Here is a 288358-nt window from a genome sequence, read left to right on the forward strand (position 1 = left end):
GATTATCTCAGCACAGAACATTTTTTTTTAAAGCAAATCCAATTGTAGATCTTATTTTTGTTCCAAAATCTATTGATAAAAGGGTTTTCACACACAGTACATTTTAAAGAACTACAGGTGCTTCTCACAAAATTAGAATATCGTCAAAAAGTTAATTTATTTCAATTCTTCAATACAAAAAGTGAAACTCATATATTATATAGAGTCATTACAAACAGAGTGATCTATTTCAAGTGTTTATTTCTGTTAATGTTGATGATTATGACTTACAGCCAATGAAAACACACGTCATTATCTCAGTAAATTAGAATTAACAAAAAACACCTGCAAAGGCTTCCTAAGTGTTGAAACAGCCTAAGGGACCTTTTTAAATAGGCTCCACAATCATGGGGAAAACTGCTGACTTGACAGATGTCCAGAAGGTAGTCATTGACACTCTCCACAAGGAGGGCAAGCCACAAAAGTGCATTGCTAAAGAAGCTGGCTGTTCAGAGTGCTGTATACAAGCATATTAATGGAAAGTTGAGTGGAAGGAAAAAGTGTGGTAGAAAAAGGTGCACAAGCAACCGGGGTAACCGCAGCCTTGAAAGGATTAAGAAAAGGCCATTCAAAAAATTGGGGGAGATTCACAAGGAGTGGACTGCTGCTGGAGTCATTGCTTCAAGAGCCACCACACACAGACGTATCCAGGACATGGGCTACAAGTGTCGCATTCCTTGTGTCAAGCCACTCATGACCACTAGACAACGCCAGAAGCTCAGTGGTCCTAGGTGTTGTTTTCAGATACAAGTAAATGTTGCATTTCATTTGGAAATCAAGGTCCCAGAGTCTGGAGGAAGAGTGGAGAGGCCACAATCCAAGCTGCTTGAGGTCTAGTGTGAAGCTTCCACAATCAGTGATGGTTTGGGGAGCCATGTCATCTGCTGGTGTAGGTCCACTGTGTTTTATCAATACCACAGTCATCGCAGCCGTCTACCAGGACATTTTAGAGCACTTCATGCTTCCCTCTGCCGAGAAGCTTTTTGGAGATGGAAATGTCATTCTCCAGCAGGACTTGGCACCTGTCCACACTGCCAAAAGTACCAATACCTGGTTTACAAACAACAGTATCACTGTGCTTGATTGGCCAGCAAACTCGCCTGACCTTAACCTCATCGAGAATCTATGGGGTATTGTCAAGAGGAAGATGAGAGACATCAGACCCAACAATGCAGACGAGCTGAAGGCTGCTATCAAAGCAACCTGGGCTTCCATAACACCTCAGCAGTGCCACAGGCTGATCACCTCCATGCCACGCCGCATTGATGCAAAAGGAGCCGGACCAAGTACTGAGTGCATTTACTGAACATACATTTCAGTAGGACAACATTTTGAATTTTAACAACATTTTTCAAGCTGTTATAAAGTATTCTAATTTACTGAGATAATGACTTTTATGTTTTCATTGGCTGTAAGCCATAATCATCAACATTAACAGAAATAAACACTTGAAATAGATCACTCTGTTTGTAAGGACTCTATGTAATATGAGTTTCACTTTTTTTTGTATTGAACTAAAATAAATTAACTTTTTGATATTCTAATTTTGTGGGAAGCACTTGTATCAAAACTTTTTTTTTGTGGGGAAGAAGGGTGTCCTCTGCCTGGCGTTATCCTCTGTGCGCCAGAATGGCGAACCACTCCATTTAATACAAGGACATCCGGAGTCTGCCATAACAGCAGTGACTAGGATTCTCAGTGGCGCAGAGTGTGCATGTGTACGTATGGTGGATTATCTGACCTTACGCCTACTAAAGCTGACCGCTAAGCTATTACAAAGATAGGGCGAACGCACTCAAAGTCTCGCTAACTTTCTGATGACTTTCTGTGGTCATTAAAAGGAGATTTTTTTTTTTCTTCCATAATTATTGTTTGGGTCGTGTGCGCTTTCAGGTTTGCCATCTACAGACAGAATAATAGATTACTACCTGCAGACTGTCTTACAGGTCATTTCACTAAATAAATATAGGGCAGCTACTCTCAATCACTTGTACAGAAAGAACATTTCTGATTCCATTAAGGAAGCAACAAAGTTCAAGTTGCTTTAACCTTTTCTACCCGGTCATCATTTTGACATAACTCAGCTAAACAGAAGCTGCAGAAAAATGTATTTCAAGAAATTAACCTTGGGCCTCTATAGATGGGTACACTTTGAAGCATGACATGATATAGTTTAGTGCAATGTGCAATGAAGGCTTCACTGCGGAAGGACTTCATACATAATAGTGAGAACGTGCCGGGTGCGGAGGATTACATGGTCCTGGTCCCATTGTCTTTACTGCTTTACAAGTCTGCATTGTGAATTCAATTTAAGATGGGGGAGGGGAGGAAAGATTTTGAAGTCCTTTTTGTCTCCATTGCTGTTATTTGCACTAAATATAGCAATGTTGCACAACGTTTGGTACATTTTTTACATTTTAAGGCCTCGCTCACACTTGCGTATAAACTCGGCAAATGCAATACGAGCAAAAAAATCGCATTGCGCTCTCACCAATGTTAATCAATGAGGCAGTGTTCATCTGCGAGTCTTTAATCAGCTAGAATCGGCTGAAGAAGAAAAAATCATGGCATGCTGCATATGGCCGCGTATATTGGACGAGACTCGCCAATGCAAGTCTATGGGTGTGAGAAAAAAATCAGACAGCACACGGACCCTGCGTATACCGCCTGATGTTTTTTATTTTTAATTTTTTTTTAGCATATCTCAAAGGAAACCCAAAATTTCATCAGCCAAGTACAGTAAATTCACAGCTCGAATCGTCAGAATAGATACATAGAATAGATGTCCTGTAGATATTTAATGTCACAAGCCTCCTACATATAATAAACTAGCGGCCACATGAAAGGCACTAAAGGGTGTTTTGCCTTATTTCACCTATTAAATATATCATTTAAAATATAATAGCGTGGGGGCCTCCTTATTTTTGATAATCAGCTAAGGTAAAGCAGACAGCTGCGGGCTTATATTATCAGGCTGGGAAGGTCCCTGGTTATTGGGCCCTTTCTAGCCTAATACAGCTGCACCAGAATTAGCGCATCACATGAGATGCGCCAATTCTAGCGCTCTTATTGATTTGCCCTGGTGCAGTGGCAAACGGGGTAATGGTAGTTGGGGTTGATGACAGCTGTGATTTGTCAAAAATCACAGCTGCCATCAAGCTTTGGGGTTAGTAATGGAGAGGTGTCTATCAGATACCAACATTACTAACTCAGTAATCAGAAAAAAACATACAGAAAAAACACTTTATTCAGGTAAAGACTCCCCAACATTATCCCTCATTCATCAATTTATTGGGGAAAAATAAAAAAAATCTCCTGCAGGTCTGCAGTAATCCTCCAAATCCAAAGTAGTCCAGAAAAGGATACCTGAAAACATAAAAAGACAGAAATTTAAAACTATACAGTCATACATTCACCAATTTATTACCCAAAATGTCCGAACGAAGCTCCGCCGTAGTCCACGTTCCCTGACTCTGTCTCCGGCGACTATGAAAAGCAGTGAAGTGACTGCTATTTACATGCGCCGGGTAGTTAAAATAAAGCCTGTTAAATAAAATGTATTGATTTATTAGGTTAAATAAGGCTAAACACTAGGGATGAGCGGACCTGTGGAAGTTAGGGTTCGTCTGATAAGTCCAAAGTTCAGTTCGGGAACCAGAACTGTACTTGAACCTAAACCCGAACCCCATAGAAATCAATGGTGACCCTCTCCTCCCTCTCTTCTTCCTCCTCTCCCCCGAACTATGAGACGGACTTCCAGGAGTAGTCCGTGTTCGGAGTTTAGCACCAGATACTAGGTGTGCGCCACGAACCCCGAACTTTACAGTTCGGGTTCACTCATCTCTTCTAAACACCCTTTAGTGCCACATGAAAAGAACTAAAGGGTCCTAGTTTATTATATGTAGGGGGCTTGTGAATGATATATCTGTGTCACCCCAGGCCTGGATGCCACAAATATTATAGGCTGTGTCTGAGAGCAGGAGGGAGGTTCCCTGGTTAGGGACAATTAGCATACAGCACCTCCTGTCCCAGGCCAGTAGGGGGAGCAGGCTGCCCCTATAAAAGCTGGAACTGGGGGCAGGGTTAGAGAGAACTGGACGACCTAGCTCAGGACTGAGACTAGTCCCAGAGAAGAGGGACAGTTCAGCTGTAGCCGAGGAGTCCGTGAGGCAGAGGAGAAACTGCAAGCCAGGGACAGAGGCGACGAGAGCCGGTCCTGGCTGAGAGAATCACACAACCGGACATTGGGGTCCGAGGCTGTCAGGGTTGCAAGCCCAGCAGCAGAGAACCAACCCGCGAGGGATTTCAGGTCCCTTGGCCTAAGAAGCCTGGAGGCTCCGCCGCACAGAGGGACCAGTACAGCGAGGAGAAAGCAAAAGGTACCCAAGGCCCGAGTCGCAAGCCATACAGGCGAAGTACATGGCCAGCTCAGGGACGTGGGCTATTACACCACGAAGAGGGGGATAGTCAGAAAGAGCATAGAGAGAACGGTAGGCCTACACACTCACCCTGACCAGTGGGGCTCGCCCGAATGCTCTCATCTACCCAGGCCCACTCCTAACCGGTACTCCTGTTGGGTCATTAATAACACCTACAATAAAGACCCTGAACTGTTTGAAGCGGACTCTGAACTCTTACTATTGTGGCCTGCACTATCACCCCCAGCATCCATCTACACTGCCCTGAGGCTACACTCTTCCCGTGGGGAGTTATCCTATCCCTGTGCTGCACACTAACATCAGCCTCAGCGGTCTGCCCCGCAGCGGCGGTTATCTCTGACCGCAATCCACGGGTGGCGTAGTTGGACATTCACAAATCTATAAATAGACTGCCACAACCTTTGGTCTGACCACCCTGACCCACGGGACCGGGTTGCCACTACTACCCCCAGCATCGTACAGAAGCCCGGTTCCGGGTACCCCACGGCCCAGGGGGCGAGTCATATCTATAGGACATCAATATATTCTATCCTATTTATCTACAGTAGTGTTCAAAATAAATAGCAATGTGTTCAAAAACATGAGTTAAGCACAAAATCTTTATACTAGTTTTTATTTCCTTGCATTGGGAACATTGCACACTGTTTTCTAATTCAAAACATGAAGAGAAATGTATATAATTTTTAACTACTTTACAGAAAATAACAAAAAATTAACATTGGGCCGTTCTAAAAAATAGCAGTGTCTGCATTTGTCTTTACTAACTAACAATATGTTCTCTTTTTTTGAGGATTTAGCATTCCTGTGAATCACTAACCTAATATTTAGTTGTATAACCACAGTTTTTAGAACTGCTTCACATCTATGTTGCATAAAGTCAACCAACATCTGGCGCCTGTCAACTGTTATTCCAGCCCAGGATACTTTAACCCCTTCGCAACCTTGGGTTTTGTCGTTTTTGCTTTTTCGTTTTTTGCTCCCCTTGTTCCCAGAGCCATAGCGTCTTTATTTTTTGGACAATATGGCCGTGTGTGGGCTTATTTTTTGCGGGACAAGTTGTACTTTTCAACGCCATTACTAGTCTTACCATATAGTGTACGGGAAAACGGGAAAAAAATTCCAAGTGCGGTAAAATTGCAAAAAAAGTGCAATACCACAGTTGTTTTTTATTTATTTTTTTTACCACGTTCACTGAATGCTAAAACTGACCTGCCATTCTTATTCTCCAGGTCATTACAAGTTCGTAGACACCAAACATGTATAGGTTATTTTATATTTAAGTGGTGAAAAAAAATTCCAAAATTTGGTAAAAAAAACTAAAAAAAAAATAACGCCATTTTCCGAGACCTGTAGCGTCTCCATTTTTCGTGATCTGGGGCCGAGTGAGGGCTTATTTTTTGCGCGCCGGGCTGATGTTTTTATTGATAACATTTTGGGGTAGATCCGATGTTTTGATCGCCCGTTATTGCATTTTATTGCAATTTTGCGGCGACCAAAAAACGTAATTCTGGCGTTTAGAATTTTTTTCACGTTACACCGTTTACCGATCGGATTAATTCTTTTTTTATATTAATAGATGGGGCGATTCTGAACGCGGCGATACCAAATATGTGTATGTGGGGTTTTTTTTTTTTATATTTTATTTTGAATGGGGCGAAAGGGGGGTGATTTAAACTTTTATATATTTTTTTTTTTTTTTATATTTTTAAAAACATTTTTTTTTCACTTACTGCATGCTTCAATAGTCTCCATAGGAGACTAGAAGCAGCAGTTGTCTGATCGTTTCTGCTACATACAGGGGATCAGCAGATCCCCTGCATATAGCAGAAATGGTCCTGTGCTATGAGCGCCGACCACTAGGTGGCGCTCATAGCGACGAGATCATGACAACCACAGGCGTCTGCTGCAGACCCTGGGTTGTCATGCCCACCCATCGGTGACCCGCGATCACGTGATGGGGTCACCGATGGGCGGGGCTTATGACGCGCAACCCGGAAACACGCGTTAAATGCCGCTGTCGGAGATTGACAGCGGCATTTAACATGTTAACGGCCGCGGGTGGATCGCGATTCCACCCGCGGCTGTTGCGGGCACATGTCAGCTGTAAGAATCAGCTGACATGTGCTCGGTTCAGTGAGGGCTCAGCGCAGCAGCCCTCACTGAACCGGGAGTACGCAAATGTGCATACTAAGACGTCATGGGTTGGAAAGGGGTTAACTACATCCCACAATTTTTGGCATTTGTTGGTTTTGCCTCAGAAATGGCATTTTTGATGTCACCCCACAAGTGTTCTATCATATTAAGGTCCGGGGATTGGGCTGGCCGCTCCATAACCTCAATTTTGTTGGATTGGCACCAAGATTTTGCTCGTTTACTGGTGTATTTAGGGTCGTTGTCTTGTTGAAACACCCATTTGAAGGGCATAACCTCTTTAGCGTAAGGCAACATGACCTCTTCAAGTATTTTAATATATGCAAACTGGTCCATGATCCCTGGTATGCGTTAAATAGGTCCGGCACCATAGTAGGAGAAACATGCCCATATCATGATACTTGCACCACCATGCTTCATTGTCTTCTGAGTGTACTGTGGCTTGAATGCAAAGTTTGGGGGTCGTCTGACGAACTGTCTGCAGCCCTTGGACCCAAAAAGAACAATTTTACTTTCATTAGTCCACAAAATGTTTCTCCATTTTTTCTTTAGCCCAGTTGATGTGTTCTTTGGCAAATTATATCCACTTCAGTACATGGTTTTGTTTTTCTTTTAACAGTGGGACTTTGCGGGGACTTCTTGCTAAGAGATTAGCTTCACACAGGCGTCTTCTAACTGTTACAGTACTCACAGGTTACTTGAGAATGTCTTTGATCATCCTGGAGATGATCATTGGAAGAGCTTTTGCCATTCTGGCTATTCTTCGATCCATTCGAATGGTAGTCTTCCATTTTCTTCCACGTCTCTCTGGTTTTGCTTTCCAGTTTAAAGCATTGGAGATCATTTTAGCTGAACACCCCATCATTGTCTGCACTTCTTTATAAGTTTTACCCTCCCCAATCAACTTTTTAATCAAAGTTCGTTGTTCTTCTGACCAATGTTTCGAACGACCCATATTTCTCAGGCTTTCAAGGAGAAATGCATTCACAACATGTGCTGGCATCACCCTTAAATAAGAGCCACCTGATTCACACCTGTTTCTTCACAGAATGATTGACCTCACTAATTGAACTCCACACTGCTATTATTCTGAACACCCCCCTTTCAATTAATTATTCAAATACACAGACTCAAAAACATGCAGATCATGAATGCGGAGTCTGGTGGTTTTCTTAGAATCTACTGCACCAACTGGTAAATTGTTTGACATGTGGTGATATAATTTATACCAAAAACAATGATTAATCTGGTTAGTCATTTTGGACTGCTAGCATTTTGAACACTGCTGTATCTCTAATATATAGCATGTGTGGTAAAACGACAAGCTCAGCTGTATGCAGAGGTAAACAGGATACTGTCTCTTTAAATTTTGGGTTAGTTTATTCAGCAGGCATAAACTACCCTGGAGTACATAAAGAAAAACATAGCCCATTCGGCTAAAGAGACAAAACAAAATACAAAACCATGCAGCATAGTCCGTATCTCGGCCAAGTCTGGCCACTCAGGGTTAGGCACAAACTGGTTCAGCACAGCACAAGCTACCTCCACTCTGGAGCAGGTTTCCCCAGGTACTGAACACACCTGAGTGTCAGGGCTGGCTATTAAAGCCCAGAACTCTCCCTGGATTGGAGATAGGGTGGATGACGTCCCACCCTGCACTTTGTCATCCACTAAAAACATTCCCTTGTAAGCCTGGGCCCTTAACCCTCTCTGCACTTGATGGGCAGGAGAAACTTCCATGTTTTCACATCACTGATCAGTGACACATATCTCCCTTCCGACACACTACCAGTGACTCTGTCAAGCATGTCATACGGATGCTACGGGAGAAAAATCGCATTGTACTCGCATGACACTCATCCTACCTTTCTGGATCAACATCGCAGCTCTTTTTGTGTGTTTTTTAGCTCAGATGTGAGCAAGGCCAAAATGTAACACTGTCTAGAACTAATTTTCCAGTTTTTACTTCACCCCCATACTGGAGTGAGTGTTCAACTTTTATAAAAAGGTTTCATTTAGAAATCTGGCTTGCAGCTCATTTGCATAAGAAGATGCACCCACTTTTAAATCTACTTTTCAAAAGACCGCAGCACAAAGTAGCAAAAATTCCTTTTTATTGTGCAAAACAGCATGCAACAACATTTATGACTTTTTGGTGCCAGAAAATTGGTGAAAAGGCCTTGATAAAGCTTCCCTTTGTTAATCTGGTCCTGAAAAAGTCACTCCAGAACCCATCTACTCAGCACCTGCCTTCTGAGTAACTCTCCCAAAATAAATTTCAGATAGACTAGCTTATAGTTCGAATCGAAAGTGCCCTGCTTCCCAAAAAGATGTCTATTATGCTTTGAGGTCTCTCCAGACCCCAAAGCTCCCTGCCGCTCTGACTAGGCCTCACACAGTTCTATGGAGCCTAGTCGCGCCATTGATTACAACGATGTGGAGTGTGGCCCATATCAATAAAATCAAAGACTGGAGGAAGTGAGCAGAAGACCATGGGGAGAGCTGTGGCACTAGGATGGGTGATGCTAACCCACTTCCGGCCCTAAAAAGAATCCAGCAAGAATGCAGCCAGCTTGTCACCATTTGCTGGATTTGTGCAAATTGAATTTCCAAAATTGGTAACAAATTTGATTAATTTCTACTGTCCACTACGGCCTATCGTCAAATGTCTACTATCAAGAGACCCAGAGACTAGACAGATTACTGGAAGATAGGGCGGGTCTTTATTTTTTTCTCTCTGCTTCTGCTCTCCAATGATGCAAATGATTGGGTAATGGAAGGAACTACTATACATGCTAGGAAGTGAGGGAATGTTCCAAATCCTATAGCTCTGGCAGAATGCCATTAAAAAAAATTGTGCACTTAAAAATAGAGGATCGGGATTGTTCCTGCTCCAATAGTTTTTATAGATAATTTTTACATTGCTTACATATACACCAGTGTTTAAAGGGAGTCTGTCACCCAAATTTACACTTTACTAACTACATAGCTTTATAGAAGATAGAAAACAAAATTGTTCTTTTTGCTTTTAAATCTGTTCCTTCATTACCCCAACAAAGAACCTTATTGTAAAATGCAAATAAAGGTGTTCAGTGCACCCTTTGCAGGGGTTAAATGCTTTGGCACTACTTCTATGTTTGACAGCACTGCCTTGCTGTGTGAAAATAAACCTCAATCATGTGCTGGAGAGAGCACACAAACCACTCTCTTCGGGTTTCTGACATTGCTTATTTCCTCTGCCATTAATTCAGTACAGGAACAGTGCACACAAATCACTCTTTTCACTATTCTGACATTGCTCATCTCCGCTAGCACTTCAGTACAGGAAGAGAGCACACAAATCACTCTCTTCACTCCTCTGACATTGCTCATCTCATCTGCTAGCACTTCAGTGCAGGAGAGAGCACACATCACTATCTTCTCGCTTCTGACATTGCTTATTTCCTTGGCCATTAATTCAGTACAGGAAGAGTGCTCACAAATCACTCTTCACGATTTTGACATTGCTCATCTCTGCTAGCACTTCAGTACAGGAAGAGAGAGCACAAATCACTATCTTCATGCTTCTGACAATGCTCTTCTCCTCTGCTATCACTTCAGTACAGGAAGAAAGTACACAAATCACTCTCTTCATGCTTCTGGCAATGCTCTTCTCTTCTGCTATCACTTCAGTACAGGAGCGGAGCAAACAAATCACTCTCTTCACGCTTCTGACATTGCTAATCTCCTCTGCTAGCACTTCAGTGCAGGAGAGAGCACACAAATCACTCTCTTCACGCTGCTTACATGGCTCATCTCCTCAAATATCACTTCAGTGCAGGAGAGAGCACACACATAACTCTTTATGCTTCTGACATTGCTCATCTCCTCTTACTTCAGAGCAGGCGAGAGAACACAGATCACTCTCTCCACATTGATGACATTGCTCATCTCTTCTATCAATTCAGTGCAGGAGAGAGCACACAAATCACTCTCTTCACACTTCTGACATTGTTCATCTCTTCTGCTATCACTTCAGCGCAGAAGAAAGTATACAAACCACTCTCTTCTCACAGTGCTCATCTCTGCTATCACTTCAGTGCAGGAGAGAGCACACAGATCACTCTCTCCACGCTGATGACTGTTCTGGAATAGCTGTGTAGTAATGACATCATCGAGGAGCTAGTGATGTGTCTTCTTGCTCCTGCACAGGGACAGTGATCACATAGCTGAGGTTAATCTTCAGACAGTGTGGGATCTGGGCAATCCAGCACTATAAGTCAATATAAGAGTTACTGTAATCTAAATATGTGGGTGGAACGTGCACTAAGACATTTCGCCGCGCCACGTGTGCACGGAGCACCTTCACTTGCATATAACAGTAAAGTTCTTTTTTTGCAGCAATGGAGGAACAGATTTAAAAACAAAAATAATTATTTTTATTGTTAATTTAATTTAGACCAAAGCAATGCGCATGCAGTTAGAAAGGAAAAATAATATGAGGCCAATAACGCTAAAACAGCAACTGCATATCTTCATAAAAAAAAAAACCCTGCATTCTGCTCATGTACATGGAAATGCTTGGCCTCATTTATCAAATATAATGCTGCGGTAGATAACTGATGTGTACGGTATATATTCAGTAGTGTGCGCCATTTTGATGTATTTGATGCAATTTGCACATATTAATCCTCATTCTCCCTCCGTAACATGTTGTCCCTATAAATGAATGTGCCAATATTTAGCACCACATCGTATCTGTCGGCTAATTTTCCCACGTCGTCCTTATGATTAATGCTCCCCACATTCTCCTGCACATTTGTGTATTGTTGATCAGATTAGAGGCCCAGCACGAATTCACCGAGATAAATCACAATTCTGAGGAAAAGAGAAGCCCCCATAAAACCCTTCATGCTGCACTTAAGATAATGGTTAGCAAATCAGCTTTTATAACATTGAGCGGCTCGGCGGCGCAGAGCGGCAGGTAGGAGACATGATGCTGTACGCCACGGTCTTAATCTCCTTATGTGGACAAATGAAGTTATGTCCCTGTCATTATGGGACGGCGACTCTTCCCGGGACGGCTACAATATTTTATAAGTGAATTTTACCCAGCAGAGCGCAATAAACAATCTATTCATGGCTGTATTTCTGTCTCTAATGGAGAGGGATATTAAGAAGAATCATTCGGAAGATTAACAACGGTGGGGCATCCATAAAGCCATGCACTCCGGAGATGTAGGTTGTAATCTGAATTCTTTTTGAATTTTGTTTTACTGCAAAAAAAAAGGCAAATTGACCAATAATGATGCACCAATATCCATCGGCATATATAGGGGATTTAGCCCAAATAGATGTATCGAAACCGAGCGAGCGATTCATTATACAGGAACCTTTGGTTTTTCATAATCCTACAGGTAAATCTGCAGAGAACTGTCATGTTCAGATGCCTATTGATGCATACGTTCATCATAGAAAGAGACTAGATGAATCCACCATATAGTTGCAAAGTATCAATGGCTCCTGTTCCTGGCAAGCCCGGCACAACCATGTACGTTTATTTTGTTTAAATGCCCACCTGGTAACTCGACATATCAGTTTGCCGCCGCCGCTGTTGCCGGAAAAAAAGTTGCGGCTTTTATCTCCGAGGAATAAAGAAGATGAAACCTGCAGTCGTTTTCTTCCCTCCATTCATTCTCTCTTCTACTGCCTGTTAGTAAAAGGGAGTAACGTGACGCAGGATCAGACTACGCAGGTTCCTGCAGAAACATTGAAGACGCATAGGTGCTACATATCGAAAAACATAAATTTGGACAGTTTGTAAGATTGCTTTATTTTTGTTTTAGATGCACAGGGTAATAAAAGTGCAATTTTTCACAGATTATACAGATAAATATATCATATGCGTAACTTATGCATTTTGCACAGGCGACTAGTAGGTAAAGCCAGGGATCTACTGCAATGTTAAAAGCATTTTCCTACTGCATCTAAGGGGCTAAGTTGTTGAATGTACAACTTACAATTACAGATGAATAGTTAAAGAGACTTAAAGGGGTTGTCTGGTGAAAACAAGGTATCACCTATCCATAGAATAGGTGATAACTTGAAGCTCATTGGGGCACTTTTCTCCACATTAGAATGTAGCAGTAGTGCCCATGCTCGACCATTCATTCCCAATGGGGCTGCCGTCCACTGGGCTCGGCTTTTCCCGACACCCCCATAGAGAATGAATGGAGCGGTGGTCGGGTATGTGCAATGCCACTCCATTTAGTGATGGATAAAAGTTCACCATTGTGCCGATCGGAGCGGGTCCCGGCCGTTGGACCTCTACCAATCAGTAAGTTGCTTTAACTGGACAACTCCTTTGGGGGGGGGATGTTTTAGGCCGGCTTCACACTTCCGCATTTAACTATCCATATAAAGGCCACACTTTCTGCACCGGCCGCAGGTCGTCTGACCAAAACAAACAGCTTCATATACAATGGTTTGAAAAAGTGTTTGCCCCCTTCCTGATTTCTTATTCTTCTGCATGTTTATCACACTTAAATGTTTTAGATCAGAAAACAAATTTAAATATTAGACAAAGATAACACAAGTAAACACACAATGCAGTTTTTAAATGAAGGTCTTTATTATTAAGGGAAAAAGAAATCCAAACCTACAGGGCCCTGTGTGAAAAAGTGATTGCCCCCTCCCTCCCGTTAAAACATAAATTAACTGCGGTCCAAAGCAATGATGATATCTGTAAAGCGCTGTGGAATTGATGGTGCTATGTAAGTGAAAAAAATATATAATTATCGTTGTTTTGATCTGTACCCCATATGATGTTCAATGTGCTTCTTAACCCTTATCGCCCTGCTATGTAATAGTATATTATGAATTGAGTGGGTGTTTTCTGGAGGTTGCAAAAAAAATAATACTGAATTACCGTCTGTTTTCCATTTGACTACCAAAAAGATTAATTAAACTTGTACAATTTATTATAGGTATCTCAGAATTGTGCACTGAAAATATACAACTCATCCTACAACAGATCAGCTCTTAAAGGGAACCTGTCAGCAGGTATTTGCTACGTCAGCAGCATAATGTAGTAAAAGAAAAGCTGAATCCAACGATTAGATTACTGGGTGCAGCCGTTCTGACACAATCTGAGCTTTTAGATTTAGTGTAATAGAGGAGAAAAGTCTTTCAGAGAATCAGAGCGAGATGTATGTAATAAGGAGAAAGAGCGCCATCTGGTGAGCATTTCAAGTTTGGACGCTGGACCCGGTCAGGTGACCTCCAGCAGACAATTTCAAAATTTAACAGTCAAGTGCCCAGTGCCTGAGGTGATTTCGGCGCCAGACACAGGAAGAGACGTGACGCAGGCCGGACGCACCGAAGGAACCAGCGAGAGAGACCGGGGTGAGAGACCTGTAAGGCAAGACGGGTGGCTGCCAGTGAAGGATTCAGCGTAGCGGTCCCTCGGGTGTCACGGCTACCGGGACTTGAGTACGACGTTAAGGAAATGTACAAGACCCTCTTACCCACGACGTGGTAAACCGCCCCGATTGACAGGACAAAGAGAGGATAGAAACGAGTCGTGCCGGAGAGATCATGTCAGCAGACGCCGACGAGTGTCATCACTGAACAGGGCTGTCACTTCAACCGCTCCCTCACGGTACCGGGAACAATCGGGTTTAGGGTATCAGGTTGGGAGGGGGACGGGTGAGGTGGAACAAGCCAAACGGGATCTAATTGACTTTGTCAGAAAAAGACTTAAAGGCCTAGCGGGAATAACCGGAGACCCCCGCTAGGGCCATTTGCAGAACTGATGGACTTCAGTGCTAATCCCATATTTGGGCTAGATACAGTATTTTAGAGAAGGATTTTATTGCTATTGTTATTGTGATGTATTGTGTGTTATTGCAAAAGTGTTCTCATTACTAAACCCTGTTGCAATCCCTGTCAGTTTTGTTTAATATATATATATATAAATTGTTATTTATAGCTATTTGACTGCCCTCATTTTGTGTCTCTGCGCTTTGCATTCTGACACATTAGAATGAAGCAGAGCTGAGAAAGCTGCCCCCGCCCACACCAGGCTCTCCATGTACAATGTCCATAGATAGTGAGCTGCTTATCACAGGAGGGGGCGTTACCAGACTAGTCCTGCAATGTTAACCTCTTAGTGATAAATCCTTCACAGTTAGTAAACGACAGCAAGCACTTTGACAAGTGACACATCCCTGAATTCTGTGTTTCAGCCTCTCTCTCCTGCTGTCTTCAGATTACATAGCGAAATCCTGCTGACAGATTCCCTTTAATATATGTGGACAGAAAATAAATGTCGTAGTAGAGGAGTGCAGGCTCGACCTCCACACATGCCTCTGCAGAGCCCCTTTCTAGTGATCATTGGGGGTCCTAGCGATCAGACCCCAGAGATCAATAAGTTTTCACCTATACTATCGGTAAGGAATTCATTTTATAATTGGTACTTTTCCTTAAACAGGTTAAATACTAATTAAGAATTAATTTAGGATCAAAAATAATAATTAGATCAGTTCTAAATTGTCCAATTGCAGCCATGACTTTCATCCCTTTGGATACATGAGCATTGGCCGTGAATCTGTGTGAACATATACCAATGTCTGTCCATAGTAAAAGAACAGTAATGGATGTCTGCGGTGGGTGACGGACCCTAGGACTTCACACCTAATATTCCCTGCGGTGATGGAAGGTAATGATCCACAATTAACACGTTTGGAATTTACCAAATTGTTGTGATTCATTGTGCCTAAAGATCAATAAGATAGATCGCAGCTCGGCAAAGTCATTGGAGCATTTAAGTATCCATGAAGGAGCTAATCAATTGCAGGGAAAAGTCGTTGTGATTCACTGTGGTATTGACGTCTCGGTCAGGAGATCTATGTGCTGCTTTGTACATTGGTATTTTCAAAGGTTATGGGGATTATGATGTACAGCCGCCAGAGAGGGGGGAAATCAGGGAAATGGAGGCTTTTCACTTTCAGTTAACTCTTTATGGTTAGTACTACAGGAAAGCAATGGAAAGTTTCTAATATATTTCTGATACATATACAGACATTGCAGGGGCGGCACAACACACCGGCCCACGAGAGGCGCAGGCCATCATTAGGCTTGGGTCTCATCTAGCACTCGGTGCATAAAACGTGTCCGAGGGGCGGCTAATAATAACCTATTTCATAAAACTCAGCCTATTTCTGCTGTATCATTAAAAATGAATCATAAATAGTTTAATTGTTAATTTCTGCAAAACCATATGGTTATTATTACTAATAAACGAGCGATTCCCACTTAAAGGGAATCTATCAGCAGGTTTTTGGCCCCTGTCTGAGAGTAGCATAATATAGGTTGTATATATATTGATTCCAGCAATGTGTCACTTGCTTGCTGTAGTTTTCATAACATCCCTGTTTTATTTGCTGCAGATCTAGCAGTGCACTGAATGCTGAGACCTGTATAACCCCGCCCACACCCCTGATTGGTAGTTTTTTTTTACTTGTACTGTGCATAGGCAGAAAGCTGCCAATCAGTGGTGGGGATGGGGTTATACAGAGCACATGAATATGAAAGACTACATGGCAGCAGGTTTAGTAGACCTCTAGTGATAATCTCCTGCTGATAAAACTGTGATTTTATCAATACTAGATAAAGCAGTCCCGTAAGTGACACATCTCCAGAATCAGGGTCTCTGCCCCAGATTCCCTTTAATTTCTAATTATATAGTGAAAAGATGCTGCAATTGGAAATGGACTTTCCCTACCACCCCCCCAAGATCAAAATCACTTACCCCTTTTCATTGATTAGTCCCCCCCAGTCCAGATTATAACATACTGCCACATTGCAGTAAGCAGACCCCCACAACCACCCCCCATACCATAATAATTATTCACCTCCCATGATTGTAACATGCCCCCCTGCAATAATCAACTCCCACCCCAGATTATACCATACCCCGCAGACTGCACTCCTGTTGTATAATTATGTACATTTCACCAAAATGAAATCCCAAATGATCACACTGTTCCTCTTTACCACATTGAATAACCAGTTGAGCGCTGCCACCAGGGTGACACAACCAGATGCACACAAACTAATGGCAACTATGTACTTCTGTAGGAAAGATCCATTGAACCTGTCTGGGTCACAGCCAGCCATACAAAATGGCATCTCCCAGCCCACAAGCGCTACTCGCCAGTGAGTGGCATGAAGAGGCATTTCTTCAGCAGACGCGTACAGTGTGCTGCTGTGTTTGGGCGCATTTTACATATTCTGATGTGACCGCAGATGATTTACAGGTAGGACATTGCCAAAGCAGCCGCCGGGCACTTTAATGGCACTGTACATTGCTTTAAATCATCTGTGGCTGCATCACAAAGTGTAAAATGTGTTACATATAATAATACGACCTTGAATAATAAAAAGGTACAGTGCTGATAAACTATCTGGGGGCTAAAAGGCCCTGGACAGCTACTAGGGAGCCCCCCCAACCCAGCCCACCCTTGATACATTGTAATGTGAAACCTTTGGTGTAATCTAGTTTAGATCTTGATTTTTTTTTAAATGCCTTATTATGGAATTTTAAGTAAGAGAAAGGTCATTTGTCCAGGATACAGTATATATATCCATTGTTTATAGCGCAGAGAGGGTAAAAAAACGTTTCTGCGGAAACTGACCTGTCGATGTATTACATAGATCGAACATTGATCTTAATGGGAATTGAACACTTACTGCTAAATTCCAGCACATAGAGAATTCACTTTTGTGTCAGATCTAGCTGATTTCTCCCGCCCCTCTCCTTCCCATACCTGTGCCAGTTTATTCCTGTGTCCTTCCTGTTATATTGAGTTTTTGCAGGATACCGGACCTGCGGCTCCTGAAGTAAAGAGTCTGTACAGAACACAAGCAGCACTGTACTCCACTATTATTAGAGGGATTTCCAAGGATTGGAAAAGGGTTTTGCTTTTTTATGCATTTATTAACTTATTTTTACATAGAGTTACTCTTGTCTACAGTTGCACCTTAGCTCTCGACGCCTTTTTTTCTAATCTCAAAACCCCTTTAACATGGTCTATAGTGAAAGCAGCCAAACTGAAAGACAGAAAGTCTATTAAAAAAGTCTTGTGGGTACAGTTAAATTCACCTTTTCATTGTTTTACTTGGAATGTATCTTTAAGACTCATATTGTTTTTGCACTGTATTAGATGATTATTTTGAGGGTATTTCTTGAAGTATTGGCAAAAGGCTGCGATGTGGGTCAATGTATTGGACTATGGGGTTCCACTATAAATAAAACAAACACACGGTATGTATTTCTTTACCAGATGTAACAACATTGAAAGCAGACCCCCATACAGATAGCTGTCGGCCATGCCTGACTCCCCAATGCACAGGAATACTTGGCTCACACTAAGGGCGCTGAGACTCCAGAAATGCGTCAGTGAGTTTCACACCATGCCATGTGGATTTTAATCTTTTTTTTCTATTTTTTATCTTTTTGTTCTTCCTTATCAATCACATAGTAACATTTTATTAATGAGATTTGTGGATGAATATTTTTCCTTCATTCCTCAATAAAATGTACAACACTCGACCTGTACTGCAGATATTGTGCAGCCGTCTACTTGTACTGGACAGCGCCCTACCTGCGCCACATGCACTGTAATATCTAATTGTGCCAGGATAAGCTGCTGAGTTGGACAGAGGTGAATCGGTCTCCATTTTTTTACAAGAATCTCCAGTTTTCAATGTGTATTGAGTGTACTGCACCGTATCGCATGATCCCTGTGTAAAGTGTTGCAGAGCGATAGTCGTGACTGAGCTGCTGTCCGGTTTTGCTCTGGCATTTTACAGACAAGGGGTGTCCCAGTCCCAGTGTGCTGTAGGGTGTGGGTGTATCACACTCACGTACAGGTCACAGGCCTCCGCTGCCTCCGGGCTTCCGTCCTCAGGAGCCGGCGCACACAATGCATGGGACACCAGGTTCTTTGCAACAGTTAAACTTTTACTAAACAGTCCACGTTCATCAGGTGGGCACAAGTGGGATGGGCACAGCAATGTAGACTTCCTTCCTCCTTAGTAGAACTCCTCTTCTGTCCTGCAACCGGTCCATTCTGGACTATCCCCAATCCCACTGATTCTCTCAGTCTCTGGATTCTCCGTCCACTCCAGCAGTGCACCCGGGCCGGCCACCTGCCCCCACATAATTCCACGTCCACCGACCTTGTGATGTCAGAAGACCATCCCTGCTCCTTGGTACCTGTCCCGAGCCCTAGGCTCCAGACACTCTATTCGGCCTCGAATGGTTGGCCCATGCTGGCCCTATCAACCCAGTGCACCTGAACTTGGCCTCCACTATGCACTTCACTGGCACTGAACTCCTTCTAACCAGGAAGTGCCCCCCTTTTACCAGCACTAGCGTCCCCACTGGTCTAGTGCTATTTTTAACCATTTCTTATCTTACATGCTAAACCTATTATCCTTATTCTATATCCTATGCTATCCTAAGCTTATCCTTATGCTATACTCACATTATGCATTAACACCTGACACTGTAGACCACCCTAATACATTACATTGGACACACTTTACTTTTTCATATAAAAGCGCACAACAGTATTCACATGGCGCATCTGTTGTATTCAGGGGCAGGAACAGAGTAAGACAGTCCCCATCCCTACACCTGCACGATACCTCCTGTACAGCTCCCTGAGGCTACCTTCCCACAATGAGTTTTTTCACGCTACGTATTTTTAAAAAAAATGCAGGTAACTTAGTTATTTAATAGGTGCAGAAAATCTGCAACATCAAAAACTCACCAAAAGCTCATTGTTGGAATAGGCCTAACTGTACTACACGGTGCAATAGAAAGACTATGGGGGCATATTCAGTGTTGGTCGATGAGCGGTGCTTAGCTCAGCGCTGCTGCCCCCATTTTAGCGATTCGTCTAGATCTTAGCAGCGCTAAAAACTTTAACCAGTTAGAGCTCATTTACATGTCTGATTTTTTCATGTTCGAGAAAAACAGATCGATTTTTTATCAGACACTGATCAGAGTTTGATCACAGATTGGTCCGAGTGTCATCAGTTTTTCTTGTACGCGGAGGAAAAAAAGTTTCTCCACCTTCTCCTTTGTGACAGTCCGTGAAAAATTGGATCACACTCTTGATGTCATCCAAGAACGGTCAGACTTTTTCATGGACCCATGGACTTGCATCACCGATTTTCATCCGACACTCGGATCAAAATCGGACATTACTCTGCAATTATCTGTGGTATGCTCGGTCCTCGAAAAATCATGGACATGTTAATGGTCCCATAGACTATCACAGGTACCACAGTGCTACCAGTGAAAGCCTTGGATAGCACTCGTACACGAAAATCGGACATCTGAATGAGGCCTTACTTGTTTCCATACAGTATTCCTGGGAACAAATGAATATTGCACATTCAGGGAGCTCGGTATTAGAATGTTTGTCTTGAAATATTATATACACTGCTCAAAAAAATAAAGGGAACACTCAAATAACACATCCTAGATCTGAATGAATGAAATATTCTCATTGAATACTTTGTTCTGTACAAAGTTGAATGTGCTGACAACAAAATCACACAAAAATCATCAATGGAAATCACATTTATTAACCAATGGAGGCCTGGATTTGGAGTCACCCCCAAAATTAAAGTGGAAAAATACACTAAAGGTTGATCCAACTTTGATGTAATGTCCTTAAAACAAGTCAAAATGAGGCTCAGTATTGTGTGTGGCCTCCACGTGCCTGTAGGACCTCCCTACAACGCCTGGGCATGCTCCTGATGAGGGTGCGGATGGTCTCTTGTGGGATCTCCTCCCAGACCTGGACTAAAGCATCCGCCAACTCCTGGACAGTCTGTGGTGCAACGTGACGTTGGTGGATGGAGCGAGACATGATGTCCCAGATGTGCTCAATCGGATTCAGGTCTGGGGAACGGGCAGGCCAGTCCATAGCTTCAATGCCTTCATCTTGCAGGAACTGCTGACACCCTCCAGCCACATGAGGTCTGGCATTGTCCTGAATTGAAGGCAGCAGATCGCTCTCCACGGCGTCTCCAGACTCTGTCACGTCTGTCACATGTGCTCAGTGTGAACCTGCTTTCATCTGTGAAGAGCACAGGGCGCCAGTGGCGATGTTGCCAATCCTGGTGTTCTGTGGAAAATGCCAAACGTCCTGCACGGTGTTTGGCTGTGAGCCCAACCCCCCATCTGTGGACGTCGGGCGCTCATACCACCCTCATGGAGTCGGTTTCTAACCGTTTGTGCAGACACATGCACATTTGTGGCCCGCTGGAGGTTATTTTGCAGGGCTCTGGCAGTGCTCCTCCTGTTCCTCCTTGCACAAAGGCGGAGGTAGCGGTCCTGCTGCTGGGTTGTTGCCCTCCTACGGCCCCCTCCACGTCTTCTGGTGTACTGGCCTGTCTCCTGGTAGCGCCTCCAGCCTCTGGACACTACGCTGATAGACACAGCAAACCTTCTTGCCACAGCTCGCATTGATGTGCCATCCTGGATGAGCTGCACTACCTGAGCAACTTCTGTGGGTTGTAGAGTCCGTCTCATGCTACCACGAGTGTGAAAGCACAACCAACATTCAAAAGTGACCAAAACATCAGCCAGAAAGCATTGGCACTGAGATGTGGTCTGTGGTCCCCACCTGCAGAACCACTCCTTTATTGAGGGTGTCTTGATAATTGCCAATAATTTCCATCTATTATCTATTCCATTTGCACAACAGCATGTGAAATTGATTGTCAATCAGTGTTGTTTCCTAAGTGGACAGTTTGATTTCACAGAAGTTTGATTTACTTGGAGTTATATTCTGTTGTTTAAGTGTTCCCTTTATTTTTTTGAGCAGTGTATTATTTGCAATTCCCTAATATATTTCTATTCCCCAGTTTACAGATAAAGAACGGCTCTGGGGGGCAATGAAACTTTCCACGACTGTTCTACCTCATGGCTGAATTCTGTGGCTATGCTGATAGCACTGGACTGCACAATTCTTCAGTAGATATGAACATTTGCCTTCGTGTTTGAAGAAATGTTTGGCACATGATACAGTTCACTTGTATGTAATGTAGTTTTCATTACCAGAATGTATAGAGCTGTATAATATGGCCGCGCTGTAAAAAATAGCATTAACTTTAATGTGTATGATATTTTCAAGAGTTGGAGCCGTTCATCTTTCTGAACAGGAGATGGCAGCAAAATATCCCTACATCAGCACATGTAGCGAGAGGCTGGTTACGTCTGACCTGACCCAAATCTGTATCAGCTTATTAAGGCTATGTGCCCATGATGCAGAAATGCTCCGGATTTTTTCCTGAGCGTTTCTGCATCTCCCTGGCAGAAAAAAACGCATGTGGATTGTACATGCGGATTGTACATGCGTTTTTCCTGCCAGGGACATGCGGATGTGAAGCGTTCTCCACATGCATTTCCGCATGCGGGTTGTCAAGCGTTTTCCAAGCGATTTTAGCATCAGTTGGAAAGTGCTCGACAGCTTGGTCACATTATATAAATCCATGCAAACGGCATGGATTTATATAATGTGACCGAAAGAATGGTAAAAAATAAATATTATACTTACCTTCTGATGGCCCCCGATGTCCTTGTCTTGGCTTGCCGACAGCTCCCGGTACACTGAGAGGACCGGCCGACGTCAGCGGTCGCGTGACCCGTCACATGACTAAATGACGTCATGGCAGGTCCTTGAGTCCAACCCAAACTGCCGGCAAGCCAGGACAAAGAAACTGGGGGCCATCAGAAGGTAAGTATGTTGTATAATATTTATTTTTTATTTTATTCTTTTTTTTTACAAGTTCTATGGTACCGGGGTCCGGAGGAGAGTCTCCTCTTCTCCAGACCCGGGTACCATCCGCACATTGAAACGCATGTAATCCGCATGTACAGATCCAGTGATGCGGAATCCAAGCGTTCCAATGCAAGTCAATGGCGGCGAAAACGCAGCGCTTCCGCAAAATAATTGGTAGTGCTGCGTTTTTTTCCGCAATGATAATCCGCAGCGGAAATTTCCGCAGCATGTGCACAGCACATGCGGATTATCATTGGGGGACATTGCAGATCTTCTGCCAAGAGTTTTTTTTAAGCGTTTCTGCAGCGGAATTACCGCTGTGGAAACACTTAAAAAATGCATCGTGGGCACACAGCCTAAAAGACTTTAGCGTTATTAGGTGTGACCTGACATTTGTTTTAAAGGACAATTGCACAGAGTTCAAAAACAAGGAAGAATTAGTTTTAGCGGCTATTCAGTTTCTAGGAACCTTCCATGACAGCACCACACGTTGACTCTACAAAAGGAACAGAGACACAAAGAGGTTAAAGGGAATCCATGACCAGGTTTTTGTTGTGTAATCCGAGAGCAGAATGATGTAGGGGCAAAAAACCCTGATTCCAGCAATGTATCACTTAGTTTACTGGGTGCAGCAGTTGCGATAAAATCTGAGTTTTCTCTGCTACAAATCTAGCAGAGCTCTAAATGCAGAGCTCTGTATAACCCTGCGCCCACACCACTGATTAGCAGCTTACTGTGCATTGTTGTCACGCCAGGTGTGAATGCAATATAGGGGGGAAAGGTAAAGGAGCTAAGACACTAGGGAAAGGGGAAGTGGTGATCTCCTAAACTGGACTAGCGTCACCCTGTCTTCCCCTACCGTCCCTATACAGCCTCCGCAGCCGTCGCCGATCACGTGCCTCGCCCTACTATCCCTGGGGGTGGAAGGAGATGAGCACAAGTCAACCTCCGCTAGCACTCTAAAGACAAAAGGTGAAGACAACACAGGGGAATTACAGCTTAGCTTTAGAAGAAACTCCAACAGGGCACACGGCGTCAAGACTCCAAAGAGGAAGTGATGCTACTTCAGCCAAGCTCCAAGAAGGAATGAGTATAACCGGCGACGCCCACCTAGAGAGACCAGGTGTATATATATATATATATATATATATATATATATATATATATATATATATATATATATATATATATATATATATATATATATATATATATATATATATATATATATATATATATATACACCCAGGCCAGAGGGAGGTAGTCGCTGGGTCCTAAAGACAACCTCCTATCTAGGAAGCAGTCTGCAATGCCAAACATGGAGATCTCCTACAGGTCAATGCAGGGCGACTGTCTGTCACCTCCAACACACCCGTGACAATTGACAGAAAACGGCAAATCAGTGGTAGGGACAGGGTTATACCGAGAAGTTCACTAAGAAGCACAAATCACCTAGTCCTGCAGTGATAATCTCCTGCTCATAAAATACTGATTTTATTGAAACAGCAACACACAGCCCAGTAAGTGACAAATTGCTGGAAGCAGAGTCTCAGCCCCTACATTATGCTGCTCCCAGATTACTTAACAAAAACCTGCTGATAAATTCCCTTTAAATAGCCACTCCTCACCTCGAACCCGCAGTGTTTATCGAAAAATAAAAAGGCATGAATGCTCATATTTGTTTTCACCAAGGGTACATAAAGAAGGGTAGGAAATACTTGTGCTGTTGTGTAGGGTTCCTAGAATGCAAATTACTATTTCTACTTTCTCTAATCACCCTCCATGATGGTGTAAAGTGGCCTCAGGAGATAGCCATGGCCGAGCTGCTGCTCCATAACGCCCCGGCACTTTGCAGGAAAATGGTGTTCTAGTTCCAATGTGCTATCATGTGTGGGGTGTATCACACTCACTTGTAGGCTGCAAACCTTTGCTGTCACCAGGCCTCCATCTCCAGGAGCCGCTGCACACAATTCAGGGGACACCCAGTTAATTTCAAAAACCAAAGGTTTACTGGACAGTTCAAGTTCATCAGATTGTAATAATCAAGATTTGGGCACCACATTTCCCGTTCCTTGTTTCCTTAACACAGCATGCCCTCAGCATCGCTATCCATTCTTACTGGACTATCCCCATGTTCACTGGCTCTCTCAGCCCCTGGGATTTCCCATCCAGTCCCACAGTCCACCCGGGATCCTTTACCTTCCCTTCTCGCAGTTCCACATCCATTGTCCCCTGTAGGCCAGAGGATAAGGCACTCTCCATAGTACCCATACCGAGCCCTGAGCTCTGAACGTTGCAGGAATGTCCGAAAGGGATTCTAGCAAGGCCTCCCACTATCATGAATGATAGCTGACTGCCCACTGCAACTCGAACTTGGTTACTGTATTTCCCTATCTGACTATCAGGAAGTGCCTGTTTTTCACTAGTACAATACCCCTCCCACTGTGGGCTAGTCCCAAATATTAGATACAGTTAAATACTGTTAGCTGCAGTTAACTGTATTAACAGTATGTACTAAGAGTATTGTCCTTATCTTATGTCCTAGATCCAAATCTATATCTAACCCTATGCTGTTCACTACCATATCACAGTCTATTCACAATATACACTAAAACCACAGTACATAGTTCACATTTCACATGACACACTCACATATATATATGTGTGTGTGCATGACATTATCTACATGACGCGATTGGTGACATAATTAGGGAGGCTCAATTACATGGAGAACTTTTCTTCCAAAAGAAAAGTCTTTTGAAGACATTTAGTTTAGTCTGTAATGTTTAGAAAAAGTATGGGTCGAGGACCAGGTGGCAGCTTTGCAAATCTGCCTGGTGGCATCATTAGCCCTTTTGGCTCAGATGACAGATATGACTTTGGTAGAATGAGTTTTCAATTTTTCTGGAAGAGATGAATCCTAAACCTTATAGGCCTATTTTTTTTCTTAACAAAATCCTGCTGACAGGTTCTCTTTATGTAAAGTAAAGACATGGCTGCAATGGCACTGTAATACTGATTAAATTGATACCTTTGATGAAGAAATTCACTTTGTTGTTCTTCTTTAACTATCGTTTGAAGATTTCTGCTAATTAGATTTCGGTGCACAGGTGCCGGACTGTGCACAAGGTCTTCTCCTCCCTGTCTGTGATTTCCCACCTCTCGGCTGGCCTCCAGTCTGTGAATGACAGATCACTGCTGAGATCTCAAACAAAGGAGTCAGGTCATTATAAGACGAGAAGCAGGCGGGGGTTGGGGAATCACAGGGAGGAGAAGACCCAGTGCACAGTTAGGCCCCTGTGCACCGAAATCTAATTAGCAGAAATCTTCAAACGATAGTTAAAGAAGAACAACAAAGTGGATTTCTTCATCAAAGGTATCAATGTAATCAGTATTACAGCGCCAATACAGCCATGTCTTTAATTTACAATACAAAATCGTGCTGACAGGTTCTCTTTAAATTCAAATGCCATAGTTAGAACCACAGTACTGGACGAAAACATTTTGATCCCTTCTCCAGGAATATGATTTTTTTTCAGATAATTGCGGATGATCCAGCGTACCACCAAAGAACAGAATACTGTTTTTTACTATTTCAGGGGTTTTGACAAAAAGAGGGTAGAATAATTTCTTGAGATATTTGGAAATCAGATACTACCTTAGAAAGAATGAAAGGGTTCAAATAGAAAACAATTCAGTCATCCAAATTTTTAAATACGTTTCTCCATTGGAGAGAGCCTGTAGTTCACTTTAACTCTTCCTGCCTTCTAGGATAATTAGTTTAAGAAGCACTCCTATCAAAAATATTTATCCTCTTAATATATTGCAGTCATATTACATAGCACTGTGTACTTACAATTGCTCATTTTGCCTTTCTACCCAGATAATTCTTCTCTTTTCCATTAGATCTATGACATCACGTGATTAAAAACTGACTAGCTGAATCCTTCTAAGCTCTATGTAGAAACAGGAGGTCAATTTTCCCTGTATGAGTCAAGAGTCGCTACAAAAGTCAATAACTGGGGGAGGGGAGGAGCAGTTGGGTCAGGAGTTGAAGAGGGGAATGATTTCTGCAGGGACAAGACTCTTCCTGTTTCTACATAGAACAGCGAAAAGACGGATTTTGGTAAGACCTTACCTGTAAAATCCTTTTCAGCGAAGGAAGGAAGGGAGACACAGATCCATTACTAGTGGGTAGGCGGAGCCCCGCAGGATAGTTCACCTCAGATTAGAAAAAGTGACGACCGGCCCCTCCAGCTTAGGCTCCTCCTACTCCCATGTTCCTCAGTCCGTACACAAGCTAAAGAAGAGCAGACCACACCAGCGGAACAACTGCGATGAGCTGGCAATGCTGAAACAGAGTCCTAGTGCACCGACCCCAGTCCCGATGACCGCCATCAGAGAGGAGTCACGCCGCATCTGGAAAACAATAATGCACTTCTGCCATGGGAGGGTGCTGTGTCTCCCTTCCTTCCTTCGCTGAAAAGGATTTTACAGGTAAGGTCTTACAGATCCATTACTAGTGGGACTTCCCAAAGCAGTCCAGAACTCAAGGGTGGGAAACAGTGGCAGAATCGCCAGCACCCCAACAACTTAGGTAAGCGCGCAACAAGCGCCAAAACTAGATAAAGATATAACCTAAACCACCGCCGCCTGCAGGACCCTGCGTCCCAAGGCCGCATCGGCGGAAGCACTCACGTCCACTTTATAAAATTTAGTAAAAGTGTGGACGGAATGCCATGTAGCCGCCCGGCAGAGCTGCGCTGCCGAGGCCCCCTGACGAACAGCCCACGACGAACCAACCGCTCTCGTGGAATGAGCTCGAACCTTAACCGGACAAGGCTCGCCCTTGAGCCGGTATGCCTCCAGGATAGCCGAACGTATCCACCGAGCTATAGTGTCCTTGGAAGCCCGCTGACTACGCTGACGACCAGCAGGAATCACAAAAAGAGAGTCCGACTTCCGAAACCCTTGCGTGATGGTAAGATAGAACTTCAAAGCCCGCACCAAATCCAACGAGTGCAAGGCCCGTTCCTTTGGATTCCTTGGTTTCGGACAGAGGGAGGGCAACACGATGTCCTGATTGACGTGGAAACGCGACACCACTTTGGGCAGAAAATCGCAAGAGGTACGAAGCACCACGAGATCCGAGTGGAACTCCAGAAAAGGGGGCGAGCAAGACAATGCCGCCAACTCAGAAACCCTTCTCAAAGAGGTGACCGCCACCAAGAAGGCCACCTTCCAAGAAAGCAAGTAAGGCGTAGCTAAATCCATAGGCTCAAACGGCCCGTGCTGAAGAGCCTCCAAGACTAGATTGAGCCGCCAAGGAGCCACAAACGCCCTCCGGGGTGGGAACTGACGTGCAATCCCGCGAAAAAACGAACACACATCCCTGCGCGAGGCAATAGCTTTCCGAAAAAGCACGGATAGTGCAGATACCTGACCCTGCAAGGTACCAACCGCCAGACCCTTGGCCAAACCACATTGCAGAGAAGCCAAGAAGTTGGGAATGGAAAAAATCCTCGGGTTCCTTGACGATCCAGAACACCATGAATAGAAGGCCTCCCAAGTTCTGTGATAAATCCTAGTCGTAGCCGGACCTCTGGCCGCCCGCAAGGTGGCAATGACCTCGGCCGAAAACCCACGACGGGTCAATATCTCGGTCTCAAGAGCCATGCCGTCAAACGAAGCGACTTCAGGTCCGGATGACGAATGGGCCCTTGGGTTAATAGGTCCGGGCGAAGAGGCAGTGGAAACGGAGGCGCCGCCAGAAGAGACACCAGCGTTGAATACCACTCCCTCCGCGGCCAATCCGGCGCCACCAAAATCGCCGGACTTCGTTCGAGCTTGATGCGCCGGATCACCAGAGGAAGTAAGGATACCGGCGGAAACACGTAGATCAGCTTGAACTGGTCCCACGGGACCACTAGAGCATCTACCGCCACAGCCTCTGGGTCCCTGTACCTGGACATGAACGTCGGAATCCTGGCGTTCAGCCTGGTTGCCATCAAGTCCACCTGGGGAGTGCCCCAACAGGAGCACAGCAGTGCAAAAACATCCGGATGAAGACTCCATTCTCCGGGATCCACCTGCTCGCGACTGAGGAAGTCCGCCGTGATATTCAGCACTCCTGGGATGTGAATCGCGGAGATGGCTGGAACCCTGGACTCGGCCCATACCAGGATCCGCGAGACCTCCATCATGAGTCTGGAACTCCTCGTCCCGCCCTGATGGTTGATATATGCGACAGCTGTCGCATTGTCCGTCTGAATCCGGACCGGCAGACCGCTCAAAGGGATCGTCCAATGTCGGAGGCAGAGAAATATCGCTCTCAACTCCAAGATGTTGATCGGCAGAGACGACTCCTCTGACGACCAGACCCCCTGAACCCAGAGATCGTTCCAAACTCCCCCCCCAGCCAGTCAGGCTGGCATCGGTGGTAATGACCGACCACCGTGGGAGGAGGAAGGATTTCCCCAGGGATAAAGTCTCCGGACGTAACCACCATCCAAGAGACTCTAGCACCTTGCGGGAGATACCGACGCAGCGATCCAGCGAAGCCGGCGATCGGTCTCATCGGGTCAGAATAAGATCTTGAAGACCCCGGGAATGAAATTGTGCAAACGGTACCGCTTCCATTGCCGCCACCATCAGACCCAGAAGGCGCATACACCTCCGAAGAGACATAGTCATCTCCCACCTCATAGCCTGGACATGGTGACGAAGGATCGCTTGTTTGTCCGGAGGCAGGGATACCACTGCCCGTACCGTGTCGAAATGCATCCTCAAGAACAGGATTGAGTGCGACGGCTCCAATGACGACTTCCTCCAATTGACCAGCCACCCGAAGTCCTCCAGGTGCTGAAGGGAGAGATCGCGAGCCGTCACCGCCTCCTTCGCTGTGGGTGACACAATTAACAGGTCGTCCAGGTAGGGGAGAATCATAACTCCCTGCTTTCGAAGGAGAGCCATGAGCGGCGCCAGAATCTTTGTAAAAACCCTGGGCGCCGAGGCCAACCCGAACGGTAGGGCCACAAACTGGTAATGGGCCTGACCTATGGCGAACCGCAGGAAGCGCTGGTGAGCCCTGCCGATAGGGACATGTAAATAGGCGTCGCGGATGTCGATCGACACCAAAAAATCGTGCTGCGACAGGGCCGCCACTACGGAGCGAAGAGACTCCATACGGAATTTCCGGATCCGGACATGCAAATTCAAATCTTTGAGGTCCAGAATGGGGCGAAACTTGTCCTCCTTTTTGGGAACCACAAAAAGGTTGGAGTAAAACCCCCTTCTCTGGTCCTCCGGCGGAACTGGAATCACCACACCCTGCTGCAGAAGAGAGTCGACCTCCCGCAGCAGTGCGGCAGCTAGCCTGGGCTCGGACGGGATGCGCGACTGACGAAACCTGTCCGGGGGTCGAGAATGAAACTCTATGAAATAACCTTCCGACATAACCCGCGTCACCCAGGCGTCCGATACGTGTGACGCCCAAATAGACCCGAATTGTAGCAGACGACCTCCCACCTGAGAGCCCTCGAGAGGGTTACTGGCGTCAGTTCGCCTTAGCGGGCTTTTTGTCAACCTCCCGCTTGTCCAGACGGAAATGTTTCCAGGGAGTACGGGATTTCTGGGAGGTCTTTTTTCCGGAAGACGAGGGACGATCCGATCTCCAAGAAGGCTGACCGAACCGACCCCTGGGCCGAAAGGACCTACGACCACTACCGGCACTTGACTTGCCGGACGTAGAAACCGCTGCCTTTCGCTGCGGCAAGGCCGTATCTTTGGCCTTGGCCTTAGCAATCAGCTCCGTGAGGTCAGAACCAAACAGCTGACCGCCCTTGTACGCCAGACTCAGCAAACCTTGTTTGGATACTGCGTCTCCGGTCCACTGTTTAAGCCACAGTGCTCTCCTGACAGAGACGGCCGAGGATTGAGCCCTGGACATCACCGAAGTAGTATCCAGCACTGCGTCCCTGCCATATCGGGCCGCTTCTTCCAAGAGCTGGAAGAGCCTTTCCACTTCAGACAGCGGAGTTCCATCTTGCCATGCCGTCCGCAGCTGATCCAACCACCGCAGCGAAGCCTCACCAGCCCACATGGCCCCCAAGGCCGCTCGGAATCCGTGACCCGCGGCCTCGTAGATGGACTTTGCCGCTAACTCCGTCCTTCTGTCCAGCGGGTCCTGAAGACTCGCCTTCCCTTTAACAGGAAGCAAAGAGGATTTGCTCAGCTGAGACAATGGCACATCCACTTCAGGAGAGGGGACCCAATTACTGATCGTTTCTGTGGAACAGGGATACAGGGCATCAAACAACCGCAACCCTTGGAAACGTTCATCCGGACACAGGCATTCTTTCTCCACCGCCTTAAGTTCCTCGTGCATCGGCATCGTCGAGCGAGCCCGACGCGACTCCTGATACAGCCGGGCCGATTTGCCAGGGCGCCCGCCTCTTCAGACAGTTGTAACGCTTCCCGCATAGCTTCAACAAAAGCGTCCACGCGGCCCGAAAGAGAAGCAGAGCGACCCCGCCGATTCTCTTCATCAGAATCGGAGATCTCACCAGAAGAGTCTGTCGGCGATTCTGAAGCCTCCGACGCACTGCGCGGAGGAGACGGCGCCGCCACAGGCCTGTGACGCTTCTTGCTTCTAGACGTCGGTTGGGACTTAGCAGAGACCCAATGACCCAGGAGGTCAGACTGTCAATGGAGCGAGTGAGCGCCTCCACCTTAACATCACTGAGACCCCCAACTAGCGTCGAACCTGGCGCCGTTGAAGACCCCGGCATATCAGATACGCGTGACCGATCCTGAAGCGGACCGGGAGAGAGGTCCGCGCCCCCTGGTCCCTGATCCGACATGCCCCCACACAGTTGCGAGAGTCGCGGATAAGGCGGTAATAACCTTACAATGGGTGCAGTAACCAAGGATGTGTGAATTCCACTACCACAGCCTGTTCTTGCACAAAAAAATCACCCGGCACTGAAGGGTTAAAGCTCCTCCTTAGAAGGAGAAAAGCTACCCCAGCGGCCTGCAGAGCAAAAGTTAACCTGACAGACTGGAGAGAAGCACCCTCTGATCCCAGAAGGGTGCACCTCCAGAGAGGGTTAACAGCCTGATGGGCCAGACCCCGTTCAGAAGGGCTTAATGCTACTGATCCGCACTACCCTTTTTATGAGGTGTGCATCAGGGCCATCTCAGTAGGGAAGAAGCAGCGCCGTATACAGCACACCCTGTCAGCTAGGACATAAGGAAAGTGCTCTGCGCTGTAGAAGGAACTTTCTGCCTAAAAGGCAGGAGAGACTCACCAGCTGGCGTAGAGACTGCTCTTCTCGGTGTGATGAGGGCGGGGAGCAGGGAGTAGGAGACGCTGCACGAGGTTGGACGCTGGCCGGAAGAAGAAGGGGCTCTGACATCTCCAGCGCGCGCTTTCCCGGCACTTCCTGTCACGAACTGACAGCAGAGAGACGCTAAGCCACGCCCCCCACGAGCTACAAACAGAGCGCGCGAATCCTCCGTCCCCGCTCCCTTGCCAGCCGAGGATCAAACGCTGCATGCAGAGAAATCCCTGCAAGCCAGAAAAAAACAGCAGTCACCACAAACACATATACAGTGACAGCGGCTGACGCAGCAGCAGCCGCTGAAAGCACTCAGTAAGAGCACTTACCCAGCTGAGCGCCACAGGGACCCCCAGGGATGTGTGGCGCCGTGGCCCTTGCCCCCCCCCAAGGCGGAGCGCGCAGGGACCCCACAAGAGCGGTGTGTGTCTCCGCCAGGGAGCGCCCTGTATGCCCTGGGGCCAGCAGGGTTCTGTGGGGACCTCCTTAGTGGGTACGCAGATCCGCCAGGGGAGGGTCAGGGGTCCCAGCAGCGCTGAGACCCCCTCAGACCTCTAGACCACGGGGGGTCCAGGTCTCCGGAATAAAAATAAGAAAATCTTCTGAGGAGCTGCAAAGGCAGCGACTATCTTCTGTGACCTCAAATTTAAAACTGAGGAACATAGGAGTAGGAGGAGCCTAAGCTGGAGGGGCCGGTTGTCACTTTTTATAAATCTGAGGTGAACTATCCTGTGGGGTCCGCCTACCCACTAGTAATGGATCTGTGTCTCCCTTCTGCTGCTGAAAGAGAAGAATTGGCTGGGTATAAAAACAAAACGAGCAATTGTAAGTACACAGTGCTATATAACATGACGATTGCAATATATTAAGTGGATAAAAACTTTGATGGGAGGAGTGCTTCTTTAAGTTCAAGGTAAAGGATCAAATGGAGATAGCTTTAGGACAATATTCAAATCCCATGATGGGACTACATTGGAAACTCTTCCTGATAAATGGAGAGGCTGCTATTGAGAACCTTCTTATCCAACGATGATCAGCCAGATCTTGACCAAAGTATGAAATTACAGCTGAAATCTGGAGTTTTCCACTCAGTCTTGTAGAAAATCCAGGATTTTGGTGATATCCAAGTGAATAAGATCAAGGGAAATCCACTATACCAAGTGTTCAAAGTCTTCAGTACTTTTTCATACTATTCTGTAGGGTAAGGATTACGTTATCTGGACGACTTCTAGCTTTTAAGATCGGTGTCTAAGGGGTAACGTTTCTTCTTGTGGAGAGTAACAAGCCAAACTTGGCATGTCAGAATGAGGAAACTTATAAGCCATGTCAATATTGACCCTTTAACGAGCCTTGCTACATGACTTAGGATAAAGGCCAAACTGGAACTTCAATTTGCAAACACAATGTTTCAGGGTGTTACCTCTCGTCAGTGCAAAGCATCAGATCTGATTTGGCTGTATGAGAGGCTCTGGACTGTGGTCTAAGGGGTAACGTTTCTCCTTGTGGAGAGTGGCATGTCGGAGTGAGGAGACTTATAAGCCATGCATGCTCCTCTGGGAAATTAAATATGCAAATTTTCTCTTCAACCCCTTAGACCACAGTCCAGAGCCTCTCATACAGCCAAATCAGATCTGATGCTTTGCACTGACGAGGGGCAACACCCTGAAACATTGTGTTTGCAAATTGAAATTCCAGTTTGGCCTTTATCCTAAGTCATGTAGCAAGGCTCGTTAAAGGGTCAATATTGACTTTTTGGATTGCTGCTTCCTATAGGTGGCACTAGAGTTCTAGTGCTCTTCCTCTCTGAAGAGACAATTTTCAGCTTTTAAGATCAAGCTTTTCAGAAGCCAGACTGCAGGGCATAATCTTGATGAAGCAGATCCTTGGTGATTGAAGAATAAGAAGTTCTTCGAGCGAGCTTCACTTTTTTTTCAGAAATCTGAACTAATCTGATAAAAGAGGGGCTATGAGTATTGTCTTGACCCCTTCTGTTCTGATCTTTGTAAGGTTATTTATAAGAGAATCAGAAATGCATAAGCCAACAACCAGCTCCCAATGGTGAGAAAATGTGTCTACTCCGACTAAAAGGATTTCTTGCATTCAGAGAGAATTGAGTAAAACAACTTGCTTCTTAATTGGTTGCAAATAGATCAGCTTCTAGATACCATTGTTTTTGGATGTAATCTTAAATATCTTGATATTTAGACCTCAGTCTCCAGGATTTAAGAGTTTTCTGCTTAGGAAGACTACTTGAAGGTTGGATGACCCTTTCAGGTGGAGTGCTGACAAAGACATATGATCTCTCTGTAAGTTTTTTCCTGGATGACAAAGCTGAGAAACAGTAATCATGTTGCTGGAATAAATTTTGATAAGACTCCCATGAACAATGTTCACTGCAGCTTTGAGGGTGTCCCACACAGCTTTCAATTTTCTGAAATTGGAGGATTGGTCTCAGGAGATCAGTCAACAGAGTCCCTGAAAAGAGTTTTGGGAAATCATGGTTCCAGATCCTCTTTCACTCATTTACTTTTACTCATGGCTCCATATTCCCCATTCACTATTGTGTGTACTTTTATGGGGGAGGTCAGGAGAAATACAGTAGTTGTCTACCCAAGCCACATTGCTACCTTGGGTCAAGACACAGGTCACACAAAGATTGTTTAATGCCGCCATAATGCAAGTGGTGCAACATTGCAACCCTTCAGATAGAGACATGCAACTCACAAAAAGTCAGAACCAGTTAATCTTTTTTGTGACTTGCTTGTGGTTGTCTTTTGCAGGTAGCAACCTGGCCTAACACACTTTCATTATACTACATCCATTGTGGACAAAGTCACTAAATAGATGGAGCCTAGTTTGTTTGACCAGTGAAAATAAAACACTAAGGTGTTATCTGCAATCTTGTGTGCTCTTTTTACCACACCGGTGGCGGCAGCAGCAGCATCACCACTGGCCCATACCCTCTAGAAGAGTACCTTGAAATTAAAGGGACCCTGTGCTGACAGAGTCCCATTTAAAAGGAACTGTCAGTAGGATTCCATTGCCAAACTATGTATATGTGCATGTAGCTCTAGCAGAGAACAATCCAGCAATACCTTTAGCTAGAGAGTTCGTTCCTCTGTTATGGAGAAATCTGTATGTAAATGAGGCTGAAGTGCTTTTCACAGTGGAAGCACTTCCCAAGCCTTGGTCACTAGAGCCTTATTCCCCGCCCAGCAGCTGCCTCCTTCTGCTTGAAGTTACACAGAAAGGAGCTGTCAATCAAGCAGAAGAAGGCAGCACTGATCAGGTAAGTGCTTCACCAGATCAAAGCACTTCAGCCTCATTTGCATATCAAATAAAACGTAGAAATCTCATTAAAGGAGGAAAGGCATAGAGCTACATGTGCATGTAATAGGTTTTGGAGGTGACATTTTGCAGCGATTCCTTTTAAGTGTTGAGTATTCAGTAATTTGGCTTATGTCTCTGGGACAGGATATGAAATCATGACCTAATAAAGGTCTCAAAATATGGAAATATTCATAGATCATGTGCTCAGCTGTTAAGAAATATGTGCAGAATTCACATTCAATAATCAGATATACTGGAGCCATCAGGAGCGACAGACGTCTGACCAGTCGTCATTGTATATTTGCCATAATGTCACCATCAGTGATCTACACCCGTGAGGCAAAAAAGGCAAGACTCTAGAGGTTCATTTTTTTATTGAAATATTTCCATCATCAACATGTCAATCTTTCCTCAACTCCTATTCAAAGCAGCAGCGCTCAACATGGGGGTACAAGGCACGGCACATCAGACATCCACAAGCCTTATGAAGGTTTTCTGTGTAGTCTTCACAAAAGTGCATGACCCTAATGTGTCACATCTAATGCAGTGAACGGAGCCCTTTCATCATCACTAAACAACATGTCCTTTCAGCATCCGGCAAGATGCTGTAAATAAAAGCTACAAAAAAAAGGAAAAAAAATCTCAGATACAAAATGCATACGAAAAGAAAAAAAAAAAAAAAAAAGGGGCACTAGAGGTCGTGGTGACATCCATCAAATAGGCTTTAACTTGTGCCAAATAGAAAGATTACAAATTAGCATTTTTTTCTCTCCAATAACTCAATCAAATGTGATCTAATCCCCATGTAATGGAGACCACACCACGCTTATGATGCCCTAGTTCATTGCACAGATCATAAATGAAAGCCATTGTTATAATTCTAATGATTCTGCCTCAGGGATGGGTTTGGAAATGACTCAGATTATTGGGCCAATAAAGTCAGTTTCGTAATTATAATGTAATTATTAGATGTGCGTTCAACAAAGTTATATCTATGGGTGCGACTGATGTGTCCTTTATACTCGTGTTCATTGCTGGGCTAGAGTTAAAGGGGGTTTCCATATGGATAGGACTTCTTGGACCCCCACAACCTTGAGAATGAAGAAGATGCTGTGCAAAAGAGTTACTGTGCATGGCTAACTAGAAAAGGAAGCAGTACTGCACCCCTCCATTCTCAGGGTCTGGACCACCACTGATCATAAAGGAAAGGCATGTCCCACCTATAAATGGTAAAACCCCTTTACATCTATGAGATCAGAAAACATGGCAGCTTTCTTACAGCTTCAGTCTTTGGGCTCTTAAGAATTACAGATCAGCCCCATCAAGTGAATGAGGCAAAGCTGCAAAACTCTCCACAGCCAATGGGAAAGAGTGGCTAAACGTCAAGAAATCAGCCATGTTTTCTCATCAAACCTATTTAATCCTGCAAAAAAAAAAACAATTAGTGAAGTTCAATGGTCAAAGGAAGTTGTGGTTTGGACTGATACATTACAAATGCAGAGTTCTCATCTAGGATCAGTAGATTAGTGGGACTACAAGTGTCAGAATGCAAAGGCTTGTCTCCTAATGGATTCATAATCTCATAACAATAAGACATGGGACGTCTATAAGAAATGTATAAAGTCATACTCCAGTCTACAAGCGATATCGGCGTAGGTCCCTGGAAGTGGAATTTGTGCTTCTTGATTATGTATAGATATGAGGGGCATTCATTAAATATTTCCCCTGACCTACTTCTATTTATCACAGGACGCTGAAACTTCACATGTGTAATGATATAAGTCTCTATAGGTTACGTGCCAATTTACAACTCAGAACTGATAAACATCTTGATTTTGCAGGTGCTGAAGTGGTGTGAGGTTTGATAATGGATCCAGTGGAATACAGAGCAGTCATCAAGTTCCTTTACTTGAAAGGCCGCACACCAAAAGAGACGTTCAATGAGATGAAAGAGGTTTATGGTGAGGATTCCCCAAAATATGATGTAGGCAAGAACTGGCATCATCAATTGAAATGTGGTCAGACTTTGGTGCAAACAGCTCCAATTCCAGGTCGACTCTACTCTGCTATTGCTGAACACACCATCCAGCAAGTGGAGGTCGCCATTTTGGAAAATCGCCGCGTAACAATTCACCACCTCGCCCAAAATGTCAAGATTAGTGTGGTGTCCGTGGAGAAAAATCATCCAAGACCATCTTCACATGCATAAGGTATCCGCTCACTGCGTTCCCCGGCTGCTCACACCTTTCCAGAAGCAGGAATGAATTGAATGTTCACAGGCTCTATTGACGATGTGCCATGAAAACCAGGAGGACTTTTTAAATAGACTGATCATACAGGGTGAAAGCTGGGTCCATCACTATGATCCTGAGACTAAAGTCCAGTTGATGTAATGGAAGCATCATGACTCACCGCCTCCAAAGAAAGCATGTGCCCAACCAGGAAAGGGAATGCTCACAGTATTTTGGGACTAGCACAGAGTAGTATTGATGGATTTCCTAGCAAAGAGTACCATGATCACTGGGGCCTACTATGCTTCACTGCTGCAGAAATTGCGAGAGGCCATCAAAACCAAGAGATGTGGCATGTTCACCAAAGGTGTCCACCTTCTGCAAGACAATACACCAGTTCACAACTCACATGTTGCCCAAATGGAAGCATGCTCCTGTGGCTTTGAAATTCTACCGCATCCCCCTTATTCACCCAACCTCGCACCATCGGACTTCCACCTCTTTCCAAAAATGAAGTTATTTTTGAAGGGCAAGCATTTTCCAGATGATGACACTCTGATTTCACAACGTGACTTTTGGAGCAACCTGTTGATTTCTACAAGCGAGGTGTTTACAGTTGCTTAAAAGAGATGGGAAAAGTGTGTGTCCCTAGGTGGCACCTATGTAGAGAAGGACTAATAACTGTGCCAAGTTTCATTGTCAGTCCACAGGAAGTGGGTTAGGGGAAATCTTTAATGAATGCCCCTTGTATGGGTAGATTGCATAAAAAACCCATTTACAGGGCCACACAAATGCCAGGACTGACCAGGGTCCAAACAGTAGACATACTGGGCTACATAATCTCTCTTGTTCCAATGATGGCAAGGACACAATTCTGCAATCTGTGTTTTAAGGGTCTGGTCAGACCAGACAGTCATGATAACAGACACCGGTGTTCAGGCTATGGGAGTGTTCCCCAACTCCGGTCATCAAGAGCCACCAACAGGTTTAGTTTTTCAGGATTTCCTTAATATTGCCCAGGTGATAGTATTGCCCAGGTGGTAAGTCCATCATCGGCAAAGGCAATAATTCTAAGTAAATCCTGAAAACATGACCTGTTGGTGGGCCTTAAGGACAGAAGTTGGGGGAACGCTGGTCTATGGTTTGCCCCATTGCCATTTACAATTCTGTAAGTTGCTCTTTATTTGCTCCTCAGTGGCAGGTCATTGTCACTTGCTCCTCAGCAACAAACAAAATTATAAAGGAAATTCAGTAAAAATCAGTGATACAAAACTCACATCTTGACTTGATGTCAAGACAAATGTAACCACAGTCGTTCTAGGGGAAAGTCAGGGTGGCTACATGATCAATATGGAAGATACCCAGCAGAATATGTGACACTAAGGAAGGATGTACAGTCTGAGAGCAGGGTTGGGATATGTATGAGCAATTATAAGCGGTGCAGCTTCTCGCTCAGGAATTCTTCCACGCTGTCCGTGTTCCATTTGGTGATGCTCAGTTCTTCAGAGATGTTCCCGTTGTCATCCAGCAGCTTTAGTATAGGATCGGAGCCACGCACATACTGAAACAGGAGAAGAGAAGCGCGGGTTACACAGCTCAGGAGAAAACAAAGACAACATTTCTGCTTTACAGTAATTATTTCTGGAGGAAACGAAAGCAGAAAAAAGGATAACATCCAAAGTTTATACAGAGCTTGCCCTGTCCACTGCAATTTATAGTGGAATTCTTCATAAAAATTCAGCAACTTCTCTTAAAAAGGGATTGTTCAGAGGTTAAAAATTATAAAAAAAAAAAAGAATCAGAATGCTATAAGTAATAAAAAGAATAAGTAGCAATACTCACCCTCACCGTTCCAACACTTACCTGAACCCCGCTGATTTCTACACCCTGGTCCCGTCTCAACACACCAAAGATAGCTGGAAATTCCTGGTTAGCTAAGAACTGGCTGAGGAGAGTCACTGCTGCGGTCAGTGATTGGCTTAGCAGGCATTTCCAGTATGTTGAATCAGGACCTGGACGTAGGGACCACTAGGAGATCAAGTAAGCATCAGAATAGGAGCCACGAGGGATTACTGTGTTTTTTTTTTTTTTAAAGAAATCAGTCCGAATTCATTTAAATGTAAGTTTTTATCCCCTTGGAAAACCTATTTAGAATCACAACCGTGAAGTATAGGCAGTCTAGGCCAATTCATACCTTGATTTGCAGGCCCCTGAAAAGCTTGGGCTTGTCACTCCTGACAAAAGCTGAAACACAAGACATTAAAATGTTAAAAGAAAACAAACAAAAAAAACACTTCTATTTTCTAAAAAAAAAACCTTTGAAATCAATGAACCGATGAATAAGTTAAAGCTATTAAAACAAGATTTAGGCCCAGATTCCTCAAAGTGTTTTCACCAGAAAAATGGCATAAAACACTACAAAAGTTGCAAAATTTTGCGACTTGACGCCTTCACGTTACTTTGAAACCGCTATGCCAAAATGGGCGGAGCTGTGCGGGAGGCAAGGCGGGAGGGGTGTGGCTATGCCAGCCCATCAAATTCTGGAAGATTGGCAGCATTTTACGGCAGAAATGATATTCCAGTCTTTGGCGCATCAATCTCCAGCCTAACTCTTCATTAAGACTGGCAGGCGCAACACAAGTCTTAATGAATCAGACTCAGACTTTTCTTAGCGTCAAACTACACAAGCACGTTCTATAAGAAGTCTGTCTGATATAAGAAATACTCCTTAAGGCACCATATAATGTAAATCACATCATAAAGCTTTTTCCTATTTTTCTATTAGAAGCAGTTTAAATGCTGTCACGAAAACAAGAAAGTCCAGCTTCCCATGACCATTCTGAGCAGGACTAAAAGAGTTGATAACATTCATATCATAGAAAGCTGGGAATTTGAGGGATTGGACCCCCACCATTTCAGAGGAGGGTGATCTGCAGCTCCATTCATTGTTTTGGACGGCTGGACATTATTAACAGGTGAGAATTTAAAAATGCGGTAAAAACCCTTTAGTTCATTTAAAAGTCTTGTCAGCATTTAAAGAGCTTTCTACACAAGAATACTGAATGAAATCATAGAAAACTATATAATGATATATGCACACATTAAGCATTTGCTGCAGACATTTCTGCATCAAAAACATGTCTCTTGGCAGGAAAAACGCTACATAAAAACCAAAAACACACGTTATGCATTTTTTCCCCATTCATTAGATGCCATTTTTAATTGGGGGACTAGCACCTATCAGTCAGAGCACTAATTCCAGATGTACAAACATGCAGACACGTTCTTTTTGAAAGAGCCCATCTGTCCATTAGACTGAAGCCCCAAACCTACAATTACCGCCATCAACCTACTTTCTACATAGGGATCGCATCATACCTCAGCCAGAGCAGGACACAGATCACATTTGCATTATAGAATAATTTGTTCTTACATCAGATCATGGTCAACATCCTTGGAAGCGGTAGTTGAAAATGTGTTAAATTCTCACTTTGCCAATGGGAAGTGAAAGCACAGGACACATTCAATGTTTTCGCTACCATTAGAGGTCTTAATGGTTGAACCTCCATAATCTAACTATGTAATTGAACTCACTACTGTCTTTGTGACAAAATTTTGCAGCTTTAAAACCTCCATAGAAAAGCTGTATGTTATTTGCGCATTTAATTTTGTACATCAGGGGTGGGAAACCTATGGCCAGTTTATTGCCCACAAAGAGCTTATCTCCAGATCTCAGATTGCCGGGGACCAAAAGACCATTTACATTTCTTCTTTCAATGCGAGCAGCATTCACTACTGAACGCTGTGTTGCATGCAATGAAGTATTTCATCCTGAAGCTGGCAAGTCACAGCGTCTGGACGTACTTAGCGGGCAGAGTTAGAGCACGATGTGTTACCATCCCACAGAAGAAGAAATCTGCAGCCCCTGCATCTCGTACGCGGCGTACACTACTGTTCAAAAGTTTGGGGTCACCCAGACAATTTTGTGGTTTCCATGAAAACTCATACTTTTATTTATCAAATGAGTTGCAAAATGATTAGAAAATATAGTCCAGACATTGGCAAGGTTATAAATAATAATTTTTATTATAAAAGAATAATTTTCTCCTTCAAACTTTGCTTTCGTCACAGAATGCTCCTTTGCAGCAATTCCAGCATTGCAGACCTTTGGCATTCTAGCTGTTAATTTGCTGAGGTAATCTTGAGAAATTTCCCCCCATGCTTCCTGAAGCCCCTCCCACAAGTTGGATTGGCTTGATGGGCACTTTTTGCGCACCATACGATCAAGCTGCTGCCACAGCAGCCCATTGGGGTTGAGATCTGGTGACTGTGCTGGCTACTCCATTACAGATAGAATACCAGCTGCCTGCTTCTTCCCTAAATAGTTTATGCATAATTTGGAGGTGTGTTTTGGGTCATTGTCCTGTTGTAGGATGAAATTGGCTCCAATCAAGCGCTGTCCACAGGGCATGGCATGGCGTTGCAAAATGGAGTGATAGCCTTTCCTATTCAAAATCCCATTTACCTTATACAAATCTCCCACTTTACCAGCACCAAAGCAACCCCAGACCATCACATTACCTCCACCATGCTTGACAGATAGCGTCAGGCACTCTTCCAGCATCTTTTCAGTTGTTCTGCGTCTCACAAATGTTCTTCTGTGTGGTCCAAAAACCTCAAACTTTGATTAGTCTGTCCATAAAACTTTTTTCCAATCTTCCTCTGTCCAATATCGGTGTTCTTTTGCCCATATTAATCTTTTCCTTTTATTAGCCAGTCTCAGATATGGCTTTTTCTTTGCCACTTTGCCCTGAAGGCCAGCATCCCGGAGTTGCCTCTTCACTGTAGACGTTGACACTGGCGTTTTGCGTGTACTATTTAATGAAGCTGTTGAGGATCTGGGAGGCGTCGATTTCTCAAACTAGAGACTCTAATGCACTTGTCTTGTTGCTCACTTGTGCAGCGGGGCCTCCCACTTCTCTTTCTACTCTGGTTAGAGCCTGTTTGTGCTCTCCTCTGAAGGGAGTAGTACACACCGTTGTAGGAAATCTTCAGTTTCTTGGCAATTTCTCGCATGGAATAGCCTTCATTTCTAAGCACAAGTATAGACTGTCGAGTTTCACATGAAAGTTCTCTTTTTCTGCCCATTTTGAGAGTTTCATAAAACAAACAAATGTAATGCTCCAGATTCTCAACTAGCTCAAAAGGAAGGTCAATTTTATAGCTTCTCAAATCAGCCAAACCGTTTTCAGCTGGGCTAACATACTTGTGCAAGGGTTTTCTAAACATCCATTAGCCTTCTTACACAGTTAGCAACATATATGTAATGTATATACAGCAGTCTCAGTGCCTCCCACTGCTTGAGTTCTAGTTAACATGAGCAGCGATGAATTTCCGACTTTGAGGAGACATGCAGTGTAATACACGTGTTCAGAACAACTTACTGCAAGGAGTGCTTTACAAAACTTATCGAGAAGATTTGACTGTGCTCTAGACCGACACAAAGCTGAAAAAGTATTTGCGAGAAGAAAGATCATCAATACCACCTAACATCACAAGTCTCATCAAAGGGAGGCAGCTCCAGCTATAATATTAGGGGTGAGTTAATTGCTTGACCAAAAATAGCAGGATGATTTTCAAGTTGATGATTTTGTTCAGCCCATATAATGATGATATAAATATAGAATTGCCCATTGTCAGAAAAAAAAAGTTCCCCACCCCTGGTCTACATGGATACAGCATGTCTATTAGGGTTGCATGACCTCAGCTCACACAGCCTCTAGTGTGCTGGCATATCCTGGGGACATGATAAAAAAAAGATGGCATAGACCTAGGGGTAATTACACTTGAGTACCACTCATGGCTTGGTCTCAATACTCAACTAAAAACAGTGCCACGTCCCAGCTTTTTTGGCACAAAATGGGTACGGGAATCACATTTTTAAAAACTTGCTTCATGAAACCAGCAATCAGGAATAATCTTCTCCCATTACGCGCAGCGCACCCATAGAAAGCCGCGCTCTTTTGTTTCAGGATTCACACGTGCAGCAGAGATTTTCCTTGTGGTTCTGTACGTGATTGATTTAAACGTGATGATCTGGAGAACACAAGAACAGCTGAGCCATCCCTTCTGCTTAATGCGAAGAGCGGGGAGAAGAACTCAAATAGGAGCCGGCAGATGCAATAGTCAGAAGAGACCGCGCCGTGCCAAGTCTTCCCAGCAATAGATTACACATCCTCAAGATTTACAATATGGAAATCAACAAATAATAGATCTCTGCAATTCTGCAAATGAAGGGTCCGGTAATTGATAACAGGATGAGTGGGGGCGGGAGGGAGGCGCGCTCGTAAAATTTCGGAAGGCCGCTTTCCTGATAATTCTGCAGCTTGATAATCCTTTCCTGCTGCCAGGCAACAAGCAGACAACATATGAGTTACAGGCGGCCTATGCATCGGCAGATTTGTAAAATATTAAGTTTCTCTCCGGCTGCCGAGGATACTAAATCCTAATGTACCTTATCAGCCAAATATTTACTGCCCAATATAAGAAAGAGCTGGAAAGTCTGGCAGCAAATGTAGAAGAGACTGCAGAAATAGTATCACAGCCTTACCCTGGACTTGAGGGAACCTCCCCAGTTTTCATCCGCAGACCTCCAGAATGGCCCCTGCGTACATCTGTAGAGACATAAGTAGCAGGTTAATGCTGGAAGACATTGTATCGGGGCTACAACCAGCAGATTTACAGCTATAGCCTTACAGAAATCCCATCAGCGGTATCTCCAGCGCTAATGAGTGTTAGCGTACAACACATTGCCTGAAAAGTCAAGGAAATCAGGCCACTTTTTTTTTTTTGCTTTCGCACCAAGTTGGTTCTTTGGTTATTCAGGTGTGGTACTATGGAGAGATGTGTGAGGAACTAAGACCCCAAAACTGTGTGCCTCATTTTTCACATAAATTCTGCATTAATTTTACAACAATGTCCCATGTAGTTAAAGACATATAATATTGGTACTTGTACAGATATGTAGAAACTGTCAGACATAGCATCCATGCAACCCATGATCATACCTAGAGCCATCAACACAACCATTAAAGCGCACCTGTCAGCAGGATTGTGCTCAGTAATCTACATACACTGTCAGGTGGGCGACATTACACTGATTAAAAGGATACCTTGGTTGACAGGTGCGCTTTACACTAAAACAAACAATCTGAACTTTGATGGCCACTGTGATTTCAAAAAACTTTTGGCTTACTAGACTGCCAATGTAGTCACTAGCAAAAGTGTGCTATATTTGTGGGGGGGCTTAGCTTAGTGAAAAATTGCTCTAAAGTTATGGCCATTAGGAGCCTCCCTGCAGATCAACTTGCCGTACTCTCCTGGCGCTTATATATAGACAGTGTTACAGGACCTCCTGCTGCACACATACACTTATATATTTTTTATTAATATATATATCACACACTAGCCACTTTTTTCCCCTTTCTGTAATAGGTTTTTTTCATGTGTACTATTAGCCAAGCTCCGCTGTGAAGTCACATTGCATCATTTCTTTGGGGAATTCCATATTGTAGTCTCCATCTACTACACGCAGCAGTGAGAGATGGATACTGTATGCTGCAGTCTCAGGACAGAGCGAGTATGAGGACACTAACAATGCAGATTACTAATAGAGCAATTAATTATGGGGTCCACTGAGCACAATTTCAGCAGTTTTATACGAGATGGCTGGTCATTTCCTCAAGGAGCACTTGCATCACACAGATGTAGACTGTAGCTTAAAGGATTATCCAATAGATATTTGCTTGGTTTCTTAGTGAAGTGGATTTCGCCAATCCAGCATTGTAATATCGCACAGATGAGACGCCACAAGCTGCAGCGGGGTCCTCATCAGTCAGATCACTAAAACCATCAGGAAGGAATGAAGGAAGAACTGAACAGAAGGGGAAAAAGATGGCAGTGAAACAACGCGGGAAACTTGTGTAACTCCGTGTTAAGCGGATGCATCACAGAGCAGGCGAGGTCACGGGGCCAGATACAAGGGTCGCTCTATAACAAGCCATCTTTGTGGAAGTGTGTTTCCAGCCACTATGGATGCCCCGAGATCCAGAAGAATCCCATATTCTGCGCATGGGATCGGATCTGTAGACATAATCAAGTGCACTTGTGTCTAACAATAAAGGAGGATATTCACGAAGTCAACAGCTGCGCTCGGCAATATAAAGACGGGATTCAATTCAATCAAATTCATTTAAAATGGCGCTATGCAAACTAAACCATGGCTGATACATCCCGCAGAGCACATTTTGTGCAGTGAGTGGATGCTGTATCCACACAAGACAAAAATAAAATTTGCATTACGGAAAAAGAAAGTGCATATTTTATTCCCAAATTCTGAAATCTCCTAATTATATGCTAATTTAGTCAGGAGGCAGATCGCAGCATGCCATCAATGGACCCAATTGCTTTTAATATAATCGGTTTTCTTTGAGCCAGAATCGGATAATCCAGCCCGATATTTATTAACAAGGGGCAGCAGAAGACCGAGGTTCTGTGTTACGGAAGATCCACGTGCCGCAGAATCGCTGCAAACAACATGTGACCCTCTCATTCATCTGTAGGGGATTTGCAGAAGTTTATGCCCATGCTGTGCACTTACATAAGAATCGGGCAGCCCGCTGTGCGCACCACGATATATGCATGGAGTACAGTACATGGCATTACTGCAGAGTACAATTCACATAGATCTATAGAGCTCAGTAGTAGAAATCCCAGCAGAAGCCATAGCAATGTACAATTATTGTCATCTTCTATCCATCACTTCTCTCCAAAGGCAATGAGGTGCTGCCAATAACTTTTCTGTGCACAATGTTTGCTTTCCCGTATAAACAGGCAACTATAACCAAGACAATACGGCTGCACTCTGAAATGCTATTGCAGTATGAGTGAAATCTGCAGAAAAAATGCTGAAAGAATTGACATGCAGCAGATTTATATCTGCAAGTCACAAATAAGCAACGTGTGCACGAGACTTCAGGATTCTCATTCACTTTGCCGGAATCGGGAAACCCTTCAAGTTTAACAAATCCACACAGAAGAAAAAAGCAACAAATTGTTATGTGTGCACAGGTCCTAAGGGAGCCTTTTGTTTGTGTAGAAACAATGCACCCCTACCATCAGCTGTTCAGCAGGGGTGTCGAGAGTTGGATGCCCACAGATCCAATACTGATGCCATATCCTAACGATTGGGTCACTCATTTTAAAGCCCCGGGAAACCCATTCAGGGTTAACATACAGTGGTTTTTTTGTGCGTGAAAAAATACTGCATTTTTTTGCAGCAAAAGAACTGTGGCCATATGTTCATGAATTGGACATTATGAAATGTACCTTCTTTATAGAGTTTTTTCACACTTACGATAAATTCTTATGCAGTGTTTTGTGTGTTTTTTCCTTTTTGTGCTGTTTTTTTCACATGCAGTATAAAAAAAAAAAGTGAAAAATCATGTTTGCAAGTTGTTTTTTTAAACATCAATTGTTTTTGCTGCAGTTTTCCTCATTGAGATCAAAGAGGCTTAGCCGAAAACAAACAAAAAAAAACATACATCCATTTTTGCTGGGTGCAAAAAACCCCAGAAACGAATATCAAAAACGCTACATGTGAACATACTCTGATGTGTGTCTTTTGGGTCCTTGGTGTTTATACATACAGAAATTAAAATATGCAAATTGTCTCTTCAGAGAGGAAGAGGATTAGAACTCTAGCGCCACCTATTGGAAGTGGCGATCCTAAAAGTCAATAGACCTTTTAAAGGAGCCTTGCTTTTAGGATCGCAGTTTCCAATAGGTGGTGCTAGAGTTCTAATCCTCTTCCTCTCTGAAGAGAATTTGCATATTGAATTTCCCAGAGGAGCATGCATGACATATACGTCTCCTCACTCTGACATGCCAGGCTTGGCTTGTCACTCTCCACAAGGAAAAAGGTTACTCCTTAGACCCCAGTTCAGAGCCTCTCATCTAGCCAAATCAGATCTCATACCTGGCTAGTAATGATGAGAAGTAACACCCCAAAAAACTGTCTGCAAATTGAGATTATGGCTCGTTAAAGAGTCGATATTGACTTTTAGGCTTCCAATAGGTGGCGCTAGAGTTCTAGTCCTCTTCCTCTCTGAAGAGACAATTTATATATCCAATTTCCCAGAGGAGCATGCATGGCCTTCAAGTATTGTCACTTTGACATACAGGAAGTATCTTTCAGTTTAGACATTTAAAGAAGTTGTCCACTACTTTTTCATTGATTCCCTATCTTTAGGATAGGGCATCAATGTTTGATCGGCCTGGGTGCCGCACTCGGCACCCCCTCCGATCAGCTGTTATTGGTGCCAGCCTTCGCCGGCTGGAAGGACTTATTTGCGGTGCTTGGCTGTCCATCTGTAGTGGCCGCCGCGGGGTACTGCACATTCACCTGTTAGTCAATTCAATGGGAGGCGGATGTGCAGTACCCCACAGTGGCCACTACAGATGGACAGCCAAGCACCACAAGTAGGTACTTCCGGCCGGCGGTAACCGCTGATAAGCGGGGGTGCCGGGTGCGGGACCCCAGAGCATCAATGAAAAAGTAGTGGACAACTCCTTTAATGATGAAGAATTATCAGCATACGTCTTTTGTGAGGATGGAGTGTAACAACCTCGTTCTGTCCATTAGCTACATACAGACAATGGTTCATCTGCATTATATGCACACAAACAATCCCTAAGGTTATGGACTATAAAATATAATAGAAGGAAATTGCTGGGCAAATGGCCATGATTATACAGCGCTCGCATCCGAGTCTCTGCATTACTTTTGTATGACCAGATAAATAAGTCTGTGCTTTTAAAAAGCTGATTATTGCTGGAGCTGATATAATGTCATTCAGTTATTGTCACCTCCAACTCATCGCTTTACACACCGTAGAATGAAGCATGCAAAGTGGAAAACATGTTAAGATTTTTTTTTTTTAATCCTCCCTGGAAAAGAAGAAATTGGATTACTTGTGACTGTACTCAGAACATTATCTGTGCAAGACATCACAGGTCATTAAAAAAAGAAAACCTGAACACATCAAAAATGGGTATGTATAAAGATTAAAGTAATACCCTACTACTGATTGCTGGGCTCTGCAGGGCTCCTTCTGAACGGAGGTGGAGCATGCACACCTTTGCTCCATTCATTGTCTATGAGAATACAACACTCATTCGGAAAAGGAGCTGATCTGCAGTAGCTGGCAGCTAGTCATGTTTGTTCAGTGGTTACATCTGCCCACCGATTGAGGCGATAACAGCTGAACAGTGGGGGTGATGGTGTCGCACCGAACAGATATTGATGACCCATACTAGTCATCAGCTTCCGACACATGTGAAGATGAAGTAGAGGCCAGTAAGCCTCGCTTCTCTACACATGCGCTAGCCACCATTAAGTTACCAGATCAATGCCATTCAAGTCGTGAAGAGGTTGACCAGCTTGACCGCTGAGAAGAGTAACCACTGCTGTGAGTCTTCAGCAGTAGTGAGTGTACACCAACATCTTTATGAAGAGGACGCCATAAGCACTATGCGCCTTAGTTCATCTGATGGCACAGTACAAAAACTACATGAGCCTGTACGCGGAACAGATTTATCCCCACACATTAGGCCGGAATCACACATTCATGTGTTGCAATCAGAGTACGGACTGATCAGAGGACCTGATCGACCTCAGGTTTCTCAAGTCTCATATCTGTCTTTGAGGCTGATGAGTTCAGCAGGTTTGTAAATCATGAACAGTGACACACGGATGTGTGATTGTAGTCCAAGAGAAAAGGTCAGAGCCAGAATCAAATTACCATGCAAAATCCGCAATGAGATGGATCCAACAGGTAGTGAGAAAAGAAAGAAAAGCAGCGTTAGACAGATACAAGAAGGGACTTAAGAAAATGGAGCATGGCTGCAACACCACATGGAGTCCAGTGGAACGGTTTTCTCGTTTTAGACAACCCCCTTAAAAAAGGGCCAATGTAGAAATCTTCACTCCCTACTCTCACCTGGTGAAACAATGAAACAGACTGAATGGCTATAATCTTTTTGAAGTTTAGCAGATAAATGGGTGTCCAGCACTTAAAGCTGTGACTGGTCAGACATTTCTTCTACAGGGAATCGTAGCAATGGGCTGGATTTACACAGTGTTTTGCAGAGTTTAAATTGGTAGCTTTAGAGGGGTTGTCCACTAACTTTGTACTAATGACCTACCCCTATACATAGTAGGAGATCAATGGTTGTCTGACACCTGGTTCCAGAGGGTGCACTACTGAAGTGTGAAACAGCCTTCATCTACAAACCTTCATTGAAAGAAATATGGCCAGGATGGATGACCGTAAAGGGCAATATGCAAAGAAATGTGCATGGCTACTTGTGATAGTTTGCCAATTGTTTGTTCAACTAAACTATTATCTAATGTGTGTGGCCACCGTTAGGCTGAATTCAAGCATAAGAATTGCAGCAGTCCTTGCTTGCTGCTAGCCAGTACAGCCGTGGTCAAAAGTTGAGAATGACATTTTGTTTTTCACAGGTTGCCGTCTCAGTTTTTATAAGTGGCAACTTGCTTTAACTCTACATTTTCAAGTAGAGTGATCACATGAATTGCAAAAAAATTGAAGTCACTTCTTGCTATTTAAATTAACTAAATCACAAAAATCAACATTTCCACTGATTTTCTGACCTGTCACAAAGTGACCCGCTTACATCATTTCAGTGATCTTGGCAGTCCAGAAAAAAAGGGTTAATGAGGACTAGGCAGCAAATATCACTCGGTCTTGCTGACTGAATTAGAAAAGCACATTGGTTGCTTTAAAATGGGGGCTGGTACTTTAAATCATTGTCACCTCCAAGGAAATGTGAAGTTATCATTGCTTTCAAAACAGCTTTACAGCCAAGGACATTGCCACTTATAATATTGCCCAAAATAAACAATTTTTCAGATCATTTAGAGCTTTATTGAGAGGGTCAAGAAAATTCAGCAAGCGCCATGATCATCTCCAAAAGAGGATTTAGCACCAGTGCAGAGCTTGCTCTGGGATGGCAGGAGTCAGCACGTCTGCATGCACAGTGAGGCGAAGGCTGACATTCTGCATGGAGTACAAATTGGACTGAAGAGAACCTGATGAAGAATGATTGTAGGGAGAAGAAAAGGTGGGAGCTACCATGAATGCTATGTCATGCCAACATTAAAGTATCCCGACACCATTAATGTGTAGCATTTATTTTCAACCAAAATCAGTCGGCTCACTCAATTTTGCCTAAGAACGCTGCCATGAATAAAGGACAGGATATAAACATCCTCCAAGAGCAACTTCTCTCAATGCTTCAGGAGCAATTTGGTGATAACAATGCTTTTTGTAGCATAGTGGAGACCATGTCACAAGGCAAAAGTGATAATCAAGTGGCTGGGTGAAAAAGATTGACGTTTTGGATCCATGGCCAAGAAACTCCTCATATCTCAATCCCATTGAGAACCTGAAATCAATCCTCAAAATGTGGGTGGACAAACAGAACGTAGAACTTGTGATACTCTCCAAGCACTGATTAGACAAGAATGGGTTATCAGTCAGGATTTGGCCCAGAAGCTCCTTCAGCTGCCGGGGACAAAAGTCTTACGAAAAAAAATAAGTGTCAGCACAGCAATTATTTAGTCTGTGCATAAACTTGATGTATTGGTCAATAAAAGTGTAAAAACTTGTGAGACGATGATATTGTACATCAGTGACCATAGAAACACTGAAACAGAAAACTCTGAAAACCAAAATTCGGGTCAGTCTCAAAACTTTTGTCCACGGCTGTTGGTAAATATAGAGATTTCGGCACACCAGCTTTTTTTTTTTTTACAAGTCTTTCAAAACTCATGCTCGGTGGGGGTATTTCTAGAAAATGTTTAAAATGCGAAGGATAACAAAAGTAAGATGTGGTTCCATGGTTTGGGGTAATTGTGTAGTTCTTTCCCGCTCCACTAGGACCCAATGTCAATTTCTGTTATAATAAAACAGTGTCCGCTTATTAGAGACATCATGGCCAGGTAGCTTTACTATGGAGATCTTTAAGAAGGCAACTCTGTGTTACAGCTTGAAACACTTAACTATTATTGGCTGGAGAGAAATCTGAGGTTTCTATTTCTAAGGGGACAACAGGAAGAGTAATCCAGCTTCATAAAAAATATCCAAAATTTATTTCCAAAGCAGCAAAAAATAGTAAAAATCCATCATAGGTACAGTAAATGCATTTCGAACGCTCAAGGCAGTCTTTTTCAGATCTCTAAAAAAGAACGCATTGAGTGTTCGAAAAGCGTTTGCTCTACCCATGATGGATTTTTTTTTTTTTTACTATTTTTAGCTGCTTTGGAAATACATTTTGGATATTATTTTTTTTTTTTTTTATGAAGCTGGATTACTCTTCCTGTTGTTCTCTGCAATTACCATGTAGTCCCTTGGATTCCTTGCTTCAGACGAAATAAGCCCGGGTGAGCTGGTACTATTTTCTCTATTTCCACCTCAATATTATATTGACAAGCCAAACAAGCCTGCACGTCTTACAAGTATTACAAGAACAATTATGCCCCCACAGTCTATACGGAAACTGAGCTATCTGCCACTGAGCAGAACACATTTTAGGTGGCAACATCGTTTCACCCCTTTCTGACATCAGACACACGTACACAACCGAAGGAGTTGTATTGGGCAGTCACAGAATTTGAACAGATGAAACCCACCTACAACCTACTTTGATCCTGGTAGTGTAACCCCTTAAATGTCACAGTCAGTAGCAATGGTAGCACTCGGCAAAGACCACTAGAAAGTATTACATGGCTGGTGTGCTTTACTCTGTACATCGCTTACATTCAGCTGCTGCCAAATCAGGTACTGGATGATTGGTGGTAAATTCACATCTGATCCCTCTCCCTAATGTTATATTAATAAACTATCCATAGAACAGGTTATCAAAATGTCAGGCCCGGACAATACAATGATGCTACTGAGCAGCAGTACTCAATGTCAAGCAGCAGCCGCAAAGGCAAACAAGATTTTAGGGTGTATAAAAAGATAAAATCCTATGATCCAAATGTACTGTTACCCCTTTATAAATCACTGGTGAGGCCACATCTAGAATATGGGATCCAGTTTTGGGCTACACATTTTAAAAAGGATATTCAGAAATTAGAGTCCGTTCAAAGGTGGCAACTAGATTATTGCAAGGGATGGAAGGCCTCTCATATGATGAGAGTCTGAAAAAGTTGGGCTTGTTTAGCTTAGAAAAAAAGACGCCTCAGAGGGGGAATCTCATTTAGACCATGTGCCCATTATGCGTTTAAGCAGCGGAAATTTCGTTGCAGAAACGCTTAGTAGAAGGCCTGCCATGTTCCCCAATGATAATCCGCATGTGCAGTGCACATGCTGCGGAAATTTCCGCTGCGGATTATCATTGCGGAAAAGTCCGCAGCCCTACCAATTATTTAGCGTAAGCTCGGCATTTTCGCCACCATTGACTTGCATTGGAAAGCATGTAATCCGCATTACTGGATCTGTACATGCGGATTACATGCATTTCAATGTGCGGATGGTACCCGGGTGTGGAGGACAGGAGGCTCTCCTCCGGACCTGGGTACCATAGAACCTGTGTAAAAAAAAAAAAAAAAAAAAAAAAAAATAAAAAAAAATAAATAAATAATAATAATAATAATAATAATAATAATAATAATAATAATAATAATATATTATACTTACCTTCTGATGGCCGCAGGTGTCCTTGTCTCGGCTCGCGGTAGACTAAAGGACCTGCGCTGACGTCATTTAGTCATGTGACGGGTCACGCGAACGCTGACGTCGGCAGGTCCTTAAATCTACTGCGAGCTGCCAGCAAGCCAGGACAAAGACACCGGGGGCCATCAGAAGGCAAGTATAATTTTTTACCATTCTTTCGGTCACACTATATAAATCCATGCCGGTTGCATGGATTTATATAGTGTGACCAAGTTGTCAAGCACTTTCCAAGTGATGCTAAAATCGCTTGGAAAGCGCTTGACAACCCGCATGCGGAAATGCAAGTGAAGAACGCTTCACATCCGCACGTCCCTGGCAGGAAAACGCATGTACAATTCGCACGCACAATCCGCATCCGTTTTTTTCTGCCAGGGAGATGCAGAAACGCTCAGGAAAAATCGGGAGCATTTCTGCATCATGGGCACATAGCCTAACATGTACAAATATATGTGGTCAATATAAAGTACTGGCACATGACTTATTCCTTCCAAAGACCATATTAAGGACCAGGGGGCACTCATTACAGGTGGAAGAAAGGCGATTCTGGCAGTTAAATAGGAAAGGATTCTTTACAGTCAGGCTGGGGAATGCCGGACCACAACAGGTAGTAATGGCCGACACTACAGCAGCTTTCAAAAAAGTGCTGGATGATTTCCTCGATACACATAACATTGTGGGTTACAGTTAAATTAGACAAAATGTACAATTGGTGGAGGAAGGTTAAACTTGATGGACCTAGGTCTTTTTTTCAACTTATGTAACTATATGGTGGAATACAAAAATATTGCACTACGCCAACTACTGAAAGATTTTATGATCAAGTCCTCTTGTGAACTCAGGCCTCATTTAGACGTCCACTTTTTTACAGCTAGAACACGCAAACATGTTTAATGCGGATTGAGTGGTTTACAAAAAAAAAAAAAAAGACAAAACCGCAAGCCCTCATATAGCAAAGTTGACAAAATGATGACTGCGATGAAAGACTAAAGTGAAAAAAACAAAACAAAAAACACAACGATGACTGGCCATAGTGGAAAGAGGCTAGTGAAGTATATTAAACACCTACTTTTCTTGATTCCAAATGCGTCTCTTCCTGGCAGCACCGTCTACAAAAGGGCTCGATGCTGTTCAGCCCAAACTGCCCCAGCTGGTCACAAGAGCTGCAGAGCAAGTTACTGGAAAAGCCAACATCTCTGCAGGCCTCCGAGGACAGCTCAGCTCCATATGCGGATACCTGAAAGAGCAGAGAAAAGCCAGACATGAGATGATAGACAAGCAGCATAATGCAAAGGGTGGAAATCTAGAGGATCTATATGGTGAAAAGTTCATCTTTACACACTTTCTGGAAGGTGACGTCAGTGATTTTTCTCATATGTAAAGACAAACACTGATTTTTAGCCGTGTCTTGGATTTTTTGGATTAGATTTTCACTGTTTTCTCCAAGAAAAGATATTAGACTTGTGATGGGGAAAAAAAATGGAAAAGTAAAGATAGCACAGAACTGCGTGCACAGGATCCTTAAAGGTCCATGTTTTTATATATTTATAATATGGGTCAAGACAGAACAAGACATTAATTAATAAGAAACACCTCTGTATAAAGTTGAAGGCTGAAGGAAGTAATGCAGCTCACCGTTGCATGTAAGTGCAGTGATCCGGAGCACGGAGAGCGTATCTGCCTGTACGCCCCAATCAGAGGAAGAAAGGAGGAAGTCCAGCTTCACAGAAAAGATAATCTTTTATTAGGTGTGCATACAAACATCTACGTGTCTCTGGTGCCAAGATCACCCTTTATCATGATCATGTCAGGGTGGCTCTTAAGCACCAGAAACAAGTAGATGTTCGCATTTTAACCTGTCACCAGTTTGAATGCACACCTAATAAAAAAAGATTTGCTTTTCACTGAAGCTGCACCACCTCCTTTCTTCCTCAGGATGGCCCCATTGCAGTCTATGCGTGCAAGTACTATGGATCTGTTCTATGCATGGGCCGTAAGAGTTAAGTGGTCTCTAACCAGTAGTGGATAAAAGCTCAAGAATCTATGCACGTACGTCGTCCCTGTTGGGCATGTCAGGCTAAGGCCAAGGCCCCACTATCAGTAATTGGTCAGTATTTTTTCTCAGGAGTGGGAGCTGAATACTGACCAAATACTGATAGTGGGGCCGTGGCCTTAGCCTCATTCACATGTCCGGGTTTCAAACAGAGAGCACACAGAGGCAACACAGATGAAATCTGGACCAAAGTAAGACTTTAGGATGTATCGGTCAAAAATTTTGATTTTTTTTTTGGACTTAAGACTCTGTAGATCACGAGGGAAAACACTGTATATTCTAATTCTGAATTCACACATATCAGGTGCTCTTTCCCCAATAGGGGAAAACTGATGCTAGAACTGAGGAACAAATTTATGTGGCAGTTTGTAGATCAGATGCATTTGCGGTGTCTGACTGGTCCACCAGCAGCATCAAAAATGTTCACTGTAAGGCTATGTTCACATATGTTGGGTTTTTCACCATTTTTTTTTATGCAGATTTTTATGTAAATTTTCAGCTGCGTTTTGTAGTGATCAGCAAAATCTATGATACACCAGAATTCTCTGTTCACACATCTTGATTATTTTGCTGCGTATTTTGTGCCTTGGTTGGGTTTTTGGAAACTATAGCATCACTATCACCCATAGGAAGAAATGGGTGGTGAAAAAAATGCTGAAGAAATTTGCATCAGCGTTTTTTCAGTGTTTTTGATGGCAAAATAGAATGGGGTAATATATATTTTTTTTTTCCCACAGAACTTTATGTACATGCATAAATAGAGACAGAAGGACAGTAAAAAAATGCACAAAAAAGCATCAAAAAATGCAGCAAAACCTGCATTTTTCATGCAGCTGATTTCCTGCCAGAGATTAGGTTTTGCTGCAGATTTGTGCCACTGAAAACCCTGATCTGATCTGGCTTGTTAACAGGTCCAGCCTGTGGAGCTTCTGAAGGGGGCCATAGCTGCACAACATGTAGTTTCTGTTACCTGGTGAAAAGGTCTGCTTCACCTCAGGTCAAACTTTTGGCAAGAAGTGCATCTTACAGAACACAGAAGTGGATGAGACGCTAGTCAGCTTGCAACTGCAATGTGACAAAGTCACTGGCAGAGTACTGGAGGGGAGATATGTTTCACTGAGGCCATTTGCTTCAGTGATGTGAAACCTGGAAGTCTACTCCTGCATGTTATGTGCTGAGAGGGTTAATCAGTAATTTGTAATGGGCCAGATTTTTTGTGAACAATTATAGAACGGGTGGGAGGTCGTTCACCATATCTCCACCCCAGGATGTGGTCTGGGGTTTAAATACTCTGCCTGTTGAGGCATTCAGTGTTCAGTAGGTCTGGCGAGAGTAACTCCAGATCTGTGTCTGTGGAGCTATCCTGAACTCTGAGCAGGTGGATCCCCGCTACTGTGCTTTGTGATACCATTTTGTTTTGCCCAATGGGCCTTGTTTTACTTTTATGGACTCAATGTTGGTTTATGCCGCACTTTAAAGAAGTTGTCCACTACTTTTTCATTGATGCCCTATCCTTAGGACTGCAATAAATTTTCATTACTTGAACATACTCTCGAGTGCTAAGGTTATTCCTACTATCCTTAGGATAGGGCATCAATATTTGATCGGCCGGGTTCCAAACTCGGCACCCCCGCCGATCAGCTGTTATCGGTGTCCGCCAGTATTTACTTGCGGTGCTTTGCCGTCTAGCTGTAGAGGCCCTGCAGGGTACTACACATTCGCCTCCCATTGAATTGAATAGGTGGCGGATGTGCAGTAACCCTCGGCGGCCACTACAGCTAGACGGCCAAGCACTGCAGGAAAGTACTTCCAGCAGGCAGCCACTGCCGGCACAGATACCAGCTGTTCGGAGGGGGTGCGGGACCCCGGCCGATCAAACATTGATGCCCTATCCTCAATGAAAAAATAGTGGACAACTTCTTTAATAAACCAACAAGAAGTTTAAAGAGACAGCGTACCTGTGTCTACCTCCGTGTGCAGCTGAGTGAGTGATCCACCACAGCAAATATAAAGTGGCCTACTTACAGTCACATGATGACCACTCAAACCAGCTAGTAGAGGCGAAACCTACAGTGTACACATTACAAGCTAAAAGTTCCATAACTTGCCAAAAGTTTTTCCCTGGGGTACACAACCCCTTTATCACTTATAGAGAAGAGGAATAGATGCTCGACCATAGCGACTGTTCATACTAAACATCCACAACATGGACCCTGCGATGATTTCTCTTCCAGTGGTAACGACTTTGTATTTATCCTGGTATTACCAGCTCAATATTTCCATCGCTTGTTATCCAGAATGCCATGTACAGAGCACCCAGGTCTCAGGCTGCACCCAACGAGATGAATGTTATGTGCAGTCCTCATTAGAGGCCCTAAATGCTCCAGTACATCTCACCCCCAGTCCACCTGACTGTGCCCACCTAGTGAGATGTGCCCCGATGCCCTGGTAGAGAGAAACTGGACAAACCAACAGTTATCTCCTAAATGTAACAACCAATTTTCACGTTTGTCATTTCTCCATCGACATTCCTATGAGGGCTTGCTTTTTGTGGGATGAGTTGTAGTTTTGAATGACACCATTCATTTCGCCATACAATAAAATCAAAAAGAAGCAAAAATTCCACATGGGGGGGGACGGGACGGTAAAACGATTCTTCAGGTCGGTACAATTTATTTTTTTTAAATTGCCATAAAAATAAAATCAGCAATTTGTAAAAAATAAAAATAACAAAGTGGTCTATGTTGCCAGCCTCAGATATGCGCATCTTTTCTGTCAGTGACGCTGTATGAGGGGTTTTACGGGTTGACATTTCTATTGGCGCCACTTTGGGGTACACATAATACGTTGATCGCTTTGCATCATTCAGGAAGAGGAGCAGTGACTGAAAAGCGGCAATTCTGGCATTTAATGTTGGGTCATTTATACTCCGGACAGAATGTACTTGGTTATTAATATTGCTTTAGTTTTATAGAGATTAAGGGGGAGGATGGGCTTTCAACTTGTTTTTATCATCTAAAACCTTTTGTTTTTTTGTCCCACCTACATATTTCATTGCTTGTACTATATACTCCGATGCTACAATACATAGTAAGATTACTGATCCCCTATGAAGCCCAGCCCGAGTCAGGGGTAATAACAGAGGTTTATAGCCCCCCCCGGCTGCCATGGCAACCCATCAGCTGTGAGGAACCACCCCTGGCTGATAACAGAGAGCAGGAGCAGCGGGACCAGACAACTGCACGAGATACAGAGACAAGGGGTCACGGACTCTGCTTCCGTGCAGCCGCCGGAGCAGGATACAACCCGGAACAAGCGAGGAGCCACGTCACCGTGTCACAGCCGGAGGCGCCATCACCCCCCGGGAGCCGCCAGCTCCAGCCCCACACACGAGGGGGAATAGACGAGAGCCCCCAGGAGAAGCCCCCGCAGGGACGCGCTTACCGCTTGCAGAGCGGCAACAACCCACAGGAACAGCCTGTCCGCCGCCATCTTGCGCGCCGGTACTGAGCGGGAGGCCCCCTGAGCTGTCCTTATACTTGCCTGAGAAGGACGCCGGGCGCTATATATGCCACTTACAGCATAGAAATATATCGTCTTCTGTGTACTCCGGCACAGGACGCCAGCTCAGTGAATAAAGACAGCCATAACTGGATATATTTATTACGGATATTTTAATTTCGCAATATTAACGTCACAAGTTACCTGATACGGAGGAGGAGGATCGATAATGCGAGTCCTGTTCTAGAAATAAAGAGATTTTGACCTTTGCTGTTATCTTGTCAGGCGATTATCATGGCAGCTATGTGTTAGGTCCCCAGAGTATACGAGGCACCACTCAATGGGAGAAGAGCGCCAGCCAATGGGAAGATCGGAAATGGCCGGACTTGGTTACCTAGCAACCAGTCAAACGGAGGAAGGCTGTTCACGTCATGCGTAGGGGGCGTGGTAACGTGACGTAAGACGCAATGGGCCGGCGCTGCTGCTGCGGCTAGAGCTGGAGGAGCGGCGGAGAGTCAGTGTACACAGTGAGCGGATCACGCTGGAGCCGCAGCCTGTGCTGGAGTTTCCTCCGCGGAACGAGCCCAGCCGCCGGGTGTCTGCGCTGGGGGCAGAGCCTCTCGCCACAACCCCCGATGCCCACGTTATGTCGCCATAGATTAGGTTGATGGGTCTCCTAAGGATTATGATGCCGCCCAAGTTGCAGCTGCTGGCGGTGCTGACCTTCGGGGTCGCGATGCTCTTCCTGGAGAACCAGATCCAGAAGCTGGAGGATTCCCGGGGAAAGCTCGGTAAGCGGCCCCGGGGGAGGGACGAGGGATCCGCCGCCACCCGCTAATGCGAGTCCCAGACACTGATCTGCATGTCTGCCTGACAGCTGCCGGCCCTGGTGGAGGCGAGACCAGGCTGGACTGTGCCGGCAGCCGGCGAGCAACGGAGGCAGCGCTGGCTGGTAACAGGGGGGCACTAGACTGCGCTCAGCTGGTAACAGGGGGGCACTAGACTGCGCTCAGCTGGTAACAGGGGGGCACTAGACTGCGCTCAGCTGGTAACAGGGGGGCACTAGACTGCGCTCAGCTGGTAACAGGGGGGCACTAGACTGCGCTCAGCTGGTAACAGGGGGGCACTAGACTGCGCTCAGCTGGTAACAGGGGGGCACTAGACTGCGCTCAGCTGGTAACAGGGGGGCACTAGACTGCGCTCAGCTGGTAACAGGGGGGCACTAGACTGCGCTCAGCTGGTAACAGGGGGGCACTAGACTGCGCTCAGCTGGTAACAGGGGGGCACTAGACTGCGCTCAGCTGGTAACGGGGGGCACTAGACTGCGCTCAGCTGGTAACAGGGGGGCACTAGACTGCGCTCGGCTGGTAACAGGGGGGCACTAGACTGCGCTCGGCTGGTAACAGGGGGGCACTAGACTGCGCTCGGCTGGTAACAGGGGGGCACTAGACTGCGCTCGGCTGGTAACAGGGGGGCACTAGACTGCGCTCAGCTGGTAACAGGGGGGCACTAGACTGCGCTCAGCTGGTAACAGGGGGGCACTAGACTGCGCTCAGCTGGTAACGGGGGGGCACTAGACTGCGCTCAGCTGGTAACGGGGGGGCACTAGACTGCGCTCAGCTGGTAACGGGGGGGCACTAGACTGCGCTCAGCTGGTAACGGGGGGGCACTAGACTGCGCTCAGCTGGTAACGGGGGGGCACTAGACTGCGCTCAGCTGGTAACGGGGGGGCACTAGACTGCGCTCAGCTGGTAACGGGGGGGCACTAGACTGCGCTCAGCTGGTAACGGGGGGGCACTAGACTGCGCTCAGCTGGTAACGGGGGGGCACTAGACTGCGCTCAGCTGGTAACAGGGGGGCACTAGACTGCGCTCAGCTGGTAACAGGGGGGCACTAGACTGCGCTCAGCTGGTAACAGGGGGGCACTAGACTGCGCTCAGCTGGTAACAGGGGGGCACTAGACTGCGCTCAGCTGGTAACAGGGGGGCACTAGACTGCGCTCAGCTGGTAACGGGGGGCACTAGACTGCGCTCAGCTGGTAACGGGGGGGCACTAGACTGCGCTCGGCTGGTAACGGGGGGGGCACTAGACTGTGCTCGGCTGGTAACGGGGGGGCACTAGACTGCGCTCGGCTGGTAACGGGGGGGCACTAGACTGCGCTCGGCTGGTAACGGGGGGGGCACTAGACTGCGCTCGGCTGGTAACGGGGGGGGCACTAGACTGCGCTCGGCTGGTAACAGGGGGGCACTAGACTGCGCTCGGCTGGTAACAGGGGGGCACTAGACTGCGCTCGGCTGGTAACAGGGGGGCACTAGACTGCGCTCGGCTGGTAACAGGGGGGCACTAGACTGCGCTCGGCTGGTAACAGGGGGGCACTAGACTGCGCTCGGCTGGTAACAGGGGGGCACTAGACTGCGCTCGGCTGGTAACAGGGGGGCACTAGACTGCGCTCAGCTGGTAACAGGGGGGCACTAGACTGCGCTCAGCTGGTAACGGGGGGGCACTAGACTGCGCTCAGCTGGTAACGGGGGGGCACTAGACTGCGCTCGGCTGGTAACGGGGGGGCACTAGACTGCGCTCGGCTGGTAACGGGGGGGCACTAGACTGCGCTCGGCTGGTAACGGGGGGGCACTAGACTGCGCTCGGCTGGTAACGGGGGGGCACTAGACTGCGCTCGGCTGGTAACGGGGGGGCACTAGACTGCGCTCGGCTGGTAACGGGGGGGCACTAGACTGCGCTCGGCTGGTAACGGGGGGGCACTAGACTGCGCTCGGCTGGTAACGGGGGGGGCACTAGACTGCGCTCGGCTGGTAACGGGGGGGGCACTAGACTGCGCTCGGCTGGTAACGGGGGGGGGGCACTAGACTGCGCTCGGCTGGTAACGGGGGGGGGGCACTAGACTGCGCTCGGCTGGTAACGGGGGGGGGGCACTAGACTGCGCTCGGCTGGTAACGGGGGGGGGGCACTAGACTGCGCTCGGCTGGTAACGGGGGGGGGGGCACTAGACTGCGCTCGGCTGGTAACGGGGGGGGGGGCACTAGACTGCGCTCGGCTGGTAACGGGGGGGGGCACTAGACTGCGCTCGGCTGGTAACGGGGGGGGCACTAGACTGCGCTCGGCTGGTAACGGGGGGGGGCACTAGACTGCGCTCGGCTGGTAACGGGGGGGGGCACTAGACTGCGCTCGGGTGGTAACGGGGGGGGCACTAGACTGCGCTCAGCTGGACATGTGGAGGCTAGTAAGGGGTAAAGTTCCCCCCAAGTGTAAGAGGGTCCTGGCTGCTGCCAACAGGTGATCTCCCCAGTGGGAAGGAGTCTCTTCTGTTACTGCAGTAAATGTAAAAGCAAAATGATCCTTGTTACATTGTGATGAGAGTGAATTTCTTAATCTCTGTGCCGATTGTTCGGAGCCATGATGGTGGTCTTGTATCTTTATTTGCTGATTATTATACTCGCCATGGTTTTGTGTCCTGTGCAGATTCTGTTTTTGATTTGTATAAATGACTACAGTGTGAGTGTCCCAATGTTGGGAGTGTTTGTTCTATTAGTCTGTGGCTGGTCATTTGCCCGGTACAGGCGGTTGTGCTCGTGCCCCCGTACAATACCCCGTAGATTCTTGGGGCTTGTCGTAATCATCACCAAGTATGTGTCACTGAGTTGTTCTTTGTGTCCCATCCAATAAAGGAAGTGCCGACAGCTATGTGCCCACGATGCAGAAATGCTCCGGATTTTCTCCTGAGCGTTTCTGCATCTCCCTGGCAGAAAAAACGCATGCGGATTGTACATGCGGATTGTACATGCGTTTTCCTGCCAGGGACAAGCGGAAGTGAAGCGTGCGGGTTGACAAGCGATTTTAGCATCACTTGGAAAGTGCTGGACAACTTGGTCACACTATATAAATCCATGCAACCGGCATGGATTTATATAGTGTGACCGTAAAAGAAAGGTAAAAAATAAATCTATACTTTCCCTCTGATGGCCCCCGGTGTCTTTATTCGATGCGTCTCTGCTTGCCGGCAGCTCGTGGTAGATTTAAGGACCTGCTGATGTCAGCGGTCACGTGACCCGTCACATGACTAAATGACTTCAGCGCAGGTCCTTGAGTCCACCGCAATCTGCTGGCAAGCTGAGACAGACACACCCGGGCCATCAGAAGGTAAGTATAATATGTATTTTTTTTTTTTTTTTTTTTTTTTTTTTTTTACAGGTTCTATGGTACCCAGGTCCGGAGGAGAGCCTCCTGTCCTCCACACTCGGGTACCATCCGCACATTGAAACGCATGTAATCCGCATGTACAGATGCAGTGATGCGGAATCCAAGTGTTCCAATGCAAGTCAATGGCAGCGAAAACGCCGCGCTTACGGAAAATAATTGGTAGTGCTGCGGATTTTACCGCAATGATAGTCTGCAGCGGAAATTTCTGCAGCATGTGCACTGCACATGCGGATTATCATTGGGGAACATGGCAGACCTTCTACCAAGCATTTTTTAAGCGTTTCTGCAGTGGAATTGCCGCTGCGGAAACGCTTAAAAAAAACGCATCGTGGGCACACAGCCTTTAATAATTCTTTTACCACTTTCTGACCAGTTTTCTGCCTGGCTCCTGTGCCTGTCTATGGATAACTAAAGAGCTGGTCATTCCAGAGCCTGGGAAAGCTGGGTGGATGCTGTATTCATGTTAGTTGTTACCCAGACTGAAGTCTGCAGCTTTAAATCGGTTGTCCAAAACTGGGCCTGCCCCTGCTTAAGGGATTTTCCCACGAACAAAGTTTATTTGAATTAATTGATGTTGGAATAATAATAATTTCCACAATTGGATGTGTTTAAATAAAATGTCCCCGCACGATCAGACACATCCATTATACACAGTACACAGCAGGGGAACATTTATAGGATTATCTCCGCACAGGAACATTTTATTTAAACACATCCAATTGTGGAAATTATTATTATTCCAAGATCTATTGATTAAAATGTACTTTGTTTGTGGGAAAATCCCTTTAGTCACTTTGGCGCCCTATAGACAATATAAACAATGTATACTAACCTGCAGAGGCGCTGGTCCCCCAATGTTGGAGGTGTTTGTCCCCGGGGCAGGGGGTCACGTGACCGCTGCAGTCCTTGAATAGCTGCACCCTGTATTATTTCATCTGAGCAAACATCCGCTCTGACAGAATATTGATGAGCTGCAGCCAATCTGTAGCTGCTGATTGGCTGCAGCGGTTATGTGATCTGCCGGGAATAGCAGCACCATCATCGGAGGAATGGAGCTTCTGTGGGAATTGAGTTTAGATTGCTTTTATTTTCTTCAAGACCCTGAACTGATAAAGCAGGGGTTATCTAATAGTGAACAACCCCTTTAATGGAGAGAATAGGAGCTAAGATGCAGCGGCCACTATACAGTATATGGAGTAGTTGTTCTGTTCTGCTTTGTTCACTGTTTACGTCAGGCTGATTAGTGGTGGTGTCGGACCCTCTCTAATCTTATAGTGATGATATTTAAGTAGTGGACAACCTCCTTTAAATAGATATTGGCAAAACCATTTTTGCCAGAAGGGTCCAGTCCCATCTCCTTCTGGTAGAACCTCCATTGATTGGCTATAATCTGTGGGGAGGGAGTTGGGGGCACCATTGAGCAAGTGTTAATATCTTCTGTAGCGCCCTCACAGGAGAGATCAAGAATTACACACCATTACATCAGTGGTCTGTTGGTTTGATACATGATTATCCAGCACCTTTGTAGCCGCTCTGGCTGTTATGAGGGTCTCGTATAGAGGTCCCCTTCTCTATGAACTCAGAACTCTGATACAAATTAGAATTGCTAACTGGACAAAACATTATAACAAAAGTGAATAATTCCACTTATTTTTTTTTCTTTGAAGATATTACTTTTGTTTTCGGCCAAATGTTCTTCAGGTGAAGTTGCTGTAATTGCAGATGTCTGCTCTTTAGTTTTATCTTGCACTTTTCTTTGGTGCCCGGTATGTGGCACAAGAATCTTTGTCTGTGACCCCCAGGAGCTGTTATTGGGTTTAGTGCACCAGTCTGCAGTAACCCTTGATCCTCTGTCAGTGCGCTCCCCCACAGAGACCCTCATTGTCTGTGTTCTATAGCACTTTCAATCTACATTAAATCTGATTTAAAGAAAAGGAAAAAAAATGGCGCAGTGCACATGTAATTACTGGACTTTGATGTGCTATGTGAATATTTCTTATGGTTAGATATCTCGGTGATAAAGTAATTCTACAATGACTATAATGGCTTGTGGTGCCGAGTTCTGTCTTTTTCGGAGTATTGCCCAGTGTATGGCTCTGTATATAGGCACTTTACTGTTGCATGTTTTGGCCATAGGCCCCAATGATGAAAGCTTATGACCCACAGTATAAGAATGCGCAGCCTGCTGGTAATTTACTTTTCTATACATTTAAATAAATAAAAAAGGCTTTTTCAGGACTTTGTATTAGTTCCATCTAAATTGCTGTTGCTGTAACTGCATAGTGTGAACGCTGCCCTTGTTTTTTTTGCTGTACAGACGTGGTATAGCCAAACATTTGATTTGAAGAATCCTTGCTCATGTAGGGAGGAAAATCATCTGGTTTGTCATTTTAGACTAAAACAGTCATTGCACACGCAGCAGATTACTTTGTAGAATTGAGCACCGTCCCCAAATAGAGAGAATAGGTCACAATTGTCTTTGCCAGGATAGAAATGGCCACTGCCCATTACCCCTGCGTGGTCAATATGGTTGTGTTATTGAAAGGGAACGGGACATTCATGCTGCCCAGAACACAGGCAGCATGAATCAGGATCTGGCTGTGCGATTGCAGACATATATCTGATTTACCCTGAAACGAGAAAACATACTTTGAAAAGCCAGTTAGGAATTCTGCGACCCAGCAGACTAGTCTGAGGCCAGTCCCTGACAGGTCTCTCCCTGTGTGTATAGGAAGAGACCTGTCACTCAAAGGGGCAGGGAGGAGCTACCAGAGACCTGCTTTGGACTAGTTATCCATGCAACTTTTTATTTCATTCATTTATATAGCGCCATTTATTCCAGCACTTTATAGACCTCCCCATCACTGTCCCCATTGGGGCTCACAATCTACATTCCCTATCAGTATGTCTTTGGAGTGTGGGAGGAAACCGGAGAACCCAGAGGAAACCCACGCAAACACGGGGAGAACATACAAACTCCTTGCAGATGTTGTCCTTGGTGGGATTTGAGCCCAAGACCCCAACGCTGCAAAGCCACTGTGCTGCCCACTGACTTTTCACAGTATGTTTTCTCTGAAAACAGCGCAGCATTTCAAAGTAACACAGCCAGATTCTGATTCTTGCTGCCCGTGGTCCTGGTGGCATGAATCTCCTGACAGGCCTTTAATAGCTGCATTTCAGAGTTTGTTCTCCCCTTGGATCATAGAAAGGAAATCCTGAGTTTGGGTGTGTATTTTTGAGACATCTAGAAGCCATAATTGGGCTAATGGAAAGAAGTTCTCTTGATGAGGGGACCTCATTTATAGGGTTTGTTGCCTATTTTGCATCATCTTCTCCCCTCTGAACCAACACTCAAAAAAAGAACCTTTTTTTTTTTTTTTCCCCAAATCCATTTATTTCTTTATCTTACTCAATTCCCACTGTGCTGATCTGCTATCTGGATCCCGACTCTTGTGTCTGCCCTGGCTCGCGTGATTTGGCCCGTCTAGGTCTGCCCTGGCTCGCGTGATTTGGCCCGTCTAGGTCTGCCCTGGCTCGCGTGATTTGGCCCGTCTAGGTCTGCCCTGGCTCGCGTGATTTGGCCCGTCTAGGTCTGCCCTGGCTCGCGTGATTTGGCCCGTCTAGGTCTGCCCTGGCTCGCGTGATTTGGCCCGTCTAGGTCTGCCCTGGCTCGCGTGATTTGGCCCGTCTAGGTCTGCCCTGGCTCGCGTGATTTGGCCCGTCTAGGTCTGCCCTGGCTCGCGTGATTTGGCCCGTCTAGGTCTGCCCTGGCTCGCGTGATTTGGCCCGTCTAGGTCTGCCCTGGCTCGCGTGATTTGGCCCGTCTAGGTCTGCCCTGGCTCGCGTGATTTGGCCCGTCTAGGTCTGCCCTGGCTCGCGTGATTTGGCCCGTCTAGGTCTGCCCTGGCTCGCGTGATTTGGCCCGTCTAGGTCTGCCCTGGCTCGCGTGATTTGGCCCGTCTAGGTCTGCCCTGGCTCGCGTGATTTGGCCCGTCTAGGTCTGCCCTGGCTCGCGTGATTTGGCCCGTCTAGGTCTGCCCTGGCTCGCGTGATTTGGCCCGTCTAGGTCTGCCCTGGCTCGCGTGATTTGGCCCGTCTAGGTCTGCCCTGGCTCGCGTGATTTGGCCCGTCTAGGTCTGCCCTGGCTCGCGTGATTTGGCCCGTCTAGGTCTGCCCTGGCTCGCGTGATTTGGCCCGTCTAGGTCTGCCCTGGCTCGCGTGATTTGGCCCGTCTAGGTCTGCCCTGGCTCGCGTGATTTGGCCCGTCTAGGTCTGCCCTGGCTCGCGTGATTTGGCCCGTCTAGGTCTGCCCTGGCTCGCGTGATTTGGCCCGTCTAGGTCTGCCCTGGCTCGCGTGATTTGGCCCGTCTAGGTCTGCCCTGGCTCGCGTGATTTGGCCCGTCTAGGTCTGCCCTGGCTCGCGTGATTTGGCCCGTCTAGGTCTGCCCTGGCTCGCGTGATTTGGCCCGTCTAGGTCTGCCCTGGCTCGCGTGATTTGGCCCGTCTAGGTCTGCCCTGGCTCGCGTGATTTGGCCCGTCTAGGTCTGCCCTGGCTCGCGTGATTTGGCCCGTCTAGGTCTGCCCTGGCTCGCGTGATTTGGCCCGTCTAGGTCTGCCCTGGCTCGCGTGATTTGGCCCGTCTAGGTCTGCCCTGGCTCGCGTGATTTGGCCCGTCTAGGTCTGCCCTGGCTCGCGTGATTTGGCCCGTCTAGGTCTGCCCTGGCTCGCGTGATTTGGCCCGTCTAGGTCTGCCCTGGCTCGCGTGATTTGGCCCGTCTAGGTCTGCCCTGGCTCGCGTGATTTGGCCCGTCTAGGTCTGCCCTGGCTCGCGTGATTTGGCCCGTCTAGGTCTGCCCTGGCTCGCGTGATTTGGCCCGTCTAGGTCTGCCCTGGCTCGCGTGATTTGGCCCGTCTAGGTCTGCCCTGGCTCGCGTGATTTGGCCCGTCTAGGTCTGCCCTGGCTCGCGTGATTTGGCCCGTCTAGGTCTGCCCTGGCTCGCGTGATTTGGCCCGTCTAGGTCTGCCCTGGCTCGCGTGATTTGGCCCGTCTAGGTCTGCCCTGGCTCGCGTGATTTGGCCCGTCTAGGTCTGCCCTGGCTCGCGTGATTTGGCCCGTCTAGGTCTGCCCTGGCTCGCGTGATTTGGCCCGTCTAGGTCTGCCCTGGCTCGCGTGATTTGGCCCGTCTAGGTCTGCCCTGGCTCGCGTGATTTGGCCCGTCTAGGTCTGCCCTGGCTCGCGTGATTTGGCCCGTCTAGGTCTGCCCTGGCTCGCGTGATTTGGCCCGTCTAGGTCTGCCCTGGCTCGCGTGATTTGGCCCGTCTAGGTCTGCCCTGGCTCGCGTGATTTGGCCCGTCTAGGTCTGCCCTGGCTCGCGTGATTTGGCCCGTCTAGGTCTGCCCTGGCTCGCGTGATTTGGCCCGTCTAGGTCTGCCCTGGCTCGCGTGATTTGGCCCGTCGAGGTCTGCCCTGGCTCGCGTGATTTGGCCCGCCGAGGTCTGCCCTGGCTCGCGTGATTTGGCCCGCCGAGGTCTGCCCTGGCTCGCGTGATTTGGCCCGCCGAGGTCTGCCCTGGCTCGCGTGATTTGGCCCGCCGAGGTCTGCCCTGGCTCGCGTGATTTGGCCCGCCGAGGTCTGCCCTGGCTCGCGTGATTTGGCCCGCCGAGGTCTGCCCTGGCTCGCGTGATTTGGCCCGCCGAGGTCTGCCCTGGCTCGCGTGATTTGGCCCGCCGAGGTCTGCCCTGGCTCGCGTGATTTGGCCCGCCGAGGTCTGCCCTGGCTCGCGTGATTTGGCCCGCCGAGGTCTGCCCTGGCTCGCGTGATTTGGCCCGCCGAGGTCTGCCCTGGCTCGCGTGATTTGGCCCGCCGAGGTCTGCCCTCTGGGTTTCCAACCTCAGACAGCACATCATAATGGTTGAATGGGCTTTGCGGAAATCTATGTGCTTGATGCAGAAGTGTTCCCAATCTGATGGCTAGGAATGAGCGGGTAAATATTCCCATATAGTGTCTGATCCACGTCTAAGTGCCACGTCCTGACCACATCTGTATTCCACTACCAAACTGATTATATATCTCTGCTTATGAGAAAAGTCAGAAAAATGATTGAATATTTTGTAGTTTTTCGCTTCTACAGTTGCCAACGCTTTGTAGTTAGCAGCTAGATGACATAACATGTGGAATATCCCGCTGTTTCCTGACCTGCACAGAGAGCCTGAATCTGTTTAGTCTCTAGTTCTCCCACTCTTTTTTTTTTTTTCTCTTTTTTACATAACACCTTTTATATATGGATTATGAAAAATAATTACTATTCAGTGTGTTCTGTCTACTTCTATATGTATGGTAAGAGAATTTCATAGCAACTTGATACATATGGATCTATCTCTAACCCATCATTGAAGGGAAGCAATCATCAGAAATGTACCTGTTTAATCAGATGTTTGTGATAGATTTTTAAACATTTTTTTTGTCATTGTTGTATGTTTTTTTTGTTGTGTTTTTTTTTTTTTTTTTAATATATAAAAAGAAAAAAACAAAATCTTCCAATGTGGACCAGTAAGGCTTTTTTAGACTCCTACTTCCTGGCTTTTCATTAAGCGTTTTCAGCAATCTCCTGATCAGCAGAGGAAGGGTTTTAATGACTAGTAAAGAGCTGATAACACAGGATCCACCAGTCACAATTGGCCATGTCACAGCTCACCTGCTACCCCTCCAGTCACAATGACCTTTGCACACGCTCATTAGATGCTTTGATAGAAAGGATAGGGTCAGAGTCTGTTTGTGCGTAATGTATATGTGAATTTCCTGAAATTTGCAAGATTTTTATCGTATTATTTTTAATGCAGATTGTGATATGAAAAAAAAACCAATTATGAAATAAAAAATATGTAATGCTCAAACCTGATTTAATAGGACATGCTCTGATAATGGCTCTACAGAAACGTTACTCAGTGCTGATTAATAATGCTGTTTGCAATCATAGTAGATGCCAGAGTGTTATAGTGTGTTATCACTAAGGTTAAATGTTATTTCATGCACTTGATAGGCAGTTTGTGAAGTCAATTGGGAGTATGAGCAGTTATTTATTTATTTTTCCAAATCTCCTTCTTGCCAAATCTGAAAGGGTAGGCACAAAGGAGGGGATGTATTAACATAAGACAATAGCTCCTGCTAATTCTTACTATTCTTTTTAAATACCCCCAATTAGAAATGTATAGTTCTTCTGATTAGCTATCTCGTTTACCTCATATGCAGGGCATTGCAGAAGTTTAGATATGCATGGTTGCGGCCACAAACAACTAACTAAGTGGTTGTAACCATGGATACCTAAGCGACTGCAATGTGCTGCACATGGGGTAAGCGACAGCGAATCAGAAGAACTATACTACATTTCTAATTGGAAGTACTTGCTAATATTATTTTTTCCCCCATTACATATTGGGATAGGATCTTGGAGATGGGAATACCCCTTTAAGTGTGTACATAGGGCTTCATTCAGCCAGCAGCGGCAATCCCCTGTCTCCCCCCCACCTCCAAAGTGCCACTTCTGAATTGACCTAAATGATTTTTAAAGTAGTATTGTCAAGTTTGAATATTATCCCGTGTCTGTGGGTTACGTGATTGCTGGGGACTGATCACTGGGACCCCACTAATCCTCAGAACTGGGCCTCTTAAGAGCCTTGTGTGGATGGATGGTTGATCATGTGCTCCGCATCTTCTTTCATTCTCAGTTTTACCGCCAGAGGTATCTTCATCACTCCCATAAAAATTAATGCATTTTCAGAGTCTCTGACATTGGGATTGGTATAATGGCAGCTTTTGGACCCCCATTGCTCGGAAAGTTATCCCATGGATAGGGGTCATCTTTCAAACTTGAGAAAACGCTTTAGACTACTTGCTAGGCTGTCACTGTCGGGTAACGCCAGGGAAGGGACTGGTTCCTAGGCTCTGTGTTGGGTAACACCAGGGAACAGACTGGTTGCTAGGCTGTCACTGTCGGGTAACACCAGGGAACAGACTGGTTGCTAGGCTGTCACTGTCGGGTAACACCAGGGAAGGGACTGGTTGCTAGGCTGTCACTGTCGGGTAAAACCAGGGAAGGGACTGGTTGCTAGGCTGTCACTGTCGGGTAACACCAGGGAAGGGACTGGTTGCTAGGCTGTCACTGTCGGGTAACACCAGGGAAGGGACTGGTTGCTAGGCTTTCTGTGTTGGATAACACCAGGGAAGGGACTGGTTGCTAGGCTTTCTGTGTTGGGTAACACCAGGGAAGGGACTGGTTGCTAGGCTTTCTGTGTTGGGTAACACCAGGGAACGGACTGGTTGCTAGGCTGTCACTGTCTGGTAACACCAGGGAACGGACTGGTTGCTAGGCTGTCACTGTTGGGTAACACCAGGGAAGGGACTGGTTGCTAGGCTGTCACTGTCGGGTAACACCAGGGAAGGGACTGGTTGCTAGGCATTGTTTGCCTAGCAGCTAGATTGTCAAATGTCCTACATCTCATTACTGGACCGGTAGTGGCAGAATGAGAAAGCAGCTTGGCGCTGTTACGCTGTGCCATTACTAAGCCTGCAGCACTGATCAGATACGGCTGTGTTAAGAAAGGGTTACACATTGATAAGCGTTTGCTCAATTAACTTCTTTATTGATTAGGCGTCCAAGCCGCTCGAAATCCCCGGTTATAATGGGAGCGGGTGCTGTATGAAGACAAGGAGCTGGACGGAGGCAGTAACCAGCTCTACAAGGCCTATATTGATGAATGCCTTTAATCTGCTGCATCTGTAATTTTCATGCGTCTCCTCAGCTTTGTCTAATTTTTTTTTGGTTAAAGCTCCTGAAATCGCTGCTCTTGTATCAGTAGTTTAATAATTGTTTCTGCTCAGTTAATTTCCCCATCTTCTTCCAGGGACTGGAACCTTTTATGTGGTCCTAGGGCGAGCACATGGCCGCGTGAGCGGAGAGGGTTGTTATACAGTGTATTAGCGGCCACAAGACTCCTAACTGAATTATTATATGTAATGTGGGAAATGTTAGAAATCCCAAAGGCAATACAGCCCAGCGCTCGGTGTGAGGATGCACTGCCCTGTCTCTGCAGATCCGGGTTGTTTTTCCTGTTTGCTTATACAAGTGGAAAATTGTATTGTTCGGAGCTATTTTGTGTCTATCAGATGGTGATTTATGACCTGACTTGAATTTCCTACCACAAATTAATATGTCGTACTGGGAAAACGGAAAAATACAGAGAACAATGGTCAATGTTTCAAGAAACATCTGTAAAAAATATTCACCTTCTCCTGCCGCAAGGCTGCATCGTCGTGCCGTCTTCACTAAATCTATCGCCATGTCAGATATCTGCACGCCACAATAAGGCTGTATTCACACGTCCATACAAATGGCTCTGAGATCGGACCGCTATGCATGGACTTCTATGAAGCTGATGTCACGCACAGTGTAGGAAAGACAGTGCAGCACGAAGGGATGAGGGGAAGGGAGCCCAGACACTAGAGAAAAGGGAAGTGGAGACCCATAGGCTGATCTAATGTCACCCTGTCTCCCTAACTGTCCCTATATTGGTTCTTCACAAATCGCCGAACAGGAACCTAAGCCCTGTATATCCCCAAAACTAGGCCCTGGATAGGGAAGGGGGTGGGGGTGAGCACTGGTCAGTCCCCACTATAAACTAAAGACAACAAAGGAGACAAGCACTGGAAAGAAACTTAGCTTGAGCTGACTTCAGAGAGATTACACCAAACGTCCTCCAAGCACCAGAGAGGAAGTAAGCTGACTGCAATAGCTCCAAGCCTTCACAAGGGAACATGTGAATATCACCAGCACCTCCCTGCAGCGAACTGAAAGTATTTAACACCCAGACCAGGGTGTCAATCAGAGCAAGAGGGAGGCAGCCGCTGGGTCCTAAAGTAAGACAGATTTAAGAAGGCGTCTGTAATGCCAAACGAAGTGACCTTCTGCAACCAGCTATAGCATGACTGTCTGCTACATCTGACACACCCGTGACAGCTGATCCACGGCCAGTCCGTGCATGGCAATTCGATCTCGGACCAATTTGTATGAACGTTTGAATGTGTCCTAAGTGACACCTGGGTAGGAAAGTGGCACTGCAGGGGTTTGGCTCCTAAGCTCATCTAATTAAAGAAAGTCATGATGTCCGAAGTCTTACTCCAGTCAGTGACTGGAGTAAGATTTCTGGCATTTAAAATCGAGGCACACCCCACCGATCAGATGCTCTTGATTCATTAATGGAGTGTTAGAGCGTCTATCTTCAACATGCCTATTAACTAAGACCAATGTGAAAATTGTCGGTCTTGATCAATCAGGGCTTCTTGGACCAATTCACCAAAATGAACATAACTCACGCATTGACCCTTAATTAATTCATTGCATCTTCTCAGTGGGGGGTACATGGCTCTGGTGTACACAATGCTGACACTTGTGATGAATAGGGCAGGTATGGCCATGCCCCGTCACATCCCCCGGCTCCTCCCTGCTCTGCCCATTTCGGCACAGTTGGTTCCACCTACCTTGAAGACTCCAAAAGTCATTCATTTTTGGCCACAAAGATTTTACAGATTTTTAAAGCTTTTACACTTTTCTGGTGTAAAAGCTTTGATGAATCGGTCCCCTTGAGTCGATGATCAATGTGATATTTGTAAGATTTATATATCCAAAAACCCAAAAAGATCATGTTCTGAAGTCACATTCTCTTTATCATTATGGTTATTTTAGTACAAATGTGTAATAATAAGTAGAATTAATATCATAGCTGTCGATTCTTCAAGCAAACCTTGCTCAACTACAAAACCTTCTACCTGTAGCTCCCCTCCCCCGCCCTCTAGAAACGGCATTTCCAGTATTCTGAAGGTTTCTCCCAGTGTTTTGATCTTTTTGCAATAGTACTGTAATTGTGAACATGAATGTGGTGTCCTTGGGGCCGTTCTTCAGCTGCATTGTTGTAGGTCTGTCCTTGTTGCCCATGAGGGATCACGGTCTAGTGTAACTATCTCGGGCATGCTAGGGCCTTTCTCATAGGAAGCCTATTATCCCGTCAGCATAGGTGGCTGGCTTGGTGGTTAGTACTGTTAGGCCAATAATCGAGGATCGATCATTCGTAATAAGGCGCGTTCTTGATTATCGGCCTATCTAAACAAGCTATCCCCCCCCCCCCCCCCCCAACGAACAAGAAAAGCACTTGTTCATCAGGAGGGACTTTTTTTATTTTATATTTAACAGCCTTCATCTTGATCTCGAGTCATGGCGACTTGATGAATCTATAGGAAGATCGATCTTGTGGAAACCTAGATAGGTCCACCGGGGTCTTCTCAGCCGTTATCTTGATTGCATCAAGCCATCGGGTTGCTGGTCTTCCTCTTCGCCTTGTTTTCTATTTTTCCAACCATGATGACCTTCTCCAGTGATTATTCTCTTCATATGATGTGTCCAAAGAAGTAGACCAGTCGCAACTTGGTGATCCTTGCTTCCAGTGACCTGTTCGGCTTGATTGTCCAATATAAACTGGTGATGAGATACAGATTGTTCTGTGCATATCCAACATCATACTATCGTAAGAACGATTGTTCTGTGCAAATAGAAAGATTAGCCGCTTGTCTAAACGCTCCAGTAAACCACCACCGATTGGCCTAAAATGTAACTGATCGATTTTGAGTTTTCTCCCACAATCTAAAATATGATGTGGGTAATTAGATTGTGATCCCCATTGGGGTGAAGGGCTGATGTGTGTGATGATCGCTCCACAGTGCCGTGGAATATGTTGGCTGGCAAAGTGAAGAAATTGACTTCTTTGCTTGCACTCAGGGGACACTCCATGTTGATGTTGCCCCCCTTGGTCAAATTGAAGCTCACGACCCTTGTGATGCAAACAGTGCTATAACCACTGAGCCACCCTGAGCCCTGATTTTATGCATTTACAGTGTTGTGGTTTTTTTTTTTTTTTTTTTTACTATCTTCTAGATCTGTTCTATGATCTGCTAAAATAAAGTTTGTATGGCTGTGCTGCTTCTCGTTATGTTATCTAGTCTGTTGGGTCACCTGTTTCCCCGGAGTAGTCCCAGCCTCGGGTGCTGTGATTGCACCCACTTGGTGTGATTGCCATCGTTGATGCTTGCCCACTCATTGCTTCCATGCTGGAGCAGTGAAAGGGCCCTTTTTTTGTATTCTGTCCTTCAAGAACTGTGATAGAACTGGAATGTGAAATGCGAACATCTGGATAAGGCCATAGGGATAGAAGAGACTTATTTGAGTACTACCAAGTCGTCTGCCATTTTTCTGCATCCTAAGGCTTATTTCACAATTTCTTTCTTTTGTCAGACGGGTGGACATGCCATTGATGCAATCGCACGGGGGCCCAAGAGGTACAAGGACCACTACGACCTCCAGAGCAGATGGAATTGTACATTATTAGGAGCTATTGAGCTGCAGAGGGCGCATGCACTCTTCTTGCACATATGTATCAGCTGAAAAAGTAATGATTTTTTTTTTCTCTACCAGGTAAAGCATTTCCATCGGGACATTGATGTAAATATAGACTTGGCTAATATGAGCAGACTGTTTGCTATGGATGTGCTGCCTGCGAATCCCATTTTAAAATCTAAAGTTGTCTTTTTACAGACAAATTTGACTCAGATTTTCGCTTTGAGTGCCTGTCGGCAGTCAGAACATGTCCATTTTCTATTGGGTCAAAATCTAATGATATTTTAAAGTTATGCTTCAAGCTACAACCTTTGGATATTAAAAACCGCACCCATATTGTTGAATTTAAAAAAAGAAAAAAAAAAAAAAGTAAGGCCAAGTTTCCACCATGGAAAAGCTGATTATCCGCTGTGTGAGGTGACACGGGTGGCTTTCCCACACCTTTTTCCCAATAACATCCTTGGGAACTCTGCTGCTGGAGGTCTGCAGCAACTACTTTCCAAATGGGCATAGCCCAAAAATTAAGATATAGAATCTCACATAATAAATAAAGCGCAGACATTAAAGTGTAGCTGTCATTTTGTAAAAGGTTTTTATATATTTCAAACTCTGCATAGTGTTGCTGTTTGGTTGGGGTCCGGGTCATGAGACCTCCACTGATGAGTCAAAACACAGAGTATGACCTGTATGTACAGGGCAGAGTATGGGCTCGATGGTAAGTCTTTGGGTCTACACTTTAAAGTCACTTTTAGAGCCATATTTTTACTTCAGGAAAGAAAGCTATTGATGAATCGTGGCCTCTGTCTAGTTAGAAGGTTCCCGGGCCTCTTTTAAATGTGCATTTTGCATGATATTAAAGGGAATCCGTCAGCAGGCCATCTAATCTGAGAGCAGCATAGTGTAAAACCAGAGACCCTGATTCCAGTGATGTCACTTACTGGGTTGCTTGCAATAATTTTGTATAAAATCACAGTTTTATCAGCAGGAGATGATCTCTAAAGGACTAGTAAAACTGCTCTCATGTAGTCATCCATAGTCATGAGCTCTGTATAACCGTGCCCCCACCACTGACTTTCTGCCTATGCACAGTGTACACAGTATCAGCCAATTAGTGATGTGGGCGGGGTTATACAGAGCTCAGCATTCAGAGAGCTGCTAGGTATGCCGCAGATAAAACCATTTTATTAAAATCTGCAGCAAGCAGCCTGGTAAGTGACACATCGCTGGAGTCGGGTAGTTGGCCCCTACATCATGCAGTTCTCAGATTGGGGAGCAAAATCCTAGTGACAGCTCATTTTATATATCACTATATTTAAAGGGAATCTAAGTGCAAGCCTCAGTAATCCAGTCTTCTGACTCTCTAGTACTCGGTGTTGCTGTTCTCTGACGTGTAGCCCTTCCCTTTCCTGAGAGGTGAAGCAACCAATCTTTAATTGTAATGGATTCTTCCTTGGTAATTTTCAGCAGCGACTATGGTGGCTTTGTGCGGACGGCTTATTAATGAGCAGGCCGAGGACTTGTGCTCAGTTTGTGCTCTTCCATATTTTTGTTTGCAGCTGCTGATCTACTTTTTTCTCTCTCATGTTGCAATAATGGCTGTAAAGACCGTGTTTAAGTCTCGCTGAATAGGAGCCGGAGTGGCGTTCGGTGTAATTTCGACATTAGTACTTTTGCTAAGTGTACAGCTGGGAGCCGCCATGCACTGCAGGTGCCGGGTGCCTTTGTGTACATGGAGATGTCAACTTTTATATATCTTAACACATCCGTTTTCAAAGAATGTGCAAATCTGTAAAATGGTTTGTGATGTCGTGAGTTGTGTATCACCGCTGTGCTGGCCTGATCTGCTGCCGTCTGTTTATTCTGTATAAAAGAAACTTGTCAAATATTGCTCTGAAATGTGCAGATTATACATATGTGATATACATGGTGTCAAAACATTGGGAAGTTGTCAGCATCTGGGTATAACCCCTCACAGAATGAATGGAAACTGGGCATACGGCAGCAGGGTGGCTCAGTGGTTAGCACTACAGCCTTGCAGCGCTGGTGTCCTGGGGTCAAATCCCACCAAGGACCACGTCTGTAAGGAGTTTGTGGGTTTCCTCCAGGTTCTCCAGTTTCCTCCCACACTCCAAAGTCATAGGGAATTGAGATTGTGAGCCCCAATGGGGACAGCGATGATTATGTCTCATATATTTTGCCAGCCTTGTGGTGTGTTGTTGTTGTTTTTTTTTGTTTGTTTGTTTTTTTTGGGGGGGAGGCTTTTACTGAAGCAATCCCCTTTTGGGATATGTTCACCCACTATTCAAGGGAGGTTTTGGAGCAGAAAGTCAATGGAAACTGAGCAGAAACTCTCCAAATCCTCTTTAAAAACTTGGAAGTTCTGCTCAATTCCTGCTCTGAAAACTTAGCAAAAAATATTTCACCTGCATATAGCATTTGGCCATTTGCACACGGTGTCTTTTTAGCTGGATTCTGCCTGCAAAAGTGCAGGAAAAGTGCTACATAAAATGAACATAAGGCGCAGCAATGTCAAAACCAGGGCTGTGGGGTCTGTAAGACAAACCTCCAACTCAATTTCTCTGACTTCAGGATTCTGACTCCACAGCCCGGCCTCACTCCTGAGCGTGTTCATAAAATGCAGCACAGATTCATCTCAACTAAAAGCCGAGAAACTTAGATCAGGAACAGAACAGACATTTATAGGACATTTCATAACTTTCCCAAATTCTTACGAAAACATTTATAGCACATCCTGAATTGTACTGCTGTACCCAGTTTATTATATACTAGCTGTACCCGGCCACGCGTTGCTGTGGCTCAGTCTGGTTAAATGGAAAAGAGCGCGTGCACGTTTCTAAAATACTTAATTTCACAATGCTTGTGGGTATAGAATATTTTTTGTTCCATTGTCTGTGTAGATATAGAGATTGTCTGGTTTGCCGACTCTAGAACACGCTACATATAACTGTCCATGTGAGAAGCAATCCGTGTCTAGATTTAAACCGCACAATTCTAAAGATTGGCCCTGAGCTTTGTTGATGGTGATTGCAAACGCCAATCGAATTGCAATCTCTTAAATTGAAATGGCATATCCGTTGGAATCAGCGGAATGAGGACACCTTCACCTTTGAAAGGTCCTGTCAAGATTGTTTATAAATAAATATTTTTCATTTTTATCTATCTAATGGGGCAATGCAATAGTTATTAGGCAGGCATGGTGGCAGCCTGTACCCTGTGACCCCTGCAGGCCTGTACTCTGCACAGGTCACTAAAGAGGTCGGTACTTGCTGTCAGGTGTCACAGTGGAGCTGGTCATGTCAGGGATTGCTCGTTATGCACAGGATATGACACGGGGAATGTGACAGGAGGGGGCGCAGAGATGAAGGCAGAAGAGCAGGGGGTGATCCGCTTGACATGTCCCGGGCCAGCACCAGCCAGATCACAGCCACGGTGGCGCAGTGGAATTTGCACTCGCTCGCTATCCACCTACTGCTGCAAGGCTCGGGCCCAGCTCAGCGCCCAGAGCGGAGGCTGCGGTCTGCGTGCAGCCTCCCTGTCTCCTTCCCTCCCTCCCCCGCTTGTTGTTGCGCAGTCAGAAGTAAGACTCCCTTCCGGAGAAGAAGCCGCAGCAGAGGCTGCCGCCTCTCAGGAGGTGGTGGTGATGAGCAGCAGCGTCTTTCAGCCTCGAACAGATGGTCTCGTCACCCCCCCATCCCCCACGGGGGACACGAAAGGAGCAGAGCACAGGCTGTGGCTGGGTGAATGAAGGAGAGGGAGAAGGGTTTATGAAAGAGATGTCACTAAGGGGGAGGGGAGAATGCCGGGTGGCCGGGGAGAGTCAGCCTGGGACTGAGCTCGTAACACCCCCCTCTCGCTGTTGCTTTTACTTCCAACAGCTGGTATATAAAAACATAGTAGGTATATAAAAACATGCGTGTATTCGAATGCAACGTTGTGTCAAAATTTCAAAGCAATCGGTGAAGAACTTTGGGAGATTTAAGATTTTGAACAAACGAACATTTACATTTTTATTTATATAGATAGATTTTAGGAGTCGGTCCATTTTATACTGACTCCACCAAAATGGACACAGACTTCAACTCCGAAACGCTGGTCAAAACCCATTACTCTGCACATGTTCTGTCTTTCTTTTAACTGCATCAGGGTTTGGAAACAACGAAGCTGTTAAGTGACATGATGATTCTTCAGGCGGCTTCTGCTATAGAGTGAAAGGTGCTGGAGCCACCACAAGAACGACGGCAAAACTACTTCAGGGAAACTACTGCCGACGTTTTTATGAAGCAGCTTTGCCTAAAAAAAATTCATCATCTGCACCAGCGTCTAAAAGACGCCTCTGCACATTAACTTTTATTTTTGCCTTTGTCTGGAGCACTTTCTATCAGGAGATACTTCATAGAAGTGCCATGCATGTTCCTTTTTCCTTCCAGGTGTTTTTCAAAACCTGAAGCTGAGAATAAAAGCTCAAATGACTGAATATGTGAAGGTGTCTTTCAGAGCAGAAAAGACTAAAAAAAAAAAACAAAAAAAACTGTGTGCACTTGGCTTTAGAGAGTTATGCCCTGATTCATCAGATTTTGCCAATTTTCTGTCCTAAAACACTTTGACAAAATATGTACAACTTTTCAGTGCAAAGTTGTACAGAGCTTTTACAACTCTTGGCATTACACACCAGTTTTGGGCAGAGCTGGGGAGGGGATGTGGTGTGGCTATCGGTCAAATTTTTAAAAAGTGGCACTTCATACAGCAGAAATGTTACTCTAGTTCTTGACTAGAGTAACAATTTTGGTGAGGAGTACAGGGGCGCACTCCACTGAGAAGATGCATCCTGTTCATGCATACGCTTTATTAAGGTTGACACTAAACAGTGTGACCCGGTACTGATGACAATAAGTCCTCAATATGGAACCCATAGACTTCGTCCCGCCCCGGTTCCTCCCCAGCTCTGCTCATTCCAGCAGAGCTGATCCAAAGAGCCGTTAAAATAACAAAAGTCGCTATATATTTTAAAAATTTTTGCGCAACTCCACATTTGTGGCATAAAAGCTTTGATGAATCGGAGCCTGTCTATTGCTGTCTGTGGTCTGTAAAGCTTAACTTGAATATATGTTAACAGGCAAGAAGGCAGCCCTGGGAAGAAAATAATGGCTTAAAAGATCCATGTCCCACTCCTTATCTATACTGCTGCAGCTCCATCTCCTATCACTGTCTCCGGGGTACCAGCACTAGTCGGAACAGGGGAAAAGGTCTGTCTAGACAACCCCCTTTAAAGTGGTATTCCCATTTCCAAGATCCTATTCCAACTTAGTAGCAACAAATACCTATAATTAGAAATGTAGTATAGTTCTTCTGATTTGCCATGTCGCTTACCTCATTTGCAGGGCATTGCAGTAGCTTAGATATCCATGGCTACAACCACTAACTGTCACTATATGAGTTGTTGTAACCATGGGTACCTAAGCTACAGCAATGCCCTGCACATGGGGTAAGCGACATAGCGAATCAGAAGAACTAGACTAAAGTTTGTATTGGAGGTATTTGCTAATATTATTGTTACACCTACTACATATTGGGATGGGATCTTGCTGCTGGAAATGCCCCTTTTAAGGCCCTGTTGTGTATTATAATTTTCAGGACAAGGTATACATTTGTACACCTTGTTATGGGCAACTTCATAGAAACCCTCCAACCTGGGACTGAAATGTGACTATACATTTCTTGTGTAAAATTACCTTACCTGGTGCTCACCATTTGCTTCCCGCTGAATGCTCAGATTGATGTTCCTCTCCCCATGCTTCCAAGATAGCCACCGTAGTGGCCTGGGGAATGTGGAGTTAAGTCTAAACTACACCTACCCAGCCTTTCCTATCCTACCCCACAGGAAAGGCCTGGCTTAAACTCTCCTCTGCACCCGCCATTACACTGTGGTGGTCATCTTGGAAGCAATCAGAATGCCAAACGTTAAAGTGGCCTGGAGACCGTAATGTAAGACCATTTTTAGCTATTCCTCGGTGATATTGGTGGATGCAGTGTAAAGACGGAGAGTGACAGGCCGTTATTGGGTGAGGTACCTGCGGCCTCTCTGTAGAGTGGCTTAGCGGTACACAATATGCTGGTGCATTATAAATACTTTGCACTGATAAGGGGCAATACTCCAAAACACCGTGTCTACAAATTGTGATTCTGATTTGTCTTTTATCCTAAGTCATATTTCAAGGCTTGTTAAAGGGTCGATATTGACTTTTAGAATTGCTACTTCCAATAGGTGGCGCTAGATTTCAGTTCCTCTTCCTCTCTGAAGAGACAATTTGCATATTTAATTTCCCAGAGAAGCATTGCATGGCGTTTAAGTCTCCTCATACTGGTGTGCCAGACCTGGCATGTCACTCTCCACAAGGAGAAACCTTGCCCCTTAGATCCAAATAAATTATAGTTACAGGGATGGTTTCTTTTTATAATGTCTCCTAACTTTTGTTTTTCGTGACTACATACCCCATCAGTCCTTCTGTAGGGGAGTTTGCTTTGACGTATACATGGTAACCTTGCTTTGGGGAGCTTTTCCAATTTTCTTATTTCCGCCATGATTATTGGTGGGGCCTCTGAAGTTATTTCTTTTCTCACCCCCAGGGAAGTCATTATCAACCTATCATTAGTCAGAAAGTCAAAGCTTATAGATAATTGGGGAGTGTCACTGCAGGAAAGGACACAGAATAATGGTTTCATTAAAATTAGAACATAATTTGCTGCAAAAACTACAAAAGCGGGTAGAGACTATTGGGCTTAAGATTTATTTATGATGATCTGGAAATATAATTGTTTTTGTCATGACCTTCTTCGCCTATAAGCGACCACTTTTTTTTTTTTTTTTTGGGAGCATTATATATTTTACGAAAGTGTTGCTCACCCAACCCTACAAATATTCTAAATCCACAAGGGCCCATCTGTTATTCCTCATGGTGATGGTCTTCAAATTGTCATTTACCACCAGTGTGTTTTGTAATTTTCTCAATTTAAAAAGTGGAGACAATTCTTAACTGAAAGTTCTCATTAAAAGAAGCAACTTTGAAAAGGAGAGGATATTTAATAAGAGGTTAAATGCAAAGAAAGAGGGATTGTAATTTTGTAGTTTATTTTACTGGTTGCTAAGGTTACCAGCCACCTCTGCAGTCTCTCTGAAGTGGCTGGTTTCCTCGAAAAGGAGTGCATGGCGCTTCCATGCTGTTTGCTGTACAGCGCCCAAGCTTCAGTCCCTCTGCTTTCATCTTTTGTCGCTCATCAGGAGGACAAATTGTCACTCATCAGGAGCACACCGCCCCCAGCAGCTGGGAAGTCGGGAGGCACAGGAGAGGTGTACTCCTGATGAAACAAGATGAGGCAATCCTTTTGATGATCCTTTTAAGAGGAAGCCTCCAAAAAATTCATAAAAAATTGAAGGCTGACTAACGTAATAATCGCCTATTTCACATATCACAGTGATCAGCAAGGGATCGACTGGTTTTGCAATCTGCTGCTTGTTTGGATGCAAAATCTGCTGGGTTTTACAGTAATTCAACATTGTACATGAGATCTTAAGAAATCTCAGGCACATGCTGCGAGAAATATCTGCAGTGTAAAGTGCTGCAGATTAGAGATTGCAGCATAAAAGGATATGCTGAAAGGTTTCAGGGTATATTTCACTTTGGCAGTGCACGGGGTGACGTGTACTTTTTCCCACACTCCTTTTTATCAATGATATTCACAGTTGTTGATATTTTTCGGGCATCTCTGCTGTGAATGTAACCTTAAATGCACTACCACGTGGAATGAAAATTTAATAAATTTCCAATTTGTGAAAATCTGTGATTTTACTTTTAAATTCCACACTGCGGCTTGTTCTGCATAGTATATAGATGTGATTTGGTACATTCCTATCCACTGTAATAGACTGGATTTTCTGCTTGATAAATGTCTATCTGCCCTGTGGGAACATACTTTAAGGTTTAAAATCACGGGATGAAAATGCTGCAGAGATTAATAACTCAATGCATTCTCCTGAATTTTTCTGTAGGGAAATCAACTGCCATCTCCCCACTTTTAATTTAGAAGAGTAAAATCCGCTGAAACTTTTCAGGCGACTTTTATGGCAGACTTTTCTGCTATGTATGGGATTAGGCTTACAGAAACTTTAGTGGACAACTGCATTGTCTGCCCCTTTGATAAAGCTTGGCGAAACCAATTTGATCACCATTGAATAGAAGTCTGTGGGGGTCTGTCGGGCATCATTTGTATATTGGATTTGGCACAACGTTCAGGCTTCAACATGGAAGTCATAAGACTGACATATATCGTCTTACATGGGTTCTTCTATTCCTAAAAATGGTCAATACACAACCAGCTAGATCCCGTGAAAGATGCGTAATTTCCATATTGATCTGGTATGTTTGTCAGCGATTAGGTTTGTGTGAACATTGTCAACTAAAACCACATGACATGCTCTCTGTATTTAGTAATTTGTTCGTTCGCCGTGATAAACGCCAAGTTAATGGTTTGGGAGAAATTGAGACAATCACTAATGATTAGTATCATTATGTGATCTCAGGGCTGCGTTCTTGGTTTATTTTTAACATTCTTCCTTGGTCAGCATGTGTTTCAGTAGGCTTCACCTAGTATTATTTATCACCCCTTCTTTTAATCAAGGGTCTAATTATCTTTGAAAGATCATCACCAAATAGAATTAAAATGTCAATATAGAACTGTAATTTATATTATGCAATCAGCACGGGCTGTAAATCGGAGATAATTAGGTGGTTCCAAGAAGTCTTCCTTATACTGCAGACCTCAGGCATGTGGAAGTGCTGGAGATTACTGAGAGGAGCCCGCATGTAATACTTTTATAATTATTTGTGTCTCATATTAACTAGGAAACCTACCCAGTCTCTCGAACTAGGGGTGCCCTAGTCTATCCCTGTCCCCCGGATTACTCCTAAAGGTGAAGACGCCGGGTACACATACCTAGCTATACTCTTATCTTAACCCTTATCTGTTCCCTCCCCCACCCAGGGAGGTGTGTAGGATAACACTAACCAGACAGGGATAAATGAAAACTACAATCATACACTCAACAGAGTGGAACACAATGAAGGTGAAACCAAATAGGAGAGGATGAACACACACAAATCTCCTGCACAACTCTCCAACCGCCAACTCCAAACACTAAACTTCACCTCTAACTCCTAACCAGGCAGTAAGAACTATCACTGGCAATGCCCAAGTGCCAGTGGCCAGCATATATAGCAGAGGGGAATAGCCAACACAGAACAACTGAGACAATTCAGGATGGACAGCTCCAGGAGATCAACTGAACTGATTAACCCTTGCAGTGCCAGCAAGGAAAAAACCCTGCACTGTTTAATAAGATGTTGAAGCAGTTCTAATCAGTGTAGGAGTTTGTGAAATCAGACGCCACGATCTTATGTCCTTTGTCACTGTATCCCTGTGACACCATGTTACTTATATTGAAATGTGTTTTATGTTATTTTCTGGAGCGCAAGGATTTTTTTTTTAGTCCCATTTTGCTGTTTATGTTGGCAATTATTGTACTATTTTTAGAGCTAACGAAGGCTTTGTGAAGCCGAAACGTGTTGTATTGTATTTATATTCATTCTGTTAAAGTGCCGCCTAAGGCTGGGGCTAGATGGCTACGCGTATCACGGGCCAGCAGATCTCTGCTAGGTCATGCTGGAATAAACATCTCTGCAACCTGTCTGCAATTTGCTATCGTGAGACTATTTTAGAGCTCTGGATCTGCTGTATATAAAACTGCCAAGGAGTACGCAAGTCATATTTTGTGGGCAACTTGCATTGACGGCTATATGCCAATTGTGTGGTAAATGACTTGTGACCAGCGACAGAAAGTCCAACACATTTGGATACTGTTTGCGACTTCAGAGCAGTCAGAACCTAACTCCATAGGAAATCATTACATCCAATGTTGCTATGAGTCATGGGTCACAAGTCGCCGTGTAGCTTAAACTTAAAGAAGCTCTCCCATCAACATTTTTATCCTCTTAACATATTGCATTAATAATATTTACACAGCACTGTGTACTTACAATTGCTCATTTTGCCTTTCTACCCAGTTAATTCTTCTTTTTTCCATTAGATTCATGACGTCACACGATTAAAAACTGACTAGCTGAATCCTTTTAAGCTCTATGTAGAAAAATGAGGTTTATTTTTCCCTGTAGGAGTCATGAGTCTGTACAAACATCCCTGGCAAGGGGAGTCAGGCGTTAAAGAGGGGGATGATAAATGCAGGGACAAGATACTTCCTGTTTCTACATAGAACAGAGAGAAGAGAAGATTTAGCTGGGTAGAAAGGAAAAATGAGCAATTGTAAGTTCACAGTGCTATATAATATGACTGCAGTATATTAAGAGGATAAAAACTTTTGATGGGAGGAGTGCTTCTTGAAAGGGGTTGTCCCACGAACAAAGTAAAAAAAACAACAACCTGGAATGAATAGATCTTTGAATAAAATTAAACTCCACAATTGGATATGTTTTAAAAAAAATGTTCCTGTGCTGAGAATTTTATAAATGTGCCCCTGCTGTGTACTGTGTAATGGCTGTGTCTGACCGTGCAGAGCTGCTCCAGTTTATGGTCTGAACATACCACAGCTCCTGACCAAGGGAGCAACAAAAGACTATACAGATAGGACTTCATGGTATTGCAGATGCTGCTTTCTGTAAGGTTAACCCCTTCGCGACCTTGGGATTTTCCGTTTTTGTATTTTCGTTTTTTGTTCCCCTTGTTCCCAGAGCCATAGCGGTTTTATTTTTTGGGCAATATGGCCATGTGAGGGCTTATTTTTTGCGGAACAAGTTGTACTTTTAAACGCCATTACTAGTTTTACCATATCGTGTACTGAAAAATGGGAAAAAAATTCCAAGTGCGGTGAAATTGCAAAAAAAATAAAAATGCAATTCCGCAGTTTTTTTTTTCTTTCTTTCCACATTCACTGGATGCTAAAACTGACCTGCCATCATTATTCTCCAGGTCATTACGAGTTCGCAGATACCAAAGATGTATAGGTTCTTTTTTATTTAAGTGGTGAAAAAAAAATCCAAATTTTGCTAATTTTTTTTTTAAAAAAATGGTGCCATTTTCCGATACCTGTAGCGTCTCCATTTTTCAGGATCTGGGGCCGGGTGAGGGCTTATTTTTTGCGCGCCGGGCTGAAGTTTTTATTGGTACCATTTTGGGGTAGATCTGATGTTTTGATCGCCCATTATTGAATTTTATTGCAATGTTACGGCGACCAAAAAAACGTAATTCTGGCTTTTGGAATTTTTTTCTCGTTACGCCGTTTACCGATCGGATTCTTTTTTTATATTGATAGATCGGGTGATTCTGAACGCGGCGGTACCAAATATGTGTATGTGGGGTTTATTTTTTATTTTATTTTGAATGGGGCAAAAGGGGGGTGATTTTAAACAGTAGATCACCTCTATGTAGCAGAAATGCTCCTGTGCTATGAGCACCGACCAACCACTAGGTGGCGCTCATGGCAATCAGAACATGACAACCACTGGGGTCTGCTGCAGACCCAGGGTTGTCATGACCACCCATCCGTGACTCGCGATCACGTGACGGGGTCACCTATGGGCGGGGCTAATGCCGTGCTTCCGGCGCGGCGATGTTAAATGCCGCTATCAAAGATTGACAGCGGCATTTAACATGTTAACAGCCACGAGTGGATAGCGATTCCACCCGCGGCTGTTGCGGGCTCATCTCAGCTATAAGAATGAGCTGACATGTGCCCGGTTCAGTGTAGGCTCAGCGCCGGAGTCCTCACAGAACCGGGGGTGATGGCCTGGGGCGTACTAATACGCCTTGGGCCAGTAAGGGGTTAAATATGTTCTTGGACAGGAAAGTGTTTATGTGACACCCCAGGGGTCTGGTTGCCACAGTGATAGAGATATTACGTCTGAGAGCAGGTGGGAGGTCTCTTGGTCGGGAATCCTATGCATGCCACACCTCCTGCACAGTCCTGGGAGGGGAACCTATATAAAACTGGGGCTGAGGCAGGGTTAGTGTGTAGAGAAGAAGTAGAGACAGAGAAGAGAAGCAGATATAGGAAAAGAACATCAGGAGCTCTGTGGGAGCAGTGCTATAAGGAGTCAGGGGCTGGCAGCTGCAGAGCTCGCCCTGACTGAGAAGCTATCACCGGACCCGGAGTCCGAGGCTGTGGGGACTAATCTTTACCCAGCAGTAGAAACCGCCCGGCAGGGGATTTCAGGTCCTCTGGCCAAGAAACCCGAAGGCATGGTCACACGCGTTGGACCAGCACCGCCGTCGTGGAGCGGACGCCACTAGAAGGCCCCGAGTCACTGGCCATACGGGTGAGCACCACACGGTACACTCAGGGACGTGGGCTACTTATACCCGCCTCTAGCAAGGTAGCCAGAAGAGTACAGTCAGTTTGGGAGGCCTACAACTCCGCCTGGCCAGGAGAGATCCCATCTGCTCAAGGACTGACCAGGCCCCGATCGCTAGCCAGTACTCCGGGAGGGTCTATCTTTATCACCATTAAAGACCCTGAACTACACCGCATCGTCTCTGAGTGATTCCTGCTACCCCCATCATCCACGTCGGCTGCCCTGAGGCCATACCCCTCCCGTTGGGGGTGATACTATCACGCTGCACAATCCTACCACCGGCCTCAGCGGTCTGCCCTGCAGCGGCAGCTCCTTCGCTGCATTCAACGGGTGGCGTAGTCGTCCAACATCTACCGCTAATACATCGCCGCTCAGTTTGACTCCCTGGGCACGGACCGGGTCACCGCCACGAGACTACAACCCTCAACAGATCCGGCTCCGGGTAAGCTCCCGTGCGCGCGATGCCGCACGACGAAGGCCCAGGGGCGCGTCAACTTTTGGCGTAGTCGGCAGGATCTCGTGCCCGCAACCACCGGGTACTGCGTGCCTGAAAAAGACTGTTCAAACTTACCAGTGGTGAAGATTCCCGCCATCCGGCGCCATCTTCTACCTTCTTCCCGCCATCCGCGAAGTTTTCCCGCCATCCGGGGCCATCTTCTGCCTTCTTCCCGCCATCCGTGGAGTTTTCCCGCCGTTGGACGCCATCTTGAAGACGCCGCGCGGGAAGAAGAGGGGCGTGGACTCCGAAAGCGCGCGAGAACTGAAGCCCCGCCTCACGTCCGGACGTTGCGTAAGGTCCTGGAAGGAGCCCAGCAGACGCCGACGTCACAGGAGCGCGACGGAAGGTCCTCGACCCTGACGATCCACTGCGGAGCCGCGGCCTACGGAAGAGGATCATCGCAAGGTAGGCCACGGTCCACTAGGGGGGAGGAGGATGTCGGATACGGAGGAGAGCTTCACTGCCTCAACCCCCGCCAGCGCCACCGCTGCTGCAGTCATGCCTTTCACCATGCCCTATATCCCGGGAGCGGCCTGGCTACCCCAGTACTCAGGGGAGTCACATACCCTGCAAGACTTTAGAGATAAGCTGGATAGCCTCTTCCAGGTGTATCCCCTCACAGAAGAGCAAAAAGTGAGCATCCTGGTGGCCCAATTAACCGGGGCAGCCCAAAGGGAGGTAAAGTCCTGGCCACCTGGGGGGAGGACTGTTGCAGGGATACTAACCCGGCTGAGGGACACCTTTGATACCCGCACCTCAGCCGAGATCAAGCTTAGATTCTACGGGTGCAAGCAGCGAGCACACGAGAGTATAAGGGACTATGCCCTGAACCTACAAGAGGCCCTGAGAGCCATTAAGCAGACCGACCCTGACGGCGTGGGAGACGAGGACAGGCTGTTGACTGAACAATTTATAGAGGGTTTATATTGCAATGCCCACCGAACCCAGTTGCGGGCAATGGCCTTACAGGACCCTCATCTGGGATTTGCACAGTTCAAGGACAGAGCCATCCGGGTGCTCCGAGAACCGGCACCAGGTGGCGTTGTGACCCACAGACGCCCCACTACCACTTACCACCAGGAGGCGGCGCCCTTGTCGGCAGGGCCTGTGGGAGCTGATGCGCAGGCTTTGAACAATGACCCGGCTCCAGACCTGCACCATCAGGTCCAAGAGCTAGCTAAAAGCGTTGCCGCGCTAACCCGAACTGTGCAGTCTTTACAGGTTTCCACTCCAGAGAAGATCCAGCTGGCATCCGGACCGGAGGACATCCCGTGGTGTCGACCAAGGAGGACCCCACCGGCCAGAGGAAGACCCAGCGACCGATACAACGAGGACGGACAACCCATCTGCCGCCGCTGCAATCAACCCGGACATATGGCAAGGTACTGTCCTTTAAACTGGCACAACCTGGGGTAGAGGGCCAAACCCCAGGAAAAAGATCATCAGGCCCATCGAACTGGCGCGACAAGTATGTGGGAGGACGTCTTGCCTGTGGTACTGGATGGCATCCCTATGAGTGCCCTACTGGACACCGGGTCACAGGTTACCACTATCCCGTACGTGCTCTTCAAGCAGTACTGGAATGACTCGGATATCACCCGCTACCCTGACGACGATTTGAGTATCATCGCCAGCAATGGTCAGCCCGTGCCACAGATCGGATTTAAAGAGGTGACCATCAAAATCGGTAGAGTCGAACTGGCAGCACAGGGACTGATCATTGTAGATATTGACAAACATGAGAGTCACCCAAAAATAACTCTAGGAACTAATGTAATTGAAAATTGTCTTGCAGAGGTGATTTTCCTTTTACAGCAGGTTGCCAAGAACGCCAGCTCCGGCCAGCAGCGAGTGCTCCAGAAAGAGATCCGGGCACTGATGCGACGGCAACAGGTGGAACTCTCCGGTGGTGAGATTGGTAGCGTAAGAATGTGTGACCCTTTCCCTATTGCCATGCCCCCAAAAAGTGAAATGATGATTTGGTGCCGGGCAGCTATTGGTCTGAGAGGTAGAGATTACCAGGCAATGGTAGAACCAGTTTACTCAGACAGTAGGCCCACCATTTTGACAGCACGGGGGGTGGTCAATGTACGCCATGGGAGGGTGCCCGTTCGCATAATAAATATCGGGAAGAGGGAAGTGTACCTGCCCCGGTATGCCACGCTAGCCAAATTGTATACCATCAATCAAAATTCCATACAGTCCGTAGAACCCTTGCCTCCATCTTCCCCGGAGGAAAGTAACGGCTCTAAGGAAACAATGGAGGACTGGTGTCAGCAACTACATTTGGGTACTGACTCCACTCCCTCACACCAGAGACAGGGAGTCTATCGGGTGGTTCAAGAGTACGAGAGAGTGTTTAGTAAACACCCGTTAGACTTCGGGCGAGTCAAGGGGGTAGAACACCACATCCCCACGGGAGACCATCTTCCCATAAAAGAGAGGTATCGACCCGTACCCCCTGCACACTACCAACATGCCAAGGGGATGCTTAGGGACATGAAGGAGGCTGGGGTGATCAGGGATAGCTGTAGCCCCTGGGCAGCTCCACTAGTCTTAGTCAAAAAGAAAGACAACACCATGAGGATGTGTGTAGATTACCGGAAAATCAACCGTATCACACACAAGGATGCGTACCCCTTACCAAGGATAGAGGAGTCTTTGGCTGCTTTAAGATCTGCTAACTTCTTCTCTACCTTGGATCTCACTAGCGGGTACTGGCAGGTTCCTGTAGCAGAGGCGGACCGGGAGAAGACCGCATTCACCACCCCGATGGGACTTAGCGAGTTTACCTGCATGCCGTTCGGACTCTGTAACGCACCAGGAACCTTTCAACGATTAATGGAGTGCTGTCTGGGCCACAGAAACTTCGAGACGGTCCTGTTGTACCTGGACGATGTCATCGTATATTCCAAGACTTATGAGGACCACCTGAAACACCTGGCGGAAGTGTTCGAAGCTCTGGCAAACTACGGTCTAAAGGCAAAACCCTCCAAGTGTCACCTCCTAAAACCAAAGGTGCAGTACCTGGGACACGTGGTGAGCGCTGACGGAGTGGCTCCCGACCCTGATAAGATCACCGCAATTAAGGAATGGCCAAGTCCCTCCAGTGTAAAGGAAGTGCGGCAGTTCCTCGGGTTGGTAGGCTATTACCGCAGATTCATCCCCGGTTTCACCAAAAAGGCAGCTCCTATGCAGGACCTCCTGATAGGCCAGTCCCGGAAGGCCAAGAACCAGAAGCCGCCCTTCAAATGGGAGAAGTTGGAAGAAGAGTCCTTCCGCCAGCTGAAGATGGCCCTCACGGGGGATGAAATCCTGGCGTACCCTGATTACAGCCAGCCCTTTATCCTCTACACCGACGCAAGTAACATCGGGCTAGGAGCCGTACTGTCCCAGATCCAGCAGGGGAAAGAACGAGTAATCGCTTACGCTAGCCGAAAACTGCGACCCACCGAAAGAAACCCTGAGAATTACAGCTCATTTAAGATAGAGTTCCTGGCAGTGGTGTGGGCAGTCACTGAACGCTTTAAGCACTACCTCGCTTCTTCCCGGTTCACCGTGTACACGGATAACAACCCGTTGACACACCTGGACACGGCAAGACTCGGTGCCCTAGAGCAGAGATGGATGGCCCGTCTGTCCAACTACGAGTTCACAATCAAATACCGGGCAGGACGCTCCAATACCAACGCGGACGCCCTGTCCAGGATGCCAAACCTACCGGACGTAGGAGAAGATCCAGAGGGACTGGAAGAAGTCGAACTCCCCGCGTTCCACCGTCATGGGACTATCCAGTATTCCCATCGGGTAAGGAGTAAGCAAGCCGCTACGTTTAACCCCTTGCCTCACTACAACTGGGAGGAAACGCAAGACAGTGACCCTGCCGTCCGACTGGTGAAGGAGATGCTGACTCGGCCAGAGGCTCGCCTTGACCCAGACGCTCCGGAGGAAGCCAAACAACTATGGGCAGAGAAGAGTCGACTGTTCCTTTACAAGGGGAAGTTGTGCCGCAGAATGGTTAACTCCCGGACGCATGAACTAATCTGGCAAGTAGTGGTGCCACGAAGAGACGCAGCCATGGTGATGGAGGCATACCACGACGGGGCTGGACACTTCGGATGGAAGAAGTTGGAGTTCCTGCTGCGCGGGCGGTTCCACTGGGTAGGCATGAGGGGAACCATCGAGAGGTGGTGCAGAGACTGTGGCCCGTGCAACCTAAGAAGGAAGGACCGTGCCAGCCAGAAGACCATCGTCACCAAGCAGCCGTTGGAACTGGTAGCCTTGGATCATGTAAAACTGACCCCAAGCAGAAGTGGCTACGTCTACGCGTTAACCATTGTGGATCATTACTCCCGGTTCTTGGTTGTCGTCCCCGTTAAGGACTAGCTAGAGCCTTCCAGCAGCACTTTTGCCGTCCACACGGGTACCCGGACCAAGTGCTGACGGACCAGGGACCTGCCTTTGAAGCGGAGGTCTTCCAGGAATTCTGCAATCTGTATGGCTGCCGGAAGATAAGGACGACACCCTATCATCCGCAAACTAATGGACTTTGTGAGAAAATGAACCAGGTGGTAATGGATCTTCTGAAAACGTTGCCCCTGGAAGAACGCAGTCTGTGGCCTGAGAAGCTGCCCGACCTGGTGGACCTATACAACTACATCCCTGTAGGTTCCACCAACTGTACCCCGGCTTACCTAATGAGGGCAAGGCCTGGTAAGCTACCTGTTGACCTGGAGATGGGAGTCCTGACACCCGAGGACACTTCACCGGAAGCAGACTGGGACACAGAGAGGCAGCAGCAGTACCGGAAAGTACAGGAGAGCGTGGAGCGAAGTCTCTGTCTCGCTAGGGAAAGACAAGAGAAAACTTACAACCAGTATGCTCCCGCTGTTCCCCTGGTACCCGGAGAGCAGGTCTTGAAGAGGAAGAGACGGCTCCACAAGTTGGACGACCAGTGGGAGAAGGACCCGTACACCGTACTGCCCTCAAGCCACGACAACCCGAAGGTTTGTACCATCAGTAAAGACGGAGGGGAAACCACAGCCATTGTATCCCGGGATCACCTGAAGAAGTGTCCCGAACAGCTACGGAACCCAGAAGGAGAGCAAGAAGACCCTCGACCCGTAGAGGAAAGGGAAGATATGGTTAGTACTGTGCTCGGAGACTTCCCTCGGTCCTGGACTCAAGTCAATGGTGCAGTTGTGGTACCCGTCCTCACGTTCCTCCAACCAGCATCCCAAGTGCCTACGGAGCAACAGGTAGAGCTGGAAGAGCAGCCGGTCCAGGAGGCAGCAGACTCCACACAAGCAGAACAGGAGGATCAACCCTCTGCTCATAGTGAGCCTGCCGTACCCCTAGTGAGCCAAAGAGCCCGTAGACAGCTGCCCAGTTTACCCTTGACAGCTCCTACACCCTGTAGTTCAGGGCCAGACAGTCTGCTCCGTAGGTCCACTAGGGCCACTAGAGGCCAGTTACCCGCACGTTGGAGGATTTGAAGTGTTTAAATTGTTTTATTTGTGGTCACCTGTCTGTTACTTGTAAATAATTATGTGTTTCTAGTTATTTTTAGGAGTCCTTGGTGGATTTACCGGGAATCCTTGTACAATTGGTTGGAGCGTAACCTAGGAATGGACTAAAGACTGTTAAGGACACGGGGCAGGACAGACCCCTACCTGGTTACGTCTCCCTGTTTTGGTGAAATGGACACCTTGCTTTTCTTCAAAACTGCAACCGGTTGCGGACACGCTGTAACCATCTTTATGTGTTTTTCTTATTGTATTATTATTGTTTATACCTTGTTATGTTTTTCTAAAAATATGTTTAGTCCCGGAGTACTAAATTTCACTAGGGGGGAATGTGACACCCCAGGGGTCTGGTTGCCACAGTGATAGAGATATTACGTCTGAGAGCAGGTGGGAGGTCTCTTGGTCAGGAATCCTATGCATGCCACACCTCCTGCACAGTCCTGGGAGGGGAAGAACTTCCCCTATATAAAACTGGGGCTGAGGCAGGGTTAGTGTGTAGAGAAGAAGTAGAGACAGAGAAGAGAAGCAGATATAGGAAAAGAACATCAGGAGCTCTGTGGGAGCAGTGCTATAAGGAGTCAGGGGCTGGCAGCTGCAGAGCTCGCCCTGACTGAGAAGCTATCACCGGACCCGGAGTCCGAGGCTGTGGGCACTAATCTTTACCCAGCAGTAGAAACCGCCCGGCAGGGGATTTCAGGTCCTCTGGCCAAGAAACCCGAAGGCACGGTCACACGCGTGGGACCAGCACCGCCGTCGTGGAGCGGACGCCACTAGAAGGCCCCGAGTCACCGGCCATACGGGTGAGCACCACACGGTACACTCAGGGACGTGGGCTACTTATACCCGCCTCTAGCAAGGTTGCCAGAAGAGTACAGTCAGTTTGGGAGGCCTACAACTCCGCCTGGCCAGGAGAGATCCCATCTGCTCAAGGACTGACCAGGCCCCGATCGCAAGCCAGTACTCCGGGAGGGTCTATCTTTATCACCAGTAAAGACCCTGAACTACACCGCATCGTCTCTGAGTGATTCCTGCTACCCCCATCATCCACGTCGGCTGCCCTGAGGCCATACCCCTCCCGTTGGGGGTGATACTATCACGCTGCACAATCCTACCACCGGCCTCAGCGGTCTGCCCTGCAGCGGCAGCTCCTTCGCTGCATTCAACGGGTGGCGTAGTCGTCCGACATCTACCGCTAATACATCGCCGCTCAGTTTGACTCCCTGGGCACGGACCGGGTCACCGCCACGAGACTACAACCCTCAACAGATCGGGCTCCGGGTAAGCTCCCGTGCGCGCGATGCCGCACGACGAAGGCCCAGGGGCGCGTCATTTACCTCACAGAAAGAATCAGCTGTGATCCCCTGCTGTAATGTCTGTATATTCTTTTGCGTCCTCCCCTGCCCAGGAGATGTGGTATGATCAGACCATGTTCCTGCACGGTCAGACACATCCATTACACAGTACACAGCAGGGGCACATTTATAAAATTATCTCAGCACAACAACCTTCTTTTTTTTTTTTATCTTTTCTTTACCACCTCCAATTGTGGAAATTATTTTTATTCCAAAATCTATTGTTCAAAATGTATTTTGTTTGTTGTAAAACCCCTTTTCAGTGTTTCAGACAAATGAAGCCAGTTATGAATTTTCTACGAAATTTTTGCTTGATCTTCTTTTTTTTTTTTTTTTTTTTTTTTATAGTGATAACTTTTACACACCAGTATATTCTTCTACAAATAGTAACAAATATCTGGTTTTTACTGGTACAGGTGCATCTCACTACATTAGAATATCATCAAAAAGTTAATTTATTTCAGTTCTTCAATACTAAATGTGAAACTCATATATTATATAGAGTCATTACAGAGTGATCCATTTCAAGTGTTTATTTCTGTTAATGTTGATGATTATGGCTTGCAGTCAATGAAAACACAAAAGTCATTATCTCAGTAAAATAAAATAATTAACAAAAATCACCTGCAAAGGCTTCTTAAGCATTTAAAAAGGTCCCTTAGTCTGTTTCCGTAGGCTCCACAATCATGGGGTTGACTGCTGAGAATCTATGGGGTATTGTCAAGAGGAAGATGAGACACCAGACCCAACAATGCAGACGAGCTGAAGGCTGCTATCAAAGCAACCTGGGCTTCCATAACACCTCAGCAGTGCCACAGGCTGATCACCTCCACGCCACATTGATGTAAAAGGAGCCCCGACCAAGTATTGAGTGCATTTACTGAACATACATTTCAGTAGGCCAACATTTCGGATTTTAAAAACATTTTTCAAGCTGTTGTTATAAAGTATTCTAATTTACTGAGATAATGACCTTTGTGTTTTCATTGGCTGGAAGCCATAATCATCAACATTAACAGAAATAAACACTTGAAATAGATCACTGTGTGTAATGACTCTATATAATATGAGTTTCACTTTTTGTATTGAAGAACTGAAATAAATTAAATTTTTTGATATTCTAATTTAGTGAGATGCACCTGTATATTATCTGATTTTATCAAGTGTTTTGATTGGGTTAGGACCTCAGAAGATCAGATTGGGGGCTCGGATCCATTGCTGTCCACAGAATCTCTGTTGATTTGGTGAAAACTAGTCCTAAATTGCGGAGAGCCTCTGTATTACATCTTATGATGTCTCCTGTATCATAACTATTAAAAACAAAAATAAAGAAGTACACTAAAGCCGACATTTCCTTTATTAGATGTCATCCTATAGTTAATGTTGTGCATGAATCAGGGTATAATAGAGCAGTAGCTGCACTAGACTTTGCATAAAGGTTTACTGACAGCCGTAAATCTGTATTTTGATGTAACTCTCCACCGACTGATATAAATCTCCGCTAAAGAAAATTGCACAACTAGAAAAGTTGGTTAAATAGATTGATTCACATGAAGACTTTCTACCGGAGTATTGAAAGCAGGTTGATTTAAATCAATCGCTCCTGAGAAAATAGCTCTGCCTTGTTAGGATGCATCGCTGGAGGACTTGTCAGATATGGCTTATTGAGTATCGCCTGTTAGAGGAAATGCCAATAAAGACTTCCAAGTGTTCTTATACTTGATGCCGAGCTGCTTATGAAAATTATGGGAGGGAAGGAAGATATCAGCCGGCCATAGACTCTACTGGATGACTGGCCCACGGAGCCAAAGCTTATACAATGGCATGCCCCTATTCTTTACAAGTATGGGTTCTGATTATTCAAATGCTACTTCTACACACGTTCCGAAACAAATACATTTCGGAAGCTAGAAAAGTGTGCTCTACATTATAAAAACTAACTCAAATACCCATGCCTATTTAATTTCACTCTTTACACGATAAACAACAAAGTATCTGTGTGGAAATCTCTCGGTATGCCTTATCACCATCAACTAATCCTGTTAAAATCTCTGCCTCAAGAACGTTTCTATTCAATGATGTTACAACTAATCATGTACCATTGCATTGCATACTCGTTTTGTATTCAAATTTCTCAACAACATAATAATGCTGCCCACCTTAAGTCTAAGGCAGTGACTTGGCATGCCTGATGGGGTTAAGCTATTTAAAAATTAAATAGGCAAATGTTCCCTTTCATCGTTGTCCTCTACAACAACAGTCATCGCTCAAACGGCAGCTGCTGATTTTCTCGGACTCGCCTCAACATTAAGCTCTTTATGTAGTAAGATATTTTTTTTATAAGCTCAATAGCTGAATTGGTTTTCTGGATGAGTTGGTGCAAAAAATCAATTGCCTCCTCGAACTGCAATTAACAGCTTTTTTGTTTTTGGCCAATTGAGTCACGGCTCTGGATGTGACCGGGAGCCTATTAGATAGAATAAGGACTCGGTCAGATCTATTCGCAATAGGACTGGATCAGAGGAGAGTATTCTAAATGTATGTGCTGCCTGTATTCTACAATGATGGCACACTGGCCAATGCAAGCCAATGGGTAAACTTGTGAACAAGTTTAAAAAATAAATAAAAATGTATGTTTTTTTTTTTATATTTTATGCAAGACTTATCTGAAAAACTGATCAGAAGTAGCGCATGCTGTGGGGTGATTATTATTATTATTATTATATATCTTGCCCATTGAGCTCAATGAGGGCTTAAAAAAATTAAATACAATTTGTCATACGGATACTATCAATGTACAATAAATGTTGTTGCTGTGTTGTTTTTTGTGTTATAGTTAATGTAGAAATCTGTATTTGGCCTATTTAGCTTTAGTTTAAATTGTTCATATATAAAACAGAAGCCATATGGATGTAAAAAAAAAAAAAAAGTCAGCACTACGACATGTGAGTGTAACAGTATTATGTAACAATCCGGAACCAGGTAATAAGAATTTCTGGACTTCCAGATGCCAGATAAAAGGAATTGCAGTGTGACTTTTCCTAGTTCTATGTTGTAATTACTCTAAATATTGCTGTTTTGTGGGAAAAAAAAAAATAGAAAATGTTCTTGTTGGCTCAGTATCCCTGCGCAGTGCTGACAATCTCAATGATCTTCTCCATTTGTTTCCCAAATCCAATTATATCAGTCAAGCTGTTTGATCTGTGCATTACCAGCGAGCAAAAGCCGAAATTTGTTTTCCTGAAATTCTCTATAACGTCTTTTAAATAGAAATATTTCTCTCTAATGAATAGTGCATCACATTGCCAGGAATGACCGGTTATCTGCCAGTTTACATGATAGCAGAAAAGCCTCGGGGACCAGAGCTAGTCTATGGAAAATCGTGAATGATCATAAGCCGCCTCAGTCATGAATGTAAAAGAGTCCTCCGGGGGAAGGACCCTGGGAAAGGGCCATTTTTTATGTTTTTATGCCATCTCATTTACTTTACAAGAACTTATTTTGGTGTTTCTTTTTCCATTTGTAATACCTCATCGTCCTATTATAAACTATTGTGATTGCCTGAATAAAATACCTGGAAATGGCTTTATCCTGTGTATTGTCATTGTGTTGGCAACAGTTTTTTTTTTTTTTTTTAACTGGTTTAAATGTGCCTGAATTTTGGTGCTATTTGCACCAAAAACTCCTGAATGAAACCATATTTATTTGCTTTAAACACTTTCTGCGCTTTATCCTGAAATGGTGGAGGCGCCTCACAGAAGGGGCATAGCACCGTGCACCAAAGTGCGGCAAAAAATGTGCCACAATTTTAGCAGAAATGTCTGACCGAAGGTGTAAACTTAGGATGCATTTACATTTGCCAACTTTGTAGTGTTAAATGACCACCTGTAATAGATCCTTCTGTCTGTGCTCACAGACTTTCATTATTCTCGTCAGCGCATGTCCTGTTTTAAAGGGAACCTGTCAGCTGATGCATGCTGACAGATTCCCTTTAACAGGGCATGTACAGCCGAGAACGATTATTATTATTATTTTTTTTAAGCCTGCTTAAAGCCCCTTTTTCCAGCAAACAAGCATTTTGCTCATTTGTAAGGTGATCGGCAACCGGTTTACATTGGCTGATTATCAGGAGCGCTCGTTCATCATTATCTGCCAGTTTTGTAAATTCCCCCTAAGCGTGCCTCGTCCTCACTCCCTATGTGCCATTCCATTAGCTGCACCAATTCCTGAGGGACCATGTACCCACCCGATCCTTGGCTTAGTGGGTATATGGGAGGCTATGTGAGGGCTCATACGGTATATAGGGTGACGTCGGCATACTTAATTCTGCCCAATATTAGGTGATACAATTAATATAACAGAATTTGATATGTTTAATATAGAGCAGAATTAATTTCAGCCTATCTGTTCGGCATCCACAACAGTAACGGTCTGTCATGTGGCCCCTTGGGAAAATTAATTGCCCACCCCTGGACCTAGGAGATAACTAGTCCTCTTGGTACAAAGCCTTTCTTTCCAGGATTCTGTACTAATGAGTGTTTATATACATATAATGCGAAGATGAGATACAAGTGACCGGCTAGGGAGGAGGGGGCGACCCTTGGAAGTCGAGGTTTAGGAACAGCTGAGGCGGTAATAAGGCTCCAGCAGGGTTATTGGATGAATACATTTGAGGATTCAGTTGTGGAAGACTATGATATGTGGAGGAAGAGAGCTCCAGATTATGGGAAGGGGAAATGCTCTGAAAAGTCTTGGAGGCTGCTGGAGATTACGTGTGGAAAGGTATCTGGAGATTAGTGCGGAGATGTAGGGAGGAGACAGATCATGGATGACTTTGTATGTCATTGTTAGGATTTTAAACTGAATTCTCTGGGTAATTTGAAGCCAGTGTAAGGAATGGGGTGATGGCAGAGTTGGATTAACCATCCAGTAGTATGATGCTGCAATGAGATGAGCAGATAATTGGGAAAGGAATCTTCCTAGGAACGTGCGTTCCAAACTTTCGGGTCTTAAATATGTACTGGCAAACGCTCATTCTTCAGGTACGATGATTTTTAGTCTGGCTTAAAAAAAGATTTTGGCAGCTGCGCCTGCTCATTCTTTGTAGACAAGAGATTTGCTTCCAATAACGTGATATTCTATGTACACAGAACATTTGCATTAATGTTCGTTTTATGCACATAGAATTCCACTCGACTGGTCTAAATAGGTCGCTAAATGATCGCCAATTTCACATGTGTGGAGCAGTTAGGTGGTTATTTAGCAACCATAGTCCACACATGTGAACCCAGCTCTAAAGGGTTTGTTCCATGAACAAATTACATTTTAATCAATAAATCTTGGAAAAATAATAAGTTCCACAATTGGATGTGTTTTTAAAAAAAAAAAAATATATGTTCCTGTGCTGAGATAATCTTATAAATGTGCCCCTGCTGTGTACTATGTAATGGCTAAGTCTGACCGTGCAGGAACATGGTCTGCAAATACCACCACTTCTAGGCAGGGGAGGAAGAAAAAGAGTATACAGACAGGACAACATGGGATCACAGCTGATTCTTTCTGAGGTAACATATCACCCTGCCTGTTTTATCACAGGAGCCACTGTTTCTGAAGTGTCTCCATTTCCCTGAGCTTATCCTAAATCAAGTCAGTGAGGTAGGAACTCGATGGATTACCTTTGATAACAGCCAGTGGACAGAAAGTTGGCAAGAGATGGACACATAGGGGTGTTTTTGGGGGAGGAAAACAGCATTTTTTTTTTTTTTTAATTAAGTGATTTGCAGATTGTCTAATTAGCCGATTTGCTATCAAATCGGAATGGAAAAGCCGTGTCTACAATGGCCAAGTCACGGCCGTCTAAAAATGATAATCACACATGAACGTCTGAATACATTTTCAAGCCCAATTAAATGTTATTTCAGATGTACTGGTTTTGGCAAGCGGAGCACCATAAATCCCCTTATGTGTGGCAGAAATACTGCACTCCTCTTTATCCATTACAGTAATCAAAACCATAATCCAGTAAATGGGAACCATACGTGTGAATGTGTCTCTTCTTTGCGATCTCTCAAGACGTTCCCCCCCCCCCCTATAACAAAAGAATTACGTTTTCATTGCTGCAAATCTCCGATGCATGGCCCAAAACCATGATTTACAGTTATTGATCTTTGTACATGGACCTTCTGCTACGGAGAATTGAAGGCTAGTTTCCATAATGAGGTAAGCCGACGATGATTAGCATATTGGTAAAATCAAATTTCCGTCACATTTCTCTTCAAGACAACCTAAGTTTTACTGACGTTTCTTTTTGAAAAAAATGCCCCCCCCCCCGACTATTTCAGAGGGATTGAAGTAGGAAAATTTTTAAAATATTTTGCGTAAATTTTAATTAAAGGCCTCATGTACATGACTGATGCAGGTACTAAATGATGCAGACTAAGGAATGATGCAGACTAAGGAATGATGCAGTCTGTGATGCAGATTGCTTGTTCACGTTGTTGTGGTTTTTTTGTTTGTTTTGGTTTTTTTGTTTTTTAGCAGCTCCGCTCCTATAACCACCAGAGGGGAAAAAAAAATGTTCATAAAACCCTAAAATTAATCTTCCTGTTTATTTCTATGGGAAAACATCTTTATGTTCATTCTTTTGAGCATTTTTTTTTTTTTTTTTAAATAAACGTTTCAGGCTTTCAAAACTCCTGGTTGGAGGAAAGAAAACACTCTGAATTAGGCGCTAAAACAACCAAAAGCCCATATAAATTGCTTTAGGAGAAATAAAACTCTGCAAAAATCGCTTTAAAAACTTTTAAAACCGCTTCAGCAAATGGAAAACCTCCCCAAAGAAGGTGCGTTCCATGCGGCGGTTTCATCTACAAGGCCATGTACACATGTTGAGTATTTGGTGAATTTTTTACCCCAGTATTTGTCATTTTAACTCCTCTGCGGTGTTTTTTTCCAATCCGCAGCATGTCAAATTCTCTTGAGTTTTCTGTGAGGAATATCTCCCTAGACTTACATTAGGAGCGGAAATTCCGCATTTAAAAAAGCCGCACATGCGTTTCTGCGGCGGAAAAGCATCAAAAACGCGTGTAATCCGCACCTAAATATGTCAATGACGTTTTATCAAAGCCAAAAAAACAGGAAGTATCAAAAACAAAGCAGCTTTATTTAAAGCATGACACACCAAACAGACAAAAAAAAAAAAAAGTTTAAAAATACGTGTTAAAAAAAATACAAATGCAATAAAAATACGCAAGGAACCTAATTTATATAACGAGTGCAACATCAAAAGCTCATTGTGGGAACTTATAGAAACCAAATACTGATAATGGGGTTGTGGCCTTAGCTTTTCTCCATGGCATTGTACTATGTTCATATGTCATCTCAAGGAGCATGCAACTGAAAAAAAAAACATTTTTACACCCCTCTTATGTATTTTTATGTTGTGTTTTTTTCCAATTTGTTTGAATGGGGGGGAGAAAAAAAAATGCGTTGAAGTTTCATATTCGCAAGAAAAAAAAAAAAGCATGAGATTTCAGAAATCTCATTCACTCGACTGGTTTAATGTTGCTTCATAGATGTAGATTTTTTTTTTTTTTACAGACTTTTCCAGCTTTCTTAAGATTTACGTACGCTGCTGCTGATCAGAACGGTCTAGATGTCTTACAGGCCGCTATGGTACATGGAGCTGAGTCCTGGATTAAAGGACATGACTGTACAAGTCCACAGCAGTCAGACAGGAGGAGACTGCCATCTGTATTATCTTATCTGTCAATGGGTTAGGTTTGCTAAAAGCTGCACAGACAGCTGTGAGGGACGCCACCTCCGGCTTTTTCCCCTCTCTGAGATAACTGCATGTAATCTTACTTTTGTCATTGTTATCTTTAACTTTTTATACTACAAATTGAGTAATCCCATTCTCAGTATTGATTTGTTGGCATTTTTAATGGAAGATAAGACCACGCACTGTGAAGTGGGCCTGCGGTCTACATTGGAGGTACAAGCTAGTAGGATTTCTTGATGTATACCTCTGACGGATGGCACTTTTCTGACTGTTCAAGCCAAGCACAGGCACTCATAACACCCTTGGCGTGGCCAAATAGTTTAGTGTCCTTCTTTGGCCTCTAAAAAGCCAGAAATATCACTCAGGGAAGAGAAAAGGCGGCGGAGATAGATACAGAACCAAAACAAGTAGATGGGAATGTGCACAGAACTGTTTAGCCGTGTCAGGGGTGCACCAAGTGCTTGGATTTAGTTTGACCAGTCATTTTGTGTTGACAGACTCTGTTTTCAAGTCAAAGAGAAAATGGGGTTGAATGAAACCATGTAATGCACAAATGTAGTGACCCAAATCAAAATCCATAGCTCTTGGTAAAAATCATTGGCTGCCTAATGGTGTTTCGCCATTAAGCATCATCAGGGGAAAATGGGACACTGCCATAGCGCATGGCGAAACACAATTTTATCAGGCAGCCACTGATTTGTTCCAGGATTTTTTATTAAAGTTATATTCTAATGATAATGTGTTTGGCCCCATAGCTGCAGTATAGGACATCAGACTTTTAATGACGGTGGTGATTCCAGGAGTAGCTGGGATTTATTGTTAGTCTGTCCTTTTAATATATCATGTAAAGTACCTGGAAATAAGCGGCGCTGTCCAATTCTGCTCGTACACTACCCTCCGCTCCAATGATACTGTCTGATAGAGCAGCCAGACAAGAGATGGGGCTGAAGCTATTTCCGTGGTGAGACCTTACTATGGTTTCATCCTGCAAGCGGCTTACATAACCCTTACTCAGCATGAAAATCCCATATCAGACGGCAGCCGGAGCAGCAGCGGCCGCGGGGGCTTGTGATGGGAATACACATGTACAGGAGCTTGTTCAGATGACCACATTTCATACGCCGGCAGAGAGACTTTGCCTATTGATCCAGCTGTTTTGTGTGTGTCTACAAAGAGAAGAGATTTTCTTTCAAACATCAGTCTTCTGGTCGCGTATTGATTTAGTAACCACAAAAGTAGAAGCGCTTTATGTAGCCCATGCTCTGATAATCGCTGTCAGCGCTCGTCCGTATTCATAACCGGACCTGAAGAGCCCTGCGCTATTGCTCCACCAGTGACCGATCTTACCGGTGTAATGTATATATCATTTCATTTTTCTATAAACTTCGGTCCACATATATTAATTTCTTTTGAATCCAGCATTTTTTTTTTTATTACGTGGCATTGATTTTGAGCACATCGGGCTCAGTTGAGATTTTGCGGTGTTTGGTCCGCAGCTTCAATCTGCGGACCAAGCTAACAGAACCCCCCCCCCCAAAACTGGGATACATTGGGTCCTCAGTATGCTGGATATCAGGAATTCAGAGACTTGTATGAAAGCGACTGTCTGCTTTCTGAACCCATCAGAAGTAGTCGGTGACCACTCTTAGAGCTTGTTCACACTACAGTGTTTTCAGTCTTAGTGCTTTCTATGGGAAGAAAAAAACTGCGCATGACAAAAAAAATCACCCAACTTTTCTGGATGATGCTCTGACCATTTTTTTTCTTTTTTATATGCTTGTGTGAACCTTCCTTTTACATGGAGATCCACATTTCTCGAAAACAGATCCCTCGTTGTGTGTCGCCCGAGAATGGAGGGGTGGCTGCACTTTTGGACATTTCTGACATATCTTATGAATATGTCATACACATACCAGATGGTATCGAGAAGAAGCGGAGCAGAATGATAAGTTTGTGGGGAAAAAAAAATCAGTATTACTTGTATATTATTCAGTCAAATCCATTTTGTTTTGTATGCATGAGTCCAATAGGTGGCCCTGCTAGTGATTGCCATATATCTCTGCATGCAGTTATACAGGGAAGACTGTCACTGACTGGGACCGCCCACTGGACTCGGATTTATAGAACAGGGAAGACTGTCACTGACTGGGACCGCCCACTGGACTCGGATTTATAGAACAGGGAAGACTGTCACTGAATGGGACCGCCCACTGGACTCTGATGTATAGAACAGGGAAGACTGTCACTGAATGGGACCGCCCACTGGACTCTGATGTATAGAACAGGGAAGACAGTCACTGAATGGGATCGCCCACTGGACTCGGATGTATACAACAGGGAAGACTGTCACTGAATGGGACCGCCCACTGGACTCTGATGTATAGAACAGGGAAGACAGTCACTGAATGGGATCGCCCACTGGACTCGGATGTATACAACAGGGAAGACAGTCACTGAATGGGATCGCCCACTGGACTCTGATGTATAGAACAGGGAAGACTGTCACTGAATGGGATCGCCCACTGGACTCTGATGTATAGATCAGGGAAGACTGTCACTGAATGGGATCGCCCACTGGACTCGGATGTATACAACAGGGAAGACTGTCACTGAATAGGACTGCCCACTGGACTCGGATGTCTAGAACAGGGAAGACTGTCACTGAATAGGACTGCCCACTGGACTCTGATGTCTAGAACAGGGAAGACTGTCACTGAATAGGACTCAGATTTATAGAACAGGGAAGACTGTCACTTAATGGGACTGCCCACTGGACTCGGATTTATAGAACAGGGAAGACTGTCACTGAATAGGACTCGGATTTATAGAACAGGGAAGACTGTCACTGAATAGGACTCGGATTTATAGAACAGGGAAGACTGTCACTGAATAGGACTGCCCACTGGACTCTGATGTCTAGAACAGGGAAGACTGTCACTGAATAGGACTTGGATTTATAGAACAGGGAAGACTGTCACTGAATAGGACTGCCCACTGGACTCGGGTGTATAGAACAGGGAAGACTGTCACTGAATAGGACTCAGATTTATAGAACAGGGAAGACTGTCACTTAATGGGACTGCCCACTGGACTCGGATTTATAGAACAGGGAAGACTGTCACTGAATGGGACCGCCCACTGGACTCGGATGTATAGAAATGCCAGGGATTTCTCCTAATTAAAATACAAGTTTATTCTAAATGTTTCCCATGAAACTATATATTCATCTGAGCCGCTCCTCCTGCTGTATAACCTCCTGCCTGCAGATCAGGTGGCAGGTTCCCTTTTAAGCTCCATTCATTCTGCATCTGGCGGACTATTTCAGGTACAGGGAGCCCGGATTAGGTTTCTAGTAGTGTGTAATCTTAAGAATCCCCAGACAGGATGTTCACCTTGGTTGAATTTAAAACCTGGACCCCAGATTCTATTTTGAATGTATAATCTAGATTTTATTTTTTGCTAATTGAAAACTGATTAGAAAACAATATACTTCAGTGTGTTTTATTTTTGCATTTTAACTGGAGATAATCATTGACTTCTCTGGAGAGACTTGTGTGATCTGTGCAGGGAGTGGGAGGAGGTGGGCTGTGATCATTACTTTTGGCAATTGATTGGATCTTGTGTTATTCTTTTGTGTGTTTCATTCATGTGATGGGAGTTTAAGGAGGAACATTGCTCCATGTGGAAAGTGACAGGCCTGGCATGTCAGAGTGAGGAGACTTGTAAGCCATGCATGCTCCTCTGGGAAATGAAATATGCAAATTGTCTCTTCCCAGAGGAAGACTGTGATGGTAATGAGATGACTGCTGAAAAGTGATCTGTATAGGACAGGAACCATCAGCCTAATATATTGAATTCAGTTGTGTTTTTTTTTTTTTTTTTATTGTTTTTTTAAATATATTAATAAAAAAGGTATATGGAAAAATTTGATAAAACTGTTATTTTTTTTGTTTTTCTTTTCTCCATAAACTTTTGTAACTTTGTTGTTTCAATGGGGAAAACAAAAAATGAATATGAATATAAATGTTTACCATAAAAACATGATTTATACTACAGACCACCTTCTGAGGATGCATTGATGCTATCAACTGAGCAAAAAAAAAATAATTATATAGATTGATTATATTATATATCTCTTCCTGCTGTTGGTGTGCAATCAAAATGTACAGATTAGGATTTCCGTTTCATATCTTCTTTTTCTTTTCTCGTCTTTCAAGTTTACCATTTCCCTGTAACCAGATACCAGGAAAAGGTGCGTTTTTGTTGGCATTTTGCAGCCTTTTTTGCACGTGCCCTGAAATGAATCGGAATATTGCTAGGACTCCTATTTCTGAGCAGATCTTCTCCTTGACATCTATACATTATATCTGTATCCTGATCATCCCTCGAATGGTTTAGGACTGAGCCTTGTCGATCACTGAGCCGGCTCTACCTCTCTACACGTCTCCTGTAATTCAGGCTTCGAGCTGCGTTAAATCGTAAAATAGATTTGTCGTGGCAAACAACTTTTTTTTTAAAGAAAAAGCACCTCCCGCTGTCTCTGGGCTTGTGGAGAGATGGTGTTGCTCAGCCCTTAGATTACCCTGTAATATTCTTGCCTCAAGGTCTCCTGTCCCTAGTGACTAAATCTCTCCGAGTTTAACCTGCATTGTGCGTGTGCTCCATATGATGGATGCTTGTGTGTTCTGTGTCTGCCAGGCTCATCCGTCTAACTCGCTGAATATCTACATCTTGTACTATAGTTTGTTCACACTTCTTCCATCACCATCAAATAGTAAAAAGGAGTAGGGCGAGAGGATTTTCAGTCCATTAAGGAAGGCTTCATCAGCTGTTGACTCTTGGGTCACACACAGGCAGCCTGCATAGTTTTTCCTGTTTAAATGGACTCGTGTGTTTCGCCTGCACACCTACGTGATTGTTTTGGATCTCCAGATTTGCTCCATGGTAGACCCCATGAATTCATTCACATAGACATACAATGGATCGCCGGGTTCACTCCACCATATAAAAAAATTCTGAGTTTTCATCCAGAAAACTCCAATTTATTTATTTTTTCTCATTTGTCATCCATGTGCAATCCGTATACCATAGCAGCAGTTTTAAAGACTAAATACAGTTTCCTATGTTAAAGAATAGCAATGTGTCCATAAAAATCCGATTTACTAGTATTGTATATTGCGGGATTGAGGGGACCATAGACTTGAATGGCGAGTCTCATCCAACATACTGCAGAATCAATTGAGTGTTGCGATGTATAGATTCTATATTATAATTACATTTATATTTTAATTCTTTATTACTGCCCATCTGCACTGCCGCATTGCATAGCACTAGTTTGAGTGCTGTCCGTGTTTTGTCCATTTTTTTCATGGACAGCACTCAGACCGAAAATGTTCATGTAAAAGGACACACAAGGTGAAATCTACAGTTAAAATTTACAGCTTTTTTGCAAGACAAAATTCTTCTTTCGTACAAAAGCTCTTAATTTAATATTAAATAAGGTCATAAGCATTTGATAAAAGTTGGCTGAAATGATTATTCATGTGCTGCCGATCAACCAGTGATTGCTGAAAAGGTGACCTGTTGTGTTATGGCGGACACTTCTGAGGGCTACATGCTGGTCTGCGCTAATTTAAAGCGCCACTTCAGAATATATATATATATATATATATATATATATATATATATATATAATATTTTATTGCAGCGCTGGAGTGGTGCATCTAATCTACGTTCTCTGCTCCCAGTCTCATACCTGCCAGCCATAGTCTTCATCTTTTATCAGGGTCGGTCTTCTGCAGGTTGCGACCTGCCGGATCTTTCCAGTGTTTGCTGGGTAATCCGGAAGTCACAGCTCAACCTAAGTCTATGAGAGCCAGAATAGGGCCGGCTGTAGTTTGTTAAAGCATAACAAACCGCTCTGTACTCTCCTTCCCAGGGTCCACTGGCGATTTGCCACCACTGCTCCGGGTGTCTGACATTGGCCACAGTGCTGATGTCACGTCGACAATGCGGCTGCCAATCCATGAACTCAGTGGCTCTGAAGGGGGCGCTCTGTCTGCACAGACACAGTCGCTGAGGTCACTGATTGGCTGTCGACGTGAATTCAGCACCACAGGCATTGGGAGCAGTGGTGGACCTGGGGAAGGCGAGTACAGTGCAATTAGTTTTCGCAAACTGCAGGTGGGGCAGAATATATTCTGGCAGCGGACTGCCCCTTTAAATTTGCAAAAGGAGATATAACAGACCGTAAAAATCATTGGCCTTTTTTTCTGTTTTTAACTTTGTGCTGGATTCTACCCGTTTTGTAGAAATTTTACCTGCTAAGAATCCGGCTGTTAAGAAGCACTATTGGAAGCTTCGAAGAGAAATGTTCATGTTGGGTCTACAGACACTGTAGGCAACGAGCCTCCTGTACGTGCTCAGGCATTATTAGCAAGCATGGACGGGTTTTTGAATGTGAAGGAACTTTTAATATTTCTTTTTTTTTTTTTTTTTCCGCCCCTACTTGGCAAAAGTAATTACATCACTAAATTGCTTTAGGCTTTTCGGCCACCTGGCGTCAGGTTGTGTTTGATTTTTGGACAGAGAGCCTGTGCATATACCACTTCTCAAGCACACCAAGGTTTAACTATGCCAGAGTTGCTTATAATCCTAAAATTCATAAATTTTTAGTCTATATTTCGTCTCACTGCCTTGTTAAGCCGTGCTCTTTAGCACAAAAAGTAACATCTAAATTAATGATTACTAGGCTGCTCCTTGTGGGATTCTTGATTTTGCCTTGCAAGATGTAATCCCAAGGTTTGCTCTCCTTTCTTCAGTGCAGATCTGATTCTGGAGTTATTCTGCAGTGCATCAGCGCCGCTGTATTGACAGCTATTGTATCCATCACACAATTACATGACCTTGGTTTGTGCTTTATGGATCACTAAGTAGAGACGTGCAGTATCCTTCCTCCAGGGTTGAGGTCATTAATTCGTTCCTCAGTTGTGTGGTTTTATAGACGTGAACCACTCCACTCCTCTTCATGTCTTTTCTCCTATGCATTCTCGTCTTTAAGGAGACATGTGCCTGGTAGGACTGGACACATTGCCTTCACGCGAATAATAATTTTGCTGCATCGATCACTGGATTGCAAACTTTTTTTTTTTTAGGTAGCTGGACTGATGCGTCTCTTGGATGTTCACCTTGGGCAAATGCCAAGAAGTCAACAGAAGGCTTGCACATTTCTAGAATAGCGTTGCACAAGACCATCTATTTATGTATGTGTACGTGGTGTATATGTACAGTACAGACCAAAAGTTTGGACACACCTTCTCATTTAAAGATTGTTCTGTATTTTCATGACTATGAAAATTGTACATTCACACTGAAGGCATCAAAACTATGAATTAACACATGTGGAATTATATACTTAACAAAAAGTGTGAAACCACTGAAAATATGTCTTATATTCTAGGTTCTTCAAAGTAGCCACCTTTTGCTTTGATGACTGCTTTGCACACTCTTGGCATTCTCTTGATGAGCTTCAAGAGGTAGTCACCGGAAATGGTTTTCACTTCACAGGTGTGCCCTGTCAGGTTTAATAAGTGGGATTTCTTGCCTTATAAATGGGGTTGGGACCATCAGTTGTGTTGTGCAGAAGTCTGGTGGATACACAGCTGATAGTCCTACTGAATAGACTGTTCGAATTTGTATTATGGCAAGAAAAAAGCAGCTAAGTAAAGAAAAATGAGTAGCCATCATTACTTTAAGAAATGAAGGTCAGTCAGTCCGAAAAATTGGGCAGACTTTGAAATTGTCCCCAAGTGCAGTTACAAAAATCATCAAGCGCTACAAAGAAACTGGCTCACATGAGGACTGCCCCAGGAAAGGAAGACCAAGAGTCACCTCTGCTTCTGAGGATAAGTTTATCCGAGTCACCAGCCTCAGAAATCGCAGGTTAACAGCAGCTCAGATTAGAGACCAGGTCAATGCCACACAGGGTTCTAGCAGCAGACATCTCTACAACAACTGTTAAGAGGAGACTTTGTGCAGCAGGCCTTCATGGTAAAATAGCTGCTAGGAAACTACTGCTAAGGACAGGCAACAAGCAGAAGAGACTTGTTTGGGCTAAAGAACACAAGGAATGGACATTAGACCAGTGGAAATCTGTGCTTTGGTCTGAGGAGTCCAAATTTGAGATCTTTCGTTCCAACCACCGTGTCTTTGTGCGACGCAGAAAAGGTGAACGGATGGACTCTACATGCCTGGTTCCCACTGTGAAGCATGGAGGAGGAGGTGTGATGGTGTGGGGGTGCTTTCCTGGTGACACTGTTGGGGATTTATTCAAAATTGAAGGCATACTGAACCAGCATGGCTACCACAGCATCTTGCAGCGGCATGCTATTCCATCCGGTTTGCTTTTAGTTGGACTATCATATATTTTTCAACGGGACAATGAACCCAAACACACCTCCAGGCTGTGTAAGGGCTATTTGACCAAGTGTTTGGGGTCAGTATACACCTGACTTCTGCACAACACAACTGATAGTCCCAACCCCATTTATAAGGCAAGAAATCCCACTTATTAAACCTGACAGGGCACACCTGTGAAGTGAACACCATTTCCGGTGACTACCTCTTGAAGCTCATCAAGAGAATGCCAAGAGTGTGCAAAGCAGTCATCAAAGCAAAAGGTGGCTACTTTGAAGAACCTAGAATATAAGACATATTTTCAGTTGTTTCACACTTTTTTGTTAAGTATATAATTCCACATGTGTTAATTCATAGTTTTGATGCCTTCAGTATGTATGTATGTATGTATGTATGTGTGTGCATGTATGTGTGTGTGTGTGTGTGTGTATATATATATATATATATATATATATATATGTGTGTATGTGTGTATATATAATATTTACTTATGTGTACTTTGCTGTTTGCAGATTTAATTGGTTGGTGACATCAATATTTCTTTTTTTCTTAAACATCTACATGTTGATGCATGTTGTAGGTCTACTGTTTTGTTTGATTGTCACTGATCATCATTGAATTTTCAGCTTTTTTCTGTTTTAGGGTATGTGCACACGATGCAGAAATGAAGCAGAAAATTTCTGCATCATTTCTGCATCTCCCTGGCAGAAAAAACGCATGCAGATTGTGCATGCGTTTTTCCTGCAGAATACATGCGGATCCACATGCAGATTCACATGCGTTTCCGCATGCAGATTGACAAGCGCTTTCCAGGCGATTTTAGCATCACCTGGAAAGTGCTTGACAACTAGGTCACACTATATAAATCCATGCAAACAGCATGGATTTATACAGTGTGACCCGAGAGAGTGTATATACTTACCTCCGATGGCCCGCGCTGTCCTGCTCACTCCGTTCTCCCGGCTGCCGGCAACTTTGAATTGAAAGACCTGCCGACGTCAGCGTCACGTGACCCGTCACATGACTCTGACGTCACCGCAGGTCCTACAACTCACTGCAAGTGCCGGGAACCAAGCAGGAGCGCTGCGCGGGCCGACAGAAGGTAAGAATACATTTATTTTTTATTTTATTCTTCTTTTTACAGCTTTTTTAATGGTACCTGGGTGTGGATGAGACTCTCCTCTCCTCCACACCCGGGTACCATCCGCACATTAGAACGCACCAATTACGCAAGTACAAATGCTGTCTTGCGGAATTGGCGCGTTCTAATGCAAGTCAATGGCGGCGAAATCGCCGCGTTTCCGCAAAATTAATTGACATGCTGCGGATTTTTGACCGCAGCGTTAACGCTGCGGAAAAATCCGCATCATGGGCACAGCACATGCGGATTTCCATTGGGGAACATTGCTGCCCTTCTACCATGCGTTTTTCATGCGTTTCCGCGGCGTTTACGCAACTGCAAAAACGCCGCGGAAACGCATGAAATACGCATCGTGTGAACACAGCCTTAATATAATAACCATGTTGTGTGTGTTTTTTTTTTTTGTTTTTTTTAAGCTTTTTGCCACTTTTTTTAAAAAAATAAAATAAAATAAATACATTTTATTCCGTGTGGTTGTAGTTAGCTAATTTTTGATGATTCTGACTAATTCATCATGTAACTTTTGAAAAAAAAAAAACTTTTGTATTCCACTCTGTCTGCCATATTATCATTATTCTTTACTTTTTTACAGTTGAACACTTGTGTTACAAATTTTAAAGGATCTTGTGGCTCTATAGTTTTAAAAAGGTAGAAATTGGCAAAAAAAAAAAAAAAAAAAGCCTTCTTTAATTCGCTCAAAATTCATCAACCCTTGTGTAGCATTTTTTTGGAAATTGGTCCACAGAAAAGTGACTTAAAAAAAGGAAATGATGAATTGGGGTCTGAAACTTTTGGTAAAGCTTGCCATATATGATCTGCTAGAATGTAGCCAATGAATTGTTCATAGGATCGTTCATAGGAACACTCTGGCCAGCAACGTGCCAAACTTGGTTAAAAATAAAAGCCTGTACAATGCGCTTGCGCCAACCGTTTTGTGCAGTCTGGTGTTTTCCATGCACCATTAGACTTAAGTAGGTGCGAGCCGTCGAATTTGTGCTGCAAATCGCTACATGCTGCAATTATTTTTTTTCTTTTTATCATACTGAATTGGTATGAGGGAAAAAAAAGCACTGACCTTCACCCTCCCATAGGATACCATTAGTCCAGGTGCTGTCCTATACAGCATCGGATAGCCCTCGTCCGATGTATACGCTCGTCTGGGGGGCGAGCCCTAAGGCTGATAATGTAGAAAACATCAGTCGGATTATGTCCTAAATTACCAAGACTTTCTGCACTGAATTGCCTTAAACTAACTGCAAAGCCTCGAGGTATTAATGCAATGTCCACGGCCCTCTACGTTTTCAAGCGCGGTCTTCCGGCTTTAGGTTTGTTCCCTCCTGGGGATAGGATGTGTCAGTCATGGAGATTAAACCCTTCACCTATTACTTCCATTGATTTAGCTAGTCTCAAGTGAGAAATTCAATTGACACTCGGGTCACAGACTAAGCATTACTAGTCTATCATTATTAGTCTTTTAACAATGTTACTTGGATTTTTGTAACCGTTTTGCTGAAGTTTGTTGGGCTCAATTTTAGATTTTTGTTTTTCTGTCCCTCTGTCTTCTAACACCAGTTTAATGCTCCCATCTGTGGAATTAGTGACTTTATTACTGTATATTTATGTAGAATTCATATTGATGATCATAGTCACACATCATGACACGTCCTTAGCTAATCTATGAAATCTTTTCATTAGTTGTGGTAGTTTAATTTTCATTTTGCTACTGGCTGAGTAAATCGACTATTTAGTGACATTCATATAAGACTGATTACATTTTCTAAAAGTGTTTTCTTTTTTTTTTTTTTTTATTCCCAATAATGGTTAATATAGGTGAAAGTATTTTATAGAAATTGGTTATGGATTGCTGCTGTTGGCAATCAATGTGATCGCTACCATTATTTTCTTTTTATATATGTTTTAACATGAGCTAGTTAAAGAGCTATTCAAGACACAAGAATGACATTAATGAGTAGAAATGTTAATTGCCTTTGCAGAGCTGAGCTCTCGGAGACTGTATGAATGACTCTACAATTAGTTCCTCTGAATGAGCCCTACGTGTCTTAAGGTTTTGATTGAAGGCCTGAAGAGTACATGAGTTTCTTATAGCCTGCAGAAGAGCATGCCAAAGGGTCAGAGAGACACGGGAGAAGTCCTGGAGGTGAATGTGATGAGAGAGCTGAAAAATTACACTATATTAAGGGAGTATGTCAGTGACGCGCCCCTGGGCCTGTGTCGCGCTGCGTTGCGCACGCGGGAGCTTACCCGGAGCCGGATCTCTTGAGGGTTGTAGTCTCGTGGCGGTGACCCGGTCCGTGCCCAGGGAGTCAAACTGAGCGGCGAGGTAACAGCGGTAGATGCAGGACGACTACGCCACCCGTTGAATGCAGCTATGGAGCTGCCGCTGCAGGACGGTCCGCTGAGGCCGGTGGATGGATGGTGCAGCGTAGATGGTATAACCCCCAACGGGAGGGGTATGGCCTCAGGGCAGCAGATGTGGATGATGGGGGTAGCAGGAACCACTCAGAGACGGTGCGGTGTAATTCAGGGTCTTTACTGGTAACAACGATAGACCCTCCCGGAGTACTTGCTAGTGAACGGGGCCTGGTCAGTCCTTGAGCAGATGGGATCTCCCCTGGCCAGGCGAAGTTGTAGGCCTCCCAAACTGACTGTACTCTTCTGGCTACCTTGCTAGAAGCGGATATAAGTAGCCCACGTCCCTGAGTGTACCGTGTGGTGCTCACCCGTATGGCCGGTGACTCGGGGCCTTCTAATGGCTTCCGCTCCACGATGGCGGTGCTGGTCCCACGCGTGTGACCGTGCCTTCGGGTTTCTGGGCCTGAGGACCTGAAATCCCCTGCCGGTCGGCTTCTGCTGCTGGGTAAGAGTTAGTCCCCACAGCCTCGGACGCCGGGTCCGGTAAGAAAGCTTCTCAGTCAGGGCGAGCTCTGCAGCGGCCAGCCCCTGACTCGTAGTAGTATTGCTCCCACTGAGCTTCTGCTGTTTCTTCCTGTGACTGTTTCTTGTCTCTACTCTCCTTGACTGACTAACCCTGCCTCAGCCCAGGGTTTATACAGGGGAAGTTCTTCCCCTCCCAAGACTGGGCAGGAGGTGTGGCATGCACAGGATCCCTGACCAAAGGACCTCCCACCTGCTCTCAGACATAACATTACATTACTGTGGAAAACCAGACCCCTGGGGTGCCACATTCCCCCCTAGTGAAATTTAGTACTCCGGGACTAAACATATTTTAGAAAAAACATAACAAGATATAACAACAATAATAGTACAATAAGAAGAATCACATAAAGGTGGTCACGGCATGTCCGTAACCGGGTGCAGTCTTTGAAGAAAAGCAAGGTGTCCATTTCACCAAAACAGGGAGACGTAACCAGGTAGGGGTCTGTCCTACCCCGAGTCCTTAACAGTCTCTAGTCCATCCTGGGTTACGCTCCAACTATGTACAAGGATTCCCGGTAAATCCACCAAGGATTCCTAAAAATAACTGGAAACACAAAATTATACACAAGCAACAATACACAGATAAACATAAATAAAACAATTTATACACTTCAAATCCTCCAGCGTGCGGGTAACTGGCCTCTAGTGGCCCTAGTGGACCTACGGAGCTGACTGTCTGGCCCTGAACTACAGGGTGTAGGAGCTGTCAAGGGTAAACTGGGCAGCTGTCTACCGGCTCTTTGTCTCACTAGGGGTACGGCAGGCTCACTATAAGCAGAGGGTTGATCCTCCTGTTCTGCTTGTGTGGAGTCTTCTGCCTCCTGGACCGGCTGTTCTTCCAGCTCTACCTGTTGCTCCGTAGGTGCTTGGGATGCTGGTTGGAGGAAGGTGAGTACGGGTACCACAACTGCACCATTGACTTGAGTCCAAGACCGAGGGAAGTCCCCGAGCACAGTACTAACCATATCTTCCCTTTCCTCTACGGGTCGATGGTCTTCTTGTTCCTCTTCAGGGTTCCTCAGTTGTTCGGGACACTTCTTCAGGTGGTCCCGGGATACAATGGCTGTGGTTTCCCCTCCGTCTTTACTGATGGTACAAACCTTCGGGTTCTCGTGGCTTGAGGGCAGTACGGTGTACGGGTCCTTCTCCCACTGGTCATCCAACTTGTGGAGCCGTCTCTTCCTCTTCAAGACCTGCTCTCCGGGTACCAGGGGAACAGCGGGAGCATACTGGTTGTAAGTTTTCTCTTGTCTTTCCCTAGCCTGACAGAGACTTCGCTCCACGCTCTCCTGTACTCTCCGGTACTGCTGCTGCCTCTCTGTGTCCCAGTCTGTTTCTGGTGAAGTGTCCTCGGGTGTCAGGATTCCCATTTCCAGGTCAACAGGTAACTTACCAGGTCTTGCCCTCATTAGGTAAGCCGGGGTACAGTTGGTGGAACCTACCGGGATGTGGTTGTATAGGTCCACCAGATCGGGCAACTTCTCAGGCCACAGACTGCGTTCTTCCAGGGGCAACGTTTTTAGAAGATCCATTACCACCTGGTTCATTTTCTCACAAAGTCCATTAGTTTGCGGATGGTAGGGTGTCGTCCTTATCTTCCGGCAGCCATACAGATTGCAGAATTCCTGGAAGACCTCCGCTTCAAAGGCAGGTCCCTGGTCCGTCAGCACTTGGTCCGGGTACCCGTGTGGACGGCAAAAGTGCTGCTGGAAGGCTCTAGCTGCTGTTTGAGCCGTTAAGTCCTTGACGGGGACGACAACCAGAAACCGGGAGTAATGATCCACGATGGTTAACGCGTAGACGTAGCCACTTCTGCTTGGGGTCAGTTTTACATGATCCAAGGCTACCAGTTCCAACGGTTGCCGGGTGACGATGGACTGCAGGGGAGTCTTCTGGCTGGCACGGTCCTTCCTTCTCAGGCTGCACGGGCCACCGTCTCTGCACCACTTCTCGATGGTTCCCCTCATGCCTACCCAGTGGAACCGCTCGCGCAGCAGGAACTCCAGCTTCTTCCACCCGAAGTGTCCAGCTCCGTCGTGGTATGCCTCCATCACCATGGCTGCGTCTCTTCGTGGCACCACTACTTGCCAGAGTAATTCATGCGTCCGGGAGTTAACCATTCTGCGGCACAACTTCCCTTTGTAAAGGAACAGTCGACTCTTCTCTGCCCATAGTTGTTTGGCTTCCTCCGGAGCGTCTGGTTCAAGGCGAGCCTCCGGCCGAGTCAGCATCTCCTTCACCAGTCGGACGGCAGGGTCGCTGTCTTGCGTTTCCGCCCAGTTGTAGTGGGGTAAGGGGTTCAACGTAGCAGTCTGCTTACTCCTTACCCGGTGGGAATACTGGATAGTCCCATGACGGTGGAATGCAGGGAGTTCAACTTCTTCCAGTCCCTCCGGATCTTCTCCTCCGTCCGGCAGGTTGGGCATCCTGGACAGGGCGTCCGCGTTGGTATTGGAGCGTCCTGCCCGGTATTTGATTGTGAACTCGTAGTTGGACAGACGGGCCATCCACCTCTGCTCCAGGGCACCGAGTCTTGCCGTGTCCAGGTGTGTCAACGGGTTGTTATCCGTGTACACGGTGAACCGGGAAGAAGCGAGGTAATGCTTAAAGCGCTCGGTGACTGCCCATACTACGGCCAGGAACTGTAACTTAAATGAGCTGTAATTCTCGGGGTTCCTTTCGGTGGGTCGCAGTTTTCGGCTGGCGTAGGCAATTACTCGTTCCTTCCCCTGCTGGATCTGGGACAGTACGGCTCCTAGCCCGATATTACTGGCATCGGTGTAGAGGATAAAGGGCTGGCTATAATCCGGGTACGCCAGGATTTCGTCCCCCGTGAGGGCCATCTTCAGCTGGCGGAAGGACTCTTCTTCCAGCTCCTCCCATTTGAAGGGCGGCTTCTGGTTCTTGGCCTTCCGGGACTGGCCTATCAGGAGGTCCTGCATAGGTGCTGCCTTTTTGGTGAAACCGGGAATAAACCTTCGGTAGTAGCCTACCAACCCGAGGAACTGCCGCACTTCTTTTACGCTGGAGGGGCTTGGCCATTCCTTAATTGCGGTGATCTTATCAGGGTCGGGAGCCACTCCGTCAGCGCTCACCACGTGTCCCAGGTACTGCACCTTTGGTTTCAGGAGGTGACACTTGGAGGGTTTCACCTTTAGGCCGTAACTTGCCAGAGCTTCGAACACTTCCGCCAGGTGTTTCAGGTGGTCCTCATACGTCTTGGAATATACGATAACATCGTCCAGGTACAACAGGACCGTCTCGAAGTTTCTGTGGCCCAGACAACACTCCATTAGTCGTTGGAAGGTTCCCGGTGCGTTGCAGAGTCCGAACGGCATGCAGGTGAACTCGCTAAGTCCCATCGGGGTGGTGAATGCGGTCTTCTCCCGGTCCGCCTCTGCTACAGGAACCTGCCAGTACCCGCTAGTGAGATCCAAGGTAGAGAAGAAGTTAGCAGATCTTAAAGCAGCCAATGACTCCTCTATCCTTGGTAAGGGGTACGCATCCTTGTGTGTGATACGATTGATTTTCCGGTAATCTACACACATCCTCATGGTGTTGTCTTTCTTTCGGACTAAGACTAGTGGAGCTGCCCAGGGGCTACAGCTATCCCTGATCACCCCAGCCTCCTTCATGTCTCTAAGCATCCCCTTGGCGTGTTGGTAGTGGGCAGGGGGTACGGGTCGATACCTCTCTTTTATAGGAGGATGGTCTCCCGTGGGGATGTGGTGTTCTACCCCCTTGACTCGCCCGAAGTCTAACGGGTGTTTACTGAACACTCTCTCGTACTCCTGAACCACCCGATAGACTCCTTGTTTCTGGTGTGCGGGAGTGGAGTCAGTACCCAGATGTAGTTGCTGACACCAGTCCTCCATGTTTTTCTTAGAGCCGTTACCTTCCTCCGGGTGAGATGGAGGCAAGGGTTCCACAGATTGTATAGAATTTTGGTTAATGGTATATAATTTGGCTAGCGTGGCATACCGGGGCAGGTACACTTCCCTCTCCCCGATATTTATTATGCGAACGGGCACCCTCCCATGGCGTACATCAACCACCCCCCGTGCTGTCAAAATGGTGGGCCTACTGTCCGAGTAAACTGGTTCTACCATTGCCTGGTAATCTCTACCTCTCAGACCAATAGCTGCCCGGCACCAAATCATCATTTCACTTTTTGGGGGCATGGCAATAGGAAAAGGGTCACACATTCTTACGCTACCAATCTCACCGCCGGAGAGTTCCACCTGTTGCCGTCGCATCAGTGCCCGGATCTCTTTCTGGAGCACCCGCTGCTCGCCGGAGCTGGCGTTCTTGGCAACCTGCTGTAAAAGGAAAATCACCTCTGCAAGACAATTTTCAATTACATTAGTTCCTAGAGTTATTTTTGGGTGACTCTCATGTTTGTCAATATCTACAATGATCAGTCCCTGTGCTGCCAGTTCGACTCTACCGATTTTGATGGTCACCTCTTTAAATCCGATCTGTGGCACGGGCTGGCCATTGCTGGCGATGATACTCAAGTCGTCGTCAGGGTAGCGGGTAATATCCGAGTCATTCCAGTACTGCTTAAAGAGCACGTACGGGATGGTGGTGACCTGTGACCCGGTGTCCAGTAGGGCACTCATGGGAATGCCATCCAGTACCACAGGCAAGACTGGACGTCCTCCCACATATCTGTCGCGCCAGTTCGATGGGCCTGGTGATCTTTTTCCTGGGGGTTGGCCCTCTACCCCAGGTTGTGCCCGTTTAAAGAACAGTACCTTGCCATATGTCCAGGTTGATTGCAGCGGCGGCAGATGGGTCGCCCGTCCTCGCTGTATCGGTCACTGGGTCTTCCTCTGGCCGGTGGGGTCCTCCTTGGTCGACGCCACGGGATGTCCTCCGGTCCGGATGCCAGCTGGATCTTCCCTGGGGTGGAAGCCTGTAAAGACTGCACAGTTCGGGTTAGCGCAGCAACGCTCTTAGCTAGCTCTTGGACCTGATGGTGTAGGTCTGGAGCCGGGTCATTGTCCAAAGCCTGCGCATCAGCTCCCACAGGCCCTGCCGACAAGGGCGCCGCCTCCTGGTGGTAAGTGATAGCAGGGCGCTTGTGGGTCACAATGCCACCCGGTGCCGGTTCTCGGAGCACCCGGATGGCTCTGTCCTTGAACTGTGCAAAGCCCAGATGGGGATCCTGTAAGGCCATTGCCCGCAACTGGGTTCGGTGGGTATTACAATACAGTCCCTCTATAAACTGTTCGGTCAACAGCCTGTCCTCGTTTCCCACTCCATCAGGGTCGGTCTGCTTAATGGCCCTCAGGGCCTCTTGTAGGTTTAGTGCATAGTCCCTTATACTCTCATGCGCTCGCTGCTTGCACCCGTAGAATCTAAGCTTAATCTCGGCTGAGGTGCGGGTATCAAAGGTGTCCTTCAGCCGGGTTAGTATCCCTGCGACAGTCTTCCTCCCAGGTGGCCAGGATTTTACTTCCCTTTTGGCTGCCCCGGTTAGTTGGGCCACCAGGATGCTCACTTTTTGCTCTTCTGTGAGGGGGTACACCTGGAAGAGGCTATCCAGCTTTTCTCTAAAGTCATGCAGGGTATGTGACTCCCCTGAGTACTGGGGTAGCCAAGCTGCTCCCGGGATATAGGGCATGGTGAAGGGCATAACTGCAGCAGCGGTAGCGCTGGCGGGGGTTGAGGCAGTGAAGCTCTCCTCCGTATCCGACATCTTCCTCCCCCCTAGTGGACCGTGGCCTACCTTGCGATGATCCTGTTCCGTAGGCCGCGGCTCCGCAATGGATCGTCAGGGTTGAGGACCTTCCGTCGCGCTCCTGTGACGTCGGCGTCTGCTGGGCTCCTTCCAGGACCTTACGCAACGTCCGGACGTGAGGCGGGGCTTCAGTTCTCGCGCGCTTTCGGAGTCCACGCCCCTCTTCTTCCCGCGCGGCGTCCTCAAGATGGCATCCAATGGCGGGAAAACTCCACGGATGGCGGGAAGAAGGCAGAAGATGGCGCCGGATGGCGGGAAACTTCACCGATGGCGGGAAGAAGGCTGAAGATGGCGCCGGATGGCGGGAATCTTCACCACAGGTAAGTTTGAAAAGTCTCTTTTTCAGGCACGCAGTACCCGGTGGTTGCGGGCACGAAATCCTGCCGACTACGCCAAAGTTGACGCGCCCCTGGGCCTGTGTCGCGCTGCGTTGCGCACGCGGGAGCTTACCCGGAGCCGGATCTCTTGAGGGTTGTAGTCTCGTGGCGGTGACCCGGTCCGTGCCCAGGGAGTCAAACTGAGCGGCGAGGTAACAGCGGTAGATGCAGGACGACTACGCCACCCGTTGAATGCAGCTATGGAGCTGCCGCTGCAGGACAGTCCGCTGAGGCCGGTGGATGGATGGTGCAGCGTAGATGGTATAACCCCCAACGGGAGGGGTATGGCCTCAGGGCAGCAGATGTGGATGATGGGGGTAGCAGGAACCACTCAGAGACGGTGCGGTGTAATTCAGGGTCTTTACTGGTAACAACGATAGACCCTCCCGGAGTACTTGCTAGTGAACGGGGCCTGGTCAGTCCTTGAGCAGATGGGATCTCCCCTGGCCAGGCGAAGTTGTAGGCCTCCCAAACTGACTGTACTCTTCTGGCTACCTTGCTAGAAGCGGATATAAGTAGCCCACGTCCCTGAGTGTACCGTGTGGTGCTCACCCGTATGGCCGGTGACTCGGGGCCTTCTAATGGCTTCCGCTCCACGATGGCGGTGCTGGTCCCACGCGTGTGACCGTGCCTTCGGGTTTCTGGGCCTGAGGACCTGAAATCCCCTGCCGGTCGGCTTCTGCTGCTGGGTAAGAGTTAGTCCCCACAGCCTCGGACGCCGGGTCCGGTAAGAAAGCTTCTCAGTCAGGGCGAGCTCTGCAGCGGCCAGCCCCTGACTCGTAGTAGTATTGCTCCCACTGAGCTTCTGCTGTTTCTTCCTGTGACTGTTTCTTGTCTCTACTCTCCTTGACTGACTAACCCTGCCTCAGCCCAGGGTTTATACAGGGGAAGTTCTTCCCCTCCCAAGACTGGGCAGGAGGTGTGGCATGCACAGGATCCCTGACCAAAGGACCTCCCACCTGCTCTCAGACATAACATTACATTACTGTGGAAAACCAGACCCCTGGGGTGCCACATCAGCACAAATGGACTGTTCAAACCAAGCACAGGCACTCTGTGCACCCTTCGCATAGCCAAACAGTTTATCATTTCCGACCTTCTTGTTTGCCATCTTTCTCCGCCTCACTCCTTCTTGATTGACATCTCCTGGCTTTGTAAGGGCCAGAGAGCCAATTCTAAATGTGTACCAGGCAAAAATGCTTGGTTTGAACAGTCATTTTGTGCTAACAGATTCCCTTTAGAAAGAATCTGACAGCAGGTTTTTTTCTATGTAATCTGAGAATAGTATGAGGTAAGGGTTAAAACAGATTTCAGCGATGTGTCACTTATTAGGCTGTGTGCTGTTGTTTCCATACAATGAATGTTTTACCACCAGGATATTATCACTGCCTGGACTACAACTGGTGTGAGCCCAGGTCCGACCCCCCCCCCCCCCTCCTCTGATAAGCCGCTCACAGTCAATAGACAATGTACACAAAGCCTCGTGTAGGTGGGTTTAGCTCTCAGCTCTCCTACATTGAAAAACCCTGATTGTCTCACAACTGCTGCACCCAGTAAACTAAGTGATAAGTCACTGGATTCAGCTTCTCTTTACCTACATCAGGCTGCACTCAGATGAGGTAGCAAAAACCTGCTGACAGATTTCCTCTAAGGCCCAAATACCATTTTAAAGTTGGGTGATGAGTGTTGGGGCCTCTCGACTGTTCACTGACACATGATTTAAAGGGAAAGACGTTTGGGCATTGAGATATTGAGTCCAGCATGAATGTATATGGGGACTACGCGAAGAGATAGCAGTCAGCTGAACTACTGTGTATGGCCACTTAGGTTGTGTTTGGTCCTGTTAGAAAAATAGCTACAGACTGACCATGATTTCAGCATTTACCTCTCAAGACTAGAGATGAGCGTTGTTCGACTAGAAATGTTCGCCAATCTCAAATTCGAGCTGTTTTGGGTGGTGGTAGAGTTGTTCGACGAACCCGAACGATTTGCAAAAAATTCGGCTGTTCGAGGTTATGTTCGATAACTGTTCGTGCACCAAAAGCGTGTCCTGCATGTCTGGCGCTATTTAGAGCACCAATCATGCAGGGATTGTCTGCCACTCACTGTAATGCCACAGCCATGGTGGTTGTGGCATTACAGTGATTGCCCAAATCGATGGGAACAGTGCTCACAGTGAAACATGAAAAGCCGGCAATTCAGCAGCGGCATACACCTGTACCCGACAATTTAAAACCGAAAGAATAGAGCTTCACACATAGATTAGATAGATATAAACATGTCAGCCACATATATACGAAGTACAGTGAAAGTGCTGCTTACTGTACTTGTCATTTAGCGTAAAGGATTTATCAAAAAAAATAATAGTGTTTTCATGCACTGTCTCTTTAAAAAAGCCGGCCGGCAATTCAGCATCTGTACCCGACAATTTATAACAGACAGAATAGAGCTTCACACATAGATTAGATAGATAGAAACATGTCAGTCACATATATATGAAGTACTGTGACAGTGTTGCTTACTGTACTTGTCATTTACTGCAAAGGATTTATTAAAAAAAATAATAGTGTTTTCATGCACCGTCTCTTTAAAAAAGACGGCCGGCAATTCAGCATCTGTACCCGACAATTTATAACAGACAGAATAGAGCTTCACACATGGATTAGATAGATAGAAACATGTCAGTCACATATATAATAAGTACAGTGATAGTGTTGGTTACTGTACTTGTCATTTAGTATTAAAATAAAGGATTTATTATTAAAAAAAATTGGCGTGGGGTTCCCCGTAATTTTAGTCTCTAGCGGAGGTTAAGCAGACAGCTGGGGCAGATGTTTGAAGCCTGGGAAGGGGGTAATACCCACGGAGCTTCCCAGGCTACTAATATCAGCCCCCAGCTGAATACCTAGCCTTTACTAGCTATTAAAATGGAGGACCCCCCCAAAAAAAATGACGTGGGGTCCCCCCTAATTTAATAGCTAGCAAAGGCTAGGCAGACAGCTGGGGGCTGATATTAATAGCCCAGGAAGGGAGCCATGAATATTGGCCCCCTCCCAGGCTAGAAACACCAGCCTTCAGCCGCCCCAGAAATGGCGCATCCATAGGATGCGCCAATTCTGGCACTTAGCCTCGCTCTTCCACGCTGCCCTGGTGCGGTGGCAGGGGGTAATAGGGTTGGGGTTGATGTCAGCTTATAATGCCAGCTGACATCAAGCCCAGGTTAGTAATGGAGAGGCGTCTATAAGACACCCCCATTACTAACCCCATAGTCAAAGTTAAAAGAAAACACAAACACCCAGAATAAAGTCCTGTAATTGAAATAAAGACACATTCCTTTATTGTTCTAAATTAAACCATACTTACCATCACGCCCATTCCAGCTGAAGCCAACGATCTCCTGCAATAAAAGAAAAATAATAAAGCAACCTCATCCTTACCTTTCCATGGTTCCCACGACAGCTTCAGCTCTGCTACATCGAGATAACAGGCTGGACCGCAGCAGAAAGCTGCCATCCAGCCTGTCATCCCGCAGACACTGAGAAGCGCAGGCATGCTTGCGCTCCTCAGTGTCTGACTGTGACGGCATCCAGATGAGCCGACAATGAACTCTGCTCACCTCATGTACGTCACTGACAGCGTGGGAGAATTCTCCTGCACTCAGCACTTCAGCGTGAGAATTCTCCCACGCTGTCAGTGACGTGCATGAGGTCAGCTGAGTTCATTGGACATGAATGAGCTCACCTCATGCACGTCACTGACAGCGTGGGAGAATTCTCACGCTGTAGCGCTGAGTGAAGGAGAATTTTCCCATGCTGTCAGTGACGTGCATGAGGTGAGCTCATTCATGTCCAATGAACTCAGCTGACCTCATGTACGTCACTGACAGCGTGGGTGAATTTTCACGCTGAAGTGCTGAGAGCAGGAGAATTCTCCCACGCTGTCAGTGACGTGCATGAGGTGCGCCGAGTTCATTGGACATGAGCTTGTCTCATCTTTATGCCGTCACAGAGAGACACTGAGGAGCGCAAGCATGCCTGCGCTTCTCAGTGTCCGCGGGATGACAGGCTGGATGGCAGCTTTCTGCTGCGGTCCAGCCTGTCATCTCGATGTAGCAGAGCTGAAGCTGTCGTGGGAACCATGGAAAGGTAAGGATGATGTTGCTTTATTATTTTTCTTTTATTGCAGAAGACATTGGCTTCAGCTGGAATGGGTGTGATGGTAAGTATGGTTTAATTTAGAACAATAAAGAATTGTGTGTTTATTTCAATTAAAGGACTTTATTCTGGGTGTTGTGTTTTTTTAAATACTTTACTGGAAATTCATGGTGGTCATGTCTAATATTGGCGTGACCCCATGAATTTCGGGCTTAGGGCCAGCTGATAATGCCAAGCTGGCCTTAACCCCTTTATTACCCAGTGAGCCACCGCACCAGGGCCCTGGATGAGTTGGGTACAGCGCCAGAAGATGGCGCTTCTATGAACGCGCCATTTTCTGGGGTGGCTGCGGACTGCAATTTGCAGCGGGTGGGGCCCAGAAAGCTTGGGCCTCCCTGCGCTGCGGATTCCAGCTCCCAGCTGCCTAGTTGTACCTGGATGGGCACAAAAATAGGGCGAAGCCCCACGCATTTTTTTTTTTAATTATTTCATGAAATTCATGGAATAATTAAGAAAAAAAGGGCTTCCCTATATTGTTGTGTCTGGCCAGGTACAAATAGGCAGCTGGTGGTTGGGGGCAGCCCGTTCCTGCCTGCTGTACCTGACTAGACACAAATATAGGGCGAAGCCCCACGTCAATTTTTTTAAAATTATTTCAGGAAATTCATGAAATAATGAAAAAAAAATTGATGTGGGGCTTCGCCCTATATTTGTGTCCAGTCAGGTACAGCAGGCAGGAACGGGCTGCTCCCAACCACCAGCTGCCTATTTGTACCTAGCCGGACACAACAATATAGGGAAGCCCTTTTTTTCTTAATTATTCCATGAATTTCATGAATTTAAAAAAAAAATATGTGGGGCTTCGCCCTATTTTTGTGTCCAGCCAGGTACAACTAGGCAGCTGGAGGCTGGAATCTGCAGCGCAGGGAGGCCCAAGCTTTCTGGGCCCCACCCGCTGCAAATTGCAGTCCGCAGCCGCCCCGGAAAATGGCTCGTTCATAGAAGCGCCATCTTCTGGCGCTGTACCCAACTCATCCAGGGCCCTGGTGCGGTGGCTCACTGGGTAATAAAGGGGTTAAGGCCAGCTTGGCATTATCAGCTGGCCCTAAGCCCGAAATTCATGGGGTCACGCCAATATTAGACATGACCACCATGAATTTCTAGTAAAGTATTTAAAAAAAACACAAACACCCAGAAAAAAGTCCTTTAATTGAAATAAACACACAATTCTTTATTGTTCTAAATTAAACCATACTTACCGCCACGCCCATTCCAGCTGAAGCCAATGATCTCCTGCAATAAAAGTAAAATAATAAAGCAACATCATCCTTACCTTTCCATGGCTCCCACGACAGCTTCAGCTCTGCTACATCGAGATGACAGGCTGGACCGCAGCAGAACGCTGCCATCCAGTCTGTCATCCCGCGGACACTGAGAAGCGCAGGCTTGCTTGCGCTACTCAGTGTCTGGCTGTGACGGCATCCAGATGAGCCGAGGTCATGTCCAATGAACTCGGCTCACCTCATGCACGTCACTGACAGCGTGGGAAAATTCTCACGCTGAAGCGCTGAGTGCAGGAGAATTTTCCCACGCTGTCAGTGACGTACATGAGGTGAGCCGAGTTCATTGTCGGCTCATCTGGATGCCGTCACAGTCAGACACTGCAGAGCGCAAGCATGCCTGCGCTTCTCAGTGTCCGCGGGATGACAGGCTGGATGGCAGCGTTCTGCTGCGGTCCAGCCTGTCATCTCGATGTAGCAGAGCTGAAGCTGTCCTGGGAACCATGGAAAGGTAAGGATGAGGTTGCTTTATTATTTTTCTTTTATTGCAGGAGATCGTTGGCTTCAGCTGGAATGGGCGTGATGGTAAGTATGGTTTAATTTAGAACAATAAATAATTGTGTCTTTATTTCAATTAAAGGACTTTATTCTGGGTGTTTGTGTTTTTTTTTTTAACTTTGACTATGGGGTTAGTAATGGGGGTGTCTTATAGACGCCTCTCCATTACTAACCTGGGCTTGATGTCAGCTGGCATTATAAGCTGACATCAACCCCAACCCTATTACCCCCTGCCACCGCACCAGGGCAGTGTGGAAGAGCGAGGCTAAGTGCCAGAATTGGCGCATCCTATGGATGCGCCATTTCTGGGGCGGCTGACGGCTGGTGTTTCTAGCCTGGGAGGGGGCCAATATTCATGGCTCCCTTCCTGGGCTATTAATATCAGCCCCCAGCTGTCTGCCTAGCCTTTGCTAGCTATTAAATTAGGGGGGACCCCACGTCATTTTTTTGGGGGGGTCCTCCATTTTAATAGCTAGTAAAGGCTATGTATTCAGCTGGGGGCTGATATTAGTAGCCTGGGAAGCTCCGTGGGTATTACCCCCTTCCCAGGCTTCAAACATCTGCCCCAGCTGTCTGCTTAACCTCCGCTGGAGACTAAAATTACGGGGAACCCCACGCCAATTTTTTTTAATAATAAATCCTTTATTTTAATACTAAATGACAAGTACAGTAACCAACACTGTCACTGTACTTATTATATATGTGACTGACATGATTCTATCTATCTAATCTATGTGTGAAGCTCTATTCTGTCTGTTATAAATTGTCGGGTACAGATGCTGAATTGCCGGCCGGCTTTTTTAAAGAGACGGTGCACGAAAACACTATTATATTTTTTAATAAATCCTTTACACTAAATGACAAGTAAAGTAAGCAACACTATCACTGTACTTCATATATATGTGACTGACATGTTTCTATCTATCTAATCTATGTGTGATGCTCTATTCCTTCATGTCTAAATTGTCGGGTACCGGTGTATGCCGCTGCTGAATTGCAGGCCGGCATTTTTAAAGAAAGCGTCTTCTGAGCAGTTTGTCAGCTTTTGGACACCTTTGAAGGTGTTTTCTATGTGTTCCTATGTGTTTTTGTTTGCCTGCCATTGGTTTTAACGGTGTTCGACGGTGTTCTAAGGTGTTCGACGAACAGTTCCTCGAACATCCCGGTGTTCGACGAACCGAACCGAACCCGAACACTACGGGGGTGGCTCAACACTACTCAAGACCCCTACGCCGTTTCACTGTTAATCTTCTTCTGGGGCTTCTTTCCAACAGGCACATTAACTATCTTATGTCCGTAAGCAGCTGTCTGTCTTCGGTCTATTTAATGGAATAGGGTAATATGGGCATTTTTTTTCTAAATATAAATTACGGTAAGCACTTGGCACTTTATAGTTATTTATTGATTGAATGTCGGATTCCCCATCCTTTATTCTATATTAACTGACCGATCACTGCACAATTTGCACTTTGTTAAATTTGTTTACATATGTTCATAGTACTAATTTAATATATATCATGTGAACAAGGTGGTTTAGTTAATTGCTATATGTTCATGCAAAATGAGATATGACCAAGCTGTATATTGCATCTCTCTTTCCTGGATGTTCCCTGTCATTTTCTTATCCCTGTTTTTTATTATAAATATTGAATAAAAGTACATATTTTTAATTTAAACTAGAGTCTCTGTCATCCTGTGGGTTTGAAATAAACACCCACATTGGAATATATATATATATATATATATATATATATATATATATATATATATATATATATATATATATATATATATATATAATATTAGTGATATTCTCACAGTGTCTAGTGTTTGGAATTTTCTTGGACTTGATGAATAGGTACTAACCATGCAAGATGCCCAAACTTTTGCATCCGCCCATTTTCCTTTTTGTAAGTTTTTTAAAATGTAAAAGATGAAAAAAAATATATATATATTTTGTTCCCAAATTCCAAATGAAATGTGTCATCTTTAACTTTATGCCTTTTGGAGATCATTTCATCTTCAACTTGCTTAACTGTTCACAATAACAGTAATTTTGACCATGGGTGCCCAAACTTTTACGTGCGTGTATGTTCGACCTGATGAGACTGTTATATTTACACTTAAAATTTGCATCAGAAAGACTATAATTCTTTAAAGTTTATTGTTCTTGATATTCAAGTAAACGAAAAAGTGAGCTGCCACCCTGTCCCCCAAAAAAAGAAAAAAAAATTAACAAGGCACACGTTCAAAAAGAATCATACAGACATCCTGACATTGATTTTAAATGGAAGTACACCAGCTCTGTTAAGGTGAAGGAGATCTATGTAGAAATGTATGTACCTTCATGCCAGAAGTACACCTTGCGCTTGCCTGCTGTGGTGCGCCTCTGGCCATGAGTGTACTTGTGCACAGTTGTTTGGCCATGCATGTGTTTGGTACTGGCTTATGTCATTTCTTTCCAATGTACACATCTCTTATATCCAAGAAGAAAAAAAAAAGAAATCGGTCATTAAAATTGCATGTACCCTATCCATCTTTACCATGGCATGATCTGTCAAAGGAGCTTTTTATTCATATTAGCTTGTCAGCCGAAACCACCACCCATCAAATCGATGCTCTTGGCTCTTTGCAGCTTCAGAGGGAAGTTAAACCTAAGAAAATAACCTGTTCAAAGCAGGATTTTGTTGCATACATTAAAAAATGGCATTTTTTTTTTTGTATCATTATCTTTATTAAAAAAAAAAAAATACATAATTAGTAGTCTTGCAATTTTCACACACTGATTTAGTTTAAACTCATTCCCTCTGTTGTTTCGGGAAGGAGTTTTCAGCAGGATTACAATGACAGGTGGCTATGTACATGCGTTGTTTCTTGAAACAGCAGGAAGTTTGCCTAAAAAAAAGCCCCAGTGGCCAGTCCGAAAATTGCAAGATTTAGATTTTCTTCTTTTTAATACATATTGGGATACATAAAAAAAGCATAACACAAAATCCTGATTTTTAAGCAAAAAGTCATTCTTTGATGGCTTACCTTTTAACCTTGACGTCCACACCCAGAGGTACCTTTTAAGCCTGCTTACTGTAGTGCACCATGAGTGTAGGTCGCTTTTTTCTGGTCATTCTTTCTGTATAAAATGGAAAAAAATTAAATAAATAAAGTTTGAACAGTAGACAGTACAAAGTGAGTCTTTCGGGCAGTTCAGTAAGAGGGTGGCTGCCATCTTAACCGGCTGCCATCCAAACGTACAAAAGCAAAATTAGAAAAGGTTAATCACTGTTAATTACAGGATGAAACAGGAACAATGAAAAAAGCCAACAGAAATGCATATCTCCTAGAAAGCAAATGTTGTGTTCAACACAGGGGGTGCAGACGTGACCGTATTAAAAGCGGGCGATCATCTCCTCTGCAGCGCAGAAACCTTTGTAGTTTGCAGCGGTAAACAGGATCCGGACATGAAAAGAGATCATGTAAGCAAATGAAAATAAATGGCCGACCACTTAAGAATAGCTCGTATTTACTGTTCCTTACCCGGTGGCTGACATATCGTCTGGGACGAACATCTTTGCGAAGATACTTTTAAAAGTAGTTCTCAGCAATGGCTCAATAGAAAACTCATTGACCTGTAAAACTATACTGCTGAGCACTTGCTGCACTTGACTGCAGATATATGTGGTCTAAAGCCGGCTATTATAGAGAAATCCGAGCGAGCCGCCAGATATTCCAGTGCTTGGATCACTCAGAGGGAATCTGTATTGTTCCATCTACCAGTGATTATGAAATGCAGAGTACAAAGGAGCTGATTGAACACAGTGATTTTAGGTAATCCGGTGCAGCCGACCTTGAGGCTTGGTGCCCACGATGCAGAAATGAAGCAGAAATTTTCCTGAGCATGCGGTTTTTACATGCATTTTTGACGTGTTTTTCCAATGCATTGTATAGGCAAATCCGCATGCAGAAACGCACAAGAATTGGTCATGTCCGTATTTTTTCAGCGAGTAAAATCCGCGCAGAAAAAATCCTGACCATGTGCACAGAACTTGCAGAATGTCATAGGAAGTCATGGGATAAGGTATGCAATGCGTTTCTGGAGCGTTTACGTGCTGCAAATACGCACCAAAAACGCATCCTGGGCACACAGCCTAAGGCTTTTTTTTTTCTTTTATGAGCTTCAAACGGTAGCAGAGTAAGAAATCTAAAAATAAAATTGTTCGTCGGTGCATTATTAGGCTATGTGCCCACGATGCAGAAAATTTCTGCATCTCTTTGCCTGGAAAAACGCGTGCGGAATTTGACACGTGTTTTTCACGCGTTTTGCACATGCGGAATTGCCATGCGTTTTCTAATACATTGTAGATGGCAATTCCGCATGCGTAAACGCAAAATTAAAGGACATGCTGCGGATTTTTGAGCGCATCAAAAACGCTGCGGAAAAATTCACAGCATGGGCATTGAAAGTGCGCTTTGTCATTGAGGACCATGGGGTGCGGATTACCAAGCATTTCCCAAGCGTTTATGCTGCAAAAATTCCGCAGCATAAACGCTTGAAAAACGCATCGTGGGCACGGACCCTACTCACCGGGGAGGAGGAGGATAGTTTGGTCGGTGTCACACTAATTAGTGACTTTGTTCAGAAGGCAGACTTTCCATTTGAACCTTTTATTTTTATATATACAATAGAGCCATATCATTGAGTGAAATATTAGCGTTGGATGAACTTCTAGGGGATTTTGCAGAATGTTTGATTCTTGGTTTGCCGGAGCTCAGTGTGACACTTCCAACGTGTTTGGGCTAATCAAATCTCGCATATAAATGTTCTATAACATTCTATTCCCGGTAATGCCCATTTTGGTGTATGTTCTCTTTGCGCACATCGAGCGGTGATGTTTTAATGTTTTCTTGTAAAGTCTGTTCTCAGTTGTACTAATGGTTGTCTACAATGGATAACGAGCTGAATAATTAAAAATGTTGGCGTGTTTGTAGACCAGTAGACCACAAACGGACGTTTTTCACTGACCATGCACAATGCCAGTTCACAAGACTAATTCAGACATGATTGAAAAAAAAATTGAGGCAAATTTTGCAATTTTTCCAATGCTCTAGGTGTTTCAGATTTATTGTCGAAATCGACTTTTTACACTTTAATGAAAAATTATGGAGTGAAATTACTACTACACCCCATGGTAGCCAAAGGTCTAGCGGCTAATGTCCGATGGCACAATTGGTCCTAGATGGCTATAACAGTATCCCCCAACTCATGTCTTGTAAGTCCCTTCTATGTGGCTCATATGCCAAGCACTAGACTGGAATATCTTGGTGGTCTACGAGACAGCAATCACATATTTCTGTACTGTAAGGGGAAGCCTGTGGGGATCAGGAGAACAAGAGGAGGATCCATGGAGTATTGGTACATCTTTGCAGCCCCCTCCTCCTCCAGTTTGAAACCAGTCCTCTACTCTTCATTCCTGCAGCCAGCTCTACCTTTCCTGCACTCCTTAAGATGTGCATCATCCGTTAACAAGGGTCCCCATTTCTCAACCAAGTTCCATTACTTGTCCCCCTCACTGATCTCCGCCTTTAAGGTTGTGTGGATGGCCAGTAATTGGTTTGGTGAAGGGCCAATTATTAAGATTGGGAGAGGGGATGGAAGATGCCCCAATGCTAACACCTAATTAGTAACTGCCATTTACATTTTTTTTTTGTTTACATAAGTCTTTAGTACATGTGAGCATAAGATTTATTACCAAAGTTACTTATGTGAGAAATCCACTTCTTTCTGTTCCAGGACTGATCATTCTTTTTAAAAATACTTAATTTACTGGTAAAATCGGTATTTAGTGAATACAGATTTTCCCATTGCTAATATAAGAGATGACAGGCAGTGCCCATAATATTCTATGGAGAAAGGTAACTTGTTTCAGGAGAACTTGCAGCAGAATGTCTGTGTCTGCCTCTAGCTCCTCCTCCTCCATAGGATTCTAGAAGCACCAACTGTCATCTCCTATCTCAGTAATGTAACAATCTTTCTTCACTGAATACAGATTTTACCCATAAATTGAGAGTGAAAGTCAGTCCTGGGGGACAAAGAAGCAGATTTCTCTGAGATAAATTACAAAGTTGTTTTTCTTCATGTTTACTATTATTTCTGAAACAAAAATTAAAACTGATTACTCTTTAAAGAGGATCTGTCATCAGATCGAAAGTGGCCAGCTTTTGCCCTTATTTTCACCCTGGTGCTCCGGTGAGAATGCCTTTTTTTTTTTTATTTGTGTTTGTTTAAATCCTCATCCATTTTTAGAGATATGAACTTTTTATTTATTGCAAATTTTCTATGGAGTTTACTAAGGGAGTGGTGCAGGGGAATAAAAGAAAATAAAAAAAATGGCCACTTTTGACCTGGCAACTTGCCTTCTTTAGGGCCCATGTAGACGGCCGTATTATTGATCTGAGTGTGATTCTACACAACATCGGATCAATGTTTTTCCATGGGGCCGTGCACATGTCTGATTTTCCTTGGACAAAGTCTGAGAAAAAAAATTTCTGCATGTCTGAGTTTGATCTAGTATTCGGATTTCGCATGGCCATGCAAGTCGATGAGTGCGTAGAAACCATCGGACTGCACTGGATGACATCTGTCCGATTTCAGTGATTTGAAACAATGGAAAAGATGGAGAAATTGTTTTCCATCCTCCTCTCATCCGAGAGAATCAGATCACACTATGCTGACTCTCTGATCAGAGTGTGATCCATGTCATTTGCATAATTGTCTCCAAGAGAATCGGAACAATCTACAGCCTTCTGCACCTGCCCTTTTAAAGGGGTTGTCTAGTGACCCTTCCTTCTGTCTCTTTTTGTCATTGGACATGGTCTCTGCTGCACTCCTGGGTAGGACTGTTGACGCAGCCATCAGATGTTCAGCAGATATTGTGCACAGAATAAGACCTGCAGTGGTCACTTGAATTTTGGCTCTTAGCTCTAAATGTGGTTCGTAGCAGTCTCTCTAAAGGTAAATGAGGCTGCGGACCACTAGTGTGTAATGGGTCTTGTGCCATAGGTGGATGGCTTTTCTGTAGAGCAATGCTCTGTAATAGGACGTGCGATGGAAGACGCTGGTGCGGCATTGGTAGTAATAAAAGCCGATTTGGAATCCCAAGGCTCTTCACTCTCGCCAAGCAGCCCGCCTGAGCGTGACCCCCGCCGAGCAGCCCGCCTGAGCGTGACCCCCGCCGAGCAGCCCGCCTGAGCGTGACCCCCCGCCGAGCAGCCCGCCTGAGCGTGACCCCCCGCCGAGCAGCCCGCCTGAGCGTGACCCCCCGCCGAGCAGCCCGCCTGAGCGTGACCCCCCCGCCGAGCAGCCCGCCTGAGTGTGACCCCCCCCGCCGAGCAGCCCGCCTGAGCGTGACCCCCCCCCCTCGAGCAGCCCGCCTGAGCGTGACCCCCCCCCTCGAGCAGCCCGCCTGAGCGTGACCCCCCCCTCGAGCAGCCCGCCTGAGCGTGACCCCCCCTCGAGCAGTCCGCCTGAGCGTGACCCCCCCTCGAGCAGCCCGCCTGAGCGTGACCCCCCCCTCGAGCAGCCCGCCTGAGCGTGACCCCCCCCTCGAGCAGCCCGCCTGAGCGTGACCCCCCCTCGAGCAGCCCGCCTGAGCGTGACCCCCCCCTCGAGCAGCCCGCCTGAGCGTGACCCCCCCCCTCGAGCAGCCCGCCTGAGCGTGACCCCCCCCTCGAGCAGCCCGCCTGAGCGTGACCCCCCCCTCGAGCAGTCCGCCTGAGCGTGACCCCCCCCTCGAGCAGCCCGCCTGAGCGTGACCCCCCCCCTCGAGCAGCCCGCCTGAGCGTGACCCCCCCCTCGAGCAGCCCGCCTGAGCGTGACGACCCCCCCTTGAGCAGCCCGCCTGAGCGTGACCGCTGCCATTTTTGCCATTATACAGTGCGCCATGTAACTTTTTTCTATTTTTTTACTGGCTGATTTGTATGAAGTGTAATAGAAGAAACACTCTGTATGCCTGACATTTCATGCAGAGTCATACAGGGCCCCGTGCGCCCACATGGGTTCATATAGAACGGAGCTGTAATATGGACGTGTGCATAAAACTTTTGGATTTGTTACTGGTAATAAAAAAAGTTGACTCTTCCTGTGGTATCCTGTGAAGCGGTGCTGGTGTCATTGATGGAGACTTGGTAACATATTGGCTAGGACATGGCCGTGCCCCCCTCCTCTTTTTATTCTGTGACATGTCAGAGCGGCGCAGGAATAATTTATGTAGATGTAGCATTCATAATTCCCAGCAATCAGGCTCCCAGCACCGCACAAGCAATTGCTACAGGGAACCAGATTGTGATTTTGCTCGCTCCCTATAAATGTTCATCTCGGTTGGAATAGAATTACATTGAACTCATTATCTGAATACATTTCTTGAAACGACACTTGTAAAAATAATAAAGGGGAAAAAAAAAAACCAGAGCAAGCCAAATGTTGGAAAAGTGAAATATGTGCACGACCGCCATTGCTGACAGCGGAGTTTAGCCTCGGGCCCAGAAAACACCTAATGTATGATGTGGGGGCAGAGTCTCTGTATTAGCAGATCTCAACCGAAGGGAGGAGCGCGGCCTGCGCGATGGCGCCGCTAATTGAGTTATGACAGGTGCTCTAATTTCTAAATAAGGTTTGATGTGTTACTACTTGCATCCTCCGACGTCTATTAGGTGAACGCTGGTAGCGGCGCTTTAGTCATAACATTCGGCATCTCTTGGGAACGTTGGGAATAATGTGAAGATTTTAGCACTTTTACTGCTTGCTAAAAAGCTCTCTGGTGTAAAAATATGCAACTGCTCCAGCATTGAAGGGTGGAGTGTGGTGTGATTTACCGAGCCATTGCTGGCACTACTCATTAAGGGAAATGATGCAGAATAGTGGAGTTTACATTGACGGCCCTTGTGTATCCGAGTATACAAAGTGAACAGAACAGGTCTGCGTCTAGTCGGGATGGGGAGTGCAGAGGGTTTAATGCACACCTTAGAATGAGCTATATAGGCCCTATATTTAGTACAATTTTTCTATGCTTCTCGTTTAGGCATTTTTTTTTTTATAGTAAAAATGTCAGCTTCTCGACACTTTTAGGATCCTCTGCATAACATGAATTAATTTGCAGTTTCTAGGAGTTAGAATGTGGAACATTAAAACAGGGTGTTGCATAGACTGACTGTGTGTGTGTGTGTGTGACTGCGAGTATATGATTTGCATACATGTGGTCACATGCTGACTAGACGTGTCCAACCTCGCTCAATGCAAATCTATTGAGCAAGACCGGACAGTCTAGTTGGAATGTGGCCGGGGGTATGCAAATCACATACTTGTGGTCACATGACTGTCCGCCAGTATCAGAGAACCCTCGCATCTATGCACTCTATGTAACTCCATGCTTGTATCTTAAGACTGGATAACACCTTTTAAAGCATAAGGCTATGTGCCCACGATGCAGAAATGAAGCAGAAAATTTCTGCAGCATTTCTGCATCTCCCTGGCAGAAAAAAACGCATGCAGATTGTGCATGCGTTTTTCCTGCAGAATACATGCGGATCCACATGCGGGTTCACATGCGTTTCCGCATGCAGATTGACAAGAGCTTTCCAGGCGATAGCATCGCTTGGAAAGTGCTTGACAACTAGGTCACACTGTATAAATCCATGTAAACGGCATGGATTTATACAGTGTGAACCGTAAAAATTAAAACAAATAAAGCTATACTCACCCCCGAGGCCCCGGCGTGGCTGCAGCGCTGCTTCCTGTCTGGTTCCCGGCTGCCGGCATATCGCGAGACATAGCGGTGAAGGGCCTGCGGTCACATGACTGTGACGTCACCGAAGGTCCTTCAGCGCTGCTGGCATTCAGAGAGAAGACGCCGGACAGGTGAGTATAAACTTTATTTGTTATTTTATTCTTTTTTTACAGGTACAATGGTACCCAGGTCTGGATGAGAGTCTCCTCTCCTCCAGAACTGGGTACCATCCGCACATAGAGACGCATAGAAGCCGCTTGTAAAAATGTACAGTCGCGGTTTCTGTGCGTCTCAATGCAAGTCAATGGCGGGAGTTCCGCTGCGCTTCCGCAAAATTAAATGACATGCTGCGGATTTTTGTACGCAGCATAAACGCTGCGGAAAGATCCTCAGCATGTGCATAGAACATGTGGAATCCCCTTGGGGACCATGGGGTGCTGATTACCTAGCGTTTCACAAGCGTTTCCGCTGCGGAAATTCCGCAGCATAAACGCTTGAAAAACGCTACGGAAATTCCGCAGCATAAACGCTTGAAAAACGCTACGTGGGCACACAGCCTAACTGTGTTTTGTTTTTCTTTCATTTTCCCACCATAAATCAATAGTACACATGAAAATGAGAAACTTTTGTAATATCTTTGTTACGGGTCCGGGAAGTGGAACCTCTGAGCTGCAATACAAGGGGGAAGTCCTTGTAAGGAAGCGGGTGACTCCCAGGGAGGGCAAGCAGGTAGTCACAGCAAGTGACGGGGACAGTCTCTGGGTAGACAGGCAGTTGGTCACGGCAAGTGATGGGGGCAGTCTCTGGGTAGATAGGCAGGAGGTCACGGCAAGTGACCGGGCAGTCTCTGGGTAGATAGGCAGGTGGTCACGGCAAGTGACCGGGGCAGTCTCTGGGTAGATAGGCAGGTGGTCACGGCAAGTGACCGGGGCAGTCTCTGGGTAGATAGGCAGGTGGTCACGGCAAGTGACCGGGGCAGTCTCTGGGTAGATAGGCAAGTGACCGGGGCAGTCTCTGGGTAGATAGGCAGGTGGTCACGGCAAGTGACCGGGGCAGTCTCTGGGTAGATAGGCAGGAGGTCACGGCAAGTGACCGGGGCAGTCTCTGGGTAGACAGGCGAGGCGGGTACCTGACAGGTAGCTGGCGGGCGCTCCCAGGTGAGCGGGCAGACTGAGACAGCAGGAAACAGTCAGGTAACTGGTGGACGCTCCCAGGTGAGCAGTCTGACAGACGAGGCAGGAGACAGGCAGGTGACTGGTGGGCGCTCCCAGGTGAGCAGTCAGCAGACAAGGCAGGTAACAGGCAAGTAACTGGTGTACGCTCCCAGGTGAGCGGTCTGACAGACGAGGCAGGTAACTGAAGGACGCTCCCAGGTGAGCGGACTGGCAGACAAGGCAGGTAAGTAGAAGATGCTCCCAGGTGAGCGGTCTGACGGACTAGGCAAGTAACAGGCTGGCATGCAGGACGGGAAGTCAGGCTAGCAGCGGAACCTGAGGGCTGAAGCACAGGTGAGACACAGTGCAAACAACATAGCTCGGGCACCTCCATTTTGGAGGAGGTGCCTTATAAATGGGAGGTCCTCCGGCAATTGGCCGGGGACTCCTTAGGATGGCGCGCGCGGTCCCTTTAAGAGCGGGGGAGCGCGCGCGTGCCCTAAGCACACTGCCGGGGAAGGAGCGCGTGCCGGAAGCAGCGGGGAGAGAAGCGCTGGAGGACGCCGCGCCAGGAGTGGGGAGGTGAGAGGGACGGCGTCTCTGCCTAGCACGGGGCAGAGACGCCGATGCTACAGTACTCCCCCCTTTAGGCCCCCTCTTTTTTTGGCCAGAAAGAAATTTTTCAAGGAGAAGCGGGGCGTTGATGTTCTCCCTGGGCTCCCAAGTTCTCTCCTCAGGACCAAACCCCCTCCAATCTACCAGAAAAAAGGTCTTTCCTCTTACCCTCTTGGAGGCCAGAATACTCTCTACCTCAAAGACGTCATCAGCGGAAACCGGAGCAGGAGGGGCACCTGGATTATTGGAAAAAGAGTTAAAGACAACGGGTTTGAGGAGAGACACATGGAAGGAGTTAGGAATCCGTAAGGTGGCCGGGAGTTTTAGTTTGTAGGCCACCGGATTTATTTGCCTGAGGATTTCGAATGGGCCGATGAAGCGAGGACCTAACTTGTAGGAGGGTATCTTGAGCCGTACATGTTTGGAGGAGAGCCAAACCTTGTCTCCCGGACGGAATTGAGGCGGATCCAGACGTCTCTTATCAGCATATCTCTTCATCCGCTCGGAGGACAGAAGAAGTGCGGATCTAGTACTCTCCCAAATGGTAGAAAACTCGCTGACAAGAGACTGCGCGGCAGGGTTGTCCACAGAGGCGGAGACGGGAAACGGAATCCGGGGGTGCTGGCCAAAGACAACAAAGAACGGGGATTTGGAAGAGGACTCGCTCTCGTGGTTATTGTAAGAAAACTCGGCCCAAGGGAGGAGGTCCACCCAATCAGAATGGTGGGCATTAACAAAGTGCCGGAGATAGCTGGTAAGGATCTGATTGATCCGCTCCACTTGACCATTGGACTGAGGGTGGTAAGCGGAGGAGAAGTCCAGGGTGACGTCCAGCAGTTTACATGTGGCTCTCCAGAAGCGCGAGGTGAACTGAACTCCTCGATCCGACACGATGTGGAGGGGTAGGCCATGAAGACGGAAGATATGGCGGATAAAGTCCTTAGCCAGCTCAGGTGCAGATGGAAGACCAGGCAGGGGAATGAAGTGGGCCATTTTAGAAAAGCGGTCAGCGACCACCCAAATGTCAGTACACCCGGCAGAGACAGGAAGATCGGTAATGAAGTCCATAGCGATGTGTTGCCACGGGGCAACAGGTATGGGAAGCGGCAGGAGATGACCAGCTGGTAAGTGTCTGGGAACCTTGTTGCGGCCACAAGATGAACATGCAGAGACGAAGTCTACCACATCCTTACGCAGGGTAGGCCACCAGTAATGCCGGGAAATGAGTAGGAAGGTCTTTTTTTGGCCGGCATGGCCAGCAAGTTTAGAAGAATGACCCCAGTGAAGAACCTTCTCACGGTCAGGAGGCGCCACGAACGTCTTGCCGGGTGGAAGACGAGTCAAATCCAGGAGGGCCACATTCATCACCTTGGAGGGGTCGATAATGTGCATAGGCTCCTCCTCTTGGTCGGAGGACAGGAAGGATCGGGACAAGGCATCAGCTTTGACATTCTTGTCCGCCGGGCGGAAATGAAGGATGAAATCGAAGCGGGCAAAAAACAAAGACCACCGGGCCTGACGTGGATTAAGTCTCTGGGCATTTTGGAGATATGCCAGGTTTTTGTGATCCGTGTAGATGATCACCGGGTATAGAGCCCCTTCAAGCAGGTAACGCCACTCCTCCAGCGCCAATTTAACAGCTAACAGTTCTCGGTCTCCAATGGAGTAATTGCGCTCAGAGGAGGAGAAGATTTTAGAGAAGAAGCCGCAGGTTACCATTCTCCCGGAAGAAGACTTTTGGGTGAGCACCGCTCCGGCTCCAGAGGAGGAAGCATCAACCTCCAGGTAGAACGGTTTGTTGCAGTCCGGACGGTGCAGCACAGGGGCAGAGGAGAAGGCTTGCTTCAGGGAAAGGAAGGCCTCCTCAGCTTCGGGTGGCCATACCTTGGGATTTGCTCCCTTACGGGTGAGCGCAGATATGGGCGCAGTCTGAGACGAGAAGTGAGGAATGAAGAGACGATAGTAATTAGCGAAGCCCAGGAATCGCTGTATCGCCTTCAATCCCTCCGGACGGGGCCACTTTAGGACAGCAGAGAGCTTCTCGGGATCCATTCGCAAACCCGTCTGGGAGATAACATAGCCCAGGAATGGAAGAGAGGTCTGCTCAAAAAGGCACTTCTCGTATTTAGCATAGAGGTGGTTCTGCCTGAGCCTCAGCAGGACCTGACGAACATCCCTCCGGTGTGAGGGAAGATCCGGAGAGAAGACCAAGATGTCGTCCAGGTATACCACCACGCAGGAGTAAAGAAGGTCACGGAAGATGTCGTTGACCAGTTCTTGGAAGACGGCGGGAGCATTGCAGAGACCGAAGGGCATCACACGGTACTCATAGTGTCCGTCACGGGTATTAAATGCCGTTTTCCACTCGTCTCCCTGACGGATACGGACCAGGTTATACGCTCCACGTAGATCCAGCTTGGAAAAGATCCTGGCGCCTTTAAGGCGATCAAATAACTCGGAGATGAGCAGAAGGGGGTATTTATTTTTAACCGTGATCTGATTGAGTCTTCTATAGTCAATACAGGGGCGTAGCGAGCCATCCTTTTTTTTGGTAAAGAAGAATCCAGCTCCAGCCGGGGAAGTAGACTTCCGGATGAATCCCCTGGCCAGATTCTCCTCTATGTACTCAGACATGGCCCGGGTTTCGGCCGCAGACAACGGATAAATACGCCCACGGGGTGGAGTGGCGCCAGGAACCAGGTCAATCGGGCAATCATATGGCCTATGAGGTGGCAATGTCTCTGCTTCCTTCTTACCAAAGACGTCAGCATAGGTCCAGTAAGGAGCCGGAAGACCGGGTAAATTAGCTGGGGTAGGTGGAGGACGAACCGGACGAACCGGAACCAGGCAGGTCTTATTGGCAGTCCGGCCCCCACCGGAGTACTTCACCGGAATGCCAGTTCAACACGGGTTCGTGTGTTTGGAGCCAAGGTAGACCTAGCAATAGGGAGTGGGAGAGTCCGGGCAACACATGGAAGGAGATTACCTCAGAGTGCAGCATTCCCACCTGCAGGGTTATGGGTTCTGTGGCGAGCAGGATGGTCACCGGAAGGAGTCTTCCATCCACTGAGGCGACCGACAAGGGTTCAGCCAGAGACTTGGTGGGAATACGGTATTTCTCAACCAGGGACTGGGAGATGAGGTTTCCAGCGGATCCAGAATCCAGGTGGGCGAGTTCAAAGTGACGGGTCTCTCCCCAGGAGATAGATACAGACAAAGTCAGGGTTGGAGAGGATTTATTTTTGTCTAGGGCGACCTCTCCGAGCGGTCCTAGACACTGGAGTTTCCCGGCCTCTCCGGGCAGGAACGAATCAAGTGCTCCTTACTGCCACAATAGAAGCAGCTCCCCTCGGCTCGGCGAGACTCTTGGCGAGATTTGACCATCTTGGTCTGGTCGACCTGCATGGGCTCGGGTGAGTGTGCCCGGGGAGTGACAGAAGAGGAGACAGGTTTCTGGAAAGTAGGAGCTAGGCGGGGAAACCTTCTCTCACGGGTGGTCTCTTTGGTGCGTTCTTGAAACCGGATGTCAATCCGGGTAGCCAACGACACCAGGTCATCCAGGGTGGTAGGAATATCCCGACCGGCGAGCTCATCCTTAATCCGACCGGAAAGGCCCTCCCAGAAGACGGACACCAGGGCCTCATTATCCCAGGCAAGCTCAGAAGCGAGGGTGCGGAACCGTATGGCATATTGGCCCACGGTGAGACTCCCTTGACGGAGACGTAGCAAAGAGGAGGCAGATGAATTCTTTCGTCCCGGTTCATCGAAGACTCTCCGGAAAGCAATGAGGAAAGACGACAGGTCGGACACCAGGGGATCCCCTCTCTCCCACAGGGGGTTAAGCCATGCCAGTGCCTCCCCAGTGAGATGGGACATGATGAATGCCACTTTGGCCCGGTCGGAGATAAACTGGTGAGTCAAGAGTTCAAAGTGCAGGGTGCACTGGTTTATGAAGCCCCGAGCTTGAGCGGGGTCGCCTCCGAAGCGAGGAGGTGCAGACAGCCGGGGTCCGGGACAGGATGCCATGGTATTGGTGGGCAACGGTGCTGCCGGGGTGCGAGTCGTGACACTAGCGGTGGTTGCTGGTGGAGCAGACAGTGTGTCCAGGCGGGAGTTGACATTCCGCAGGTGGTTCAGGATGGACTCCTGCTGGGATCTCTGACGGGAGAGTTCATGGTATAGGTCAGAGAGCGAGGGAGCTTGGGTGCCACCGGGTTCCATGGCCCGAGCTAACTGTTACGGGTCCGGGAAGTGGAACCTCTGAGCTGCAATACAAGGGGGAAGTCCTTGTAAGGAAGCGGGTGACTCCCAGGGAGGGCAAGCAGGTAGTCACAGCAAGTGACGGGGACAGTCTCTGGGTAGACAGGCAGGTGGTCACGGCAAGTGATGGGGGCAGTCTCTGGGTAGATAGGCAGGAGGTCACGGCAAGTGACCGGGGCAGTCTCTGGGTAGATAGGCAGGTGGTCACGGCAAGTGACCGGGGCAGTCTCTGGGTAGATAGGCAGGTGGTCACGGCAAGTGACCGGGGCAGTCTCTGGGTAGATAGGCAGGTGGTCACGGCAAGTGACCGGGGCAGTCTCTGGGTAGATAGGCAGGTGGTCACGGCAAGTGACCGGGGCAGTCTCTGGGTAGATAGGCAGGTGGTCACGGCAAGTGACCGGGGCAGTCTCTGGGTAGATAGGCAGGAGGTCACGGCAAGTGACCGGGGCAGTCTCTGGGTAGACAGGCGAGGCGGGTACCTGACAGGTAGCTGGCGGGCGCTCCCAGGTGAGCGGGCAGACTGAGACAGCAGGAAACAGTCAGGTAACTGGTGGACGCTCCCAGGTGAGCAGTCTGACAGACGAGGCAGGAGACAGGCAGGTGACTGGTGGGCGCTCCCAGGTGAGCAGTCAGCAGACAAGGCAGGTAACAGGCAAGTAACTGGTGTACGCTCCCAGGTGAGCGGTCTGACAGACGAGGCAGGTAACTGAAGGACGCTCCCAGGTGAGCGGACTGGCAGACAAGGCAGGTAAGTAGAAGATGCTCCCAGGTGAGCGGTCTGACGGACTAGGCAAGTAACAGGCTGGCATGCAGGACGGGAAGTCATGCTAGCAGCGGAACCTGAGGGCTGAAGCACAGGTGAGACACAGTGCAAACAACATAGCTCGGGCACCTCCATTTTGGAGGAGGTGCCTTATAAATGGGAGGTCCTCCGGCAATTGGCCGGGGACTCCTTAGGACGGCGCGCGCGGTCCCTTTAAGAGCGGGGGAGCGCGCGCGCGCGTGCCCTATGCACACTGCCGGGGAAGGAGCGCGTGCCGGAAGCAGCGGGTAGAGAAGCGCTGGAGGACGCCGCGCCAGGAGTGGGGAGGTGAGAGGGACGGCGTCTCTGCCTAGCACGGGGCAGAGACGCCGATGCTACAATCTTATCAGAGAAATCTGCTTCTTTCTCCTCCAAAAAACACAAGGACACAGTAAAAAAAACGTATAAAAATACTCTGTTGTAAAAAAGTAACAGTAAACAGCAAGTGCTAGTAAAAAGGTGATAAAAAAACAAGGTATTTGGCTGACACTTTTTTTTTGCAAAAAATGTATACTAAGCCACTCTACCAACGTCAAGGTAACCCACATCAGAGCAGTCCCTATCTGATGTATTTAAAAACTGATCATGTGTATAGTACTTACAGTGCCTACAAGTAGTATTCAACCTCCTGCAGATTTAGCTGGTTGACACATGCGGAATTAACTTGGCATTGTGACATTTGTACTGTAGATCAGCCTGGAAGTGGGAAATGCACTGCAGCAAATTTTTTTTTTTTTTTTTTTTTTTTAAAACGTAAAAAGTTAATTCAGAGTGTCATTTATTATTCAACCCCTCAAACCACAAGAATTCTGTTTGGTCCCCCTAAAGTATTAAGAAGTAGTTCAGGCACCAAGAATAATGAGCTTCACATGTGTGGATTAAAGATCTCTTTTGCCAGCCTTTTCTGACTATTTAAGACCCTCCCCAAACTTGTGAACAGCACTCAGACATGGTCAACATGGGAAAGTCAAAGGAGCATTCTAAGGCCATCAGAGACAAGATCGTGGAGGGTCACAAGGCTGGCAAGGGGTACAAAACCCTTTCCAAGGAGTTGGGCCTACCTGTCTCCACTGTTGGGAGCATCATCCGTAAGTGGAAGGCTTATGGAACTACTGTTAGCCTTCCACGGCCAGGACAGCCTTTGAAAGTGTCCTCCCGTGCCGAGGCCAGGCTTGTCCGAAGAGTCAAGGCTAACCCAAGGACAACAAGGAAGGAGCTCCGGGAAGATCTCATGGCAGTGGGGACATTGGTTTCAGTCAATACCATAAGTAACGTACTCCACCGCAATGGTCTCCGTTCCAGACGAGCCCGTAAGGTACCTTTACTTTCAAAGAGTCATGTCAAGGCTCGTCTACAGTTTGCTCATGATCACTTGGAGGACTCTGAGACAGACTGGTTCAAGGTTCTATGGTCTGATGAGACCAAGATCGAGATCTTTGGTGCCAACCACACACGTGACGTTTGGAGACTGGATGGCACTGCATACGACCCCAAGAATACCATCCCTACAGTCAAGCATGGTGGTGGCAGCATCATGCTGTGGGGCTGTTTCTCTGCCAAGGGGCCTGGCCATCTGGTCCGCATCCATGGGAAGATGGATAGCACGGCCTACCTAGAGATTTTGGCCAAGAACCTCCGCTCCTCCATCAAGGATCTTAAGATGGGTCGTAATTTCATCTTCCAACAAGACAACGACCCAAAGCACACAGCCAAGAAAACCAAGGCCTGGTTCAAGAGGGAAAAAGTCAAGGTGTTGGAGTGGCCTAGTCAGTCTCCTGACCTTAACCCAATTGAAAACTTGTGGAAGGAGCTCAAGAATAAAGTCCACATGAGACACCCAAAGAACCTAGATAACTTGGAGAAGATCTGCATGGAGGAGTGGGCCAAGATAACTCCACAGACCTGTGCCGGCCTGATCAGGTCTTATAAAAGACGATTATTAGCTGTAATTGCAAACAAGGGTTATTCCGCAAAATATTAAACATAGGGGTTGTATAATAATTGACCCACACTTTTATGTTTAAAATTTAATAAAATTCAACTGAGCAACATAAGTTTTTGGTTTGTAAGATTTATGCTTCTGTTCATAAAACCTACTCTCGTTTGCAGTTTGAAGGCTCTAACTTATTTGCATCTTATCAAACCAGCTAAATCTGCAGGGGGTTGAATACTACTTGTAGGCACTGTATATGAGCAGATCAGACAGGTAATGTCCATGTGGACATGCTGCAGAGGACGGCATTTATGTGCATGGCCCACAAGGGAGGGGTGGAGACCTCCCAAATCTTGCAAAAGCAAGAAACAAATTGAATGCAAACACATGGGCCATGCACACTGTGAACAAGTCCTACAGACTTGTTCACTAGAGAAGAAGCTGAACACAACACGCGCTGCTCCTCTAAAGCCTTCCCTAAAATATTACTATGGATAGTCTTTTTGAAGTTAAAAAAAATAGAAATACGAGCCCTGCGCAGTAGGAAAAAATGTCTGTCTTTTGTTAACTACTTATGGATTAACTATAAAAACTTAATATATATGTTATTATTAAGAGTTGATCCTATTGATGAATTTGAGATTGGTGGGGGGGCAGACCCCTGGCACCCCCACTAGTCAGCTGATATTGCACCAGCAGAGTCTGGGAGGTGGTACTGCATCCACAGTACCAGGTGATCGGTGTAGGACACCCCCATCGATGACCTGTTAATGCATTTACATTTCTGTAGACTAATCTCTCCGTGTGCCTCGTTCACATGATTTGCATCCCTGGTAAGGTCACCTTTACACCCTGTACTGTGCAGTAATCTGATGTAGGAATCTCTAATGTGTACAGGGACCTACTGACTCTTCTATGACAGATTTTGAGGGAAGATGAGAATTGATTTGATATTACTTGCTTGATTGTTTTGTTCTCTGCATATAGGTCTCGGTCATAAGTGGATGGCAATGGCTTATCCTTATCGTCTGTCTGCCAATACACTGCATCTGAAATAGCCCTATATTATAGGGGGAAGGAGCAATGTCAGCTGTAAGATTGGTCTGATTGATCAGAAGTCTACCTTAAAGGGAAGGCGGCACGTTATATACATCACTGTAGTGGTATGGCTGTATACACACTTATCCTCCTTCATAAATATGGTCCTTATTTGTCGACATCCAATGTGCCAGTTATGAGAAATCCAGTGTAGAAGCATTATGCAAATCAGGCTTGTAGTGCGGCGGGGGGGGGTGTCAATGCAGTTTGTGTATTGACACGCCCTCAGCGCACTAACGACCTGATTTGCACGTGGTAGACTTCTCATGACTGGCACATCTCTATAAGGGCTGAGCCACATGATCGTTTTCTCCCGATCTGCTTTATTCTAATCAGTGTGGCATAATTTTCTCTTGGAGGTAGAGAAAAAAGAAAAAATTTCTCCACAATCTCCATTCTGCCAGATCGTGAAAATCAGACTGCACTCAGATGTCATTCAAGTGCAGTACAGTTTTTTATTTTTGTTCCCCCCACGGGTCCATAGACTTGCATTGACATGTCTCCAATTTTTATTTTACTTTTTTCTGTGCACCACTCGGTCCAAGGAAAAAATTGTACTTCACAGCCCCATAGAATATCATAGATGTGAGTGCTGTAGGTGAAAACCACAGATGCCACTCGTGCAAGAAACACAGTCGTGTGCACAAGTCCTAAATATGATCTAGTTTTGGTTGGGACAAGCTTATACAGCCAGACCACTACTTCTATATATTCTGTAACCTATGACAGGTTCACTTTAAAGGAACGTAAGCCTCCATTCTAACGCAGCCTCTCCATTGTGAGCCCCCTATAAAGGTATTTACCGCTGTGAAGGAGGAGCGGGAGCCCCCACATTTCACCTTTTGCGTTCATATTCCCTCCTACAGCCACAGCATGAATTCACCGGCTCCTATCACTTTACACTGTGGATATTTTTTTGCAACCCGTGCGTCTTAAAATCTCAGGGACGTTGTGTAACGCAATAGATTTATCCTCTCCGCAGTCTACGTATGATGGAAATCGTACGAGTCAGTCCCATTAAGTATGGTATATGAACAGGAGATGGAGTGCAAACTTCCCCCAATCAAGCTCCATTAAATAGTGCATTATTTATCATTGCATCTTAAGGGTTAAACAGCCGGGATCACAGCTTTTTCTGATCTTGGCCTATACAGACTCCCAGCTGTCAATCACAATAGAGCTTCTGCAGTAGATCTCATTCTTAAAGGAACACATTCTTTTAATTCCTGTGCTATTCAGTACGCCCTCAGGCGCTGCACTAGGAATAATGGATCCGTCTTTAATTTTCTGGAGTTGACAAAAAGTTGTCCTAAAGCCTATATTAGCTAGATACATAGATCTATCTCTATCTATATACAGATATAGTTTTTTTTATATATATGACCTTGTGATATTTTTGGTGCTTGTCAGATTTGACGCCTTTTGTTTTTCTCTCCATGTACAGAACTGTATTATTCTCACTCTCCGCCATATTACCAATATTTCAGCCAATTATGTTCTCTCTTAGGGACTGTGAAGCATTTCCTAGCCATACGTCGGCCGGTCCCATTCATTTAGCATGGCAGCGGCCCTATTTGTCATCCTGTTAATGTGTCATCTCTGTTTGCAGTTTTTCCTCCATCAGTAAAAAGCAATCTTCATTTATAGAATGATGTCATTTCATTTTCATCCGACTCTTATTACCTCCTCTATGGAATGGAAAATGGTCACACAGCAAATCATCGAATGGGAAAGATAATATATATATTTTTTTTTACTCCTTTCCGCCTCAATTGGAGCCATGGGTCCTCGCAGCCTTTATCTCGTGAATTGTCCTCATCCAATTTTTTCCCATTTAATTTGGTGTCAAAATGATTTTATTGTATTTATGAAAATCTCGTTTTATAAGTAATCCCTATTTTGGATAAATTGGAGGTGTCAGTTTTTGGCTTTGCATTAAATGCACCTTTTCAGGAGGAATCCTTGCTGTGTATCCTTGTCTCTGACAGATCCATGATCATACAGCATTTTTCTGTCGGCGCGCTGCCCGCCAAGAGCAGTAGGGTCTTAAACCCAAGTTCCATTTCCAGAGCTCCTTCAAAGAATAGATGATGTACCTGGGGAAATAGCAATAAGTGGAATTTCTTCCATGAACTTCTTGTAATAACCTGCAGGTCTACCTGCAACTTTCATGTGGTTTGATTGATGACAGCCTGCAGTCTGACATCCATTGACAATATGTGGGCTGTTAATTGATCCACATGACAGCAGCATGGAATATCAAATTCCTTATATCCTGCAGAATATAATTTATTATCTGTATTTGCTCATGGTTTCCCTTTTTTGCTCTCCTGTTTCCTTAAACAAGCACTCCTCCTCCTCTCATCAAAGTTTTTATCCTCTCAGTATAGTGCAGTCATCATATTATATAGCACTGTGTACTTACAATTGCTCATTTTGCCTTTCTACCCAGCTAATTCTTCTCTTTTCTATGTGCTATGCAGAAACAGGAAGTCTCTTTTCCCAGCAAAAAACATTCCCCTCTTCACCTCCTGACCCAGCTGCTCCCTACTCCCCTCCTGACAGGGACTTTTGCAGTGATGACTTGTGCAGGGAACATTGACCTCCTGTTTCTACATAGAGCTTAGAAGGATTCAGCTAGTCAGTTTTTAATAATGTGATGTCATAGACCTAATGGAAAAGAGAAGAATTATCTGGGTAGAAAGTCAAAATGAGCAATTGTAAGTACACAGTGCTGTATAATATGATGACTGCAATATATTAAGAGGATAAAAAAACTTTGATGGAAGTGCTTCTTTTAGGCTGCCAGTTTAGGCCATCAGCATGGTCGCACCACTGGCCCGAACTTGGCACTCTCTGATGCTGAAAGCAATGGTAGCATTGGAGGAACTCCATGTCGCTAAGACTGGCCAGATAGCGCAATCCAGACAGCATTAGATCAGTGCTTACAAGCTCTTTTTAAAACTGCTTGTAAGCCCTGCTGTTGCTCGGCCACCACTGCTAGACTGCAGCAGTGACTGGCAACCTAGACAAAGAGCATCAAAGGGAATTTGTCCTCAGAAAATGATCTATTGTTTAAATTGTTATTGTGCTGCATGTATTCAAAAAATAAGTCTCAAGATTTCATAATCCCTAATACATTATTAAATATCACACCTGATGAGACTGGTGTATTTATTTTGAAAATTCATGTCAGAAAGTCTGTACAATCCTGATAATAGAGTGACTGATTATTTTCAGTCTGGGTAAAGATTAAGAAATCTCCTGAATCCAAGTATATTCAGTCTCGGCCCCCAGATTGACAGCTGCAGCTTGTTTAGAGCTGGGTGAGATATACAGAGTAACCATCATTTTTTAATTTTTATTTCATAAATCAATAGTACTTGTGAAAATAAATCTTATCAGAGAAATCTGATTCTTTCTACTCCAGGACTGATCTTTCATTATCAATTCAAAGGTAAAATCTGTCTTCAGTGACTACAGACTTTCCCATTACTGAGCTAGATGACAGTTAGTGCTTATATAGTTCTATGTAGAACTGTAACTGATGTTTCAGGAGAACTTGCTGCAGAATATCAGTGTCTGCCTCTAGCTCCTCCCTGGAGGAGGAGAACATTTCCTATCCCAGTCTTTGGTTTGGCTTCCTATCCTAAGTCATATGGCAAGGCTCATTAGAGAGTTGATTGCTACATCCAATAGGTGGTGCTACAGTTCAAGTCCTCTCTGCCATCTCCTATCGCAGTAATGGGAGAATCCGTCTTCACTGAATACAGATTTTACCTTTGAATTGAGAGTGAAAGACCAATAATCCAAGAGGAGAAAGAAGTGGATTTTTGTATTTAAAATGTATTAAAAAGTCTTCTTTTCATGTGTTCTATTGATTTGAGATAAAAAAATAAAATAATAGTTACTATTTAATCAGCAGCGGGGAGGAGGGGCACTGAAGAGCTGTCAGCCAGGCGAGGTGGGCAGAGATTACGTTTAAATGGGTTACACAGCCCTCCTGACATGGTAATTTTTACAGTAAGTACACCAACCTCATCTGGTCTAAGATCTATTAAATAATTGATGCAGTTTGTAGTATGAAATCTGGTGACGGATCTGCTTTTGCAGCTTGTAGTCCTCTCTCCTATGGGTATGTGCCCCCTGTACAGGGGTATATACTATAGAGCGCCAAGATCTCCATCGCAGAATAGAAGATTACGCGGTCATATGAGCAATGCTTGTAGGGGATTACTGCTCTGTAATAGACTTCTAATGGAGCATATAGAATAGAAGTGAATTAATCTCTGTATGAAATGTGGCAGTACAGCAGGGTCTAATAGAAATCAGGGAGCCGTCCTCCGTCCGTGCACCTGCAGTCTGTAGTAAGGCCGTACCCATCCTAAGGCTGTGAGGTTTGTCTATACATGCAACGTAAATGTGACCATACATCAGACAAGACCCAACCATTCACCCTTCAGGGCTCGTAGTTTATAGCTGTATTTCTGGTCACAAGGTGCATTTTCTGCACACTTCAGGTGGTTGCCTGTCACCTTCACCAAAGTGGTTGTAGGCCATTGTCTTGGTCGTTCTCCATGACTAGAGGGGGCCCACCAGTAACCAACTCCAAGGCCCCATTTTTCAACTACATGCAAATGTGACATTATCTTCAATCATAAATTTTATATAGCGATCATCTGGGCAGATTGTTAAATGAATAAGATGCTGCCTTTATACATATTGATTCAAGTATATTGTGCCAAGTACTGCTCACATAAGGGGGGGGTGGCCCACCGGAGGATTGTCCTTTTCTCCGGTGGACCAGTCCAAGCCTGAATCTAGTGTGTTCTGACCAAAAAATTAGTGACCCAACGCCAACCCAAATATGTTGCTATCCCCAAATATGTAATAATTCATAACTTATGTGCAGATTGTGCTCTCTGAAGGTTTATATGACAAACTAATCCCGGTTCCCATACATTGTGTGCTGCGGTGCCGCTGGTATTGTTCAGCCATGGCGGTAAAGCCCATTCCATATTCTTTTCATTTCCTGGATTACTTGCACTGAGCCATGCTACTGTTGCATTATTAATTTTCTGTTACAGTAACTGTGATAAATGTGGATCCTAATACCTCGTCTACATAAACCACCCAAGACCTCAAATCATCAATGGCCTCCTACATAAATTTTGTAAAAAAGAAATGTCTCGCTCTGTCCCTTCGTGCCAAAAGTTTGCAGCAGAAGAGCAAAAAAAAAAAAAAACCAACCCCCTGAACATTAGTAATGTTCTCTGTCGAGCAGAAGACAAACATGCAGTAAATTCTTTATGATATTCCATGTGAACGGAAAATCCGACAGAGTTACTTTATCAATACCTGTCAGCCGATATGGATTACCTCAAATCATTTCCCGCTGTTAACCATAAAAAAGGACTCCCGGGAGTGAAAGAGCCATTAATTAGATTGCAGTTAAACAAAGTAAGCAATGCAAGGTTATCGGATTATACACCTCTTTGCTAAATATTAAAGTTAAAGTCGACTTATTCGACCAAATCAATCGGCGTGTAGGAATTTTAAGTGTCGGTTCTGCTTTGGTTCTCCAAGTCCCCAATTGTATTCACTGCAATGACCTAATCTTTTATTGCAATTGCTACATTTCTAAGGCTATGTTCACACACGTTGTGTTTTTTTTCTGCTGCTGACTTTTTGTATGGCAGGAAAACAGCTGTGTTTAAAAATCGCAGGTTTTGGTGCGTTTTTTTTTTTTTTTTTTTTGCTGCGTTTTTGTTTTTTGCTGCATTTTTTTTTGCTGCGTTTTTGTTGTGTTTTTTTTACCACCCATTATTACTTCCTATGGGTGAAAAAAAATGCTGCAAATACGCAGCATAAACGTTGAAAGAAGTGACATGCTCTATTTTCCAAAACCCAACCAAGGCACAAAATACGCAGCAAAAAAAAATAAAAACATGTGTGAACAGAGAATTCTGGTTTCTCATAGACTTTGCTGGTACTGCAAAACGCAGCTGAAAAATTGCATAAAAATCTGCAGCAAAATACGCTGCAAAACTCAACGTGTGTGAACATAGCCTAAGGAGGGAATCTGCAAGGAAATCTATCTCTGTGCTAAGGAAAGCCATCAAGGGGCTGAAAGTGCATTTTTTTTGCACAACTACTGTACATTTTACCTTCGTGCATCGCAAAGATATAAATCCATAACCTGTCGATTTACGCAGCATATTTAGAAAACTCCGGCCAATTTTCATTGCAGAAATAATAGTTTTCCTAAAATGCAGGAGGGTTTCTGTATGCAAATCCATGGCAGAAAATCCTCTCTGCATCATCCCTTTGTACTCTTAAAGGGTTATAATAGAAGGGGGATAACTTGCTGTTCACTGGATCCTCACTGGATCCTTAGAACGGGGCTCAGGAAACCCAAGAACAAGCGCTCTGCAGAGCCCCGTGTTAGATGCTCATCCTCCATTCTATTCATTGTCAGTAGGACTGCCGGAAATGGCCAAGCACTGTGCTTTCTCTGACAGTCCCATAGACAGTGAATGGAATACAGTTCAAGCATGTGCACCTCTGCTCCATTCAATACCCAGTTCCCAGGATTCAGAGTCTTGCCCTCGGGATCGCAGGATATCTGACCCCACTCATCAATAATTGATCTACTATCCCTTGGATTGGGGATCACTTTTGGTCCTGGAAATATTTCTTTAAGAGGAGTCCATCACTCCTAAAACACAATTTAAACTACTTTATTCAGTCGTAAGGGGTTGTCCACTATTCGGAGTACTCCTTCTCAATCTCTTGTAAAATAGTAACAGCTATACTCTCCTCTGGTGCCATTTCAGCAGTGTTGGCATTCGATCTCCTGGAGATTGGCTGCAGGAATCGCATGATATATTGTCATGCAATCACCGCTGGCTTCACTTTCCCCCCATTCTAACAAATTTCATACATTCTGAAGAAGTGAGAGCTGCAGACTTGTTAATACTCACAACGTGCAGTGAGGATTCTTTGGTGCTGGAAGCGGTGGGCCTGTGACCAGCAAGTATGTGATTTGCATACATGCAGTCACGTGCCGACTAGACGTGCACAGCTTCGCTCAGTGCAAACATATTGAGCGAGGCTGGACACGTCTAGTCGGAATGTGGCCGGGAAATAGGCAAATCGCATACTTAAGGTCACTTGACCGCTTGGCAGTAGAGAGTCCTCACAGCATGTAGTGTCAGGGTTCACTAGTCTGCAGTCACATAGTGACTGCAGATTTGTACCCCAAGGTCAGACAACCGCTTTAAGGTTTAATTTGGCGCATTTTTGCAGAAACCTTTTTTTAAAGGTTTAGTAACTTTTTGCACTAGAAAGTCACAAAACAAAAAAAAAAAAAAAAAAAAAAAAGAGTATTTTTGATTTTGTGTTTAACTCATTAACCAGGTGCATCATTTTGAAGAATTTGGCAGAAAATAAAAAACTGAACACAAGCCAAAAAAAAATGATTTCAAGAGACGGCAAATGATGAAATGGGGCCTGAGTGTCTGATTTCTGCTGCCTGTGGTTCTAATGACAGGTTCCCGTTAATGCAGATTCTTCCCGGGGGAAGTGCTGGAGTCTGTATTTAGTATTTTTCAAAGTTCTTTTTAAAGCTATTTATTCTTTATTAATGTCTCTTCCTATTATTGGTATCCTCAGATAACGCTCTTTGCCATGTTCTCCGTTGGTTATTAATACACTTTGTGGGTGATTTTGCTTCTCGGCAGCAGGGAACGTTGGGTGCAAACCATACACAGTGCCTGGGAGTCTTCAGATATAAAGTGCCAAACTGTCTGCACTGTATAAATGGGATGCAGGAGACACTGTATTGATCTGCTTGCCTCTTCGTCTTGGATACAAATGACAGGCTTTTTGTTTCTAAGCACATGTGTGTCTTCAATGGCCGGACTCCATGCTCCATTAAAAGCTTGGTTAAAGAGCAAGTCATCATCTTGTTTAAGTCCATTTGCTTCTTTGGTTTCTTTGTGCAGAGTTTCTAGATGAAAGTCCCTTACTGCTTTCTGCTATTTATTCTCATGTCTTTGATTTATGGTCTTTTTTTATTTGTTACGTAATTGCATTCTCCTTACTTTCCCAGCAGTCTGTCTTTGATGCCGGTTACATCTCATGTAGATTAGATGGATGGAGACACTGTTTTATTAGACATTGATGGAACCCGAGATGGATTTAGCTGCGGTAGCTTTTACGGTAATTAAAAGGAAGTGTATAAAAATAATTTATATCCAAATTTTATTTTTTTTCCCCTGTTGCATTAGCGCTGTAACGTGAGCAAACCTACTTCTCCCTCTAATGTAGATCCCAAATAATTATGTTTAAATAAGTAATGGCTTTCCCATATTTTTGGGAAAATCACCACTTGCAAAAAAAAAAAAATGCAATCGCAGTGTGAACCAGTCTGTAGACGTATGATGGATAATACAATCGCTTCTCTTGTGCCATGTCCTAAAATCGAGGACTAGTAAGCGCACTCACTTGTTATACGGTGATTTTTTAACATTGGGTAAACTAGAGCAATCTGTCTACACTGATCTGAATTTGGATCTTTCACCAGTTTTTAAGGGCCCGTACACATTGGGCTACATTCACACAGCCGTTTTGAGTTGTTAAATCCGTCAAACATTGAACTTTTCCTTACAAATATCACCCATTTTTGCATCGTTTTTTTTTTCTTTTTCTTCGTTCGTTTATGAACACTTCAAAAATTAAACTGTCTAAACTTTTATTACTTTATTAAAAACTGATGGAAAACAGATGTGTTCCACTTTTCATCCAGTTTTAACAGACCTCCAACGACTTGAATCATCGAATCTGATGCACAAAAATGGGTACAGATAGGAAAGGAACTAAGTTTGATAGAACAGAAACATGGAACTGTTTAACTGCTATTCATGCATCCATTTTTATTTGTTTTTAAAGGGGATGTCCACTACTCGGACACTGCCTTCTGAATCCTTATGTTCCCAATTTGTAAGATAACACACACCTCTGGTGCAGGCACCGTTCCTTTGGAGTAGGCACTGGCTCTCTTGGGGATCACATGATGTCACTTGATCCCTGCGGCCAATCAGCGCTGACTTCACTCTCCCTTACTTAGGACATATCGCATATTTCTGGAAGCAGTGAGAGCTGCTGCTACTTTCTCTGCATGTATGTGATTTGTCTGAAGGAGAGGAGAGTGAAGCCAGTGCTGATTGTCCTCAGGGATCGCCTGACATAACAATGTTACGGGATCCCAGGGGGAGCCAGAAGCCGACACAAGTATGTTGACTTTTTCAGTTCCCAATCCTTTTGTGCTGTTGGGGAGAAGTCAGTCTAGGGGTGTCTGGTAGCAGATTACTCTCCATTTGAGAACACTTGCATGCTTGGCTGAGTTTGTATGGGATGGGGAAAAATAGCTGTTGGGCTAATGAGCATTCGGCTGGCAGCTATTGAAGGTGTATGGGTGCCATTAGTTTTCACTAAAAGTCGACTGCCGTTTGCTACGTTCCTTTTAAACAGGTTGTCCGGAAAGAAGATATTGATGATCTATCCATTGGATAAGTCATGAATATCAGATTGGTGGGTGTCCGACACTCTGCACTCCCACCGATCAGCTGTCATAGGCGGCGGCTGGATGTAAACACTGGTGAGACCTCCCACGAGGTTCTTAAGTCTCTTGTGTTTATATACGTTATGAACTCAAACCAGGATGGAGTACCCCTTTAAGTGTGAATTGTATACGTGATGCTTTGGCTTTTTATAAATGCTGTGAGATTGATGGTCCCACGGCGTTCATTGATCTTCCTTCACTTGTCCTGTCTCGTGCTTGGTCAGCATGTCCACATCTTTTTACTACTTGTAATAAACAAAAAAGAATCCTATTTACTTCCTAGTTTATAGAAGGAGCGTGGCGTTCCAGAACCTGTCACTCTGTAAATTCCCTTTTCGGGCCCAGCTGTTCTCCATTTTAGGAATCTGTTTGTTGCACTTAATAATGGTTTAACAGAGATCCAATTACAGGCGGAATATGAAATGTGAATGAAACGGCGGCGGCTTTTCGGCAGCAGTAGGTGAGGATTTTCAGACAGCTGCTGCATTAGATCTTGGTTAATGATCTCGAGGCCCAGCTGGAATCCAGTCCTGACCGCGCGACGTTTTCCGCTCACACACCAGTAACGCAGAGCACCAGGTGCGTCCTTTGGTGTGTGAAGATTAGTTACTGTTTGCAGCCTAATGTTACTTAAGCATAATTTTTCTTCCGTAATGTATTGCTTGGTATTCTATTGGCACAACAGATTTTCGAGCCAGCAAGTCTGCAGCTGCATAGTGGTGAGACCTTGTGTGCTGGTTATATAAGTGGTCCATTTCTGAAACGTACATTAACTGTTTACACCCTGAATACGTATTGCCTGTTTAAAGAAGCACGCTCAACAAAATATTTATTCCCTAAAACTTCCTAAATGCGTGTAGTGTAGTTATATTTTAATACTTGCCGATTGCTGTTTTCTCCAGTTTCCTGCGCTGCTCCATTACTCTTCTGACTCTCGTGACTTCAATTCCCACTCACCGGAGCACTCTGGGGTTTGAGTGTGAACCGGAAGTCACTTTTCCAAAATAAGGGCTCATTCAGAAGTCTGTTTTTCTCCATCCTTTTTTCCACGGATAGCACTTGTACCTTTGATAGTCTATGGGGCAGAACACATGTCCAATTTTTTTCCTTTCAAAGTGGTCCGTACAAAAGCACAGACTTGTCTGATGCGGATCAGAGTGTTGTATCAAACTCTCCAATGTTAGTCTATGTATCCGTGAAAAAACTGGACTCTACACTCAGATGCCATCCGTATGCTCTCTGTATTTTCATGGACTGCTGCCGTTTTCTCAACCTTCTCCTATCATTCCATATTTTGTTTTTGCGTTTTTTTTTTCTTCTTTCAACTGATGAAAACTGATAAACTCTGAAGGTAAAAACTGACACCGACTAAACTCTGACACTCTGATCAAAAGTTTTGATGACACTCTGAATGATTTTTTTTTTTGCTTATGAGAAAAATTATTGAAATCTGAAGGAGCCCGAAGTATATGGAGGCTCTTTCTGAGGAATTGAGGTCACGTGAGTCAGAAGAATATCGGAACGGCGCTGGAAACCGGGAAAGACTGCGATCTGTATTTAAATACTGTACTAGATTTCACGCATCGTTGGAAAAGGTTTAGGAAATAGAAGTTTGTTTTTTTTCTCGGGAGCGTTTTTTATATACACTGCTCAAAAAAATAAAGGGAACACTTAAACAACAGAATATAACTCCAAGTAAGTAAAACTTTTGTGAAATCAAACTGTCCACTTAGGAAACAACACTGATTGACAATCAATTTCACATGCTGTTGTGCAAATGGAATAGACAATAGATGGAAATTATTGGCAATTATCAAGACACGATCAATAAAGGAGTGGTTCTGCAGGTGGGGACCACAGACCACATCTCGGTACCATTGCTTTCTGGCTGATGTTTTGATCACTTTTGAATGTTGGTTGTGCTTTCACACTCGTGGTAGCATGAAATGGACTCTACAACCCACTGAAGTTGCTCAGGTAGTGCAGCTCATCCAGGATGGCACATCAATGCGAGCTGTAGCAAGGTTTGCTGTGCCTGTCAGCGTAGTGTCCAGAGGCTGGAGGCGCTACCAGGAGACAGGCCAGTACACCTGGAGACGTGGAGGGGGCCGTAGGAGGGCAACAACCCAGCATCAGGACCGCTACCTCCGCCTTTGTGCAAGGAGGAACAGGAGGAGCACTGCCAGAGCCCTGCAAAATGACCTCCAGCAGGCCACAAATGTGCATGTGTCTGCACAAATGGTTAGAAACCGATTCCATGAGGGTGGTAGGAGGGCCCGACGTCCACAGATGGGGGTTGTGCTCACAGCCCAACACCGTGCAGGACGCTTGGCATTTTCCACAGAACACCAGGATTGGCAAAGTTGCCACTGGCGACCTGTGCTCTTCACTCTTCACAGATGAAAGCAGGTTCACACTGAGCACATGTGACAGAGTCTGGAGACGCCATGGAGAGCGATCTGCTGCCTGCAACATCCTTCAGCATGACCGGTTTGGCAGTGGGTCAGTAATGGTGTGGGGTGGCATTTCTTTGGAGGACCACATAGCCCTCCATGTGCTCGCCAGAGGTAGCCTGACTGCCATTAGGTACCGAGATGAGATCCTCAGACCCCTTATGAGACCATATGTTGGTGCAGTTGGCCCTGGGTTCCTCCTAATGCAGGACAATGCCAGACCTCATGTGGCTGGAGTGTGTCTGCAATTCCTGCAAGATGAAGGCATTGAAGCTATGGACTGGCCTCCCGTTCCCCAGACCTGAATCCGATTGAGCACATCTGGAACATCATGTCTCGCTCCATCCACCAACGTCACGTTGCACCACAGACTGTCCAGGAGTTGGCGGATGCTTTAGTCCAGGTCTGGGAGGAGATCCCACAGGAGACCATCCGCAACCTCATCAGGAGCATGCCCAGGTGTTGTAGGGAGGTCATACAGGCACGTGGAGGCCACACACAATACTGAGCCTCATTTTGACTTGTTTTAAGGACATTACATCAAAGTTGGATCAGCCTGTAGTGTGTTTTTCCACTTTAATTTTGGGGGTGACTCCAAATCCAGGCCTCCATTGGTTAATAAATTTGATTTCCATTGATGATTTTTGTGTGATTTTGTTGTCAGCACATTCAACTTTCTACAGAACAAAGTATTCAATGAGAATATTTCATTCATTCAGATCTAGGATTTGTTATTTGAGTGTTCCCTTTATTTTTTTAATTTTTTTGAGCTGTGTGTGTGTGTGTATGTGTGTGTGTGTGTGTATATATATATATATATATATATATATCAGTACAGACCAAAAGTTTGGACACACCTACTCATTTAAAGATTTTTCTGTATTTTCATGACTATGAAAATTGTACATTCACACTGAAGGCATCAAAACTATGAATTAACACATGTGGAATTATATACTTAGCAAAAAAAGTGTGAAACAACTGAAAATATGTCTTATATTCTAGGTTCTTCAAAGTAGCCACCTTTTGCTTTGATGACTGCTTTGCACACTCTTGGCATTCTCTTGATGAGCTTCAAGTGGTAGTCACCGGAAATAGTCTTCCAACAATCTTGAAGGAGTTCCCAGAGATGCTTAGCACTTGTTGGCCCTTTTGCCTTCACTCTGCGGTCCAGCTCACCCCAAACCATCTCGATTGGGTTCAGGTCTGGTGACTGTGGAGGCCAGGTCATCTCGCGTAGCAAGCCATCACTCTCCTTCTTGGTCAAATAGCCTTTACACAGCCTGGAGGTGTGTTTGGGGTCATTGTCCTGTTGAAAAATAAATGATGGTCCAACTAAACGCAATACGGATGGAATAGCATGCCGCTGCAAGATGCTGTGGTAGCCATGCTGGTTCAGTATGCCTTCAATTTTGAATAAATCCCCAACAGTGTCACCAGGAAAGCACCCCCACACCATCACACCTCCTCCTCCATGCTTCACGGTGGGAACCAGGCATGTAGAGTCCATCCGTTCACCTTTTCTGCGTCGCACAAAGACATGGTGGTTAGAAACATAGATCTCAAATTTGGGCTCATCAGACCAAAGCACAGATTTCCACTGGTCTAATGTCCATTCCTTGTGTTCTTTAGCCCAAACAAGTCTCTTCTGCTTGTTGCCTGTCCTTAGCAGTGGTTTCCTAGCAGGTATTTTACAATGAAGGCCTGCTGCACAAAGTCTCCTCTTAACAGTTGTTGTAGAGATGTGTCTGCTGCTAGAACTCTGTGTGGCATTGACCTGGTCTCTAATCTGAGCTGCTGTTAACCTGCGATTTCTGAGGCTGGTGACTCGGATAAACTTATCCTCAGAAGCAGAGGTGACTCTTGGTCTTCCTTTCCTGGGGCAGTCCTCATGTGAGCCAGTTACTTTGTAGTGCTTGATGGTTTTTGCAACTGCACTTGGGGACACTTTCAAAGTTTGCCCATTTTTTCAGACTGACAGACCTTCATTTCTTAAAGTAATGATGGCCACTCGTTTTTCTTTACTTAGCTGCTTTTTTCTTGCCATAATACAAATTCTAACAGTCTATTCAGTAGGACTATCAGCTGTGTATCCACCAGACTAATGCACAACACAGCTGATGGTCCCAACCCCATTTATAAGGCAAGAAATCCCACTTATTAAACCTGACAGGGCACACCTGTGAAGTGAAAACCATTTCCGGTGACTACCTTTTGAAGCTCATCAAGAGAATGCCAAGAGTGTGCAAAGCAGTCATCAAAGCAAAAGGTGGCTACTTTGAAGAACCTAGAATATAAGACATATTTTCAGTTGTTTCACACTTTTTTGTTAAGTATATAATTCCACATGTGTTAATTCATAGTTTTGATGCCTTCAGTGTGAATGTACAATTTTCATAGTCATGAAAATACAGGAAAAAGTTTTTAAAAGGTGTGTCCTAACTTTTGGTCTGTACTGTGTATATGTGTATATGTATGTGTGTATATATCTATAATATAAGGCGGTATGCGTTTCTGTCTGAAGCCTCGATAGACTGCGCATGCGTGACGCGCAGTCTGGCTCCAGACAGAATCACGCATCCAGCCGTTACAGGTAAGAGGAGTATATGGTGCCGGAGATCGCAGTATGTGTAGACACTGAACACATACCGCGATCTCCGGCGCCATACTTACCTGACCGGGAGGAGCGTTGCTGCGGTGCCTCTCTTCACTGGAGACCAGGGGCGGAGTGAAGGTGTAGGACCGGCACGTGCGCATTGCGCTATCCGGCGCCATTTTACTGAAGACTCATTTACAGTATGTTCAGCAAAATGGCGCCGGCAGCGCGGTGCTCCGGCGCCGCACTCATCCCCCGGCCTCCGGCAGAACAGGACGCTGCAGCGCTGGAGTACAGAGAAGAAAGGTGAGTATAACTGTTTATTTTTTTTTTTGTATGTGTGTACAGTGTGAAAGGGATGAGGGGGCCACACATAACAGGATTGTCGGGTGAGGGGACCATGCATATATCAGGATTGAGGGGTGAGGGGTACCACACATACCGGGATTGGGGGGGTGAGGGGTGCCACGCATGCCGGGATTGGGGGGGTGAGGGGTGCCACGCATGCCGGGATTGGGGGGGGTGAGGGGTGCCACGCATGCCGGGATTGGGGGGGGTGAGGGGTGCCACGCATGCCGGGATTGGGGGGGGTGAGGGGTGCCACGCATGCCGGGATTGGGGGGTGAGGGGTGCCACGCATGCCGGGATTGGGGGGTGAGGGGTGCCACGCATGCCGGGATTGGGGATGAGGGGTGCCACACATGCCGGGATGAGGGATACCGTACACACCAAGATAAGGATGAGGCGTGCCATACACACCAGGATAGGGATGAGGCGTGCCACGCATACAGGGGTGAGGGGTTAGGAATGAGGGATGGGGTGCCATGCATACCAGGATGAGGGATACCATACACACCAGGATAGGGATGAGGGATGGGGTACCATGCATACCAGGATGAGGGTTACCATACACACCAGAATAAGGATGAGGGGTGTCACGCATACCGAGATTGGGGGTGAGGGGTGCCACGCATACCGGGATTGGGAGTGAGGGATAGGGTGCCATGCATACCAGGATGAGGGATACCATACACACCAGGATAGGGATGAGGGGTGCCACGCATACCAGGATTGGGGGTGAGGGGTACCACGCATACGAGGATTGGATGGTGGGGACAGGATGGGGCAGCACAAATACAAGGAGGGGGGCAGCACATACCAGCATGGGAGACCATATACCAATAAAAATGTTCGCCACCCGGGCGTAGAACGGGTTCAATAGCTAGTATGTGTGTATATATGTATATGTGTATATGTATATTATAATAATATATACACACAGTTAGGTCCATATATATTTGGACAGAGACAACATTTTTCTAATTTTGGTTCTAGACATTACCACAACGAATTTTAAACAAAACAATTCAGATGCAGTTGAAGTTCAGACTTTCAGCTTTCATTTGAGGGTATCCACATTAAAATTGGATGAAGGGTTTAGGAGTTTCAGCTCCTTAACATGTGCCACCCTGTTTTTAAAGGGACCAAAAGTAATTGGACAGATTAAATAATTGTAAATAAAATGTTCATTTCTAGTACTTGGTTGAAACCCTTTGTTGGCAATGACTGCCTGAAGTCTTGAACTCATGGACATCACCAGACGCTGTGTTTCCTCCTTTTTGATGCTCTGCCAGGCCTTCACTGCGGTGGTTTTCAGTTGCTGTTTGTTTGTGGGCCTTTCTGTCTGAAGTTTAGTCTTTAACAAGTGAAATGCATGCTCAATTTGGTTGAGATCAGGTGACTGACTTGGCCATTCAAGAATATTCCACTTCTTTGCTTTAATAAACTCCTGGGTTGCTTTGGCTTTATGTTTTGGGTCATTGTCCATCTGTAGTATGAAACGACGACCAATCAGTTTGGCTGCATTTGGCTGGATCTGAGCACACAGTATGGCTCTGAATACATCAGAATTCATTCGGCTGCTTCTGTCCTGTGTCACATCATCAATAAACACTAGTGACCCAGTGCCACTGGCAGCCATGCATGCCCAAGCCATCACACTGCCTCCGCAGTGTTTTACAGATGATGTGGTATGCTTTGGATCATGAGCTGTACCACGCCTTCGCCATACTTTTCCATCATTCTGGTAGAGGTTGATCTTGGTTTCATCTGTCCAAAGAATGTTCTTCCACAACTGTGCTGGCTTTTTTAGATGTTTTTTAGCAAAGTCCAGTCTAGCCTTTTTATTCTCAATGCTTATGAGTGGCTTGCACCGTGCAGTGAACCCTCTGTATTTACTTTCATGCAGTCTTCTCTTTATGGTAGATTTGGATATTGATACGCCTACCTCCTGGAGAGTGTTGTTCACTTGGTTGGCTGTTGTGAAGGGGTTTCTCTTCACCATGGAGATTATTCTGCAATCATCCACCACTGTTGTCTTCCGTGGGCGCCCAGGTCTTTTTGCCTTCTGTCTCAGGATGTACCAAACTGTAGATTTTGCGGCGAAGCCGTTGATCTCCCGACGTTAGCCGCATGGAGGTCAGCGGCGCCGCCGGTCGGGGTAGTTCTGCTGCTAGCTCCGCACATCTCCCGGCTGCATCGCCGCTGACCTCCGTCCGGCAGATGAGCTGCTAACGGCCGCCATCTTTTTTCTGAAATCCCGCGTCGCTGATTGGCCGCGGCCGGACCAATGAGCGACGCGGGATTTCCTGGACAGACAGCAGCCGGACCAATGAGCGACGCGGGATTTCCTGGACAGACAGACGGACAGATGGGATAAGACAATTATATATATATATATATATATATATATATATATATATATATATATATATATATATATATATATATATATATATATATAGATTGAGAATGACATAACGAAGGGATTGCCCACACCTGTCCATGAAATAGCCTTGGAGTCAATCGTCCAATTACTTTTGGTCCCTTTAAAAACAGGGTGGCACATGTTAAGGAGCTGAAACTCCTAAACCCTTCATCCAATTTTAATGTGGATACCCTCAAATGAAAGCTGAAAGTCTGAACTTCAACTGCATCTGAATTGTTTTGTTTAAAATTCGTTGTGGTAATGTCTAGAACCAAAATTAGAAAAATGTTGTCTCTGTCCAAATATATATGTATATGCTGTATTGTATCCTGTACAGCCCTATATAAAGATGATATGGGTTAGAAAAAATAATGTAACATGCTCCTTTGCGTACCATATTATGAAGTATTCTGGTTCATTTCACAGAAAGGGGTCTTCTATATTGGTGTGTGCCATATTACAGCCCTGTACAACTTGGAGCCTGTACAGAGCCTTATGACTGTATGAGTCCCCAATATTGTAGGTTTGCGACAAGTGACTCATACTTCCATTTTTTTTAAGGAGCTCTCCCATCAAAATTGTTATCCTTTTAATATATTGCAGTTGTATTATATATCACTGAGCCCTTAAAATTGCTAATTTTGTCCATCTACCCAGATAATTCCTCTTTTCCATTAGGTGTATGACTTCACGTGATTAAAAACTGACTAGCTTAATTCCTGTAAAGCTCTATGCAAGAAAAAAAAACAGGTGGTCAATTTTCTGTGTATGAGTCATAAGTCAATGCAAAAGTCCCTGGCAGGGAGCAGCTGGGTCAGGAGTTGAAGAGGGGGGTGACTCATGCAGGGAAAAGAGACTTCCTGTTTCTACAAACAGCAGAGAAAAGAGAAGAATTAGCTGGGTAGAAAGGCAAAATGAGCAATTGTAAGTACACAGTGCTATATAATATGATTACATAATATTATGAGGATAAAAAATATTGAAGGGAGGAGTGCTTCTTTAAAGGGAACCTGTCAGGTCCCCCATGCCCTCCAGCCCAGCAGCATTAACATATATATGACTAAATTCCTGCCTAACCAGCCCTTTCCCTGAAATCTATGTTCAAGGAAAGTAGTTTTAACCTCCGCTTTTCGAATGTTAATTAGAGCTTTGACCAATTGATGGGGCGCTAGTTTCCCCAGACTGGTTCGCCCTGTAGGGTGAAAAGGGGCAGTCCATTACAAAATTACATTGCAGCAAACTGTGACGATAGAGAGATTTGTGGTACTTGGTTTTTAAGAAACTCTTAAAGTAGAGCAAGTCACATCACCTGCCATTTTTAGACTTTTTAAGATTCTCCCCTATCAGACAGTGCCCTGTAGTTCATTGAAGAGCATTGACAATATTCTTTATAAAATCCTTTTAATAATAATCGTTGTATAATTTTTCTTGGCATCAGATATAACTAACAAGGATTAGGCTTCAGTAACTAATTGTGCTGGAAAAAGTTATTTTAACTTGGACCCATAATTGCAGTATTTATAGCTGTACATTCCAGCATATGTCAGGAAGCGGAGACTCTTTTAAAGTGAAACTTCATAATAATGCATCTATTGTATGAGTCAGTTTTATTACTGGCCATTTCATGATCTCATCAAATTGTAATGATCATTTATTTTTTTTATATATCCCAAAGAAATGTATTGTAGTTATATTTGGTATTGTAATTGCATAAGGTACATAATGGGTGGTGTTGCGGGGTATTTTCATCCTGTATCAATGAAGTCTTGAGTTTGTGTCTTTACTGGGTAATATTTGCTTGGACATTTTTGTTTTTTTACATAACAAAGGAAAAAACAGATTTTGGAGAGAGACCTCAAAGAGGACATCACTGAATTTTTTTTCTTTTTTTTTTTCTTTCAATTTAAATGGAGCAGTTCCTCTAATTGCCACTGATTCTGGAACAGTTGTTCTTTTTCTTCTGTGCCCCACTGTTCCAGAGTTTTACCCCCCTACTAATATTAGTGAAAATTTTCCCTTTAACTACTGGGTGTGTACTACAGGACTTCTGTGGGCGTGGCCATGTTTTGATTGGCCAGAGGCAGAGGCGAAAGAACAAACGCCCACAGTTCTATAGTAAACGCCCAGTTAGTTAAAGGGAAAATTTTCACCATTATTACCAGGGGGGCATAACTTTGAAACAGAGGGGCACAGAAGAAAAAGAAAAACTATTGAAGAATCTGTGGAGCAGAGGTACTCTGTTTAGATTTAAAAAAAAATCCAGGGAATAGTTTTCTTTAAGGGCAATAAATAGTTGTTCCTAGTCTACAGGAAGTATTCTGATACCCACATGTAGACCATTTACAGATTAACAGTCGGATATTGTGCCTCTGTCCTTTCCTAACCGTGAATAACCTGATCTCTAGTCGGATTTGACATTTGTTAATGCAAGTTATAAAAATAGCCGCCACTTTGGGCACAACACCCGTAGCAGATATTCCTGAGACCTTTCCGATAACAAACTTCTGCACAGTATAATTCATTGGTCCTGAGGGGCCGGTTCACCTGAACATCATTCATTGTCCTCCAGCCGCCTGACATGTTTTGACTTGCTGTCGTCATTTATCCTGCAGTAGCAGATTGTGATTGTGGCTGGCCATTTCTGCCGCCTCACAGTCATTCTGCAGGGGGCTTGAGTAATTGGCATTAAATCACAATGTGTGCGCGTGAAGCCGGAGAGTGTTGTCAGATTTGTTTTATTTAGCCAGTTTATTTTTCAGGAGTGCATGGCGGGGGAAATATTGATTCCTCCTTAAACCTCAGGTAGTTACTTCGAAAGTAATCTAAGCGGTATTTGACACTCCTCATTACATTTGTAACTTTGAACGGCCACCGCTTTCTGTCCAGAGGCCGCCATGTCTTCGTTTTTAGCCTGATTCCAAGGTTAGGAAACTTTGAAAACCAATCTGCAGATGTGTCCGGAGGATAATGGACTACTGTATTGGCATCACATTTGTTTGGGTGGTTCAGTATTTTTTTCCCCACTACATTAAATTATTTTAACCTCCTAAATTAAAGATAATCAATAACCGCTATTGATGATCTAGTTATCGTTTCTTTTTTTTTTTTTTAGAATTAAAATTTGCTCAATTTACTAATATACTTTCTTTATGGGTTTTTCACAATTTTCAAGATCTCCACTAGCAGTCATTTAATATGAACCTTTGTTTATATCCACTAAAAATGTGTCATGGTCCTGTCAGGTTCTTGGTCTTGTTAGTTTGTTAACCCCTAGTGACTGCCAATTCTCCTTTTTTATGGTGGCCTCAAAGAGAACACCTCCTTTTTATATTATTCCAGGCCAGGGATGTCAAACTTAAACACAGAGGGCCAAAATGAAAAACTTTGTCGTGGACCAACCAGTATACACTATAATGGGCCTCATATAGTCCTCCGTACAGTATAATGGGCCTCACATAGTCCTCCATACAGAATAATGGGCCTCACATAGTCCTCCATACAGAATAATGGCCCCACATAGTCCTCCATACAGAATAATGGGCCCCACACAGTCCTCCGTGCAGCATAATGGGCCCCCACACAGTCCTCCGTGCAACATAATGGGCCACACATAGTCCTCCGTGCAGCATAATGGGCCCCCACACAGTCCTCCGTGCAGCATAATGGGCCCCCACACAGTCCTCCGTGCAGCATAATGGGCCCCCACACAGTCCTCCGTGCAGCATAATGGGCCCCCACACAGTCCTCCGTGCAGCATAATGGGCCCCCACACAGTCCTCCGTGCAGCATAATGGGCCCCCACACAGTCCTCCGTGCAGCATAATGGGCCCCCACACAGTCCTCCGTGCAGCATAATGGGCCCCCACACAGTCCTCCGTGCAGCATAATGGGCCCCCACACAGTCCTCCGTGCAGCATAATGGGCCCCCACACAGTCCTCCGTGCAGCATAATGGGCCCCCACACAGTCCTCCGTGCAGCATAATGGGCCCCCACACAGTCCTCCGTGCAGCATAATGGGCCCCCACACAGTCCTCCGTGCAGCATAATGGGCCCCCACACAGTCCTCCGTGCAGCATAATGGGCCCCCACACAGTCCTCCGTGCAGCATAATGGGCCCCCACACAGTCCTCCGTGCAGCATAATGGGCCCCCACACAGTCCTCCGTGCAGCATAATGGGCCCCCACACAGTCCTCCGTGCAGCATAATGGGCCCCCACACAGTCCTCCGTGCAGCATAATGGGCCCCCACACAGTCCTCCGTGCAGCATAATGGGCCCCCACACAGTCCTCCGTGCAGCATAATGGGCCCCCACACAGTCTTCCGTGTAGCATAATGGGCTCCCACATAGTCCTCCGTGCAGCATAATGGGCCCCCACATTGCCTTCTTTACAGTATAATGGGCCCCCACATTGCCTTCTTCACAGTATAATGGGCCCACATAGGAGTGGCAGTTCTGGTGTCGGAGGCCAAATATAACCACCCTGCGGGCCAGATTTAGCCCACGGGCCGGAGTTTGACATGTGTGCTCTAGGCTAAGTGCAACACATGTGTTTTGCAGGTTGCAGCAAGGTCTAGACTGTCTAATTCACAAAGAGTTCAAACAATAACGTCCTTGAATTTCGACACATTCTCTGACTTTAATGCACGGTGTGGGTCTCCTAACCCAAGTGTGACGCTTCAGAGAAATATATAAAGCTTCCACGTTCGGGTCGAGAGAGCCGTGGACAGTCAGAGATGGAAACGAAAACCACGAACGTCTGCATGAGCCCTAGAGGAATAAAAAAAAAAAAATCAATAGTTTGTTGGGAAAAATAATTCAGGTAAAAAATTTTTTTTTAAAAAAATGCCTTGTAGAATCCATTTAGTATGGGGAAAAATTACACATAATTTGCACATTTTATAATAATACAAACTATAAAATTAGTTATACCACTCCATAAAAAATGAGAACTGTATCCGAAGCCCGCCAAAAAGAAGCCCACATACAGTTTCATTGGCTTTTTTTATTCTTTAAAAGGGGATTATAATTTAAAGTAACTTTTCAGTATAATGTGTCTACATGAGAAATATCACTATTTCTGGCCATTATATGATTTGTAGGCTGCTTTTCAGCAGTTTTCCCTTCTGCAAACTTTTTGATTTTTCAGTTTTCTATGGGTGAAGCCAGCTGCTCTGTGTCCTCCTATGCACATCACACACAGAAAGAGGGATTCTTTTCGTTCTCTGTTGCACATACAGAAGCACTGGCACAATGGAGGACCGTATACAGAGCAGTGTAGCTGTGAATCCAGCTCTGTGCAGACTCTAGCTAGCTGATCCAAATCAGTTCCTCTGATATCTGTAAGGAGCACTATGTAACTATCACAGGACCAGGAGACATTTTTATCAAGTGGATGTCAATAATGAAGGACGGGAAGCAGAGATCTTAAGTCCTAGAGGCATTGAGGCAGAAAATATATTGAAAATAATTTTTTATTCCCCAAAAGATTTTATTTATTTTTAAATACAATAAAATCAGCATAAAACCACTCTTTCTGTTGTCTCCTGTGTGTGGAGATGTGTTTGGTTGGCTTTCATCCCCTTCAAAGTTGTTTGGAGTGGGGTGAAGTTGTGGAGGGGCACATGAATACGGCCCCCCAGTCTCTCTCCTCTGGAGTGAATGGCCTGTTACCAGGCAGCCGCTAGTACTGGATTGGCACTGCTTAGCATAGTGGCTGCAGAAATGATTCTTCAGGGTGTCTAATGGGCTCTAATGAATAATCGCAGTGGGCTAATTTAATTTTAGAGGAATTTCTCTCTAACACTTGTGCTGGGTATTATTGTGCTTCTGTTGTTCATCTAAATCCAGCAAGTCATGTGTTATGGCTTCCCTGGAAATTGTGCCCGATTACTGGTGTGATTGATTTCATGTACTGGTGACTGCAGGATCGGGGAAATAAGAGAAGAGCATTCAGCCAGCAAACAATTGCTCCATTATAGCACTGACATGAAGCAGAATCCTGAAGACATTCCCTGCATCCTTTAGAAAGGTTGTTAGGTAGTGGGATTACTGTATATCTTTGGTTATGTACAGCTTTCCTTACCTTTTAGATATATAGTCTGCAGAGATTAAATCTGTTTATATTTATTCTAGATCTGTCTAATCAGGTCTATCCCCATCTGGTGAATTTGTAGTAAGTCCAAATACGAAAACTGATAGAGACGGGATGGTCTGCTTTACTTTTATTCTGCCATACAGTGCACTGCAAACCATCTGCTTGGTAACACTTTATTCGAGAAGACTTGCTCTAAAGCTTAAAGAGGACCTGTCAGCACGATTTTGTAATGTGATATAAAGTAAAGTCATGGCTGTAATACTAATTAGATTGATACCTTTTGAAGAAATCGGCTTTGTGGTTCTTCTTTAATCAGCATTTTAAGTTTTCTTCCAATTAGATTTGGGTGCACAAAGGCCGGACTGTGCACTAGGTCTTCTCCTCCCTGTCTGTGATGACCCCGGCCTCTCCACCTGCCTCCGGCCTGTGAATGACCAGCCTCATTTGTTTGAAAACTCAGTGACCTGTCATTCACAGATCAAAGGCAGCAGAGGGGCCGGGGAACCACAGACAAAGAGAAGACCCGGTGCACAGTCCGGCCCCTGTGCACCGAAATCTAATTGACAGAAACCTTCAAAGGGTAATTGAAGAAGAACCACAAAGCGGATTCCTTCACCAAAGGTATCAATTTAATCTGTGTCACAGCGCCATTACAGTAATTTTTTACTTTACGTACTGACCAGTTGTCTTTAAACTTTGAACTCCATGACAGAATAAGCTGGTTTCTATTATAGCTGTCACATCATGATAGAAGTTTGTAGATTTGTAACATTGCTGAATATGGAGCTTAAACTCTTTTAAAAGAAGAAAATATTGTAAATGGTGTTCTTTAAACTGTTTTTATCCGCATAGGGGCTGATAAAAGTGTTTATTTTTTTTTGTTCTTGCCACATCCGATATGGGCGATATGGAAATTTTTCCTTCAACCAGAGACTCTTCCCCGGGGGGCGGTTTACTTTTTCTCCTTCTTATGACATTGACCAATCATAAGAAGATAGCGTCGTACAGAAGTAGGAGGGGAATAGCTAACTCCCCACCCACCCCCAGAGAAGGCCAGAACCAGTATTCTCCTCGTAATCTGGCGAGACTAGTCTAATTTTTATCATACTGACTACTTCTTACTCCCACTGTTTCCTGTCATTACGGCACTGGGAGAAGAGGAGAGCTGCGGCTTTTGTGAGCGTCATGCAAGCAGCGTTTGTCACATACAGCACTCTGGAACTTATACAGGTATGTAAAAAATGCTTCTTGCACGATGCTCCGACGTTGCAGCACTCCTCCTCTCCAGATGCTGTAATCACTGGAAATGACCATATAGAAGTAAGCCTTTTCTGACCTGCTCTGTAAGAGAACCAGACAATGTGAACTGAGGTCTAAGATGGCAGACATACAAGAAACAGAGGCATGTTCACACTAGCAAAAAAGAAGCAAGACAAAAATATATCTCATACCCTACCATAATTATATATAAATGTAAAGCAAAATTGCATAATAAATATAGGGTACTTAGTGAACTATTTTTGATCAAAAAAAGTATACAAGCCGTCCCACCAGCGGCAAGGTGACCCTAAATTGGGACGGTACCTATACTGCCTATATTAAAAACCTTACTGTATATCAAAGTTGAAGTAATGCATATAAAAGGGTAGACAAATAGGACCGGGTCCCAACTCCAGACCACCTAGGCCCGTGGTAAGCTACATATATACCAATCAGCTCAACAAAGGGCCTCTGTTTCTTGTATGTCTGCCATCTTAGACCTCAGTTCACATTGTCTGGTTTTTTGACTTGTTTGCATTCTGTGCAATTTAAGGGTGTGGCATGCCCTTTGTTGAGCTGATTGGTATATATGTAGCTTACCACGGGCCTAGGTGGTCTGGAGTTGGGACCCGGTCCTATTTGTCTACCCTTTTATATGCATTACTTCAACTTTGATATACAGTAAGGTTTTTAATATAGGCAGTATAGGTACCGTCCCAATTTAGGGTCACCTTGCCGCTGGTGGGACGGCTTGTATACTTTTTTTGATCAAAAATAGTTCACTAAGTACCCTATATTTATTATGCAATTTTGCTTTACATTTATATATAATTATGGTAGGGTATGAGATATATTTTTGTCTTGCTTCTTTTTTGCTGCTCTGTAAGAGGTTGGCTATTTTTTTTCCTCTATGACACTGCCTTTTTATGATTGGGCATCGTCATACAGGGAAAAAGGTAAACACCAAAAGAGAAAAATTTTGCATATAAACGTCAAAAGTCCATATCTCGGTAACATTCTGGAGGGAAATAATTTAATTTGTCCCTTTTTACTGATTTAAATTAAAAATATTGGGAAAAGGTGCTATTTAAAGGAAATCCACCATCAGAAAATGACCTGTTGTTTAAAATCAGATTTTTGCATTATGGAAAAAAAAAAAACATTGCCAAAGAGTAACTAAACCTTTTATAAGGAGTTTTTAATAATTTAAAGGGAACCTGTCACCAGTTTTATACGATATAACGTACGGCCACCACTTTTCAGCCCCATGTGACCTTTTATTATACTCTCCTACAGGGCGGTCCAATCTGATAGGAGTCGTTCGTCTTGGTCTAGTGCCTCCTCTCTTCTTCTTATGTTGTCCTCCTTCTCTTCTTCATGTGGATGACGCGTCCTACATCATTCACTGTCCCCCTTCGCGCTTCTGCACAGGCTCACTCTGTTCTGCCCTCAGCAGGGCACAGAGAAGTGCTGTTCTGCGCATGCGCCGGAAAAGGTCAAAAGAACGCGGGTACACTACTTTGCTCTGCCATCAGCGGGGCAGAGAGAAGTACACCTGCGCAGAAGAACAAAGGAGGACCCTGTGGATGATGTAGGGCGCGTCATCCACACGAAGCACAGAAGGAGGACGGCATTGTAAGAAGATAAAAGGCACTGGACCAAGACCCGCGACGCCCACTGGACCGTCCCATAGGGGAGTATAATAAAAGGACTTTTAGTTGTTATGCTAAGCGAATTGAAGTTATATATACAGCATTATAAAATGCTGTCACATGGGGCTGAAAGGTAGTGGCTGTAGGTTATTTTAGAAAAACCTGGTGACAGGTTCTCTTTAATTCCCTGCCCCTCCCCGAGAGGTGCATAGTAGACAGGAGAGCACAGCTCCTGTCTGAGTGTGCACACACAGCGGGGTATGGATTGGATAGAAAACACAGGCTTTGTAGATTTGAATCTGTACTCCAGTCTGTGCTTTTTTTCTGCTGAGCTTTGCACATCTCGGGGGAGAGGGGATGGGTTCAGTGATAGGTGGTGGTCTCAAGAATCAGACCCCAACTGATTTTCTAGTAATTATAAGAGCACTTGAATATGATTAAAACTTTTTTTAAAGGGTTAGTTTCTCTTTGTGAAAATTGTTAGAATACTTTATTTTTATTTTGTAGCGTTCCGTGGAGCTTTTTTTAGACTTGTACTTCCAATCCTTTCAGGAAGAGTTTACAGGAGTTTCACTATCATCAGAGGCAGGATTATGACAGGTAACACCTGTATACACAGCTGATATCACAGGATGCACCAATCACAATAGATGATGTTACAGCTGACCCTGCGCCTCCTCCATTCACCATGACCTTTGCACATGCTGATTAGATGCTTCAGTACAAAACATGAGGTCAGAGTCTGATTATTGTGGCTAATGTACGTGTTACTTCCTGAACCAACAGGAAGTTATGATCTAATGGCGCTGCGCCGGGCTCAGTCTGGTGATGCAGCCTGGACCTCGGTTTTGGGGAACTGGTGGGGGTCGGTGTAGCAAGACCAAATGCCATCAGACATTTATAATGTATGCCATAAATAGGTGATAAATACCATTTCTGGGACCACTTTTGCCAAGCCTCCCTGCCAATCTCAAGCTAGGTGTTTAATTGTAGTTTTGACTTGTTAAAGACCCAAGTCCTCATACAGACATGGCAGCCAGGCAGGTATACACAGCTTTATTTCAAGAAATAATTGTCAAGCAATCAACCCAGTTGTCAGACGTGACTCAACTAATCAGTCTCACAGAAGAGAAGAGGAAGCCAAGGTTCACTTTTCCGAAACCTTAGTATTTCCCGTATTGGGGCTGTGATATTAATATTTTTTTCTGAAGGTTTCTCCAATACTGAATTTTTTTTAGAATTCCAATCCTTGGATACTGTTGACTTTCCCAACCATGCAATAGACCTGTTGAGCTCTTGCAGATTAATATAATGCATTTGGTCAATTGATGTATTTTAAAGGAAATTTGTTCAGGATGTAGATACTGATCACTTCTGACTATTTCCATACGTCTGTCATTATTCTCCATTGGTCAAGAAAGGTGAAGAACAAATAGTGCTGGATCTTGGTCAGAGATTAGACATCTTGTGGGTGCGTTATACAAGGGTTCTTTTCAGTACTGCAGAGGCTGGGAATGTATATACAGTATATACCTATTGTAAGCTTGTATACCTTTCATTTCCGTTCATATTACAGGACGAGATTATTACGGTAATTGTTCTATCCGTTTATTCATGTTGACATTTATAACTACTAATTTGTTTATCGTGCCTCGTTGTGGTGGTATTACATATTTATGTCGTTAAATCCGCTGATCTTCAGGACATGGCGGACTAAAAATAATGTTTATGCCCTATTTTATGGCTTAACCTTTCAGCACCAGGAGGTGGCTAATTAGCCGGAGATGGGCCCTGGAGTCCAGCTATTTTTATCTTCCCGTGAAGTTGCTATTGATTAATGCACACTTGGGGGGAGGAATATACACCTTACAATACAGCAGAAATATTCCATATTAATCATGGCTGTGTGTAATCTAATCGGCCCCAAAAGTAATGGGCTCTGTAGTTCTGATTCCTACCCTTATTCGTCTGGGTAAACCAAAATAAATTGGGCCAGAGCACATGTTGGTATACGTGCAGTGTCAGACTGAAGAACATTGGGCCCACCAGAGGATTCGATTCTGAGGGCCCACCTTTCTCCCCCACTCAAAAGCCCCATAGCAGCTGCAAGGTTTGCACTATGAACTCTCCTGAAAGAGAAGCCAGGGCCCACCGGAGGATTCTCCGGTTCTATGGTGGGACAGTCCAACCCTGTATACGTGAAATGCATAGGTGTATGTTTACACTGGCCTTTCGACAAAAATAACCTAAGATGAAAGCAAAATGCCCTGTAGTAAGTTAATTAATAGCAATAGTACATGTAATTAACATTGTTTTGATCAAAAAAACGTAAAAGCCATCGCACCACGACAAGGTGTACCTGAAACCTGAAAGCTTCACTGAAACCTGGGAAAACTTTGGTTCTTTACTTATTCCGGATTGACATAATCTCTGAATAGAATTTGTAGTGGCGTAAATGCTCTGTGGATATAGACTACAAATTTATTCTGTCCTTGCTCCCGTTTTTAAGTGTTCCCCTATATGGTAGGGATGTCAAACTCAAACAAACAGAGGGCTAAAATGAAAAACGTGGACAAAGTTGCGGGCAAGCCAGTATACAGAATAATGAGCCCCACATAGTCCTCCATACAGTATAATGGCCCCCACATAGTCCTCCATACAGAATAATGGGCCCCACATAGTCCTTCATACAGAATAATGGGCCCCACATAGTCCTTCATACAGAATAATGGGCCCCACACAGTCCTCCATACAGTATAATGACCCCACATAGGCCTCCATACAGAATAATGGGCCCCACATAGTCCTCTATACAGTATAATTGGCTCCACATAGTCCTCCATACAGAATAATGGGCCTCACATAGTCCTCCATACAGAATAATGGGCCTCACATAGTCCTCCATACAGAATAATGGGCCTCACATAGTCCTCCATACAGAATAATGGGCCTCACATAGTCCTTCATACAGAATAATGGGCCTCACATAGTCCTTCATACAGAATAATGGGCCTCACATAGTCCTCCATACAGAATAATGGGCCTCACATAGTCCTCCATACAGAATAATGGGTCTCACATAGTCCTCCATACAGAATAATGGGCCCACATAGTCCTCCATACAGAATAATGGGCCCCACATAGTCCTCCATACAGAATAATGGGCCCCACATAGTCCTCCATACAGAATAATGGGCCCCACATAGTCCTCCATACAGAATAATGGGCCTCACATAGTCCTCCATACAGAATAATGGGCCCCACATAGTCCTCCATACAGAATAATGGGCCCCACATAGTCCTCCATACAGAATAATGGGCCCCACATAGTCCTCCATACAGAATAATGGGCCCCACATAGTCCTCCATACAGCATAATGGGCCCCACATAGTCCTCCATACAGCATAATGGGCCCCACATAGTCCTCCATACAGCATAATGGGCCCCACATAGTCCTCCATACAGCATAATGGGCCCCACATAGTCCTCCATACAGCATAATGGGCCCCACATAGTCCTCCATACAGCATAATGGGCCCCACATAGTCCTCCATACAGCATAATGGGCCCCACATGGTCCTCCATACAGCATAATGGGCCCCACATAGTCCTGCATACAGAATAATGGGCCCCACATAGTCCTCCATACAGAATAATGGGCCCCACATAGTCCTCCATACAGAATAATGGGCCCCACATAGTCCTCCATACAGAATAATGGGCCCCACATAGGGGTGGTGGTTCCGGCCTCAAGGGCCAAATAAAACCACCCTGCGGGCCAGAGTTTGGCCCTCGGACTGGAGTTTGACATGTGTGCTACATGGGAATTGTGCTGTTAGGCTTAGCGTGAGCTAATACTGCCGCATGTGCAAGTGATGAGAATGCCAAAAGTGACCATGGATATATAGGATTATGGCATAACTACCGTAATTAATTTTTTTACCGTTTATGCCGCAAGGGTGCTTGACCTCAGTTTGTGGGGTACGTCTGGACACACCTTAACACTTTAATGAATGCCTTTGAGAGATACAGAGATGGATACTGTGCCTCCCTTACATTCAGGATCAGGGTCATAATGGTCAGATGATCCCCTACATATATGGTTTATAAACTTGTGTAATGGGTAGACTGTAAGGAATTTTACACAAATCAGCTTAAACATTAAAGCTATTGATAAGCTGAATATTGACTTAGGGCACCTGTCAAGGGGTGGAATATATTAGGCAGCAAGTGAACAGTAAGTTCTTGAAGTTGTTGTAGAAGCAGAAATAATTGGCAGCTGCAGGGAGAACATAACTTCATTTTCTCCCTGCACCCGCACTTCGAGTTAGACTACTGCAGATGTTTAAAATGGTATTTACCTGCAGTTTACCCCTATGGCTGAAAGTACAGTTTTGTTTTTCGTCACCCCCACCTTCCTGACAAGTTCCCTTCAAGTGCAAGCAAATAGTACTATCCTTTCACAGTGGGTAAAGGACTGTTGAAGGGTAAGCAATAGCAGTTTAATGATCTGAATAATCGTGCTGGCAGACTGGGCACTGCCTACTGGGACTGATGGGGGAATAGGAATTTTCAATAGGTTGTTAGATTTTCAGGATTTTTTTGTTAAAGAATATTGTGAGTTGCCATGTTGCTCCTATAATGTCATTTGTAATAGAAGATACCACGGTCGGATGTCAGCGTGAAGAAGCGACTGCCATAGACGTAATGTAAAATCTATTTTAACACTTTTCTCATTTTGCTGATGTTAATAACTTAAAAGCTACAGAACATAATGAAAAGAAAATATATGCCAAACGGATTTGTAATTGGACGCCAAGCTGTACATAATAAATGACAATCTGCTCTCCCGTGGGTTAGAAATGACTGGGTAAAATGTCACAATGTACTCGTCTGGTGAAAAAGTGCTTTATAAAGTTCAAAACGCTGTTTACATTTTCTTGCATCTTTCCCAATCTGACATTTCCTTAATGCGTTTTTACATTGGAAGCATTTGTTACGACACATGGCGTTAATTAAATATGTAATGTTTTGATTATTGGGTAATAATCACTTTGTTGCGACGATTAAAAATTACACTGGAAAATTCCTGTATAATGGATGCTGTAAAAAAAAAAATAAATTACATTATCATACTAGCTAAAATTATAATGCACCGATTACCCACAGTGATCTATGACTAAAAGACTTAAAGGGATATTCACAGGATGTGGCAGAAATGTCTGGTAGGATTGGGTTTGATTAGTGGAACCCATAGCTTCCTAGAATAAGACCCTAACTTGCACCGGTGGGAATGGAGAGCTGATTGGCATGATGGCATAGCCATAAAGGTGAATCTAGAGAACTGCGGTGTGCACCCACTTCTATTCCTGGCGATGAGAGATGGTTCCACATTGTCTAGGTGAAGGCGCAGAGTCGTTTGAGGGAAACCCAGAGATTTCAGTAATTTCTGCTGGTGTTATGTAATGCTTCCTTGCCCATTCAATGAGCATTTAGTAACCAATTCCCCTATTGATTGTAGCTGATCACTCTGCACTCCCCCGGAGGATTAGTCTGCTGAACGTGCCTATGCTGTAATAACGTGGAATTGGAGTGCGCTCGCTAAGTATTCTGCTCATGTGCCAATTCTTGGGCCAAAAAAACAGCTACCCCTCTGATTTTTAGAAAATCTCTGTGTCTCCTGATGAATGATCATTCTTTTCTTAGTGAACTGGACATCAAACAGCAGCCTGAAGCTGCAAGACATTTTTGCTAGTATCTCTTAAAATTAAACAGCCCCTATAATCTGGGGGCCATTGGCATTATCTGCAGACCTTTCCCTACTATATTCACATGACCCTAAAAACAGCTAAAGAAAGGAGTTTATACTGGAGGAGCCATTAATTTGCTAGTTTTATGACCTGTACAGAGGAATGTGTTCACTCTTGACAGGTTATACATTATAAAAATATCCAACTTGCTTATTACTGGGGGTCTATCCATTAGGACCCCCAGCGATCTCAAAATCGGGGCTCTGTAGATGTGCATGCGTGACCTCTTCTCTTCTCCATTCATTGTATATGGAGATGTTGGAGAATGCTCGTAAGTCCTATAGACCATCCATGGAGCGGAGGCTTTTTAGGAAGGGGCTGCAGAGCCTTAAGTTTTCTAAGCCCTGATCTCTAATGCTGGGGTCCGACCACTGTCATTTGGATAAGAGACTAACTTGTTTCTTGGGGAATAACCCTTTAAAAGTGGTAAATGAATTATGGAGGGAGAAATTAGTTTTGGAACAACATTATATGTAGGTGGTTATTGCAGATTGGTAAAGCCTGGAGATGCTTGTCCATGGGGACCGAGTGTTGAGCGTAGCATGCTGCACTAAACGCCTCTCCGATGAATTGTTTTTCATTTTGCGAAGTGTGGCATTAAGTCCCACGGGGGGATTATGTTTAGACAGTATATTTAGCGGTGGAGTAATAGCTTTGTTGATTTCTTGTCAATGGTAAACCTTTTGTGCCTACATGTACACTATAATTAAAAGAATATTCCAGTCTTTAAAAAAAATAAAGCTATTGGATTTCAGCTAGGAATGTTTCTTCAGAAAATTAACTATTGTGTAAATATTTTTTTAGGTAAAATTATGAAACATTAAGTGTTCATATCACTTTTATATTAAAAAAAATAATCGGAATCATGCAATTTTCACTCTTGCTGATACTAGACTTAGTTCCTGTTCCAGGTACCTTTCATTATAATCATGTCTGTAATGAGGCAGCTGAAAAGTTAACACCTCTATATAAAGTAGATGGCATAGAAATCACCATTCATTCAATAGTTAATGGTCACAGCCCACCCTCGCCCCTTCTCTTTATAATGACCTGTGCCTAGATCAGAGCATTCCTAGCTCTTCTGTATAACTCACTATTACTATTGTAGCCCATGTCAATGTGGCCTCGTGGCCATATAAATATTTGCAATTCTCTCAATGACCACTAGGTCCGTTACTAGAACATGTGCATATATATTTATGCAAAATAAATTAACAAAAGATAAATCAAATCAATATTTGGTAGTGGCCTTTGAGTTTATAACCGCATAAATTCTTCTAGGTACACTTGCACAGTTGTTCCAAACATCTTGGAGAACTAACCACAGATCTTCTGTGGATGTTGCTTGCACAAATCTTTCTGTCTCCATGTAATCCCAGACTGACTTGATGTTGAGATCAAGGCTCTGTGGGGCCATATACTCACTTCCAGGACTCCTTGCTGTTCTTTACACTGATGATGGTTCTTAATGACATTGGCTATATGTTGTGTTCAGTGTCACTTTGACTCCATTAATCCTGACCAAATCCCCAATTCAATGTGTTGAAATTCATCCCCAAACGTGCAAGCATCTTCCCCCATGCTTCACTGTTACCTGCAGACCCTCATTATTGTACCGCTCTCCAGCCCATCACCAAACAAACTGCCTTCTGTTACAACCCGACATTTCACATTTTGACTCCTCAGTCCAGATAACCTGCCTTTTTTTTCGCTCCCGGTTCCTATGTTTTTGTGCATAGTTGAGCAGCTTGGCCTTCCATGTCAAATGTGTTTTTGTTTTTTTGGCTGCAATTCTTACATGAAGATTTCATCTGTCCAGATTCCTCTAAACAGTAGATGGGTGTTGCTGCCTCCTACTGGTTGCGCCAGCTTACACTGATGATTGCTGGATATCAGCGGCTGCCGTTTTGACTAAAAGTAGATTGCCAGTCAAACCAGAATACCTCACCACTCACCTGTCCCGCTGTTCAGTCCTTTGCACATCTTCTTTTCTCCTTCCCTTGTTGGGTGCATCCCTTTTGGCCTCTTCACACCAGGTCAGGACTTCTGACTAGGCCTCTGACGTCTCTGTGCGCCTTGCCATTCCTTTGCATGTAATGACGCGCGTCGCCTGAGTGACGACATGAAGCACAGGGACATCAGAGGCCTAGTTGCGCAGAAAGTCCTGGTCTGTAGTGAAGATATCGAAGGGAATGCGAGGTAAGGGGAAAAGAAGAGGCGCTGAAGACCGGTCGACAGGACAAACAAGCGGTGAGGTGAGTATTTTAATTTTTTTTTTTTTTTTTACATCCTACATTTATTATGCTCCGGGGTCTTGAGAATAATAAGGAACACTCAATTCGTATTGAATAACTTCACATGGATTTTACAGGGAAATTCGATTTGCAGAGAAGTTATTCCATACGAATTAGGATATAAAAAATGAAATGCTGCGCTGACTGCTCACTTGTCCTGTCGACTGGTCTTCAGCACCTCTTCTTTTCCTCTTCCCTCGCATCCTCTTCATTCCAGGTCAGGACTTCCAGCACGACTAGGCCTCTGACTTCTTTTTGCGCCTTACCATTGTTTTGCATGTAATGACCCATGTTGCCTGAGTGGCGACATTGTGCTCAGGGACATCAGAGGCTTTGTTGTGCTGAAAGTCCTGGTCTAGAGTGAAGAGGATGCGAGGGAAGAGGAAAAGAGGAGGTGCTGAAGACCAGACGGTGGGACAGGTGAGTGGTGAGGTGAGTAATTCTTTATTTTTTTTACATTTTACATTTATGTTCTGGGACAAACCGGCCATATTTAAAAAAAGAAACCTTTATTGAAACATTTGTTAAAACATGATATGTGGTGGCACAAAAAAAGAGAGCATCCACTACATAGCATAAGTGGATAGAGAATATATAGTATATGCATAAGAGAACCAAAGTGCTTTACAAAAACCACAAAATCAGTTCTAGTACATAAGGGTGTAAAGGTATCAGAATATATACAAAGCAACTAATAGCTCATCCAATAGGTAAAGGACACCAGGTAGCATTTTAGGCAACAGAGTTAAAGATATATATATATGTGGAAAGTACAAAGGTTTAAATGTAAAACCTAATAGATCTAGGTATGCCAAAATAGATCGGTGGTGTCTAGCTAAGTTGGTGCATAGTATATGGATATATTACCTTATATCAAAGTGGAGGCTAGGGGCTCTGGCTCAGCTTGTGCTCCTGCTATGTATGCGGACAGCTCACCCCGACGCGCGTTTCGTTTGCGTCCTTCCTCAGGGGGTGATCCATGTGATTTGTCGAATTTGAATCTCAGCAGATCAGTTTATATCGAACACAAATAGTTTTAAGGTATGTAAGAAAATAATTTGTTCTTTCAGGAGATTTTGGTTGTCTTAAAGCCATTAATATTGGTCTAATACCCAGCCCAGTTATCACAGAATTGTCCCGCCTAGTGGTGTGGGTACGGCTTTAGTCTACTCCAAGTGCATCCCTTGCCAGTGTTACTGATATACCTGTATATTTCTGTATTTCAGAGAGGGCCATCGCACGCCATGAAGTCCGGGAAATAGAACAGCGCCATTCCATGGATGGATCCCGACAAGACATTCCTCTCGATGAAGACGATGACATTTTGATTATTTATAATAGGGTTCCTAAGACTGCCAGCACTTCATTCACAAACATTGCCTATGACCTGTGTGCAAAAAACAAATATCACGTTCTTCACATTAACACAACCAAAAATAACCCTGTGATGTCTCTTCAAGACCAGGTAAGACTATTCGGTGACCACGAGACTGAACGCTTCTTAGTTTTGTAACTTTTTGAGCACGTTTGTAAGACTTGTGGTCTTGCAGGGCGTCCTACGTATCGGTGGTTGGAAATCTTGGCGTAACTAATCGGTGTATGGGAACATAAGGCCTGGAAGTCTCTTGTAAAGCTGATTATAGTGATCGTTGTTATTGCTCTGCCTTAAAAAGCCTCATGATTTCCTGGCAGAGCAAAGCCATTCTGGAGAGTTTTTGTTCTTCATTATGCACTGTAGGGGACATTCACGAACACTGCTCTATATATAGCTGTTCAATGTAGATATTGCCAGAGCAACCGGTTTCTGCATGTCATTTTTAGTAGAGTTTGCAAATTTTAAGCAAATTGTAAGAATGCCACCATCCTCTGTGCAGAAATCAGAAGAACAGTATATAGAAATACTGGAGGAACTGGTTATCCTTAAAGAGTTAAGACCCCACATTACAGGACCTCGCTTACGATTGCCGAATGTAGGGTCTTCCTTACTGCCATTCTTATATAGAAAGCAAAAGCAATGAACTGGAATAATAAGTTGGTGTGCATGCAGCCTCCGGACATCCTCAGCTCTTCTTTTTCTTTGCCGGCCTGAGATGAAGTCATTGTTACGGCTAATTAAAATGGGTGTCGAGTGGTATATGGTGATGATGCACCTTCCAACTACCAAGTAAAGTTTTGGGCCTAGTAGTTTAAATGGGGTAGGAAATAAATTGACTACGACCCCGTGTTTAGAGTGACCCATCAAAGCATCTGCAGAGAAAATGTGCAGTAAAGTGGAGGCCATGATTTTGGAAGATCGTTGGGTCAAAGTCCGTATTATAGCTCATGAATTACGGTAGGCATTTCAGTTGGCACAATTTCCAGTATCATTCCTGATGTTTTGATGTCAGAGTATATATGTGGACATTGTGGCAACTTGGGTTTCTTAAAAAAAAAAAAAAAAAAAACCCACAGAATATCCCTAAAATAGAATTGATATATAAGATTAGTCAGTAGCTGCTGTCCAGAGCCCCCGTTAATGTGATCCGTTAGAGGGAAGAGATTGTTCTTTCGCTAGTTGTGAATATGTTTCAATAGTTGTTAGGAAAATAGAATATGGATTTGCGTGTTTTTAAGTTGAAGAGAATGTGATGTCTGAAAATGAATCAAGTCTTTAAGTTATAATCATTGTTTGCTAACTTTTTGTAATTGTTCATGATTTAATTGAAGTGCTTCATCACCAGTAGATGTATAAAATCAGATCCACTCTTAACAGTGGCATGGTGACCTCTGCACAGATCACAGAGCATAGCTCCTCCCTCTCTCTGCACAGATCACAGTGGCATACCTCCTCCCTCTCCCTGCACAGTGATCTCTGCACAGATCAGAGCATTCCTCCTCGCTCTCCCTGCACAGTGACCTCTGCACAGATCACAGAGCATACCTCCTCCCTCTCCCTGCACAGTGACCTCTGCACTGATCACAGAGCATTCCTCCTCCCTCTCCCTGCACAGTGACCTCTGCACAGATCACAGAGCATACCTCCTCCCTCTCCCTGCACAGTGACCTCTGCACTGATCACAGAGCATTCCTCCTCTCTCTCCCTGCACAGTGACCTCTGCACAGATCACAGAGCATACCTCCTCCCTCTCTCTGCACAGATTACAGTGGCATACCTCCTCCCTCTCCCTGCACAGTGACCTCTGCACAGAGCATTCCTCCTCACTCTCCCTGCACAGTGACCTCTGCACAGAGCATTCCTCCTCACTCTCCCTGCACGCTGACCTCTGCACAGATCACAGAGCATACCTCCTCCCTCTCTCTGCACAGTGACCTTTGCACAGAGCAAACCTCCACCCTCTCCCTGCACAGTGACCTCTGCACAGATCACAGAGCATACCTCCTCCCTCTGCACAGATCACAGTGGCATACCTCCTCCCTCTCCCTGCACGATGACCTCTGCACAGATCACAGAGCATACCTCCTCCCTCTCTCTGCACAGTGACCTTTGCACAGAGCATACCTCCTCCCTCTCCCTGCAGTGACCTCTGCACAGATCACAGAGCATTCCTCCTCGCTCTCCCTGCACAGTGACCTCTGCACAGAGCATTCATCTTCGCTCTCCCTGAACAGTGACCTCTGCACAGATCAGAGCATTCCTCCTCGCTCTCCCTGCACAGTGACCTCTGTACAGAAAATACCTCCTCCCTTTCCCTGCACAGTGACCTCTGCACAGAGCATACCTCCTCCCTTTCCCTGCACAGTGACCTCTGCACAGAGCTTACCTCCTCCCTTTCCCTGCACAGTGACCTCTGCACAGAGCATACCTCCTCCCTTTCCCTGCACAGTGACCTCTGCACAGAGCATACCTCCTCCCTTTCCCTGCACAGTGACCTCTGCACAGATCACAGAGCATTCCTCCTCCCTCTCCCTGCATTGTGACCTCTGCACAGATCACAGAGCATTCCTCCTCCCTCTCTCTGCACAGATCAGTGGCATACCTCCTCCCTCTCTCTGCACAGTGACCTTTGCACAGAACATACCTCCTCCCTCTCCCTGCACAGTGACCTCTGCACAGAGCTTACCTCCTCCCTTTCCCTGCACAGTGACCTCTGCACAGAGCATACCTCCTCCCTTTCCCTGCACAGTGACCTCTGCACAGAGCATACCTCCTCCCTCTCCCTGCACAGTGACCTTTGCACAGATCACAGAGCATTCCTCCTCCCTCTCCCTGCATTGTGACCTCTGCACAGATCACAGAGCATTCCTCCTCCCTCTCTCTGCACAGATCAGTGGCATACCTCCTCCCTCTCTCTGCACAGTGACCTTTGCACAGAACATACCTCCTCCCTCTCCCTGCACAGTGACCTCTGCACAGATCACAGAGCATTCCTCCTCGCTCTCCCTGCACAGTGACCTCTGCACAGAGCATTCCTCCTCGCTCTCCCTGCACAGTGACCTCTGCACAGAGCATACCTCCTCCCTCTCCCTGCATAGTGACCTCTGCACAGATCACATAGCATTCCTCCTCGCTCTCCCTGCAGTGACCTCTGCACAGAGCATACCTCCTCCCTCTCCCTGCACAGTGACCTCTGCACAGAGCATACCTCCTCCCTTTCCCTGCACATTGACCTCTGCACAGAGCATACCTCCTCCCTTTCCCTGCACAGTGACCTCTGCACAGAGCATAACTCCTCCCTTTCCCTGCACAGTGACCTCTGCACAGAGCATACCTCCTCCCTTTCCCTGCACAGTGACCTCTGCACAGAGCATACCTTCTCCCTCTCCCTGCACAGTGACCTCTGCACAGATCAGAGCATACCTACTCCCTCTCTCTGCGCAGATCAGTGGCATACCTCCTCCCTCTCCCTGCAGTGACCTCTGTACAGATCACAGAGCATACCTCCTCCCTCTTCCTGCACAGTGACCTCTGCACAGATCATGCCTCCTCCCTCTCCCTGCACAGTGACCTCTGCACAGATCATGCCTCCTCCCTCTCCCTGCACAGTGACCTCTGCACAGATCATGCCTCCTCCCTCTCCCTGCACAGTGACCTCTGCACAGATCATGCCTCCTCCCTCTCCCTGCACAGTGACCTCTGCACAGATCAGAGAATGCCTCCTCCCTCTCCCTGCACAGTGACCTCTGCACAGATGACAGAGCATGCCTCCTTCCTCTCCATGCACAGATGACAGAGCATGCCTCCTCCCTCTCCCTGCACAGTGACCTCTGCACAGATGACAGAGCATGCCTCCTCCCTCTCCCTGCACAGTGACCTCTGCACAGATCACACCTCCTCCCTCTCCCTGCACAGTGACCTCTGCACAGATCACAGAGCCTGCCTCCTCCCTCTCCCTGCACAGATGACAGAGCATGCCTCCTCCCTCTCCCTGCACAGTGACCTCTGCACAGATGACAGAGCATGCCTCCTCCCTCTCCATGCACAGATGACAGAGCATACCTCCTCCCTCTCCCTGCACAGTGACCTCTGCACAGATCACAGAGCATACCTCCTCCCTCTCCCTGCACAGTGACCTCTGCACAGATCACAGAGCATACCTCCTCCCTCTCCCTGCACAGTGACCTCTGCACAGACAGAGCATGCCTCCTCCCTCTCCATGCACAGATGACAGAGCATGCCTCCTCCCTCTCCCTGCACAGTGACCTCTGCACAGATCACAGAGCATACCTCCTCCCTCTCCCTGCACAGTGACCTCTGCACAGATGACAGAGCCTGCCTCCTCCCTCTCCCTGCACAGTGACCTCTGCACAGACAGAGCATGCCTCCTCCCTCTCCATGCACAGATGACAGAGCATGCCTCCTCCCTCTCCCTGCACAGTGACCTCTGCACAGATGACAGAGCATGCCTCCTCCCTCTCCATGCACAGATGACAGAGCATACCTCCTCCCTCTCCCTGCACAGTGACCTCTGCACAGATCACAGAGCATACCTCCTCCCTCTCCCTGCACAGTGACCTCTCCACAGATCACAGAGCGTACCTCCTCCCTCTCCCTTCTCAGTGACCTCTGCACAGATCACAGAGCATACCTCCTCCCTCTATCTGCACAGTGACCTTTGCACAGATCAGAGCATACCTCCTCCCTCTATCTGCACAGTGACCTCTGCACAGATCACAGAGCATACCTCCTCCCTCTCCCTGCACAGTGACCTCTGCACAGATCACAGAGCATACCTCCTCCCTCTCCCTGCACAGTGACCTCTGCACAGATCACAGAGCATACCTCCTCCCTCTCCCTGCACAGTGACCTCTGCACAGATGACAGAGCATGCCTCCTCCCTCTCCCTGCACAGTGACCTCTGCACAGATGACAGAGCATGCCTCCTCCCTCTCCCTGCACAGTGACCTCTGCACAGATCACACCTCCTCCCTCTCCCTGCACAGTGACCTCTGCACAGATCACACCTCCTCCCTCTCCCTGCACAGTGACCTCTGCACAGATCACACCTCCTCCCTCTCCCTGCACAGTGACCTCTGCACAGATGACAGAGCATGCCTCCTCCCTCTCCATGCACAGATGACAGAGCATGCCTCCTCCCTCTCCCTGCAGTGACCTCTGCACAGATGACAGAGCATGCCTCCTCCCTCTCCATGCACAGATGACAGAGCATACCTCCTCCCTCTCCCTGCACAGTGACCTCTGCACAGATCACAGAGCATACTACCTCCCTCTCCCTGCACAGTGACCTCTGCACAGATCACAGAGCATACCTCCTCCCTCTCCCTGCACAGTGACCTCTGCACAGATCATACCTCCGCCCTCTCCCTGCACAGTGACCTCTGCACAGATGACAGAGAATGCCTCCTCCCTCTCCCTGCACAGTGACCTCTGCACCGATCACTGAGCCATACCTCCTCTCTCTCCCTGCACAGTGACCTCTGCACAGATCACAGAGCATACCTCCTCCCTCTCCCTGCACAGTGACCTCTGCACAGATCACAGAGCATACCTCCTCCCTCTCCCTGCACAGTGACCTCTGCACAGATCACAGAGCATACCTCCTCCCTCTCCCTGCACAGTGACCTCTGCACAGATCAGAGCATACATAGAACACTCTCCTGTAGGCAATTACTTCCTTGTAGCTCCTGTGAAGTGAATCTCTGTTAACAGCAGCTTGGGCGCTAGGACATTCCCTCCATAATCCTATCTAGAAAGTAAAAATCAGATAAGAAGAATTTGTATTGGTATCCAGTGTTTTTGCTAAACAATATGTGATACATACAGTTTCATTCATACCTGGAATCTCACGGCTGGGTTGGACTAAGTGCGGTAACTCTCCTATGTCACAAAGTGATGGAAGATTTTTTTTTTTTTAGTAAAGTCATTTTCTGGACCTTGGACATGAAAAGGACTCTGTGGTCACCAGTTTCTTCATAGATTTTCTCCGCTCTTTTGTAGCCATTAGTGGACAGTCTCCCTCCTTATTATAGACCTATAGCAGCAGTATTTCTATACCGGGAATAAAGAATCAGATGTTTTCAGATCCAACTGGGTCCAATCTTCCTTTCCCTGACATCTGCCATTATCTAAGGAGTATCAGGAGACCCCCTACGTGCTTCACAAAATCCTGCTGAAACCTAGATCTGCTAACATTTCCCTAATATCTTTCATAGACCATATCTGACCACCATCTACAGTATCTGTGTGTGGCCACATCTGCTTCATTGTTTTCCAGTCGGCTGATTTGACTGATCTTTTCTTTTCTGCAGCAAAATATAAACGCAATTTTTTTTTCTTTTTAGATTCTAATGACCTCTTCTTCCTCCCACCATAACCTAGCTTACCGTTTTATTAAAATGATCAGTACCCCAGGCGCATTCTGCCTCCTGAGCCGTCTGATCACTTGTATGGGAATGCATCATCCAATCAGATTGTTATCAATCTTCTCCTTTTGAGCGGCTGGTTTGCAATCAGCAGCAGGTACAACATAGAGCACCGCGTGTCATTGTGCGGCATTATGTGTAATCCTGTATCTCGGTAATCAGGAGAGTAAATCCAGAGGTAAAATCCGTAAGCAGAACACTTCCATCTCCCCATCTATATCAGTCACGCACATTCCACATGGAGGAAGAAACCCCCTTTGGTGGAATTGGTTAATTAACACTTTTTGTTAAGGTTCTGGTAGCAGCATGATATTAATTGTTAATTGCAGCACTCGGATTGGAAAGGTGTTGGATTCTCAGCAGATTCTCCATGGCTGCGGTTATTTCTGAATATCTGCTCAATTGATATGCCAAAATATGCAATGTTATTATATTAAAATGAATCAAACGGTCAGCGGTTTATGCGTCGAATACAATTGTAATACATCATTGTGTCAGGTGCTGCGAGGTTACCGGCAAGTCAGCATCACATTGGGCACTGCTACATTTTTTTTTTATATTCTCTTTACATTTTTTTTTTTACCTCTGATCTGATCTTAAAGGAGATGTGCATTAATATTGGTTATTTAATACCTGTACATGGGGGCAGGCATATTAAGGACACTTGAAGTTTGGCTATGACGGTACTTATAGGATTTTTCCCACGAGCAAAGTTCATTTTAAAGTTTATTTTAATCAATAGATCTTGGAATAATAATAATTTCCACAATTGGATGTGTTTAAATAAAATGTTCCTGTGCTGAGATAATCTTATAAATGTGCCCCTGCTGTGTACTGTGTAATGGCTGTGTCTGACCGTGCAGGAACATAGTCTGATCATACCACAGCTCCTTAGCTGGGGGGGGGGGAGAAAAAGAGAGTATACAGACATTTCTGGTAATACTTTGCTTAAAAACAGGCAGGGAAATGTTTTGCCTCACAAAAATAATTATTTGTGATCCCATGCTGTAAGGTCTGTATACTCTTTTGCTTCCTCCCCTGCCCAGGAGATGTGGTATGATCAGACCATGTTCCTGCACAGTCAGACACAGCCATTACACAGTACACAGCAGGGGCACATTTATAGGATTATCTCAGCACAGGAACATTTTATTTAAACACATCCAATTGTGAAAATTATTATTACTTCAAGATCTATTCATTAAAATTAACTTTGTTAGTGGGAAAACCCCTTTAAAGAGAACAGGTCACCTGATTTATGCTGCCCAAACACAAGCAGTATGAATATGAATTAGAACTTTGTTGCGCGATTGCAGTCAAGTATATTCCTCTCTGAGAAGTTCATAGTTTCAGAGCAAATGTAGTTTAAAGATCTGGCTGGAGACGATATTTTTCTTATTAGCTTTTAGAGTACAAAACATTTTTAATGTTTAAAATGCACTTTTTTTTCTTTCTGATTTACTTATTATCAATCCTTTCAGAGTTCCTTAGCGTATATTCACATGGGGTGGATTTTATCATGAATCCGTGGCAGATTTTAAATTTGGAAATCTTTTCATCCTATGCATTGCAATGATTGAAATCTGTGGTTAAAAAAAAAAAAAAAATGACGTGAATTTTAAAATGTGTCGGCGGTCCGTTATCGAACATCTTTTTTTTTTCTGCTACTGTAACGCACTGCAGATTCAGATAGAAATCCACCGCATAACCTTCCTGTGTGAATAAGACTCAAAATACAGACAATTTTTGAAGCCAGAAGCTGATCTGGAAGAAAGTATAAATCCTTCCTTTATATTTTTTGTTCTTTTGGGGTCAAACCACATATGTGCTTCTTGCCTGATGAATACTTTTAGTGGCATTTATATGTTGGAGCTATTGCTTATTATGGGGGGACTGAAATTAGGGACGTTTTCTATGGCTTTTGTTTTGCTGCAAGTGAGGCAGACGGCTTTTTTAGTAGAAAAACGAAATCTAAGAGGGCGGGAAAGCTTTGTTAATGACCACCTTTCACGTTGTGGATCTTGGCGTCCCCCGGACGGGAAGCATGTCAAAACTAATTTAATAAAAAGGTATTTCAAAGCAAGCAAACCTCTAATATGAGGCATACAGGGAAGTATAGATTCACATTTCTATCACCTGTATGCCCATATTAGAGGTCTGATAGGTCCCAGGGAGTGACAGATTCCCTTTAATCTTTTCCAATAAAGCTAAATATCATTCTGCTCAGCTTCTCTATACTGTGCGATACACGGATACTTAATAGTTACTTGCACCACCACCCTCTGAAGAAGTCTTGGATCCATGGTGATGGTGATAGAATCGGTGGGAGAGGTGAGTGCAGCGTCTGCACACTGCTTCTAACTGTAAAACAAGACGTCATCAGGGGGTGGAGATAGAAGCAGTGAGACGCTGCAGGAAAGTGAGTGCAGCCCCAGCCTCCTGTGACACCTTGTTGGAGACTCCGATCAAATGAAACATCACAGGAAGTGCATTGAAAAAAGACATTTAGGGAATAGCTAGGAACAAGTGTAGAGTATTGTATAATTAAGCTAATTGAAATAGTGGTTAGGGTGTAAAGATGGGTATTTTGAAAAAAACATTTTAGGTTCTGGATCACCCCTTTAATCTGATCAGCTCCTCCTGATCTATAACATCCTACCTGCAGATCAGATACCAATTTTTAACATGACATATTTTAGGATGTATTCCTTTTCTAACAAACATCTTACCCATGTTAAACGTTCTTCAATTTTCCAGTGTACTCTGAATCGCTTACAGTGTTCCAGATCTCTTCTTACAGTAATTGAAAGGGTTTCTTTATTACTTACCCCCCTTGATCATGTGATCACATCGGTGCAGGAGTCCACACAAGTTTTCCATTATGAACGCGAGTTGTGATAACTGTGAGCATCAGATTCTCAACCCCCTGAAGGAAATAATGACCCACCTAATGACTCTTAAGAAATATATACACTGGTTTTGTTCTACAACAAATAAGCTATTGTAGGGTAAGAGGAGAGGAGTAGATTAACATATAGGTTTGTTGGGAAACATTTCCTACAACTTGTAACTAACAAACTTAAAAAGAGCAGGGTTGTACATCAAGGAGTCCAGTGGGCGGTCCTAATCGGTGATGATCTCCTATCTCTGTATACAGGCACATACAGGGAAGGCTGTCACTCATTTAGTGAGATCTCCATCTTCCGCTGGACTTGGTAGGAATAGAAAAAGACCAGTAATGATGATGCTGGCAGCATGGTATGCACAGCGGAGCCCCAGTTACTGGCAGGAACCCACAATGCTCCCCATTTAAGTGAATGGCACCAAGTATTGTTCCCTGCAAAGCTCAGAAGGGGAGAAGCGCTACTTACTCTTCTTTCATTCTCAGGATTGGTGAAAGTCTCCACAATGATTTATAGTGATGGCATAGCGTATTGCTGGGGAATACCCCTTTATTAGAAATGCCCTTGGAGGTCCATGACTTGCTTAAATGTATATGGTATATGTCTGTATTATGATGTAGTTTCCTTTTAAAGGGAATCTGTCACCAGGTTTTTGCCCCCAAATCTGAGTGCAGGATAATGTAGAAATCCTGATTCCAATGACTTGTCACTTACTGGGCTGCTTTATGTCATTTTTGTAAAATCACAGTTTTATCAGGAGGAGATTATCACTAGTAAACCCGCTGCCATGTAGTCTGTGTAATCCCGCCCCCACCACTGATTGGCAGCTTTCTGTGTAAACTGTGCATAGGCCAATCAGAGGTGTGGGCGGGGTTATTCAGAGCTCAGCATTCATTGAACTGCTAAGCTCTGCAGCAGATAAAATGGGGATTTTTATCAAAACTGAAGCAAGCAGCCCAGTAAATGACACATCTCTGGAATCAGGGTCTCTGCCCCTGCATCGTGCTGCTCTCAGCTAGGATGGCAAAACCGGTGACAGATTCCCTTTTAAGGACAGGTTATGTGCGGCACAATTAGAGCATTAAACTGAGCCCTCATTATACCTGCTCCGTACTATATTTAATACTACATCTTGCCTACTATATTCCTAGTCTGCGGTCTCCGCCGCGTTTATTTTTTGTGGAAGAACTTGTACATAGAAATCGTTTTCAGTCATTTGTCTGGATTCCCATTTATTCCCGTCGTTATGTATTGTATTTTCCTTGAGGTACAGAGTGTTGCTAGAAGTCTATTTTCCTATAGCGCACGCTGTGCCTTGTACCTAATCATTCCCTATGACAGTAGACAAGGGAGCAGATATTGCTGGAGTACGTGGGCACAATGTACAAAAAAATATAATATTTTCCATGTATCTTTCTCCACGGGGGCTCTCTGTTCTGCCGCAGATTTTAATATGCAGCCTAATCCAGAAAGACTTTACAATATGAAAGTAATTGCTCATGTAACGCTCCTGCTGAAAATACACTATTACATGTGTTGTTTTTTCCTTTTCACATGCAGGGAAGGATTTGTTCTGCTTTACATTTTGCTGCAGGTCTGCTGTGACACTCCCTCTGATGAATATTGCAGGAAATTGCATAAATAGCAGTCGCCTAATATTCAGAAGCCCCCCCTGTAGTACTATAAAGTGCAAATCAGAAGTGGTCTTGCCTCATCACACACCAATATAAAATAGATCCCAGAAACCTGTACAAATACGGACCCCAAAGCTGACCCCCTAAACAAATACATGACAATGTTGCGTCACCCTCCGGGCACAGTGGCGCAGACATCGGTGGAATGGCACCACTGGTTTTATTTTAATTGGGGTCCTGAATAGAATAAGTTGCAGTTGTCCAGAAGCAAGCAACAATCGCTTTAAAGGGGTTATCTCATCTCCATTAAAGGGAACCCTGTAGCTGATACATGCTACCTGATCCACGAGCGGCATGTAAACGTGCATGTCTGAAATCATACAATCAATGACTGACACTGAAACACTGCAGCGTTTCCAAGAAAAACATATCAAGTCGAGAGGACTAGTGACAAAGGCAGAACCCCAGCAGCTTCTCCCTGCCCATTCCCATTGAGTGATGGGTGTCTCCCTGTGTGCGTGTATACGGGGAGAGACTTGTCATGCGGGGAGAGGATTGTCATGCAGGGAGAAGCCGCCCCGGACCTACCTGTCAGATTAGTCTCCCAGAGGCTTTTAAAGTGTATTTTTCTCTGACATGCTGCGGTGTTTCAGTCAAACCTACAGTTCCTTGAAAGAGTATTCATACCCTGTGAACGTTTCCATATTTTTTCATGTCACACCCAGAAATTTAAATGTATTTTATCGGGATTTTATGTGATATACCATCACTAAGTAGCAAGTATTTGTGAAATATCTATACTCTGAAATAAAATCCTGAACAACCAATTCCCTCCAGAAGTCACTTAATTAGTAAATGGAGTCCACTTTTTGTGTAATTTATTCTCCGTATAACTACATCTGTTCTGTGAAGGCCTCAGAGGTTTGTTTAGGAACATTGGGGAACAAAACAGCATCATGAAAACGAGGGCCGTGGAGTCAGTAAGCCAAACCTCTGACTCCGACTCCTCAATTTCCATGACACTGACTCCACAACTCCAACTCCCTCATACATGGCTCATGTTTAAGTGATAAATTTACTGTAGCACAGATTCATCTCAGCTAAAAGTCTAGACCCTTAGATCAGGAATAGGACAGACATTTATAGGACATTTCAGAACTTTCCCAAATTCTTATGAAAAAAAAATTCCCCACAAACTGCATTAAACTACTGTATTCAATTTATTATATATTTTAGGAGTTGGAGTCGGTCCATTTTATATGGATTCCAACTCCACCAAAATAGACACAGACTCTACAGTCCTGACATTTAAAACTCAAGGAACACACCAGACGAGTAAAGGATAAAGTTATAGTGAAGAGTAAAGCAGGGCTAGGTTACAAAAAATAGCCCAAGCTCTTAACATTTCACAGAGCACTGTTCAATCCATCATTCAAAAGTGAAGGCATATGGCACAACTGCAAACCTAACAAGACATGGCTGTCCACGTAAACCGACATCCAAAGCAAGGAGAGGCCCATGGTCACTCTGGAGGAGCTGCAGAGATCCACAGCTTAGGTGGAAGAATCTGTCCACAGGACTACTATTAGTCATATACTCCACAAATCTGGCCTTAATAGAACAGAGGCAAGAAGAAAGCCATTTTTGAAAACAAGCCATAGGAAGTCCCGTTTGCAGTTTGCAAAAAGCCACGTAGGGAACACAGCTAGCATGTGGAAGAAGGTGCTCTGGTCAGATGAGATCAAAGTAGAACTTTTTGGGCTAAATGCAAAACCCTATGTGTGGCAGAAAACTAACACTGCACATCACCCTGAAAACACCATACTCACCGTCAAACAAGGTGGTGACAGCATCATGCTTTGGGGATGCTTTTGTTTCAGCAGGGACAGGGAAACTGGTCAGAGTTTATAGGAAGATGAATGGAGCTAAATACAGGGCAATCTTGGAGAAAAACCTGTTAGAGGCTGCAAAACACTTGTCATGCTGGAAGATGAACCTTCACCCCAGTTGCAACGATCCTAAGCATACTGCCAGAGTTACAATGGGTGGTTCAGATCAACGCATATTCATGTGTGTGAATGGCCCAAAGTCAAGACCTAAATCCTTTTGAGAATTTGTGGCAAGACTTGAAAATTGCTGTTTATGCCTCCATCCAATCTCAATGAGCTACAAGTGAATGTGCAAAGAAGAATGGGCAAATATTTCAGCCTCTAGATGTGCAAAGCTGATGGAGACAGACCCCAAAAGACTTGCAGCAGTATTTGCAGCATAAAGTGGTCCTACAAAGTATTGACTCGGGGTCGAAAACAAATGCACATCACAATTTTCAGATTTATATTTTTAAACTATCTAGAAAACCATATATCATTTCCTTTACACTTCACAAATACTTGTTATTTTGTTTTGGTATATCATATAAAATCCCAATAAAATACATTTAAGTCTGTGGGTGTAACGTGAAAAAAAATGTAGAAAAGTTCACGAGGTATGAATACTTTTTCAAGGCACTGTACCTGGCTGAAATCATACAGCCAGTGCCTGCTACATGCTGTTCGTGGATCTGGCATCATGTATCGGCTGTCAGGTTCCCTTTCATAAGTAAAATTGCAATGTGGTTCTAAAAACCCAGCAAATCTGTAATTTGACTTTTATTAAAAATCCTCTCCATTCTCAAGAACGAGGTAATGCTGTGTTAAAATTAAAGATTCCCAAAGTTACTGGCTACCCAGCGGTCATGGAGGCGAGGAGCAGACTCTATGCTTTTACAGCCTGCTCGCACTGCTCTGGATATGACGGCGTTGGTCCTGCTGTGCTTCTCCCATGTTATAGACAAAACCGCCTTTTCTAGCAGCCTAGGAGAGCACTCAGTTCGGACCACTACTGCCGCCATGCCGCAGGTCCACACTGTCAATCTTCAGGAGCGCACCGCCCCCAGTAACCAGGAAGCCAAGAGGTGGAGGAGAAGTGTGCTCCTGAAGAAAGAAAACATGCCCTTTCAATTACGTAAAGTTATTGACACAGATCAGTCCTCACATTATTCTCTATTTCTTAGAGGGCTGCAAGTATAAGGTTCCTGGATCCGGTTAACCCAACTTTCTACACTTCTGAATGACAAATCTGTCTAGTTATGTCCGTTAATATAGAAGTGAGTGATGTATCGGTGGATAACTAGTCTATGCACCAAATAATACATCTAAAATAAATACCTAATCATTTTGGTTGGTAATGTGTTCTAATGCCCGTGCATGTGGTAGGACTTTTATGTTCAGCGCTCGTAGCTGTTTGTAAATCCAGGGATGATTTCCGCTGTCTGACATTACAGCTCTGCAGTCCGGCATGCTAAGAGCCAAGCGTCTACTACACTTCACTCCAACCTGTGCTGCAAATGCAAGGCAAAGTAAAAATGTAGGTTAATGACTTTTTCTACCAACAACTTGCAGTAGAACTCGCTGCCGAGCGCTCAGCGGTGGCCATTTTTAGCTTTCTATTATAGGTGATGAAATGCATTTGGGAATAGAAATTCTCCGTAAAGGGAGTCGTATTGTTTATACACCTAACTCTATCTCCTCCGCAGAAGAAAATACTATGGAGGTAATACACCAGTGACCGCTTCGTGTTTCTAAAGCGAGAAGTGGAGGTTTGACAGCTCCCCCTTCATTCCTAGCATTACATGATTGCATTGCATTTTTTTTCTCACCTTTTGGCAGCTCCAAAAAGTGTTAAGTTTTATATGTGCAAATACGCCACTTTTCTAATTTCAATATAAGGCTCAAAATGTTTCCATTTAATAATAATCTTTTTATTTATATAGCGCCATCATATTCCGCAGCGCTTTACAAATCAGACAATTTACAGACATGATCGGCACTGTCCCCATTGGGGCTCACAATCTATATTCTCTATCAGTATGTCTGTGGAGTGTGGGAGGTAACCCACACAAACACGGGGAGAACATACAAACTCCTTGCAGATGTTGTCCTTGGTGGGATTTGTACCCAGGACGCCAGTGCTGCAAAGTAACAGTGTTAAACACTGAGCCACCGTGCTGCCCCATTTGTAAGGTAGGGAATATAAATGTGCACCCCCAGCAAAGAGGAATGAGATCACTTTACATTTAGTGTCTATATTCAGTGTATAGACTGGGAATGTTCCTAGAGGAATCACAAGGTGTGCCAAAAGTTATGCTGCCTCTTTTATTATAATTATTATTAATAATATTAATTAATAATTATTATATATATAGAATATGGCTATGCATATGGGTGACATGCAACTGTATAGTTACATAGTTGTTATACTCGAAAACAAAAAAAAAAGTGTCTCCCAAGGCTTTTTTTTAATATAGTTTGTGTACATTAAAGAAATTTATAATCAGTGTTTAGGGAGCTACAGTTAATAGAAAAAAAGGAAAAAATTAAAAATAAATAAAAATAAAATGAATCTATAGTATAATAGTATGCCAAGGATTTGGGGTATGTGCAAACATTTAGGACTGGGGGGTCTGCAATACCAAGACAGGTTATTACACTTGGGGTTATCTAATTTGGAAAAACAAAGGCTTAGGGGTGATCTTATTACTATGTACAAGTATATGAGGGACAGTACAAAGACCTTTCTACTGATCTTTTTACTCTGAGGCCTGAGACGGGGACAAGGGGGCATCTTCTACGTCTGGAGGAAAGAAGGTTTAATCATAATCACAGACGGGGATTCTTTACTGTAAGAGCAGTGAGACTATGGAGCTCTCTGCCACATGATGTTGTAATGAGTGATTCACTACTAACATTTAAGAAGGGCCTGGATGCCTTTCTTGAAAAGTATAATATTACAGGTTATATATACTAGATTCCTTGATAGGGTGTTGATCCAGGTAACTAGTCTGATTGTCGTATGGAGTCAGGAAGGAATTGTTTTCCCCAATGTGGAGCTTAGTGTTTGCCACATGTTTTTTTTTTGTCTTCCTCTGGATCAACATGTTAGGCTATGGGTTGAACTAGATGGACTTAGGCTATGTGCCCACAATGCAGAAGTGATCCAGATTTTCCCTGAGCGTTTCTGCATCTCCCTGGCAGAAAAACGCATGCGGATTGTGCGTGCGAATAGTACATGCGTTTTCCTGCCAGGGACATGCGGATGTGAAGCGTTCTTCACATGCATTTCCGCATGCGGGTTGACAAGAGCTTTCCAAGCGATTTTAGCATCACTTGGAAAGTGCTTGACAACTTGGTCACACTATATAAATCCATGCAACCGGCATGGATTTATATAGTGTGACCGTAAAAGAATGGTAAAAAATTAATCTATACTTACCTTCTGATGGCCCCCGGTGTCTTTATTCGCTCCGTCCTGGCTTGCTGGCAGCTCACGGTACACTGAAGGACCTGCCGTCACATGACTAAATGACATCAGCGCAGGTCCTTCAGTCCACCGCGATCTGCCGGCAAGCGAAGACAAGCGCACAGGGGGCCATCAGAAGGTAAATATAGTATTTATTTTATTCTTTTTTTTACAGGTTCTATGGTACCCGGGTCCGGAGGAGAGTCTCCTCTTCTCTAGACCCGGGTACCATCTGCACATTGAAACGCATGTAATCCGCATCTACATATACAGTGATGCGGATTACATGCTTTCTAATGCAAGTCAATGGTGGCAAAAACGCCGCGCTTCCGCAAAATAATTGGTAGTGCTGCGTATTTTTCCGCAATGATAATCCGCAGCGGAAATTTCCACAGCATGTGCACAGCAGATGCGGATTATCATTGGGGGACATGGCAGGCCTTCTACCATGCTATTTTTAAGCGTTTCTGCAGCGTTTTTGCCGCTGCGGAAACGCTTAAAAAACGCATCATGTGTACACAGCCTTAGTCTTCCTTCAACCTTAAAAACTATGTTACTATATTAGTATTTGCAACAGAAAAATCTGCTGCAAATACTGATGTGTTGGCAGTTTAAAATACATGCGTTTTTATTCATTTTTGGCGTGTTTTTTTGCATTTGTTTTTGATACATTTTTCCCATTAAATCTGCAGCAAAAACTGCTGCAAATAAAAAATAAGCAACATGTGCATGAGACTTCAGGAACCTTTCACTATGCTGCGACTAGGAAATCCTTCAGGTTTTGTCACAAATCTGTGCAGAACAAACGTGAAAAAATTGCGACGTGTGTACAGACCCTTAGTGTAATTTTAAACCTCAGTAGCATCCACAGGATGCACCATAAATATTCTCCCGTAACTCCCATAGATTGCATTGAATAGGGTAGTATGCTCCTTTTAATAGGTGGGGATATCCCCTATTGGGTATATATGGCACATCCGTGGGATCTGCCATAAATGCATCAGACGTGAAAGCCTCTTTAAGATGGAATATGTTGATAAAATCACTTTTAAGCGCAGTTTAAAAGAAACTTTAAAAAATGTGCGTTCTCCCTCTGTAAGACGTGTTTCTCATCCTTTCATGTCAATCTCATTAACACCAACTACGGTATATACAGTAAACTAGGAAAATGTGGTAAAGTGATTAAAAAAAATAATAGTGCTTTAACACTTCACACACAATCACTTCCATTTTTCTGAGAGCATTTAACAATGATATTAATTAATTGCTGCAAAACGTTTAAATGGATTAGAACAATTTATACCCCTCAACAACAAAAAAATCTAAACCCCAAGCCTTTATATACAGAATAATTACAAGCTGTATTTTATATTATTTTATATCCGCTTCCATGCGTATATATTGCGCAAATATGTGTAGAATTTCTCTTAACAAACATCTGTGATAAAATGTCCGTGTGAAGATGGACTGGGACGGGGCACGTTGTGAAGGGTTATCACCGTCTTCATAAATGGTATTTGTTGGATATTGCATGGAAAAACGAGCGCATTTGCAATTTAGAGTTTGCTGTTTTAGTAACGTTTTTAGCAGTTCTTGTGATATTAATGCTTTTCTTTATATATACTTCAAATGGGTGGATTTTGCTGAAAATGATGTTCAGCCGAGTGCACACTGACTACATCTAAATGTCAAAGTCAATGGCAAAACCTCCTCATCCTGTTTACTATGGCTCCAGACGTTATCCCGGACGGAGCCACTGACAGTAGCCAGAAACGCAATGTGAACATGGCTTTATGTGTACTGCGGTGTCCTGACTCTTCCCGGGCAGCAGATCTCCACTCATTCAGCTGACAGCCATGTAAAGCGTATAGTTGGTCTTTTACATGTTAGAATCCAGGAACGATGCGTTACTCACTGCAACTGGGGGGAAGTGGGACCCTAGCCCAAAAAAACCTCTCCACCCCTATTAAAAACAAAGCCTCTTTTGGTATATTGGTGCCCTCCACCCCTTTCACCCTCTAGTTGTGAGACCACCTTCACATTGGGGCTGCAGAGAGCCCCACCATTGTCACATACTGCATGTACATGCGCCATCTCTTTCCCCAAGTTTTATGGTTATTGTTCACAGTGGCAAAATTGTGAATAGTTTTGCAGGGACATTGCAGTAAAACTGGCCTCGTGTACTTACAAAGCGTTGCATTTTGCTTGGCCATATTGTTCCCACCACATGAGTACACCCCAGAATTCTGCCACTCTGCCTTCCACTGTCACCGTCACCATTTTCAACTCCCATATTTTCTGCTCCGTGTTTTTTTTTCACCAGTTTGGATAGTTTTATACTTTCTTTACAATGTTGGATTGTCAGGACATATGATTATAATTTGGAGCATGTATGGCTTCTTTGTGTAGTGTATGTAATATGTATATAATGTAGATCTTCCTGCACCGAAACAACGCGATTGATTCCTTCTTCAGTGTAAACTGTTATCAAACAGAAATCAAACTTTTTATCCAAAGGAAGCGCCATTTCCTGCGCTGTGGAGACCTCGCTGCATTTTCCTGCTTACGATATACAGGACATGAAAACTTCAAGCACTTTCTTTTTATTTTGTGTCCCGTTATCTGGCCACCGACCTCGCACTGCAATGCATCTTTCTAGTTATATGTGGGTTTTATAAAAATGTGCCCACAGCTACCAACACTAATGAACTGAAAAATGGCATTTATTATTTATTTTACTCACTTATATAGCGCCATTATATTCCACAGCGCTTTACAGACATTATGGGCATTTGTCCCCATTGGGGCTCATAATCTACATTCCCTATCAGGATGTCTTTGGAGTGTGGGAGGAAACCGGAGAACCTGGAGGAAACCCGCACAAACACAGGGAGAACATACAAACTCCTTGCAGATGTTGTCCTTGGTGGGATTTGAGCCCAGAACCCCAGCGCTGTAAGGCTGCAGTGCTAACCACTGAGCCACTGTGATCCCCTGTATTTCAGCACCGCGTCCCCCTGACCTCCTGAACGATCTTATGGCTCATCATTTTTGCAATTGAGGCTCATTAAAGTTTTTGCAACTTTGTTGTGGTCCATGGCCATAAATCAGCTGAGAGAAGCCCCAAATAAGACAGATAAGAGTTACAAACTCTCTGGTCAGACAGTCAAAATGAGCTCACTGACTGTTTCTCTGTTAACTCCTTCTTCAGCCATCAAGAGACCATACTTACACAGAGGCTACAGAAGACAAAAGGTGCAGGTTCTTTTTTGTAATTGGGATTTAAAAAAAAAGATTCTTAGCCAAAAAAATACATGCATTTAAGTAAAAAATAAAAACTCTCCCCAAAGCTGGACAACATTAAATTGTTTAAAAATGTATTCTCACCCATTTAACATTGTGGAAAAATAACTAGCGTAAAATTACCGGCACAACTCTATAATGCAAGGTGCCTGCAAAGAACAAATTTTATTCACACAATCCGAAGACTAAATTCCTACAGCAAATATTGGAAGTTGCCTGAACACTGTGCATTGTTTAAATACGGAATGAATTAAAAATCAAAGACATTTTAGAAGCACCTCGTTGGTATAGCTTCTTTATTTTGTTTCTATCCTGGTCATGGAGAGAAGCGTCTGAGGAAGGTCTGCATGGAGCGAAACGTGCCCTTGCACACAGAGGCACATATCCTTTTGTCTATTAGCATCAGTAACTGCCTCACCTTGATTATTCTCACAAATGGCATGATCTGTTTGCAAAATAAATATTTGCTGTAGGGGCGGACAAACCGTTGGTGTAACCTGTGCAGCCGCCATGTACCCAAAAGCTAAAGGGGGCCACTACCACCTTCAAAGCAGGTTTAATTGTGACCAGCCATTGTATCTGGAGATTGATGTGACTTGTCACATGTCAGCTTCAACCAATGAGCGGCCGCTCATCACGTGCAGCCTTTACTATTTTATTACAGCGGATGTTCGCCCTGATGGAATATTGATTTGCTGCAGACAAAGAGCGGCGCGCGTCACGTCACTCTCCATGAACAGCGGTGCCAATGTTGCTTGGACAGTGTTTGTTTTCTTATTTTTACTAGGATCCCATATTGATTAAGCTGAGGTTGTTTAGTACTGGACAACCCCTCCAAATATATGTATATCGGACTAAAAATCATTTTTTGCTTTTTGCCTTTTTTAAAAAAAAAAAATGCACTGTTTGATTTTTACCAGCTCTTTCTTTCCCTACTTATTTAACTTTAATGTGGTGTGTGATCTTAATTTTGCCCAGATGACATAAAAAAAGAGATAAAAATGTTACAAACCCTCCCCTTGCACACCGAGAATGGGCTCACTTACACATTCTCAGTTAACTCATTCTGCAGTCAGCAATAAACAGTGCAAAACGGTACCAAATTATTAATGCAACCCAATTACAAAAATATTTCGACAAAAATTAATGCACTTAAGTAAGAAAACAAAAATGCCTCTAAAGGTGGACAACCCTTTTAAGCAAATTCTATAGAGAAGCGATATCATTTATTTATTTTAATTAATATAATCTTCCTTCCTTCCTTCTGGAGACCTAAAATTCCTGATTTATTTCAAAATCTAGGACTTTGCAGAATGTTTTTTTTTCTTTTTTTCCCTTTTATGAAGTGGCTTTTGTATACAACTTATATCTGGAGTATAAATTATTTGTAATATTTTGTTATTTTTCCAGATGCGGTTTGTGAAGAATGTAAGTTTGTGGAGAGAAATGAAGCCCGGCTTCTACCATGGACATATTTCCTATTTGGACTTCGCAAAGTAGGTTTTTAATCGTTTTCCTTCCCTTTTTTTTTTCTTTCCTTCACCCTTCTCATCCCAGCATGGTAGATTTCTGCCACATCTGAGAATTACAATTGTGCAGTGGTAAGCTAATCTTTTGTTACTTCATGGGGGCTGCAACGCATTGCAGAATAATTCAGGACGACGGCTCATTGACGTTATAGAGCAGCGCCCTCTAGTGTCTACACGGCACAAGGACGGTGAAATAACAGCATTTGCCTGCTTTTTACAAATACATCTTCATTACGACATTGCTTCTTTGTCTCCTGAACATTTTCTTCTTCTTTTCCGCTCACTTCTGCAACAAATTTTTATCAGCGCTGAGCCGGAACATAATGCTGCAGCCTCTAAATCAAAGATTTGTTTTTATTTCTATACTTTGCACATCCAAGAACTGCAGCCCATCGTTGCCCTACCATATTTCATGGTTCTCTCATTGCCGGTTTTCCCATTTGTGTAATGTTTCAGATTTGGAGTCAAGAAAAAGCCCATTTATATCAATGTGATCAGGGATCCCATCGAGAGGCTCGTATCCTACTACTACTTCCTTCGATTTGGTGATGACTACAGACCAGGCCTGCGCCGGAGGAAGCAAGGAGATAAAAAGGTACAGACTTCACATGTACTCCGATATGGAAGTTACCTTTTAAAGGGAATGTGTCACCACATTTTTGCCACTTAATCTGAGAGCTGCATAATGTAGAGACAGAGAGCCTGACTCCAGAGATGTCACTTACTGGTCTGCTGTAGTTTTGATAATCTCCTGCTGATAAAACTCTGATTTTATCACTAGAGGACTAGTAAACCTGCTGCCATGTTGTCCTCTATATTTGAGTTCTGTGTAACCACGCCCCCACCACTGATTGGCAGCTTTCTGCCTATGCACAGTATACACAGAAAGCTGCCAGTCAGAGGGGTGGGTGGTCTTATACAGAGCTCAGCATTCAAAGTACTGCTAGATCTGCAGCAGATAAAGTAGTGATTTTTTTTTTTAGATCAAAACTGCAGCAATCAGCCCAGTTATGGATACATCGTTGGAATTAGGGTCTCTGCCCCTACATTATGCTGCTCTCAAATGGGGTAGAAAAAACTGGGGACAGATTCCCTTTTTAAAGGTGTTTTTTTTTTTTTTTTCATGTTAAAGAAGGCTTAGAGTAAAATTTTGAACCTCCTAAGTTGTGATCAGTTTTTAAACTTTCCCTCAGCCTCAATAAGGACATCAGTGGGGAATGTGGATGGTGTTTCCTTCGAAGAGCCATCTTAGTAAAGTTCTGTTCACATTCTGTTTGATGCTTGATGTCAGAGGAATATGTCAAGACGTTTCGGTAATATATCTCCATTAGAAGCCTTTGATATATCCCCTGTATACGTACAGTGGTGTCAAAGTGTTTGCCCCCTTTCTGATTCCTTATTCTTTTGCAGGTTTATCACACTTAAATGTTTCAGATCACAAAACAAATTTAAATATTAGACAAAGACAGGTATACACAAAATGCAGTTTTTAAATGAAGGTCTTTATTATTAAGAGAAAAAGAAATCCAGACTTACAGGGCCCTGTGTGAAAGTGATCCTCCACCCTCTTTACAACATAAATTAACTGTGGTTTATTACATCTTTGGGAAGCTGATTTCAATTTCCCTAGCCACACACAGGTCTGATTACTGCCACACCTGTTCTCAATCAAGAAATCACTTAAATAGGACTTGCCTGACAAAGTGAAGTAGACCAACAGATCCTCAAAAGCTAGACATCATGCTGCAATCCAAAGAAATTTAGGCGCAAATGAGAAACAAAATAATTGAGATCTATCAGTCAGTAAAAATGTTATAAAACCATTTCTAAAGCTTTGGGACTCCAGCGAACCACAGTGAGAGACATTAGCCACAAATGGTGAAAACATGGACCAGTGGTGAACCTTCCCAGGAGTGGCCGGCTGATCAAAATTACCCCAAGAGTGCAGCGACAACTCATCCAAGAGGTCATAAAAGACCCCACAATAGCATACAAAGAACTGCAGGCCTCAGTTAAGGTCAGTGTTCATGGCTCCACCATAAGAAAGAGACTGGGCAAAAACGGCATGCATGGCAGAGTTTTAAGATGAAAACCACTGCTGAGCAAAAAGAACATAAAGGTTTGTCTCGGTTTTGCCAGAAAACCTCTTGATGTTCGCCAAGACTTTTGGGAGAATTGGACTGACGAGACAAAAGTTGAACTTTTTGTAAGGTGCATGTCCCATTACATCTAGCGTAGAAGTAACACAGCATTTCAGAAAAGGAACATCATACCAACAGTAAAATATGGTGGTGGTAGTGTGATTGTCTGGGACTGTTTTGCTGATTCAGGACCTGGAAGACTTGCTGTGGTAAATGGAACCATGAGTTCTGCTGTCTACCAATAAATCCTGAGGGAGAATGTCCGGCCATCTGTTCGTGACCTCAAGCTGAAGTGTACTTGGGTTATGCAGCAGGACAATGATCCAAAACACACCAGCAAGTCCACCTCTGAATGACTTAAGGAAAACAAAATTAAGACTTTGGAGTGGCCTAGTAAAAGTCCTGACCTTTATCCATTTGAGATGCTGTGGCATGACCTTAAAAAGGTGGTTCATGCTCAGAAACACTCCATGGCGGAATTACAACAATTCTGCAAAGATGGGTGGCCAAAATTCCTCCAGAGCGTTGTGAAAGACTCATTGCCAGTTATGGCAAATGCTTGATTGCAGTTGTTGCTGCTATGGGTGGCCCAATCAGTTATTAGGTTTAAGGGGCAATCACTTTTTCACACAGGGCCCTCCCTGTAGGTTTGGATTTCTTTTTCCCTTAATAATAAAGACCTTCATTTAAAAACTGCATTGTGTGTTTACTTGTGTTATCTTTGTCTAATATTTAAATTTGTTTATGATCTGAAACATTTAAATGTGACAAACATGCAAAAAAATAAGAAATCAGGAAGGGGAAAAACACTTAGATGTATGCCAACAACCCATATCTTTTGGCAAATGTCGGGTCATTGGAACCCTATGGATGCGCTGATGGACTGCAGCGGTGATGTCCAGATGGCAGCATGTGTCTGCTGCAGCCAGTCACTGGGTTCATTGGACTCTGCCAATGTAGCATGCTCATATTGCAGAGTCCAGTGATTTGCTGTCTTCGTGATGTCACCGCTGCAGCCTGTCAACAAAGACTGACAACAGTGGTAGACATGCAGCACAGGACCTGTGTAGGGGAAAGTTATGTTATGAAAATTCCTTTAATGTTTCCAGTTCCAACTATTTAGTAGCATCTCTTTAATGGCAGGTCTTAGCGGCTGCCCTCTGCCAATGCTCAGGAGAATGTATAAGGCAACGCTGATTAAAGAACTGGTCTTGTTTGCAAGGCTTTGTGAGGCTTATTGTAAAGAAATATAATATATATATTAGTATATTACCTTTTTGTAAATGGCGGAAGTCTAGAGTAATATATGATATTCGCAGGCTGTAATCCTTTTGCCACTAGTGAAATTGATATACGCTTGGAAGACATCTTGTAATTTACGGATAATACGTGTGTAATACATTTGGCCGGAATCTCCATCTCCCATTACATCTTTATCTATCTACAGACCTTTGATGAATGTGTAGCAGCTGGAGGATCTGACTGCGCTCCAGAAAAGCTTTGGCTTCAGATCCCGTTCTTCTGCGGCCACAGCTCTGAATGCTGGTAAGGAGGATACAGAACCGCCTCACCGTCTTAATGAGGAATCTTCACTCTCTAATCTCTACTTAACAAATCTGTGCTGGTCCTGCAGGTCAACGTAAAAAGGGAGCAGCTTGGTGCAGTTCACATCTCAATTGCATTTTTTTTTGGGGGGTGGCAGGGGGGGGGGGCTTGTTTTATATTTTTCCTTATTTTTTTTAATGAGTTTTAATTTGACGTAACATTTTTTTTTTCTTTTAACGCACATGTCCTGTTCTAATGAATTGGACAGGTGCGCGGTACATGATGGTTATACATGTGAATAGGCAGCTAACCAGGGGGGTGATGTCACCGGCCCTGCTCGCCTCCTGATGCAGAAGTGCACAGAGCTGGATTACGCTACAAGGGATTTTCCATTGGCTTTGTCCACTATTGCTGCTCTCTGCAGATCAGTCCCATTCAAGTGAATGCAAGTGAGCTGCAATATTATTAAAATTGATTTTAAATTCTGGAGAATCCCTTGTGGTAGATCGGCTCACTTTGTTGCACATAGAGGTGCACAGCAACACTGTCTCTTCAAATTCTTCCTAGATTTATTAGGCAGCATAAACCTTGGGAAGTAAAACAAGCATGGCGGTTTGGGCAAAAACACAAAACAAAGTGGTGATACCAAACACAGTCCTTGTGGTAGCGGGGATCCACCCGCTCAGAGTCCTGCAAACACAGGGTTCAGATTAGCACAGAACACACAACACACAAGCTCCTCTCTGGAGCTAGCTTCTCCAGACACTGAACACTCAATGACTCAACAGGCCAAGTATTTTACCTAAGGTGGAGATATGGAGAACAACCTCCCGCCCGCTCTTGGTTGTTCTCATAAAAACACTCCCTTTACAAATGGTGACTTGACCCCTCCTTGCATATAACATGCTGGAGGAAACGTAACGGTTTTAATTCACTGAAACTAATAGCCTCAGGGAAACATATCTTCCCCCCTCCAGCACTTTACCAGTGACTTTGTCACACCCTTTAAATCCATTTATTACAAGAGAAGTCTGAAAGCTTCTTCCTCCTATGAACATGCATGTTCACATCCATCAAATGATGCATGTTAATGGGGGAGTTAGGAGAGATGGCTGTCGTCTGCTCTAATGGATATGGCTCTTCTATCCAATCAGCCTTTTGAGAGAAGAATAATTCGGTCACACATGTGACTATGTTCAGCTCCAGGAACGACAAGAAAACTGTGCTTAGGACGTTTCTCAATTACAGGTTCTCCACCAAATAGTGGAGTTTAACACATTTTCCGGGAAAGAAAAAAAAAAAGCCCAATTTTTCATAGAATTTTTACCAATATTTTTCTAAACTTATTTTTTTTTTTAAATGTATTTAACGTGCCACTATATAGACTTGCCACATTTAAGGCTCAAAAAAAAACAAACAATCACGCTCAATTTATCGATTTTATTTTTTTTTTTTTTATGAGAAAGCTGCCAAAAACAATACAACTAAAATAAATACATATTCTAAATATATAGTATATAATATTACACTAAAAAAAAAAAAAAGTGTGACGAAGGCCTGATTGCTGCCTACCATCCCTTTTTGTGGCCATTTCTTTTTTCGTCTGCATTATCAAGTTTTCTGATAGTAGAAGTGGGCGAAGAACAGTTTACCTGACATCTTGTATATCCATAAGCACAAAACCTCATGTAATTCTTCTTTTTACCTCCTACATAAGAAATGACAACGATAAGACTATGAGACGATTAACCCTAGCGGCACCGTCTGTGGCTCTGCATGTGATGCGGTGGTGTCCTGATGACGTGGCATGTTGTAGTATTTGGAAGCCGCCCGCCAGCCGCTGCGTGATAATCTCCAGTAGGGACTTTTGTATAGGACATAATCACTGCATTTTATTTCTATGCCATTTTTTTTTCCATGTTAATTTCTCCTTTAATTTACACGCTAATAAAGCCTAGACAATGAGAACAGATGGCATTAATTTACAGCTACCCATACCGGGGGCACGCTCCTTTTTTCAGCCTGTCTTAATTAAATTCACAAGTACCATAGTTCACACAACTGCGCTATTGTCTCTGCATCTACATATGGGCATGGTGCTGCGATGCGCTGTCTGGTTCTCTTAAAATGTGTGATTCATATTCTGACCGAAGTGGAAAAAAATAAATAAATAAATAATAAAAAAAAATTTTTTTTTTAGATGTCTCCAATAAATGATACTACGCAATCTGTGAAAATGTTAATTATGCCTGTCGCCATATGTAAAGCTCAGTTATGCTTGTAGCAGTTATTGGGGCTTGTGCAGAATTGCTGCAGCAGTAGCCATGCAGCAGTGTGTCAATTTCTAAAGTATATGGGGCACAAATTAGTTAGTAAACATCCCCTTTAAAGGGGTTATCTCGTTAATGGGTAAAATTGAAAAGTGCTTTTAAAAATAAACAACTTTGCAATTTACCGCTTATTAAAAATTCTCTCCGTTCTCAAGAACATAGAATTACAAATCCCCATAGTCTACTGCTGGTTGCCCAGGTAACCGGCCACCTTGTAGTCTGAGTGGTTGGTTACCTAGGTAAGGAGCGCATGCTGTACAGCCAGCAAGCACTGCTATAATGCTGGATTCAGTCAGCTTCAGTCCCCAAGTAAAGTTGCCTCTGCAAGCAACCTGGGAGAACACACTGCTCTGACAACTGGCACGACCATGCTACTGGTCTGACCTGTCAGTCTTAAAGAGCGCACTGCCACCAGCAAGCTGGAAGCCATGAGGCAGAGGAGCGGTGCACACCTAAACAAAGGAATTGATTCTACTCTTATCACAGAAAGCGTCGCTGCCAGAGGTAACACTGATGCCCTTCGCCTGCAGAAGGATCCGTCTTATGGGAATGTTCATCAGCAGCTATTGATCGGCTGTTTAGCCCCTTCCTTACGCATCCAAATTTCATTTTGCGCTTTAGTTTTTCCTCCCCCTTCCTTCAGAAGCGGTGTTATATTTTCCTCTTGAAATAGACGAGGGTGTGTTTTTTTGAGGGACTAGTGGTAGTTTTGAATGACAACAGTAATTTTTCCATATAATTCACAGTAAGTGGAAAAAAAATTCAAAGCGCAGTAAAATGATGTTAAAAAACAAAACATAGCAGTCATTTATTTATTTTTTTGAGGTTTTGCTTTTACATTGTTCATTGTGCAGTACAAAGGACTTGGCAAACATGATTTCCCAGGTAAGTACAATTACTGCCTTGCTGAAATTGTAGTTTTTTTTTTTTCTCCAAATGCACAACAAAATATGTAAATTCAGAAAAAATTAATTTGGTGTGTATCGCCATTTTCATAACATTTTAAGTCGATGGAGCAGTCAGCGGACTTTTTCTATTTGGGTTTTCTATTTATGCCATTTTGGAGTACAAATTAAATTTTAATAGCTTTTTATTGCATTTATTAGAAGTTTGGTGACCAAAAAAACCCACAATTCTGACATTTAGAATTTTTTTTCCTCTTTACTGTCTGGGTTAATTTGATATTTTGGTAGTATTTTTGCATCTGTAAAGATACAATATATGCATAGATTTCTTCAAAATTATTAAAAAATTTTTTCATTTGGGAAAAAGTGTAGTGGTGATCCCAAGGCTTGGCCTCATAGGAAGATCAAGATGTCATGGCCACTGGGCGCCTTCTGAAGACCCTCGTCGCTGCCAACTCATTGGTACACCGTAATTGGATCCAGTGCATGCCCACACCCAGCATCCCACCCATTTTAAATGTCTTGATCAATGATTAACGCCACCTTCAAACAGCAGAGATTGCGGCTTGCTGTAGCATGCAGATGCCACCTGTATAATTCAGCCGGCATCTGCAGGTTCAGCTTGTGAGCCCGCTCCATACATGCTGTCCGGACATAAAACGTATTAATCAATTCGATAGGTGGTACACCAAATGAAATAGTTAGGATCCAGCTTCAGCTGTTATCTGATGAAGGGTCTTCACCCGAAACGTTAACGTAATACTGTACTGTGGTGTAACCAATGGATATGAAACACTGACCATCTATACTATTGGAAGCATCTCCCAGGGCCTTTAAGTGTGCAGTTCCTTCACTCTGTCTACTATAAGACGTCCTCGTCATACAGAATCCTTTACACTTCCTTCTTGAACCCCTTACTCAAAATCTTAGATTGGCTTGCCAATGATTTGATATCTATATATTGTATTTTTGTTTGCTGTGAATTATTCTATAATAGTGATTCTTGAATCCATTTCTCAAGTCTCCCCAACCATTCGTGATTTTAAGATTTCCATCATTTTTGTATCAGAAATTGTTTTGTTGCTAAGCAACCACAAAGACTGGTGTAATATTGAAACATTGTATCAATAAAAAATTACTACAAAACACACAGGCATTTTTAACGTCTTCAATTTTTTTTGCTAATATGCTAGAAACTAGTTGTGGGAAATAAGGCAGATAATCTAGGCCTATTATCCGGGTAATTGGAGCTCCATTGTCTGTGGCTCGCACACACAGCTGTGCTGGTTATTTAATGGCTTGTTTGAGCTAAAAGAAAAGAGAATATTCCCGCCCAAGAACAAAGGGTTCACACTGTGAACTAAGATTTGGCTTTTCTGTACAAGCTGTTTTTTTTATTTTTTTTTAACTAATTTTCTTCTTGCATACTCCAAAATGTGGTGACCATATATATGATAACCTCACAGATCACAGCCGAGTTGCTTCTATTATCAGAGATGTACTATTCTACAACCCAGCTTGTAAAAAAATATGGGGGACAAAAACAAGGAGTTAAAGGGACGTAAAGAGGCAAATGGCCCGAAATTGCTGCTTAGCCAATCACTAGAGAGGGCGTGTCACTGCTGTGGGTGATTGGCTGAGCAGGCATTTCCATCCATTTCCAGTAAGCGAAGAGGGGGAGACCAGTGGGCACCCGGTAAGGGCCAGAAAAGGACCTGCGGGGAATCGGGTAAAGGGGAGTAGTATTTATTTTTATTATTTTAACCCCTTAATGACCAGGCCAAATATGCTGCGTCCAAAGCGCTGCTACGTCTGGATCGTTGGAATACAGCCTAAAATTTAAAAAAAATGGCGTTGGCTCCCGCGTCATTTTCATAACCAGCAGAGGGAAAGCTGACCACTGGGGGCTGATATTACTAGCTGGGGAAGTGGCTATTAGCCAAAAATGTTCCCTGGCTATTAATAACAGCCCACAGCTGTTTGCTTAGCCTTTCCTGGCTAGATTACAGAGGGGCCCCAGAAAAAAATTAACATAGGGTCCCCCAATAAAATCTAACCAGCATAGGCTAGGCAGACAGCTGTGGCTGATATTAATAGCCAGGGAAGATGCCATGGATACTGGCCCCCTCGAGGCTAATATCTGCTCTCAGCGACCCCGAACTGGCACATCCATAAGATGCGCCAAATCTGGCACTTAGCCTCCGCTCTTCCCACTTTCCCTGGTGCTGTGGCAAGTGGGGTAATAGGGTTGGGGGTTCATGTCAGCCTTGTATTGGAAGCTGACATGAAGCTCAGGTTAGTAATGGAGAAAGCTTCTATAAGACGCCCCCATTTCTAACCCCGTAGTAAAGATTTTGAAATAAAGACACAGCAAGAATAAAGTCTCTTATTTAAATAAAATTCCGCACGGTTTTAATCATTTATTTAAAAATAAAAAACTTTGTATACTCACCCAATGCCTAATCCCCGGAAGCCCTTGTCTTCTGTAAGAAACCAAAAATAAAAAAAACAACAATATCCCTCGCTTATCTGCCGTCATGACGTAATCCACAGTGTCCCACGAAGATCTGGGTTACTTCTAGAGCATGGACACCAGCAATCACTGGTGTCACTGTTCCGGTGACCTCGTTTACTGCATCAGTGTTGCGTGGGGAAATTCTCACGCAGCACCGATACTGTAAGTGAGGGTACCGGAGCTCTCAGCTGATCTTCAGCTGATGAACTCAAGTGACCTCATTCCTGGCAGCTCGGCGTTATACTTCCGGGAGCGATCTCGCGCCTGTCAGTGTATAGAATGCTGCCGGGTGATCGGATCGCCGTGGGACATCGGGATGATGGCTGACAGGTGAATAATAATGTGTTTTGTTTGTTTGTTCTTTTTTTACACTGCACACAGGCGCCGGCTGAGGAGACTACTTCTCCCCTCAGCCGTGCCTGTTCCCACTATTGTCAGCGGGAGCGGCCGTAGGATGATGGAAGGCAATTCTTTGTGCTTTTTTGACTCATTAACTTGAATTGAGTCAGTCAAATACGCAGCAAATATCTGGAGCAAATACGCAAATGTTTTTATACCTGCGGATTTGACTGACTCAATTGAAGTCAATGGGTAAAAAATGCTTCAGAAATGCACAAAGAATTGACAGGCTGCAGATTTAAACGCAATGACAATCCTGGCAGGGAAATTCCTGATCATGTGCACAGCACTTCAGGATTGTCATTGCAATTAGCTAGCATGCAGATTACCAAAAACACAGTGTGCACATAGCCTAAGGTTGTTATTTGGCCGTGAACTACCATGGCAAACATCAGGACCACACAATCACGATCTCTGGGTGCTGATGGGGTTAAAGAAGAAGCCTCCACATTCTGTTAGCCATCTCGATGCTGTAGTCACTATTACCAGCAGCATCTAAGGGGGTAAACGGCCATGATCGGTGCCAACACTGATTGTGACTGATGCGGCAAGTTGTCAGCTGATGGCTGCTGGATTGTCACCTGTCAGAGGATGCTAGTCTCTTACATCGCAGGTCAGTTTTAAGTCGTATTAGCGGTTATTAAGGGGTTAAGGCAGCCTTTTTTAAATGCTATTCCCTGGAACACCCCTTTTTTTTTCTTCTTACATTTGGTGTCCTTTTAAACATATGCAAATGATGGTGAATTCGGTTGAAACCCTTAATTCCTCACAGATCGATGGATCATTACATCACGAGCTGAATGTAACACTTCAAGTAATCAACATGAAGCGGTGTAAAATCAAGTCCTATCTTTTCCAGGCTGGGAATTCACTAATTAGCTGAAACTCGCTGTAAACAGACAGCAGGATATTGAGTAAAAGTGTTAAAATGTCATCAAATATTTATGAGAAGATCAAGGTCTCATTAGACTTCCAGCAAATATGTGGTACGCGGCATGCTGAGAATCCAGCCGGCTGCCTGCTCCTCTAATCACAGGTATCACTGATGGACCATTATGTAGTATGGTGGTGTATATTGGCAGATCTGATCAGTATTTCCATCATTATCCTGCATTATTTACTGCAGCCAAACTCATCCTTTTACTAATAAAGAATATCGGTGTATGTTCTGTAGGGGTCAGTGATCCCAATTCTGTTTTAATTCCTATACAGTGCCTTACATTAAAGGAAATCTGTCACCGGGTTTGTGCCTAATCTGAGAGCAGCATAATGTAGGGGCAGAGACCCTGATTACTGTGATGTCACTTACTGGGCTGCTTGATAATCTCCTGCTGACAAACCAGTGATTTTTATCACTAGAGGACTAGTAAACCTGCTACCTTCCTCCATATTCTGAAGCTCTGTATCTGGCCACACCGCTGATTGGCACATTTTTGTGTACACTGTGCATAGGCAGAAAGCTGCCAATCAGTGGTTTGGGCGGGGTTACGCAGAGATCGGCATTTAGAGAACTCCGAGATCTGCAGCTGAGAAAACAGGGTTTTTGTCAAAACTTCAGCAAGCAGCCCAGTAAGTGACACATCGCCGGAATCAGGGTCTCTGCCCCTATGTCATGCTGCTCTCAGCATAAACCTGGATGTTGTATACCTTGACTTCTCCAAAGCGTTTGATACCGTGCCGCACAAAAGGTTGGTATATAAAATGAGAATGCTTGGTCTGGGGGATAATGTGTGCAAGTGGGTAAATAGCTGGCTGAGTGATAGAAAGCAGAGGGTGGTTATCAATGGAGTAAGCTCAGGGTGTGTCAGGGTTACTAGCGGGGTGCCTCAAGGGTCTGTCTTGGGCCCTATATTATTTAATATATTTATTAATGATCTAGTGGAAGGGTTGCATAGTAAAATAGCAATATTTGCAGATGATACTAAACTTTGTAAAGTAGTTAATACAGATGATGATAGGGCACAGCTACAGGAGGATTTAGATAAATTGGGGAGTGGGCCAAAAAATGGCAAATGGGGTTCAATGCCGATAAATGTAAGGTCATGCACATGGGAAAGAAAAACAGCAGTCACCCATACATATTAAATGGGAAACCGTTGGGGAAATCTGACATGGAGAAGGACCTGGGCGTCTTGGTTAATAGCAAATTAAATTGGAGTGCCCAGTGTCAGGCAGCAGCTGCGAAGGCAAATAGAGTCATGGCATGCATCAGAAGAGGAATAGGGGCATATGATGAGAACATTGTTCTTCCTCTGTATAAAGCGCTGGTAAGGCCGCACTTAGAATATTGTGCACAGTTCTGGGCTCCGGTGCTCAGGAAAGACATATTGGAGATAGAGAGGGTACAAAGGAGGGCGACTACGGTAATAAAGGGAATGGAGGGACTAGAATACCCAGAGAGGTTGTCAAAATTAGGCCTATTTACATTGGAAAAGAGAAGGCTTAGGGGAGACCTCATAAACATGTATAAATACATCAGGGGGCAGTACAGAGATCTCTCCCATGACCTGTTTATACCAAGGATGGTGACAAAGACGAGGGGGCACACTATGTGTCTGGAGGAAAGGAGGTTCCTGCACCAGCATAGAAGGGGATTCTTTACGGTCAGAGCCGAGAGACTCTGGAACTCTCTGGGAGAGGAAGTGGTGATGTCCAACTCACTTAATGAGTTCAAGAGAGGCCTGGACACCTTTCTTGAGAACAATAAAATTACATCTTATGCTTAGTGATAGTTAATTAATCCAGGGATTTAATCTGACTGCCAGATTGGTGTCGGGAAGTGAATTTTTCCTCAATGATGTAAATTGGCCTATACCGCATGTTTTTTTTTTGCCTTCCCCTGGATCAACGCTGCGGAATAGCTGCAGTGCACAAGAAGTAGGCTGAACTGGATGGACGCTTGCTTTTTTCGGCCTTATAAACTATGTAACTATGTAACCTGGTGACAGATCCTTTATAACTCCCATTCATTGCGGCCATCATATGGTATTGGGCTTTTGGACACCGACAGTTGTGCGTAAATTAATGTAACTGATATCTCATCATTTGTTCTCCACAAATTACTGAAGATTGTGTAGATTTTATGGCTCCATAGCTGCTGCTTTATTACTTGGGCTTCTCAAATAATTTGTTGAAGAAAATACTATAAAACCGCTCTTGTGGGGCTAGGTGGCACTAAAAATGTTATTATAATGTAGATAGTAGATTTGGGGAATATTTTAATTGCTCCCACTGAGGCTAAACTTTATACATTTTTATGAAGAAATTTTTTTTTCTATCCTGCTATTTCCTAAGCGAGGCAGGATAGAAAGACTCAGCAGATAAAAGGTAAATGATAAAATAGGAGGATTTTATAAAGGGGCAAGAAGAATCATAGACCCCCACGCCACCCCCCCAACCGGAAGAACATTAGATGGCCTGTCCTAGGGTGTGCATGCTGAATGCTGACACCTCGGACCAATGCTCATCGATCGAATGAACTAATGTAGTAAAAGCATTTGTCTTGCAGCACTGAGTTCACTTGATTAGTTATATATTCACTGCGGCTCCTCTGTACAAATGGCTAAGCTAGTGTTTCAGGCAAGGACGCATGTTCCGGTACTGGTAGTGTGCTATTGGCCTATAACTTCCTGAATAACCACAACTGGTTGTGTCAGTACAGTGGCGGCTCGGGTGTCAGCAGGTTTTTGTTATGTAATCTGAGGCTGTGTGCTGTTTACTAACAATGAAGGTTTTATCACTAGGACATTATCATTTCTGTGACTAGCTTGCATGCGAGCAGTCATCAGACTCCGCCTCCTCCTGTGATAAGCAGCTCAGGGTCAATAGACAATGTACAAAGACAGCCTGGTGTGGACGGGGGAAGCTTTCTCAGCTCTGCTGCATTCTACATCTACGAACTCTGTGTCAAAACTGCTGCACCCAGCAAACTAAGTGACACATCGCTGGAATCAGGGTCTCTCTTCCTAAATTATGCTGCTCTCAGACAAGGTAGCAAAAATGTGGTGACAGATTCCCTTTAAAGTAGCAACCAGCAGAATTGTAAATCCATAAACTTTTCTGAGATCCGCAACCAAATGAGTGCACTTAATGGCCCTCGAAACAGTCACTACTGGATGTAGAATGTTTGAGCATTCCTGTGTATGGGGGAAATCGGGTGAGATCACTTTCAGCCAAACTATTATTCTGCTGAAGTTTTTCTAATGTTTTATGGGGGTTTTAATTGTCTTTTGCCACCAAACAGACTTCATTTTTATTTCTACATCTCGGTGTAGATGTATTTAATCTATTAGGTATTACCAGTAAGGTTATGATTACACAGGTGTGTATTACATTATCGACAGGAAACTGTAAAAATCTTTACGTTTACCAGTTCCTTCATTTAAAATGAAACCTTTGTTGGGGTTTTTATTATAAATAATGCAGTTTTTATGTGACTATCCATATAAAAAAAAATACCTTGGAGTGTTTACGACCACTACTACTGCCATCTTTACTACTACTACTACTTATACTACTTTTTACAATACATTGATATTTCTGCTTTTTGCACTTCACTTTCCAACTTTGCTGTGTAGACTGGAACAGAATCTCACCATCATAAGAAGGCAGGAGAATTAAAGGGGTTTTCCCATGAATAAAGTACATTTTAATCAATAGATCTTGGAATAATAATAATTTCCACAATTGGATGTGTTTAAATAAAATGTTCCTGTGCTGAGATAATCTTATAAATGTGCCCCTGCTGTGTACTGTGTAATGGATGTGTCTGACCATACAAGGACATGTTCTGATCATACCACATCTCCTGGACAGGGGAGGAAGCAAAAGAGTATACAGACATTACAGCACGGGATCACAGCTGATTCTTTCTGTGAGGTAAAACATTTCCCTGCCTGTTTTTAAACAATGTTTTACGTCAAAGAAAGAATCAGCTGTGAACCCATGCTGTCCTGTCTGTATCCTCCTTTTTTTATGCGTCCTCCCCTGCTCAGGAGATGTGGTATGATCAGACCATGTTCCTGTACGGTCAGACACAGCCATTACATAGTACACAGCAGGGGCACATTTATAAGATTATCTCAGCACAGGAACATTTTATTTAAATACATCCGTTTGTGGAAGTTATTATTATTCCAAGATCTATTGATTTATATCAACTTTTTATACATGGGAAAATCCCTTTAATGACTGCTCTGTGGTAGTCCTGGAGGTCTAGATAAGATACATATCAGCACTTTACTCACAAATAAGACTTACAGGGACTCTGTCACCAGGTTTTTGCTACCTCATCTGTGAGCAGCATAACGTAGGAAAAGAGACCCTGATTCCAGTGATTTGTCACTTTGTGTCATGACCGCTACACCCAGTAAACTATCAGGTTTTAGATGTAGTATCTAGCAGAGCTCAGAAAGCTGCCCCCGCACACATGTCTGATTAGCAGCTTTCTGTGTACCGTTTATATTGACAGCTGCTAATCATTGCTGGGGGCGGAATTATGGCACCAGTCTAGGCAGTGATAATCTCCTGCTGATAAAATGCTCAATGTATGTACAGTACACAGCCTAATAAGTGACACATCTCTGAAATCCTTGCCTCCACCCCTACCTCATGCTGCCCTCAGATTATATAGGAAAAAGTTGCTGACCGATTCCTTTAATGAGGTGGTCTTTTGTGACTCCCTGGTTCCTTCTCCATCTCCTTGTGGAGATTGTATTGGTCTCTTGACACTTCTCTGTCCATTAGCTCCTATTTATTACTGCTGCCATAAGAGCGTTGTTGTTTCTGGACTAAGTAGTTGTGCTTAAAAAGATATATGAATAATATCTCCATACATTAATGCCGGGCGCTGAAGATTGTGTAGGTTTTATGGCTCCGATGCTGCTGCTTTACTACTTGCGCTCTTTGTTTGTTGAAGAAGCTATAAAACCATTATGGTGGTGCGAGGTGCCTCAAAAAATGTTATTCTAATGGTAACGACTTGTAGATAGTGGGGAAGGGGAATATTTTAATCACTCCCTGAGACGAAGCGTCTACATTTTATGAAAACCGTTTCTCTGCCCATGGTAAAAGATCTCTAAACTGATGTTTATTAGGGAGGAAGAAGACAAACACTCAGCAGATAATAAGTAAATGGAGGATTTTATGTATCATACAGGGATTGAGAATATCTCCCGAAGACAGATCAGCCAGTGTTTTTATAGGCTGTGGTCTGTTCTCATACATGGCCCAATCTTTTCTGAGACAGGTCTGATGCATGAGATGTCAACTAACCTTGCTCCAAATCGATTAGCCAGGTCTGAAATCTCTTCCACTGGACAGGAGCCCCGAGAACGGCCTTCCGACTCCTGGCATCCGCGGCTCTTCATCTGATTAACTGGCCTGGCGTGATGTCATTCTTGCGGCACAACGTGCGTCACGCCAGAATGATGATATTGTGCGAGGTAGGCTAATGATGCCAGGAGATAGGAGGCGGTTTTAAGGGCTCCAGTCCAGTGACCAGAGATCACCGATTTTTCATGGGGTCCTAGAAATCAATTTGCACCAACTCTAGTGTGAACCATATTGGATTTCGGAGTTTGCACCATACAAGTGTCCACATTGTTAATGTTCACCTTGGTCAAACATTTTGAGCATTTGATTCTCATCAGAAGATGCCTGTATGATAAAGAGAATGAAGAAAAAGAAATCTCTGAAATATTTATTCTTATTGGTTCAATATTCGCAACAGAAAAATCTGCTGCATATACTGATGTTTAGGCTGAGCTTTTTTTGCATGGTTTTTTTTTTATGTGCGTTTTTTGATGCGTTTTTCCAATGTATTGGAATGAGTTTCACACATGCAGCGGGTCAATTTCTTGTTTTTTTGCAGCATTTTTCCACCGGTTCAAATCTGCAAGGGGAAAAAAAGCAGCATGTGCATGAGATTGCAGGAATCCTCTTCACATTTCTGGTATTAGGAAATGCTTCAGTTTTCGTGACAACTGCGCAGAAAAAGAAAACGTGCCAAAAAAAAGCAGCAATTACTTAACGTGTGCACATACAATATGTTTTCCTATCTTTTGCTTCACCATTGTGTTGGTAGCTGCCCTTCTGCAAAAAATGCCTATAACTGAGCTCTCCTTTCAGGAACGTGGGGAGCAGATGGGCCCTGGACCAAGCCAAGTACAACCTGATTAATGAATACTTTCTCGTGGGCGTGACTGAGGAGCTGGAAGATTTTATCATGTTGTTGGAAGCTGCATTACCCCGTTTCTTCAGAGGTGCCACAGAGTTATACCGTTCAGGTACTGAGACGCCTTGTGATCTATGGCTACAGTAAAGGATAAATCCACTGGACCACCCAGAAATGACACATCTGTCCCTTCAGAATCGCTGCATGTCCTGGTAGTGATGTCTAAGGGAAGGTTCACCATTAAACACTTTGTGTGTCGCTGAGACACGTGTGACCCCCAAAATCACTGGTGTTTATTGGTGTGCCACGCCTTTTTATTGTAGGACTTGAGCTTCAAAGATCTTGTGGCAGAAAATAAAGGGGGACATCTTTGTTCTAGTGATTACCAACCAGCGACTACTTCAGAGTTCTCTTGGTGACATCAGAAGATGATTGAATCTTTTTAATTGGAAGATTCGTCTTTTAAAGTGCCCATGAATGTTTTAAGCTTGTTCACTTTTTTTTTTCTTTCCATTTCTCCTCTTGACCTGAGTGGAGAGTGGCACATGTCCATTGATTATGCTTTAAATGTCTTCAGTGGGTATAATAATGGCGCGTTCCATACTGTAATAAAGGTACACTAGAGATAAATTATGACCTAAATCGTCAGGTCCATAGACCCGTGGTCAGGCTAGGGCGTGCATCTGTAATACAGGTGTACAAAGGCGCCCATAATCCACTCAAGTTCCAGTCTGACCACAGGTTTAAGGACCTCAAGTGAAGAGTCATGTATCCCCAGCTGTCAGTTCAGGTCCTTAGATCTGCTGTCAGGCTGGGACTTGCTTCCGCAATAGGGGTGCACCAATGCACTGATAATACGATCCTGTTCCAGCCCGACCAAAGGTCTAAAGACCAGAACTGATGTCTTCATGGATCCCTATGAAGATGTCAGTTGGCAGATACATATCCCATACTGATGACATATCTAGCAACCCAGTGTGGAGGCACAAATATGTTTTTAATGATCTCAGCCGAAACTGGCTAAAGGAAATTCATGATCAACCAAGCACTGTGCCTTTTTTATGGCGCTCCTGAGATGTCCTGGGTCCTGGCCATCAGAAATTCCATTTAAAAAGCACCTCAGGTATAAAAGAGTGTCAATTTTTGCTCTTATTCTGTTCCTGCTGTTCCACTGAGTAGTCAGCTTTTTTTGTTTCTCAAAAGCCATCGTACAGGCTTTTAATAAGTGTATGTTGCTAACAGGGTAATAATGGTGCTGTGGGTTGGTGGGGGCTCCGCTTTGCAGCATCGGTTCTGTAGAGCACCAGGTTGCCAGCTCTCCTGGTGCACAATCTCTGTGGCGTTGGTTGGCGCATGGCTTTACACCTGTAAGATCAGGTATGATCACTGAGAGGTTCGCCATGATGTAGAAGTAGACTTGTTACCGTCTGATCAGGATGTTAAACGAAGAACCTCGTTTGTAATTGTTTGCTTAGCCGCAATAGATCAACGTATGAGTTTGGAATTTGAGGGCCATGTTTTTTTCTTCAGCTATACAAAATTTAAAAAAAAAAAACACTAAATAAAAAGGCCTGCATCTCTGGAACCTTATGGCAGGTTTAAAGTAAACCTAAAAGTAGAATACTGAAGGGAACAGGGTTATAAAACTGGCCATGTTTGACCTCTTGACAGATCTCTTTTCTCAAAGTCCATCTTTTGGTAATTTCCACTGCAATTGCATAAGAAATAATTTTGTGTATTTGCTCATTTTCTAAGTTTCTGTATTTTTTTTTTATATGCAAAAGGTAAAAAATCTCACCTAAGAAAAACAACCGAGAAAAAAGCACCTTCCAAGGAGACGACTGCAAAACTTCAGCAGTCAGACATCTGGAAAATGGAGAATGAGTTTTACGAGTTTGCACTGGAGCAGTTCCAGTTTGTCAGGGCGCACGCAGTACGAGAAAAAGACGGAGAACTGTACATTCTGTCACAGAACTTTTTCTATGAAAAAATATACCCAAAGTCAACCTAAGGACACAGTGCGCTGTTAGTTTAATGGACGACACCTTTTGTTCATAAGACTTTAATTTCAGGCCTAGAGACTAAATGATACTCTTGAGACGCTTCATTGATGACTTCTTCTAAGGTTGTCCTCAGATGAGCCAGATCAAATGTTCACCACTAAGAAAACAAGACCGTGAGCTGATCGCCAGCCGGTGCGACTCGATCATACCAATAAATGCAGGACGTGAGCTTTTAACTCTATCAATATGGACACCGGACAGTCTGGAATAAACACTGTATAGACAGAACCAAACTGTTACTTTGTTTTAATTCAAGTGTTAAAGACAGTTTTTTTCCTTTTTAAATTTTCTTTCTTTTTTTTTGTGTTCAGTCTAAACTTGCTATCGATTCTGTACCTTTCACCCGTGAATATTTAAGCACATTGACTCGCTGCTGTGTAACTTGTCCATTCTTACACTGGTGCTCAATTAGACTCGTGCCAGGTCACTGGCAATGGCTCAAAATGAAGGCAGTATTTTAGTAGTTTTTGATTTCTTTTTTGTTTCTTGCCCTTTCATCCATTTCCATGAAAGAATTAAAGAATGGTACATTTTTTTATGAATATATGTATTGTATGGCTCTTGTTGAATTAAGAAAAATAAAAATCTGTTAGATACTGTATTCAGAAAGTTTTATAACTGATGTGATGCATAATCTTTAAATACGCATACATATTTTTGTAAAACATACTTGCAGATTTACCAGCTATTTTCCAAAAATTGGCCAATTCGTGTATTAGTATTTTAAAGGGATCATCCAGCCTTAGCCCACAAGTCTGCAGTTAGTCTACGTGACTGCAGGCTTTTGAATCATCACATCACGCGCACTGCACGCCGTGAGGATTCTCCGGTGCTGGCGCCGGGAGCAGGTGGTCATGTGACTGCAGGTATGTGATTTAAATACTCCCAGCCACATTCCGACTAGACTTATCCTCAGTACACTTGCATTGAGCGAGGCCGTGCACATCTAGTCGGTATGTGACCACACGTATGCAAATCACATACTTGCGGTCGTGTGCCCGCCCTTCCAGGCATCGGAGAATCCCCACAGCATGCAGTGCGCGTGATGTAAGGATTCACAAGTCTGCAGTCACCCTAAGGCCGAACAACTCCTTTAAGACGTAACTCGAACATTTATGGCATATCCTCAGGTTAGTAGATGTGGATCCTACCAATAGGACCAACTTGTATTTCAGGAGCGGGGACCCTAGTCGCAAGCTAGTTTCACTGGCATGGTAGTCGAAATTCACATATTCATGAATGGGAATGCCGTTGGTCTCTCCACTAATCTGTGCACATCTTGGGGCCCGTACTCAAGAGCTGTAGGTCCCTAATATCCTGAAGATATGCCATAAATGTGAAAGATGACAATACACTTTTAAGCACAAAAAACTTGTTGACTATGCTTTCAAGGGGCTTTTCAGCAAATAGGCATTTTTCGTTGTATATAGCGTAATTATACTTTCTATATTCTTCTATGGCCTTTTTAAGAACCTCTGCTTGCAGTCACATCCCTGGTTTTAAAAAAAATCTTTGTTTCTTATTATAAGCTGGTCAGAACCTATTGTCAGGAGGGCTATACCCCATTTTGATGAAAAACTTAGTGGACTCGTCAGCTCTCCTGACATATTTAAAAGGAATCTGTTAGCACAGACTGACCAATGAAGCCAAGCACCTGTTAGGGGAAAAACAAGTAGATGGGAAGGTGCACCGAGCTATGCCTCCTTGTGCAGGGGGGGGGAGGAGGTGTGCTGTGATAACCACCTTTTATCAATGTCCTCCTAGAGATCAGACTGCCTAGAAAACACTCTTCTAAAAGTCAGTAATTTCCAGACTATTTTATGCCCAAGTGGCGGCTGTAAAGCTTATCTCCAGATACTGTTAACAGCAGCTCAGGCAGGACCAACCTGCATAATCAACTGTAGTACATAAAAAAAAGTTTGAGTAACTGGTTTAAATGAATAAAGAAAATGTATCGCCACCTATATTTTTTTAGGAACGGACAAATATTGCAATAAAAACAAGTTATAGGGGCCGATTCATCAAAGCTTTTATGCCAGAAAAGTGCCATAAAATCTTTGAAAAGACACAAAATTGTTGGGCAACTTAGTGTTGCACAAAAATGTTGCGGCATTTGACGTTTTCATACCAGTTTGAATTGGACTGTCTGGTGTAAGCACATCCCGGCTTCCCCCATTTCAAGACCGGCGTAGCATGAGCGTGCGTTAAATCTTGATGAATCTGCCCATAGTTTTTTTTTTTTTTAAATAAGTCAGATATTATGATCAGTGATCACTTCTGGCCCCGTTGTAAACAATGCAGATTATCGGACTCATTCGTGGAGAAATGCCAGCACAAAATATAGTCAAACTGGGGCAGCAGAGCGAAGATGTTGCTTGTCTATATCATGTCTCCTCTTTAGTCTCTTCCTCCTGCCTGGATTTATTCTGCGCAGGTGCTGTCCTGGTTCTTATTATGTAGCCCAAACCTTGACATCCAGATCATCTAGTCCTGGCTGTGATGTCTACCACTAGATTGGGAACTCTTGTTTGTCCTCCACAGTCATGGAGATCAAATATGAGCCGAACATGTGCAATTGTGTAGAAAGTAGATGTCCATCTCCATGTGCCATGAAAACCAATACAATGGAAAAATTATATATGTCATGGATAATTGTTACTGTAAACGGTTATTCATGTGTGATGTGAGAAATGGTCCAAGGGTTACCAAGATCAAATTCTTGTACTCATGACGCATTCAAAATTGACCAGCTGCCAATTTAAGATACAGATTAGGTATTAGAAAAACCTTTTTGACAGTGAGGGTTATCAATGAGTGGAACAGGCTGCCACGAGTCTTCAAACCGAGGCTGGACAGCCATCTGTCTGAGATGGTTTAGTGAGTCTTGCATTGAACAGGGGGTTGGACGCGATGACCCTGGAGGTCCCAACTCCAACATTCTATGATTCTAAGTCTCAAAATCCAGACACACTTCAATAAAAGTTTACAGTGCTAATACCGGGGACTTCTCTTCCAGATGATAGCTTGAAAGGTGTCAAAATGACCTACAATTCATTGGTTCCTGGTCCTCCATCTGGTTAGAGCTTCACCAGACATTAAGCTGGTAGCCAGTTCATGAACACAACCAGATGCCACAATTTGCTCAGTTTGGTGAGCTTTTAATGTTATGATTTTAGAGTAGACACGTGAGATTTGCAATGCTAGAAGAGCGAGCAGAACGCACTGCGGAAACCCTGCAGCAATAAACAGGAACAACACTGATGTATCCTCCAGTTTCCTGTGGGTATTAATAACTAATGTTCAGCTGACCTTTTCTGGAGCTGTTCCAAGGACAAGTGTCAAGTGTAATTTACACTGTCAATTTCATTACGACTTCTAATTGAATTAAGGCCATGTTCAGAACTAGGAAGGAAGTTTTTAATTTCAGCTGGAAATTGAATATCCTTTTTTATATATTCATCTATGAAGTCATTTTTCAGAATGTATGAAATAAACCTTTAGTATACAATTCACTTCACATTTTGCAGGTGAAAGATGATGCCTTAAAGGGGTTGTATACGAGTAAGTAAAACTGCTCCACTGTTGCACTTAGGCTGTGTGTAGTATTGTATCTCACTCCCAGACACTTTGTAGCTGTATATTGCTGTAATTTAGTTGTATATGTTTTTGGAATTTTTTTTTTGCATGGAGAAAACAAATTTATAAAGTGATCTTTTTTACTTTATAGAGAGGCAACCATTAGGACAGATGTTAACGGGATTGTCTGTTTTGGAGTGACCTTGAAAATAGTTGATCTCAGCTGTTCTGATAGGACCCCGGTGATCAGCTGTAATCTGTGAATGGAGAATAAAGCATTATACATTGCCCAGTGCTACAAGAATAATTAAACACATGGGTATTCCAAACCAGCCAGCCAAGCTTTATAGTAAGTTACATACAAGTGGTTTTCACTAAATTAGAATATCATTAAAAGTTAATTTATTTCAGTTCTTCAATACAAAAAGTGAAACTCATATATTATATAGAGTCATTACACACAGAGTGATCTATTTCAAGTGTTTATTTCTGTTAATGTTGATGATTATGGCTTACAGCCAATGAAAACACAAAAGTCACTATCTCAGTAAATTAGAAAAATTAACAATCCACAATCCAAGCTGCTTGAGGTCTAGTGTGAAGTTTCCACAATCAGTGATGGTTTGGGGAGCCATGTCTTCTGCTGGTGTAGGTCCACTGTGTTTTATCAAGAACAAAGTCAGCACAGCCGTCTACCAGGACATTTTAGAGCACTTCATGCTTCCCTCTGTCGACAAGCTTTTTGGAGATGGAATTTCATTCTCCAGCAGGACTTGGCCCCTGTCCACACTGACAAAAGCACCAATACCTGGTTTAAAAACAACAGTATCACTGTGCTTGATTGGCAGCAAACTCGCCTGACCTTAACCCCATAGAGAATCTATGAGGTATTGTCAAGAGGAAGATGAGACACCAGACCCAACAATGCAGACGAGCTGAAGGCTGCTATCAAAGCAACCTGGGCTTCCATAACACCTCCGCAGTGCCACAGGCTGATCACCTCCATGCCACGCCACATTGATGTAAAAGGAGCCCCGACCAAGTATTGAGGGCATTTACTGATCATACAATTCAGTAGGCCAACATTTTGGATTTTATAAACATTTTTCAAGCTGTTATAAAGTATTCTAATTTACTGAGATAATGACTTTTGTGTTTTCATTGGCTGTAAGCCATAATCATCAACATTAACAGAAATAAACACTTGAAATAGATCACTCTGTTTGTAATGACTATATAATATGAGTTTCAGTTTTGTATTGAAGAACTGAAATAAATTAACTTTTTGATGATCTAATTTAGTGAGAAGCACTTGTAACTTATTAATATTCTTCAAGACATGGTTCGTCCATTGTAGGGGAGCTGCTTAATTCTTGGTCACAGCAGCTTTCCTTCCAGTCTTGTACTAGATAGAAGACCATGCTTAGCATGTGACCAGAGCAGTTCGTGAAGGGCGCCTTCTGACTGCTTATTGCAGATGCTAAGCCAGTCCCTTTTTCTGTCCCAGCTGGCGCAGAGACAGAATGCCTGCTAAACTATTCAAACTTGTGGTCCACTGCTGCCATTTATGCACTGTACTGCTTGCATGTCAAACACAGGACCAGAAGCAAGGTGACTGCGACCTTGAATACAATGACTACCTTATGATTGGGAAACTTGGCTTCAAGGGGGGCTCTTAGAAATCAGGAACCCTGTAGCAATAGGGGGTCAAAAACATTCCCCTCCTCCCTGCCATCTATTTCATTTGTTTTCACACTGGGCAATCCCACCGCAACCTCCGCTCCATTCATTCTCTGACCATGTGCACTGGTTTTGCATTCTAACTGGGATAAAAGTAACCCATTCTGCCGTCAAGTTTGGGTCTAAGTGGTCAAACCTCCACTGATCAATAAGTTATCACCCATTTAATTGATAGTGATAACTTATTTTCACCAGACAATCCCTTTAAATGCCATAGTTGATCACCTTGGCATCTAAGGTGTTAAACTGCTAGCTCCAATAACAGCAGTTCCCGGCAGGTATAGATTGGTCTCTGTGTGTGAGTCCACTATACACAAAGGCCTCAGTCTTCTGCCATACATATACGGTGGATATCAGGAGAAGGGAGAAGACGCCAGGCAGAGGGTGGTGCCATTTGCTACCAGCACATATGCTTCTTAGCAGGCACATAGCCTACCTGCCTGACCTAATTCCTGATTTGCCGTGGACAGTGCACTCCTGAAGCTTGACCGTTCAGACCAGTGGCATGGCCATGTTGCTGGTCCCAACTGTGCTCTGTCCCAGGCGGCTAGCAGAGGCAGTTTTGCCACTGCAGCATGGGAGAAGCACAGGGGCAATCCAGCCTACATCAGGGTGGCGTGCACTCCTTGCCATGGTCACCTGCCAGGATGGGACTGCAGGGAGGTCAGTAATTGAGGCATCAAGGAGTACACTCTAAAATTAAAAATCACTTTGTAGAATGGAGATTATTTTTAATAAGAAGTAAACTTCAAAGTTTCTTTTACAAACACTTGCCAATATTACCCATTTATGACCTTGAGCCCCTTGAAATGCTAATTTATAGTATCTTCATTTTATTTGCCGGGAAAACCCATTTAGGGACTCCATGCACCTTACAGCTTATGCCTCACCACATTGTGGCTATTTTTTTTCTTTTTGTTAGGGTCTGTTTCAAAGTGAATTTAAGAAGTGTGATCATTTAAGGAAAAATGTAGTCCATTAAACAGGATAAAATAAGACCTGCACAACTGACTATAAAGGCGCAACACACAGCTGCACACGTTCATGTGAACCTGGCCGTACGCCTTATTCCCCCGTCAGTGTTTCATCAGTATTTGTAAGCCAAAATCAAGAGTGAAACCTATAGAAAGAAAAACTAGAACTGAAAGACCTGTTCTGTGTTTTGGACCCCCTCCTGGTTTTGACTCACAAATACTGATGAAACACCAAAAAAATACTGATGTGTGAATAATACTTTGAATAGTTAACTAGACAACAGAAATAAAAAATTGTTCTAGCCGGCTGCCTGGTCTGTGTCAGTACTAACCCCAATATTGCACCACTTACCGAATTTTCTTTTACAACCCATATTTCAGATGCCATCTTATATGAAGTGTAATTCTTTCTGAGACTACTTATTTGCGTTCTTCATATTAATTGGTGAAAAATATTAGCTTGTGTTGAAATGCGTAATTGCATTCTGCCATGCTTTTGTACTGCACGGGTCTATATCTCATACAACTCAAGACGTTACCACTAATCAATACCTCAGTGCCAGCAATTGTCCTCCACCTATTTCCAAATAGCAATCAGACAACGACATGAAATTGCTAGGAAGCGGGAACAATTTTCTACACTGGAGTATGTAAAAAAAAAAAAAAAAAAAAAAAAATCAACTTTTTTTTAAAGAGATTTCTTAATTCCTTAATTGGTAATATTAAGGGATTAAAAAAAATAAATAAATATATTACAGAAATGAATTATTTATTATAATCAAACTATTTATACTCTGCAGGTGAAATCATTCCAAGTTCTGCAGTTCACTATGAGCACATAGTGAACTTTTAGGTCCCTCGTGTAGAGAATAGTCCTTGTGAAGATACATATACACCATATAAAGAGTCACATAAGAAAAACCCTTTGAGATCTATGGTTTTAAATTTCAAGACCTAATAAAAAAAAAATCTGGTCTTAAAGGTCTTAAAAAGGTCTTAAAATTAGGCAAATAGTAGAGATGAGTGGATAATTTGAAATTCAATCTCGCTGGCTTCACCAAATTTCAACAAATTTCGATTTATGGCAAATCTGCCACAAATCTCAATACTGCAAAGCCTCTTAATTGCCTGGAAAATGTGAGTAATCTTCTGAAGTCTCCTAGGAGAGTATTGAACCCCTTATGAGCTACATAACACAAACACTAATGAATATGTGACCCCAACCTATCTGGCTAGGGAAAAACAGATGGTAACCGGTAATAACCAGCAGGCTTTATAATAATACGCTGTAATATCAGACTTTTTAGGCTGCTTAAATTGTAAAAGTAGTCCAAAAATTATCCCTTTTGGGGGGTGGGCGGGGCAGATGTCTGCGTTGCTGTTGAAAAACAGAAGAAGTCATATTTCTTTCTCATGTAGTGGAGTGAAAATTATCCCTGTTTGGGGAGTAGCAATAGTTTTGTTCTTTGCTAAATAAAGAGCTGAAAACTTTTTTCACAAGCCATCCAAAAATTATCCATTTTGTTCATGCCCAGAAAGAAAACTTGCAGCAACTTAGTTTCTCTCTTGATTGTATATAATAGCCTACCAGTAACTGCGATCACTCTGATTACTTGCCTATTAATTATTATACAGAGATGCCTGTGTTCTTTGCCCATTTAATTAGTAAATTAAGTTGATCTCTTTGAAGAAGCTTCTCCGATTGAAAGTACAATTTCTTTATTATGAACTGTGTCATTTAATTTTATAAGAATTATACCAGTTTAAATAAGAGTGCTATTGATTTTCTTATTAGCAGCCAGCGGGAATTGTCAGTAGCGGTGTGAAGAATGGAGTGATCCTAATACATTTAACTAATTCCCTGCAATGAAACTCATCTTAGATCATCTGTAAATGTAGTATTTATTATGAATTGTTCAATTCTGCACACATTTAATGCCTGGCATGAAACCTGTTTTTATAATGTATGATTCACTGACCCAGAAGAGAAATCTGCAGTATGGCCAGGTTCTGACATATGACTCCAAACCCGGGCCAGACTGGGACTGAAATTCAGCCCTTGCTGCTCCCCATCACCCACTTCCCAAGATGGGGGTCTCCATTACAAACATGACCCTGCCCGACATTGGAGGAAATTTACTGTAAGACCAGTATTATCAATAATACTGTTATATAAGATTAAATAATAGTGCCACACTATGACCACATAATACCTCCACAGTGACAGAATAATACCACTATACTAATCATTACCAATCATGACAGTCCCAAGACTAATATCGCCTGCAATATGAGACAAATAATATTACCAGACCACAACATATTACCAATATGTAAAGTAGTGATACCACCATATACTGTTCATTTCACAATATTCTTATTAGGACATTTTTTTCAATGGTCCTTTAATTACAATTTAGCAAACACAGTTCTTTCTGGACAATGTACTTAGTTCCTATCAAATTCACATATTATTCTGCAGTTCTTTTGATGCCATAACAAGATCCTGTTTGATGTACAAGTGCTTCTCCCTAAATTAGAATATCATCAAAAAGTTAATTTATTTCAGTACAAAAAGTGAAACTTATATATTATATAGAGTCAGTACAAACAGAGGATCTATTTCAAGTGTTTATTTCTGTTAATGCTGATGATTATGACTTACAGCCAATGAAAACACAAAAGTCATTATCTCAGTAAATTAGAATAATTAACAAAAAACACCTGCAAAGGCCTCCGAAGCATTTAAAAAGGTCCCTTAGTCTGTTTCAGTAGGCTCCACAATCATGGGGAAGACTGCTGACCTGAGAAATGTCCAGAAGGCAGTCATTGACACACTCCACAAGAAGGGTAAGCCACAAAAGATCATTGCTAAAGAAGCTGGCTGTTCACAGAGTGCTGAATGCAAGCATATTAACCCCTTCGCGACCTTGGGATTTTCCGTTTTTGCATTTTCGTTTTTTGCTCCCCTTGTACCCAGAGCTATTGCGTTTTTATTTTTTGTCAATATGGCCATGTGAGAGCTTATTTTTTGCGGGACGAGTTGTACTTTTAAACTCCATCACTGGTTTTACCATATCGTCTACTGGAAAACGGGAAAAAAATTCCAAGTGCGGTGAAATTGCAAAAAAAATGCAATTCCACAGTTGTTTTTTGTTTTTTTTTCTTTCCACGTTCACTGGATGTAAAACTGACCTGCCATTATTATTCTCCAGGTCATTACGAGTTCGTAGACACCAAACATGTATAGGTTCTTTTTTATTTAAGTGGTGAAAAAAAATCCAAAGTTTGCTAAAAAACATAATAAACAAAAATGGTGCCATTTTCCGAGACCCGTAGCGTCTCCATTTTTTGGCATCTGGGGCCGGGTGAGGGCTTATTTTTTGCGCGCCGGGCTGTTGTTTTTATTGATGCCATTTTGGTGTAGATATGATGTTTTGATCGCCCGTTATTGCATTTTATTGCAATGCTTCGGCCACCAAAAAAACGTAATTCTGGCGTTTGGAATTTTTTTCTCGTTACGCCGTTTACCGATTGGATTATTTTTTTTTTATATTGATAGATCGGGCGATTCTGAACGCGGCGATGCCAAATATGTGTATGTGGGGTTAATTTTTTATTTTATTTTGAATGGGGCAAAAGGGGGGTGATTTAAACTTTTAGATTTTTTTAATATTTTTAAAAACATTTTTTTTTCACTTTTTGCTTGCTTCTATAGTCTCCATAGGAGACTAGAAGCAGCAACAGTCTGATCGCCTCTGCTACATAGAGGTGATCAGAAGATCACCTCTATGTAGCAGAAATGCTCCTGTGCTATGAGCGCCGACCACTGGAGTCTGCTGCAGACCCAGGGTTGTCATGACCACCCATCGGTGACCCGCGATCACGTGAAGGGGTCACCGATGGGCGGGGCTAATGCCGCGCTTCCGGTGCGGTGATGTTAAATGCCGCTGTCAGAGATTGAAAGCGGCATTTAACATGTTAACAGCCGTGGGTGGATCGTGATTCCACCCGCGGCTGTTGTGGGCACATGTCAGCTGTAATAATCAGCTGACATGTGCCTGGTTCAGTGCGGGCTCAGCGCCGGAGCCCTCACTGAACCGGGGGTGATGACCTGGGGCATACTAATATGCCCCAGGCCAGTAAGTGGTTAATGGTAAGTTGAGTGGAAGGAAAAAGTTTGGTAGAAAAAGGTGCACAAGCAACTGGGATAACCGCAGCCGTGAAAGGGTTATTAAGAAAAGACCATTCAAACATTTGGGGGAGATTCACAAGGAGTGGACTGCTGCTGGAGTCATTGCTTCAAGAGCCACCACACACAGATGTATCCAGGACATGGGCTACAAGTGTCACATTCCTTGTGTCAAGCCACTCATGACCAATAGACAACGCCAGAAGCGTCTTACCTGGACCAAGGAGAAAAAGACCTGGACTAATGCTCAGTGGTCCAAGGTGTTGTTTTCAGATGAAAGAAAATGTTGCATTTCATTTGGAAATCAAGGTCCCAGAGTCTGGAGGAAGAGTGGAGAGGCCACAATCCAAGATGCTTGAGGTCTAGTGTGAAGCTTCCACAATCAGTGATGGTTTGGGGAGCCATGTCTTCTGCTGGTGTAGGTCCACTGTGTTTTATCAAAACCAAAGTCAGCGCAGCCATCTACCAGGAAATTTTAGAGCACTTCATGCTTCCCTCTGCCGACAAGCTTTTTGGAGATGGAAATTTCATTCTCCAGCAGGACTTGACCCCTGTCCACACTGCCAAAAGTACCAATACCTGGTTTATACACAACAGTATCACTGTGCTTGATTGGCAGCAAACTCGCCTGACCTTAACCCCATAGAGAATCTATGGGGTATTGTCAAGAGGAAGATGAGAGACACCAGATCCAATAATGCAGACGAGCTGAAGGCTGCTATCAAAGCAACCTGGGCTTCCATAACACCTCAGCAGTGCCACAGGCTGATCGCCTCCATGCCACGCCGCATTGATGCAGTAATTGATGCAAAAGGAGCCCCGACCAAGTATTGAGTGCATTTACTGAACATACATTTCAGTAGGACAACATTTCGGATTTTAAAAACATTTTTCAAGCTGTTGTTATAAAGTATTCTAATTTACTGAGATATAATGACCTTTGTGTTTTCTCTGGCTGTAAGCCATAATCATCAACATTACCAGAAATAAACACTTGAAATAGATCACTCTGTTTGTAATGACTCTATATAATATATGAGTTTCACTTTCTGTATTGAAGAACTGAAATAAATTAACTTTTTGACGATATTCTAATTTAGTGAGAAGCACTTGTATCTTTACTTCCAGGAACGTAGCTAGAAGCAAGGTGGATGCTCCTTGGGTTGTTGATGCCAGGAGGGCAAAAAGCCACTTTACTTTGGTCTCGGTGACAATATTTACACATAAGGTTTAGGACCTAAACTAAATATCCTGCCCAGTTTAAGGAGAAGCGAACTGCCACAGTACTTTGCTGTCTTCTTCACATGCACACAAGTGCTATTATACTTTACTATAATTGCCTAACAAGCCCTATTTTTAGACACCTCAACATCTCTTTTTTTACACTCATCTGTACTGCATCCCCAAGTTCAAGCAGTGTCATCCATAACTGCTCCTATGCCTATTTTCTCCTAGGCCACTATGTGTAGGACAGTTTTGTCTATGACCACAACAGCTGTGGCGCCCATATACATTACCATGTAATGACAACTGAATGCAATGGTTTTTGTATGACCGACCAATTATATTATGTGTTCAAGTTATCCTGAGCCTAATACATGCTGCTAGGGTAAAACAAAAAGGATTATGCATGTCACATTTCAATATGGCTGATTCTTCATTCCTGCCAAAGCCAAGCTACTGCCAATTCCCCAATGGAACATGATCAACCGACTTTTCAGCATATCAGATTGTGGCTATTTAAAATGTAATTTACTCATTTGGTCACATAGGCTGGATTTTTGGCATGTTTTGGCATTTTTCCTTGATGTTCTGAATTTGTACTAATATGTGTCATTTTGTACATTTGCTGTGTTTTTTTTTACTGCAATATACTTTTTTTTTTATTATTCATTTTTTCTTTTTTTTTCTTTTTTTTAAAATGACCTCAAGGAATTAATTGACACACTTTATTCTTCCTGTGCTGGGTGCACTTTTTCAGTTCTTCACAATTCCCCTTTAAATTACCTCCAAATATTATCTAACACAGCTATACAAGTATCCCTCTCCTTCTATATCTAAAGCTAAGGTCAGCCGAGCCTGCCAATATTGGCAGGAAAACCAAAGAAATGAGCTGGAGAATAAGTTGGTTTACATGCAGCATATAAGAGCATGTTCACACTGTGGCCGTATATACAACCCCTGGCAAAAATGATGGAATCACCCTGTAAATTTTCATTTCCAAAACTAACACCTGCATCATATTAGATCTGCTCGTTAGTCTGCATCACACCTTGGAGAGCTGTTGCACCAGGTGGACTGACATGAATCATGGCTCCAACACGAGAGATTTCAATTGAAACAAAGGAGAGGATTATAAAACTCTTAAAAGAAGGTAAATCGTCATGCAATGTTTCAAAAGATGTTGGTTGTTCACAGTCAGCTGTGTCTAAAATCTGGACCAAATACAAACAACATGGGAAGGTTGTTAAAGGCAAACATACTGGTAGACCAAGGAAGACATCAAAGCGTCAAGACCGGAAACTTAAAGCAATATGTCTCCAAAACAGGAAATGCACAACAAAACAAATGAGGAACGAATGGGAGGAAACTGGAGTCAATGTCTGTGACCGAACTGTAAGAAACCGCCTAAAAAAATGGGATTTACATACAGAAAAGCTAAACATAAGCCATTATTAACACCTAAACAGAAAAAAACAAGGTTACAATGGGCTAAGGAAAAGCAATCGTGGACTGTGGATGACTGGATGAAAGTCATATTCAGTGATGAATTGCGAATCTGCATTGGGCAAGGTGATGATGCTGGAACTTTTGTTTGGTGCCGTTCCAATGAGATTTATAAAGATGACAGCATGAAGAGAACATACAAATTTCCACAGTCATTGATGATATGGGGCTGCATGTTAGGTAAAGGCACTGGGGAGATGGCTGTCATTACATCTTCAATAAATGCCCAAGTTTACATTGATATTTTGGACAGTTTTCTTATCCCATCAATTGAAAGGATGTTTGGGGATGATGACATCATTTTTCAAAATGATAATGCATCTTGCTATAGAGAAAAAACTGTGAAAACATTCCTTGAAAGAAGACACATAAGGTCAATGTCATGGCCTGCAAATAGTCCGGATCTCAATCCAATTGAAAATCTTTGGTGGAAGTTGAAGAAAATGGTCCATGACAAGGCTCCAACCTGCAAAGCTGATCTGGTAACAGCAATCAGAGAAAGTTGGAGCCAGATTGATGAAGAGTACTGTTTGTCACTCATTAAGTCCATGCCTCAGAGACTGCAAGCTGTTATTAAATCCAGAGGTGGTGCAACAAAATACTAGTGATGTATTGGAGTGTTCTTTTGTGTGTTTGTTTTTCATGATTCCATAATTTTTTCCTCAGAATTGAGTAATTCCATAATTTTTCTGCTTGGTCTGAAAAAAATTACCCTTACTGAGTACCACATTTTTAATGTTGATTTCTTTTAGTGTTTCTTAAAGCCATAAAGTTGCCATTTGAAATGACTTTAGTTTTGTGCCATGTCTGTGATCTGCTTTTTTTCAACAACATTAAACAACTGAATGAACATCCTCCGAGCCCGGTGATTCCTTAATTTTTGCCAGGGGTTGTATAAGAGACAGAACCTAAGACAGAAACAAAATGAACAACTACCCTGCAGTAAGTAAATAGTAATAGCACATATAAATAATACAGGGTAATTAGTAAACACTGTTTTTGATCAAAAAAGCATAAAATCCATCCCACCACAAGAAGGTGTACCCCAAATGTCCTATCCTCTAGTATTAAAACCTCACCGAGTGTCAGGCGACCTCAATATAGATGAGGACATAGCAGAACTGGAGTCCGACTGGTCAGATACCTGGCCATGGGATGCTATATAAATGAAATGCCCTGCTTAATAAAGGGAGTCACACCCCTGATTGTACAAAGCACAAAAAAGCTACAGCAAAACCAAAGAAGTTAACTGGAGCATAAGTTGGTATACATGTAACGTATAAGAGCATTTTTACTCTGTGGCTATTTAACAGACAAAACGTAAGATAGAAACAAAATGAGCATATACCCTGTACTAAGTAACTAGATGCTAATAATACATATTAATAACATAGGGTGCTTAGTAAACATTGTTGTTAATTAAAAAAAAAACATAAAAGCCATCCCACCACGACAAGGTGTACCCCAAACGGGACGGTCCTATTCTCTAGCATTAGCAGAGCAGCCAACCATCTAATGTCTAAGGGGGTTGTGTATTGAGTCTCCTGACTTTTCCCGACAGATAATGACGGGAGAGAGAAAGATGTTCAAGGGATGGTATTTTTCTTTCCCAAAGCGGATATGCTGCTGCCAAGCTGTCTTGCAGCAGCTGATTCCAACCTTTCATGAAAGTACATGCATGCTCAGCCAAGCCAGAGGTGCATGTGTATGAGGAATGAGATAGCAGTCAGGTGAATGCCATCTAAGGTGTACGCCGTTTCGCTCCTTGCTTCGTCAGGGAGTGTTGACGAAGCAAGGAGCGAAACGGCATTGGAGTGGTGTGAGGGGTCTGGGGTATGTCTTCATTTCATCTTTGGAGGTCTCTCTTTGTTGCCATATTATGACATGTTATATACCTTTCCCATCTGGGTTTGGGCATTGGTTCTGAGGCTTCCTTCAGTTATGCTAGTTTACATTGGAGCATGAATTCCTTACATATGAATTGCACACTGTATATTTAATGAGTACATATTTACTTGCACAAGCACTTTATATATATATATATATATATATATATATATATATATGTTCTCATTCTTTACCTACCCTAGTGTACATGGTTATCAAACATTTTGCATGATTTAATATCTCTTGATTTCACTGGAGGCATATGCAGTCATATATATATATATATAGATGTATATGAATTATATCTTTTTGGCAACATCTATTCAAAAGAAAGGGTTTATATATTGTATATTTGTAACAACTTTTGGGGACATACCCCTGCCCCCTCCCGAGCTGTTCTGCTTTTAATCTGTCTTCCATCTTGTGTTTTGTTTTTTTTTGACTATCAAAATATATGAATTATATTATACTGTTGTGGCCCCGTATCATATCTTTTTGGTGGGTTTTGATCCTTTTTAATATCTGGAGAGATCACCCAACTATTCCCTGATGGATGATGTTGGGGGAGAGTAGGCATCGACTGCGTCACCATCACTATGGTGACACACACAGTACTAATCAGGGCTTGGAACACGACCCCGGAAATGAAGTCATCGGCGTCTCCGTTCCCATAGATACGCTTCCTTTTTCGTGGCTTATACACACACTAAGGCAGAGGCTGTAGCCCCGCCCCTGGAAATGAAGTCAACAGCGTCTCAGTTCCCATAGAGACGCCTCCTTTGTGCACACCAGACAGGGCATAACTATCACTACAGAACCCTGAAGCGCCCCCCTCTTTTCTACACCTGTTAATATCTTCATTATTAATTTTTTCTCCCCTTACATGTACACTCACCTGATGACCCCTCATCACTGAGGTAGAAACTCATCGGGTGGGATATGTGGATAGCCACAAGGGTTAGGGCCACACTTGGGTACTGCCATTGTAAGAGCAGGAGTTACTGCATTGGGCACAACAGGGTTAGTCAGAATTCTCTATTTACCCCATCTGCTGCCCAGAGATCTACAGACTATGAGGTCTTCTCATCTGAATTGGCTGCTGGCTTGGACTGGCCCACAGGAGAACAGGAGAATGCTCCGGTGGGCCACCCCCCTCTTATATGAGCAGTACTTGGCACAATATAGTTGAATCACTATGTACAGACAAAGGCGGCATCTTATTCATCTAACAATCTACCCAGTTCATTGTTATATACATTTGTGATTGATGATAATAATGTCACATTTGCATGAAGCTGAAAAGTGGGGCCCTGGAGTTGGTTACTGATGGGCTCTTGGCACTCCAGCCGACACTGCTTGTGTCTTTTGTATTCGGCGGCTCTGTGTTCCGGTCTTCAGACTTCTATCATTTAGTTTGTTGTGTAGGACATATACTATTTTAGTGCCCTGCCCCAATCACAGAGATCGACCCCCATAACACTTCTAAGGTAATTTGGGACACGGGCTGACATTGTGATACCACAATGGATGGAGATATATATGGTCTGCCGTCAAGAAAAAAACCTCACATGACACTTTTATTTTCTTTTTTTTCTTTTTTTTATTGGAATAGCAATAAGCAACACTGTAATAAAAATATTACTGGCCCTTTAAGAAATTAAACTATGATCGCAATGACTCTCAGGTCAGGCCCCATAGAGACCACAGAACTAGCTGTGGTTATTGAGGACGGACTGAGAGACACTGGACCCAAAGATCCAGAGGAAGGCGAAGAAACCCCCCGGAGAGTCCTGCCTCAGGGGGGAGAAAAATTCCTTCCTGACCCCAGTTGTGGCGATCGGATATTTCCCTGGATCACATCTGTCCTGCTGCATATTGCTGTATATCTGCATGTATTATAAGCTCAGAAGAGCCGAACCTGGGAAGAAAAAGACAAGTACACCCTGCTCAAGAGGAGCTTACAATCTAACATACAATATACAGGCTGCTACTGAGGGCATGCAGAATAATGTACACCCTGTCCTAGGAGCTTACAATCTAATATACAATATACAGACTGCTCCTGAGGGCATTCAGAATAATGCACATCCTGTCCTAGGAGCTTACAATCTAATATACAGTATACAGGCTGCTCCTGAGGGTCTGCAGAATAATGCACACCCTGTCCTAGGAGCTTAGAATCTAATATATAATATACAGGCTGCTCCTGAGGGCATGCAGAATAATGCACACCCTGTCCTAGGAGCTTACAATCTAACATACAATATACAGGCTGTTACTGAGGGCATGCAGAATAATGTACACCCTGTCCTAGGAGCTTACAATCTAATATATAATATACAGGCTGCTCCTGAGGGCATGCAGAATAATGCACACCCTGTTCTAGGAGCTTACAATCTAATAACAATATACAGGCTGCTCCTGAGGGTCTGCAGAATAATGTACACCCTGTCATAGGAGCTTACAATCTAATATATAATATACAGGCTGCTCCTGAGGGTCTGCAGATAATGCACACCCTGACCTAGGAGCTTACAATCTAATATACAATATACAGGCTGCTCCTGAGGGCATGCAGAATAATGTACACCCTGTACTAGGAGCTTACAATCTAACATACAATATACAGACTGCACCTGAGGGCATGCAGAATAATGCACACCCTGTCCTAGGAGCTTACAATCTAATATATAATATACAGGCTGCTCCTGAGAGCATGCAGAATAATGCAAACCCTGTCCTAGGAGCTTACAATCTAATATATAATATACAGGCTGCTCCTGAGAGCATACATAATAATGTACAGCCTGTCCTAGGAGCTTACAATCTAATATATAATATACAGGCTACTCCTGAGGGCATGCAGAATAATGTACACCCTTTCCTAGGAGCTTACAATTTAATATACAATATACTGGCTGCTCCTGAGAGCATGCAGAATAATGCACACCCTGTCCTAGGAGCTTACAATTTAATATACAATATACAGGCTACTCCTGAGGGCATGCAGAATAATGTACACCCTGTCCTAGGAGCTTACAATTTAATATACAATATACAGGCTGCTTCTGAGAGCATGCAGAATAATGCACACCCTGTCCTAGGAGCTTACAATCTAATATATAATATACAGGCTGCTCCTGAGGGCATGCAGAATAATGCACAACCTGTTCTAGGAGCTTACAATCTATTATATAATATACAGGCTGCTCCTGAGGGCATGCAGAATAATGCACACCCTGTCCTAGGAGCTTACTATCTAATATATAATATACAGGCTGCTCCTGAGGGCATGCAGAATAGTGTACACCCTGTCCTAGGAGCTTACAATCTAATATATAATATACAGGCTGCCCCTGAGGGCATGCAGAATAATGCACATCCTGTCCTAGGAGCTTACAATCTAATATAAAATATACAGGCTGCTCCTGAGGGCATGCAGAATAATGTACACCCTGTACTAGGAGCTTACAATCTAATATATAATATACAGGCTGCTCCTGAGGGCATGCAGAATAATGCACACCCTGTTCTAAGAACTTACAATCTAATATACGATATACAGGCTGCTCCTGAGGGTCGGCAGAATAATGTACACCCTGTCCTAGGAGCTTACAATCTAATATATAATATAAAGGCTGCACCTGAGGGCATGCAGAATAATGTACACCCTGTCCTAGGAGCATACAATCGAATATATAATATACAGGCTGCTCCTGAGAGCATACAGAATAATGTACACCCTGTCCTAGGAGCTTACAATCTAATATATAACATACAGGCTGCTCCTGAGCGCATGCAGAATAATGTACACCCTGTCCTAGGAGCTTACAATCTAATATATAATATACAGGCTGCTCCTGAGAGCATAAAGAAAAATGTGCACCCTGTCCTAGGAGTTTAGTATCTAATATATAATATACAGGCTGCTCCTGAGAGCATGCAGAATAATGTACACCCTGTCCTAGGAGCTTACAATCTAATATATAATATACAGGCTGCTCCTGAGAGCATACAGAAAAATGTACACCCTGTCCTAGGAGTTTAGTATCTAATATATAATATACAGGCTGCTCCTGAGAGCATGCAGAATAATGTACATCCAGTCCTAGGAGCTTACAATCTAATATATAATATACAGGCTGCCCCTGAGGGCATGCAGAATAATGCACATCCTATCCTAGGAGCTTACAATCTAACATACAATATACAGGCTGCTCCTGAGGGCATGCAGAATAATGTACACGCTGCACTAGGAGCTTACAATCTAATATACAATGTACAGGCTGCTCTTGAGGGTAAGCAAAATAATGAACACCCTGACCTAGGATCTTACAATATAATATATAATATACAGGCTGCTCCTGAGGGCATGCAGAATAATGCACACCCTGTTCTAAGAGCCTACAATCTAATATACAATATACAGGCTGCTCCTGAGGGTCTGCAGAATAATGTACACCCTGTCCTAGGAGCTTACAATCTAATATATGCTATACAGGCTGCATCTGAGGGCATGCAGAATAATGTACACCCTGTCCTAGGAGCTAACAATCTTATATATAATATACAGGCTGCTCCTGAGGGCATGGAGAATAATGCACTCCCTGTCCTAGGAGCTTACTATCTAATATATAATATACAGGCTGCTCCTGAGGGCATGCAGAATAATGCACACCCTGACCTAGGAGCTTACAATCTAATATATAATATACAGGCTGATCCTGAGGACATGCAGAATAATGCACACCCTGTCCTAGGAGCTTACAATCTAATATACAATATACAGGCTGCTCCTGAGGGTCTGCAGAATAATGTACACCCTGTCCTAGGAGCTTACTGTCTAATATATGATATACAGGCTGCACCTGAGGGCATGTAGAATAATGTACATCCAGTCCTAGGAGCTTACAATCTAATATATAATATACAGGCTGCTCCTGAGGGCATGCAGAATAATATACACCCTGTCCTAGGAGCTTACAATCTAATATACAATATACAGACTGCTCTTGAGGGCATGCAGAATAATGCACACCCTGACCTAGGAGCTTACAATCTAATATATAATATACAGGCTGCTCCTGAGGACATGCAGAATAATGCACACCCTGTTCTAAGAGCTTACAATCTAATATACAATATACAGGCTGCTCCTGAGGGTCTGCAGAATAATGTATACCCTGTCCTAGGAGCTTACAGTCTAATATATGATGTACAGGCTGCAACTGAGGGCATGCAGAATAATGTACATCCAGTCCTAGGAGCTTAGAATCTAATATATAATATACAGGCTGCTCTTGAGGGCATGCAGAATAATGCACACCCTGACCTACGACCTTACAATCTAATATATAATATACAGGCTGCTCCTGAGGCCATGCAGAATAATGCACACCCTGTTGTAAGAGCTTACAATCTAATATACAATATACAGGCTGCTCCTGAGGGTCTGCAGAATAATGTACACCCTGTCCTAGGAGCTTACAATCTAATATATAATATACAGGCTGCTCCTGAGGGCATGCAGAATAATGTACACCCTCTCCTAGGAGCTTACAATGTAATATATAATATACAGGCTGCTACTGAGAGCATGCAGAATAATCTACACCCTGCTCTAGGAGCTTTAAATCTAATATATAATATACAGGTTGCTCCTGAGGGCATGCAGAATAATGTACACCCTGTCCTAGGAGCTTACAATCTAATATATAATATACAGGCTGCTCCTGAGAGCATGCAGAATAATGTACACCCTGTCCTAGGAGTATACACCCTAATATACAGTATACAGGCTGCTCCTGAGGGCATGCAGAATAATGTACACCCTGTCCTAGGAGCTTACAATCTAATATACAATATACAGACTGCTCTTGAGGGCATGCAGAATAATGCACACCCTGACCTAGGAGCTTACAATCTAATATATAATATACAGGCTGCTCCTGAGGACATGCAGAATAATGCACACCCTGTTCTAAGAGCTTACAATCTAATATACAATATACAGTCTGCTCCTGAGGGTCTGCAGAATAATGTATACCCTGTCCTAGGAGCTTACAGTCTAATATATGATATACAGGCTGCAACTGAGGGCATGCAGAATAATGTACATCCAGTCCTAGGAGCTTAGAATCTAATACATAATATACAGGCTGCTCTTGAGGGCATGCAGAATAATGCACACCCTGACCTACGACCTTACAATCTAATATATAATATACAGGCTGCTCCTTAGGCCATGCAGAATAATGCACACCCTGTTGTAAGAGCTTACAATCTAATATACAATATACAGGCTGCTCCTGAGGGTCTGCAGAATAATGTACACCCTGTCCTAGGAGCTTACAATCTAATATATAATATACAGGCTGCTCCTGAGGGCATGCAGAATAATGTACACCCTCTCCTAGGAGCTTACAATGTAATATATAATATACAGGCTGCTACTGAGAGCATGCAGAATAATCTACCCCCTGCTCTAGGAGCTTAAAATCTAATATATAATATACAGGTTGCTCCTGAGGGCATGCAGAATAATGTACACCCTGTCCTAGGAGCTTACAATCTAATATATAATATACAGGCTGCTCCTGAGAGCATGCAGAATAATGTACACCCTGTCCTAGGAGTATACACCCTAATATATAGTATACAGGCTGCTCCTGAGGGCATGCAGAATAATGTACACGATGTCCTAAGAGCTTACAATCTAATATGCAGGCTGCTCCTGAGGGCGTGCAGAATAATGCACACCCTGTCCTAGGAGCTTACAGTCTAATATGTAATATACAGGCTGCTCCTGAGGGCATGCAGAATAATGCACACCCTGTCCTAGGAGCTTACAATCTAATGTACAATATACAGGATGCTCCTGAGAGTATGCAGAATAATGTAAACCCTGTCCTAGGAGCTTACAATCTAATGTACAATATACAGGCTGCTCCTGAGGGCATGCAGAATAATGAACATCCTGTCCTAGGAGATTACAATCTAATATACAATATACAGACTGCTCCTGAGGGCATGCAGAATAATGTACACACTGTCCTAGGAGCTTACAATCTAATATATAATATACAGGCTGCTCCTAATGGCATGCAGAATAATGCACACCCTGACCTAGCAGCTTACAATCTAATATATAATATACAGACTGCATCTGAGGGCATGCAGAATAATGCACACCCTGTTCTAGGAGCTTACAATCTAATATACAATATACAGGCTGCTCCTGAGCTTCTGCAGAATAATGTACACCCTGTCTTATGAGTTTACAATCTAATATATAATATACAGGCTGCTCCTGAGGGTCTGCAGAATAATGTACACGCTGTCCTAGGAGCTAACAATCTAACATACAATATACAGACTGCTCCTGAGGGTCTGCAGAATAATGCACACCCTGTCCTAGGAGCTTAAAATCTAATATATAATATACAGGCTGCTCCTGAGGGTCTGCAGAATAATGCACACTCTGACCTATGAGCTTACAATCTAATATACAATATACAGGCTGCTCCTGAGGGCATGCAGAATAATGTACACCCTGTACTAGGAGCTTACAATCTAACATACAATATACAGACTGCACCTGAGGGCATGCTGAATAATGCACACCCTGTCCTAGAAGCTTACAATCTAATATAAAATATACAGGCTGCTCCTGAGGACATGCAGAATAATGTACACCCTGTCCTAGGAGCTTACAATTTAATATACAATATACAGGCTGCTCCTGAGGGCATGCAGAATAATGTACACCCTGTCCTAGGAGCTTACAATTTAATATACAATATACAAGCTGCTCCTGAGAGCATGCAGAATAATGCACACCCTGTCCTAGGAGCTTATAATTTAATATACAATATACAGGCTACTCCTGAGGGCATGCAGAATAATGTACACCCTGACCTAGGAGCTTACAATTTAATATACAATATACAGGCTACTCCTGAGGGCATGCAGAATAATGTACACCCTGTACTAGGAGCTTACAATCTAATATATAATATACAGGCTGCTACTGAGGGCATACAGAATAATCTACACCCTGTCCTAGGAGCTTACAATGTAACATCCAATATACAGGCGGCTCCTGAGGGCATGCAGAATAATGTACACCCTGTCCTAGGAGCTTACAATCGAATATACAGTATACATACTGCTCCTGAGGGCATGCAGAATAATGCACACCCTGACCTAGGAGCTTACAATCTAATATATAATATACAAGCTGCTCCTGAGAGCATACAGTACAATGTACACCCTTGTCCTAGGAGCTTACAATCGAATATACAGTATACATACTGCTCCTGATGGCATGCAGAATAATGCACACCCTGACCTAGGAGCTTACAATCTAATATATAATATACAAGCTGCTCCTGAAAGCATACAGAACAATGTACACCCTGTCCTAGGAGCTTACAATCTAATATATAATATACAGGCTGCTCCTGACGGCATGCAGAATAATGTACACGCTGTCCTAGTAGCTTACAATCTAATATATAATATACAGGCTGCTCTTGAGGGCATGCAGAATAATGTACTCCCTGTCCTAAGAGCTTACAATCTAATGTACAATATACAGGATGCTCCTGAGAGCATGCAGAATAATGTACACCCTGTCCTAGGCGCTTACAATCTAATATACAATATACAGGATGCTCCTGAGAGCATGCAGAATAATGTACACCCTGTCCTAGGAGCTTACAATCCAATATACAATATACAGGCTGCACCTGAGAGCATACAGAAAAATGTACACCCTGTCCTAGGAGCTTACAATCTAATATATAATATACATGCTGCTCCAGAGGGCATACAGAATAATGTACACCCTGTCCTAGGAGCTTACAATCTAATATATAATATACATGCTGCTCCAGAGGGCATACAGGATAATGTACACCCGGTCCAAGGAGCTTACAATCTAATATATAATGTACAGGCTGCTCCTGAGGGCATACAGAATAATGCACACCTGTCCTAGGAGCTTACAAACTAATATATAATATAAAGGCTGCTCCTGAGGGCATGCAGAATAATGCACACACTGTCCTAGGAGCTTACAATCTAATATATAATATACAGACTGCTCCTGCGGGCATGCAGAACAATGAACACCCTTTCCTATGAGCTTACAATCTAATATACAATATACAGGCTGCTCCTGAGAGCATACAGAATAATGTACACCCTGTCCTAGGAGCTTACAATCTAATATGCAATATACAGACTGCTCCTGAGTGCATGCAGAATAATGCACACCCCGTGCTAGGAGCTTACAATCTAATATACAATATACAGGCTGCTCCTGAGGGCATGCAGAATAATGTACACCCTGTGCTAGGAGCTTACAATCTAATATACAATATACAGACTGCTCCTGAGGGCATGCAGAATAATGCACACCCTGTCCTAGGACCTTACAATCTAATATACAATATACAGGCTGCTCCAGAGGGTCTGCAGAGTAATCTACACCCTGTCCTAGGAGCTTACAATCTAACATACAATATACAGGCTGCTCCTGAGGGCATGCAGAATAATGCACATCCTGTCCTAGGAGCTTACAATCTAATATACAGTATACAGGCTGCTCCTGAGGGTCTGCAGAATAATGCACACCCTGTCCTAGGAGCTTACAATCTAATATATAATATACAGGCTGCTCCTGAGGGCATGCAGAATAATGCACACCCTGTCCTAGGAGCTTACAATCTAACATACAATATACAGGCTGCTCCTGAGGGCATGCAGAATAATGTACACCCTGTCCTAGGAGCTTACAATCTAATATATAATATACAGGCTGCTCCTGAGGGCATGCAGAATAATGCACACCCTGTTCTAGGAGCTTACAATCTAATATACAATATACAGGCTGCTCCTGAGGGTCTGCAGAATAATGTACACCCTGTCCTAGGAGCTTACAATCTAATATATAATATACAGGCTGCTCCTGAGGGTCTGCAGAATAATGCACACCCTGTCCTAGGAGCTTACAATCTAATATATAATATACAGGCTGCTCCTGAGAGCATGCAGAATAATGCAAACCCTGTCCTAGGAGCTTACAATCTAATATATAATATACAGGCTGCTCCTGAGAGCATACATAATAATGTATAGCCTGTCCTAGGAGCTTACAATCTAATATATAATATACAGGCTACTCCTGAGGGCATGCAGAATAATGTACACCCTTTCCTAGGAGCTTACAATTTAATATACAATATACAGGCTGCTCCTGAGAGCATGCAGAATAATGCACAACCTGTCCTAGGAGCTTACAATTTAATATACAATATACAGGCTACTCCTGAGGGCATGCAGAATAATGTACACCCTGTCCTAGGAGCTTACAATTTAATATACAATATACAGGCTGCTCCTGAGAGCATGCAGAATAATGCACACCCTGTCCTAGGAGCTTACAATCTAATATATAATATACAGGCTGCTCCTGAGGGCATGCAGAATAATGCACACCCTGTCCTAGGAGCTTACAATCTAATATTTAATATACAGGCTGCCCCTGAGGGTATGCAGAATAATGCACATCCTGTCCTAGGAGCTTACAATCTAATATAAAATATACAGGCTGCTCCTGAGGGCATGCAGAATAATGTACACCCTGTACTAGGAGCTTACCATCTAATATATAATATACAGGCTGCTCCTGAGGGCATGCAGAATAATGTACACCCTGTCCTAGGAGCTTACAATCTAATATATAATATACAGGCTGCTCCTGAGGGCATGCAGAATAATGTACACCCTGTACTAGGAGCTTACAATCTAATATATAATATACAGGCTGCTCCTGAGGGCATGCAGAATAATGCACACCCTGTTCTAAGAGCTTACAATCTAATATACGATATACAGGCTGCTCCTGAGGGTCTGCAGAATAATGTACACCCTGTCCTAGGAGCTTACAATCTAATATATGATATAAAGGCTGCACCTGAGGGCATGCAGAATAATGTACACCCTGTCCTAGGAGCTTACAATCGAATATATAATATACAGGCTGCTCCTGAGAGCATACAGAATAATGTACACCCTGTCCTAGGAGCTTACAATCTAATATATAATATACAGGCTGCTCCTGAGGGCATGCAGAATAATGCACACCCTGTTCTAGGAGCTTACAATCTAATATACAATATACAGGCTGCTCCTGAGGGTCTGCAGAATAATGTACACCCTGTCCTAGGAGCTTACAATCTAATATATAATATACAGGCTGCTCCTGAGGGTCTGCAGAATAATGCACACCCTGTCCTAGGAGCTTACAATCTAATATATAATATACAGGCTGCTCCTGAGAGCATGCAGAATAATGCAAACCCTGTCCTAGGAGCTTACAATCTAATATATAATATACAGGCTGCTCCTGAGAGCATACATAATAATGTATAGCCTGTCCTAGGAGCTTACAATCTAATATATAATATACAGGCTACTCCTGAGGGCATGCAGAATAATGTACACCCTTTCCTAGGAGCTTACAATTTAATATACAATATACAGGCTGCTCCTGAGAGCATGCAGAATAATGCACAACCTGTCCTAGGAGCTTACAATTTAATATACAATATACAGGCTACTCCTGAGGGCATGCAGAATAATGTACACCCTGTCCTAGGAGCTTACAATTTAATATACAATATACAGGCTGCTCCTGAGAGCATGCAGAATAATGCACACCCTGTCCTAGGAGCTTACAATCTAATATATAATATACAGGCTGCTCCTGAGGGCATGCAGAATAATGCACACCCTGTCCTAGGAGCTTACAATCTAATATTTAATATACAGGCTGCCCCTGAGGGTATGCAGAATAATGCACATCCTGTCCTAGGAGCTTACAATCTAATATAAAATATACAGGCTGCTCCTGAGGGCATGCAGAATAATGTACACCCTGTACTAGGAGCTTACCATCTAATATATAATATACAGGCTGCTCCTGAGGGCATGCAGAATAATGTACACCCTGTCCTAGGAGCTTACAATCTAATATATAATATACAGGCTGCTCCTGAGGGCATGCAGAATAATGTACACCCTGTACTAGGAGCTTACAATCTAATATATAATATACAGGCTGCTCCTGAGGGCATGCAGAATAATGCACACCCTGTTCTAAGAGCTTACAATCTAATATACGATATACAGGCTGCTCCTGAGGGTCTGCAGAATAATGTACACCCTGTCCTAGGAGCTTACAATCTAATATATGATATAAAGGCTGCACCAGAGGGCATGCAGAATAATGTACACCCTGTCCTAGGAGCTTACAATCTAATATATAACATACAGGCTGCTCCTGAGCGCATGCAGAATAATGTACACCCTGTCCTAGGAGCTTACAATCTAATATATAATATACAGGCTGCTCCTGAGAGCATACAGAAAAATGTACATCCAGTCCTAGGAGCTTACAATCTAATATATAATATACAGGCTGCTCCTGAGGGGATGCAGAATAATGCACACCCTGTCCTAGGAGTTTAGTATCTAATATATAATATACAGGCTGCCCCTGAGGGCATGCAGAATAATGCACATCCTATCCTAGGAGCTTACAATCTAACATACAATATACAGGCTGCTCCTGAGGGCATGCAGAATAATGTACACGCTGCACTAGGAGCTTACAATCTAATATACAATGTACAGGCTGCTCTTGAGGGTAAGCAAAATAATGCACACCCTGACCTAGGATCTTACAATCTAATATATAATATACAGGCTGCTCATGAGGGCATGCAGAATAATGCATATTCTGTTCTAAGAGCCTACAATCTAATATACAATATACAGGCTGCTCCTGAGGGTCTGCAGAATAATGTACACCCTGTCCTAGGAGCTTACAATCTAATATATGCTATACAGGCTGCATCTGAGGGCATGCAGAATAATGTACACCCTGTCCTAGGAGCTAACAATCTTATATATAATATACAGGCTGCTCCTGAGGGCATGGAGAATAATGCACACCCTGTCCTAGGAGCTTACTATCTAATATATAATTTACAGGCTGCTCCTGAGGGCAGCCTGTAAATTATAATAAAGTAAATAAAGTAAATAAAGAATAATGCACACCCTGACCTAGGAGCTTACAATCTAATATATAATATACAGGCTGATCCTGAGGACATGCAGAATAATGCACACCCTGCCCTAGGAGCTTACAATCTAATATACAATATACAGGCTGCTCCAGAGGGTCTGCAGAATAATCTACACCCTGTCCTAGGAGCTTACAATCTAACATACAATATACAGGCTGCTCCTGAGGGCATGCAGAATAATGCACATCCTGTCCTAGGAGCTTACAATCTAATATACAGTATACAGGCTGCTCCTGAGGGTCTGCAGAATAATGCACACCCTGTCCTAGGAGCTTATAATCTAATATATAACATACAGGCTGCTCCTGAGGGCATGCAGAATAATGTACACCCTGTACTAGGAGCTTACAATCTAATATACAATATACAGGCTGCTCCTGAGGGTCTGCAGAATAATGCACACCCTGTCCTAGGAGCTTACAATCTAACATACAATATACAGGCTGCTCCTGAGGGCATGCAGAATAATGTATACCCTGTCCTAGGAGCTTACAATCTAATATATAATATACAGGCTGCTCCTGAGGGCATGCAGAATAATGCACACCCTGTTCTAGGAGCTTACAATCTAATATACAATATACAGGCTGCTCCTGAGGGTCTGCAGAATAATGTACACCCTGTCCTAGGAGCTTACAATCTAATATATAATATACAGGCTGCTCCTGAGGGTCTGCAGAATAATGCACACCCTGACCTAGGAGCTTACAATCTAATATACAATATACAGGCTGCTCCTGAGGGCATGCAGAATAATGTACACCCTGTCCTAGGAGCTTACAATCTAATATATAATATACAGGCTGCTCCTGAGAGCATGCAGAATAATGCAAACCCTGTCCTAGGAGCTTACAATCTAATATATAATATACAGGCTGCTCCTGAGAGCATACATAATAATGTATAGCCTGTCCTAGGAGCTTACAATCTAATATATAATATACAGGCTACTCCTGAGGGCATGCAGAATAATGTACACCCTTTCCTAGGAGCTTACAATTTAATATACAATATACAGGCTGCTCCTGAGAGCATGCAGAATAATGCACACCCTGTCCTAGGAGCTTACAATTTAATATATAATATACAGGCTACTCCTGAGGGCATGGAGAATAATGCACACCCTGTCCTAGGAGCTTACAATTTAATATATAATATACAGGCTACTCCCGAGGGCATGCAGAATAATGTACACCCTTTCCTAGGAGCTTACAATTTAATATACAATATACAGGCTGCTCCTGAGAGCATGCAGAATAATGCACACCCTGTCCTAGGAGCTTACAATCTAATATATAATATACAGGCTGCTCCTGAGGGCATGCAGAATAATGCACAACCTGTTCTAGGAGCTTACAATCTATTATATAATATACAGGCTGCTCCTGAGAGCATACAGAATAATGTACACCCTGTCCTAGGAGCTTACAATCTAATATATAACATACAGGCTGCTCCTGAGCGCATGCAGAATAATGTACACCCTGTCCTAGGAGCTTACAATCTAATATATAATATACAGGCTGCTCCTGAGAGCATACAGAAAAATGTACATCCAGTCCTAGGAGCTTACAATCTAATATATAATATACAGGCTGCTCCTGAGGGCATGCAGAATAATGCACACCCTGTCCTAGGAGTTTAGTATCTAATATATAATATACAGGCTGCTCCTGAGAGCATGCAGAATAATGTACACCCTGTCCTAGGAGCTTACAATCTAATATATAATATACAGGCTGCCCCTGAGGGCATGCAGAATAATGCACATCCTATCCTAGGAGCTTACAATCTAACATACAATATACAGGCTGCTCCTGAGGGCATGCAGAATAATGTACACGCTGCACTAGGAGCTTACAATCTAATATACAATGTACAGGCTGCTCTTGAGGGTAAGCAAAATAATGAACACCCTGACCTAGGATCTTACAATCTAATATATAATATACAGGCTGCTCCTGAGGGCATGCAGAATAATGCACATTCTGTTCTAAGAGCCTACAATCTAATATACAATATACAGGCTGCTCCTGAGGGTCTGCAGAATAATGTACACCCTGTCCTAGGAGCTTACAATCTAATATATGCTATACAGGCTGCATCTGAGGGCATGCAGAATAATGTACACCCTGTCCTAGGAGCTAACAATCTTATATATAATATACAGGCTGCTCCTGAGGGCATGGAGAATAATGCACACCCTGTCCTAGGAGCTTACTATCTAATATATAATATACAGGCTGCTCCTGAGGGCATGCAGAATAATGCACACCCTGTTCTAAGAGCTTACAATCTAATATACAATATACAGACTGCTCTTGAGGGCATGCAGAATAATGCACACCCTGACCTAGGAGCTTACAATCTAATATATAATATACAGGCTGCTCCTGAGGACATGCAGAATAATGCACACCCTGTTCTAAGAGCTTACAATCTAATATACAATATACAGGCTGCTCCTGAGGGTCTGCAGAATAATGTACACCCTGTCCTAGGAGCTTACAGTCTAATATATGATATACAGGCTGCAACTGAGAGCATGCAGAATAATGTACACCCTGTCCTAGGAGCTTAGAATCTAATAGATAATATACAGGCTGCTCTTGAGGGCATGCAGAATAATGCACACCCTGACCTACGACCTTACAATCTAATATATAATATACAGCCTGCTCCTGAGGCCATGCAGAATAATGCACACCCTGTTCTAAGAGCTTACAATCTAATATACAATATACAGGCTGCTCCTGAGGGTCTGCAGAATAATGCACACCCTGTCCTAGGAGCTTACAATCTAATATATAATATACAGGCTGCTCCTGAGGGCATGCAGAATAATGTACACCCTCTCCTAGGATCTTACAATGTAATATATAATATAGAGGCTGCTACTGAGAGCATACAGAATAATGTACACTCTGACCTAGGATCTTACAATCTATTGTACAATATACAGGCTGCGCTCCTGAAGGCATGCAGAATAATGCACATCCTGTCGTAGGAACTTACAATCTAATATGCAATATACAGGCTGCTCCTGAGGGCATGCAGAATAATGTACACGATGTCCTAAGAGCTTACAATCTAATATACAATATACAGGCTGCTCCTGAGGGCATATAGAATAATGCACACCCTGTCCTAGGAGCTTACAATCTAATATATAATATACAGGCTGCTCTTGAGGGCATGCAGAATAATGTACACCCTGACCTAGGAGCCTTCAATCTAATATATAATATACAGGCTGCTCCTGAGGGCATTCAGAATAATGCACACCCTGTCCTAGGAGCTTACAATCTAATATATAATATACAGGCCGCTCCTAATGGCATGCAGAATAATGTACACCCTGACCTAGGAGCCTTCAATCTAATATATAATATACAGGCTGCTCCTAATGGCATGCAGAATAATGCACACCCTGACCTAGGAGCTTACAATCTAACATATAATATACAGACTGCTCCTGAGGGCATGCAGAATAATGTACACCCTGTCCTAGGAGCTTACAATCTAATATATAATATACAGGCTGCTCCTGAGGGTATGCAGAATAATGCACACCCTGTTCTAGGAGCTTACAATCTAATATACAATATACAGGCTGCTCCTGAGCTTCTGCAGAATAATGTACACCCTGTCTTATGAGTTTACAATCTAATATATAATATACAGGCTGCTCCTGAGGGTCTGCAGAATAATGTACACGCTGTCCTAGGAGCTGACAATCTAACATACAATATACAGACTGCTCCTGAGGGTCTGCAGAATAATGCACACCCTGTCCTAGGAGCTTACAATCTAATATATAATATACAGGCTGCTCCTGAGGGTCTGCAGAATAATGTACACCCTGTCCTAGGAGCTTACAATTTAATATACAATATACAGGCTGCTCCTGAGGGCATGCAGAATAATGTACACCCTGTCCTAGGAGCTTACAATTTAATATGCAATATACAGGCTGCTCCTGAGAGCATGCAGAATAATGCACACCCTGTCCTAGGAGCTTACAATTTAATATACAATATACAGGCTACTCCTGAGGGCATGCAGAATAATGTACACCCTGACCTAGGAGCTTACAATCTAATATACCATATACAGGCTGCTCCTGAGAGCATGCAGAATAATGTACACCCTGTCCTAGGAGCTAACAATCTAATATATAATATACAGGCTGCTCCTGAGGGCATGCAGAATAATGTACACCCTGTCCTAGGAGCTTACAATCTAATATATAATATACAGGCTGCCCCTGAGGGCATGCAGAATAATGCACATCCTGTCCTAGGAGCTTACAATCTAATATACAATATACAGGCTGCTCCTGAGGGCATACAGAATAATGTACACCCTGTACTAGGAGCTTACAATCTAATATATAATATACAGGCTGCCCCTGAGGGCATGCAGAATAATGCACACCCTGTCCTAGGAGCTTACAATCTAATATACAATATACAGGCTGCTACTGAGGGCATACAGAATAATCTACACCCTGTCCTAGGAGCTTACAATGTAACATACAATATACAGGCGGCTCCTGAGGGCATGCAGAATAATGTACACCCTGTCCTAGGAGCTTACAATCGAATATACATTATACATACTGCTCCTGAGGGCATGCAGAATAATGCACACCCTGACCTAGGAGCTTACAATCTAATATATAATATACAAGCTGCTCCTGAGAGCATACAGAACAATGTACACCCTTGTCCTAGGAGCTTACAATCGAATATACAGTATACATACTGCTCCTGATGGCATGCAGAATAATGCACACCCTGACCTAGGAGCTTACAATCTAATATATAATATACAAGCTGCTCCTGAGAGCATACAGAACAATGTACACCCTGTCCTAGGAGCTTACAATCTAATATATAATATACAGGCTGCTCCTGACGGCATGCAGAATAATGTACACGCTGTCCTAGTAGCTTACAATCTAATATATAATATACAGGCTGCTCTTGAGGGCATGCAGAATAATGTACACCCTGTCCTAAGAGCTTACAATCTAATGTACAATATACAGGATGCTCCTGAGAGCATGCAGAATAATGTACACCCTGTCCTAGGAGCTTACAATCTAATATACAATATACAGGCTGCACCTGAGAGCATACAGAATAAAGTACACCCTGTCCTAGGAGCTTACAATCTAATATATAATATACATGCTGCTCCAGAGGGCATACAGAATAATGTACACCCGGTCCAAGGAGCTTACAATCTAATATATAATGTATAGGCTGCTCCTGAGGGCATACAGAATAATGCACACCTGTCCTAAGAGCTTACAATCTAATATATAATATAAAGGCTGCTCCTGAGGGCATGCAGAATAATGCACACACTGTCCTAGGAGCTTACAATCTAATATATAATATACAGACTGCTCCTGCGGGCATGCAGAACAATGAACACCCTTTCCTATGAGATTACAATCTAATATACAATATACAGGCTGCTCCTGAGAGCATACAGAATAATGTACACCCTGTCCTAGGAGCTTACAATCTAATATACAATATACAGACTGCTCCTGAGGGCATGCAGAATAATGCACACCCCGTGCTAGGAGCTTACAATCTAATATACAATATACAGGCTGCTCCTGAGGGCATGCAGAATAATGTACACCCTGTGCTAGGAGCTTACAATCTAATATACAATATACAGACTGCTCCTGAGGGCATGCAGAATAATGCACACCCTGTCCTAGGAGCTTACAATCTAATATACAATATACAGGCTGCTCCAGAGGGTCTGCAGAATAATCTACACTCTGTCCTAGGAGATTACAATCTAACATACAATATACAGGCAGCTCCTGAGGGCATGCAGAATAATGCACATCCTGTCCTAGGAGCTTACAATCTAATATACAGTATACAGGCTGCTCCTGAGGGTCTGCAGAATAATGCACACCCTGTCCTAGGAGCTTACAATCTAATATATAATATACAGGCTGCTCCTGAGGGCATGCAGAATAATGCACACCCTGTCCTAGGAGCTTACAATCTAACATACAATACACAGGCTGCTCCTGAGGGCATGCAGAATAATGTACACCCTGTCCTAGGAGATTACAATCTAATATATAATATACAGGCTGCTCCTGAGGGCATGCAGAATAATGCACACCCTGTCCTAGGAGCTTACAATCTAATATATAATATAGAGACTGCTCCTGAGGGTCTGCAGAATAATGCACACCCTGTCCTAGGAGCTTACAATCTAATATACAATATACAGGCTGCTCCTGAGGGTCTGCAGAATAATGTACACCCTGTCCTAGGAGCTTACAATCTAATATATAATATAGAGGCTGCTCCTGAGGGTCTGCAGAATAATGCACACCCTGACCTAGGAGCTTACAATCTAATATACAATATACAGGCTGCTCCTGAGGGCATGCAGAATAATGTACACCCTGTACTATGAGCTTACAATCTAACATACAATATACAGACTGCACGTGAGGGCATGCAGAATAATGCACACCCTGTCCTAGGAGCTTACAATCTAATATATAATATACAGGCTGCTCCTGCGAGCATGCAGAAAAATGAAAACCCTGTCCTAGGAGCTTACAATCTAATATATAATATACAGGCTGCTCCTGAGAGCATACATAATAATGTACAGCCTGTCCTAGGAGCTTACAATCTAATATATAATATACAGGCTACTCCTGAGGGCATGCAGAATAATGCACACCCTGTCCTAGGAGCTTACAATTTAATATACAGTATACAGGCTACTCCTGAGGGCATGCAGAATAATGTACACCCTGTCCTAGGAGCTTACAATTTAATATACAATATACAGGCTGCTCCTGAGAGCATGCAGAATAATGCACACTCTGCTTCTAGGAGCTTACAATCTAATATACAATATACAGGCTGCCCCTGAGGGCATGCAGAATAATGTACACCCTGTCCTAGGAGCTTACAATCTAATATAAAATATACAGGCTGCTCCTGAGGGCATGCAGAATAATGCACACCCCGTCCTAGGAGCTTACAATCTAATATAAAATATACAGGCTGCTCCTGAGGGCATGCAGAATAATGTACACCCTGTACTAGGAGCTTACAATCTAATATATAATATACAGGCTGCTCCTGAGGGCATGCAGAATAATGCACACCCTGTTCTAAGAGCTTACAATCTAATATACGAAATACAGGCTGCTCCTGAGGGTCTGCAGAATAATGTACACCCTGTCCTAGGAGCTTACAATCTAATATATGATATAAAGGCTGCACCTGAGGGCATGCAGAATAATGTACACCCTGTCCTAGGAGCTTACAATCGAATATATAATATACAGGCTGCTCCTGAGAGCATACAGAATAATGTACACCCTGTCCTAGGAGCTTACAATCTAATATATAACATACAGGCTGCTCCTGAGCGCATGCAGAATAATGTACACCCTGTCCTAAGAGCTTACAATCTAATATATAATATACAGGCTGCTCCCGAGAGCATACAGAAAAATGTACATCCAGTCCTAGGAGCTTACAATCTAATATATAATATACAGGCTGCTCCTGAGGGCATGCAGAATAATGCACACCCTGTCCTAGGAGCTTACAATCTAATATATAATATACAGGCTGCTCCTGAGAGCATACAGAAAAATGTACATCCAGTCCTAGGAGCTTACAATCTAATATATAATATACAGGCTGCTCCTGAGGGCATGCAGAATAATGCACACCCTGTCCTAGGAGTTTAGTATCTAATATATAATATACAGGCTGCTCCTGAGAGCATGCAGAATAATGCACATCCTGTCCTAGGAGCTTACAATCTAATATATAATATACAGGCTGCCCCTGAGGGCATGCAGAATAATGCACATCCTATCCTAGGAGCTTACAATCTAATATATAATATACAGGCTGCATCTGAGGGCATGCAGAATAATGTACACCCTGTCCTAGGAGCTAACAATCTTATATATAATATACAGGCTGCTCCTGAGGGCATGGAGAATAATGCACACCCTGTCCTAGGAGCTTACTATCTAATATATAATATACATGCTGCTCCTGAGGGCATGCAGAATAATGTACACGCTGCACTAGGAGCTTACAATCTAATATACAATGTACAGGCTGCTCTTGAGGGTAAGCAAAATAATGAACACCCTGACCTAGGATCTTACAATCTAATATATAATATACATGCTGCTCCTGAGGGCATGCAGAATAATGCACACCCTGTTCTAAGAGCCTACAATCTAATATACAATATACAGGCTGCTCCTGAGGGTCTGCAGAATAATGTACACCCTGTCCTAGGAGCTTACAATCTAATATATGCTATACAGGCTGCATCTGAGGGCATGCAGAATAATGTACACCCTGTCCTAGGAGCTAACAATCTTATATATAATATACAGGCTGCTCCTGAGGGCATGGAGAATAATGCACACCCTGTCATAGGAGCTTATTATCTAATATATAATATACAGGCTGCTCCTGAGGGCATGCAGAATAATGCACACCCTGACCTAGGAGCTTACAATTTAATATATAATATACAGGCTGATCCTGAGGACATGCAGAATAATGCACACCCTGTCCTAGGAGCTTACAATCTAATATACAATATACAGGCTGCTCCTGAGGGTCTGCAGAATAATGTACACCCTGTCCTAGGAGCTTACTGTCTAATATATGATATACAGGCTGCACCTGAGGGCATGCAGAATAATGTACATCCAGTCCTAGGAGCTTACAATCTAATATATAATATACAGGCTGCTCCTGAGGGCATGCAGAATAATGTACACCCTGTCCTAGGAGCTTACAATCTAATATACAATATACAGACTGCTCTTGAGGGCATGCAGAATAATGTACACCCTGTCCTAGGAGCTTACAATCTAATATATAATATACAGGCTGCTCCTGAGAGCATACAGAAAAATGTACATCCAGTCCTAGGAGCTTACAATCTAATATATAATATACAGGCTGCCCCTGAGGGCATGCAGAATAATGCACATCCTATCCTAGGAGCTTACAATCTAATATATAATATACAGGCTGCATCTGAGGGCATGCAGAATAATGTACACCCTCTCCTAGGAGCTAACAATCTTATATATAATATACAGGCTGCTCCTGAGGGCATGGAGAATAATGCACACCCTGTCCTAGGAGCTTACTATATAATATATAATATACAGGCTGCTCCTGAGGGCATGCAGAATAATGCACACCCTGACCTAGGAGCTTACAATCTAATATATAATATACAGGCTGATCCTGAGGACATGCAGAATAATGCACACCCTGTCCTAGGAGCTTACAATCTAATATACAATATACAGGCTGCTCCTGAGGGTCTGCAGAATAATGTACACCCTGTCCTAGGAGCTTACTGTCTAATATATGATATACAGGCTGCACCTGAGGGCATGCAGAATAATGTACATCCAGTCCTAGGAGCTTACAATCTAATATATAATATACAGGCTGCTCCTGAGGGCATGCAGAATAATGTACACCCTGTCCTAGGAGCTTACAATATAATATACAATATACAGACTGCTCTTGAGGGCATGCAGAATAATGTACACGCTGCACTAGGAGCTTACAATCTAATATACAATGTACAGGCTGCTCTTGAGGGTAAGCAAAATAATGAACACCCTGACCTAGGATCTTACAATCTAATATATAATATACAGGCTGCTCCTGAGGGCATGCAGAATAATGCACACCCTGTTCTAAGAGCCTACAATCTAATATACAATATACAGGCTGCTCCTGAGGGTCTGCAGAATAATGTACACCCTGTCCTAGGAGCTTACAATCTAATATATGCTATACAGGCTGCATCTGAGGGCATGCAGAATAATGTACACCCTGTCCTAGGAGCTAACAATCTTATATATAATATACAGGCTGCTCCTGAGGGCATGGAGAATAATGCACACCCTGTCATAGGAGCTTATTATCTAATATATAATATACAGGCTGCTCCTGAGGGCATGCAGAATAATGCACACCCTGACCTAGGAGCTTACAATCTAATATATAATATACAGGCTGATCCTGAGGACATGCAGAATAATGCACACCCTGTCCTAGGAGCTTACAATCTAATATACAATATACAGGCTGCTCCTGAGGGTCTGCAGAATAATGTACACCCTGTCCTAGGAGCTTACTGTCTAATATATGATTTACAGGCTGCACCTGAGGGCATGCAGAATAATGCACACCCTGACCTACGACCTTACAATCTAATATATAATATACAGGCTACTCCTGAGGCCATGCAGAATAATGCACACCCTGTTCTAAGAGCTTACAATCTAATATACAATATATAGGCTGCTCCTGAGGGTCTGCAGAATAATGTACACCCTGTCCTAGGAGCGTACAATCTAATATATAATATACAGGCTGCTCCTGAGGGCATGCAGAATAATGTACACCCTCTCCTAGGAGCTTACAATGTAATATATAATATACAGGCTGCTACTGAGAGCATGCAGAATAATCTACACCCTGCTCTAGGAGCTTAAAATCTAATATATAATATACTGGTTGCTCCTGAGGGCATGCAGAATAATGTACACTCTGACCTAGGATCTTACAATCTATTGTACAATATACAGGCTGCGCTCCTGAAGGCATGCAGAATAATGCACATCCTGTCCTAGGAGCTTACAATCTAATATACAATATACAGGCTGCTCCTGAGGGCATGCAGAATAATGTACACGATGTCCTAAGGCTGTGTGCCCACGTAGCGTTTTTCAAGCGTTTTTGATGCGGAATTTCCGCAGCGGAAACGCTTGTAAAACGCTTGGTAACCCGCACCCCATGGTCCCCAATGGGATTCCGCAAGTTCTATGCACATGCTGCGGATTTTTCCGCAGCGTTTATGCTGCGTTCAAAAATCCGCAGCATGTCAATTAATTTTGCGTTTCCGCAAGCAGAATTGCCTTTGTCCAATGCATAAAAAACGCAAGGCAATTCCGCATGTGGAAAACGCGTGATAAACGCGCGAAAAACGCGCGATAAACGCGTGCGGAATTCCGCATGCGTTTTTCCGGGAGAGGACTTGCATTTATGCAGCAGAAATTTTCTGCTTCATAAATGCAACGTGGGCACATAGCCTAAGAGCTTACAATCTAATATGCAGGCTGCTCCTGAGGGCGTGCAGAATAATGCACACCCTGTCCTAGGAGCTTACAGTCTAATATGTAATATACAGGCTGCTCCTGAGGGCATACAGAATAATGCACACCCTGTCCTAGGAGCTTACAATCTAATATATAATATACAGGCTGCTCTTGAGGGCATGCAGAATAATGCACACCCTGTCCTAGGAGCTTACAATCTAATGTACAATATACAGGATGCTCCTGAGAGTATGCAGAATAATGTAAACCCTGTCCTAGGAGCTTACAATCTAATGTACAATATACAGGCTGCTCCTGAGGGCATGCAGAATAATGTACACATTTGTCCTAGGAGCTTACAATCTAATATATAATATGCAGGCTGCTCCTGAGGGCATACAGAATAATGCACATCCTGTCCTAGGAGCTTACAATCTAATATATAATATACAGGCTGCTCCTAATGGCATGCAGAATAATGTACACCCTGACCTAGGAGCCTTCAATCTAATATATAATATACAGTCTGCTCCTAATGGCATGCAGAATAATGCACACCCTGACCTAGGAGCTTACAATCTAATATACAATATACAGGCTGCTCCTGAGCTTCTGCAGAATAATGTACACCCTGTCCTAGGAGCTGACAATCTAACATACAATATACAGACTGCTCCTGAGGGTCTGCAGAATAATGCACACCCTGTCCTAGGAGCTTAAAATCTAATATATAATATACAGGCTGCTCCTGAGGGTCTGCAGAATAATGCACACTCTGACCTATGAGCTTACAATCTAATATACAATATACAGGCTGCTCCTGAGGGTCTGCAGAATAATGTACACCCTGTACTAGGAGCTTACAATCTAACATGCAATATACAGACTGCACCTGAGGGCATGCTGAATAATGCACACCCTGTCCTAGGAGCTTACAATCTAATATATAATATACAGGCTGCTCCTGAGGGTCTGCAGAATAATGTACACCCTGTCCTAGGAGCTTACAATTTAATATACAATATACAGGCTGCTCCTGAGAGCATGCAGAATAATGCACACCCTGTCCCAGGAGCTTACAATTTAATATACAATATACAGACTACTCCTGAGGGCATGCAGAATAATGTACACCCTGACCTAGGAGCTTACAATCTAATATACCATATACAGGCTGCTCCTGAGGGCATGCAGAATAATGTACACCCTGTCCTAGGAGCTAACAATCTAATATATAATATACAGGCTGCTCCCGAGGGCATGCAGAATAATGCACACCCTGTCCTAGGAGCTTACAATCTAATATATAATATACAGGCTGCTCCTGAGGGCATGCAGAATAATGTACACCCTGTCCTAGGAGCTTACAATCTAATATATAATATACAGGCTGCCCATGAGGGCATGCAGAATAATGCACATCCTGACCTGGGAGCTTACAATCTAATATACAATATACAGGCTGCTCCTGAGGGCATGCAGAATAATGCACACCCTATTCTAAGAGCTTACAATCTAATATACAATATACAGGCTGCTCCTGAGGGCATGCAGAATAATGCACATCCTATTCTAAGAGCTTACAATCTAATATACAATATACAGGCTGCTCCTGAGGGCATGCAGAATAATGTACACCCTGTCCTAGGAGCTTACAATCGAATATATAATATACAGGCTGCTCCTGAGGGCATGCAGAATAATGTACACCCTGTCCTAGGAGCTTACAATCTAATATATAATATACAGGCTGCTCTTGAGGGCATGGAGAATAATGCACACCCTGACCTGGGAGCTTACAATCTAATATACAATATACAGGCTGCTCCTGAGGGCATGCAGAATAATGCACACCCTATTCTAAGAGCTTACAATCTAATATACAATATACAGGCTGCTCCTGAGGGCATGCAGAATAATGCACACCCTATTCTAAGAGCTTACAATCTAATATACAATATACAGGCTGCTCCTGAGGGCATGCAGAATAATGTACACCCTGTCCTAGGAGCTTACAATCGAATATATAATATAAAGGCTGCTCCTGAGAGCATACAGAATAATGTACACCCTGTTCTAGGAGCTCACAATCTAATATATAACATACAGGCTGCTCCTGAGCGCATGCAGAATAATGTACACCCTGTCCTAGGAGCTTACAATCTAATATATAATATACAGGCTGCTCCTGAGGGCATGCAGAATAATGTACACCCTGTCCTAGGAGCTAACAATCTAATATATAATATACAGGCTGCTCCCGAGGGCATGCAGAATAATGCACACCCTGTCCTAGGAGCTTACAATCTAATATATAATATACAGGCTGCTCCTGAGGGCATGCAGAATAATGTACACCCTGTCCTAGGAGCTTACAATCTAATATATAATATACAGGCTGCCCATGAGGGCATGCAGAATAATGCACATCCTGACCTGGGAGCTTACAATCTAATATACAATATACAGGCTGCTCCTGAGGGCATGCAGAATAATGCACACCCTATTCTAAGAGCTTACAATCTAATATACAATATACAGGCTGCTCCTGAGGGCATGCAGAATAATGCACATCCTATTCTAAGAGCTTACAATCTAATATACAATATACAGGCTGCTCCTGAGGGCATGCAGAATAATGTACACCCTGTCCTAGGAGCTTACAATAGAATATATAATATACAGGCTGCTCCTGAGGGCATGCAGAATAATGTACACCCTGTCCTAGGAGCTTACAATCTAATATATAATATACAGGCTGCTCTTGAGGGCATGGAGAATAATGCACACCCTGACCTGGGAGCTTACAATCTAATATACAATATACAGGCTGCTCCTGAGGGCATGTAGAATAATGCACACCCTATTCTAAGAGCTTACAATCTAATATACAATATACAGGCTGCTCCTGAGGGCATGCAGAATAATGCACACCCTATTCTAAGAGCTTACAATCTAATATACAATATACAGGCTGCTCCTGAGGGCATGCAGAATAATGTACACCCTGTCCTAGGAGCTTACAATCGAATATATAATATAAAGGCTGCTCCTGAGAGCATACAGAATAATGTACACCCTGTTCTAGGAGCTCACAATCTAATATATAACATACAGGCTGCTCCTGAGCGCATGCAGAATAATGTACACCCTGTCCTAGGAGCTTACAATCTAATATATAATATACAGGCTGCTCCTGAGAGCATACAAAAAAATGTACATCCAGTCCTAGGAGCTTACAATCTAATATATAATATACAGGCTGCTCCTGAGGGCATGCAGAATAATGCACACCCTGTCCTAGGAGCTTACAATCTAATATATAATATACAGGCTGCCCCTGAGGGCATGCAGAATAATGCACATCCTGTCCTAGGAGCTTACAATCTAATATACAATATACAGGCTGCTACTGAGGGCATGCAGAATAATGTACACCCTGTACTAGGAGCTTACAATCTAATATACAATATACAGGCTGCTCTTGAGGGCAAGCAAAATAATGCACACCCTGACCTAGGAGCTTACAATCTAATATATAATATACAGGCTGCTCCTGAGGGCATGCAGAATAATGTACACCTTGTCCTAGGAGCTAACAATCTTATATATAATATACAGCCTGCTCCTGAGGGCATGGAGAATAATGCACACCCTGTCCTAGGAGCTTACTATCTAATATATAATATACAGGCTGCTACTGAGGGCATGCCGAATAATGTACACCCTGTCCTAGCAGCTTACAATCTAATATACAATATACAGACTGCTCTTGAGGGCATGCAGAATAATGCACACCCTGACCTAGGAGCTTACAATCTAATATATAATATACAGGCTGCTCCTGAGGACATGCAGAATAATGCACACCCTGTTCTAAGAGCTTACAATCTAATATACAATATACAGGATGCTCCTGAGGGTCTGCAGAATAATGTACACCCTGTCCTAAGAGCTTACAGTCTAATATATGATATACAGGCTGCACCTGAGGGCATGCAGAATAATGTACATCCAGTCCTAGGAGCTTACAATCTAATATATAATATACAGGCTGCTCTTGAGGGCATACAGAATAATGCACACCCAGACCTACGACCTTACAATCTAATATATAATATACAGGCTGCCCATGAGGGCATGCAGAATAATGCACATCCTGACCTGGGAGCTTACAATCTAATATACAATATACAGGCTGCTCCTGAGGGCATGCAGAATAATGCACACCCTATTCTAAGAGCTTACAATCTAATATACAATATACAGGCTGCTCCTGAGGGCATGCAGAATAATGCACATCCTATTCTAAGAGCTTACAATCTAATATACAATATACAGGCTGCTCCTGAGGGCATGCAGAATAATGTACACCCTGTCCTAGGAGCTTACAATAGAATATATAATATACAGGCTGCTCCTGAGGGCATGCATAATAATGCACACCCTGTTCTAAGAGCTTACAATCTAATATACAATATACAGGCTGCTCTTGAGGGTCTGCAGAATAATGTACACCCTGTCCTAGGAGCTTACAATCTAATATATAATATACAGGCTGCTCCTGAGGGCATGCAGAATAATGTACACCCTGTCCTAGGAGCTTAAAATCTAATATATAATATACAGGTTGCTCCTGAGGGCATGCAGAATAATATACACCCTTTGCTAGTAGCTTACAATCTAATATATAATATACAGGCTGCTCCTGAGGGCATGCAGAATAATGCACATCCTGTCCTAGGAGCTTACAATCTAAAATACAATATACAGGCTGCTCCTGAGGGCATGCAGAATAATGTACACCCTGTCCTAGGAGCTTAGAATCTAATATACAATATACAAGCTGCTCCTGAGGGTCTGCAGAATAATGGACACCCTGTCCTAGGAGCTTACAATCTAATATATAATATACAGGCTGCTCCTGAGGGCATACAGAATAATGTACACCCTGTCCTAGGAGCTTGTAATCTAATATATAACATACAGGCTGCTCCTGAGGGCATGCAGAATAATGTACATCCTGTCCTAGGAGCTTACAATCTAATAAACAATATACAGGCTGCTCCAGAGAGCATGCAGAATTATGCACACCCTGACCTAGGAGCTTACAATCCAATATATAATATACAGGCTGCTTCTGAGGGCATGCAGAATAATGCACACCCTGTCCTAGGAGCTTACAATCTAATATACAAAATACAGGCTGCTCCTGAAGGCATGCAAAATAATGCACACCCTGTCCTAGGAGCTAACAATCTAATATATAATATACAGGCTGCTCCTGAGGGCATGCAGAATAATGCACACCATGTCCTAGGTTCTTACAATCTAATATATAATATACAGGCAACTCCTGAGGGCATGAAGAATAATGTACACCCTGTCCTAGGAGCTAACAATGTAATATATAATATACAGGCTGCTCCTGAGGGCATGCAGAATAATGCACACCCTGTCCTAGTAGCTTACAATCTAATATACAATATACAGGCTGCTCCTGAGGGCATGCAGAATAATGTACACCCTGTCCTAGGAGCTTACAATCTAATATATCATATACAGGCTGCTCCTGAGGGCATGCAGAATAATGCACACCCTGTCCTAGCAGCTTACAATCCAATATATAATATACAGGCTGCTCCTGAGGGCATGCAGAATAATGCACACCCTGTCCAAGGAGCTTACAATCTAATATACAATATACAGGCTGCTCCTGAGGGCATGCAGAATAATGCACACCCTGTTCTAAGAGCTTACAATCTAATATATAATATACAGGCTGCTCCTGAGGGCATGTAGAATAATGTACACGCTGTCCTAGGATCTTACAATCTAATATACAAAATACAGACTGCTCCTGAGGGCATGCAAAATAATGCACACCCTGTCCTAGGAGCTAACAATCTAATATATAATATACAGGCTGCTCCTGAGGACATGCAGAATAATGCACACCCTGTACTAGGAGCTTACAATCTAATATATAATATACAGGCAACTCCTGAGGGCATGAAGAATAATGTACACCCTGACCTAGGAGCTTATAATCTAATATATATTATACAGGCTGCTCTTGAGGGCATGCAGAATAATGCACACCGTGTCCTAGGAGCTTACAATCTAATATATAATATACAGGCTGCTCCTGAGGGCATGCAGAATAATGCACCCCCTGTCCTAGGAGCTAACAATCTAATATATAATATACAGGTGGCTCCTGAGGGCATGCAGAATAATGCACACCCTGGCCTTGGAGCTTACAATCTAATATATAATATACAGGCAACTCCTGAGGGCATTCAGAATAATGTACACCCTGTCCTAGGAGCTTACAATCTAATATACAATATACATGATGCTCCTGAGGGCATGCAGAATAATGCACATCTTCTCCTAGAAGCTTACAATCTAATATATAATATACAGGCTGCTCTTGAGGGCATGCAGAATAATGCACATCCTGTCCTAGGAGCTTACAATCTAATATATAATATACAGGTTGCTCCTGAGGGCATGCAGAAAAATGTACACCCTGTCCTAGGAGCTTACAATCTAATATACAATATACAGACTGCTCCTGAGGGCATGCAGAATAATATACACCCTGTGCTAGGAGCTTACAATCTAATATACAATATACAGACTGCTTCTGAGGGCATGCAGAATAATGCACACCCTGACCTGGGAGCATACAATCTAATATATAATATACAGGCTGCTCCTGAGGGCATGCAGAATAATGCACATCCTGTCCTAGGAGCTTACAATCTAATATATAATATACAGGCTGCTCCTAAGGGCATACAGAATAATGTACACCCTGACCTAGGAGCTTACAATCTAATATGCAATATACAGGCTGCTCCTGAGGGCATTCAGAATAATGTACACCCTGTCCTAGGAGCTTACAATCTAATATATAATATACAGGCTGCTCCTGAGGGCATGCAGAAAAATGCACACCCTGTACTAGGAGCTTACCATCTAATATATAATATACAGGCTGCTCCTGAGGGCATGCAGAATAATGCACATCCTGTCCTAGGAGCTTACAATCTAATATATAATATACAGGCTGCTCCTGAGGGCATGCAGAATAATGTACACCCTGTCCTAGGAGCTTACAATCTAATATATAATATACAGGCTGCACCTGAGGGCATGCAGAATAATGTACACCCTGTCCTAGGAGCTTACAATCTAATATATAATATACAGGCTACCCCTGAGGGCATGCAGAATAATGTACACCCTGTCCTAGGAGCTTACAATCTAATATATAATATACAGGCTGCTCCTGAGGGCATGCAGAATAATCTACACCCTGTCCTAGGAGCTTACAATCGAATATATAATATCTGAAGGTAGTTTACCGAGGGGTGGCTGTGGTGGAGCGGGGTCAGAGGAGGCAGTGTCGCTGCTTTAGGAGGCCGGTTTCGGCGGGCCCTGGGCTCTCTTAAGATGTTGGCACTGCTGAGCAGAGTCCCTTTTGCCATTGATTGCTCTGCAGTGGGCTTTGGGAAAATGGACGCTGGAGGAGGCGCATGCATCTCCCGAAAGCCATTTTCCCACAGCCCATTGCAGGGCAATCAATAGGAAAGGGGAATCTGCTCACTGGAGCCGACATCTTATGAGAGCCCAGGGCCCGCAGCATTACCACACTCCTGCCTCCGCCGGGCCCCTGAAGCAGCGGCCCTGCCTTTTGTGGCCCCGCTCAACCGGCGCCGTTCCCCCCGGTAACTTATTGTTAAACGGACTATAAGAGGCACCACCATTTTATTTAAAAAATATATATTTTCTACTCAAAATTTGGGACGCGTCTTATCGTCCGGTGCATCTTATAGTCCGCAACATATGGTAATGAAAATGCAAGTCTATGGGTTTGTGAAAAAATTGGACCACACTTTGATGACATCTGAGTTTGATCCAATTTTCACCAACTGACAGAAGGGAGAGAAGGTGAGAAACCTTTTGTTTCTCCTCTCGACGACCGAGAAAAACTGATGCCACTCTGATCAAAGTCTGATCAGAGTCTGTAACTATTACGGCTGTTGCCATTGCTTAAATTCTGATCATGATTTCCTGTGGTTCCAGTTCTGGTTCTCCTGCTGCCATCAAGCTGCTACGTTCTCTGCTGTTTCTGCTCGGCCATTCTGCTGCGCCACCGTCATCTGTCCGTGCTTCGTTACTGCTCATCTGAATTAGATGAGACATAACACCTATCATTACAAAGAAGAGGATTAAATGATAGGTCCTATTTAAGGAATCATCCTGATACACAAGAGAGAACACTTCACTCAGAGATGTTTGCTGAGATTTTTTAGGGGTAAATGGTGCAGTTCTAAACTTCACCACAAACACCCCACAGCTACACAAGGTGTGAATGAGGCCTTAATGTTCAGTGAAGAGCTACCTACCTGGACTTATCTTCCTCAAGCTGCTGCCTCTGGGACACAAGATGGTTCAGGATTAGAACCTTACACATTCTGTACCAATTGTGATGTCATATCTAGCTGATATCTATGATGTCATATACCCTGTGATGTCGTAATAACTGCCACTGCTGTGTTATGTATCAAGTTTCCAACATCAAGGAAGAGTTGAATTAATAAAACAAAATCACAGGCTGCAAATAACCAACCACCGGCCTCATTTTTAATTGAGTCATGACGCACGTTATAACCTAAACATTTCCACCCTTTTATTCTAATCCGCATCACCTACTGTTCTATGAACTAAAGGAAAACACAGGACGCCATACTGCAATTCCTGATCACGATAAACTGTCAGTTCCAGGTCACTCCTGATCAAATAAGACCATCAGAGCGGATAATGGAGAACTGCACCAGTCTGCAATTACATTTATGTTATTAAAACACTATGTTTTGACAACATTAATGGCAAAGTTACCCAAAAATGGAACCAAATGGAGTGGTCTCAACTGGCCCACCCCTTTCTATATGCTTTTATTAGAGCACATGGGTGTCATAGAGGGCAAAACCAGCCGATTGCTGAGGGTCTTCAAGACCGCTGACAGATGATCAGTTGATAGACCAGCAAGTCCTCATGTAGGTAAGGGATTGTCCAGATTGATAACCCCTGTTAGGCCGGGCTCACACTGCCTTACTAAAGCACCCAAATGTGCAGATTTTCCTTGGAATCTGGTCAATAACATTTTTTTTTAAATCATAGAATCATTATAACAATCACAGCAAGGGTGAGATTTTCAGGTGAGATTTTGCTGAGATTTTCAGGTTATTGATGCAGTCCTGAATCCCACTACTACCCCCCATATATACAATGTATGAGTGAGGTAGTAAGTGAAGAGTTCCCTACCTGGACTTGTTTCCTTCAAGCTGTCAGGCTAATGACAGCTTGAAACAAGATGGCTACACTTTGTACATTCTATACCAATTGTGATGTCACATGATGTCTATTATGTTTATGTGCTTTATGATGTGAAGGGGTGGTTTAACCCCTTCCAACCCAATGACATACTTTGATTTTGTGAACAGGTTATTTGGATGCAACGGTGCAAACAATGAAGAGACAATAGTAATCAATATATAAATATATGACGCGCCCAGGGGATGGGGACGACTCGGCGCCCGGGCCTTGTTGTTGCCTGACCTTGGGGGATGTCGCGTGGTTGGCTCCCGGGACCGTACCCTGGCGTCACTCTTAAAAGCAAGGAATGGGGGAAAGGTGTATGGGAAAGGGAATGTTCGTGACGCCACCTGTGGTGTCTGGTGAGGATCACCAGCGCTGCGACAGTCCTCTGAGGCCGGTGTTCAGGCAGCTCTGTTGGTGCGGCTCCCCACATGTGGAGCGGGGCCTCAGGGCAGCATAGGAGAAGGGATGCAGGACAGAGGGGACCCAGCCGGGTCAGAGGAAGAATAGGCATACTCACAACAGTTCACTTCAGTACCTTTACTGGTGGTGTTTCAGGCACGATCCAGGGCATTGTAGGGTGAAGGGTGCATATCGGGACTCTCCCCAGTGAGCGGGTGTGGGGCCTCCTGTTTCTTGCCTTTTCCTGATAAGTTTATGACCTGCCTGGAGCTAGGCCTAACTTGGTCTCTGTCTTGCACCGGCTGATCTGGTGGTAGGGCCTTCTGTTGGAGATCACACTCCCTGGTCCCTTGGGCCTCAGTGACTCCTGACCCTGGTATGACAGTCAGCTTTTGGTGTTCCTGGGACATGTAGTTCGCCTGGGGTTCCGGTTGTTTCTGCTGGGCCTTAGGGATCCCAGCAGACACGGGCCCGGTGTCCGGTAAATGGTCTTGGGGTGAGCTGGCTAAGCTCCTCTGCCCCCTATGTAGCTCGCGTACTCCACTTGCCTTCGGCCACGCTCGGGGCCCTCACTAGGCTTCACACTGGCAGTAGGCCTCGCTACTCTTCACCGCTCTTACGGCGTCGGCATGCCTTAGGCTCACTAACCTGAGCTCCCTGAGTCTGGGCTGGACTGACTTTCTCACTGGCTGCAGCAGACTGGCTGCATACTCCAGGCTGTAGATTCCAGAATAAAGACTCTCTCCCAGACTGAACTGCCTAGCTCCACTTTCCCTTTTTATATCCCTAACGGGCTCCCTCTGGTGGTCTGAAGTGGAAGGTGGAGGTGTCTGTATGCTGTGAGGGCCTCTAGTGGAGGAATCCGTCTATGCACCCCTCTAGGATCTGTGGCACCAATGCACAGCCGGGCGCCACATATACAGTACAGACCAAAAGTTTGGACACACCTTCTCATTCAAAGATTTTTCTGTATTTTCATGACTTTGAAAATTGTACATTCACACTGAAGGCATCAAAACTATGAATTAACACATGAGGAATTATATACTTAACAAAAAAGTGTGAAACAACTGAAAATATGTCTTAAATTCTAGGTTCTTCAAAGTAGCCACCTTTTGCTTTGATGACTGCTTTGCACACTCTTGGCATTCTCTTGATGAGCTTCAAGAGGTAGTCACCGGAAATGGTTTTCACTTCACAGGTATGCCCTGTCAGGTTTAATTAGTGGGATTTATTGCCTTATAAATGGGGTTGGAACCATCAGTTGTGTTGTGCAGAAGTCAGGTGTATACACAGCTGATAGTCCTACTGAATAGACTGTTAGAATTTGTATTATGGCAAGAAAAAAGCAGCTAAGTAAAGAAAAACGAGTGGCCATCATTACTTTAAGAAATGAAGGTCAGTCAGTCCGAAAAATTGGGCAAACTTTGAAAGTGTCCCCAAGTGCAGTTGCAAAAACCATCAAGCGCTACAAAGAAACTGGCTCACATGAGGACCGCCCCAGGAAAGGAAGACCAAGAGTCACCTCTGCTTCTGAGGATAAGTTTATCCGAGTCACCAGCCTCAAAAATCGCAGGTTAACAGCAGCTCAGATTAGAGACCAGGTCAATGCCACACAGAGTTCTAGCAGCAGACACATCTCTGCAACAACTGTTAAGAGGAGACTTTGTGCAGCAGGCCTTCATGGTAAAATAGCTGCTAGGAAACCACTGCTAAGGAAAGGCAACAAGCAGAAGAGACTTGTTTGGGCTAAAGAACACAAGGAATGGACATTAGACCAGTGGAAATCTGTGCTTTGGTCTGATGAGTCCAAATTTGAGATCTTTGGTTCCTACCACTGTGTCTTTGTGCGATGCAGAAAAGGTGAACGGATGGACTCTACATGCCTGGTTCCCACCGTGAAGCATGGGAGAGGAGGTGTGATGGTGTGGGGGTGCTTTGCTGGTGACACTGTTGGGGATTTATTCAAAATTGAAGGCATACTGAACCAGCATGGCTACCACAGCATCTTGCAGGGGCATGCTATTCCATCCGGTTTGTGTTTAGTTGGACCATCATTTATTTTTCAACAGGACAATGACCCCAAACACACCTCCAGGCTGTGTAAGGGCTATTTGACCAAGAAGGTGAGTGATGGGGTGCTACGCCAGATGACCTGGCCTCCACAGTCACCAGACCTGAACCCAATCGAGATGGTTTGGGGAGAGCTGGACCGCAGAGTGAAGGCAAAAGGGCCAACAAGTGCTAAGCATCTCTGGGAACTCATTCCCAACTGTTGGAAGACCATTTCCGGTGACTACCTCTTGAAGCTCATCAAGAGAATGCCAAGAGTGTGCAAAGCAGTCATCAAAGCAAAAGGTGGCTACTTTGAAGAGCCTTGAATATAAGACATATTTTCAGTTGTTTCACACTTTTTTGTTAAGTATATAATTCCACATGTGTTAATTCATAGTTTTGATGCCTTCAGTGTGAATGTACAATTTTCATAGTCATGAAAATACAGAAAAATCTTTAAATGAGAAGGTGTATCCAAACTTTTGGTCTGTACTGTATATATATAGGGTCGGACTAGCCCAGCAGGGGACCGGAGGATCAGCTGTCTACAGACTACAGCTACAGACACAACGATGATAAAATGTCGGCTGATTGGAACAGTGTTCCGTTCAGTACACATGAGCTGCAGAAGAGAGATTCACCGATGCCTGGTTGTTCTGCAGTGTTTAGGATCCAGCAGAATTCATCAGTGTTCTGGTCAGTATGAAGTGAGCTGCAGTCTGCACTGCAGCTGAAGAGATTCAGTGACCCATGCTCTGGTCTCCCGGGATGTCTAATGCTTGGAGGAGCAGTCAGCTGTACTCAGTGGCACTAGCACATGACATGCTGCAAGCACGGCAGCTCACACGTGTTAGTGCTATTGATTACTATTCACCGCTCATCCCAGCATTAGACATTCCAGCAGAGTGCATGAGTCACTGATTCTCTTCTGCTGCAGTGCAGACAGCAGCTCACTTTTCGTACTGACAGAACACTGATCAATAATGCTGGATCCTTGTCACTGCGATACCGCACCTGGAACAACCAGGGAGAGCAGTGCTGCTGTTGGTAAATCTAACAGTGATTGGCAGCAGCACAGCAAATCAGTGTTAGTTTTGTTTGTGGCCTCTCCCTCTCGCTGACAGCAGAGCTAATGTAATGAGCCATGCTGTGCTGAGTAACAGTGCTCCTCCCCCACTGTGTCACAGGCTGACAGTAAGAAGCACAGGGAGATGGATGGTTCCCTGCAATATCACTCACAAAAGGTTAGATATATGGTGCTAAGCAGCATTATCACTCATAACTAAATAAGCCCCCGCCAACACCAACAGTGAGTGTCATAGGGGGGCTTTACTCATTGGTGATAGAGGGTGAGAGGGCTCAGTCACTAAGGAAGGATTTCCCTTATTTTTTGTTTCACCCCTGACTGAGCCTCCCCTGTATCACCCCTGACTAAGCCTCCCCTGTATCACCCCTGACTGAGCCTCCCCTGTATCACCCCAGACTGACTTGAGCCTCCCCTGTATCACCCCTGACTGACTGAGCCTACTCTGTATCACCACTGACTAACTGAGCCTCCCCTGTATCACCCCTGACTGGGCCTCACCTGTATCACCCCTGAATGAGCTTCCCCTGTATCACCCCTGACTGAGCATCCCCTGTATCACTCCTGACTGAGCCTCCCCTGTATCACCCCTGACTGACTGAGCCTCACCTGTATCACCCTGAATGAGCCTCCCCTGTATCACCCTTGACTGAGCCTTCCCTGTATCACCCCTGACTGAGCCCCCCCTTTATCACCCCTGAGTGAGTCCCCCCTGTATCACCCCTGACTGAGCCCACCCTGTACCACCCCTGACTGATATAATGTCCCCATTTTGGTAAAATGTCCACCATCCTGGTGTAATGTCACCCACCCTGGTATGTTATCCCAATTCTGGTATATTGTCCTCATCCTAATATAATGTCCCCAGCCTGGTATGTTATCCCCTATCCTGATATAATGTCCTCCATCCTGATATAATGTCCGCCATCCTGATATAATGTCCCCCATCCTTGTATAATGTCCAGCATCCTGGTATAATGTCCGCCACCCTGATGTAATGTCCCCCCATCCTGGTATAATGGCTACCATCCTGATATAATATCACCCATCCTGATATAATGTCCTCCATCCTGATATATTCTCCATCCTGATATAATGTCCGCCATCTGGGTATAATGTCACCTGTCCTGGTATAATGTCCTCCATCCTGATATAATGTCCTCCATCCTGGTATAATGTCCTCCATCCTGATATAATGACCTCCATCCTGGTATAATATCACCCATCCTGATAAAATGTCCGCTGTCCTGGTATAATGTTCCACCAGCCAGGAGCTGACTTCTGCAGGCCGCCAAGGGCAGCGCACGATGTCACTGCCATGTGCAACCCATCATTGGAAAGCCGACATATGCTGCCAGCCTCTGACTGACGGGTCTCTGCGTCACAATACATTTCAGCAGAATGTGCGTCAGAGGACACACATCCAGATGTAATTAGTGTTGGCAGGCCACACTCCAGCATGGGTCTGGTCCCGGTTGCACCCTCAATGACCGCGATCATTACACCCCTGCTTGTTTTGTGTTTTAATATGACAGTAATAGTATTGAAGTATATAGTGGAAATAGTGATCTCATATGCCTAATGCTGGATTTCACAGGAGTATCAAGATGGGGACGCATAGCTGCATGGTAACCATACAGGCACATGCCCGATGTATGTTGCTTGTAAAGAGGGCTCCACTCCTGAACTAACTCCACACATGTGGATCCTGCTGTGGACGTACTTGTACTGTATGCTCATCTGTGCCAAGGAATTAATATTTTGAATTGATTTTATGCATGTGCATGGGGAGAGGAGCGACCCTATCGCCACTGGCTGTCTTAAAAAAGGCACAGAACAAATGCATTTATATTATAACTGTTTTTACATGCAGAAAAAGTTGCAATTTGTACAAAATTATATAACCATGCAACATTTGACACACTGGATGTCAGCTCTTTTTTTTAACACCGAGAAGTGTGCTACCATGCTTAAAAATGTTGTGCTTAGATAATTTGCACCAAATTTATCATTAAGGACGAAATTTGATAAATATGGAATAGTGGAGTTGAAGTGAGTACACAAGATTTGGCTCAAATTACGCCATTTTTGATAAATGTGAACCATTGTGTTTTTATGTTACACCACAATATTAGCATGTTTTACCTCACAATTGGTGGGCTTGTATTATTTCTATGTAGCTACATAGTGGGCCCCAGGAATGATTTTCTCTGGTGGGCCCAAGGCACACCAGTCCAACGCTGATTGGGTGAGATGGTAATATTTACTACCGGCACAGTTTACATACGGCACTTTATTATCCAGGACCTATGTGATGTTGGTTCATATTCATACCATACTCTGTGCTTTGGTTTTAGGTTGTTTTTACCTGGTTCTTCTTAGGGTGTGTTGGGGATTATCCCTGTGTTTTTAGAATTATTCATTAAAAGCTATATTTTATTTATATTAGAGTCTCTCTTTGCTGCTAACTTGATTATTCCTGTGAGATCCGTTCCTGCTTAACTTACGTCATATGTTGTGTCCCTTTCTTTAATGCGGGCTGGGCTTTCTCCGTGCATGACGGCTGACGTAATCAGATGTCATGTGCCTCTAACAGCCACGGGTGGAGTGGAGTTTAGCCCGCGGCTGTTAATCTGTTAAATCCCGATATCATTCCACGCTCCCAGCGGCACGCTCGTGATGTGATCGTGGGGTACTGATGGGTTGTCATGACAGCCAGGGATCTGCTGAAGACCCCCACACCTGTCAAGATGATCCTCCTGTGAAAGCAAGCTCGTGGCTGACGTTCATAGAAGATTGTGATTTTAGCTATACATAGCAGTGCTGATGCACTGTTATGTATAGCACAAGCGATCACATGATTGCAGTTTTAAATCCCCTAAGGGGACTATTAAATACAGTAAAAAGAGGAAATTAAAAGGTTTTTAAGAATATGAAAAAAACAAAGTAAAACAAGTTCAAATCACCCCCTTTTGCCCCATTAAAGATAAAACAATTGAAAAAAAATAAACATATATTTGGTATCACTGTGTTCGTAAAAGTCTGATATATCAAAATATAAAATAAATTAATCCAATCGGTAAACGGTGTAACAAAAAAAAATGAAAGCTCCAGAATTAAGTTTTGTTTTTTTTTGGCTGCCGCAATTTTGCAATAAAATGCAATAAGAGGCAATCAAGACATCGGATCTACTCCAAAATTCTATCAGTAAAAACATCAGCTCAGGGCGCAAAAAATAAGCCCTCGCACAGTCCAATATCCTGAAAAATGAGAACGTTACGGGTCTCGGAAAATGGCAACGAAAGCAACATTTTTTTTCTTACAAATTTCCGAATTTTTTTTCACCACTTAAATAAAAAAAACTATACATGTTTGATATCTGTCTGCGTACCCGTACTGAATAGGAGAATCATTTTGCTAGGTCAGTTTTACCATATAGTGAAAATGAAATAAAATAAAACCACATAAAAAAGAGAGACAATTAACAAATACACAAAAACATGGTGGGTACACCCGGAATGGGAAAAAGTAAAAAAGTGACAATCAATATAGTATTCACAGTTATTGCTGTATATAAATATGGTTGAACAGTAATATGTATTATTGTGCCAATAAATGTATTCGTGTATACACAAACTGTAATTAGAATACGACTACAGTAGTATCATGGCATAAAGCATGTTTATGCCTATACAGGCTATACTCAAATACAGCTAGAGAATATTAAACTGTATATAATAAAGTACAAAGGCAGTCCATGCGGTAATATTCCTAGTATAAGGCTAAAAATATAAGTCACAGTACACAGCTACAGTCATGGCCAAAAGTTTTGAGAATGACACCAAAATTATATTTTCACATGATCTGCTGGCCTCTGGTTTTTATTAGTGTTTGTCTGATGTTTATATCACATACAGAAATATAATTGCAATCATATTATGAGTACCAATAGGTTATATTGACAGTTAGAATGAGTTAATGCAGCAAGTCAATATTTGCAGTGTTGCCCCTTCTTCTTCAAGACCTCTGTAATTCTCCCTGGCATGCTCTCAATCAACTTTTGGACCAAATCCTGACTGATAGCAGTCCATTCTTGCATAATCAATGCTTGCATTTTGCCAGAATTTGTTGGTTTTTGTTTGTCCACCCATCTCTTGATGATTGACCACAAGTTCACAATGGGATTAAGATCTGGGGAGTTTCCAGGCCATGGACCCAAAATCTCTATGTTTTGTTCCATGAGCCATTTAGTTATCACCTTTGCTTTATGGCAAGGTGCTCCATCATGCTGGAAAAGGCATTGTTGGGCGCCAAACTGCTCTTGGACGGTTGGGAGAAGTTGCTCTTGGAGGACATTCTGGTACCATTCTTTATTCATGGCTGTGTTTTTAGGCAAGACTGTGAGTGAGCCGATTCCCTTGGCTGAGAAGCAACCCCACACATGAATGGTTTCAGGATGCTTTACAGTTGGCATGAGACAAGACTGGTGGTAGCGCTCACCTCTTCTTCTCCGAATAAGCTGTTTTCCAGATGTCCCAAACAGTCGAAAAGGGGATCCATCAGAGAAAATGACTTTGCCCCAGTCCTCAGCAGTCCACTCCCTGTACCTTTTGCAGAATATCAGTCGGTCCCTGATGTTTTTTCTGGAGAGAAGTGGCTTCTTTGCTGCCCTCCTTGAAACCAGCCCTTGCTCAAAGAGTCTCTGCCTCACAGTGCATGCAGAAGCACTCACACCAGCCTGCTGCCATTCCTGAGCAAGCTCGGCACTGCTGGTAGTCCGATCCCGCAGCTGAAACAGTTTTAAGATACGGTCCTGGCGCTTGCTGGTCTTTCTTGGGCACCCTGGAGCCTTTTTGACAACAATGGAAGCTCTCTCCTTGAAGTTCTTGATGATGCGATAGATTGTTGACTGAGGTGCAATCTTTGTAGCTGTGATACTCTTCCCTGTTAGGCCATTTTTGTGCAGTGCAATGATGGCTGCACGTGTTTCTTTAGAGATAACCATGGTTAACTGAAGAGAAACAATGATACCAAGAACCAGCCTCCTTTTAAAGTGTCCAGTGATGTCATTCTTACTTAATCATGACTGATTGATCGCCGGCCCTGTCCTCATCAACACCCACACCTGTGTTAATGGATCAATCACTAAAACGATGTTAGCTGCTCCTTTTAAGGCAGGACTGCAATGATGTTGAAATGTGTTTTGGGGGTTAAAGTTCATTTTCTGGGCAAATATTGACTTTGCAAGTACAGTAATTGCTGTTAAGCTGATCACTCTTTGACATTCAGGAGTATATGCAAATTGCCATTACAAAAAATGAAGCAGTAAACTTTGGAAAAATTACTATTTGTCTCATTCTCAATACTTTTGGCCATGACTGTACTATATGTATGCATATAATCAGATTGCCATATGTTACCTTAGTAATAATCCGGTGACCCACCACACCCGACGTGCGTTTCGCAATGAAATGCTTTGTGAATACTGTGAATACTATATTGATTGTCACTTTTTTACTTTTACCAATTCCGGGTGTACTCACCATGTTTTTGTGTGTTTGTTAATTGTCTCTCTTTTTTATATGGTTTTATTTTATTTCCCTAATAACATTTATTTTTTATTAAATTTTAGCTTTTTGTGTAAAGCTATTCTGTTGGGGTTATTATGATATGGTTGCTTTATGGCCACTTACGAATAGGATACCTTAGGTGTTTACTAGTGTTGAGCGAACATGCTCAACACTGCTCGATACTCGCCCGAGCATCACGCTACTCGGGATGTTCGGCGAGCACTGAGCATTTCCGGGTTACTCGGGCGGGAGCTCGGGTCTCCGCCCTGCATGTTTGGCGTTCTTTACAGAGCCAATGAACATGCAGGGATTGCCAGCCAGTCACTGTAATGCCGCAGCCATGTTGGTTGTGGGCATTACATTGATTGGCTGGCCGCACAGAGTCACCTCGAGTATTTAAAACCGGGCGCCGCCATCTTGGACACAGACGGCTGGGATCAGACAGTGTAGGGACAGCGCTGCTGATTTAGGGAGAGATATATACTGAGAAATAGTTAGTGTAGGGTCTGTAAAGGCTGCCAGATCAAACAAACAGTTTGGACTGTATCCATCCCAGATATCAGGCAGGCAGGCTGTATAGGAGATTCAGTGGTTATACCAGCAAATGCTGCATTACAGTCCTGTGAGCTCCTGTTGCTGAAATTGCTGGACTTAGCTCCAGGTCTTTTTTTTTTTCATCCTTCATACTGTACAAATACCCGTCTTATTAACCTTTTGGTGTCGTCGTCCCCCAAAAAAAAAAAAAAAAGGTGTGTCTGATTTTTCAGCCACAAATATATCTGTTGAAAATAGTCTGGTGTAGGCTAGAGAAACAGAAGTGTGGTTTTGCAGTTCCACGGTTCAAACCTCTGTATTATCCACTTTTGGGCCATTTGTATCTGAAAAAAAAACAGTTTGAATGTGTCGGTCACTGTTCAGCCGCAAATATATATATTTAAAAAAGTCTGGTATACAGTCATGGGCAAAAGTATTGAGAATGAGACAAATAGTAATTTTTCCAAAGTTTACTGCTTCATTTTTTGTAATGGCAATTTGCATATACTCCTGAATGTCAAAGAGTGATCAGCTTAACAGCAATTACTGTACTTGCAAAGTCAATATTTGCCCAGAAAATGAACTTTAACCCCCAAAACACATTTCAACATCATTGCAGTCCTGCCTTAAAAGGAGCAGCTAACATCGTTTTAGTGATTGATCCATTAACACAGGTGTGAGTTTTGATGAGGACAGGGCTGGCGATCAATCAGTCATGATTAAGTAAGAATGACATCACTGGACACTTTAAAAGGAGGCTGGTTCTTGGTATCATTGTTTCTCTTCAGTTAACCATGGTTATCTCTAAAGAAACACGTGCAGCCATCATTGCACTGCACAAAAATGGCCTAACAGGGAAGAGTATCGCAGCTACAAAGATTGCACCTCAGTCAACAATCTATTGCATCATCAAGAACTTCAAGGAGAGAGCTTCCATTGTTGTCAAAAAGGCTCCAGGGCGCCCAAGAAAGACCAGCAAGCGCCAGGACCGTATTTTAAAACTGTTTCAGCTGCGGGATTGGACTACCAGCAGTGCCGAGCTTGCTCAGGAATGGCAGCAGGCTGGTGTGAGTGCTTCTGCACGCACTGTGAGGCAGAGACTCTTTGAGCAAGGGCTGGTTTCAAGGAGGGCAGCAAAGAAGCCACTTCTCTCCAGAAAAAACATCAGGGACCGACTGATATTCTGCAAAAGGTACAGGGAGTGGACTGCTGAGGACTGGGGCAAAGTCATTTTCTCTGATGAATCCCCTTTTCGATTGTTTGGGACATCTGGAAAACAGCTTATTCGGAGAAGAAGAGGTGAGCCCTACCACCAGTCTTGTCTCATGCCAACTGTAAAGCATCCTGAAACCATTCATGTGTGGGGTTGCTTCTCAGCCAAGGGAATCGGCTCACTCACAGTCTTGCCTAAAAACACAGCCATGAATAAAGAATGGTACCAGAATGTCCTCCAAGAGCAACTTCTCCCAACCGTCCAAGAGCAGTTTGGCGCCCAACAATGCCTTTTCCAGCATGATGGAGCACCTTGCCATAAAGCAAAGGTGATAACTAAATGGCTCATGGAACAAAACATAGAGATTTTGGGTCCATGGCCTGGAAACTCCCCAGATCTTATTCCCATTGAGAACTTGTGGTCAATCATCAAGAGACGGGAGGACAAACAAAAACCAACAAATTCTGGCAAAATGCAAGCATTGATTATTCAAGAATGGACTGCTATCAGTCAGGATTTGGTCCAAAAGTTGATTGAGAGCATGCCAGGGAGAATTACAGAGGTCTTGAAGAAGAAGGGGCAACACTGCAAATATTGACATGCTGCATTAACTCATTCTAACTGTCAATATAACCTATTGGTACTCATAATATGATTGCAATTATATTTCTGTATGTGATATAAACATCAGACAAACAATAATAAAAACCAGAGGCCAGCAGATCATGTTAAAATATAATTTTGGTGTCATTCTCAAAACTTTTGGCCATGACTGTACACCAGTAAATTATAACTGTGGTTTTGCTGCTCCACGGTAAAAAATTTCTATTATCCTGCTTTTGGCATTTTTTGCCGTAAAAAAAAACCTAATAGTGTCTCCCTGATTTTTCAGACACAAATATATCTGTTGAAAATAGTCTGGTGTAGGCCAGAGAAACAGAAGTGTGGTTTTGCAGTTCCACGGTTCAAAGCTCTGTATTATCCACTTTTGGGCCATTTGTATCTAAAAAAAACAGTTTGAATGTGTCGCTCACTGTTCAGCCGCAAATATATATATTTAAAAAAGTCTGGTATACACCAGTAAATTATAACTGTGGTTTTGCTGTTCCACGGTAAAAAATCTCTATTATCCTGCTTTTGGCATTTTTTGCCGTAAAAATAAACTAATAGTGTCTCCCTGATTTTTCAGACACAAATATATCTGTTGAAAATAGTCTGGTGTAGGCCAGAGAAACAGAAGTGTGGTTTTGCAGTTCCACAGTTCAAACCTCCGTATTATCCACTTTTGCGCCATTTGTATCTAAAAAAAAACAGTTTGAGTGTGTCGCTCACTGTTCAGCCGCAAATATATATATTTAACCACTTCGCACCAGAGCCTGTTTTTGCCTTCGTGACCGGGCCAATTTTTTCAATTCTGACCACTGTCAGTTTATGAAGTAATTACTCTGGAATGCTTCAACGGATTCCCCTGATTGTGAGATTGTTTTTTCGTGACATATTGTACTTCAGGATAGTGGTAAAATTTCTTCGATATCACTTGCGTTTATTTGTGAAAAAATCAGAAATTTGGTGAAAATTTTGAAAATTTTGCAATTTTCAAACTTTGAATTTTCATGCCCTTAAGTCAGAGAGATATGTCACACAAAATAGTTAATAAATAACATTTCCCACATGTCTACTTTACATAAGCACAATTTTGGAACCAAAATTTTTTTTTGTTAGGGAGCTATAAGGGTTAAAATTTGACCAGCGATTTCTCATTTTTCCAACAAAATTTACAAAAACATTTTTTTAGGGACCACATCATATGTGAAGTCACTTTGAGGGGTCTTTATGACAGAAAATACCCAAAAGTGACAACATTCTAAAAACTGCACCCCTCAAGGTGCTCAAAACCACATTCAAGAACTTTATTAACCTTTCAGGTGCTTCACAGGAATTTTTGGAATGTGGAAGAAAAAAATGAACATTTAACTTTTTTCACAAAAATGTTACTTTAGACCCAATTTTTTTTATTTTCACAGGGGTAACAAGAAAAAATGGACCCCAAAATTTGTTGTTCAATTTCTCTTGAGCGCGCTGATACCCCATATGTGAGGGAAAACCACTGTTTGGGCGCACTGCAGGGTTCGGAAGGGAAGGAGCGCCATTTGACTTTTTGAATGTAAAATTTGTTTGAATAATTAGCGGACGCCATGTTGCATTTGGGGAGCCCCTGATGTTCCTAAACAGTGGAAACCCCCCACAAGTGACACCATTTTTGAAACTAGACCCCTTAGGGAACTTATCTAGATGTGGGGTGAGCACCTTGCACCCCCAGGTGCTTCACGGAAGTTTATAATATTGAGCCATAAAAATAAAATTTTCACATTTTTCCCACAAAAAATGTTTTTCATTCCCTAATTTTGTATTATCATAAGGGTAATAGGAAAAATTGCACCATGAAATTTGTTGTGCAATTTCTCCTGAGTACGCCGATACCCATATGTGGGGGAAAACCACTGCTTTGGTGTACGGCAGGGTTCGGAAGAGAAAGGAGCGCTATGTTGGCTGGGATAGGTTGCAGACACCATGTCACATTTGAAGAGTCGCTGACAAGCCGAAACAGCAGAAACCCCCACAAGTGACCCCATTTTGTAAACTACACCTCTCAAGGAATTCATCTAGGGAAGTAGTGAGTATTTTTTAATTTTTAAATTTATACCATTGGGCAGTGAAAAAAGCATAATTATATTTCTACCACAAAAAAATTTTTACCCTCAGATTTTACATTTTCACACAGGGCAATGGGTAAAAATGGTGCCGAAATGTGTCACACAATTTCTTCTAAAACTGGCAATACCCCATATGTGGCTGTATCGTACCGCTTAGCCATACGGCGAGATCTGGGGGGGACGGAGTGCTATTTGACAATTGGAGAACAAATTATTGTAGAATAGGCATTTGGATTTGGGAGCACAAAATTTTCTGAATTTCTTTTGGGGGGCAAGGGCCATTTCGCTTTTCCAGAGCCTTTCTGCTACCAGTAACTTGGAAGTCCCTTATATTTTTAACAGATGACGGACCTGAGTGGGGACTAGCTTTTTTTGAGGACTGAGTTGAAGCTTTTATTGGGAACATTTTGCGTAACATTTATCCGGCGCTCTAGGCTGAGCACTTACATCGGGGTTTCCATCTAAATGTCCAAGTGATGTAATTCAGATGAAACCCCTGCGGGATCCATTCACTGTAATGAGGCAGCAGAGTTACTCTGGACTCCGTCTGGCCTCTGTTTAGCGGTGTCCTTTTTTTCAGAAGTGCACAAAACTGTGGCCAACCGCACTTTTATGCACGCCTAAAACAAATGACACCGTGGGATCACAGGCCAGACGGCATTCACAGTGGCCTATATCTGCCTCATTACAGGGAATCTTCCGTCATGGGTTCCGTCTGAATCACATATTTCAGAGATTTACACGGAAACTCTGGCGTAAGTGCTCAGCGCAGAGCGCAGGATAAATGTGAGCAGAGCCTTACTGCGATCTTTGGGAGACATAATAAACAAATCAGTAGCAGATGAAGAATTGGTTTTATTTATTTTTTACGCCGTTCCTAGTGTGATATAACTGATTAGATTACTTTATTCTTCGGGTCGGTGCGATTACAGAGATACCAGATTTATGTCGGGTTTTTATGACTGACAGCTGTCACACACTAAGAGACGCTTTTTTTTTGCAAAATCTAGTTTTTGCATCTCCATATTTTGGGAGCTATAATTTTTCCATGTTTCGGCCGACAGAGTCATGTGATGGCTTGTTTTTTGCGGGACGAGTTGACATTTTTATTGGTACCATTTTTGGGTACGTGACATTTTTTGATCGCTTTCTATTCCGTTTTTTGGGAGGCAAAATTAACAAAAAACAACAATTCATGAATTGTTTTTTGAGTTTTTTTTTTATGCCGTTCTGCGTGTGGTAAAAGTGATCAGGCAGCGTTATTCTTCGGGTCAGTACGTTTACAGCGATACTAGACTTACTGTATATTTTTTTTATGTTTTGGCGCTTTTACACAATAAAACAATTTTATAGAAAATATATTTTTTTTGCATTGCTTTATTCTGAGCGCTATAACTTTTTTATTTTTCAGCTGATGGAGCTGTTTGGCGGCTTTTTTTTTGCGGAACAAGATGACGTTTCCAGCGGTACCATTTTATTTCCATTTTGCTTTTTGATCGCATTTTTTTCCACTTTTTGTTTGGCGATATGAGGAAAAAGCATAGTTTTTTGCTCCGTTTTTTATTTATTTTTATTACGGTGTGCACAGAAGGAGTTAATTAGTGTGACAGTTTTATAGCTCGGGTTGTTTCGGACGCGGCGATACCAAATATGTGTACTTTTTTTATTTTTGCATAAATATACGGATTTATCGGTTTAATATTTTATTTATTTATTTTAATTTATTTTTATTTTTTTTTTAACTGTTTCAAAACATTTTTTTTACTTTTTTTTACATTTTTACTTAGTCCCTGTATGGGACAATAATTTTTATTTTTCTGATCGCTGATCTCATGTAATGTAATAGACATGTATTACATTACATGAGATCTTCACACAGTCAGTGTGTCCTGCCAGGCTTCAGCTTGCAGGCTGACCCTGGCAGGACACCATATATGGCAGAGCTGGAGGCGGTCATGTGACCTCCAGCTGCCATAGCAACCCAAGGTCCTGGAAGGTATCAGGGGTCTTCGGAGAGGTGAGGTAAGTATACCACCCCCTCTCCTCCTGCTGTCTTCTATATGCCGCGATCACTATAGATCGCGGCATATAGAAGACAGCAAAGGGTTAACATCACTGGGACCTGATCCAATCAGGTCCCGATGATGTTCCCTGTCAGAGCTATCGCTCTGCACCGCTCTCGCAGCACTTGCAGGACCCTGGGGGTCCGCGCTGCACAGAGCCCAGGCAGCGCGGACGTTTATGTACAGTGGTCGGTCGGGAAGCGGTTAAAAAAGTCTGGCATACACCAGTAAATTATAACTGTGGTTTTGCTGTTCCACAGTAAAAAATCTCTATTATCCTGCTTTTGGCATTTTTTGCCGTAAAAAAAACTAATAGTGTCTCCCTGATTTTTCAGATTGTTTAAAAGAGTCGGGTGTAGGCCAGAGAAGAGAACTGTGGTTTTCCTCTTCCATGGTTCAAATCTACTTTTTATTACCCTTTTTCCATTGATAGTGCGAGTGTAAGCTATTTTACTTGCTTTACAATGGGCAAGGCGCGTGGCAA

The 288358-nt window shown here is 44.1% G+C and overlaps 2 protein-coding genes across 2 annotated transcripts; one reads left to right on the forward strand and one right to left on the reverse strand.

Moving 5' to 3' along the window:
* Window positions 1-35499: 35499 nt before the first annotated feature.
* Window positions 35500-58788, reverse strand: SELENOF (selenoprotein F). Its single transcript, XM_073643163.1, has 5 exons — window positions 58689-58788; window positions 54261-54428; window positions 43984-44047; window positions 39568-39617; window positions 35500-38934 (listed from the first exon to the last, which is right to left on the reverse strand). The coding sequence occupies exons 1-5, from the start codon at window positions 58734-58736 to the stop codon at window positions 38803-38805; spliced, it is 462 nt and encodes a 153-aa protein (XP_073499264.1). The 5' UTR covers window positions 58737-58788; the 3' UTR covers window positions 35500-38802.
* A 392-nt stretch (window positions 58789-59180) lies between these two features.
* HS2ST1 (heparan sulfate 2-O-sulfotransferase 1) lies at window positions 59181-224015 on the forward strand. The gene is made up of 7 exons (XM_073643162.1): window positions 59181-59536; window positions 183042-183280; window positions 204224-204309; window positions 204799-204937; window positions 207931-208028; window positions 221306-221463; window positions 223136-224015. The coding sequence occupies exons 1-7, from the start codon at window positions 59413-59415 to the stop codon at window positions 223360-223362; spliced, it is 1071 nt and encodes a 356-aa protein (XP_073499263.1). The 5' UTR covers window positions 59181-59412; the 3' UTR covers window positions 223363-224015.
* The last annotated feature ends 64343 nt before the right edge of the window (window positions 224016-288358 follow it).

Source organism: Phyllobates terribilis, unplaced genomic scaffold (genome assembly GCF_046119375.1).
Source record: "Phyllobates terribilis strain yellow unplaced genomic scaffold, ASM4611937v1 Scaffold_8__6_contigs__length_399053987, whole genome shotgun sequence".
Classification (NCBI taxonomy): Eukaryota; Metazoa; Chordata; class Amphibia; order Anura; family Dendrobatidae; genus Phyllobates; species Phyllobates terribilis.

Bases quoted from the DNA above. Each gene is read 5' to 3' on its own strand.
- HS2ST1 (XM_073643162.1), top strand. From the start codon at position 59,413: ATGGGTCTCCTAAGGATTATGATGCCGCCCAAGTTGCAGCTGCTGGCG. The intron at 183,281-204,223 runs GTAAGACTATTC...TTATTTTTCCAG, and splicing joins TGATGTCTCTTCAAGACCAG to ATGCGGTTTGTGAAGAATGT. The intron at 221,464-223,135 runs GTACTGAGACGC...TATATGCAAAAG, and splicing joins CACAGAGTTATACCGTTCAG to GTAAAAAATCTCACCTAAGA.